We start from the raw sequence: 248,650 nt of genomic DNA on the forward strand, positions 1-248,650 counted from the left end.
CTATCTAGTATCTCTAATGCATCCATTTTCTCCCATGCTTTTGCTATCTTAGTTTATATAAAGCATGATCTTACTCCAGGATTATGCAACAACCTAATTGCCTTTCCTTCCAGTCTTTGCCTATTTCATTTTCACTTGCCTTCTAGTCTTGCCAAATTCATTCATGTCCATAAATTATGTTCCTAAAACACAAGTTTGTTCATTTAAGCCTTTTACACAGTTCTCAGTGGTTCTCAAGATAAATGTGATCGCCTTACTGTGGCTTCTGATTTCAGTAAGAGATGGCCCTTGTCTACCCTTCCACCCTTGTCTCTCAGCCCCACTCTTCTCCCAAATAAGCCTTCCCAACGATCATGCAGCACCATTATGACCCTCTACATGGCAACCACAGGCTATTCATGGCAACCACCAATTACTTCTAGTGTCCAATACTTTTAGAGTCAAGTTACATAAGATCAAGAACTGTCTATGGATTTGGCAATTAGGACCTTATCGAGAGCAATTTTAGATAAGGAATAAAATGAAAAACTACAGTGGCTTCTGGTGTCAGACAAGGTACTGAGGAAGTGATAACAGAAAGAATTGACAACTCATCCACCTCATAAAGTACTTACTAAACTGACCAAGTACATAATAAGGTGGACACTGAATTGGTCCTTGAAATTTAGGTAAAATTTAGTTAAATTTTAAGAAGACACTGTCAAGAGTGTTCCAATCTGACTCTAGCCAAATAGTATCAAAAAAGCAAGAAGTTGGAAGAAAGAATGCTTTTGGCAAGGGGGCAGAGATGATCTCAAGCAATGTTGTAATATTAGAGCTTAAAACGGGAAATAAAAAATAACAAGAGATCATGAAGAGGAAAGAATCAGACCATGGAAGGCCTTGTTTGCCATGTCAAGTTAGGTCTTATTTTGTTAGAAGATAAAAAGCCATTGAAAAGTTTGAAGATGAATAGAAATGGAACCTAATTTTAATTTCTGACAGATTACTCTGACTGCAGAGCAGAGGACAGCTTTGAGGGGAACAAGACCGCAGGCATAGAAGAAAACTAGGAATAAAGGAATACAGAGAAGGGTAGACAGAATCCAGACTTTTATTAAGTCCAAGTAACCACCTGGTGACCTAGATAGAGCAGGCATTGTTATTCTGCTTCTATAGTTCGGGTGGCAGAAAAGGAGAGATGAAGGTGATACAATTGATTTCTGGCAAATCTGAAAAGAAAGCACAAATGTTTCACTCACAGCCTAGTGCACTTAGAGCTGGCAACCTTGAAAATTTCATTATTTAAGGATTTCAATTAGAACAGTTTATATGATCAATTCAGCTGTAGACCTGTGGCTGAGGTTTCAATACAAACTCCTACTTGTTTGTTTGTTAACAGATAGATACAGAAAGAAAGAAATATAAATGCATGTATGCCTGGGTTAGTAGTATACATATATATATTTCTAAGTTTTGTCCACTGAAAGGGGCTAGAAGCAATCACACACACGTAACACCCAGATCTTGGCTTCTAAATATATTCTCCAAAAAAAGAAAGTCCTCTTAGAAACATAGTTGATACCAGGACTGAGGCAGGGACACTACAAGATGAGACTGGAATATCTTGTTTTTCCATAAGAAAATATTCAAAGAGGGATGGGCAGCTTATAAAAAGGTCATAGGAGCCAGCTGAAGGAGCTCCCAATGATCAAAGCCAGAATAATTTGAGCAATAAAATAAATAACAATTATATTGGATTACACCCTTAGAATAAAATAAATATCCGTGAGTCCATACTGATAAATGCAAATAATTGAATCAATAAATCTGGGAAAGGGTAGCCTCTTCCATTTAGAATTCTATTTAATAAAAGTAAAAGGAATGAGGGAAATATAAAACGATCATGCGGCCAATGCCACAGTAATAACTTCTAGCAAGATCTACTAATTGATGCTAAAATTTATGAATGAAAGCTTCAGGAGAAACAGAATATTTGCACAGTCTCAAAATCTTTCCCCCAAGATACTATAAAAAGAAAAATAATAACTTTACAGTGGAAAAAGCTGGCAGACACTGCCTTAACTACTGATCAGGGTCAGCAACACCAATAATAAGACTTCATACACTCCTTGAAGTAATTCCTTGAGAAGGGCAAAATATCACTTCTGTAGTATTCTTGCCAAAAACATATAACATCAATCTAATCAGGAGAAAACATCAGTCACACCAAATTGAGGGACATTCTACAAAATGACCACCAGTACGCTTAAACAATGTCAAGACAAGGAAAGACTGAGAAATTGTCACCAATTGGAGGACACTGAGCAGAACTATAATAACTAAATGCAATGTGGGATACTGGATTGGGTTAGGGAACAGAAAAAGAATGTTAGTGGAAAAAGCTGGTGAACAAATAATAAAGTCTGTAGTTTACTTAATGGTCATGCAGCAACGTTAATTTCCTGGTTTTGATAAATGTACTATGTAAGTACATAAATTATGGTTATGATTGCTATTACATTAATGAAAGGTGGGTGAAGGAAATACACAAACATTCTGATCTATTTTTACAAGTTTTCTAGTCTAAAATTATTTAAAAATTAAAAGAAATTAAGTGATGACAGAAATATAATTTTTTAAAAATTTGTAGACAGTACCGAATTGTATTCAATAAACCTAAATCTTTAAAAAAATTATTAATATGTTAAATTAGACTTTTCTTTGCTTCATCTTTTTCTGCACTAGAGCCCCAGTTCACCTAAATAGGAAAAAGCTTAGGGACCTGCACATAGTTTAAAAGTAGCTTTGAAGAGACATAAAAATTCTGAAAAGGTACATCAGAACCTTTGAAACAGGGGTAGGAACTGTTCCAGATTAAGTTTTTTAATAGACAGCATTCTGGGCTCAAATACAAACAGGTTTTAAAACCACCGGAAAAGTCAAATGACCAAGGACTAGAGCATTGAAAGGCCTACATTCAAGGTCAAGTTCTCTCACTTGTACATGGGTAAACAGAACCACTTTGAGGCCTCTGGTCCCTTGCTGGTTTAACCAGAGACACTGCAAATACTGACTTTACAGGACCATTATAAGAATTTCCTGAATAGTGACTCTTACAGAGTGCATGTTTGCATCCTTCCCAAATTGATGTGTTGAAATTCTAACCCCCAACGGGATGGTATTAGGAGGTGAGTCCTTTGGGAGGTCAGTAGGTTTGGATAAAGTCATGAGGTCGGGGCCCCCATGATGGGCTTAGTGCCTTATAAGAAGAGAAAGAGCTCTCGTCTTTCTCTATGAAAGGACATGTGAAGGACACTGCTAGAAGAGGTCATCTGCAAACCAGGAAGAGGGCCTTCACCAAGAGCCCAAGCCCGCTGACACCTCGATTACAGACTTCCAGCCTCCAGAACTTCAAGAAATAAATTGTTGTGTAGTCAAGTTGTCAAGGATATCCTGTCATAGCAGCCTAAACTGACAAAGACAGAAACTGTAAAAATCACATTTTGTTCATACATATTAGGTACTATTAATAAAAACTACAAAGATAATACGTAAAATGTTATTTGAAATATAGCTCTGAATGAAAAGTAGTCCTTTGTTAATTTTGTGGCTGCTGCTTTTCCCTGCAGACCTGTGAACCCTGGGGATAACATGGTGTAACTGGCTCTTCTGACTTGCATGGTCATATTTCTCATAATCTGTCTGTCAACTAACGGAAACAACTGCTGGGATTTAGAAGCCTCTTACTCAAATCGACTGTGATAGACTGCTAAAACCATGTCTCAATGTTGCTAATAAATGTCTGAAGATAACAGTAAGATGGTAATTAATAACAGAGAGGCTCTGGCACTATCGCATGCTCTGCATTTATCATCACTGCATCACTGGAATAACATGATGATGCGGATAGATTAGCCTCATTACCCATGCAAAGTGATACCAAACCCCAAGAAATCTCTGACAGAACCTCCATTAAAGGAGGTTTGCTGCAATTCCTTTTCCCCAAAAAGCATTAATTTGTTGACCACCAAATAATAGTGATAATTTATTGCATGTTTTGCCTTATTTTTAGAAGTGAGCCACTGCTTTATTTTCACCTAACGCAAATATGAAAGCATTTTTCTTCTCAGGTATATAATTAATGCAGTATAACATTTTGTTTTCGACACTCCCAAAGCAATCTTCTGGTTTTACTCCCATTTCTCTGGCCACCCTTTCTAGCATTCTTTGTGAGTTCTTTCTCCTCAATTCATCTTAAAGATTATTTTTCTAACAATTTCAATTCCTATTCCCTCCTGACCTTACACATATTCTCTGATGAGAAGACCTGCCTATAAGCTGCCTCTTCCTACTGTGGACACTATCATCATTGCTTACATTATTACAACAGCTTCCTAACTAGTCTCTGTACTTCCGGTTTCTTTGCAATCCATTTTCTGCATAGTACCCAAAAGTGATCTTTCTTAAGTACAAATCTAATCATGTTAATCCCCTGCTTAAGCCCTTTAAGAGTTTCCCACTACCGCCGGGCGCGGTGGCTCAAGCCTGTAATCCCAGCACTTTGGGAGGCCGAGACGGGCGGATCACGAGGTCAGGAGATCGAAACCATCCTGGCTAACACGGTGAAACCCCGTCTCTACTAAAAAATACAAAAAAAATTAGCCGGGCGAGGTGGCGGGCGCCTGTAGTCCCAGCTACTTGGGAGGCTGAGGCAGGAGAATGGCGTGAACCCGGGAGGCGGAGCTTGCAGTGAGCTGAGATCCAGCCACTGCACTCCAGCCTGGGCGGCAGAGCGAGACTCCGGCTCAAAAAAAAAAAAAAAAAAAAAAAAAAGAGTTTCCCACTACCCTAGAGGTGAAGTACTAACTCTTTGTTACCTTCATGATCTCTGCTTAGCTCTCCAGACACAGAAATTAACCACTTCATCTGTTACCAATGCATTCCACAGTCTTGCATATTTTTGTCCTATCCAAATTCTCCATAATTGAAACTCTGCATTGCATCAATGATGCCTAACATTGGTTAGGAACATTAAGTGCCAGTAAGTAATTGTTAAATGGCAAATGAATGAATGAAAATATCTTTATAAATATCTCTATTAAATGAAAATATCTTTACATTGTAAACTTTAACTGTAATTTAAATTCAAATATAAAAGATATTAATAATTGGACACTATACTGCATTAATAAATGGAAATAAACATTAAAATGATCATCCTAATGCCATATTTTTTAATAGGTTTTAAAATATTTTTTAAATGATATATTTTACTTTGAGCCCATTACTAAAAGAACGTAAAATTTTATTTCCTGCCCTGCAAACTTGAATGTTTTCAGGATAACTTAACCTATTTTGACATCCATGTGTCAAAATAGAGTTGGCATGGGCATTTATATAACTGCGTAGTTGAACAAACCCTCTGCCTATTCAGTTTTATAGAGGAAAATTTTTGTGCTTGCTTCATGAGAAACTTAAAGAAGTTACTCAAGAGATGAAAAACAGCTTCTCGATGGAATACCAAGTAATGACTCCTCAACTTATATGGCATTTCTATAGAATTATGAGCACATCCTGTCAGCATTTCAGGGATCTGTATGAAAGTGTTAGAGTTTTCAATTGTTTCCCAGGGAAGTTTCTTAGCACAAAAGGCTACTGCGGAAGTCAGTGAACCGCCAATTACAGTTAACTGCTCTCTATTTTCCTCTTCAGAGACAGGCAGCAGGCATCCAAATTCTTATCCAATGACCCTCTCTCTCATTTTAACTCATTCTAAACTAATGGCTTTCAATACCGTAAGTGGAGAAGGAAAAAGTGAGAAAAACTGTACAATCTAACATGTAATTGCTGTCCTAGTAAGAATATGGAGTGGAAAATTGTATTCCTTCTATAGCTGCCTCACTATTTTTCTATCAATAAGCATTTATACTCATTATTGAAGATATAGATCCCTTTAATAATTTCTTAGTCATTATCACTTTAATTTTTAATAGGTAAAAGCACGGACTCATATTCTACTTGTGCTAGTCATTGTAATGCAAAGGCTACAACCTCAAACTACATAATATATATAAATGGGGCAGAACATAGACAAGAAGCAGGTCAATTATAAAGCAAAAAAACATCAAATTTGAGAACACTTGGACACATGGAAGGGAACAATACACACTGGGGCCTATTGCGAGGTGGGAGGGAGAGCAACAGGAAGAATAGCTAATGGATGCCAGTCTTAATATCAAGGCTATGGGTTGATCTGTGAAGCAAACTAACATGGCACATGTTTACCTGTGTAACAAACTTGCACATCCTGCACATGTACCCTACACATCTTGCACATGTACCCTGGAACTTAAAATAAAATTTGAAGCAAAATAAAAAGACACATAATTGACAGATCCCTTCCAATTTTATCCCTAGCCTCTATGTATGTACTAGAAGATTTAGAATCTAGTTCTGTTATAGGATGGTTTACTAAAAAGTTCTGCAGTCTAACCACCTCTATAGTATTATTGACTTCTAGTCTCAAATTCTTTCCCTAGGTAAACTTCTGATGTTCTATGAAGTGGAATCAGACAACATTTCTTCATGTTGTTGTTTGAAATTTAACCCCATCTTGCTACTATATTTGAAGTTGATTTACTTGTTGGAGTGTAATTGCATTCAATGGAAAAGTATTTCTAGGTAAACAAATAGCACATGGTTCATCACCATAGCTACACTAGTTAGATCATATATCTATCATGTTGTGTTTATTATAGGCAAAGCATTTAAAGAAGAAATTGGGCCAGGTGTGGTGGCTCATGTCTGTAATCCCAGCACTTTGGGAGGCCGAGGTAGGAGTTTCACTTAAGGTGGGAAGTTCTACACCAGCCTGGTCGACACAGAGAGACACCGTTTCTACAAAACTAAAAGGCTAAGTGGGCATGGTGGCCTGTGCCTGTAGTCCGATCTACAAGTCAGAAGATCACTTAAGCCCAAGAGTTCAAGGCTGCAGCAAACTATGATGATGCCATTGTGCACCAACCTGAGCAACAGAGTAAGACCCTCCCTCCTAAACAAAAAAACAAAACAAAACAAAACAAAAAACCAGAAGTGGATAAATACAGAAGTCTCAATAAGGTGTTAAAGAGTATAAAAATTGTGTAATATGAGGCGCTCTTAACTGCTTGAGCATAAGTTCCATTACAGCGGGGTCTGTATTTTTCACCGTACTATAACCAACGTCTAGAATATCACTTCACATATAATATGTGCTCAGTAAATATTTGTTTAATAATTAACAAAAGAATATGATTAAAGAACTGGAAAACATATAACTTAAGACTACAGGCCGGGCGCGGTGGCTCAAGCCTGTAATCCCAGCACTTTGGGAGGCCGAGACGGGTGGATCACGAGGTCAGGAGATCGAGACCATCCTGGCTAACACGGTGAAACCCCGTCTCTACTAAAAAATACAAAAAACTAGCCGGGCGAGGTGGCGGGCGCCTGTAGTCCCAGCTACTCGGGAGGCTGAGGCAGGAGAATGGCGTAAACCCAGGAGGCGGAGCTTGCAGTGAGCTGAGATCCGGCCACTGCACTTCAGCCTGGGCGGCAGAGCGAGACTCCCTCTCAAAAAAAAAAAAAAAAAAAGACTACAAAAGCTGTCTTCAAAAAGTTAAAAGCTATAGAGTGGAATAGAAAATATTAGACATCCTTTGTAGGGCTTCAGATTGCAAAAGTAGAAACAACAAGATAGAAATCACAGAAGAATTTCTAATAACTGAAGCTAGAATGAGCTATCAAGTGATGGGGTTAAGACACACTGCCTCCAGTATATGGCACCTTGACATTTGAGAAAACAGCAAAAGCAGGAGAGTTGCTCTGACCTTCTCCGACCTTTCTCTCCTGAAGCAGGCCATAAAAGAATTCTCTGACCTTCTTCTAAAGTAGGTCCTGAGACCCTTATGCAAGAGGTACCCTCCCAATACCCAGATGAAAGAAATGTCCTTATCGCTAAGAATCTAAACAAGTAGGCGTTGCTAAGTCCTCCTGGCCTTGGCCCAGCTTAGTACAATTAGATCATACCTGCTTTTCTAATTGTATTTCACAACTATCCACTTCTTCAGAAAACTTAGTATAAAATACACAGGCTTCTCTGTATTCTGTTTCTTTGGGTGTTTATTTCTGAAGGTTTCCATGTCACATAAAACTTACATCAAATAAATTTGTATGTATTTGTTTTCTTAATCTGTTTTTTATTATAGGTGTCTCAGCTACGAATCTTGAGATAGATAAGCAAAAAATATTACATTTTCTCTTCTACGCAAGAAAAGAAGATAGAAAGTTTCTTTTTTGACTGAGAATTTAGATTATGTTGTCTTTAATATTCTTTCATTTTTAATATTGTCTTTAATATTCTTTCTTGAAAGTTTAAATTATATTGTCTTTAATATTCTTTAATAGTCTTGTCTTTAATATTGTCCTTAATATTCTATATTGTCTTTAACATTCTTTGGAAACAATATTAAAATACAAAGAATACATTTATTTGTTTTTCAGTTTTTGTTTCTTTGTTTTGTTTTGCTGATTACTAAAGCTGCTGTTCTAATTTTGTAAAACTGGCAATATTTGTGTAGTTTTCATCTGTCATTTACAGAACTGTGTATATTCATTATAAGGGAAGTCATCCAACAGTAATCAAAACATTTAGTCATTTTATCTGAATAATAACAGTTCCTACCATAACATATCAAGGACCTGGTGATACATTTTCTTCAAATTAAAAAATATATAAATATTTATCTATTATTTGGCTGAGGAAGGCACAGAGTCAAGACTAGAATTTATAAAGTAGCATAATTAACCAGATTTAATTTTTTAAAAAAATCTAAAACTCGGCTGGGTTGCAGTGGCTCACCCCTGTAATCCCAGCACTTTGGGAGGCCGAGGGGGGCAAATCACAAGGTCAGGAGTTTGAGACCAGCCTGGCCAACATAATGAAACCCATCTCCACTAAAAAAAATACAAAAATATAGCCAGGTATGGTGGCGTGTGCCTGTAGTCCCAGGTACTCAGGAGGCTGAGCAAGGAGAATCACTTGAACCTGGGAGGCGGAGGTTGCAGTGAGCTGAGATCACACCACTGCACTTCAGCCTGGGTGACAGAGCAAGACTCCATCCATAAAAAAAAAAATCTGAAACACTATTGCAAAAAAATAAAGTTTTGTTCTGGAAGATGCTGTTAATTTTACTTTAAAATTAGAATCTGGTGTTTCTGTTTTTATCGTTTTCAACAGAACTTCTTAAGTGATTTTTTTAAAAAAAAGAAAAACAGCATATATAATGCATATTACAAAAGTTCTTATATACTTAACTTATAATGTACTCCTATACAACAATATAAATGGAAAATTGGGAAAATACAAATAGGCAAACATAGACTCTATGCAAATGGCCAATGAACACTCCAAAAGATATTCAGAGCTTCTAATATTAAAGTATTACAAATGAAAACAAAAGGAGTCTTGGGTCTAGGATGTTTACCCATCACAACAGCAAAATAACAAGAACAAGGTATTAGGTTTGATTGGCGAAGCAGAGCCTCTATACAGGGATTGGACTTGATGTGATTGTGCGAGCTAGTAAAACATTCTAAGAGAGTGGCCCCAAGCCTGTTGCTGAGTCTGCCTGTAGTCAATAAGGCTGGTAATCAAAACGGAAGATGAATGTGAAAACAAGAAAATGCTAGAATTCATGAGGATGAGCAGGAACCTACAGCTCTCTCCAGAGAACCAGAAACCCCATTGATCTCTCACTGTTTCCAAACCTCCAGTTTTGATGATGGGTTTTCCAGGAGGAATAATGGTACACCCCTTCATAGAGCTTAACACACATCTATCAGTAGTCAGAGAAACAGGAGTTGGAGGGTCTACCGACCAGGCTGATGGTCCCCTGCTCCTTCGGGGTGCCAGCAGAGCTCAGGCAGCAAACGTGAGCTGCAACAGTGTCTAACAAAATAGGGCTGCTGCCTCACTTTCCCCTTCCAAAGGGTACACAGATTTCTCTTGTGGTCAGCCCTAACCCATGCCACTCAGGAAAGGGGATTTTGGGAAGCATTATTTCTAGCTAAGCTACACACTACAAAGCCATCACCAATAACAGTAACAGTTAATGATCATAACAAACATGCATTGAGTGCTTTCTATGCGTCAGAGATGGGTCTCAGGCTCAAAAGTAATTCTTTCAAGTAGTTATGGAATTATTCTTGTACCTTTCAGACATGGAGCGTGAAACAGAAAAACTGAACAACATCTGAGACAGTTTGATTTCAGAGCTGTAATTTTAACCCAAATTCATTATTATCAACCAGATTTGATAAGGATGTGGACAAAGAATTTTCATATGGTAGAAGGAGGCTGTTAGTCATGTTTGCATTTCAATCTGCCAGAAGCAATATGTATTTTAAACAGGGCTTCAAGGTGAAAATTAGACCTGGAGATGATCTTGGGTATTCTAAATATCAAACACATTCAACCATACCCTCCACAATTTATATTGTGGTGGAGCAAAAGTAACAAATTATTTTACTAGGGTAAAAATATTCCTACAACATATTTTTATTCTAACTATTTAAAAAGAGTATTACACTATTTTACAAGCTTTGGGATCCCCACACTTTGTAACTAGAAGGCTGTATTCCTAGATGATTACAAAAAGCTTTGTAGTTAAGCATTGAATATCCCAGGATGAAATACCCAGAGTGAATCTGTTCTGTAAGCATAGCAAGAGAGAGAGAGGTCCTATTTAAATTTAATAAAGCCTTCCCCAACCTGTCTAGTCCTGGAACAATATTCTCATGCCACTGGGTTCCCTGGCCACAGGAGACATTTGGAAATATATGAAAGTGTTTTCCATTGTCACAATGACACTGTAGAGCACTTAATAGTCAGAGCCAAGATTATAAATTCCTGAAGGACACAAACTAGTCCTACAACTTGTAAGTGTCCTGCCCAAAATGCCAATAGCAACCCAGTGAGAAACATCTAACTATCTCCTGCTTGTCTAACTGAAGGGTGCAATTTCAACTCCATGTTTAAATCCACAAGGTTTCAATAGTAAATCTACCATAATTTATAAGATTTTTAACCTATGCTGTAAAATTGCTTCCACTTGTACAAAATACTACTAGGCAAAAACAATCTTATATGGCTTTTTTTGGAGAAAAAACAATTCTATACTCCCAAATACAAAATAAGCCTACATATCTTTTAATGTATCAATTTGTCATATGTATAAATTTACCCTAAGGAAAACATAAAGAAATGTGTACAAAAATGAAGCTGCAAGAACTGTTTATTGGAACATTGTTTATAAGAGCAAGCAGTTAATTATCTTTATAACCATTAATAAAGTATTAGTTAAATAAATTGTGGCATAGGTAGGCAATGGAATACAAAACAGTCACTAAAAGAGACAGAATCTGCTATACATACTTATATAATATACTATGTTTAAAAAGTAGATTGCAAAACAGTATATATTTATATGACTGTTTTATAATAATTATAAATGTATCCTAGACTTCAAGAATTTTATACTCAAAAGTAAAGGTCTTTATATATACTATTTCCAAAATGTAAATACTACATTATCATTTATTCAATTTGTAGTAGAGGTAGTATCTACTTTGAACAAAATGTAACTGGTATTGATATTTTTAGGTTAACCCAGTTGCATTTATAAAGTAAATTAATATTAATATTCAAAGGTATATTATAAACACTTAAAATAAAATACAGTGATATACATTCTTTTTCATATGGAAGTCCTGCGAATAAACATACTAAAGTGACCTGCTTTCCACGATTGACTCTGCAGACGCATATACCAATGCTGACATTTTTATTTCTTTTTTCTATGTCAGTAGCAATTGGCAAGGCTCCTGAAAATGTAAATAAAATCCAGAATAGAATTGTGATCTTTGAGCATTTCTGTACAGAAGTATCTCAATTTAGAGTCCATTTTTTATGCCTTTTCCCTCAGCCAGCTTTCAACCATCTCTTTTCACTGTAATTGCCCAAAATATTGTCATTGTTTTCCAGTCTTGCAAATCACTTTCATTTTTCTTGTAACCTCTTCAACTATCTCAAATACCATATTTCATTAAATATAAGATGCCACTGATTGTAAGACACCACTATTTAATGTAGCACTAAGAAAGAAATAAAAGTTGCCAATTAAACACAATGATTTATTGCCAACAATTTTTACTCAAAATGTTCTTTTAGGATTATTTAAGGATAAATTTGATCCTATATATCACTCTGTGCAACTTAAAATATGTAACAGAAGCAAGGTAAATTGGCTAAAGAACTTTTTCAATTATCTTCATAATTGGCCTGCCACTTCTGACTCCCTTTTGAACTCAGCCCTGTAGAGGTCCCTGTTTTTCTACCCAATGCAATCTCTGTGCCATTAGGATGATGAGTGGTGCATTTCACAGAAGAGTGCCCCCTTCTGTCTCAGAAATTTTCTTCCAAGCCAGTAACCACTATTTTGCAAGTTTTGATGCTGGTGCTTTTTTGTTCTTACAAGAACATGCCAATAAAAGGCCTCAAGACAACAACCAAGACACGTATTTCTTCCTTATTTGGTTGGTCGACTGTATCATTGATGGGCTCTAGCTGTCCAGTCATGACAGCAGGAACCAAGTTCGTGCTTAGGTAGGCAGTCACAACCATCACGAAAGCTGCCCAGCTCTCTGTAACGGCAAGATGCCATCAACGGTAAGATGTATATCTATTAAATGTCAATATTAAATAATCATGTTAAATGTTAAATTATAAGACATATCTCTATTAAATATTAAAATGCAGACATATATTTGCTCCTTGGAATCAGTGAAATGTAGCACTAGTATTATAATTTTATAAATAGGACATCTGGGTACATAAATCTTATTGCCCATAAAGTCACATTGCCAGTAAGTGATCAAGCAAGGGATCATCTCTAGGTCTCATTTAAAACAACAACAACAACAAAAAAAACTATGTTTCAGGTCCCACATTTGGTACTCAATGGGTGTGACTTTGGCCTTAACCCCTTTTAATTTTAAGAATTCTCATTGACTAGATTTGTGTGAATTATTCCTCTCTGTGGCCCCCACCATCCCAACTATCCTCTGCTCTTTATTTGTCTACTAAAATGTAATTCCTTTTCGATAGACACTTTACTTCATACTTACTACTTGTAATTTTTCTTCTGAGTGGGAATAAAGTACACAATCATGTATAAGTCAGAATAGCACTTTTAACTGGAAATAGCACATCAGCTTTAATGTATTGCCTGGAGTTTTCCATTTAGTCTCCTCAAGAAGTTTTCTTTTAGTTTCTTCTTCATCTCTAGTAATTTTCTAGATGGCTGCAGATGCCCAATGCACGTGCTACAGATAAATTTAGCAGCTTACTGACATATTCTTTATTTTAATTTCTAAATGTTATGTATTTTTTAGTCCTATAATTCTTTGCTAATTTAGGCTGCACTATAAAATTTCTCACCTCTGGAGCCATTCAAGACTTACTGGAAACAACTACTATCACTATTCCAGGATACTTACTTTTGCCCTAATTTTAACCAACAGAAATGGACAGATAAATACCCATAATTTATGAACTTTAGAAAAACAGAATTTTAAGTATCAGGTTATTTCTATAATTTTCTATGTGAGCAAATAAAATATCACATGTCATAGTTGTTTTAATTTTTAATTGCTTGACTCTCAATTTACTGTATATTTTCTTTAAGGATTGATATATATATGTTTAGTTATATATGTATATATTCATATATATTCATATATGTACATATGTAAACTTTTTTAACCACTAATGAATATTCCCTTTGCCCTGGAGTTGCTTAACAAGGTATAAGAAAGCTTGTCTAAACAGAACATTGGATTAAAGAAAGCTGTCAGGGCTTTTATTCACACTGAAAATGAATATTACAAAGGAAAAATATGAAGACGATATTCATCCCAAATCCAGATTTGGCCAGATCTGTCTTATGTAGCAGACAGATCTTATCTACCTTGTCAATTTAGTCGTGCCGGGATGGTCATTTCTTTATTCAATTGTCAGCTACCTTCAGTTATTAAGATGCCTCCCTATTCTTAAATAATTGATTGGTTGCTTGCCTATTTTTTACGTTATTTTCATCAACCTGCGTGCACAGTTTGATTATTAGTATATCTCATGGAGGTTTTATCCTTCCTCTTGAAATGAAATGCTAATAAGTTGAAAACTGCCTGCTGCTAAATCTGAAAGCGTTGTGTTTTGACAGAAGCCCCAGAGCATTATAATTTATAGATGGTGGCTCCTCTTTATGCACACCACACATATTTGACATCTTCGCCTTGACATTTATGCTTTAACAGATGGGGCCTCTTGTTTAACACTAAAGAAAAAAAAAACTCAAGTCACATTTTGGGCCATTCTGCTTCTCTGGATAAAACACAAAAAGTGCAAAGAATAAGAACATGTTTTAATCATCCGGGAAGCATACCATGGATCTTTTGTGCTGTCAACTGTATTGGTGTCCTTGACATACTGAGAGCACCTCCTCATTACCTTCTATGTGGAATTAAAGAACAGCTTTTCTGTCTAAAGCATAGTACTGGAACTGAAGTAATGTGATTTCATCCTGTCCTAACTTACGGGAAAGGGCTCTCAGTTCAATATTAGGTTATTGTTTTCTGCTTTATGTCATTTAGTATCTCCAGAATCGATTCTCCTACCCTGCCAAATCCACATTCCCAGCTTCCTACAAACACCTCTACTGAATGTATGACTGGTATCTCAAGCTCAGTGCGTTCAATCTAGATTTAGTCATCCCTATAATCTGCTTGATTTCTGTGTTCCCTATTTCACAATACAGCTCATCACTTATCCAGCTGCCCAAGTAAGAAACTCCTCACTAAGTCCTAACTTTACTGCCTTCTTAATACTCCTCAAACCTGCTCTCAGAGTTCCGTTTCTATTGCCAATGTGTCAGTTCAGCTCTTGTCAGCTCTTGACTGAATTATTACAGCGTCGTTCTTCCCCCTTCACTGATCCTTTACACTTCTGCCAGAGCGATAGCCAAATGCGTAAATTGGATCACACTATTCCACTGCTTAACATCTTTCATGGCTACCCTTCAACTTCAAGAAATGCAACATCATACAAGATCTTCCAGAAACAGAATCTCATCTTTTTGTGAACTTTACCACTCGACATACCTCCAACGCCATGCATGCCTCTTTTTCTCATGGCCCTGTGCCTTTGCACATGCTCTTTTCTCTACCCACACTGCCCTTCATCTGCATTCTTCACCTGGGTGATCTCCATTTCACCTTTCATTCTTCACCTGCATGATCCCCATTTGGCCCGTAGTTCAAGTCAATCTGAGCCTTGATGCTTAATAGACATTCATTCTTTGTGTTGCAGTCACAAGTTCAAGTCAGTCTGAGACTTGATGGTGAATAGATACTCATTCTTTGTGTTTGCAATCACAATATACCTGTAATAGAGGAGTCATTATGTGTTATCATCATTATCTTTCTCTCCTCATAAGCAACTGCTTAAGAGGAAGAAATTCGTTTAATTTCTGGACCCCCCACACACCTACCACATAATAAATGCTTGGTAAGTCTTCACCGAATACTTCTCTGACTGTAATTTTCTGTCAAATTATCAAAATTTAGTCTTTTAATATATTCAGTGCCTACCTTTTATTGGAAAATGTGGCTTCAGAAACCTTGGCTTTTGTTGCCAATTCAAATGGACTCAGAAGTTGAATAATAACAACTCAGGAATAATAAAAATGTCAAAGTGAAAATAAAATAAAGAGAAATATCTGATGATACCATAAACCAAAATCATGAATTTTCTTTGAGAACAATTTTACTTATTCGATTGAAAGGTGCTTTTAAGTATATTTTGTTGGACTATTCCTGGAGTTATTATTTGGTTTTATATTTGAATTTAAAATGTTAAGAATATAAGATTCAGTAAACTCAGAGCAAGTACAGGGACAAATGTAACCTATTACATTCAGCAACCATTTTACAGCCTTCTGGATTTGTAAAGATTAACATGAATTTTCAAAGATTTATATGTAACAAATTTGCTTCCAATAGCTTAATGGTCCAGTCAGACAAAGAGAGAAGAGGAAATACAATGCGTCTGAATTTTAAGAGCATTTGTAATTTACATTTCACCTTCCACAAGCATCAACAAATAGCAGGGCTGAAGCTGTGACTCCCAGCTACCTTCATACATCATTTCAGCTGTACTTAGAGTAACCTCAAGGGATGTTATGAAACTTTGAAAAAATCTAAAGTAGAAATGCACTTTCAGGTTAAAAATAGAGATCATGTTTTAGGTTCTGTCTTGAAGACTGCAAAATCTAACAGTGATTTGAGAATATGATAGCAAACGTACCTAGAAACTCAAATTGAAAATGCTGTGTGAAGTAAAAAGGCCAATCAGGAAATGGGAAAGATTTCACTGTTTCATTTTCTAATACATTACATTATGTATTGATTTTAATATTTCAGATGAGATCTGAATAGTCACAACAAGCACAAAATTTGTAATTATGAATATGCTTCTATAATAAGTAATCCTTAATATAAATACTTTGATATACAGAATAGCTCAAAGCTAGTTCAATACAGAGATAAATGTAGCACAGAAGAATAAATTATGCATGCTTTCCTTATCAAATGTCATAGATAAATAGTAAGAGTCTTAATTATTCCTTGTAGATTAGAAAATAAAAATCAATGTGTTAAACATTTCAGTATATTAAAAGAAATTAAAGATGCACTAAGTAATTATGAGGGAAGCATCATGTACATAAAATATACATAATGGAAAGCTAGAGAAATGGTTGAAGTCTCTTGGAGCAAATTAACATATCCTGAAATTGACATGAAAGACAGCAAATTAGTTCACTATACAAATAGGATGGTAAATAAATAGAAAATGAAACTACTTTTAGTTACTATGAAATAACAGAATTTTTTAGAACGATATTATCCGTCACAGAAATCTTTCTGGAGAGTAAGTGAAATATATATTGCCTTGAAAGGTACATGACTTTCAACACAGAAATTCACATCTAGGACTTGAACCTAGTTAAATTTTTGGTTAAATATCCAAAAGTGTACAAAGAAGGATTTTTACCATTTATCATGATGAAAACTAAAACCAGCCTAAGTACGAACAATAGATTATGAATACACTGTAGTATATACATACAACAGAATATTACCTTATCATCAAAAAGTAGGACAAAATGTATATTTGTTTATTCAAAATACACTCCTTGAATGTTTACTGACTGCAAAGTAGTTGGACATAGTTCTTGGGCTAAGGTAAACAAAGCAGACACATTGCCTATTTACAAGAGAAGTAAAATTTATTTTTGAGTGAAAAAAGAACCAGTATGTATAGTCTCATCCCTTCACCTCATATTTAGATATATGATAAATAGATGATAGATAGATAGATAGATGTTAATATACATTACATATGTGCAGGTGCATAATAATAAATCTTGAGAGAAATATAGTAACTTGTTAGTGAGAGCTTTCTCTAAGAGGGTTTTCTTTAACATCTGTATAATTTTTAGTTTTCTACAATCAATGTGATTTATTATTTATGAAGAAATAATCAACTTCAAAAAAGGTTTACCGTGCAATATATAGGCCAAGGTTAAACTGGGTTAACTAAATAGGCAGAATCATATGAAATAAAAGTGAATAAAGTGAATAATATATTTAGAGTTTGATAACATATGTAATTGATGAACATAATCAACATAAGTCCTGCTATAGTAGAAGTAATAACGGCAGCAGTAGCAGTAAATTCAGTATTGGCTCAGTGTCTGCACTATCCTAATTTCTTATAGGTATCAAATCCTTTAATCCTGATAACAAACTTCTTAGTAGGTACTGGTGTTATCCCATTTTACAGATAAATGCACTGTGACAGAGCAAAGTTAAATAATCTTCTCTTGCTTACAAAACTGGCGAGTGATAAAGGCAAGATTTGAATTCAAGCAGCCTGGTTCTGAAGACTGTGCTGAGCTGCTGTTCATCCTGCTTCTCTGTAAACAAATATTCAACCAATTTAACAGAAAATAAAACCATGCACCTAAAAATAATACAACTAATCAAGAAAGGAAAGTTTAAAACTATTGAGATTTAAAATGCTGCTATATGAGTATACAGGAAGTAGTCTTGGAAATTAAAATAATTCTAGACTCACAAAGTTGAAATCAATCTTTAAAATTTGTGAAATCATAGAATCTAATGTTAATATAGGTCATGTGGAATCTAACGATAATTTCAAAAAGCAAAACACGTCACATCCAATGCAGGGATCCTTTCCTGAGGAATATTTGCATACAGCCAGCCTGTCCTCTTGTTTATTTCCGGTAATAGAGTCAGCCTGTTTCACATACTTTTCTAATTCCAGCTGGAGAGTTCTAATCTTCAGAATTTTCTTAAATTGTGCAAAACCTCTTCTTCCATGTAACTTCTTGACATTAAACCCAGGTGTGTCTTAAAAGAAAGAAAATGTACTGTTGCTCCAATATAATGGCATAATCTCATAAATACTGAGAATAACTACCTTGGGTATTTCCCTCTGGCTTTTTTTCACACTAAATATCTTTAAAGTTCTTTCATAAATGCAACATCTGCTTAGGGAATATATTCTCTGCACCAGACACTAAAGAAACAAAGACAAATAGGAAAGCTATTCTTCCTCAATAACTTGCATCTGAGAGTGGGAAAACATTCTACTAAAGTGTTTTAGGCCCTATTACAGGACGGGAGGGGTGGCTCACACCTGTAATCCCAGCACTTTAGGAGGCCAAGGCTAGCGGATCGCTTGAACCCAGTAGTTCAAGACCAGCCTCAGCAGCATGGCAAGACCACATCTCCACTAAAAATACAAAAATTAACAAGGCATAGTGGTGCATGCCTGCAGTGCAGTCCCAGCTACTTGTGAAACTGTGGTGGGAGGATCACCTGAGCCCAGGAAGTCAAGGCTGCAGGGAGCTATGATCGCACCACTGCACTCCAGCATAGGTCACAGAGTGAGACCCTTTCTCAAAAACAGCCCCCAAAACAACAACAACAACAAACACTATCACAGGAAAATTTGTGCATTTTTAAAAAATCAGAATTGATTTTTTTCTATAACTTCTTCCTAATCTACCACCCTAATTAGTTACACAATCAAGAAAAAACCAGATGCTAAATTTGTGCTGGATAATCTTTGCCCTTCCAGATCAGGTCTGCAGGCTTCTCTGTCCTGCTTTGTGTCCTGGGAAGTAAACTCTAAAGGTTACTTCAGCCAAATTGTATTACATTCCAATTTCTAGTTGAGTTTGGGAGAAGCCAGTAGGAGAAAAGAGAATAGAAGGAGACAGAGGGGCTAAGGTATTTATTCTCTGGGTTCTGCCTGCTCGTCCAAGGTTTGGCAGTGGCTTTCCCCCATACCTAAGGCCTCAGCTCCTGCTGGGACCGTTTCTGCATGGCTACAGTTCTCATTGGATTCCAATATGTAATTGTTATCTTTCCTTGTCCTTTCTGGCCTAAGGATGGTAATGGCTTCCCGCTATTGTTAGCGAACTCCTGGGTGTTTCACTATTACCAGTTGGTTCCCTGAGCCCTGCCCACAATTTGTAAACAGTCTCTCCAGTGAAGTCTTTTCAGTGGCCCTTTGGAGTGTGCTGTCTCTTGCTGAGACTTCAATAGATATAACGCTAAAAAAAAAGTTTGTTGAAAATATTTAGACTATGTTTTTCTTAGAGATCTCATGCTTTATGATCACTGTCAAACATCTCAATATTTTCTGGAATGAGACAGGGCATTGAGGAATAACAGGAAAATGGATGGGGGCAGTTTATTTTCCTAACCCTTGGAATTATTTTACCCATCTTCAACTGAGTGAGCTGTTTCAATCTTCTCCCGGTCAATTCTCTTTTGACACAAAAGGCAGTCTTCAGGATGCAATCACCAATGTGTTAAATGCATTTTTCTTCTTCTGGGATTCTAGATCCGTTCATTTCAAATAGCTTTAGAAGTATTATAGCATGTTCTATTGAGCAAACACATTAAAGAAAATAAAATTTCCTCAAGCCTCTAGGTGGATAATACAATATCTCAGCTGACTTTGTCAGGCGTTTGCTTCCTGACATATAGGTTTTATTTACCGTGAGAACTTCTAAGGAAGTTTTTTGAGCTTATTTAAATTATCTTTCTATAGTCAGTAATCTTAGGCACTAAAATTTTGGAGGAAATAATTTTTTTCTCAAGTTGGTAAGTTAATAGAAGGAAACATGAGCTCTTTTGGGTATTTTCTTTAGGAAATATGGAGTATGGCAGTCCTTTTGGTGGGAAATCATGCTTTGTGAGTAAAAAATATTTAAGTTTTCTTAGGAAAATAAAAAGAGGGGATCTTTTCATTTGCATTTTATCTTGTCCATTGTCCTATAAACTTTAAGTTTCTAGGAAAAAAATCCATACTGAAAAAGTCTAAAACATAGTAAAGTCCTTTTGCAGTGGACACATTACTTTGCTAGCCACATCTAGTTCTCCCTTTCAGATTAACCTATGCTTCCCTTTTCCACCCTCAACATAAAAGAAATTCAGTTGACTAATACATTTTTTTTTCTTTTTCAAAAATACCCTTACAGGAAGAAATAACCCCTTAAAGTGCTGTTCTGATTATCATGAAACATCACAGAGTTTTCTGTCCATGGCCTAGAAAACTTAATTTTTAAAAGAAACTTTTGTAGAATGGATTGAGGAAATAGTTTTATCTGGTAAAAAGCATTGTTATCTAGCATTCAATATAATATCCCTGTGGAGTAAGGTTACCTCAGAGAGTCTCAGCTAGAAAAAAAAATAGAACATTTTCATTTGGAGGCCCCAAAATTGGATTTAGTGCTTTAAAAATAGATACACACAGATGCATTTTCCAGCACGATGGTTTTCCAGATAATTTCTGAGGAAGCTTTCAGACCTAGGACTCTATTATCTAAGTATTTTTAGACCTTGGGGATATTCGGGAGAGCAGTAGCAACGTAGGGGCTAAAAACAAAAGACGCATGGAACATATTCTTTGGTTATGGTTAGACTGCCAGCATTCTGGCTATGAGCTGAATGGTTTACCAAAGAGACTTATCAGTAATACAGCAAAAAGATAGATGGGTTTTACCAATGAGAGTTTTTCTTCTGAAACTTCAGAAATAAACGACTATATAGACATCTATATCTGTCTATATACATACAGTTTTTCCTAAAAATGGTTTCAGAAATACCTTAAATTTGTGTTTTTAACAAAGATAAAACTACAAAGAAATGGCATTTTTTCATCACCTTCTCCTTAGTTGCTTTCAGAATTAATTATTATAGGTTATTCCATGGCAGGGGATTAAAAATGTATAAGGCATGCAGCAAAAGTAATGGGGGACTAAGAAGGAAAAATGGTCACAATCAGCTTACAGTTAATAGTATTTAAATTACTGTGTGTGTGTTTGTGTATGAGTGTGTCTATGTATTTCCCCTTCTTCTACAGCTTCTCTTTCATATAGTTGCCATATAAACTGTGAGATTTAGAGGACTGAAACCCTTAAGATTCACAATGCTTACTGGGTTAAGACTGTGCTAAACTTATTCAAACTGCAGCTGGCAACTGTCTTTGTAGTTGCTGTCCTTGAAGTCACTGTTACAGAAGCCTGCAAAGGCAAGCCCTGAAAAATTAATGGAAATAGATATTTCCAAGTGATTTTAGTATAATAGTTATACTTTTTTCTGTATTTGAAAGAATTACAATATGTCAAGGACAGAATATGAGTTTTGCACAGTTATCAAAATATGTTTTTGTATACATATATATGAAAATAGAAAAAAAAAAATTCGTAAGACTTGAAATGAAGAGAAATAGTTACAGTCGGACATCACCAATGCCTGTAATCCCAGCACTTTGGGAGGCTGAGGTGGGCGGATCACGAGGTAGGTGTTCAAGACCAGCCTTATCAACATGGTGAAATCCCTTCTCTACCAAAAATACAAAAAATTAGCTGGGTGTGGTGGTGCACACCTGTAATCCCAGCTACTCAGGAGGCTGAGGCAGGAGAGCTACTTGAACTCAGGAAGCAAAGGTTGCAGTGAGCCAAGATCGCACCACTGCACCCCAGCCTAGCAACAGAGCGAGACTCTATCTCAAAAATATATATATAAAAAATTAAAATAATAATAATTTATAATATTTAATGTCTTGCTAAATGAGATTTTGGACACCATTTTAATCATGAGCTGAGTTTTTGAATGTGAATTTTCTTTAACACACTATTAACTTAACTTACCAAAGGATAAATTTCTGAATTATGTTCTACTTTCTTTCTTATTTTACCTTGTATAGCCAGCATCTGTCCAAGTTCCACTTCTTCTACAAGCAGAACATTTTCCAAATCCACTAACATTTTCTGCACAATTCACAGTCTCCTTCCCGAGTTGAAACTTTTGTCACAGAATCAGGGATTCTTAGAATTTCAAGGATGTGAAACAACATCTAAATCAACCTGCGGTAGAAATCCCCTCTAGACTAGAGCATCTCTGACTGACAGCCACTCAGTCTCCGCAGGAACAATTCTAATGAAAGGAGCAAGGGAACAAGATCTAGTTCATGTGAGGCCTCTGTTGCCTACTAACTGGAATGTAATATAATAATCAATTGATTATTATTTGTCAAATGAAAATAAAAACATCCCCCGTTTACCTAGACCCTTATGTGAAAACTCTTTATAACACACAAAAAATGCTGTGAAATGTGGTATTATGATTTAAGGCATTCTTTATTATTTCACCGTCAACCTACTCCACTTTACTTATCTCTTATTATCAGTCTCTTCCCTAAAGCTTCACCTTGAACAATACAGAACAGTCCAACAGTCCACAAGTATTGTTGCCCCGAACGCCATGAATAGATAGATTGCCACATCAGTAACATTGGGTATAGCTTCAGCATTAGTAAGGAATGATGCTATTAGATAATAATGATCTGTTAACTTCACAATCTTAATGGAACATTATAGATTGTGCCAATAAGTAGTAATCTCTTAGTTCCTAATTTCTTCCAGCTAGGTTTTACCCCTTTTATGACCAAATGCATGAATTTGAGATATGGTATGCTAAAACTGCTGCTGTAAAAGGTGTCCAGGCTACCATATCTTTGACTACTCTACCAAGGGCTACTTAAGCTCCACAGTACTCCATTTTCTATAACATTCAAACCACATATAGTAGACATGTTCTTCCTAATCTCATATCCTCTTCTTTTGCTGCAACAGACAGTTTGGTAGACCTTTGCTAGAAGATTTGTGGTCATTTTCTCACCCAAACTTCAAATTCTAGCACTCTAATTGCCAGTATGTGTATACCCCTTCCTCCATAAAGCCTTCCCCATTGTCCATCACTATGATCAATTCTCTCCGCGCTCCCACAACATGATTTTCATCCCTTTGTCATAGCACTTACATTCTGTCTTATGCTGTAGTGAGCCATTTCTTTGCTTGTCTTTCCTAATGAGTCATATGTTTCTTGGATGCTTGACGATGTGATGAATGAATGAGGTGAAGAACAAATGAATCATTTAATAAATGACAATTAAAGCATACTTCTGTTTTTTTTTCACTGCTGTTATATTTTAAATATTTTCTGTGTCCTCCAAATAGGATAACATTCCTGATCCTGATTAATCAATCAAGAAATCTGAATTTATGTATTAATTATCATTTTAATTTTATTTTAATATAGTATTTCAGAACAAATTCAATCTCAGAAAGAGCCTAAGGTTGTCGATTTTTTTATGTGGGAATATCACTCAAGACACTGTTGAAAAATAACCTTTGTTCTGGAAATAGACTCTTGTTAAAGAGATATATGTTAATGTCATGTTTATCAGAATTAGAGCATATGAGAGTTCATAGGATAAGTATAATGAATATGCCTGGATTATCAAACTTCATTGAAGATTTAGAAAAAAACACATTTATAACCAAATAAACCTGGAACAATTATATTTTTATATATTATGTTTTATATAAAGTCTATAATAAAATAAACAGAGATAATAGGAGGGAAATTATATGTTATTTTTAAAATACCAAACATAAAAATATTGAAAATATGACAACACCTTCAGACTAAGCTTCCAGGCACTGCAAATTGGAATTCTTCATTTGTAGAACTTTGGTAGGAAACTGTATATCCAGAACATCCAGAACAAAGACAATCAAGACAGTTCTAAGAGCAAATGGATGACAAATAATTAGCACATGGAAATAAGCTGAAACAATATACATGATTACACAAGAGTATCTTATCCTCTTTGTTATCAATTTGTTGTTCCTCTTGAATTTGAACCTAGGGTTGATTTATTCCATAGATTTATTTATTTATTTATTTATTTATTTTCATTGACACTTGCCTTTTATATTTTTAATTCCTATGTGTCCTTGCTATTTTTTTTTTTATTATACTTTAAGTTCTAGGGTACATGTGCATAACGTGCAGGTTTGTTACATATGTGTACTTGTGCCATGTTGGTGTGCTGCACCCATCAACTCGTCAGCACCCATCAATTCATCATTTATATCATGTATAACTCCCAATGCAATCCCTCCCCCTCCCCCCTTCCCATGATAGGTCCCAGTGTGTGATGTTCCCCTTCCCGAGTCCAGGTGATGTCATTGTTCAGTTCCCACCTATGAGTGAGAACATGTGGTGTTTGGTTTTCTGTTCTTGTGATAGTTTGCTAAGAATGATGGTTTCCAGCTGCATCCACTCTCACTATGATGCAGGCACTCGCCAGGCAATGGAAGTATAAGAATAAATATGACATGGTCTCTTACCTTAAGGAACAAGTCAGTATGATGGATATGCATGCAAGTAGCACAGGGGTTATGATACAGTGAGGCCAAAGAAAGAAGGCAGTCAGAATAATCTTCCTGAAACAAATAGATATGCATTGTACTTTAGGATTTTAAAATTGAGCAAATTATTTAAAAAAAACATAAATTCTAAAGTCATCCTCAGAGATACCTTTTCCAAGTTACCACTATCTGTATATTATAAATATTCAGTAGTTGATCTGTTGCAGACAAGATTCTCTAAAGATATTTGGACATGACCTTCATTTATTTTGTGTTCTGGCAGCAGTAACAAAGCTTTGATAGTCACTAAGAACCCCTAGTTCCACTATAGAAGCAACGCTGGATTCTTAGAAAAGTCATGGACCATTGAGAGAAAGGATTTTTGAATACTTTAATGCTTCTTTTAAAGCCATGGCAACCATGAAACAATTGAAGAAATAGAATGTTTTGAATTCTTGACATCAAAAACAATTTTTAGTGTTATGAATTTGTACTTGAAGAACGCTTATACAATCCATTATATTGAAAGAGAAATACCACATTATATTTAAGATTATACTTAAGATATGATGACTCTAAAGTGGACAAAGCCTCCTTTGTCAGGAACACTGAATAATTTCAGGCTGAATCAGATTTTTTACATGCTTGTAATTTGAAAGTATTTATAATATTCTGAAAAAACCATCAGTCACTAACACATTGAGAAACGTTGAGTTTTTCTAGATTTTACTCCATATCTTCATAGGAGCCATGAATGAATAAGACAAATGACTATACTTTTTTACTTCACTGAAAAGAAAATCTGAACATTGTAGCCCTTGATTTTTACAGACCACACCCAAAAACCTCAAAAAACTCTCTGAACTGCTAAATACGTTTTGGGGGATTCGCTATTCTATTTAGAAACATAAGTATTATGCTTTTGTAACTGAAACTAAGAATAAATTCTCTTTCTGTACAACTTTTCTCTAGGCTATAATACCATACTGTTTAGTTCAGTGACCTTTCTTGGCATATTTATCCATGTCTGATAGAGGATCTGAGTGAATTGCTAAGCAGAGCAAAAACAAAGGAAGAATTCATTGATCTTTAAAAACAGGAAAGAAAAGAAAAACACATATTTGTCTTTATAAGTGTTCTTATTTTCAACAGCTATGTATGTATGTGTGTCATTTAGCCTCATAATGAAATTATATATTACTGAGAGAACTATGTACAAATATTTTATTACTAATGATTTTGACATCACAAAGATTACTGTGTTATTACTGGAAAATCAATTGCTTAAAATCAGTTTAGAAAATGATTCAGTCTAAAAATGATGGAGATTACATCTAAACAAAATCTCTATGTACCGGTGAAAAATGAATCATAACTTCTAAGTCAAAGCTTATTGTTTTCCACTTCCCATATACACTCTGATAACAAGGTCAATTCTAGGAATGGAGTGGAAGTTCTGTCTCTATACTTAGTACTGCCACACATTGGGAAACAGACTTCAATACCATCACATTCATAGCAACTTTCTAAATCCAACTGAAAGAATCACCATCAAATCTGGACTTCTACATTTGCTGATTTCCTTGGTAGCACCAGCCATTATGAACACTGAGATTTTGTTCAATAAAAACCGACACTGGCAATTCAATAATAAGGACAACACTGTTAAAACACCAAAACTTTTGCTTTCTTTTTCTTTCCTTGTTATGTTTGTCTGCTCTGTTCCCCCATCACAACTCTCATCCTTAAACATGATCAATAATATTCTACTGTTGGTCACAAAGTAAACTATGACAAAGCCTGAAAAAAATTAACTCAAAATGGATACAATCCTGATTGCAGTCTTCTAAATAATGAACTCCTGGCAATGAGGGACGGTGTTACACTTATTATTGAATTGCCAGAGTCTAGCATATAGTTTTAATAAATACATGTTTTTAGAATAAAACTTAACTATTGGCTAGTCATATCAATATAAAATATGAAGAATATCTCAAGTAATGAGTTAAGGTTTTAGTACATCCCTATCCTCTCAATTTCTACAGAACTTGTCTAAAAGCACATAAGAAATTTTGTGCTGCCTCGTATAGGAGATTTTTTTTTTCTTTCTTCTCTTCATTTTCTTTCAAAATCCCATGCATCCTATCCATTTAATGAGGCCATAAACAGCTAGAGAACAACAATCCTGACATGTTTTTCTTGTATTTCCAAACAAGTCATAAATTTCAGTAGATAAGTCCAGATTCATACACAATGTTCTACTTTCTACAGTTATTTTTATCATCATCATACTATTATCAATAATTTGAAAACATACCATAATGGCAATCCACCAACTAAATCTACTGAATCTACACACATGTTAGGACAAGATTAGTCAGGTCCTGATGATGTTAAAGATATTCAGGTTAGAAAGAAGATTGTTAAGAGAATATTATGATAGCATGGTGACCTTTCCCCTCCACTCTCAACTTTAAGTTATTTGATTTTCCTGACCAAATGCCTCCTGGGATCTACAATCGAAGTTAGACCTTGGGCTTATCCTGGCATAAAAACTATTATGAAACTTTATCCAAGTGTCAAGCCAAGGTCAGGAATGAAAAGCGACAGGAACTGGGAAGAACTTGTCACTTAAGAGTTCCAAAAGTCAATTTGCCATCAGCTTCTTATGAATATGGCAGGTGTTCCTAGAAAAAGGAAATGGGAGAACTACTATAAATTTTCCTGCACCTGAAGTTTGGAAGGCACAAGAACACAATAAAACTAGAGGTTTTGTCAGGTACCTCAGCCGACAACAGATAGCCTTCCTGCCTTTGAAACTGAGGGCTACAGAGATAGAAACCTCTCTATGTTCCACCACCTCTGGAACTCCCACAGTTTGAAAGACTCCCCACAGCTAGAGCTGAGCTGTAATGAGTTAACAAAGAAAAAGCATAACCCATCTAAGAGAGACCATCAGCCAACAGAAATCATAGAACAAATTTACAGTGAAATAGAATTGCTGGACTGGAGAACAGAACCCTGCATAAGAAAATAATGAGAGTATCAAAAGAGATTCCAAAATTTAATGACTTCTCACTACTTCTACCACAATTACCATATTCCATGCAACCATTCTCTCCTGTCAGTGTTATTGCACTTGTCTCCTATTGCTCTTCTTATTATCTTTTCTCCACACAGATTGTTTTATTGGAAAAGCAAATCAGAGAGGAAGTTGTGTGGACTATTTTGACATCCAAGGTTTCATTTATGAATCTCCCAAAAACCTTCACAGAAACAGAGAGAGCAACTAGAAAAGCCAAAACAAAACCCCATGAATAGCATCTCTAACAAAACTAGGTGACAAGATACACCCACAGATCTCAAAATATAAGGAGGTAGTAAAAACTTTGAAATCTCCATGCTGCATGGTGTCAGCATTTCTGTAAGAGGAAGTGGAGAGAAGGCATGTGGTCTTTTGTTTGCTCTGAGAAGAGGAGAATTCTAAAATCAGGAAAAAGTATTCTCCAGAAAGTGTAGTGGATAAGTCTATAAACCACAGTGGAAACTTTTTAAATTCATGCTGAGTGAAGGTTATAATGGACTATGCTGTACTGGTGCTGGAGCAGTCTGGGTCTCATAAACTCTTGACACTAACAAATCTGACTTCAAAACTTTACACTGAAGAAAAATTGCTGGTAGTAGGATATAAATTTAAAAAACTCAGTAAACATGGAAAGATAAAGAAAAAGGAGATCCATATAACAGTGGAAGAGAAAAACTGAATAATCCAGTATCTAAAATTATAAGACCATATTTTAATCACTTTGCAAAATGGTGGAAGGAATGCTCTAACACACTTGGTGTTATAAATCAATCTGGACTTGCTTATTTAATGTTGTTAGGGGTCAGCAAACTACAGCCTAATGGCCAAATGTGACCTGTGGCCCATTTGCTGTGGCCCCACAAGATAAGATTGGAAAGAAGAAAAAGAAAAAAAAAAGGAGAAGAAATTGGGGGGGAAGCGGGAAATGAGAAGGAGGAGGAGGAAGAGGAGGAGAAAAGGGAAAAGGAGAGGAGGAAAAAAGAAAGATGAAGAAGAAGATGATGAAGATGAAGGAAGTGAAGGAGAAGGAGAAAGAAGAGGAGGAGAAAAAGAAAGGAGGAGGGAAAGGAGGGGAGGAGAAAGAAGGTAAAGGAGGAAGAGGGGGAGGAAAGGAAAGTGGAGGAGGAAGAGGAAAGGAAAGATGGGGAGGAGTGAGAGAAAAACAGGAAAGGAGAGAAGGAGGCAGAAACCTTATGTAGCCAACAAAACATAAAGTATTTACTATCTGGCCCTTTACATTAAAAGTTTGCCAGCCTCTACTCTAACAAAATTGAGATACAAATGCAATGTTGGCTACCTCTCACTCCTAAAAGTAGACAAAACTCATATCTTTACAAAATAAAGAAAAACTAGGCAATATAATTTTTTTTCTGAAAAATTATATCACAATAGGTTATTGCTCTGTTGCCCAGGTTCGAGTGCAGTGTCACGGTCATAGCTCACTGCAGCCTTGAATTCCTGGGCTCAGGAGATCCTCTTTCCTCGTCCTCTGAAATCGCTAGGACTATAGGTGTGCATCACTGCACCCAGCTAATTTTTAAATTTTTTTAAAGAGATAGAGTCTCGCTATGTTGCCCAGGTTGTATAATTATTTAATCAAGTTAAAAAGAAGTTGTTACAAAACCAGAGAGTAACAAACAGAATGATGTTCTTACATACATACTAAAAAAAAAAAAAAAAACAGATTAAAAGTATAAGTAAACAATAATCTAATGTTTCCAAATGAGAATTTAAAAATTAAGAGAAGTATCAAAGTTATAAAAGAACAACAAAACTTAGAATTTAAAAACTGAGAAACAAGATGGTAAGAAAAAGGGAAGATGTAAAAAGAAAGATAAAATAATATGGGAAGAATTATGAGAAAAGCAAAAAGTTATTTCAGAAATAAAGACTAAATTAGAATGAATACAAGAGTGAAAAAATACAACAACTAATGACATAAGAGAATTATTTAAGAGAAATAGAAATAGAAAAGAGAAAAAATTAGAAAGAGGGTACAGGACATATGAGCTTATAGGACACAGTGAAAATTTTAACGTCAATATAACAGGGGTGACAGAAGGAGCACTGAGAGAAAAAAGCAGGGGTCATATGTGAGTATACAATGACCAAGGATGTTCTCAAATTGATGAACATCATCAAGCCGTAAAGATAATAAGCACTGAGAAATTAAAGCAAAATAAATACAAAGAAACCCATTATAGTACATCATAGTAAACCTGCTAAATAAAAAGAAAAATATTTTAGAAGCAGGCCAACAAAGAAAAACATGCCCATTACCTTCAAGGAAGAAAAAAGATTGACATTTGAATTTTTAAAGAAAGGAAACTATAAAAGTCAGAAGATGATGACATGATATTTAAGCTGCTGAAAGAAAAATAATTTAAACTTAGGTGAAATTATATTTTCATTTTTTTTTTTTTTTTGGAGACGGAGTCTGGCTCTTTCGCCCAGGCTGGAGTGCAGTGGTGCGATCTCTGCTCACTGCAAGCTCCGCCTCCCGGGTTCACGCCATTCTCCTGCCTCAGCCTCCCGAGTAGCTGGGACTACAGGCGCCCGCCACCACGCCAGGCTAATTTTTTTGTATTTTTAGTAGAGACGGGGTTTCACTGTGTCAGCCAGGATGGTCTCAATCTCCTGACCTGGTGATCTGCCTGCCTCGACTTCCCAAAGCGCCGGGATTACAGGCGTGAGCCACCGTGCCCAACTGTGAAATGATATTTTCAGTGAAGTCAAGTATGAGAGAATTAGTCATTAGCAGACCTGCACTAAAAGATAAACGAAAGGGAATTCTTTGTTCAGAAACAAAATGATCCCAGATGGAAGCAAAGGAATGAAGAAAGAAATGTAGAGCAACATAAAGGGCAAATATATGTATAAATTTAAATTAATAATAATAAATGTTTACTAGTTATAAAATGTATATGGAATTAAAATGTATAACAGTATAACACCAAAAGAGGCAGTACAATAAATGACTTTAGTTTCTAATCTTGTCAGAAAAATCATAGAAATAACAAATTATATTAGGCTAACAATAAGACATGAATACCTGAAGTAAGGTTTAAGCTAACAACTAAAGAAAAAGTCAAGGATTGTATGACAAGTTAACAGAGAGGATAAGGGAGTAGTAAAATATATTTGATAAATCTAAAAAATTTCAAGAAAGGAGGCAAAATGAGACATAAAACTAATGAGTCAATTAGAAAACAAGTAAAAAAGATCATATTATAAAAACCCAATGAATCAAAATTACACTAAATGTAAATTACATGCTTTCTTGCCTTACTAAATTCTAATAAAAATTAGTAGTTTTTTAACTTGCTGGACATTGAAAAGACCATAGAACACTTTAAGTCCATACATTCACCTCATCTGCTTTGGTACTGTTCTTGTGTATTTCAATGCCACCTGTGTGCAAGTGTGTGTGTGTGTGTCTCAGATAGTCACGATTCATTTTTAAATGTTTTAAATATTTAGTATTCATTTAGATTTACTCATGTATCTTCTTGCACGTACTGGGATAATTTTTCTTCTGCCTGAAGAACATCCCTTAGTATTTCCTTAAATGTATGTCTGCTGATAATGGATTCTCTGCCTTTTTTCCCAAAAATATTTTATATTACCTTCATTTTTGAAGGAAATTTTAACTTATTACAGAATTGGCCGGGCGCGGTGGCTCAAGCCTGTAATCCCAGCACTTTGGGAGGCCGAGACGGGCGGATCACGAGGTCAGGAGATCAAGACCATCCTGGCTAACACGTTGAAACCCCGTCTCTACTAAAAAAACACAAAAATCTAGCCGGGCGAGGTGGCGGGCGCCTGTAGTCCCAGCTACTAGGAAGGCTGAGGCGGGAGAATGGCGTAAACCCGGGAGGCGGAGCTTGCAGTGAGCTGAGATCCCGCCACTGCACTTCAGCCTGGGGGACAGAGCCAGACTCCGTCTCAAAAAATAAAAATAAAAATAAAAAAATAAAAAAGAATTATAGGATGACAGTTATTTTTTCTCAGCACTTGAAAGATTTCAACCCACTCTCATTTATTTCTATTGAGAAATCAGCTGTCAGCCTTAGTGTTGCTCCTGTGAAGGTTAAGGTAATATATTTACCTTCTCGGGATGCTTTTAAGGTTTCCCTTTATTTGGGGTTTTGAGCAGTTTTACTATAGTGGTATGATGTTTTCTGCATTTATTCTGCTGAAAACTCACAGGAATTCTTGAGAAAATCTATGACATGATCTCTGTAGTCAATTTTGAAAAATTCCTGGATATTAAATTTTCAAATACTGCTTTTGTCAAATTCTTTCTCCATTCACTTTCTTGAATTCCTACTTTACATATTGTTACAAAATGTTATTATATCCATTACAGATATACATTGCTGTGTATTCTCCCTATCTCTGTAATCTAGCCTAATTATTTCCTCTGACTCATTTTCTAGTATACTAATTCTCTGTTCAAGTGAGTTAAATCTTGTGTTAAGACCACCGCTTGATTTCTTAATTTTAATTATTGTATTTTTAAACTGGCTCTAGATTTTTCAATTAATTTTTTATAGTATTCAATTCTTGAATTTTTTCCCCTTGCCATTTTCTGGAATATATTAACAATAGCTATTTCAAAGTCAGTGTCTATTAATTCCAATATTCACATCTCCTGTGAATCTACTCTTGGGTTTTAAGATCAAAATTTAAATGTATATATCACATATCTCATATACATCATATAAGATAATTCACATATGTATAACAAAACCAAAAATATAGTATATGTATGTATTACTTTGTGCATGCTTAGTTTTTTTTATTGACTGACAGAAATTGCCTATAGTCAAAGGAAGACAAATTTAAGTCCTAAGTGATGTCATCTTCCACCAGAGAGTGTTACTTTTCCTTCTGGCAGACAGTTGATAATGTCTTCATTCATTATCATTAAGATAGTAATGATAACATTCATTAATTCATTAAGATATGACATTATTTCAAGGCTTGGCTTCAGCCATTTTGAGGCTTGGTCCTCTTTTGTCCATTTTATTTCTTTAGGGTCACAATGAAAAGCCTTGTGTGTTATTAGCACCTCATCTTTTCGTGGGTCCTAAACTCCAGTTTTTTTTGTTGTTTTACACAGCTATCTGGGAATGCCACAAGCTCTCCAGCCTTTCAACCTCTTGGCAGCTGATTCTTATCAGTTTAACTTCTCTGCTGCCACTTTGGAGTTGAAAATACTTGGAAAGAAAATGTGACATTTAACATTATGCTCACTTCTCTGAGCTTTCATTCTCTCCAGACTCTTAGCCTCTCAAGCCTCATTCCCTTCATAGCTCTCTGGTGCTATCAGATAAACGCTATCTACATGAGTCTTTCTTTTTAGCTGCTTTCAGTGAGAGATTTGATCTATAACAAGCTAGTCTGCTATTAGTGGAAGAAAAAGTTTATTATTAAAAAATTGATGTAAAAGAAAAATATATAGAATGAACCATAATGCAAAGAGACTAAAATCCTCTTAAACATGATAAACTCTTAAGTTGACAAATAAAATTGTCTCTATTTTGAACACAACGGTAAACTAAAATAACTGTATCCTGCTAAAAACATCCAGAATAATGGATAAAATTTTAAAGATTTAAAAGATTTTTAATGGATTGTTGAGCTCACAATTAGGAAATTAAAATACGCACATAACAGAAATGAAGTTCAAACTGATCATCAGAGGCATAAGATATGAGCTGTTGTCACAGCTGTCTCTCTCATGGTGATAGACTATATCAGTCCAATAAATTAGAGGTTGGGTTTTAATGTCCACCTGAGGCAGTCAGTAAGGGCTATGACCCTTGCAAAGTATAAAATTAAAACTGAGAATTTCACATAAAGTCTAGGCTACTTAATAAAATGATAGATACGTAAAAATTCATTCACTGTAAAAGAGAAAATACAGCAAAACTCATCTACCTTTGCTGGGACTCTGAGTAGGAAAAAAACAAACATTTCTGCTAAACATCAAACTCCTGGTTTTGCATTAAGCTAAATGATTAACATAAAAATCATCCTAGAACAGTTATATCCTTTGAATACATAACAGAAACAATGCAAAACCAGTCATGGAGAATATTCCTGCAACTCAAGCTACAAAGAGTTTCCACAGGAAAAAAAAAATTAAGCCCTACTGAAAATAAGCTCACACACAAAAAAATTAAAAGCACAGTAGAAAAACAATTCCTGAGTGAAAGTGAGCATATATAGCAAAAATAGTGGAAGTAAAGACACATGAACTTCATACAAATTTTTTTAAAAATTAGAAAAGATATGAGTAATTTTTCTGCGATTAAATACCTAAAACAAGAAATAAAAATGTTAACAACAGTACAAAGCTTATGAAATAAATAAACAGATTTTAAAAAACTGAGTAGAATTTTACAAATACAAAGGTAGACATTATAATTAAAAACAAAATGGAAATGTTAGGTGAAAGATTAAACACAGTTTAAAAATTAATAAAGCTGAAGATAAAAATAAGGATAAAAAAACAAGATAAAAAAGAGAAAGATAAAAGAAAAATAAATATATTACGAGACAGAGGAACAATAAAGATTAAACCCATAAATAGTAAGAATTTTGAAATTGATTAAAGTCACGTATCTTCATGTAGAAAAATTATAGTGTTCCAAGCAAAATAAAGCAAAATTAAATCAACACCTAGACATATCTAATGAAAACTACGCAATAAAAAAGAAAGTCTTCAAAATTAGCAAAGAATAAAAAACAGATTATATTTTAAGAAACAGTACTCAGACTAACAAAAAAGAGGCAAGAGATCAATGAAGCGATATATTCAAAGTGATGAGAGAAAATAAATGTCAACTTAAAATTTTAAACCAAGTAAAAATAAGTAAAGCAGGGCAGAAACATCATCCAAGAGTGGGGAAAACGAAGAGAAAGACATGGACACTGAGTAATGAATCTTACAATATTCAAACATATAAACATAGTTACCCTTACAGGAATAATGAAAGGCTGGAAATATTTTATATAGGTATAAAATAAAATAGTCTTTGAAATAAAAATACTAAGCTATCTCAACAATAACTAGAAGATAGATGCAAAAAGTTGGGAGAGAGAATAAATTAAAATACTCTAAGTATCTCCTCTGGGGAAGAGGTGAAAGAGAGTGAAGTAAAAGCATTATAAAAATCTCATCCAATTGGGTTTGTGAGACACTTACAGCTTTATATAATCATTTGGTAAAGAGTTGGATCTCGTTTTTATATTATAGCTAGCTATCTGTTTATGACCAAGAAAGGAAAAGTAATCATTGTGAAAATGCAGAAATAAAGTAGAAGTTCCATATTAACAAGGGGAAAATAGAATAAATTGCAACTTGATCAGCCCACCAAAAATAATGAAAAAGAAATGGGACTTTAGAGAAAAATTAACCACAAACATAAAGATAGAAGGAATAATCCAAGTAAATTAGTCATTATACAAAATGTGAACAAACGTAAAGCTATCATTAATCAGAGTGAGTTGAAAAAGGAAAACTAAGCTATTTGTGACTTCGAAGAAATACACGTAAAACAAAGTTATAAAGAAAGATTAAAAATAAAGGGTTAGCATGTTCTCACTTGTAAGTGGGAGTTGAACAATGAGAACACATGGATGGACACAGGGAGGGGAACACTACACACTGGGGCCTGCATGGGGTGAGGGGGTGGGGGAGGGAGACATCAGGATAAATAGCTAATGCATGTGGGGTTTAACACCCTAGTGATGGGGTGATAGGTGTAGCAAACCACTATGGCACATATTTACCTATATAACCAACCTGCCCATCTGCACGTGTATCCCGGAACTTAAAATTAAATTAAATTTAACTTAAAGAAAACATGAAATTAAAATAAAATAAAGGATTAGGCCAAGAAAAGAAAAAAATACCAGGCAAAAGTAAACAAAAAAAGTAGAGGGAATAGAATACCAACAAAGTGAAATTTAAAATTAAAGCAATACATAGGATACAAAGAGATATTAAATCAGAATAGAAGGAACAATTTTTGAAGAAGCAATCAATATACGCAAAAAAATAAAGCAACTAATTACAGAAAGCAAAAACATTCCAAATGAAATAAGAATCTGATATGTAGACTGTAAGAGAAAACTCTACAATAGACTTCTTTCAAAATGAGATTAAGCTAGTCAAAGATTAAATAATAGCATATTTCCAAATTGATGATTTAACTTGCTATAAAGAAAATCTTCTCAGAATAAAATCTAATTAAGTGAGAGACAAATTTTTAAAGAAAACTTTAAGTATTTTGGTATTAGGAAACATGCTCCTGGATAATGCTTGCATCAAGGAAAATATAAAGGTGATGACAAACTATATAGACAGCAATGAAAAGAGAACACAGCAGATAAAATAACATGCAAACATTTTTAGAATATAGGCCTCCTGTGGCAACAATTTTGTGTTTATGTGGTCCTAAGTCAGTGAACACAGTAAATGCTCAATAAATATCCACTGGATATACATCAAAACTAACAGGCCACAGTGAAAAGAGTATTCAGGTGAAAACTGAAGGGACTTAGTAATCACCATCAGAAATTAGAAAAATAATAAATTTTGAAAAAAGTAGAAAGAAAAAATTAACAAGAGCAATCCTAAGACTAATTTTTTTCAAAATGAAAAAAGATCCAAAAGTTGGTTCCCTCAAAATATGAAAATCATTGATTAATTTCATCAAGAAAACAAAAGAGGAAACATACTTATGAGTTTGGAAACTAGAGTCAAAGTGAAGTTCCATGCTGTAATTGTGAGCACTCTGAACTTTGAATGTAGAGTAGAAATATAACCACATAGGCGATTCCTCAAGCATCTAGAACTAGAAATACCATTTGACTCAGCCATCTCATTACTGGGGATACACCCAAAGGATTATAAATCATGCTGCTATAAAGACATATGCACACGTATGTTTACTGCAGCACTATTCACAATAGTGAAGATTTGGAATCAACCCAAAAGTCCATCAGTGACAGACTGGATTAAGAAAATGTGGCACATAACAAGAAATGGGGAAAGGATTCCCTATGTAATAAATGGTGCTGGGAAAATTGGCTAGCCATAAGTAGAAAGCTGAAACTGGATCCTTTCCTTACTCCTTATACGAAAATTAATTCAAGATGGATTAGAGACTTAAATGTTAGACCTAATACCATACAAACCCTAGAAGAAAACCTAGGAAATACCATTCAGGACATAGGCATGGGCAAGGACTTCATGTCTAAAACACCAAAAGCAACGGCAGCAAAAGCCAAAATTGACAAATGGGATCTAATTAAACTAAAGAGCTTCTGCACAGCAAAAGAAACTACCATCAGAGTGAACAGGCAACCTACAGAATGGGAGAACATTTTTGCAATCTACTCATCTGACAAAGGGCTGATATCCAGAACCTACAAAGAACTCAAACAAATTTACAAGAAAAAAACAAACAACCCCATCAAAAAGTGGGCAAAGGATATGAACAGACATTTCTCAAAAGAAAACATTCATACAGTCAACAGACACATGAAAAAATGCTCATCATCACTGGCCATCAGAGAAATGCAAATTAAAACCACAATGAGATACCATCTCACACCAGTTAGAATGGCAATCATTAAAAAATCAGGAAACAACAGGTGCTGCAGAGGATGTGGAGAAATAGGAACACTTTTACACTGTTGGTGGGATTGTAAACTAGTTCAACCATTATGGAAAGCAGTATGGCGATTCCTCAAGGATCTAGAACTAGATGTACCATATGACCCAGCCATCCCACTACTGGGTATATACCCAAAGGATTAGAAATCATGCTGCTCTAAAGACACATGCACACATATGTTTATTGCAGCACTATTCACAATAGCAAAGACTTAGAATCAACCCAAATGTCCATCAGTGACAGACTGGATTAAGAAAATGTGGCACATATACACCATGGAATACTATGCAGCCATAAAAAAGGATGAGCTTGCATCCTTTGTAGGGACATGGATGCAGCTGGAAACCATCATTCTTAGCAAACTATCACAAGAACAGAAAACCAAACACCGCATGTTCTCACTCATAGGTGGGAACTGAACAATGAGATCACTTGGACTCGGGAAGGGGAACATCACACATCGGGGCCTATCATGGGGAGGGGAGAGGGGGAGGGATTGCACTGGGAGTTATACCTGATATAAATGACGAATTGATGGGTGCTGACGAGTTGATGGGTGCAGCACAACAACATGGCACAAGTATACATATGTAACAAACCTGCACATTATGCACATGTACCCTAGAACTTAAAGTATAATAATAATAATAATAAAAGAACCATTAAAAAAAAAAAGAAAACGTGGCACATATATGCCATGGAATACTGTGCAGCCATGAAAAAGGATGAGTTCGTGTCCTTCGTAGGGACCTGGATGCAGCTGGAAACCATCATTCTCAGCAAACTATCGCAAGAACAGAAAACCAAACACCGCATGTTCTCACTTTAGGTGGGAATTGGGCAATGAGATCACTTGGACTTGAGAAGGGGAACATCACACACCGGGGTCTATTGTGGGAAGTGGGGAGTGGGGAGGGATAGCATTCAGAGATATACCTAATGTAAATGACGAGTTAATGGGTGCAGCACACCAACATGACACATGTATACATATGTAACAAGCCTGCACATTGTGCACATGTACCCTAGAACTTAAAGTATTAAAAAAAAAGAAAAAAGAAAAGAAAAGAAAGAAAAGTAAAGGTCTGGTGGCAGAAACCCATTTGTTTGTGGGGGTAGTAGGATACATTTGGTCAGAATTAAAATGTACTTATAATAGGTGTTTGGTAGATATGTGGGAGTTTATGAAATTGTTCTTGAACAGTAGGTAGAAAAGATTCAATGGGTCCATCAATACAGGATTCCTTGACTGCCTGAGGAATGTGAACTTTATCTAAAAATTGACCACAAGGTAAGATCAGAAAGGCAGGAAAATAAGAATGGAAAATAGATGGTAAAAAACTAGATTAGTTGTGACTGCTCACTTACATACTTACATTTGTATTGTTTGACTGGAATATGTTCCTGTTGATTTGTGGGGTAAATATTTACAATTAGAGTATTTACTCCTCTGAAAGAGATGGGCTATAAGATTATAGAAATACAAACTCTTTGTCTGAATAGAAGCAGAGATGAGAACATGGCCCTTAAACAGTAAAGGGCATTTTAATATGGAAAAAAAGAAACATAACCACATAAAAGGAGAATGAAAATAATTATTAGAAAATATTATGTGTAACTCTATAACTTTAAATTTACAAACTTCTGGAAAGGATGATATTCCTAGCAAAACTGAAACCATTCACTTTGGCCTTAAGAAGAAATTTAAAAATCTGAACAGACTTATTACAGTGAAGAAATTGGAAAGGTGGAAAAAGAACCCTTGTATTATGAGAAAAGGAATTTTATGAGATATCATTGACTGAGAAGCAACTTAATGATTATTATAATAATAATTAAGAAGAAAATGGGCAATTATGTAGTACTTTCCATACACCAGGAATATATATTAACTGATTCTACTTCTCCATATCTGTGGGGTTAATCCTTTTATACTCATATTACAGATGAAAAAATTAAAACACAAGGAGCCCACACTCCCAGAGTTGGTGAATGGTAAAGCTAAGATTTGAACCCAACATGGCTGACTACAAAGTTTGTTTTCTTAATCACTACACTATGTTGAGAATGTGGAAATGTGGTTTATAATGACTGCAGTTCTTGAAACAGTAATATACTGTTATACTTGCATATACTTACATATGTTTATATATATAAATATAATATGTTCATATAGAAATACACAAGCATTGAGGACAATGCAGAAGGGTGTATTGTATTCTCACTTTTTTACGGACCCACATTATAAAGAAAAAAAAACGCAGGAAGGGAAAAGACAAGCAAAACAGAAACAGAAAAATCAAAAGACAATTAAAAAAGCACGCATGCCATTAGTATCCAGGTAGTGGCCTTGAAATACAACTTCTCATTCTAAAAACACTAGGACTTCTTAGAGAAAAAGATGATGCCAAGTGGACCTGAAAAATGTACAAAATTATTATATATCGTCTTGATATACCCGTTAACGAAGACTACTAAGACCATGTCAAAAGGGCTTAAGAGCCAAGTTGAAGGGTCTCTCTCTGGCCACATATTAAAATATGCATAACATTTGGGGGATAATTTAAAACTTTACTACCAGACATAAAGAAGATATAGATTTGTGACTTTAAAAGGACCTAAATATAAATATAAATGCGGGAAAAGAGAGGGATATGGCAGATATATTGTTCTTTGAGAAATAAAACAAAATATTATAAAATAGTCTATTCTTACCAATAAATCAACCCATAGATTTGATGTACTTCCAAGCAAAACCAAACAAACTTTCCTATCTCACATTTATGGTGAAATTGTGATCCTATCAAATCAGGAAACAGACAGGAATATTGCTATTATTTGAAGACAAACTTATTATTTACGTAGGAAATTTAAGAAAATTTATTGACATATTTTTATAAGTAATAAGAGAGCTTAGCAGAGTTATTAACTATAAGCTCACATACAAAATCACTAGCGGTGCACACTATTAATAACAATTAGAGGCATACCTGAGAGATCCTTCAGACTGTCAATAGCAATTAGAGGTATACTTGAGAGATCAGTGATCTTTGATGTTACTATTGCAATTGTTTTGGGGCACTACAAATTGCATCCACATAAGATGATAAACTTAACTGATGAATGTTGTGTGTGTTCTGATTGCTCCACTAACCAGTCATTCCCCTGTCTCTCTTCCTCTCCTTGAGCCTCCCTTCTGCTGAAACAAAATATTGAAATTAGACTGATTAATAACTCTTAATAGCCTTAAACGTTCAAGCGAAAGGAAGAGTTGCATGTCTTTCACTTTAAATTGATTGTGTTTAGCGAGAAATGATTATGTTTAGCGAAAAAGGCATGTCCAAAGCTGAGACAGGCCAAAAGCTAGGCTTCTTGTACCAAACAAGTAGCCAGGATGTAAATGCAAAAATGTTCTTGAAGGAAATTAAAAGTGCTACTCCAGTGAATGCATGAATGAGAAAAAAGTAAAATAGCCTTATTGCTGATATGGGGAAAGTCTGAGCAATATGAATAAAATATCAAACCAGCCATAACATACCCTGAAGCCAAATCTTAATCCGGAGCAAGGCCCTAACACTCTTCAATTTTATGAAAACTGAAAGAAGTGAGATAACTGCAGAAGAAAAAATGAAAGTAAGCAGAAGTTGATTCATGAGGTTTAAGAAGCTGTCTCCATAACATAAAAGTGTAAGGTGAAGCAGCAAGTGCTGATGTAGAAGCTGGAGCAAGTTACCCAGAGGATCTACTAAGATCACTGATGAAGGTGGCTATACTAAATAATACATTTTCAGTTTACATGAAGTAGCCTTATGTTGGTAGAAGATGCCATCTAGGACTTTCATAGCTAGAGAAGAGAAGTCAGTGCTTGGCTTGTGTTGATTCTGTTGTTAGGGGCTAATGCAGCTGGCAACTTCAAGTTGAAACCAATACTCATTTACCATTCCAAAAATCCTAAGGCCCTTAAGAACTATGCTAAATCTACTGTGTCTGCACTCTAGAAGTGGAACAACAAGGCCTGGATGACAGCATATCTATTTACAGCACAGCTGACTAAATTAAAAATTTTAAGCCCAGTGTGAGACCTACTGCTCAGAAAAAGATTTCTTTCAAAATATTACTGCTCATTGACAATGCACCTAGTCATTCAAGAGTTCTGATGGAGATGTATGAGACTAATTACATTTTAATGCCTGCTAACACAACGTTCATTCTGCAGCCTATGAATCAAGAGGTAATTTTGACTTTCAAGTCATACAATTTTAAAAATGCATTTCATAAGGTTATAACTGTCATAGGCAGTGATTCCTCTACTGGATCTGGGCAATGTAAATTCAAAATCTTCTGGAAAAGATTGACCATTGTAGATGCCATTAAGAACATTTGTGATTCATGAGAGGAGGTCGGAACATCAGCATTAACAGTAGTTTGGCAGAAGTTGATTCCAGCCCTCATGAATGACTTTGAGAGGTTCAAGACTTCAGTGGAGAAAGTAATTGCAGATGTGATGGAAACAGCAAAAGTTCTAGCATTACAAGTGGAACCTGAAGATGTGACTGAATTGCTGAAATCTCCTGATAAAATTTGAATGGATGAAGAGTTGCTTTTTATGGATGAGCAAAGATTTCTTGGGATAGAATCTACTACTGGTGAAGATGCTGTGAACATTGTCAAAATGACAACAAAGAACTTAGAATGTCACATAAACTTAGTTGATAAAGCAGCAGCAGGGCTTGAGAGGATTGATTCCAATTTGAAATAAATTCTACTGTGGGTAAAATTGACTCCAATTTGAAATAAATTGTACTGTGGGTAAAATGCTATCAAACAGCAATGCAGACTACAGATCAATCTTTTATGAAAGCAAGAGTCAATACATGAGGCAAATTTCATTGCTGTCTTATTTTAAGAAATTCCACGGCCACCCCAAACTTTCAGCTACCACCACCCTGATCAGTCAGCAGCCATCAACATCCAGGCAAGACCCTCTACCAACAAAACAAAATTACAACTCACAGAAGGCTCAGATGATTCTCAGCATTTTTTTTAGCAATAAATTGTCTTTTAATTAATGTATTTACATTGTTTACTTAGATATAATGCTATGGTACACTTAATATACTACAGTATAGTATAAATATCACTTTTATATGTACTGGGAAACCAAAAAATTTGTGTACCTCACTTTATTGAGATATTTGCTTTATTGTAACGTGGTTTGGAACTGAACCATCTCTCAGGTATGCCCGGAGAAAGCGTAATAAAATAAAGATTTAAAAGCTCTAAGGTATCTAGGGACGGATATAATAACATATATGTAGGAATTTTACTAAGAAAATATAAACATAATTGAAGGTTAGTTAAAAGACATATGAAATGAAGATAAATTAGCATGGATGGGAAAACTCTGAGAAAGAAAATTTTCTATAAAGTAACTTAGAAAATCAATGTAATTTAAATAAAAATTTCACCAGTGTTCTTTATGGAACTTGACACACTAATTCTAACATTTATACGCCTGAATAAATGGCTAAAATCACCAAGACACTTGAGAAACAGGAAGATGCCAGATACCACTACTGCTTTAGTTTATTAAAAACTGAAGAGTATATAACAGCAAAAGAATAGGCAAAATGGTCAAGAAAGCTGAAAAGGAGGCCTAAACATAGACTCAAATGTACAAAAAACCGTAGACCAGGATAGAGAAGGCAAGACACAAACTGGGGGAAAATATTTACAACATATAAAGCATTCGTATACTTTTTAAAACTTGCATGTTTGATTATAGACACTAAGTCAAAAAAAAAAGGCTTGCATAAATCAGTAGAGAAAACAAATAGAAAAGTTGGAAGATGATATAAAAAGATTATTCACAAAGAAAAAACTGAATGGAAAATAAGAATGAAAAGGTGTTTTAACTATCGAGAAAAGAAAAACAAAATGCCCATCAGATTGATGAGAATTTTAGAGTCTATTAATCGAATGTTTGTGTAGCAGTGGGGAAACAGGAACGCTTTCACAGGCAGGAGAGGAATAAATTAGACCAATCACTGAACAGAATACAGAAAGTGACCTCATGTTCCACATTCTAAGAAATGCTACCTGTGTTGAAGAAGAGCGTCTTTGATATTTAATAAATAAGGTTCTATTTCAGGAATTATTCCATTCCTCCTTTGGTTAAGAAGACAGGGGAGTAGAGAGAGGAAAGAAACATTATGCATCTTCGTCTTGTAGGAAATGTAATGTTCTTGATTTTACCCCTTCTTGTCATGAAAGCAAAAGAGGCTGCTTCCCTGCTCCAAGGCGAAATAAAGGAGGCAAACTCCAAGAAAAATCACTTAATAATATCAGGGTGCTAGCAAGAAGGGGAAAATGACAGTTCATACCCCAGCTGGTGGCCTGCTGAGCTGCAGAATTCTCATTCAGTCTTGGGATCATTGTAGGAGTGCAAGGGGATGGAGCATGGTGAAGGAGTTCTTGGGCTATGTTGATATATATCCCCTGGAGTTTGAGGGCATACATGATTAATGAGACTATTCTCTGCTTCTTGCCTAAATATTTCTGAAGGATGGAGGCTTGATAGGGTATTTGCAATATAAGGGCAGGTATATAGTATACCTGGAAATACAAGGATCAGGAGGAACCTATATTATGAAATCATGTACAAGCAACTCAGCGGTCCCCATAGCAATGTGCATTGGAGAACAGAGCTTAGAGAAAAGAGGTACGGCCAGCTAAGCAAGATGTTTCTTTGAAAGGGATTTAGGATATTGACAACTAGTTGGGTTGAAAGTAGTCATGGCTGCCTCTCTAGAACGGTCCTGGATGTCAGTGGGGGTGTGTAAGCTGCACACCAATCCAAAAAACAAAAACCCATGGTTACTTTTTATGTGTTTAACCCCACATAAGTGAAGGCAACAAGCAGCAGGCAGAATTACAGTAACTCAGTGAGACAAAGAACTCCTCAACCACCAGAGGAAACCTGGTGGAAGGAAGTTGTACAAGGTAGATCACGCCCTGACCACTTCCACCTTGCCACTAAGACGTTAAGAGTAAAACAGCAGATCATGCTGCCCTCTTCTCTACAAGTCCCTAGAGTCATATCTCTTCACTTTAATGGGGGAGTGGGATAATTCTGAACAGGATGTCATATTGAAGTTTTAACTGGCATGAAATAAGTTGTAATTACTGAAATTAGCCAAAAAGTTATGAGATCTACCCACAATACCGTTAAGAAATCTGCTACCCAGTGGAAAAAAAAGATTCTAAGGAATAGAGTTGCAAGCATTGATTTGGAAAAAAGAAAAAAACAAAAAAAAAGCACATGTTTGTAGCTGTCCAAGTTGTTATCCATTCAACAAAACAATTACAACTGCCAAGAAGGGAAATTTGTCAGTATTTAGCAAAGTAGCCAATGGGCATATGCAATCCTAGATAGGCATTCCCACAAGTGCAGAAGGAGACATGAATGACATGAATGTTTATTGCACCAATATTTACTAAATGGTGAAAATTTGAAAATAATCTAAATGTTCATGGGAGGGGGATGAATAGTATATTGTGATGCATTCAAACAAATGAATACAATGCCACAATTAAAGTGGATACAGCTTTAAAATATGCTCAGTGAAAAAAAGAAAGTTGCAGAAAAATATATCAGTATATGAAACCAGTTATGTACCTTGTAAAAAATAGACAGGATAACAACTTCACATTTGTTTTGGACACATATGTATGCAATAAAAGCAAAATAAATACAAACTAATTGTATAGTAACATCACAATTATTGCTCCAGACAAAGAAGCATACACTGGGAAAAGAAAGGAGAGGACTTCAACTTTAATTTTCACCATCAAAAAATAAAAATGATCTGAAATGAATATGACAAAAGTCAACATAATTTAAAATTTGGAAATATACAAAATTGTGTATAATTATGTGTCAAACATTGTAATTTATATTGTCTCCCCGAGCGCTTTTCCACAGTCCTTTTCTCCTGTATGGCTCCACTTTCCTCAGAGGTTCCTAGTGGTGTGTCCTTTCTCACCATTGCTTTCCAAAAGGAATCCAATATCTCCAATATCTGCCATTGGTATTTAGTGTAAATCAAAGAAGTTTATTACTCTCAGAACTATCTAATCATTGAATCTACATCCATGTGTACTTTTAAAACATTATAAATATCAAAGAACAGGTGGTTGCATCTTTTTAATTGCAGTGTTGCTTTTATGAAAAGGTGCTTTTCCCCAGGCTTCTGAAATCACATCTGCTAAGCAACATTTTCTATGCCTGTGTGCAATTCAAGTCCAGCTCAACTGAATATAATTAACTTGACTATTGTTTTAGTATTGATGTGAGAAACTTGCATAAAGAGATGCTGGTATTCATGGCATCATATAGATCTTCATGAATGCATGTCTCAGTTCCCTAGATAAATAGGGTGCGCAAACACATAAAAAATCTTAGCTTTACTTAGAGGGTGGCCCAGAGGCTATATAGGCTATCTCTGTGTGATGTGCATGCTACTGAGCAGGATCTAAACTGTTGGCTATTATGCATACAGGCAGACTGCCACTGGCTGGAACAAAAAGCCCAATAACTTCCCTATTTGCAGCGGATTTAGATTTTTATCTCAGTTTGTTTTAAGTAACATTTCCTGCAATTCGAGATTCTTTTAATGAAGATAAACAACATTTTTGTAATAAAATAAGCAGTTTATCCACTGGCACATTCACTGGAAAGCTCCCAGAGGCAATTTCTTTTGGAAACTGCTTGATGAGTCTTCCCACTGCCAATACAGCTATAGAAAGAAAAAAAAAAATTTTAAGAAAACGTGATATCATGACCTCAAATAATATAACAGAACATCCAATGCCTGTCATTCTTAAAATGTGGCAAAATAGACTTGATTGAAGCTCACCAGTTAACATTCCCAAAGCTATAAGGAAGAAGCTGATTACAAAATGAATTAGAAATTAAGGAAAATATTCATGTTAACACAGTAGTAAAGGCAGGCAAATGGCAATTTATTATGTTGATTTTTGAAATGAAATGTATATATAGATTATTGATTGGGTATAAATATAGATATGTATTAAGATTAAATTTTTGCAAGTTTAGAAAAAAGAATTTTAGCTGGGCATGGTGGCTCACGCCTATAATCCCAGCACTTTGGGAGGCCGAGGCGGGAGGATTACCTGAGGTCGGGAGTTTGAGACCAGCCAGACCAACATGGAGAAACCCCGTCTCTACTAAAAATACAAAATTAGCTGGGCGTGGTGGCACATGCCTGTAATCCCAGCTACTTGGGAGGCTGAGGCAGAGAATCGTTTGGACCTGGGAGCCGGAGGTTGTGGTGAGCCGAGATCGTGCCATTGCACTCCAGCCTGGGCAACAAGAGTGAAACTTCGTCTTAGAAAAAAAAAAAAAAAAAGAATTTTAAAAAAATGTATAGCATATCCTCAATTCTAAGATCTTTACAAATGTCACAGGAGATTAGTAAATTTGACAGGTCTTTACAAGTATAATGAGCAATTTTAATACAAAATTACAATCTGGTATTGTACTTTATGAGGTAGCCAGAATAGTAAAAAGAAACATAGGCCCGGGCACGGGTGGCTTATGCCTGTAATCCCAGCACTTTGAGAGTCTGGGGAGGGCACATCACTTGAGGTCAGGAGTTCAAGACCAGCCTGGCAAACATGGTGAAACCCTGTCTCTACTAAAAATACACAAATTAGCTGGGCGTAGTGGCATGCGCACCTGTAATCCCAGCTCCTCCAGAGGCTGAGGCAGGAGAATCCTTTGAACCCGGGAGGCGGAGGTTGCAGTGAGCCGAGATCGCACCACTGCACTCTAGTCTGGGCGACAGAGCGAGACTCTGTCTCAAACAACCACAATGAAAGAAACAACATTTTGAACACATTTATGCTTGGTTTATCAATGTTTGAGACACTAAAATGAGAACTAAAACGTAACTTTTTGGGATCTTTATATAATTAACTTTAAAACTTACAAAATAGTTGACACAGAAATGTTAATATTTCCTCTCCCTAGCCTTGGGAAAATTGGTTAGAAAAGATGACAGTTGGAAAAAATAATAGAAATAGAACCTTTGATAATATCAGTTAAAATCGTAATCTTTATGTGAATCATAATCTTGACGTAAAATCATTGTCTTTAAAGACTATTTATGTAATGTTTAATCATTAGCTCATTGTTTGCTGAGCTGATGCTTCTCTTAGGAAACTGAAATAGTTCTGTTTAGACAAGACCAGTCATTTCCTTAATGCAGGCCAGTTTTATTTAATGATTAAATCGTGTTTTGTATCATATTTTTTTCATTTTGTTCAAGAACTCAACTGCACAACAGCCTGATACATTCAGGAAGAAGCAAAACAAAATTTTCAAAATTTACTCTTTTAGTCACTTAACCAACTTTATTGAGGGCAGGCACTCAAATTATGTGCTAAGAATTGGAGATACAGCATGGATACTGCCCGGAGAGAGAACTTGGTACGTATGGACTTCAGTAATTGCAAAGGTAGAAACACCACTTGATATTATTTCCAGGATCTGATATATTTTAATGTATAGCTTCATTTAACTTGAGAAAGAATCTAATTTTAAAAAGTAATTAAGCTTCTCCATGTAACAATATCAGATTTGATATAATTTTACTATATTACTTCCTCTGTGGAAATTATTTGTGCAATGCATTTCAACATTTATTGAGTAGTATGATTATTTAGCATCTTCAACCTTAGTTTTCTAGCCTATGAAAGAAGCAGCTAACAGTATCTAATTGGTGGTTTTGGGAGGGTTAAATGAGATTATATGTATCAGCTTACCTTTACTTCAGACCTCAGTAGAAAAATATTTCCAGCATTATCCAAAAAGGGTTTATTTGCTCATAGTTAAACCAATCACCATCAAGAGGAATAGGATTATTCAGGTTTTAACTGTGATCTATGGGAGGAAAGGTAGAAACACAATTAAATCTCACTTTACCAGGAAGGCAGAAAGTAGGAATGGATATTACAGGTTACTATTTGTGTGTGCCAGAGCAGTGATGACACTTTCATCAGATGGGCATATGGTGAAGGTTAGGGAAATCAAACCTAGAAAGGATACTCTGACCAAGGATCTCCTAGAACATGAATTTATTTAAATAGGCAGGTAGTTAGGTAGATACAATTATAAGATGAGGTGACATGGAGCCCTCAATGCAAGTCTGAAATTCAGTAATCAGAATACAAGGCTTGGGAGAATTGATGAAAACACAGTTCCACTCTTCTAGAAATTAAGGTAACTTTAAAGTAATTTATAGATTCAATGCTATTCCTATTAAACGAACAACATCATTTTTCAAATAATTCAAAAAAAAATCTAAAATTTATTTGAAATCAAAAAATAGCCCCCCAAAAATCCAAAGCAATCCTAAGCAAAAAGAATAATACTGGAGGCATCACACTATCTGACTTCAGACTATACTACAGGTCTACAGTAACCAAAACAGCATGGTACTGGTAGAAAAAAACAGACACATAGACCAATGAAACAGAATAGAAAACTCAGAAATAAAGCCCCACGCTTGCAACCATCTGATCTTTGACAAAGTTGATAAAAATAAACAATAGAAAAGACTCCCTATTCAATAAATGGTGCTGGGATAACTGGCTATCCATATACAGAAGAATTAAACTGGTGATGGGTAACTCCTATCACAATGTATTGGTGATAGGATACACCTACCTATCACCATATAAAAAAATTAACTCTAGATGGATTAAAGACTCAAATGTAAAATCTCAAACTATAAAAGTCCTAGAAGAAATTTTAGGAAATATCCTCCTCAATAATGGCTTTGGCAAAGAATTTTTGGCTAAATCCTCAAAGGCAATTGTAACAAAAACAAAAATTGACACATAGAATCTAACTAAAGTAACAGGCTTCTGCACAGCAAAAGAAACTATCAAGGGAGTAAACAACTTGCGTAATGGGAGAAAATATTAGACCTATGCATCTGACAGAGGTCTAATATCCAAAATCTATAAAGAACTTAAAAAAATCAAGAAGCAAAGACAAATAACCAATGAAAAAATGAGCAAAGAATATGAACAGATACTTCTCAAAAGAAGACATATAAGTGGTAACAAACATGGAAAAATGCTCATTATCACTAATCATCAGAGAAATGCAAATTAACACCACAATGAGATACTATCTCACATCAGTCAGAATGGCTTCTGTTAAAGTCAAAAAATAACAGATGTTGGTAAGGCTGTGGAGAAAAGGGTACACTTACATTCTGTTTGTGGGAATATAAATTAGTTTAGCTGCTGTGGAGAACAGTTTGGAGATTTCTCAAAGAGCTAAGAGTTGAACTACCATTCGACCCAGCCATCACATTACTTAGTATATACCCAAAGGAAAATAAATTGTTCTACTAAAAAGACACACACACGTGTTCATCACAGCATTACTCACAATAGCAAAGACTTGGAATCAACTTAGGTGCCCATCAAGAGTGAACTGGATTTTTTTAAAAATGTAATACATATACATGATGGAATACTATGCAACTGTAAGAAAAAAAAAAAAGAATGAAATCCTCTTTTGCAGCACCATGGATGCAGCTGGAAGCCATTATCCTAAGTGAATTAACACAGAAACAGCAAAGCAAATACTGTAGGTTCTCACTTATAAGTGGGAGCTAAACACTGAGTACATATGCACATAAAGATAGGAACAATAGACACTAGGGAATACAAGAGGTGGGAGGGAGGAAGTGGGGAAAGGGTTGCAAATCTACTTATTGTGAACTATGATCAATTCTTGGATGATGGATTCATTTATACTCCAAATTTCAGCATCACACAATATAGCTTTGTAACAAACCTGCAAGTGTACCCCCTGATTCTAAAATAAAAGTCGATGACTTTTGGATTGTAAATGTATGAAAATAAGTAAAAGTGATGTGGCTGACATTACAGTATGTAAAATTGTGTCACAGAAAAATTATGTGAGTCCATCTCTTTTGGATAATACCCTGGAAGGAATGGGTTAACCCCTGGACTCTCAATCCTCTCTTCTAGTCACAGGAACACTTCAGTAAAACTTGGCCATTGGACAAATTTCTTGCAATATCAACTAAGAGTGTGTCTGATTGGAAATAAATGTCCCTGAGCATATGGTATCTGGTTGTCAGGTTTGTCTATTATATAATCTGGTAAAGTATGGACCACAGCTAAATTAAAGAATGAGAGCTAAATCCAAGGGGACTAGCAAAGTATTTAAATTGAAAATATCCAAACCCCTAGGTCTGTCCTGTGCTGATATGACTCAAATGTCTACCAGTTCTTATCCCACATGATGGAAGCATATCTCATGTGGTAATAGTGATCATGAAACAGCATCTGGGAGCTTGTGGCCTCCATGACACTGTTTTTATGCATAAGTGTGTGCTCCATGTACTTTATTCTTTCTTAAAGTTAGTAACATTTTGCTGAGTGAGCCTATACAGCTTTATTAGACTGAAAATAATCTAAAACTAAAACCCACCCTGGTGTCCTTATAGACAATTAATATGGTTGTGAATAAAATGGCTGACTTGATGCTGAGCCAACTACTGAATGGATGTTCCCTGAAGTACTCCTAACTAGTAATAGCATAGGCTCCATGGTCTTGGGTAAGGATGAGCATTAAGATGAGGGGACAGGATTTAAGTGTCCCAGATTCAGTGTTTCAAGAGTAGGTTGATGAAGTGATATTAACAAACAGTAGGAAACTTTAATTCTTGTCATGTTTATATCTTCATGAATTAACACTTCAATGACAGGTGCCCTGAGAGAAGCCATGTTATTGTGTGAAATTAATTATGACCTCTTCTGGAGAAGGTACATAAAAGTACCTTTCTTGACCGGGCGCGGTGGCTCACGCCTGTAATCCCAGCACTTTGGGAGGCCAAGGCGGGAGGATCATGAGGTCAGGAGATCGAGACCATCCTGGCGAACACGGCGAAACCCCGTCTCTACTAAAAATATAAAAAAATTAGCCTGGCATGGTGGCGGGAGCCTGTAGTCCCAGCTTCTCGGGAGGCTGAGGCAGGAGAATGGCGTGAACCCTGGAGGCAGAGCTTGCAGTGAGCCGAGATCGCGCCACTGCACTCCAGCCTGGGCGACAGAACGAGACTCCGTCTCAAAAAAAAAAAAAAAAAGTACCTTTCTTCTGTCGGTTTCACAATTGAGTAACTGCTTACTTCAAAATTTTCCATTTTTTCTGAAGGTATTAGTGATCGTATACTGACTCAGATAATTCTTACATTAACTAACAGAGTTACAATATGCTGTTTGTTGAATAAAATAATAAAAATAAAATCACCATACTATCCAGCAATTTTACTTCTGCCTACCCAGACAAAAGAATTGAACACTGGGACTCAAGAGATATTTTCACACCCGTGTTCACACCAGCATTATTCACAATAGCCAAAAGGTGGACGCAACCCAAGTGTCTATCGACAGTTGTTCCATTTATCAGTGGACAAACAAAAAGCAGTATATACTGTCAAACTAACAGTTTGAGAAACAGGTTCTCTAAAGGAAAACTATATTTATTGGAAGTAGCATTGCAATGAGAATATGTGTGCCATGGTAAACTATGTGCATATTCAAAGAGGTTGAGGTAAGGGGAAGTTTTTAAAGGCAAAATAAAGACTACATAATTGTTTTGAGATAATTATTCTTGATTACAGTGATCAATAACAAAGATGGCATCAGTCCAAGTTTGGACAGACAGTACCTGGGCAGATGTTTTCACCCAAGTAATTTGTTGTAAGGTTGTGTGGCCTTTGTGCAAGGTTGTGGTATTTTGCAGTCTTGTGATAGTTCTTGTTATCAGGTATACATGCATGAGAACCCTCTCTTCATGGCCTTCACTGGCTCTGCTTGTCAGGGTTTTAACACAAGTGACTCCATTTTGATTCCGACAACTTTTGCAATACAGACAATGGAACATTACTCAGATTTAAAAAAGGATAAAATTTTAGCATATGCTACAACTTGAATGAACCTTGAGGACATTATGCTAAACAAAATAAACCAGTCACAAAAGGACAAATACTTGTGTGTCGTGTGTGTGTGTGTGTGTGTGTGTGTGTGGTCATGTCATCTACAACTGTGTGTATATAAGTTTCCTGGAGTAGGCAAATTTATAGAAAGAGTAGATTAGACCTTACATTTAAGCTTTTTTTTTTTTTTTTTTTATACTTTAAGTTCTAGGGTACATGTGCATAACGTGCAGGTTTGTTACATATGTATACTTATGCCATGTTGGTGTGCTGCACCCATCAACTCGTCAGCACCCATCAATTCATCATTTATATCATGTATAACTCCTCAATGCAATCCCTCCCTCCTCCCCCCTCCCCATGATAGGCCCCAGTGTGTGATGTTCCCCTTCCCCAGTCCAGGTGATCTCATTGTTCAGTTCCCACCTATGAGTGAGAACATGCGGTGTTTGGTTTTCTCTTCTTGTGATAGTTTGCTAAGAATGATGGTTTGAGTTGGTTTTTGCAACTCAAAATGGTGAGATATAGAGGCCTAGTTTCATTTTTCTGCATATGAATAGCCCATTTTCCCAGCACCATTTACTGAAGACTGTCCTTTCCCCAGGAACATACTGTATGCATATGTTTCCTGGAGTCAGCAGGGAATTTATATAGAGAGGAAGTAAATTGGTGATGTCCAGGGGCTGAGGGGAAAGAAAAATGTGGGACTATTTTTTAATGGGTACAGTTTTGCAAGATAAAAAGAGTTCTGGAGATGGGTGATGATGATGGTTGCACAATAATGTAAGCATACTTATGCCACTAGTTAATTTGGTAAATTTTATGCTAGGAATATTTTACCACAATTAAAAACTTTTCATGGAAAAAAATGCTGTTTCAATATTTCCCACCTCTTCAAAGTTACAATCAAATTAAATACACTAAAGATTGGGCAGTTTCCAGAGAAATCTGGCAAGAGAAATAAATAAAGGCCATCCAAATTGAAAAGAGAAAAGAGGGAGGTCAAATTGTCCCTGTTTGTAGATGACATGATCATTTACAGTATATAGAAAAGCCTAAAGATTTCACAAAAAAAATGATTAAAACTAATAAATTCAGTAAAGTTACAGGATATAAAATCAATATACAAAAACAAATAGTGTTTCTCTATGCCAATAGCAAAGTATCTGAAAAAAATCAATAAAGCAATCCCATTTACAATAGCTACAAAAAAATTAAACAGCAGGAAATAAATTGAACCAAGTAGGTAAAAAGGTCTAGACAATAAAACTATAAAACATTGATGAAAGAAATTGAAGATCACACAAATAAATGGAAAGATATCTTATGTTCATGAATTGGAAGAATTAATATTGTTAAAATGTTCGTACTTCCCAAAGTGATTTACAGATTCAGTGTAACCTCTATCAAAATATCAATGACATTCTTCACAGAAAAAAGTCCCAAAATTCATGTGGAAACACACAAGATCTCAAATAGCCAAAGTAATCTTGAGCAAAACAAACAAACAAACAAACAAAAAATAAAGTTTGAAGCATTTTACTACCAGACTCCAAAATATTCTACAAAACTATAGTAACCAAAACAGCATAATGTAGGCATAAAAATAGACACATAGAACAAAATAGAGAACACAGAAATAAATCCACACACTTCACAATCACATTTCTTTTTTGAAAAAAAGGTGCCAAACATTGGAGAAAGGACAGTCTTTAATGAACAGTGCTGGGAAAACTGGATATTCATGTGCACAAAAATGAAACTAGGCCCCTATATCTTACTGTATGCAAAAACCAACTCAAAATGAATTAAAAGTGTAAATGTAAGACCCAATACTATGAAACTACTAGAAGAAAACAAAGGAAAATCCTTCATTACATTGGTCCAGGCAAGGAGATTTTTGGATAAGAACTCAAAAGTACAGGCAACAAAAGCAAAAATAGACAAATGGGATGACATCTAAAGAAAAAGCTTCTGCACAACTAAGGAAATAATCAACAGAGTAAAGAGACATCCCACAGAATGGGAGAAAATATTTGCAAAGTATGCATCTGGTAAGGAGTTAATATCCATAATATAAATGAACTCAAAGAGGCAAATAAATTGGACTTGAATAGATATTTATAAAAGATATTTATTATATTTATAGATATAATAAGCTATTATACAGAAGATATATAGATAGATATTTATGTATTCAGTGGTCATAGGACCTGAACAGATATTTATAAAAAAGGCATATAGATAGATGGCCAATAGATACATGAAAATTTGCTTGACCTCACAATCATCAAGGAAATACAAATCAAAACTGCAATGAGATATCACCTCATCCCAACTAGAATGAACATTAGCAAAAAAGTGGGGCTTCTCAAAATGTCTTCAACATGGATCACATTTTTTTAGTCTACAAATTTACTCACAGGATTGGGGCACAGGATACACATTGGGAATGTTGATCTAGTGGAAGCCACTTAATATTCTGTGGTTAGGATTCAAGTCATTTTTACTTTGTACAAAATAATGTGAAAATTTTAGCTTTATAGCCCATACATGAATTTCTCTTAGTATGAGGTGAAGGGCCTCAGAAATGTGCCAGAATTAGGTTCTCAAGGACTGGAGGCTGCCTGCTATTTACTGTGAAGTTGCTCCTATTGCTATAACTTAAACCTCGTCTCATTCTCAAGTTTTTAGGAAACTCATTTTTGGCCACAAATGCAGTATTCAAAAGAGTATTTTCAGTGGAAATCCGTGAAAGATCTGGATTTCATATCTGTATCAAAGCAGTAACAAATAGCAAAAGCATGTGTAGAGTTGGGCATGGAGAAGACCATGAAAATATAAGAACAAAACTGGAGACATCACACTACCCAACTTCAAATTATACTTCACCTCATCTGGTTTCTTTCCTCACATCATCCCACTGTTTCCTTTCTCCCTAGATTCTCTTTATCTCTCAAAAGAAAAAAAGGATTCCCCTTATTTTGTCACGTAGAACAATAACCATTTTTATTTCATTATTCCTTAGGTTCCTGCTGAACCAGTGTTCTGAGGGGCCTTGTCTTCCACCCCCAAGGGGTTTATATGCACATTAAATACACTGAAAACTGTTGGAAGTCCTGCACTAAGAAACCTGCTTAGCTCTAATAGTAGCTAACTCACCTGATGACGTAAACTTTTCTTCACAAAATGTCTTCTAATGTATGGAATACAGTTTAGGAAACTCTGGGCTAGATGATTTCTAAGGTCTTTTCTAATTGTGATGTTCTGAAATGTTATAACTCTTAAGCACCTAGGTGATCAATGAGGAAACAACTGTGAGAGAATCAGCCCAACGCACGGCCAGAATCGGTGCTTTCCTAGGCAGAGTTGGAGCTTTCTTGCTAGAAGAGCCTTCTCAGATGACAACTGCCTTGACTCAGAGCTTTAAGCCATCTGGTCATTCTAAGAATATGAGGCAGAGACCCTCAGAAACTAAGCAGCAATAAACAACAACAACAAAGACAAGACAGACTTCCAAGTTGAAACTGAAAGCTTCCTGTAATGTACCTCCACTTTCATCTTTGCCAAGCCTGCTGAGACAGGGCTTTGCTATCTGAAAAATGTGTCCTTCCTCTTTCCTCTCTGTATTCGTCTACTGTGGGATTGCTGTGTTCTTTTGAGATAAGTTGCTTCCACTCCCCTCACCCTGCCCTGACACCCTGCAATACTCCACCTTTCAGGAATCTTCTTCTTCACGTTTGATACTTTTGACCAAAGGTGTTTGGTTATAGCCAAATTTTACAGCAACTCAGCAGTCTAGACAGTAGATGACTTTTACTGCTCCTCCTAACCTTGGCACTATGAAATCGTTTGATTTTTCTTCTAGTAGAACATATTGATTAGCTAATTAAAGAAAAAACAATTTAAATGAGAAACACTATTAGATAGCACAATACACTTTTGAATATTGTCACCAAGGCACAGGTCCACGTACTTCATTTGAAAGTGTCTTGAAAAATACAAAGAATAATATAAATACAGTAAATCATTAGTATTTATTGTCACTTTCTATGGAACTATCCCTGCTTTACTTGGGTATTTCAGATGTTGGAATAAATGCATGCTGAAGTTTCATTCCATCTCCTTTCAGATAAATTAATTCTGACTGATACAAATTGCTTTAGAAAATATAAGCTTTGGTGCATTGATTAATTTGTTTTGTGAATTCCAATATAATGTCCCAACCAGTGCATGTGAGAAAATAAGATTTTCTTTATTGTAAGGATCATAAATCCCTTTGAAAATATGAAAAAGGGAACCTTTTCTACAGAGGGAAAATGTACCCTGTCAGTTAAGATAGAATTTGACAACGAAAAAAAGAAAACCAGACTAGTCACTTGAGCAAAGTAGGGGATTTTTTTTTTTTTCCCCCAGAGTTAAGCAACATAGGACAGGTTATAGCAATTCCACAATACAAGCAGACCTGTGACCTTTCACTTTTCTGCTCAGCAATTTTTAACAAGGCATATGATCCACTTCCAACATGAATCTGTATTTCAGACAGGGAAAAAGGAAAGGATAGAGGGCAAAAGCTTTCTTCAGTTGAGTCAATTCCTTTTATCCAGTAACTTCTGCCTATGTTCTACTGGCCAGAATGTGTCACATGTGTAGTCCTAGCTGCAAAGGAGGCTGAGAAATGTGAATTTCTAGTGGGGTACATTGCTTCCCTCATACAAAATCCAACAGTGCCTGCCACATGTTCATATACAAAACATGAAACTCCTTTAGGAAGATTCCAAGTTAAGAATCATTGATTTAAAGACAAAGTACAAGTGACATTTTATTTATTAAAACTGTTTGTGATCTACATATTAGAAATTCATGTTTTAACATCCAAGGTAGTAAGACAATTGCTGCGTAAAATAGCCTAAAGTAGCAACTATTGAAGGCCACAGTTTCTATTAGATACATCATCTGTGATGCTGTTTCAGCAACATACAGATTATTTGACTCTACCAGAGACCTGATGAATTAGAATCTCTAGAGATGGCACTCATGGTTTTCCATCTCCATTGGTGGTTCTTGTACAAACTAAAGTTAGAGAACTATCAGCCTAGATTCAAAAGCCTGTGGAGGCCATGAAGTAACACAAATGAATCAACACATTGACAATATAGAATACAATAGGGAATGAGGAGCCCATGGAACATATGACCCAACTAATAGAGGCTAATACTACTTAGTGCCTACTATGGGCACCATGTGGCAAAGTGGACTGTGTATTTCCAGTTCTTTAAATTTTTTTTCAAGGGAAGATGAACAACCGATTTTTATGTAAAATCTCCTGATTTTTAAATGCTAGGAACCAGTATTAAAATATTTAAAAGAAGTTTTTTTTCAATAAATGATGCTAGAACAACTGGAAATGAACATGTAAAAAAACAATAAATCTAGACACGAACCTTATATCTTGAACAAAAATTACTCTAAGCAGATAATAGACTTAAATGTAAAATGCAAAACTATAAAACTTCTAGAAAATAACATAGGAGAAAACCTAATGGACCTTGAGTATAATAATGACATTTTAGATACAACACCAAAGACGTTATCTAGGAAAAAAAATGGATAAGCTGAGCTTCATTAAAATTAAAAACTTCTACTCTGCAAAAGAAATGTATATGTACGTGTGTATATACATATATATGCATATATCAAGAGAATGAGAATTCAAGAAACAGACTGAGAGAAAATATTTGCAAATTACACATGTAATAAATGACTGTTATCCAAAATATACAAAGAGCTCTTAAAACTCAACAATAAGCCAGGCGCAGTGGCCCACGCCTGTAATACCTACACTTTGGGAGGCTGAGGCAGGTATATGATGAGGTCAGGAGTTTGAGACCAGCCTGGCCAAGATGGTGAAACCCTGTCTCTACTAAAAATACAAAAATCAGCCGGGCGCAGTGGCAGGCACCTGTAATCCCAGCTACTTGAGAGGCTGAGGCAGGAGAATCATTTGAACCCGGGAGGCGGACGTTGCAGTGAACTGAGATCGTGCCACTACACTCCAGCCTGGGTGACAGAGTGAGACTCTGTCTCAAAAAATAAATAAATAAATAAAAATAACAATAAGAAAACAACCCAGTTTAAAAACAGGCCAAGGATATGAAAAGATACATTACCAACTAAGATACACAGATGGTAATTAAACAAATAAAAAGATGCTCAACTTCATATGTCATTAGAGAATTGGAAATAAATATAACAATGAGATATCACTACACATCATTAGAATGACTAAAAACAAAATACAACATTAATATGCTATTGGGATGTAGAGTAACAGGAATGCTCATTCATTGCTGATGAGAATTAAAAGTGGTACAGCCACTTTGGAAGGCAGTTCAGCAGTTTCTTACAAAAGTGAACATACTTTTACCATACAGTTCAACAACTGTGCTCCTTAGTCTTTACCCAAAAAAGTTAAAAATTTATATACCCACAAAAACATGAAAGGGATATTTATAGAAACTTTATTCACAATTGCCAAAACTTGGAAGCAACCAAGATGTACTTCAGTGAGTGAATAGATAAGCAAACTGTGGTACATGGAATAGTATTTAATGCTAAAAGAAATGAACTATCAAGCATGAAAACACATGGAAAAAATTTAAATGCATATTATAAAGCGAAAAATGCCATTCTGAAAAGGCTACATACTGCATGATTCCAACTAGATGGCATTCTGGAAAAGGCAAAATTATGGAGACAGTAAAAGATCTGTGGTTGCTAGGGGTCAGTGGGGAGGGAGGTACGAATAGATAGAGCACAGAGAACTTTTAGGTCAGTAAAACTATTCTGTGTGAAGTGACTATAGCAGTAAACATCTGACAAAATCCATAGAATGTACAATACCAAGAGCAAATCCCACTGTAAACTGTGGACTTTAGGTGATGATGGGTCAATAAAGGTTTGTCAGTTGTAACAAATGTACCATTGTGAGGCCGGGTGTGGTGGTTCACGCCTGTAATCCCAACACTTTGAGAAGTGAAGGTGGGAGGATTGCTTGAATTTAGGAGTTTGAGACTAGCCTGAGCAATATAGTGAGACCCCCATCTCTAAAAAGCAAAAACAAAAAACAAACATGCCAAGAAAAAAATAATGAAAAAATAATGCACAACTGTGGTGCAGTAAGTTGATAATGGGGGAGATTGTGTGTGTGTGAACACAGGGGTTACATGGGACATGGGAACTCTGTAATTTTCACTCAGTTTTCCTGTGAACAAAAATTTCTCTAAGAAATAAAGTTTATTTTAAAAAAATTAAAGGACTGTGTATGGGTAAATCAAAGGAGGCCTATAATTTGCCTGTTAACAACCTCTTTTTGTTTGTTTGTTTGTTTGTTTGTTTGTTTTGAGATAGAGTCTCGCTCTGTCACCCAGGCTGGAGCACAGTGGCCTGATTTTGGCTCACTGCAACCTCCACCTCCTGGGTTTAAGCAATTCTCCCTGCCTCAGTCTCCCAGGTAGCTGGGATTACAGGTACCTACCACCACACCTGGCTAACTTTTGTATTTTAGTAGAGGTGGGATTTTGCCATGTTGGCCAGGTTGGTCTCGAACTCTTGACCTCAAGTGATCTGCCCGCCTCAACCTCCCAAAGTCTTGGGATTACAGGCATAAACCACCACTCCCAGTCTGGCATTTTTTTTTTTTTTAAATAAAAGAGATATTAGAGTTTATCTGGCTCAGGCCAGCTTTATAAATTAGAACATTTACACTCAAAAAAAGTAAATGATTTGACCATGATGGCGCAAGTAGTGTTGACAAAACCAGGCTAAGTGCTTAAACCACCAAACCTCCAATTTACTTTCTTATATAAACTTTACAGGCAGTAGCTCTCAAATGTTAGCTCTAAGAGAGATTATCATTCGTTATCATTAGTGTAGTAGAAATATTGGTAACATTTTAAATTAAAATCCTAAGAAGCATGCCTTGCTTCCCATCAGTAAAATGCAGAATATCTCCCCACACACACCCTCTAACAAAATCAAGAAGAGATTAACAAATGTTTTAATTTAAAAATACAAATCTCTTCTCTAAGCCCAGCTAGGTGGCTAGCGCCTGTAATTCCAGCACTTTGGAAGCTGAGGTGGGTGGATCACCTGAGGTCAGGTGTTCAAAACCAACCTGATCAACATGGAGAAACCCCCGTCTCTACTAAAAATACAAAAATTAGCCGGGCATGGTGGCCCGCATCTATAGTCCCAGCTACTCGGTAGGGTGAGACAGGAGAATCGCTTGAACCTGGGAGGCAGAGGTTACAGTGAGCTAAGATTGCACCACCGCACCCCAGTCTAGGCGACAGAGTGAGACTCCATCTCAAAACAAACAAACAATAACAACAACAAAAAACAAATCTCTAAAACACATGGGCTAGGAACAGAACAGAAGCAGACACTAGGAGGCAGAACTGGTCCTGGAAACTACTGAGCTCTGGATTGTTAAGGGGAAAGGATACTGAGAGTTTTCTTGAGTAGTGAGTTCTGAGATTGCTGCATACCAGCCATCTGTGAAACCAGGGATAGAAAGGAATTCTCTGGCCAAGAATTCAGCTTCAAAGAAGTTTGTAGCCATTGTCAAGGGCTGTGGTGGGAGCAGAGACAGCCACTTAGCAGACACATGGGCTACGTCAATGTCAGACTAAATCTGAACCATCCCTGGCATCATCACAAGATAAGAGGCTTAACAAAAAGTGCAAACCACAGTTTCTCAGCCAGAAATTCAGGTGGAGGCAAACAAGCAAACAAACTGCAAGAGAAAAGGATGAATGCGAAATGCAAACAAAAACACCATTTTACAGATTAATGAATTAATTATCAGAGATGTTCCATCTCTTGCTTAAAGTGCCTAAGTAGTGAATTCAGGATTCCAACCCCCAGAGAGTCTGATTGCTGAGCCTATGTTTTTTACCTCTATGGCATACAGCCTCCCCAGTAAAAAAATTACCTGGTCTATAGAAAGTCTAACGATTTGATTAGCTGTTGTTTTTCACAGAGGCAATTTATTTATTTGTTCATGTAAGCATTATGTATACTGCATTTCACAGATCTTTCTATGAGTTTCATAACACCTTCCCATGGGTAGCCCCTGTTTTGATTTCTCTCACCATAGATTAGTTTTGCCTATTTGTGAACTTCACATGAATGAAATAATACAATTTGTAGTCTTTGGTGCCTGGCTTCTTTCACTCAACATAATGTTTTTAAGGTATATCCATGTCATAGCACGTATTAAGTTTGTTCTTTTTGAGTATTACTTTATGGTATGAATACCACAATTTGTTGATTCTTTTTTTGTTGTTGTTGATAGGCATTTAGGTTGACTCCAGTTCTGGGCTATTATAAATAATGTTTATAGCACCTGAAAAAGGTGCTATATGACACTTTCATTCATATATAATAACACATAAACATACTTTTATGTGTCATTTTTCTGGACACATATTTTCATTTATTTGGGACCAATACCTGGGAGTAAAATTGCTGGGTGCTAGGATAGTTACACAGTTAACTTGATAAAGAATTGCCAAGAGTTGTCCAGAGAGATGTTACTACTTTACATTCCCACCCTCATTGTTTCTATTGCTTTTCATCTTCAGCAACCACTTTAGCGGGGGCAAGATGACACTTCACTGTGGCTTTAATTTGCATCTTCCTATGACTAATGATGCTAAGCAGTTTTTTTGTGTATGCTTAATGGCTATTTCATATCTTCTTTTGTGAAGTTTCTGTTCAGATCCCTTGCCAAATATAATTGGGTGATTGCCTTCTTAACATTGAACTGTAGTTATTTATATATACTGAATACAAGTCCTGTGCCTGATATATGTGTTGCAAGTATCAGCTAGTCTATAGTTTACCTTTAATTTTCTTTTTATTTATTTATTTTTTATTGTACTAAGTTCTGGAGTATATGTGCAGAACATGCAGGTTTGTTATATAGGTATACACGTGCCATGGTGGTTTGCTGAACCCATCAACCCGTCATCTATATTAGGTATTTCTCCTAATGCTATCCCTCCCCTAGTCCCCCACCCCCTGACAGGCCCTGGTGTGTGATGTTCCCCTCCCTGTGCCCATGCATTCTTATTGATCAGCTCCCACTTATGAGTGAGGACATATGGTGTTTGGTTTTCTGTTCCTGTGTTAATTTGCTGAGAATGATGGTTTCCACCATCATCCATGTCCCTGCAAAGGACATGAACTCCTCCTTTTTTATGGGTGCATAGTATTCCATGGTGTATATGTGCCACATTTTCTTTATCCAGTCTGTCATTGATGGGCATTTGGGTTGGTTTCAAGTCTTTGCTATTGTGAACAATGCCACAATAAACATATGTGTGAATGTGTCAGTATGGTAGAATGATTTATAATCCTTTGGGTATATACCCAGTAATGACATTACTGGGTCAAATGGTGTCTTTTAAAAAGCAGAGGTTTTAAAATTTGTATTAAGTCCATTTTATTCATTTTCTTCTAGAATATTTATACTTTCAACTTTTATGTTTAAGTATACAATCCATATCAAAATAATGTCTGCAAATGGTGTGAGATAATTAATTAAGATTAAGATTAATTTTCATGTGCTTATCCAGCACAATTTCCTGAAAACACTTTTCTTTCCTCATTGACAATTCAACATTTTTGTTGAAAACTTTATTGACCATATATGATGGGTTTGTTTCTGAACTCTATTCTGTTCTATTGACCTATTTTTCTATCCTTATACTAATATTACACTCTCTTAATTACCATCACTTCGTACTATGTCTTGAAGTCAAGTGATGTAAGTCCTCCAATATTTTTCTTTTGCAAGACCGTTTTATTTATTCTAGGTTTTTTTGTTTTAAATAAAGTTTAAAATCACATTGACAATGTTTACCCAAAAAAAGAGAAAAGGCCTGTTGCTATTTTAAAAAGGGGTTGCATTGAGCTTAAATATCAAATTGGTAGAATTTACATCTTAAAAATATTGAACAGTCTCATTCATAAAAATGGGCTGAACTTCCATTTATTTTGATTTCCTGAAATTTCTCTTAGAAATATTTTTTAGTTTACTGTATAAAGTCATATATACTTTTATTAAGGTTATTCATAAGCATATAATATTTTGATGCTGTTATAAGCATGTTATTTTTGTTTTGTTTTTCAAATATCTGTTGCTAGTATATGGAAACACTAATATCTCCATTGTTCATCTGATTAAAATATTTTTTTCAGGTTTACCATATGAATAAGATGATTTTAAAAGATAAAACAATAAATTTAACTCTGAAAGCTACAAACCATAATACAGTTTACATGAACATAAAATTGATTTTTCAGAACTTATTTCCCACTAATGTCTTCATAAATTGGCTCTTCATTTATAGTAAAGCTATTTAAGGAACTGTACAGATAACATTAGAAATAAAAACTCTTAAATAATTTAACCAAATCTAGTCTTTTCTTTCTATTTCTAGGCTCTCTACTCTCAGCCTAACAACCAAACTTTCTCCTAGTAATGAATCCATGTTGAAAATTATGCTAGCTAATCCTGTAATTAGCTGTTCTTCCTTCTCTCCTCAAATCTCTGAAGTTCTACTTCCATAAGTATTCCTTTTCTTTTACAATATCTCTCCTCATGCACTGATTTTTTTTTCTTACTTTTAGTTTAACCTCTTCTCATGCACCAATTTTTTTTTACTATTAATTTAATGATAATTAGATTTTGCTTTCCTTGAATGAATCTTCGTAAAGGTGGCTTCCTCTAGATCTCACCTTTTTAAAAATCTGCTTAAATCCAATGAATGAATGTATAAATGAAATAAATCTAGCTTCTACTCTCACAACTTTCTCTAAATTCTCTAATTAAAATCCCAGTCACCAAATTCAGTAATTATTTCTCATCCTAACCTCTTTTTTAAAATTTTGCTGCATTTGGCTCTTGACTTCTTCCTCCTTGATGTCTTCTGTGTTTGCTTTAATTGCTACCTTCTTTTCACCTCATTACGTTTTCATCAGATAGACCTGTTTGTCCCCTTCTTCCCACTCACTTATAATAGCCTCCTAAATCTCTCCTTTTGCACATATTCCTCAAGAGTTCAGCCAATTTCCACATTTAAATTTCTCTTAGGTCATACAGCACATGTGTGAATGCAAAACTGACAAAACTTCTAGGCACCAGATGCAACACTACAGATGCACAGACACTTTCCACCTTGGTGCAGATTTAAAAGATCTGCCCCTTCCTTGGACTTACTCAAGTGTAAAAGCTATTCACAGAAATCCTGGGAATGGTTCCCAATTTTTTAGCCAGGACACCATGCCTTATTTATTATAAAGAGTTCCTGTGAATACTCCAAGGTCATGTGGAATTTGACATGTCAAAAATCAAAGTTAGTTTTTCACACCCAAATTTCCTGTTATTTCAAATCCCAAGATCTCATAACCAGGCCCTCTAATACATACTCAACTTTCTAACATGTCCCTTCATTTTTTTTTCAGAGACCACCACGCTAAGACTCTACCATCTGATGACTTCACTATTTCAGTAGTATCTTGCTGGAAATGCTTATCTATTCAGTATCTTTACCTGATGACTACTTTTGATTTCAAAATAAAGTCCGCTAAAGGCTTACAAGCCTTTGCATGATCTGGCTCCCTCTTCCCTGTGTAACCTTAGTATTAGAATTAGTCTCCCTGACATTTCATAAACCTTATGCTTTCCCTTGACAGTCTATTAGCATTGTAATCAAACAACTGTTTATTTGTAAAATTATCTGTTTTATATTTGCCTCCAGCAGAATCATATGAAAGTAAGAAACACCTGTGAAAATGAGGATTGTGTCATCTTATTCAATCTTTATGTCTAGAACTTAGCACAGTATCTAGCACATAGTAGGCATATATATACATAGTAGGCTATATATAAAATAGAGAGAGAGTGAGAGAGAAATAAATGCAAATACTAGAATAGCATAATTTTAAAAATCGAAAGTGTCTGGTTAAATATAGCATATACTGAAAAATCCATGAATAATAGAGGGCAAATTCTACCGTGTAAGCAGAGGAATAATTTGTAGCCATTAGTTATTCCCACAATTTTATAGAGGTCTGATTTCCTTAGAGAACATCATCAATCATTGCTACTGTTACAGGCCTTGTACTTCAGTATCTCGAAAGGAGAATACTCCCTAAAACTTATCATTTAACATTAACATGTTAACTAGTCCATCTCTCTTTATTAATGAGAGCTAGCACTGACACAAACAGCTAGAAGGAAGAAAGAGCTATTTTTAAATGAAACATGACTTTTATTCATCTGTTTAATATTTTAAAAGGTGACATGGCAGAAAAACTAATAGAAATATACATGAACAGAGTATACAACAGTTTTTCTATTTGTACCAATGGAAGAGAAAATATTGATTTATTATTTGTTACTAAGTGTAGAAACAGAAATGCCAGAGTTAAAACTTCCGTAGTCCATTTCTAGTCAGATAGTCCTCCACCATGCCCTTTCTACTGTGACCTTTGGTTAACAGAACCTTTTTTTTTTTTTTTTTTTTTTTTTGAGTCAGAGTCTTCCTCTTGTGACCCAGGCTGGAGTGCAGTAGCACAATCTCAGCTCACTGCAACCTCTGCCTCCTGGGTTCAAGCAATTCTCCTGTCTCAGCCTCCCGAGTAGCTGGGATTACAGGTGTGTGCCACCATACCCGGCTACTTTTTGTATTTTTAATAAAGACGGGATTTCACTATGTTGGTCAGGCTGGTCTCAAACTCCTGACCTCATGATCTGCCCACTTCGGCCTCCCAAAGTCCCGGGATTACAGGCATGAGCCACTGCAACTGGCCAGTGGAACTTTTTTTAATGCAACTTCATTACTTACCAAGTAACCGTGCAACAACGAATCTGTGCCACAGTTTCCCCATCTGTAAAAGCAAGATGATACTAATACTTAGCTTATATATAATGAGATAATGCATCTAGGACTTTTATCACAGAGTTTAGCACATAGAATCAATAATTACTGACTGTCATTATTGTTAACATGGAATACTTATGGGTAGAGATTTGATAAATTTCTTTGGCATCAAATTGCAGTGCCAATAGCCAGTTCTTTCAGAAGATTTTTTTCCAGTTAAGGATAAAATTTTTTGGTTTTTTTGAGACAGAGTCTCACTCTGTCACCCAGGCTGGAGTGCAGTGGCGTACTCTCGGCTCACTGCAACCTCCACCTCCACCTCCCAGGTTCAAGCAATTCTCCTGCCTCAGTTTCCTGAGCAGCTGGGACTACAGGCGTGTGCCACCATTCCCAGCTAATTTTTGTATTTTTAGTAGAGATGGGTTTCACCATGCCGACCAGGCTGGTATTGAACTCTTGACCTCAGGTGATCCACCTGCCTCAGCAACCCAAAGTCCTGGGATTACAGGGGTGAGCCACAACCAAGGGTAAAATTTTTATCTACAATGTAAACTCATCGGAACCATTTGCAAAATCATCATTTAGTCCTGTCCACACCAGTCACTGCCCATTTGCTTATTAAGATCTTTCCTCAATGAGTTATCCAATTACCCACAATTTGCATTTTTTGGCACTATAGTAAGTCCTCTACATTTGCAATCACCTTGATGCTATTCGTCATTCAAAGATGAATGACTGATATATGTCATCAGGACAACAAATATTTCTTCTCTTATACTTATTTTGCATACAATGCAATTGATCTAACTCACAAGTCACTGTGGGATGCAAATTTTATACTGAGCATTTCTTTAGCACAGATATTTTCATCCTTGCTTCTTTGCCATGTTTTCCCTACAACGTGGACACCAGGTCAATATCTAACAGAATTATAAAGTATTTCCCCCTGTTAAAAGAATCTTCAGAAGGTACTCCAGCACAGCCAGTGCCAAGCACTAAGGAGACAACCCAAGAGGGAATGATATCTGCATCTCCTCCTACTATGCTTATACCACCCATCAAAGCCAGAAATGGGAGACCCAACACCACCGGCCAGTGAAGATGATGTGTCAGCTCCAACTAGCTCTTTCCATGACAATCACGTATATAGATCCCACTCCCCAGCAGATGATATTCCAAAAAGACAAACATGAGAAGAAGGAATCATTGAAGAGGCACCTGACCTTTGGCAATACCAAAGATGTTTCTAGGACTCAGCTCATTGGGAATGACATGGGACAGCAATTCCTCAGAACTCACTGCCTGCCTCAGCAAGTATTATAAACCATCACATTTTCTAACAGTAAACTCGAAATGGAAGTTCGGAGGAAAATAGGAGCCCCTTCTTTCTGGAGTCCTTAAATAGGACAGGTTCACCCAAAAATATGACAGCAACAACATATAGAAATCTAGAATCGGGGGTATCCAAGATAGACAATATAGTCATGGGTTCTTAGTTTCTGTTTCTGGTTGGGCCAGTAAAGCCCCTTTCTCATCCCTCTTTTCCGCTTATCATTAGAGACAGAAATTAAAAACCATGGTTTCAGGCTGCTAAAAGCCTAAAGTAAAACAAAACAACAACAATAAAAGAAGGTGGGTTGGATAAGCTTGATAGATGTATTGTTTCCAGTATTTGGCCAGATTCACTTTTTCTCTTGTATTCCCTAACTCTCTGGTCTTTTCTGAATTCTAACTTTGGCTCCAGTGGTCACCTTAGAAGAGCTTCACTAAGCGTGCATTTCAGACACACTCCCTGGCTGGATCCTCTGCAGTCATTTGATTATGACTTAGTGTTTGCTCACAGGTTTTAAATACTATTGATGGTAAAAGTTGCTTCTGCCTTCTTCCCAGGTTAGCACGACTCAAGTAACTCTCCTCAAATTAAACCGATCTAAATTTTTGTATAATTTTAATTAAAAACCAAATATACACTTTTAAAAATATTTTCTTCTTAACTTTCAAATCTCTTTATAGCCCCTTTACAATTTTCATAAAGTAATTTAGAGCCAAACAGTTTTACAAGGCTTGTGGGGGAAAAATATTGTCTCTTTACTATCCTATTTCTTGCCCTACTTAAGCAACTATTTTAAACTCTTTCATAATTTTTAACTCTAAATAATAAGAATATTAGTTGCTTTTCAGTTTTATCCATTTTTCTATTGATTTCTAAATAATCAATAATTGTACAATTTTGAATAAGGATTTCAACTAACATTGTAATTAGAATAATAAGTTTTCTATGAGAAATTTTTGAATTGTTTTTATTACACAATAGAGTGATAGATTATAATTTAATCATTTTCTCTTCTGTTGGATATTTATTTCCAATGTAGAGGAGAGATGGCCTTACGTAAAGTAAAAATTAAAACACAATCCTGGTTTAGAAATCCAGGCGGCAAAGTGACATTAACATTCCCACAGAATGATGGTTATCCCCAATGTGACAATTCCTTTTGGATTCTTGACAGATGAGCACTTGTTTGAAGAACAGGGTTCCATGGAGTTATAAAACCTAACAACGCATTCCTAAGAACTAACACTCAGTGTTCCAGCTAGCTGGGAAATGAAATCCCTGGTGTCCTGCTGGAAAACAAAAGCAAAAATAACTAAAAAGATGGCCTACTGCGGAACGATCCTTTTCGTATAATACCAATCAAAAGGCTTATGAAATTTAAGGTTTTCTATGTCAGCAGGAAGGCTGTAGAAGGTGATGAGTCATTTTGTCTAAAGCAATTCTTCATCATTTAGAACAGAATAAAAGTCATCTTAACACTGCCAGTCAGCCGCCCTGCCTTGACATCTGGACATGGATGTCCTACAGGGAGAACAGATGAGTGATGATGAAGATGACAAGCACTGGCATCACCACGAGTCTTGGGGAAAGGTCAGAAAGGCCAGAAGAGAAGTTGTGGCTTAAACAGCCATCACATGGCAGCTTTCACGTTCAGTCATTTTTGAACATTTTCTTTTATTGTGAGAAGGATCTTTCACTATTCAAGTTTTAAAGAAGTGGTCATAATTCTTGTCATTGTTGGTATCTAGAACAATTTTCAATTTGCTAATTAAAAATTAAAATACACAATGCCATAAATGATAACAGTAGTGTCACTCAACAAGGACTGTAGAAATGCTTTCTCAGACTGCACACATAAGGTATTTTAAGTCTCAATGCCTTTGCATATCCTGTCCTGTCTATGAGAGTCCTCCGTACTGCTCTCCAAGTCTCCAGTCTCCTTAGCCAGGGAAATACTTACCATTCAAGACGCAGGCTCCAACAATCTCCTCCCCAAGAGCTTTACTAGGACCTAATTCTCTACTGCTCAACAGGCAGAAGCTGTTCTACACATCCTTAGGGCACACAATGAGGATGCTGCCTTGCCTCTTGCCTGTGTTTCTATTCCCCAGCGGTCCTAGCTCACCCTTGTCCCAAGACCATTGTCGGTGTCTCCACAAGTTTTTCCCTCATCCCTGTGAATTTCTCTGAGAACCTCTCACCTTGGTGCTGGAGAGGGCCTAACCCAGAGACCTATTCTGGGAGGCCAAGTGGGATTTTCCTGCAGCATAGGTAAAGGTCCCACATTCTGAGCTCAGAGAACCACCAAAGGCTATGCCCTCCTTCTCCTTTCAAGAACCACTTAGAAATGTCAGTTCAAAGACTATCCTAACAACCAAAACTCCACCCACATCCCAAGATATTTTAAGGGAAGGACTAAGGGAAAGAAGGCTACCCTTTTGAGTGCTTCAGGGTTTTTAAAAAGAGATTATTCCCATCACCACACATCTACCCTCCCCACCATGGTAGAAATGAAGAGGGGCTTCTTCTCCTTCCCAAAGCAAAGGAGGAGGAATCCAGGAGCATCAATACTAATACAACTTAAAATACAATTTTGGCTGGGAGCAGTGGCTCATGGCTGTAATTTCAACACTTTGGGAGGCCGAGGCTGGCAGATTACCTGACATCAGGAGTTCAAGACCAGCCTGGTCAACATGGCGAAACCCCATGTCTACTAAAAATACAAAAATTAGCCAGGCATGGTGGAGCATGCCTGTAATCTTAGCTACTCCGGGGGCTCAGGCAAGAGAACTGCTTGAACCTGGGAGGCAGAGGTTGCAGTGAGCCAAGATCGTGCCATTGCACTCCAGTCTGGGAAACAAAACAAGACTCCATCTCAAAATATATATATATATATATATATATATCCATCTCAAAATATATATATATAGATGTACACATCTATATATACATAAATAGAGAGAGAGAGAACAATATTATTTTCCTAATTTAGGTTCTTCTAGAAAAAACACCTGAGCAAGAGCTCAAATGCAAAATTAATTTATTTGGGAGGTACAGGAAGTATTAGTAAGGGAGAGGAGGAATGAGAAAGGGAAGGGTGGGCAACTGGAGGTTAATCTGTCTGGGAAAATTCAGAGTCAGTCTAAACCACATGTCTCAGAGTGTTCTTTAATGTGCAAGGGAGCTGGGACATTTATACATCAACTCCAGTGAGTAATACGTTGAAGACTGCCTACAGAGGAGGGTGGTAGTGTTAGTAGGCCAGCACTCTGAGCCTACTTCAGGTAACACATTGATGACAAACTAGATTATGGTAGCAAGAGAGAAGGCTCTCAGACAAAGACATACAGAGGCTGAAAGTTAGACGATTGGCTTGGATGCACTAAGGTGGCAAGGACAAGGATATAGATGAAGCACTGAAAGTATCTGCTATGTTTATTATCATTTTGCCAGTAAATAGTAGCTGTACATCATACTTTATATTGCGTATTATCTACTGCATATAGAACATCAGTTTAAGTACAAGGTTAATACATATTAACACCGTGTGATTCTGGATTATCCCTTTTGGTCTGAGTTACAATGTACGTGTTATTAAGTACGTTATTAATTTTTTAAGTTGCCTCACCAGATATTTTCAAGAGAGAGACTACATGGTGTGAAGCATGTATGGTGCCTGGTTGACTGGAATCTCACTAAGGATGTTATCCAGTAACTGAGCAGGAGTTCAATTTTTCTATATTCTAGCAGTGCTTAAACTGTACCTATTTAAAACTTTTAACTCTCAATATCCATTGACTTATTTTATTTGACTTCATCTTTCATATGGAATGACATTTATTTCAATGAGAGAGGAAACTGAATCATATATTCATGAATTTTTCAGATTCACGGCTAGTGACAGTTTAACCTAACATTCAAGACTCCTCTCCATTCAGTTTTCTTTCCATTTGTAAACCTCTTGAGTTCTTCCTTTACTTTCAGTTCTTAAAATTATCCAGAGCCCATGGATATCAGTACAACAGTAACATCGATGTATTGCTATTGCTTTAAAAATGTTTATTTTCTTGTCAAACTGATGTTCATTTGATGATATCTCCACAGAAACAATACACACATACAATTAGGATAAAGTGGAGGATCTATATTCACAAGTACATGATCTTCTAAGTCTCTTCAAAAACTTCTTTCAAAAAAGATCCATTACATTTTTAGAATAGGCTTTAGAGTCTTCTCTGGTAGTATAGAAGGTAATAATTTATTTTTATTTCCTGTGCTCTCAGATATCCCAATAATGGGAAAAACATGCTGTTATGAAACAAATGGAAAAAAATACTGTCTGTACTGAGAGCCATACAACAAGAATGATGGAATTAGGTAGGCTTTTATCTAACCAAATATATTGCTATATTCCTGAAAAGGGGAATTTGGGGATGTGAGAAATGGAGAAAAATGCCCAGAGTGCAATACAGTCAACAAAAGTTTTCCCTATGAGTAGTATTCTTTTTCCCTTTTTGTAGGGAGCTGGCACAAATATTTTGTGTGAATGTTTACTGTAATTGATTTTTGACATTTTGGAGTTTCTCACCTCAGAAGTACCAAAAGTTCACATTGGTTTTCTGTTTATAAACATATATTTCATTTAGCCCTCCATTTAGATGAATACAATGATGATTAATTGTTGTTTAGTAAGTGTATTAGTCAACTGGAGCTGCATAACAGAAAACCATAACTAGGTGGCTTAAACAATAGAAATTTATTTCACACAGTTCTGAAGGCTGACAAGTTCAATGTCAAGGTACTGACCGATTCAGTTCCCCAGTGAGGGCTTTCTCTTTCTAGTTCCCAGTGGGGTGCCTTCTCACTGTGTCCTCACATGGCAGAGAGAGAGAGAGAGAGAGAGAGGGAGGGAGATTGAGACAACTCTGTTCTCTTCTTTTCCTTATAAATACACTAATCCCCTCATGGAAATCAGACCTGTATTAACTTGTTTGCATGCTACTAAAAAAAAGACATACCTGAGATTGGGTAATTTATAAAGGAAAGGGGTGTCTGGAAGACCTCAGGAAACTTACAATCATGGTGGAAGGGGAAGCAAACATGTCTTTCTTCACATGGTGACAGCAAGGAGAAGTGTGGTGTGAAGGGGATAAAAGCCTTTTATAAAACCATCAGATCTCATGAGAACTTACTATAATGAGAATAGCAGCATAGGGGGACCCTCCCCCCATGATTCAATTACCTTCCACCAGGTCTCTCCCATAACACATGGTGATTACGGGAACTACATTTCAAGATGATATTTGGGTGGGGACACAGCCAAAACATATCACCATCTTTATGATGTTATCTAAATCTAATTACCTCCCAGAGACTCCATTCTCAAATACCATCATACGAGGGATTAGAGCTTCAACATAAGAATTTGGGGCTTCAACATACGACACACAAACACATTCAATTCATAACAGTAAGACTAGGACTCAAAAGAGTGATTCCTGGATGGTTATGTATTTTCCAGAATTTCAGGTATTACACATCTGAAAGAACAGTAACAAGCACCACAGAGAGTTATGAGGCGCGCGCGCACACACACACACATACACACACACACACACATACACATATATAAAAATTTTATTTTACTTTAAGTTCTGGGATACATGTGCAGAACATGTAGGTTTGTTATATAGGTATACATGTGCCATGGTGGTTTGCTGCACCTATCAACTGGTCATCTAGGTTTTAAGCCCCACATGCATTATGTATTTGTCCTAATGCTCTCCCTCCTCTTGCTCCCCACCCTCCCATGGGCCCCCATGTGTGATATTCCCCTCCCTGTGTTCATATGTTCTCATTGTTCAACTGCCACTTGTAAGTGAGGATGTACAGTGTTTGGTTTCCTGTTCCTCTGTTAGTTTGCTGAGAATGATGGCTTCCAGCTTCATCCATGTCCCTGCAAAGGACATAAATTCAATCTTTTTGATGCCTGCGTAGTATTCCATGATGTATATGTGCCATATTTTCTTTATCCAGTCTATCATTTATGGACATTTGGGTTGATTCCAAGTCTTTGCTATTGTAAGTAGTGCTGCAATAAACATACGTGTGCATGTGTCTTTATAGTAGAATGATTTTTAATCTTTTGGGTGTATACCCAGTAAAGGGTCAAATGGTATTTATGGTTCCAGATCCTTGAGGAATAGCCACACAGTCTTCCACAATGGTTAAACTAATTTACACTCCCATCAACAATGTAAAAGTGTTCCTATTTCTCCACAGCCTCGCCAGCATCTATTGTTTCCTGACTTTTTAATGATTGCCATTCTAACTGGAGTGAGATGGTACGGCATTGTGGTTTTGATTTGCATTTCTCTAATGACCAGTGATGATGAGCTTTTTTTCAAGTTTGTTGACTTCATAAATGTCTTCTTTTGAGAAGTGTCTGTTCTTATTCTTCGCCTACTTTTTGATGGGCTTGTTTGTTTCTTGTAAATTTGTTTAAGTTCCTTGCAGATTCTGGATATTAGCCTTTTGTCAGATGGATAGATTGCAAAAATTTTCTCCAATTCTGTAGGTTGCCTGTTCACTCTGATAATAGTTTCTTTTGCTGATAGAAGCTCTTTAGTTTAATCAAATCCCATTTGTCAGTTTTGACTTTTGTTTAAATTGCATTTGGTGTTTTACTCATGAAGTCTTATCCCATGCCTATATCCTGAATGGTATGGCTTAGGTTTTCTTCTAGGGTTTTATGATTTTAGGTTTTACATTTAAGTCTTTAGTCATCTTGAGTTAATTTTTGTATGAGGTGTAAGGAAGGGGTCCATTTTTTGTTTTCTGCATATGGCTAGCCAGTTTTCCCAGCACCATTTATTAAACAGGGAATCCTTTCCCCATTGCTTGTTTTTGTCAGGTTTTTCAAAGATCAGATGGTTGTAGATGTGTGGTGTTATTTCTGTGTTCTCTGTTCTGTTCCATTAGTTCTTATATTTGTTTTGGTACCAGTATCATGCTGTTTTGGTTACTGTAGTCTTGTAGTATAGTTTGAAGTCAGGTATCATAATGCCTCTAGCTTTGTTCTTTTTGCTCAGTATTGTCTTGGATATATGGGCTCTTTTTTGGATTCCATATGAAATTTAAAGTAGTTTTTTCTAACTCTGCAAAGAAAGTCAGTGGTAGCTTGATGGGAATAGCACTGAACCTATAAATTACTTCGGACAGTATGGCCATTTTCAAAATATTGTATCTTCCTATCCATGAGCATGGAATTTTTTTTTCAATTTGTTTGTGTCCTCTCTTATTTCCTTGAGCAATGGTTTGTAGTTCTCCTTGAAGAGGTCCTGCACGTCCCTTGTAAGTTGTGTTCCTAGATATTTTATTCTCTTTGTAGAAAATGTGAATGGGAGTTCACTCATGATTTGGCTCTCTGTTTGTTTATTATTGTTGTATAGGAATGCTTGTGATTTTTGCACATTGATTTTGTATCCTGAGACTTTGCTGAAATTGCTTATCAGCTTAAGGAGTTTTGGGGCTGAGACGATGGGATTTTCTAAATATACAATCATGTCATCTGCAAACAGAGACAATCTGACTTCCTCTCTTCCTATTTGAATACACTTTATTTCTTTCTCTTGCCTGATTGCCCTGGCCAGAACTTCCAATACTACGTTGAATAGGAGTGGTGAGAGAGGGCAGCTTGTCTTGTGCCAGTTTTCAAAGGGAATGCTTTCAGCTTTTGCCTATTCAACCTGAAATTGGCTACGGGTTTGTAATGAACAGCTCTTATTATTTTGAAATATGTTCCATCAATACCTAGTTTATTGATACTTTTTAGCCTAAGGGATATTGAATTTTATAAAAAGCCGTTTCTGCACCTATTAAGATAATCATGTGGTTTTTGTCACTGTTTCTGTTTATATGATGAATTATGTTTATTGATTTTTGTACGTGGAACCACCCTTGCATGCCAGGGATGAAGTCGGCTTGATTGTGGTAGATAAGCTTTTTGATGTGCTGCTGGATTCAGTTTGCCAGTATTATATTGAGGATTTTCGCATCAATGTTTATTAGGAATATTGCCCTAAAATTTTCTTTTTTGTTGTGTCTCTGCTAGGTTTTGTTATTAGGATGATGCTGATCTCATAAAATGAGTTAGGGAGGAGTCTCTTTTTTTTCTATTGTTTGGAGTAGTTTCAGAAAGAATGGTACCAGCTCTTCTTTGTACCTCTGGTAGATTCGGCTGTGAATCCATCTGGTCCTAGGCTTTTATTTCTTTATTTATTTTGGTTGGTAGGCTATCAATTACTGCCTCGATTTCAGAACTTGTTATTGGTCTATTCAGGGACTCAACTTCTTCCTGGTTTAATATTGGGAGAGTGTATGTGTCCAGGAATTTATCAATTTTTTGTAGATTTTCTAGCTATTTGAGTAGAGGTGTTTATAGTATTCTTTGATTGGTAGTTTGTATTTCTGTGGGATCAACAGTGATATCCCCTTTATCATTTCTTATTGTTTCTATTTGGTGCTTCTTTCTTTTCTTTTTTATTAATCTAGCTAGCAGTCTATTTTGTTAATCTTTTCAAAAATCCAGCTCCTGGATTCATTGATTTTTGAAGGGTTTTTCTTGTGTTTGTCTCCCTCAGTTCTGCTCTGATCTTAGTTATTCTTGTCTTCTGCTAGCTTTAGAATTGGTTTGCTCTTGCTTCTCTAGTTCTTTTAATTGTGATATTAGGGTGTTGATTTCAGATCTTTCCAGGTTTCACATATGGGCATTTAGTGCTATACATTTCCCTCTTAACACTGCTTTAGCTGTGTTCCAGAGATTCTGGTACATTGTGTCTCTGTTCTCATTGGTTTCAAATAACTTATTTTTTCTGCCTTAATTTCATTATTTGCCCAGTAGTCATTCAGGAGCACGTTGTTCAATTTCCATGTAGTTGTGCAGTTTTGAGTGAGTTTCTTTATATGAGTTCTAATTTGATTACACTGTGGTCTGAGAGACTGTTTGTTATGACTTCTGTTCTTTCACATTTGTTGAGGCATATTTTACTTCCAATTATGTGGTCAATTTTAGAATAAGTGCTATATGGTGCTGAGAATAATGTATATTCTGTTGATTTGGGGTGGAGAGTTCTGTAGATGTCTATTAGGTCCGCTTGGTCCAGAGTTGAGTTCAAGTCCTGAATATCCTTGCTTATTTTCTGTCCTGTTGATGTGTCTAATATTGACGATGGAGTTTTGAAGTCTCCCAGTATTATTGTGTGGGAGTCTAAGTCTCTTCGTAGGCTTCTAAGAACTTGTTTTATGAATCTGTGTGCTCCTGTATTGTGTGAAAATATATTTAGGATAGTTAGCTCTTCTTGTTGCATTGATCTCTTTACCATCACATAATGCCCTTTGTCTTTTTTGATTTTTGTTGGTTCAGAGACTAGGATTGCAACCTCTGCTTTTTTTTTCTTACCATTTGCTATTCCTCCATCCCTTTATTTTGAGCTTATGTGTGTCTTTCCACATGAGATGGGTCTCCCTAATACACCACATTGATGGGTCTTGACTCTTTATCCAATTTGCCAGGCTGTGTCTTTTAATTGGGGCATTTAGCCCATTTACATTTAAGGCTAATATTGTTATATGTGAATTTGATCCTGTCATCATGATGCTAGTTGGTTATTTTGCACATTAGTTGATGCACTTTCTTCAAAGTGTCATTGGTCTTTATATTTTGATGTGTTTCTGCAGTGGCTGGTATTGGTTTTTCCTTTCCATATTTAGTGCTTCCTTCAGGAGCTCTTGTAAAGTGGGTCTGGTGGTGACAAAATCCCTCAACATTTGCTTTAAGAATGTTGAATATTGGCCCCCACTCTCTTCCGCCTTCTAGGGTTTCTGCAGAGTGATCCGCTGTTAGTCTGATGGGCTTCCCTTTGTAGATAACCTGACTTTTCTCTCTGGCTGCCTTTAACATTTTCCTTCATTTCAACCTTGGAGAATCTGATGCTATGTGTCTTGGGGTTGCTCTTCTCGAGGAGTATCTTAGTGGTGTTCTCTGTATTTTCTGAATTTGAATGTTGGCCTGTCTTGCTAGGTTGGGGAAGTTCTCCTGGATAATATCCTGAAGTGTGTTTTTCAACTTGGTTCCCTTCTCCACATCACTTTCAGGTACTCCAGTCAAACGTAGGTTCAGTCTTTTCACATAGTCCCATACTTCTTGGAGGCTTTGTTCCTTTTCATTCTTTTTTTCTAATCTTGTCTTCATGCCTTACTTCAATAAGTTGGTCTTCAATCTCTGATATCCTTTCTTCTACTTGATCAATTCGGCTATTGATACTTGCATATGCTTTGCAAAGTTCTTGTGCTGTGTCTTTCAGCTCCATCAGATCATTTTTTGTTCCTCTCTAAACTGGTTATTCTAGTTAGCAGTTCCAGTAACCTTTTATCCAGGTTCTTAGCTTTCTTCCATTGGGTTAGAACATGCTCCTTCAGCTCAGAGGATTTTGTTATTGCCCACCTTCTGAAGCCTACTTTTGTGAATTCGACAATCTCATCCTCTGTTCAGTTTTGTGCCCTTGCTGGAGAGGAGGTGCGATCATTTGGAGAAGAAGAGGCGAATGGAATTTTCCTCATCTTCATGTATTTAACTACCTTTGATCTTTGAGGCTGATGGCCTTTGGATGGGGTTTTTGTGTGACGGTCCTATGTGTTGATGATTTTGTTGTTGCTATCTGTTTGTTAATTTTTCTTCTAACAGGCCCCTCTTCTGCAGGTCTGCTGCAGTTTGCTGGAGAGTCTACTCCAGATCCTGTTCACCTGGGTATCACCAATGGAGGCTGCAGAACAGCAAAGATTATAGCCTGCTCCTTCTCTGGAAGCTCCATCCCAAAGGGGTACTGGCCTGATGCCAGCCAGAGCTCTCCTGTATGAAGGGTCTGTTGGCCCTTGTTGGGAAGTCTCTCCCAGTCAGGAGGCATGGGGGTTGGGGACCCACTTAAAGAGTCAATCTGTACCTTAGCAGAGCTCGAGCACTGTGCTGGGAGATTCACCCTTGTCAGGATCAGCTTCCCTCTTCAGAGCCAGCAGGCAGGAAAGACTAAATCCACTGAAGCTGTACCCACAGCTGCCCCTTCCCCCAGGTGCTCTATCCCAGGGAAATGAGAGCTTTATCTGTAAGCCCCTGACTGTGGCAGCTGCCTTTCCTTCAGAGATGCCCTGTCCAGTGAGGAGGAATCTAGAGAAGCAATCTGGACACAGCCTCTTTGTCACTGTGGTGAATTCTGCCCAGTCCAAACCTTCCAGTCTTCCTTAGCACTGTCAGGTGAAAATCGCCTACTTAAGGCTGAGTAATGGCAGATGCCCCTTCCCCCACCAAGCTCAATCGTCCCAGGGTGCCTTCAGACGGCCATGCTGACAGTGAGAATTTCAAGCCAATGGTTCTTAATTTACTGGGCTCCGTGGGAGCGGCACCTGCTGAGCAAGACCACTTGGCTCCCTGGCTTCAGCCCCTTTTCAGGGTAGTGAACGGTTCTGTCTTGCTGGGGTTTCAGGTGCCACTGGGGTACAAAAAAATTCCTGTAGCGAGCTTGGTATCTGCTCAAACAGCTGCCCAGTTTCGTGCTTGAAACCCATGGCCCTGGTGGTTTAGGCATGTGAGGGAATCTCCTGATCTACAAATTGCGAAAACCGTGGGAAAAGTGTAGTATCCAGGCCAGGTAGCACAGTCCCTCAACGGCTTACCTTGGCTAGGGGCAGGAGATTCCCCAGCTCCTTGCAATTTCTGAGTGAAGCGACTCCCTGCCCTGCTTCTGCTCACCCTCCATGGTTTGTACCCACTGCCTAACCAGTCCCAGTGAGATGAACTGGGTACCCCAGTTGGAAATGCAGAAGTCGCCTGCCTTCTGGATTGGTCTCGCAGGGAGCTGCAGACCAGAGCTGTTCCTTTCAGCCATCTTGGCCCCTCCTCCCTGAGGCACACATATTAATGTGTACAGATTCTACTTAATATCTAGAAAGGAAATAAAATAACTGTTGAGAAGATTATCATTATGTCCATCAGAGATTTGTTTACAATATTAGAACATAATTTGAACATCTATATAAGAGTGGGACAGAATGGAAGTATTTCTATCTTTAAAAATTGAAGCTGTTTTTGTGGTTTAGTTCGGGATAACCTCCAATCAAGTTTGAAAGGCAGCTCACCATTATGTCTACAAAGTGTGAGTTTTCTGGGAACAATGTGGCAAATCATTCATCCAGCAAATATTGTTATGAGAAACAAAAGACACAATGGTGAATATTTTACAGTATTTGACTTCTTGGAGACTGAACTCAAATGAGGAAAGCGTTAAACCAAACAGACAAGTATAATGCAAAATAAGTAAAAGTATAATGCAAAATAAGTAGTGGGAATACATAAGAGGGACAACCAACCCAGATTTTGAGATTCAGGGAAGACTGGCAGTTGGTGGTGAGAGACATGTAAGAGCTATAAATATATTCTAGACAAGGGCACTGAGGCAAAGGAATGCACAGCACCTTCGGGAAACCAAAACTAGTTTGCTGGGCTGTACAGAAGTGAGTAAGGACTATAAATGGTAACAAATGGGCCAGTTAGGTGGGGACCTGACAAGTCATGTTAAGAAGTTGGAAATTTGTCTGAATATAATAATAATTAATTAAGGGAGCCTAAGGGAGAAAATTTCATAATCTTGTGCACATCTGAATGATCACTCTGGCTATGCCATGGATACTGTTCTTGGAAAATGTTAGACTTGTAGGCAGGGAAATTCTGAAGGGTGTTCTAGAAATAATTCAGATGAAAAGGAATGGTGACCTGAACTAGAGTAGTGATGGTGGGTGTGGGGAGAAATAAATGTAGTTGAGAGATATTGACAAAGTAGATTTTGTAGTCCTTAGTGATTTGTTGGCTGCCAGTAAGAAGGAGAAGAAATATTCAATACTTCTGGTCTGGGCAATTGGACAAGTACTATGCCACTTACTACAGATTGGAAATTGAGGAAGATGTGCAGTTTTGGTGTGTTAAGCCATTCCCTGTAAATAAGATTGGTATTTACATAATAATATTTATCATTGTTTTAAATTGTCACATATAATATATATTTACAGGTAATGAATTCAAAGCTTAAAAACATTAAATATCTTGCCTAAGATTACATAGATCATAAATGATAACACTGGGACTGGGACCAGATATTATATGTTGAACATTTTTGCTTATTGCACTCTGCCTCCTTCCCCTAGAAATTGCATTAACTCATAGGAGGGATAATATCTTTAGTAGTAATATCACTGACTTCCGGAATGATGTTCTCATGACCTGAAAAGGACGATGTTACCTTCCAAGCTATTCAATTTACTCATCCAGCAAGGCAATTTCAACCCCCCAGAGTGTACTGTCTTCACTGGCATCTTCATTTTTAAAAATAACAACCTTGAAATAGCTTTTCTACTTTTCCCTTCAAAGTATTCCACAACTAAGTTGGAAATACAATTTTTTAAAAAATTCAGAAGTAGGTTTTCTTCAGATACTTAAATTATCTTATTTTTGTGATCGTTGCATGACAAAAATATCATGAAGTCTGTTTCTCTGACTGTAGGTAAATCATTTACCATGGGCAGTTTTAATATATACCCTCTTCTGCAGCAATTTTCCCTATATTACTGTCTCAGCACCACAGAGGCTTTCTGAGATCAATATCTAAAGGGGCTTTGCTCATATAAATCAAGTAAAATCTAATTTTCCCAAATTTGTAAGATAGTAACAAGTAATGGATACAATGTCTTCAGCCATCGTTTTCTTTCACACAGTTTTATTAAACTTAGTATCGGCTACAAATTATCTATATCAAAATCTAGTAAAAGGGATGCTGGGAACATGGTATCAGCAACAAGCTTTGAACTCCTAGGTAAAAATAGATAGAAAAACTACATAGAATCAACCATGGCAACGTTAGGGAACAGATTATCCTCAGGAATGTCAAAAACACAAGCAGGTGAAGACAGACTATACAGCCACAAGACTTGGTGATATTAGCATTTGAGCAGGAAACACAAAGGAAAGAAACAGAGCATCTGATGGACCTGATAATAAGAAAAATCCAAAACAGCCAAAAACGAATCACTGGAAAACACAGTGGGCTGATTTGGAAATAACTTAAAATTTGGAGAGGCTTTGCTTAACTCAAAGTTGGATGAATACAAGGAGTCCATGAGGGGAGCTAAGGGATTAGTTAAAAGTCTGGCCACTAAACCATGTGTATTCTTGCAATTGACTTGCCGCATGGCTTCTTCTTCAGAGACTGCTCACATTCAGTAGCAACTCCTGGGAGCAGAATAAAAATCAAGTTGAGTATGTGAAACAGAGATGAAGTAAATAGAAGCTCCAGATAAAAGTGGGGAAGGGGAAGAGAGTCAAGAATTCTCAGAAAGCAAGTCACCATATTTTTGAACACTATGCAAACACAGGAAAAGAATGAGCACTGGGAAGGTAGAAAGCCTATCTGAGCAAAACCTCCTTCCAAAATGGGAGGAAAACTAATTTCTCTTAAAAATGAGCAAAGACTAAATATTGAGGTTAAATCTCATATGAAGCTATTATAAGAAAACAAAATGAAAAAAAAGTGCGCAAAACAGTATCCTATTTTACACAGAGCTAAAAGATATTAATAAAACTATAAAAGAACAGTGAAAGAATAATGTAAATCAGTATCAGAAAAACCTCAGAGATAAAATGACAGTGCTCAAAAAGAAAAAAACATATATAAAATGAAGATTAAACTGGAGGGAATATAAAAATTAGTAAACACTGAGATGATCAGAAAATCACTTATGAGACCTACATGGTGAAAAAAGGAAAAAAAAATTAAATCAAATAAACATGATAAAGATATTTAAAAATTTGAGAGTGATAAATATTTAAGACAGGTTTTTAAAATATGTACAAATAAAAGGAGTCTCTGAAGAGAAAAACCAAAGGGAACAGAACCAATACAAAACCTATAATTCAAACAAAACTTTCCTTAAATAAAATACATTTGAATCTATATATTGAAAGAGCAGCCCCTATACTTGAGGTTATCACCTTAGAAAAACCAATACAAACCATATTCAAATAAAACTACTGTATTTTAATGAAAACAAAAAAAAATTGACCATCTAGGCAAAAGAAACAAAAATAGCAAATGATTTATAGATATTACATCGTTAGCAGACTTTTCAAGTGTCACACTTTCTTTCACAACAAAATGGAGGATATTCTAGGGAAAAAAATGTGAACCAATGATTTTAGATACAAACAATTATCAACATGAAAGACTGCAGTACTGTTTCCATAAGTCCTTACTAAGGAATATAGTAGAGAATGAACATCAGACAACCAAATGACTGAAGAGGATTAAACATGTAGAATATACAGTTACTTTTAGAACTACGACTAAATGAGGGTTAAAAAAGAAAGACTGCAGTATGCATTGGTATAAAGTTCAGGCAATGTAGACATAGTATAACTCTCAAAAATGGTGAAGCATAGGAAGAGCATATGCAAACAATATTTTAATTGTTCTTGTTAATTATGTTGAGGAAGATAGTATAGTAGTGTTATTTTAAAACAGATGTGTGTATGATGTAAGATAAAATAAATGGGCTATTCAAATTTTACCATCTCCTGTACATTTGAGACTGATTATTTGTATAATTTAAATGAAGCTATGTGGAAATTCTGTAGTCTTGAATTTGAGTTGCAAATATCAGGATGAAGTCATGAGGAATTCTCTCTTTAAAAATTGTATATGTTTTCTGCCCACTAAGACACCAAGAAGTAGTGACCTACTCAGTAGCAATTAACATTCCTTGCACCCAGATTGTGGTCTTCAATTGTCATTTCCTAATAAAAGAAACCAGAACTTCTTGAAGAATGGGTTAATTCCAGGCTTGGGACAGGAAAGGCATATGACAACCTAGGAAATCTTGTCAAACCGTATAGTGAGCAAGATCTCACAAATCTCTAGGATCATGTTGAAAGGACTCAAGAGACCACTTGAAGATCACTGCCATTACCATCTCTAATATGAGAGACGAGCAGACACCATATGCCATCTGAAGGAACACACCACTACCTAGAATTTTGTCAAAGGGATCCGATCTGAATTTAATTGAGCCTCTGGTTCCAGGTACCAATTTGCAAAGGACAGAGGTGCATGATGAAGTTTGCCATGAAAATGCATTCAGCTAAATCTAGACAGTAGGAAACTCTGCAGGTCAAATGTCCTGGGTATTTTTGCAGATGTATTGTTAGAAAGGTAGAGGGATGAAAGGGGAAACTGTGAATTAAAAGAGACTTAAAAAACACTTCAAATAAAGTTTTTTAATGACAAGACTAAACTATATTTTAAACTAGAGAATCACACCTCAGTGATAACATTGTAAATAAGGCAAAGTTATTACTTTAGAAGTTGAGATAGTGGTTGCCTTTGTGGGGGCCACACACATGAAGGGACATCTGGGGACGCTGGCAAAGTTTCTTAACTTGCTGATGATTGTAAGGATGTTTACTTTAATATTTCAAAAAGTTATCTGTTTGTAATGTTTTTCTATATCTGTATTTTATTTTAAAATAACATGTTTTTAAATTCAATATAATATGTACTGGATCTAAGAGAAATAATATATTTTATTATTGTAAATATTTAAAACACTTCCTTTTTTAAGATTTTTTTAAGTTCAAGGGTATATGTACAAGTGTGTTACATAGGTAAATGTGTATCACGGGTAGTTATTGTGCAGATTATTTCATCACCCAGGTATTAAGCCTATAGTACCCACTGGTTGTTTTTCCTGACCCTCTCCCTCCTCCCACCCTCCATCCCCTGATAGGTCCAGTGTGTGTTGAGCCCTTTTCTGTGTCCATGTGTTCTTATGATTAACTCCTTCTTAGTGAGAACATACAGTATCTGGGTCTGTGTTTCTACATTTAGTTTGCTAAGGATAATGCCCCCAGCTCCTTCCATGTCCCTGCAAAGGACATCATCTCATTCTTTTTATGGCTTCATAGTATTCCATGGTGTATATGTACCGCATTTTCTTAATCCAGTCTATTATTGATGGGCATTTAGATTGATTCCATCTCTTTGTTACTGTGAATAGTCTGCAATGAACATATACCTGCATGTGTCTTTAGAATAGAATGAATTATATTCCTTTGGGTATATACCCGGTGATGGAATTGCTGGGTCAAATGGTATTTTTGCCTTTATGTCTTTGAGGAATCACCACACTGTCTTCCACAATGATTGAACAAATTTACACTCCCACCAACAGCGTGTAAGTGTTCCTTTTTCTCCACAACCTCACCAGCATCTGTTATTTTTTGACTTTTTAATAATAACTATTCTGACTGGTGTGAGATGGTATTTCATTGTGGTTTTGATTTACATTTCTCTAATGATCAGTGATGTTGAGCTTTTTTTCATATGCTTATTGGCTGCATGTATGTCTTTTTTTGAGAAGTGTTTATTCATGTCCTTTGCCCAGTTTTTAATGGGGTTGTTAAAACATTTTCATACTGTAACTATTTCATACAGTATTTCATACTGTAACATATGTTTCATATGATCCACAGAGACCTCTGTCACTCTAGTTTTGAATTAATCAATTATCTGACACTTGAGAACTACTGTAACCAGCAGTCACTGGTGTTTCCCCGCTTCATGTTGATATTCATAGAGCCTGGCATGCAGTAAATAGTCAATAACATCCATTGAAAGAATAATGGCTGCTTTTCAGATGGCATATTGGTCTTGAATTCTAAATTGTCGTCTTTAAATAGACACTCCTTCATTTGCCAGACTTTATAAAACGACTATGGTATAGGGAAGCCAGCCCATTCTTTGTAACATCACCATTAATCTGGTGATAATTATATTTTTTAAAACAGAAATTCTAATCATTTGAATAATAAATATTAGTCTTTTTTGTATAAAAGTTTTTCTACAGAAATAACATTTATCTACTTTAATATTTTAATCTTTTAAAAAATATAAATAAGAAAATAAAGAAATTGTATGTGACTTTGTATATTTTTTCATAAATATCAAGCCCTTAACATTGGCATTTTAAAAATTAAATTCTAGTTGGAGAATAGGGAGCAAAATGAAAGCAGTATTTCATTTATCCCAGGAAAATATACATCAATATTCTGTAAAGTAAAAAAATAAAAACCAATATCAAAAGTTTAGGAAAAGATTGTGAGCTCATAGTTATTTGATGCTGAAAATGTAGGATCTATTTCAGGTATAGATTCATTTTTAATTATGACCTGAGATTCTTCCAGTAACTTTAATCAGGGTTATTTAACTGCCTTCTGCACATGTTTTCTGTCCTTTGCTCTTCCTCTTTAGAACTCTGGTTTCATTTTCTAAAGTGCAAAATGTATCTCTGTTTTCTAAATATGACTATTACATTTAGATCTTTAAAAAGAGAGCTATTTTGAGCTGTTACATTTGCTTTCCAAAATCATTAACTTTGTCTTGGACAGAAAACTCCAGAATAGGCCAAATGTCTAAAAAGTAATTATCCTTGATGTTTTTTCCCTGAGAATTCAAAGCCATTTTTATTCAATGCCCTAGTTGGACCTATGTAACGTTTCCCTGATCAGTTCTATGTTGCGCTTTCTGGCACTGTTTGTTACTAACATTGGGCAAATTTATACCACTCTACCTAGAAATAGCCTGGAAAATGCAAAAAACATAAAGATATTATTAAATTGATAATCAAAACTTTGCTAGTTCTTCATTTTGCCCACAAAGTCATTTTTTTCATACCCTTGTGTTTGTGATCACCAACTATCAAATCATCCCACGCAGAACTCAGTAAACAGTGATCAGTCAGAACAGGCAACAAATTTACTAACTTTTTAATTAGTATCATTAAATTAAAGCTATTAATTTTATCCAACCATGAAAACTGTAAGAAAATCTGGAGCTTAGAAATACACAAATGGTGTATATGTAGATACCATTTATTTTATGTCATTACTTGGCATCATATAGATACAAGGTGACGGCAGGGGGGTGGGGCTGAATTCTGTACAACAATGGAACATATTCAATGGAAAAAATTACTCAGAAGTGCAGGTTCTCTGACACATATGTATACAATGACTAGAGAGGCAGAGGCCTATGGGCAACATTCACTTAAGGAGAACATTTAGAACAATGACACACCTAACAACGACAAATGGAGAGCGTTTTCAGATATCTAGACCCAGCTCTGCTGCATTGGACCTTGCATAAATGTGTCTGAGCAAAGGAGGAAAGAGGGCTAAAATCCATCCCATGCTCTGTTCTCCAAGCTCACACCCTGGCATGGGACTGCCTATCTCAGCATGCCAGCTGATGGCCAAGCCATACTGTCCAAATAGTCACACTCATCAGAGGGATGCTAGTCCTTAACACTCACAAGCTTCTGTTTAGACCAGCATTGGGCTTACCTCACATCCACCTTAGAACCACTGAATGAAAATATGCAGGAGTGGGCCCAGTCATTTTCCCAAGTCCTCTAGTGATCTCTAATGATGCTCCATGGCTTAGGGCGATTTTAGAAACAGGGTTATTTCTTGTACAGCATTCCTTCCATACATATGAATCAGAGTTTAGGCGTGAGAAGGCATGAGTCTTTCCAAGCTGAATGCTGTCTGGAAGCACTCTCTAAAGCCCCTCCCACTTTAGCTGTCTTTGTTTTCTTTGTCCCTCATGAAATATATAGCATATTTTGTGAAGAAGAAATTGAGTCTGTCCTGCATTGTATCCGCAGTGTCCAGCACAGTCCCTGGTGTGGATTCGTTACACGTTTCTGAATGAATATATGTATGAATGGACAAATGGGTAGTCTGATCATGGATGAATTAATACATATTTTCTGCCAAACCAAATGTTTTCTATTAACTGCTTTCTCCTCATAATACACAGGTCAAATGCAGGAAGCGCAAAATCAACCCAATGATCATTTAAAAATCTAGTTGCTCTACCTTATGCTAGGTATACACATGATTAAACAGTTAATTTTATTTTCCCTCCATGGATTTCATAATAAACTGGTCATTTTGGCACTATATGGAAACAAATTACAACGTATAGAAATTATAACCCTGAGAACGATCACAGAGAGGAAATGACAAAAATAACTTTCAGATATTGAGGCCAGGAGGATTTGGGGAACACTTTATTTGGATAGTCTCAAATTTGCTTAAAATTGAAATTGCTGGTTCAGGGAAGATGGGTACAGAAGGAAAAAAAGAAAGAAAATTTGTCAGCTGATTTAATAAACTACAACAAAATTAAGTAAGATTTATGTTTCATGTTATCTTATACCATGAGTGGATTTCCCCAGGGAGCCATCAATCACCAGACTTAGGCTTGCATATAAATATATCTTACAAATGGTATAAATATGACTCTTGGCCTAGGTGACAGCAGGAGAAAATCAAGTGTTTATACTTAGAACTTTTTAAAATCTCCAGCGCCATCAGGTGCTACCTATATTTCCCTAATCTTGTTAATTTCCCTCTTCAAAACAAGCTTATTCATCTAGATTTCACAGGATCGTGTGTAAAAGAGACAAAACATGCCGATATTTCAGAGCATAGAACGAAAACAAAGTACATGTTAATTCTCAACCACTGTTTTACTAATTGTCATTGTTACTATTTTATAACACTAAGGGGGCATGGGTCTTTCAAATATAAAAGGAAGCCAACTACATGCTTCAGGAGGACTCAGAGGCAGAGAAATGAGAAGAGCCCATGTGGAGTGTTAGGTGTGGAAACTTAAGAGAGAGTTAAGAAAAGCGTGGCTGATTACAATGTCAAAATTTCAGAGTTTAAACTTATAAACCTCCTTACAATATTCACTTGTGTTTCACTCCCTTAAATCATAATTTCTGTCAATTTGTATTAGAATTTTTTTCATTCACTCTCTCTACTTAACCTCCTCTCTCCATTTTATTTCCCGAAGTATCCCTAATTTTACACATCCCATGTACTTTATGAAAACAGTATCCTTTGACCCCACCACTAACCATAACACCCTTCATGTTCTTATTTTTCTCTTTATCCAGCTGAATATTGAAAGTTCATCTCTAGTATCACTCTCCCACTTAAACTATGAATTCCCTTACACCTCTCTCCTCTCTTCCTTCACCTTCCTCTTTTATTTTCTCTTTTGAGACAGGGTCTCACTTTGTCACCCAGGCTGGAGTATAGTGGCACTATCTCAGCTTACTGCAGCCTTGACCTCCTGGGCTCAAGCAATCTTCCCACTTTAGCCTCCCAAGTAGCTGGGACTACAGGTGTGTGCCATCATGCCTGGCTAATTTTTGTATTTTTGTAGAGAAGGGGTTTCACCACGTTGCCTAGGCTGGTCTTGAACTCCTGAGCTCCAGCAATCCACCTACCTCAGCATCCCAAAGTGCTGGGATTATAGTGGTGAGCCACTGTGCTCTGCCTACCTTCCTCTTTAGTAAAGGCCTAACTCTGGTTAGCTTAACTCTTTACTTACTCTGCACCTGTATTCAAGCAGCTCAACAGAACAGAAGGAAGACTCACAACTGTGGTCTCTATTCAACTTTGAAAATACAAGTGGCTACCCAACACTGCCCTGCAATCTTGCTTCATTCTCCTAGTAAATTAGCTTTCTTCTTCTCTTAGAAAATTAATTCACACCTTCTTTCTTATACTCAAATTTTCATTATCTCTCTTGACACCCCCATCCCCCACTTTTCTCACTTCTTCCTGATGACCTTGTCTTCTATTTCCCTCAGAAACTAGAAGCAATTAGCAAAAAAAATCTCCAATTTCCAGCACCAAATCTGCTAAAGTCTCTGCCTCTGTGCCCATATTCTGTGCCTTCCTTCCTGTTACAACATGTGTTCTTAACCTTTCTGTGTGCCTTGATACCCTTTAGCAATCCGGTGAAGCCTGTAGACTCTTTTCAGAATAATGTTCTCAATGCGTAAAATGAAATGTCTAAGGATACAAGGGAGACTGATTTTATTTAAATTCAGTTATCTAAATATTTTTAAACTGTGATTTAGTAACATGTGTACTTCTTTATTAATGTATAATATAAGCTGACTTAGCAGGCAGCCTAATAGCTATCCGTTTTAATACAGTGAGCATATAGTTGAAGATATTTCCAACAGCTATTATATGATTTGAAAATATCTGTATTAGTAGCTAATTCTGATTTGTTGACAACGTTTAATATTGAAGGAAATGTTAAATTTCAGTTGGAGATTAGTAAAAATAAAAATGTCATATTTTGCCCATTCAATTTCACAAACTTTATGTGTTCTCTTTATGGGTTTCCCAGAAGTCAGTGGATCTCAGATTTAACATGCCAGATAAGGCCAACCCCTGTATTTGTGCATTAAATACCATTTCTGTAAAGTATTCATAGACAACTGTGTAAGAGTTACATTCCTGAAATAATTCCAATCTCCTTACCTATTTAATTATTATCATTGGCATACAACAGTTGTCTAATATCTTCCATCTCAAAGCAAACAAACAAACAAACAAATAAATAAATAAAAATAATTCCTGTTATCTTGTGCCCCTCACTTCTTTATTTCCTTTTATGGTAAAACTACTCAAAGGGGCTTGTTAGAATCATTGGTTCTGGCCCCACTTTCTCATCTCTATTTCTCTTATTGAAGCTAAAATAAACTTTTCTAAAATATAAATAATACATTAAAAAACTTTGATTAATCATGCTGAAGGAAAGACTACGTTTATTTTTTACTCCCTCAATCAGAAATGCTATTACCAAATTGTTGTTATATAAACAGAAAGTGGCTTACCAAATTGGTAACTTAAAAATCCAAAATAGATGGAGGAAAAACATTATACCAAAGTCAAGCAGCTAATCAAATAGTATATTTTGAATTTTTAAAAAGTCTTTGTTGTATTTTGAATTTTTTTTGAAATTTGTTGAGATTTATTTCATTATACTAAATAAGTGATACAATTTGTACCTAACTTTTGTGTTAGTCCATTTTCATACTGTTGTGAAGAAATACCCAACACTGGGTAATCTATAAAGGAAAAGAGGTTTAATGGACTCACAGTTCCACATGGCTGTGGAGGTCCCATGATCATGGCAGCAGGCAAGAGAAGCATGTGCAGGGAAACTGCCCTTTATAAAGCCATCAGATCTCATGAGACTTATACACTATCATGAGAACAGCCTGGTATAAACCTGCTCCTATGATTCAATTACTTCCCACCAGGACCCTCCCACAAGGGGAAATTATGGGGGCTACAATTCAAGATGAGATTTGGGTGGGAACACAGCCAAATCATATCAACTTAGTATTCTTATTTAAGTGTTATTATGAAATTGTAAAAGTTTTAGTTCCCAAAAAATCTAGATTCATACCTAAGCAAAAGCAATATTTAAAGAGGTAATGGCTCAGAATATTTCAAAACTAATGGTGGACATCAATGCATACATTCAGAAAGGCCAGCAAACCCTGAGCAGTATTAACAACAAAGACAAAACAAAACACACAGCCATAGTGCAGTGAAACTATTTTTTTAAAAAGCAAAAAAAGATACCTTAAGAGAATCTAAAGAGAAAGGACATGTTACTCTAATGCCAGAGTTTCTCAACCTCAACATGATTCACATTTGAGACTGGATAATTCCTTGTAGTAGAGGGATTGCAAGACATTTAGCATAATTCCTGTCTTCTGTGCACCCAATGTCAGTAACATATCCACCTACCAACTTGAAGCAACTGAAAATGTCTCCAGACAATCAAATATTCATTGGGAGGAAAAATCACACCCGGTTGAAACTCAGTATTCTAAAAAGAGCAATAGTAGACTGACAACTGACTTTTCAACAAAAACAATAAAAACTGGGTGGCAATGGAGTACTTAACAGGACTCTAACCAACCCTTTAACTTCCAGATTAACACAAAATATAGGAGTTAGAGAAACAAGTCAAATAATATCACAAACAAATCTATACATAGCCTTATCTCTTAAAAAACTCAACATCATAATAGAAAAGCTAGGTTTGGAGAGGTTGTTCTAAATTTTAAAGACAAGAGAATAAAAAGACCTAATAGCCAAATACAGTATGGATGTTGATTGAATTCTGATATGAAAAGAAAGCTATGAAAGAGTTTTGGGGGCATTGGCAGAAATTTGAATTTCTGATATTTTATAGATATAGAAAATACCAGAAAAATGGGTGACATTTTTTAGATGTGATAATAGTATTATGCTCAAGAAAATGTCCTTATTCTTGGGATGTGAATAAAATATTTAAGGATGAAGTAGCATGATGTTGACAATCATTATTTTGAAATGGGTGGAAATAAAATATTAATAATATATATTTAACCATAAATATGGGTGCATATATATGTGAAAATGCTAACATTCTATGTGATTAAATTTTTCATTAAAAACTTTTTAAAATTCTGAAAAGATTTTCATACTGGACAACACATATATACATACGCATGCACACACACACACATGCACACACACAGCTAAATGTTATTTACAAGACAGACACATAAAATATAAAGATATGTAACAATTAAAATTAACAAAATGAAAAATTTTATTCCAGCAAATACTAATCAAGAAAAAGGAAGTGTATTTAAGTATTAGACCATGTATACTTTAAGGCAAAAAGAATTACTACAGATGAAGATAGTTTAAATAAAATGTTCAATTCATCAAGAAGATGAAACATTTTAAAATGTCCATGACTATTGACAGAACTGCAAATACATTTAAAAATCCATAATTAACATAAAAATTTCACACATCTGCCTCAATATTTGATTATACAAGAAGAGACAAGATCAGAAAAGATAAGAAAGATTTGAAAAACATGAATAACAAATATGAACAAACAAATATATATGGACACAAAAACTAACAACTGCAGAAAACATTATTTTCAGGCATATTGCTTATCAAAATTGAACTTATGCTGAATCATAAGACAAATTTCAAAAGATTAAAATCTGGCTTCAGTGGAGTTAAGCTAGAAATCAATAACAAAAAGATAATAGAAAATACCTACATATTTGGAAATTAAAAAATACTAAAGTACCCATGCATCAAATAATGAATTACAATAAAAATTAGAAAACACTTTTATCTGAATTATAACAAAATTATATAATAAACTAAATATCAATATTTATGTGATGCAGATAAAGAAGTGTTAAAGAAAATTTATAGCCTTAAATGCATAGATTAGAAACGAAGGGTTGAAAATTAATGAACTAAGCATCTATCTCAAGATTAAGAGAATAAAAGCAAAAATAAACTCAAGGAAAAAAGAAGAAAGATAAGAGTAAAGATTTAAAAATTTTTAAAAATACATATTAGAGGGAATTGACAAAGTCACAGCTTGATTACCTAAAACGACTAATAAGTTGGTAAAACTGGTGAATAAAATAATCAAAAATATACAAAAGAGACAACACACAAAACCAAGGAAGTATTACTACAGATTCTTTAGACACTGAAAATGTGTGAGCATGTTATGAATTGCTTTATGCTGATAAAATATTGAAAATTTAAGTAATATGAAAAAATTATAATAAACAGTATCTAACAATATGAATAAAGTAGAATTTTAAAATATAAATAGTCCCGTGATTATTAAAGAAATTAAATCCGTAATTTAAAACCTGTCTTAAACTCTAGGCCAAAGTAGCTTCCCTGGTGAATTTTTCTAAACCTGTAAGAAATAGTAATAGTTATCCCTAATCTTACAAAAACCCTTAGAATATGGAAAAAGTGTCAGCACCATTCTGCTTGTTTTATAAAGCAATTATAATCTTGATACTACAACCGAACAAGAAAACCACAAGGAAAGAAAATCAAGTCCAACCTCATCCATGAACATAGACACAAAAATTCTAGCCAAGATGTTAACGAATCGAATTCAACAAACAGAAAATTAATGAAACATAATGAATAGATTTATACCAAGAAAGCAAGGTTGTTTTAACACTTGAATATCAATTTGTATAATTCATCACACATTAACAAAATAAAGAAAAGTCATGTGATCTCAGCAAATACAGAGAAAAATGTTTTGTAGAATTTGATATCAATTTATAATCATTGAAAAGTACTCAGCAAGATAGAAGTTTCCGGAATAAGATTTTTTAAATACCAAAAATAATCTGTAAAATATTAAATAAGTTTGGTTAGGTTAATGAGTATGAGATCAACCTTCCAAAAACTCTTTTTTTTTTTTTTTCAGAGTAGCAGTAGGAACGATTTATAAAATAGTACCACTCACAATAGCATCAACAAATATCACATAGGCCTCTTTGCTTCCATTTTCTGAGTGAGTGAAAGCCTAAGGAGCCCAAGAAGAAATGAATAGGCAGAGACAAAAGTGGAGTAGAGAATGGCATGTGAGTTACAGAGGAGAGAAGGAGGTTGCAAGTATTAATGAGAAAGCACCACATGCTAAAATTCAAACATGAGGTCCTGCAAAGATGGAGGCAGCTGTTGCAGTGTTTCCACTGACATTTTAGGTTATATTTCAAACACTTGAAATAAGAATAAATGCAAGCTTAGGAAATCAATGTGCAAGGACAGGATTATACACAGCTGTGTGGTTTACAAAATCTCATGTATCAAAATATTGCACTGAGAAGCACCGTGTAAAAGTGGAGTTCACTTAGCTATAATATAGACACAATACAATTTACTCTTCTTTTGTATATGAGTTTTACAAACATTCAATCATGTAGCCATCACCACAAGATATAGCATCTTGCTATCACTCTCAAAAGCTTCACTGTGCTCATTTGTAGAAAATTCTCCCACTCCCCACCAACTCCTAGCCTTTGGCAAAGATTGATATATTTTGTGTTCTTATAGTTTAGTCTTTCACGAAATGTCATGTGCCTCTTTGCTTCCAGAAATATATTTTAAAAGAATGTAGGTATTTCTAAAATACTTCAAAGAGGGTTCACTATAGCATCATTTTAATGAAAGAATTTCTGATGGCTTCTTATTCTAAGCACAATTCTAAGTAAAATTCCCATGCATATTATAGTCATGTTTATTAAATTAGACAAAACATGGCACTGATAAAAATTTATTAAAATAATTTAAGATACTTATATAGACTTTTCTGTGTGCCAGATAGCCTTTTAAACACTTTAGAATTTCATTTCTATTATAGTTTCACATGTAATAACTCATTCAATCCAACAAAACTATAAGAAAATTACTATAATCCTCATTTTATGGATGAGAAAATTGACACTCAGACAAAATAATTTGCCCAAGGTCATATGGCTAGTAAGTGGCAAAACCAGAATTCAAACCCAGGCAAGTTGGTTCTATATCCATGCACTTAAAGAAAACAGAATACAATGTCCAACAGTAAAAAAAATTAGATCATAGCAACCTGGAAGTGGAGGCTGACCTAGTCATGTACCTGTGTATGTACGCTAATGAATTAGATCCATTAAGTCATGGCACACTGCATATGGAAAGGAACTTAAAGCTCATCGTGCCAAATTCTCTCACATTGTCACTGAGGAAAGGCAGGTGCAAAGAAAAACAAAAATTTATCCCGTATCACTGTCTAATTTATTGTTAATTTGGCAGTAAAATACAGGCATTATTTTCTAAGCCGTTTCAAAATATCCTGAATCACCTTGAAGCAGATGCTCCATGCCAGTTGTATGTCATGTGCAGTGTTCCTTTCTGAACACCCACCAGTGCCTTCATTCTCACAGACTCCATCTGAATAAAGGGACATGAGGTGCCTTACACATAGGTAGTTATGTTTTATTCCACGTGACCTTACTAGTGCAGCATCTTTACATGACCAAGAAGACCTATGTGAGATATCTGTTATGAGAGCTGTACCTCACAGAGATACTCTGTAGATACTCTGTACTGAAGAGTGATTAGAATATCTAATCCAACCCTTAAACTCCCCAGGGGAATGCAAACGAGAGACACAGACATAGTCAGCAGGCACAAAGAGGCACAAAGCCTGGAGTCACAGAGAGCAAAAGTAAAAAGCAGAAGTCACGAGGCACTAAATTTCATAAGGAGCTAAAGACTTGAGATTAAAAATGAGAATTGGTGTCAGAGGATCCAACAGGAATATGGAGGCACAGCTGAAAAAACTAACTCAATAGGCTTATACTGTCCCAAGGTCAATGAGGTGGCTTTTATACTATGAGGCCAGGGTGCTCAAAGTGTGGACCCTGGTTGATCTAGCAACATGAGAATCACCTAGGAACCAATTAGAAATGTATATTTTCAGAGCCCATTGAGACTTACCGACTTTAAGACAGGGGGAGAGTAGGCAAACTGTGTTTTTAATAAGCACCTGGGTGATTCTGACATATCATTACAGTTTGAGAACTACTGTATTAGGTTAGTGACAGCATCCTACTGACCTACTGTACTAGGTCAGTGACAGTGGTCTCTATGACATCCCCTTCCCATTAGAAACTCCTGGATGGCTGCACAGATTGCTTTTCTTCTTCCTTACTTCCCCCTCAGTCCTTTAAAATAAATCCTGGAGTAACCCAACAGTTTTTGTTCCTTGCGGTAATCTAATTAACAACCAACTTCAAGTTATGGAGAACTACAAATAATCAATTTTAACGAATTGTTTGAAGTTCAATTATTCAAATTACGCTACTCTTTTGCATATTAATTTCTTCTTTCATTCATTAATTAATTTAATAAATATTTATTACATACTTACCTACCATGTGCCAACAGTACCTAGCAGTGAACATACAAAAGTCCTTGTCCATAATGAAGAAATTAATAAGTAAATTATGAAGCATGTCAGATGGTCATAAATGCTATGGGAAAAACAGTAAAGAAACAAGGAAGGAGGTCAAGAGTGCAGAGCAAGGTTTTGTGATTTTAAACAGGGTGGTAAGGAAGATGTCTCTGCTAAGGTGACATTTGAGCTAAAACCTGAAGATACGTGGGAGCAAGCCTTGTGTTTTCCTGGGGTTAGGCCCTGTTGGAGGATTGTAGGAACAGCAAGGAGGCCAATGTGGCTGGGATGAAGGAATGATGGGAAGAGCACTAGCCATAAAACCAGAGAGGCCAGTGGGAGGCTAGATGTGTGAGACTTCACAAGTGTCTATAACCATGGGGTGTAATTCATTCGTTTTGTAAGGCATGGATATTTTAGCTCTCTAATCACATAAACGTTGAGATTCTTCACTTAATAGGTTAAACTACCCAGTCTTTTAATCTATGAAGTACAATCATGCCATTTGAGAGTGCCAGACTGACCTCCTAGCTTTACGATCATAACTCCAGGCTGACTCTGGAGAGAGAAATGTCAAAACAACAGTCTAAATTATCTTAACTACTTTAACAGGGAGAATCAAAAAATAAATCTCTCTTCTGGTTCTCTGGAGACAGATGAATTCTGTGCAGCATTTTGAGTAAAGAGACTTTATCTGACATGAAAATGACTCCACAGAGAGAACCATTCTCTTTTGGATAAGATTTGCCATCAGGAATGAGTTGCTTTCTGAAGACCTTTTGTTACTGAACACATAGAAAGTTATATGAAAATGTTCAGCTTGATGTAGCTGCAAGACCTAAATTCATTTGAATAGACATGCATGAAAACAAGAGCGATTGTGGAGAGCACATGTCTTCATTGCAATGTCCCATACACTGGCAGTCAGCAATGAATACTATAAACAACAATGAATACAAGAAACAACAGCTCCTCCCTGCTGCATGGGGCTCACATTACAGTATTGGGGGACTGGAACAAAAAAAAAACTCACATAAATGAAAAGAAGGTTAATTTTGGATTAATTTTAGATTGTTATGAGTGGTATAAAAAAGGTAGCAGGCAGGGAGTAACTGGCAGAGGCTCTGATTTCTACTTTCGATTAATTCGTCAGGGAAGCCCTCTCTGAGGAGATGACATTTAAGTTAAAACCTAAATGATGAGAAGTAGCCAGGCTTGCAAAAATTTGGGATCAAAAACAATTCAGATGGTTTATGATCCACAACAATCCTTAAGATTTCTGTTGTGATCTATGGTTTTCATTTCTGTTTCACAAACATTAATTTTTTAATCCTCATAATAATATTGTGGAAAATATACAGTTGATATCAGAGAAATTAGGCTTCAGAGAGGTCAAAGGGTTTACCAAAGACAGGATTTGCAGATGGCTCCTTGGCAGCCATTCCTTCTTGACCCAGTTTGTTGCTACTGTGATTCCAAAGAAAATGAGTATTCTCAAGTCTGGAAACATCAGTATCATACACAGGATAGAAAACAAGAAAAAAATTGTATTTAGGTTTCAGTTATTTATAAAAGATACAAATAATTCATTTGCAATTGTTTATAGATTTTAACTGCTCTCTATTTTTCATTGAAGGGTTTTAGTTTTGGTCATCTAGATTTGAGGGTTTATAGTACTCTCTTACGCTAATTTTTGACTTGCATTTCTCTCTAAATTTGAAGAACAATAGATAAATATCATTTTGTGAATGCCAAAAGTGTAGAATTTACTTTAAAAATTTTTGAGCATATATATTCCCCATATCTAGGAATTTTCAGAATAAATCTACGTACAATTTTCAAAATCTAGGGTTACCCAGGACAGAGATATAGTTGGTAATCCAATGAGATTAGTAAAAGAGTTTTGAAATATATAACACAAACTATTATGCTCTATTATTTATATTGGTATTAAGAACTATATAAATATAAGTTTTTCTTCAATTCCTAGAGGCCTATACCACAGGAAAGACTATCTACATTTTTCCTAGGATTTCTTTACTCCCTAGTGTTCTGACAACACCAACCATATAAATAAAAAGAAGTTTTTTCTAGCTTTTCTGGAAATATGTGGTTCTCTGTGTCATTTTACAAAGATAAATTTCAAGGAACAGGTGAAGAAATATTCTTGTTATCTTTTCATGAAATGAGAAATTCTTTTTTTGTCTCATGGATCTCAGAAGTCTACAATAATATGCTTAGCTACTATACACTACAATTATGTGAAAATTATTGCTAAAATGTACTGAAACATGGTATTTTGAAAGTATAGGATAAAATGTTTCCAGTTTAACATTAAAGCTAATTTTACCACATCAATCTATAGCAGTATATAATAAGCCAGTACATAATTTCTAGGTTTTTTGAGAGTAAATCCTAGGCAATGACTTTGGGTCACAGCTCAAGGCAGGAAAACAGAAGGGTAATGGCAAACATTGGCGCTGATAAAATTGAACAGTAGATGCAAGTTGTGCTAATAATTATAGTATAATAAAAGATAGTATTTACTACTGGTTATAATGTGCTAGGTGCCAGGCTAAGCACCTTACTTACACTCTTATTTAAGTCTAACAACTTTTAATGTAGTGACTACCAGAATTATTGTATCTATTTTATATATGAAATACTGATTTGCAAGAGATTAAGTTTACCCAAGATCACACATTTATTGAGCAGTAGAGCCAGGCTACCATTTAGAGAACTGTGAATATAAAGCTATCTTCTATAGTAATCTTATAATAATTCTGTGATTATATATATATATATATATATATATGGCATATTTATATACTAGTACAACATTGTTCAATTGGCATCCTATAAAATACTACTGTAGGATAAATAATATCTCATATCAAAAAGATTTCATAACCGAATAACCTTAAGAAGGCCTGCATATTAAATCCCTTTCTTACAGATTCATAATGCATATTATTATATAAAGGCTCAGAGAATATCTACAGTAAAGAAATCTGTTTAACCAGCATTTTCCAAGATGTATGTGTGTGTGTGTGTGTGTGTATGCTACATAATACTGCAAGAAATCCTGTGGGAAACATAATTGGAGAAAACACAGCACTAAGTATCTTTTTTACTAATATTCAGATACATTCATTCAGGATAAGAATTCAAATCTATGTGAGTGTAATTCAAAGCTTGCCACTAAAAAACAAACAAAAAAAGCTTCAGAAAATTTTCAACTGTTTTTTACCCACAGCTCTTGTTCCTATGTCACCCACTTCTCACTCACTGGCATGCATGTGAATATGTAATATTCTACAGGGTGTCTGCAAAATTGGGGAAAATGGGACAAGCTTATTGCTAAGTAATTTTAGTTTAATTTTCAAATCATGTGCTTATATATTTTCAGGTGATATATTCTTGAAAAGAAATGAGAAAGACCATTTAGGATTTGCATAACAGCTAGCTGATTACATGGCACTCAAGTATCTAAGGAGGCAGAGCAGAGAGATTGGGCAGATAGGCTGAAAACAAATTTTGCTGTTCCTCATGTACAATACTAATATATTTGGATTTTATCCCATAGTATATACCAGAGGTAGGCAAATCTTTTTTGTAAAGAATAAGATAGAAAATATGTTAGACTCTGTGGGTCATAAGGTCTCTGTGACAATACGTAATGCTGTCATCATAGTGCAAAAGTAGTTATAGACAATAGGTGAACAAAGAGATGTCACTGTGTTCCAACAAAACTTCAAAAACATTTGGCAGGCTAGATTTGTCTCATAAGCTGCAGTTTGTCCCACTCCTCAGTCCTAGTGCAGATCTTTGTCTTTCAAAGTTTTACCTGAGGTCCAGCAGCAGCAGCAGCAAACTTAGAAATTTGGAATATCAGACTCCACTGCAGACTCACTAAATCTGAATCTGCAATTAATAAGGTCATCAGTTTAATTGTATGCATGCATTCAAGTTTGAGAAGCACAACTAAAAAACATGAAAGGGTTTTAAGCATGAGAATACATAGACAGCTTTGTTCCATACGCAGTGTGAATTTTTCTGAATATTCCCCATCCCACGTTTTCCATATCTGCAAACTGTCTAAAGTATTCAAACCTCAGCTTGAATCTAACTCACCCATGAAACCATTTGCCACCAATCTGAAATAATTACTTCCTTATCTGACCTCTTGGAACACAAACGCATGTTTTATCATGTAATTGTTTCTCTGAATTTTCATAGGTAATAATCTGTTCAAGCATAAGAATTATCTACACATTTTTCCGTATTTCCGTCAAAACCTACCAATGCAATATTTGGAGTAAATAGTGTATTCCAAAAGGATCTGCCAGTTAAGTAACTGACCTTTGTAATTTAGACTGGGGCTACAGAGTTGTTCATTGTGGCACTGGTATTGTCTTAGGAGAGCATAGTTTCATATTCCACAGAAGCCAATTACAAGGTGAATGTGGTGAAAAGCACCTGTAGTCCCAGCTACTTAGGAGGCTGAGGCAGGACAATTGCTTAAGGCCAACAGTTCAGACCAGCAACATAATGAGACCCCCGTATCATTTTTTTAAAGCCAAATATATTTGGGCTGGGTAATTTTCTAAAAAGTATACCTCTAAGCCATGAGGTTTTTTTTTTTTTTTGGCTGCAAGAGGACTGGGTCAGAAAAGCTGAATGGCTCAGAACAAACTGGTCTAAAGTTTGGAGGAAAAAAAAAAACACACATACAGCAAGGGCATCATCTTTAAATATTTTCTCAACTCTTCCAAGTCGGATCTTCAGAAATATCCATCAAAACTTTGTTTTACCATATGAAGAGACTTGTACAGTTCCAAACCAAGGCTCAAAAAAGTAGACTCAGGCTGGATCAATCTGCAACAGTTGTGGTATTTGTAACATTCTCATAACCTCAACCAGGAACGGCATCCAGCCTCCCATTCTTCCCACTACTTCATTCCTAGTTCAGAGCCTAAATTATCTCCGGAGACCCTATTTACATAACCTTGGGTCACTCTGCAGAAAAATGAACTTGAGCTTTTAGTTCTCCAGGACAATCTCTAGTCTGGGAACACGCAAGACTCAGGGTACTTATTGACTCCCTGTCTCCAGACAGGGACCTTAGGATGGGGTAGAACATCTCAAGGTCCCTGTCTGGAGGAACATAAAGCCAAAAAAGGAAAAACTGAAAGAGAGACTGTCTAAGGGTGAAACCAGAATTAAGCTGAAAGACTGTCTGCTGCAAATGATCTGAATAGTTACAGAAGAGAGAAACCAGAACCATCAAAGCAGAGCAAGCACATACGATGGGAAGGTGGAAGGCACACCCTGGAGTGATTCACAGAGGTGTGGGAATGTGACTGCAGCTCTTCATGCTGTGCCAGAGACCTTGTTCTTACAAATACCCCACAAATTCAAAAGCAGAATAGGAGTCTGTTCTAAGTTTCATATATTTTTCAACTTAGGACAGAGCCAAGTGCAGTGGCACATTCCTGTAATCCCAGTGGCACATTCCTGTAATCCCTTGAGCTACTCATGAAGCTGAGGTAGGAGTTTGAGACCTTGAGCTTGAGCCCAGGAGTTTGAGACCTGCCTGGGCAATATAGTGAGACCCCATCTTTAAACAAAACAAAATTTAAAACACACATACACAAAAGAAAGTTTTACAATACAGAAAATTGAAAGATGGCAGTCTATTTACTAGATGGCTTCTTTTACACAATGGACATCACAATATTGTTTTAAAATGTTTGCCTGAATGGTTTGGGGAAAGTTTAGATTTATTACCTTTGAAAAGGAAACAGCTTGAAAATTCCCTTCCCTGGCCATCTAAGCCCTTCCCCAACCTCATATACAATGAGGATTGGCACTAAAACATAGTGAAATCCCATTATAATTGCAGCCTGGAAGCCATAGTTCAATTTAATGCCTAAATATTATCAGGTTTTCTTGAAAGAAATCTCATTAAGGAGGCGTTAGAAAAGCAATGTGTTAGCATTCCAGAAATTGCCTATGAAAATGATACCATGAATTATAGTAATGGAATAAAAGTTAAGTTTGAGCACTTATAACAGGGCCTGGGGACTCCATACAGATGATTTCATTGTTTCCTTACAAAACCCTTTTAAGATAAATGTCAATGCATTCCCCATTTTATAGATGAGGAAACTGAGGTGCCAATCTGACCCTCTGTTTTTAACCACCACACAAGATGGCACCGCACCATGCTGTGTGCTCAGCAGCCTGTAGACTCCTATCTTCGCAAGTGATCACTTGCCTAACATAAAAGACCATCATTATCAGTACAAAAATGTTTGAGAAACTCTCATTTTATGAATAATTTTAGTAAGATAAAATACTTTAAATGTGCAAAGTTTTCAAATATTAATGACAGCATTTTTTCTTATTCAGCCTTACGACTCCAAGTTTTTCTATTTGTATAGTGCACATAGGTCTAAGTGTTTCCCCAAATGTAACATGTCCATCAATTATCTTTAGATAGCTTTCTGTAAAAAGGAAACTAAAAGATTCCAATAATACTGAACTTAATTATCATACAGAGATTTATGGTATATTTCAGCATTTTGCCCCACACAGAATCTATGTGAATGTTTCAGACTGGAGTATGACAAAACCTCAATGAAAAATAAAGATGAATGTTCTGAAATACAGCAATTAACTGACTTAAACATGATAAATGATAACTAAAGAATCTCTTCAGAATGAAAACTTTTATGCTTGCTTTAAGAAATCCACAGAAAAAAACAGTTCACTAAAACATATGAAAGTCATGACCATTTTTAAGAGCATATGTGTCTTTACCATTTATTTAATTTTATCCTCCAGAAATGTGGAAACTATGAAATTCTCTATTTTTTTTTATATATTTTTATTTACACATCTAGTTGCCAGAATTTTAAAAAATATTTTTAAATGATTCATTGTCTAATTCCTTTCAAATAAAACTCCCTTTAATTTTGTAATCCGCCTTTTACAACCTGTTTTGCTGTTTTCATAAACTCTAAAAGCAAGAGGAACATAGACAACTTCGGAATTTTGATGATAAGTGTGTTATCAATAAATGTTAACCATTATTACTATCATTGAATGCCTTTAAGAATAAGCTAACCACAAATAATAATAATAATAACAAGATGTCCTTTTAGTAGGCGTAAGAAACCATTTTAACAAACGTTTATTGAGGGCAATATGTCAGATGCTATTCTGAAAAGGAAGGTTACAAAGATAAATGGAACATGGTTACCTACCTTTCATGGAGCTTATAGTTGAATGGGGAAGAAAAACAAGCCCTCAAAAATGCCTTTTGGTGCAATGGAAACAGGTATAAGATTCAATAGGGATATAAAGCAAAGAGCAAATGGTTATCTTAAGGACAAAGTGATGTTTGAGCTAAGTCTTAAAAACTAAACAGGTGTTCACAAGATGAGAAGGAGAATTGCAAACTGAAAGAAAAGTGTGGATAAGAATAAAGAAGCAGCAAAACAACCTGACATATTTAGGGAACAACTGATCAGTCAGGATGGCTAGAGAATAACAGTAGTCTACAAAGAAGATACAGATTTTTAGATTTAAAACATAGTTATGGTTTAGCTTTGAATTTGAATATGAAGACTTAGAAGTGGGACATCTAGGTATGAAAGCCTAGGAGGCAGTTGCATACAGGTTTCTAGCTGAAGGGAAATATTTGATTAGGAGATACAGATTTCTCAATCATCAGCAATCAGTTGTCAATTGACATTCTGAAAATAGGTTAAGTCACCTGGAGAAAGTATATAGGATAGTTGAAAAAGAGGCCTATGTTAGAAACCTGGGAAACTAATATTTAAGGGGCAGTATAAAAGTACGAGACGGGGAAAGAACCATCAAAGTAGCAGTAAAATAATCAGGAAAGTGCACTATTTTAGAAGCGAAGACAGTTAAAAACAGGAACACTAGCACATGCCAATAGTCCCACCTGCTCAGAAGGCTGAGGCAGGAGGATCACTTGAGCCCAGGAGTTTGAGGCCAGGCTGGGCAACATAACAAGACTCCATCTCTAAAATAATAATAATGACAACAAAAATCATTAAATTGTTTTAGAAAGAAGCTAAAGCAATAAAGAGCTCAAGAAGAAGAGAATAGTCATTTGTGCCAAATTGCACAGAGATATCAACTCAGTGACCATGTAGAATATGGATGGTCAAAAGAAACTCATTTTAGTAGGCAAGTGGGTCAATAATCAATTAATACCAAAATTCCTATGTCCAGCAACTCTTGGTCAGTATAGTTTCCAAATATACACAATATACTTGCCAAATATCACAGAGCTAATGAATGGTTGAGCAAGCATTTTATTCTGCAGCTTCCAGACCCCAAAGCCTGTTCGTGAACATTGAGTATGTGTAGTGGATTGAAGACATTTCTATTTTCTAACTCTTAGAACCTGTGGATATGACATTATTTAAAGAAAAGGTCTTTGCAGATGTGATTAAGAATCTCAAGATGAGATCATGCTGGATTATCCAGGTAAGTCTTAAATTCAATGGCCACTGTCCTTATAGGCAACACATAGGCGATAGACACAGGGAGAAAAGGAGAAGTTCTTATGAAGGGAGAGGTAGAGACTGGAGTGAGACAGCCACAAGTCATTCTTTGGAGCCATCAGAAGCTATAAGAGGCAAGGAAGAATTCTCCCCTGGAGACTTTGGAGAGAATACAGCCAGCCCTACACCTTCTTTCATACTTCGAGTGTCCAGAACTGTAAGAATATATTTCTGTTATTTTAAACCACCAAGTTTGTGGTAATGTGTTATGGTGGTCCTAGGAAATGAATACGGAGGGTAAAGCTCCCCTTAGCCAACAACCAGCACTCGTATTTTACATAAAGAAACACTTCTGAGAAAAAGGAATTAGATTAATCACATAAAAAACTGTGAAATAAAAACTTCTTGATTATCGCTATTTAAAGGGCTATTACTATGCATATATTTTACAGAATCAAAGGCACTTGTTTCATTTGAACTTAATATCTATCACTGATGTAGCAAAATCTCATAATAAACCATCAAAACATGACTTTCAATTAAAACTTTTGATTACAACTTATAACAGAATGTTTTCTCCTAATATTTCAGTACCTTACAAAAGTAATCAACTGTGTCTTTTCTAGCAGATCTAATCAAGATTTTTCCAGAAAAAAAGATCATTGCATTCAACAACATTGAGATATTCTAGCATCACATAAAACTGACTTTAGTTTGACTACTGGAAAATATATTGATGATCCAAATTAAGAAGTACTATGTGGTGATCCTCAACTAGTATTTTCCCAGTGAGTCAAATTCAAGATTTTTAGCCTACAAAGGAAAGAAATTTCATTTTTAATTTTTAAACATCAGTATGTACGATTTTATCAATGAGTCACCAAAGATAATACAAATTTTTCACCAAAGATAATACAAATTTTTCTCCAAAGACATTTTATGGACTTCACGTACTCATTTCTCAGATTAATAAAGGATAAATGATTTTTGCATTGTATATGTGACTTCATTTCCTTTTCTTATTTGACATTCTGACAGATCCTGCTTTTAGATACTATAACTCATTCAATATAATTGTGCTCTATTTTACAGCTTGCTACATTGTGTTTGAAAAGTACATTAAGTATTGTGATCTGAAAACATTATGGAATAAATGTGAATGTATTAATTTAGTTAACAATGGTTCATGCAAAGTGCAGATAGTATTAAAATTGATGTTTTCTTTGACTGCTCATGACACTTATATTATGGCAAATATAAAAGTAATTACTTGCTTTGAAGGTTAGTCATGTTATACTCGTATAAAACAACTAAGATAAATATCAGAAATGAGATTTTATTTTAATGCAAAGTACAGTAAATAGGAATAGGAAATGAGATTAGGGCATAAGAAATAAGTACCTTTTTAGGCTCTTAATGCAATTTTGAGGTAATGTTGTGTTAATGGAAATATTATGAACTTTGTACTCAAGCAAACATTATTCTCAGTTTCTGTTCCACCACTAACAGACTGAGTGATACAGTATGTAGTAATTAACCTCTCTGAGATGTTACCCTGATCTGCATAACAGGAGAGTATCTACTGCCTCTGGACCATTGTGAAGATTAAATCCAGTAAGTGACTAAGACATCTAACAGCAAATGACAGATAGTAAATGATCTTTCCATGATTGACAGTGCTATTTTTGCATCTTTCTTTAGAATGTGAAGTTTTAAAAGGACATTTGTATGACTTGAGAGTCTTCTTAGACATGAAATCATTTCTTCTCTCAGTTACTCTTCTCAGACTCTGCTACCATTTCTTGAGAAATTTGCCTTGTTACTTAAAGATTCTTTTATGGGGAATAAATCACAATTTTTAAACCTGTCTTAACTGGTTCTGTCATTATTATGTGACTTCGTAATATTTTTCTAGGCAACTAAGCTCTAGCTCATCAGAGATATGCTATCCATGATGAATGAAGAGATCGTATACTTAGGAAAATATTTGACCCATGTTTTACTTTTACCTGATGTAAGACAATGATAAAATTTTCTGTCCCTCCATGGATATAGACAGGAATGTAACAAAACACTGGAGTATGACAATAGCCACAGTAGAATTAGACAGATTGAGCATCTCTCCTTTAAAACTGGTAACTAAGTTGAAAGATTTTAATTTAAAAGATTTCTTTTTTATGTGTTAAGAGTTATTCTTTAGAAATATCTGGGACCAGGAATAGTGGCTCACATCCATATTCCCAACACTCTGGGAGGCTGAGGCAGGAGGATCACTTGAGCCCAGGAGTTCAAGACCAGCCTAGGCAACATAGTCAGACTTTGTCTCTACAAAACTTCAAAAAAAATTAACCAGATATGGTGGCATGCACCTGTAGACCCAACTAACTTGGGAGACTGAGGTGGTAGGATCACCTGAGCCCAGAAGATGGAGGCTGCAGTGAGCTATGATCAAGCCACTACACTCCAGCCTGGGTGACAGGGTACCACTCTGTCTCAAAAAAAAAAAAAGAAGAAAAAAATATATATATATATATACAATTATATGTTATTAGTCCAAAGATGGTATCTTTCTCCTTTCACAAAAACCTAGGGGAAATCTTCATGATATCATCTTTTCAGACGTATTACTGATTGTGAATCACACTATTGAGAAAATGTCAAACTCTTCTTTAAGAATAAGAAAGGACAAAGTTCTGCCTTGGGTGGGGCCTTGGGAGACTCTTCTGGGCAAGGAGTGAGGTGGGGTCAGCCCACCCTGTGCAGCAAGAAGCCTAGGCAGAGGGGAAGGATAATATTCATGGCGGAGGGCAGCTTAATGCCAAATAAACTACTCACAGACAGAATGAAGCTCAAAGGGGTCAGGAAGAAAGATGAGAAATTGTTCCAAGGCACTATGTCCATACATAGAACTAAACATGTTAGGAGGATAGATGAGACTGAAAAGCTTCCAGTAAGAAGAGCCAGGGACCACCTGTGACATTATCTATGGAGATGAATGGAGCCACTGAATGTAATTCAGTCCAAAGATTACAATTAGTAGAGGTCATCACCACTCAATAGCTCACTTCCCAAATGCTGGTTTAAAATACAGTCCCCAGTAATATATTTCTTCTCCAAATATTTTTTGGCCACTTGTGTTGCAGGACTATCTATTATGTGACTTTATCAGTCACATTAAGCTGACCCTGAAACTTACCTTGACTAAAAAATAATTCACTGACATTTTGGGTGCAGCAAACATGTAAAATGGGCCTAGAATATTACTTCTTATCACACCAAAGAGAGAGGAGGCAATTAAAGAATACAAATCCAGTCTAGATAATTGTTTTTATAAGAACTTGTTCGTATTTTTATGTTTCATGGTATGATTTTAACAAGCAATGTTTATCTTTGAAAAAGACAGTACATTCTAAAATATTTCCAGTTGAAAAGCCATGGTATCTGGAATTTGCTTTAAAATAATCTAGAAGGAAGTGGTGGAGCACAGATGAAACAAGCCTGACCATGAGCTAAGAATTGTTGAAGTTGGGTAATGGGGGTTCGTTATCCTCTTCTCTCTACTTTTATATGTATATAATTTTTCATAATAAAAACTGTTTTATTAAAAATCCTTGACCTTGATCTTATTGCCATTTAGTTGGGTTGACTTTTTATGGTTAGAATCACAATTCAAAGCTCATTAGAAGGTTATTACAAGGAAAGAATATTTCTATGACCATTGCCTCACAGAATAGACATGAGGTTACAAATAATAAACATAAAAAAATCCTAGCCATTTCCTTACACATCAAAGATGTCCAATAAATAGTGGTTATTATTATCATCTGTTTGACTAATGTAGTCCAAAATGAGTACATCTGAAAATACAAACTGGAATCTTCCTAGAAATGTGGTAAATTGAAGTTATGCCAGAAGCTTCTCTCTCCACTTCTTGCCTCTGCCTCAGCTAGTAAAATTTGTTGACATGTATTGAGAGCTTACAATGTAGCGGGCACTGTTCTAATAGTCCTCATAATAACCATATGGAATTGCTACAGAGTTAGAAAAACTGAGGTACTGCTGACAGAGTAAGAATATGAAGAAATGGCTTGTGTTCCTAACCTTGGGTTAGATTGTCTCTCCTATATGAACATAACTAAAGAAACTAGAATATAGCTAAATGAAAGTAAAATTATTTCACAGTATGCTGAATTTGGATATTTTCCCAAAAACAACAACAAAAAGTAAACAACACTGAGGCTACCTTAGAATCATGTGTTGTCAGACAGTCAATCAATAGTAATCCCATTTGCCTTGTCATGATTGGTTTAGGAATGGACCTACAAGGAAATTTTGGCCAATGATACATGACAGAAAACCTAGCGGTAAGATTTTGTAAATGGTGTTCTTTGATGTTACAAAGGAAAATTAACTTTTCTACATTTAGACATTGTCTGGTGACATCTGGATGCATGGCAGCCATCTTGAGACCATGAGGTGAACCTAGCTCTTAGCTAAGTCTACACACTGCAGAAACTAGATGTCCAATAAAACAAGGTAAACCCTAGTTCTTTGATGGTATGTTGCACCACTGATTAACCAGCCCTCGGCACTGTCATTTAGATCAGTTGACTTCAACCATTTTCTTCCTCATTTCCTCACGTTTCAAAATTACAGGAGGGACCAGCCAATGGGCTTAGCTTGGGCCACATGCCCACCCCTTAGGTCATGGAGAGTGGAACACCTCAAATGATATTATCATCACAATGCTGGCGTGCTTTACCACAGGTGGGAGAGCTGATTTTATCCTATGGTGAAAATAGGAAGCTTCTGCTTTTAGCCCAGTATGTGATTTTTATATGAAGATTCAGTATTTATACAGTAACATTGGCCTTTAATAAATTTAAGTTCATCCTAAATCCAAACTAAATTTATATGCAAATATCTAGATAATACATAATGGTGATTAACATTACAATTAGACCTTAAAATTTATTTAGGGTTTCAAATTGAGCTCTTTTAAAAATACATTACTATCTTCTTTACAATTTCAATTTGAGAATCTGTCTACTCCCCACAATTTATGTAAATGGAGTAAAATGTCACCATCAAAGTTACAGAATAATGTTTTGAATGATATGTCTATTACTGTCACAAATACACCTCATTAATGTAGGATCACAATGTAGTCTGCTATACCATTACAAAAAGTACCCGACTGTGATGAAAATCAAACCCTAAACATTTTAAATTATGTTTGCATAATAGCTTACAATATTTTGTTCTGGAAGAAATATTGACATTTTTAGATAGTTAAGATTTCAAAGCTCTTAATTTCTTTCAAAAAGCAGTCTGGGATGGGGCGCAGTGGCTCAAACCTGTCATCCCAGCACTTTGAGAGGCCGAGGCAGGCAGACCACCCAAGGTCAGGAGTTCAAGGCCAGCCTGACCAACATCATCAAAACCTGTCTCTACTAAAATACAAAAATTAGCTGGGCATGATGGTGGGTACCTGTAATCCCAGCTACTCAGGAGGCTGAGATGGAAGAATCACTCGAACCCAGGAGACAGTGGTTGTAGTGAGCCGAGATCACGCCACTGCATACCAGCCTGGGTGGCTGAGAAAGACTATCTCAAAAAAAAAAAAAAAAAAGGCAGTCTGAGTGAAAAAATACCACTACAGTGCCACTGTACTTTAGCCTGGGTGACAGAAGCAAGAAAGACCCTGTCTCAAAAAAAAGAAATAGAAAAAAAAGAGCTGGAGGAACTTGAAGTAAATAACTTTAAAAATGCAACCCACTCACTCAGCAGATATTTATTGGACTCTTCCTTATTCCAAGTACCACAATAAATCCGTGGTATATAATGATAAGCAAGATACATTACCTTACCTCCCTCCACAGTGCAGAAAAGAATACTCCTGTCTAAATAACCACTGTAATAAATGCTATGTCAGGATTCTACACTCAATTCTGTGCAAGATGGAGGAGTGCCAAGGTTCCCTTGGGCACCAAGAAAGAATGAGCTGGAGGTGGGAACAATATGGATTAAGTAGTTGAAATGTAGTTTGACTATAAAATTCATGGAATTTCACACTTCAAATTAATAATTCAAACCTGTAGAGCCACGGTTATATAACATACATATTTTTAGAAAGATAACTCTGGCAGCAATGTGGAAATGAATTAGTGTGGGGGTAAGACTGGAAACAAGAACACAGGGAGAAAGAAGTTTCAAGACGGGAGATTTAGGACAGAGGCAAGTAACTGAAGAGGAGACTTGCATATGAGGATATTTAGAAGGTAGGATTCAGGATACTTTGTGAGTGACTAGAAAGCAGAGGAATGGAGTAAGAAAGGAGGTTAGAACAGTGATTCTTAGACGGTACCTGGGACAGCAGCATCAGCATCATCTGGGAAATGTTTGAAATAAAAACTTCTCAGGCCCCACCCTAGACTGTCTGAATCACAAACTACTGGTTTTCAAATATATATGCACCTTGGAATGACCTGGGCAGCTTAGAAAAAGAGTATACTCATCCTAGAGATTCCGATTTAATTGGGCAGACTCTCCAATTGGGCAGAAAGGGGCTGGGATGTGGGAGACCTAAAACCTCAGAAAATCATTATTGAAACACTTTGATTGCCAAGCAGAAGAGTAAGGAAACTTCATCATCTCAAAAACGCTGCCAGAAAACGAAAGCATTATCTGAGGCTTAGTGGGCTTGGAATCAAGGCCAGCTCTGCCATTAGCTAGCTCCTAAGCTTGTGTGAGTCACTTAGCCTCTCTGAGCCTCAGTTTCCTCCTCTCCAAAATAAAGCACTGACTAATAATCTGAAAGGTTATTTGCAGTTCTTTGATTCTAACAGCAGATTGAAATTTTAAGCTCTTTCAAGGACAAATCAAATACTTTCTTTTAAATTCATTGAGCTATTGCAGGGACTCTATATCTCATTTGTGTGTAATAATACTGTCTACTCTTAAAATTCACTATGTGTTTAAGACTTTTATTTATAATAATAGAGACTGATACCCAGTTTAGGATAATTACCAACCAATTCAGCTAATGCACTAGATCAATTTATTTTTGACCTTGAGCCACCCAACTCAATTTTATAATAGCAAAACACTATGAAAATTCTAACGGTCACTAAAGGGTCATTGTAAAAACTAGCCTGAAAATATTGTAATGCCTATTTAATTCTTGAACAATTTATTAGGAAAATTTTAAAGGTTGTATCCATTATCTGAGTTATGATTATTCTGTAAGCCTACAAAAAAACTCAGCTACTAACTCTGAGGTGGGTAGATAAGAATAATGAGTCACAAGACTATGATTTTTATGTTTAGATGCAATTGCACATATCACATTTAGGGATTTGTGTCAAACTTGGGTTTAGATGGTGACAATTTATTTCTCTCTTTTGAATTGATTCACAAAACGTCAGAACCCTCAAAAATAAATTTCTTTGCAAAAAGACATCAAGTTATTTGAGATTTTTACTACAAAATCTACTATGTCTCAGATATGCTATCTTTAACTGTTCTTAAATGAAATCTTAGTTGGCATAAAAGTTCATCATACCAGGACTCTTGATGGCTTCAGAGAAACACTTTATTAGATTCTAAAGCACTCAAGTAAAACCTCCAAAGAACAGGCTAATCTACAGAGTCTCCATAAATTTCTCATAGCCCAGCTACTACTGGGGCCATAAAAGACAGCCTCAGGCTTGGCACAGTGGCTCATGCCTGTAATTCCAGCACTTTGGGAGGCCGAGGCGGGAGGATGATGAGGTCAGGAGATCGAGACCATCCTCGAGAACACGGTGAAATCCCGTCTCTACTAAAAATACAGAAAATTAGCTGGGCGTGGTGGCGGGCGCCTGTAGTCCCAGCTACTCGGGAGGCTGAGGCAGGAGAATGACGTGAACCCGGGAGGCGGAGCTTGCAGTGAGCCGAGAACGCGCCACTGCACTCCAGCCTGGGCGACAGAGCAAGACTCCGTCTCAGAATAAAAAAAGAAAAGAAAAAAAAGACATAGCCTCAGAACCACAGAATTAAGACAGAAATTATTTATTCTGTTACCTTTAAAAGGATTATTTTTTCATGTTATTAAGATCTCTAAAGCACTGTAAAATATCATGTTCCTATCAATATTGACTTTAGATAAACATTCTCAACGTGAAATTAGTTCCCAGCAACTTAAAGTCAGTTCTTTATTTGGCATATAGTTAGGGCTTACCATTCCCAATGAAACATTCTTCACATTGAATATTTCTAACCAATGTAGAAGGTTCATGCTATCCATTAATTTATCAATATTTTTGCCTATTTACATGACAAATCTTTTGCACAGAAGTGAGAAATTTAACTATTAAATGAACTAGCTGAACACACATTATCTTTTTTTTTTTTTTGCGTTCCTAATCTCAGTCTTCTTTTATTAACCATTTTTTAGTTCTATTGAGGTATAGCAGACAAAATTTTTATGGATTAATAGTATACAATGCAATGTTTTGATATACTACATAGACATTGTGAAAAAAATTGACACAGTCAAGCTAATGACACAATGATTGATGCACATGGTTTCCATTTGTTTCTGTCATTAGAACATTAAGATCTACTTTCTGAGCAAACTTCAAGTACGTAATACTTTTTTTATTTTTAATTTTCTAATTTCAATAGGTTTTAGGGGAAGAGTGGTGTTTAGTTACATAAATAATTTCTTTAGTGGTGGCTTGTGAGATTTCGGCACACCAATCACCCGAGCAGTGTACCCTGTACCCAGTGCATAGTCTTTTATTCTTCCCCAGTCCCCACCCTTTCCCCCAGCTCTCCGAAGTTCAATATATCATTCTTATGCCTTTATGTCTCATAGCTTAGCTCCCATACGTGAGTGAGAACATACAGTGTTTGGTTTTCCATTCCTGAGTTACTTCACTTAGAATAAGTGAAGTCTCCAATTTCATCCAGGTTGCTGCAAATGCCATTATTTTGTTCCTTATTATTGCTGAGTAGTATTCCATCGTATATATATACCACAATTTCTTTATCCACTCATTGATTGATGGGCATTTGGACTGGTTCCATACTTTTGCAATTGCAAATTGTGCTGCTATAAACATGCGTGTGAACATACAGCATTTAAAAAATTTTTTTTAAATCTACTTGCAATTCTCGTGAAGTCCTAAGAAAATTTTTTTATAAAAATGGCCTCTGAAAGACAGTCAAATGCTCATGATGGTAATTAAAATGCGGAAGAGTCGTAGGCTGCCCAAAAACAGATAGTTCTTGACTGGAAAAAAATTCTATGGGGGAAATTATATACCATAGGAAGTTATTGTATTGTACATTCTGAATATTTTGGAATATAGCTATTGCAAATGTTAAAGGTTTGTTGTCATATAAAAAAGACAAATAATAAAGAATCCTAAGGATTTGTTAAATCAACTACACTGTAGTAACAGTAAACAAGAATCGAGAGGCTGAGGCAGGAGAATGTCCTAAACCCAGGAGGTGGAGCTTGCAATGAGCTGAGATCCGGCCACCGCACTCCGGGCGACAGAGCGAGACTCCGTCTCAAAAAAAAGAAAAAAAACAAAATTAATGTGCAAAAATCACAAGCATTCTTATACACCAGTAACAGACAAACAGAGAGCCAAATCATGAATGAAATTCCATTCACAATTGCTTCAAAGAGAATAAAATACCTAGGAATCTAACTTACAAGGGATGTAAAGGACCTCTTCAAGGAGAACTACAAACCACTACTCAGTGAAATAAAAGAGGACACTAACAAATGGAAGAACATACCACGCTCATGGACAGGAAGAATCAATATCGTGAAAATGGCCATACTGCCCAAGGTTATTTACAGACTCAATGCCATCCTTATCAAGCTACCAATGAGTTTCTTCACAGAATTGGAAAAAACTGCTTTAAAGTTCATATGGAACCAAAAAAGACCCCAAATTGCCAAGTCAACCCTAAGTCAAAAGGACAAAGCTGGAGGTGTCACGCTACCTGACTTCAAACTATACTACAAGGCTACAGTAACCAAAACAGCATGGTACTGGTACCAAAACAGAGCTATAGACCAATGGAACAGAACAGAGTCCTCAGAAATAATACCACATATCTTCAGCCATCTGATCTTTGACAAACCTGAGAGAAACAAGAAATGGGGAAAGGATTCCCTATTTAATAAATGGTGCTGGGAAAATTGGCTAGCCATAAGTAGAAAGCTGAAACTGGATCCTTTCCTTACTCCTTATACGAAAATTAATTCAAGATGGATTAGAGACTTAAATGTTAGACCTAATACCATAAAAACCCTAGAAGAAAACCTAGGTAGTACCATTCAGGACATAGGCATGGGCAAGGACTTCATGTCTAAAACACCAAAAGCAACGGCAGCAAAAGCCAAAATTGACAAATGGGATCTAATTAAACTAAAGAGCTTCTGCACAGCAAAAGAAACTACCATCAGAGTGAACAGGCAACCTACAGAATGGGAGAACATTTTTGCAATCTACTCATCTGACAAAGGGCTAATATCCAGAATCTACAAAGAACTCAAACAAATTTACAAGAAAAAAAACAAACAACCCCATCAAAAAGTGGGCAAAGGATATGAACAGACATTTCTCAAAAGAAGACATTCATACAGCCAACAGACACATGAAAAAATGCTCATCATCACTAGCCATCAGAGAATGCAAATCAAAGCCACAATGAGATACCATCTCACACCAGTTAGAATGGCAATCATTAAAAAGTCAGGAAACAACAGGTGCTGGAGAGGATGTGGAGAAATGGGAACACTTTTACACTGTTGGTGGGATTGTAAACTAGTTCAACCATTATGGAAAACAGTATGGCGATTCCTCAAGGATCTAGAACTAGATGTACCATATGACCTAGCCATCCCATTACTGGGTATATACCCAAAGGATTAGAAATCATGCTGCTCTAAAGACACATGCACATGTATGTTTATTGCGGCACTATTCACAATAGCAAAGACTTGGAATCAACCCAAATGTCCATCTGTGACGGACTGGATTAAGAAAATGTGGCACATATACACCATGGAATACTATGTAGCCATAAAAAAGGATGAGTTTGCGTCCTTTGTAGGGACATGGATGCAGCTGGAAACCATCATTCTTAGCAAACTATCACAAGAAGAGAAAACCAAACACCGCACGTTCTCACTCATAGGTGGGAACTGAACAATGAGATCACTTGGACTCGGGAAGGGGAACATCACACATCGGGGCCTATCATGGGGAGGGGGGAGGGGGGAGGGATTGCATTGGGAGTTATACCTGGTATAAATGATGACTTGATGGGTGCTAACGAGTTGATGGGTGCAGCACACCAACATGGCACAAGTATACATATGTAACAAACCTACATGTTATGCACATATACCCTAGAACTTAAAGTATAATAAAAAAAATTTTAAAAAAAGAGTAAACAAGATCTCAAGGTGAAATTACATAGTAAACTGTATCACTTTACAGATATTAAAAGTGGTAGGAGCTACATAGATAAAAATAGTAAGATGCACCATGATTTTAAAATGCTAGGGTATAATAAAAGAGACGATTTTTGTAGTCCTGAGAAAACAAAAAATTCTAGGTACATTTTGCCTCTAGGCATTTATGTTTCAAAATGGTTAACTTGGGCATTATAATCATTATCATCAAATTGTATTTTAAAATAGTTATTAAAGGGACTTCCAATCAAAGATTGTGAAAACGTAATTTTACTCAATTCTTCTCTACAAAAGCAGCCATCCTTCCTTCCAAAAATAGAATTAAAAATAGAGACAACCTGTAATCCCAGCACTTCAGGAGGCCAAGGCGGGTGGATCATGAAGTCAGGAGATCAAGACCACCCTGGCTAACATGGTGAAACCCCGTCTCTACTAAAAATACAAAAAATTAGCCACTCATGGTGGCGGGTGCCTGTAGTCCCAGCTACTGGGGAGGCTGAGGCAGGAGAATGGCATGAACCCGGGAGGCGGAGCTTGCAGTGAGCCAAGATTGCACCACTGCACTCCAACCTGGGCAACAGAGTGAGATACCGTCTCAAAAAAAAAAAAAAAAAAAAAAAACAGAGACAAAAAAACTCCATCTTTGATGACTAGTGCAGAGAATTTTTTGGTGAATGTAATGGGAAGATGACAAGAGCAAGCATGTCTCTGTAGTTGTCCAGAAACAGACTTATTCAAAAGTCAGTGCCAAATGCTCTATCAAGAGGATATATCTTCTTTTCAAGTGCCTGTGAAGATTTCATAAAAACAAATCAAATATTAAACTCTCAAGAGAACCTAAATTCATTCCAAAACTTAAAATAATAGGTCACCTTCTCTCATCCAATATAATAAAACCAGTAATTATGTTTAAAAAATATGAAAACATATCCTCCCACCTAGAAACCAGAATAAAAACTCTCTCAAATAATTTTAGGTCCAAGTGAAAAGCAGTCTAAATTGCACATAATTTTTGAAATAGAGATTATGCAAGCAATATGACACCCTTACTTTCTCCTTCATCTGCCTCCTCCTGTGCTGCTCAGTCTGTGCAAATCTGATGCGTGTTTTATGAGGAGGCACCTTAAAGAGACGTTGACGTTCACCATACCCGGGGAAAAGGCCAAGGAAGTAATCAAAGCTAACAACAGAAAATTATCCAGTTTTTAAGCAGAAAAAAATCGTATTGTGAGTGGAAAATTATGTCGTTGAGGTCAGAATATAATTCCAGATCGACGTTCAGTCATTCAGTGAAATAAATACATTCACACAGTTAGAAATAAAAGAGCAATAATCATTTGAGCTCAAAAGAAAAGATGCTAGTTTACTCAATAACTGTTTTTCCATAGGCAACAATAGAATCACGATTGGAAAGTTACCATTTGGTTTCAGCACATACAGACTAACACTTCCGTTCTCACTTCAAATCAGAACCCAGGGGATTCAGCTATAACGGAGTCCAGCTAAAATAAACAAATAAATATCCTCGAGCATCCACATTACTACACAAGAACAAATGAGAATAACTAATGAAATATGCAATCCAAGTTAAAAAAAGAATAATTTGACTTGTCAATATAAAGAGTTTTAAAAAATGAAAACTGAATTAGTAAATAATCCAGAAGCTGGTACTTTGAATAAAACAATAAAATACACTAACCACTACAATCTAATCCAGAAAGAAAAGTGCCAAAACACAAATATTCAAAAAGGAATTTAGAAGGAGAAAAATAGCTAAGATACAAAAAAATTGTAAGAATTATTACAAAAAGCTTTTCTCAACTGTATGCAAATATATTTGAAAACCCAGAAGAAATGGATGATTTTCCCCCTTTCCCCTTTATTTCTATCCCTCATTGCTATTTCCCTTACACCTTAGGCATCTAATCTATTTTGTTTAATATATACACTGTTGTTCGCATGTGTACTTACAAAATATGAGTTAAGGTTTTAGTGTATTTCTAACATCTGTAAATAATACTGTGTCATACATTTTCCTTTTCTTTCTTAAATTTTGCTTTTAAACAACCAGCTTTCTAAGATCCATCTCTATTGCTCTGTGTACAAATCACCGTTTTTTTTTTTTAATTTTGTTTTTCCTTTTTTTTTTTTTTTTTTTTAAATTTTGGCTAACACCAGTGCTTTTGACTGCTGTATGTTATCTGTCAAATTTTATATATCCTCTCTTCCAGTTATGGACACCCAAGTCACCTCAAGTTCACCACCCAAATAACTAAGGTATAATGAACATCCTGTTACATGTCCACTTATTAATCCATAAAAAATTTCACGTTCCTACCAGGTTATAGGTATGGAATTAAGGAATTAATTTCCCTAAGGAGTGCTTTCCTAGAATGCGTCACTCTATACTCCCGCCAGCAATGAAAAATGTTCCCATGTTTTCATAACCCTGACAAATCTTGGCATTATTCACCTTTCCTATTCTCGTTGGTCTAACAAGTGTAAAATGATATCTCATAATTGTTTTAATGTTTAGTTCTCTATTTTTAACACCTTTTCACATACTTCTTGGCTTTCAGTATATCTTCCTTCATAAATTGCCTGTTGGTACACTTTTCTCATTATTACATCAGGACAGTGTCCTCCTACTATTGATTTGGAGCTATTCCTTTCAATAGATGCTAATCATTTGTTTTTCTTCAGTTCTAGCAACTATAAAAATATTATTTCCTTTTGTCACCTCTCCATAAACCTTGGGCATGGTATTTGTTTTATAGCAAAAATTCTAAATTTTGATGTAAAAAGCTTCATCAATATTATTGCTTTGTAGTTTGTGTTTTAAGGTTTAATAAATAAGATCTTCACTGTACCAAATTGCAAATAACTTTAGTTTTCCTTTCTATGTTTAGGTCTTTAATCTATCTAAAATTACAATTCCTTGTGTTACAACGTCAGGAGCCATTTTTATTTTTCTCCATAAAGTAAGTCAGTTTTCCCATTATCACCTACCCTACAGCCTGTACTTGATGCGATCATGCTCGAAATACAGTAAGTTAAGTTGTCATATACATTCAGCCTGTCTCTGAACTGTCTTCTGCTGTATTGGTAGTTCGTATGTTCTTGTATTAATACCATACTACCTTTACAACAATAGCTTTGTTGTATGTATTGTGGCTTTTTAATAAAACTGACTTAGCTTTTCATGGACCTCTATTTGTTCCAAGTAATTTAAGCTTACTGAACTTCTCAAGAAATTCAACTTGAATTTCTATGTGGATTGTATTTAGTATGTAGATATTTTTAGAAATAATTTATGTCGTTTTAATACTAAGTCACTTTATCCAGAATCATAGAATCTCTCTATCTATTTAGATCATCTTCTATGCCTTTTTTATTAAAGCTTTCAAGTTTTCTCTAAGTAGAGTTTGAGTGTTACTGGTTAAACTAATTCCTCAAATGCTTCGTAATTTTTAGTGTTTCAAGGAATGAAATTATGAAAATAAGTATTTTATTAGATTTTTTAAGTTGTTTGTTCCTGCTACTGATTTTTTAAAATTGATCTTATACCCGACAATTGAATTCCCTTTGTAGCTGTTATAATGTATCTATAAATTCTCTGGGTACTTTTATGCTTACGATAATTTCATCTGCACATTATGATAATTTTTTATTTACATATATCCTTTTCAAACTCTGATTTTTCCTCATAGCACTGGTAATATTATTAATGATATATTCAATAGTAATGCCAATAGTGGATAGCCTTGTTCTATTCCTGTGGGGAGACAATTCTCCATGGGTCTCTCATGTTTCTGCATGTTTTGCAAGAAAAGAAACCAACTGCCCTTTTTTCTAGATTCTCTTTCCAGTGCGGTTTGTATACTAACAGCTTGGGAAGAAAAATAAACTATCTCCTTCCAAAATAAAGGGCAAATTTGTTTACAGCCTTGGAAGAAAGGGATAGTGTCTCCAGAGTAAGGGGCAGGTATTCTCATTATAAACTGCAATCAGGTGTCACTTAATGATAGGGATATGTTCTAAGAAATGTGTCCTCAGGCGATTTTGCCACTGGATTATGCTAATATCATAGAGTGTGTTTACACAAACCTAGATAGTATAGCCCGCTGCACATCTAGGCTAGATGGTTCAGCCTATTGCTCCTAGACTGCCAACCTGTACAGCATGTGACTATACATGTTACTGTACTGAATTCTGTAGGCAATTGTTAACACAATATTTGCCTAAATATTTGTGTATCTAAACATATCTAAACACTAAAAAGATACAGTAAAATAGTGGTATAAAAGATAAAATGCTGTACTTCTACAGGGCATTTACCGAGAAAGAAGCTTGCAGGACTAAAAGTTGCTCTGGACGAGTTAGTGAATGAATGATGAGTGAAAGTGAAGGCCTGGAACTTCACAATACACCATTGTAGACTTCCTGTACACTGTACACCTAGGCTATACTAGATTTATTTTTAAAAATTATTTATTCAATAATAAATTAACCTTAGCTTTCTGTAAGTTTATAAACTTAAAATGTTTTTCACTCTGACTTTTTGTGATAACACGTAGCTTAAAATGCAAACACATTGTGCAGTTAAACAAAAATATTTTCTCTCTTTATATAGTTATTCTACAAACTTTTTATTTTTTTTTTACTTCTTAAATTTGTTTTTAAACTAAGATCCTACACATTAGCCTAGACCTACACAGGGTCACAGGGTCAGGATCATCAATATCACGGCCTTCCATGTCCACATCTTGACCCACTGGAAGTTCTTCAGGGGAAATAACATGCATGGAATTGTGATCTCTTATGATGATAACGCCTTTTTCTGGATTACCTCCTGAAGGACCTGCCTGAGGCTATTTTACAGTTAACTTCTTTTTTGTAAGTGCAAGATGCAAAATCTAAAATAACAATTAAAAGCATAGTACAGTATATATGTAAACTAGTAACTGTCATTTATCATTATTATCGAATATTATGTCCTGCATGTAATTGTATGCACTAGACTTGTATAGGACTAGCAGCACAATAAGTTTGTTTACACTAGCTATTTATTAAAGAGACTTCAAAACAAAGATGCTGAAAACATAATTTTACCCAACTCTTCTCTACAAAATCAGCCATCCTTCCTTCCAAAAATAGAATTAAAAATAGAGAGGAAAACTCTAGCATCACTACAAACATGTGACTAATGCTACAGACATGTGACTAATGTGCTACAATGTTATGACAGCTACAGTGTCACTAGGCAACAGGAATTGTTCCACTCATATGGGGCCACCTTTCTATATACAGTCTGTCATTGACTGTTGACTGAAACTTCATTATGACCAAAATGTCATTATGTGGCACATGACTGTATTTGCATTCTCTAAACTCAGGGTTCCTCTTCTCTAACATAACCCTTAAGGTATGTATGGATGTTACCTGACCCTCTGCACCTGTTCCTCTAGGAATTTGGGGTTGGGAAACTGGCAAAAGAAAATGATAGTATAAAAAGACTGCTGTTGCAGTCTTTTATTTCTGAACCAAGAATTCTATGTCTTTTGCCAAGAAACTGTAGCAAGCTCGTTTATTAGCTTGGCAAGTTAGCTTGCAAAGGTAAACTGTACCAACATTTCTTTGAAATATCCCCCAACTGGCAAAAACACACAGTTCATCTGTGTTGGAATTAATAAATGAATTGTGGAAGGTTCATAAACTTAAATACTACACGTCAAAGAGAAAGAACAAACCACTGTGTTCCAAAACATGAATACATTTTATAAACATTATGTTGAACAAATGAAGCTAGACATACAAAATTACATTATCATTCCAAGGAAACCTAATCAATAATACAGATTAAAAATCAGCATAGTGGTTGTGGGAGAAAAGGTAGTAACTAGAAGGAGAACAACACGGCTTCTTACACTCTGCTCATGTGTTTTTCTTCAAGGTTAGTTCACTCTGTGAAAACTTGTTGATTTGCACATTTATCATTTGCACACTTTTCTGTATTCATGCTATACTTCAATGGAATTCATTGAAAAATATTACTTCTTTGGATAAATCAACAGAAAATAATCTGTAGCACAGAAAAGAAAGTCATAAATAGACCTAATTCATATGGGAAATTATTATACCTGTATATTAAAGGTGTCATATCAAATCCATTGGGAAAAGATAGAATACATAAAATTATGTTGGTGCAACTGAATAGCTTCTTAGGAAATAAAAATAAAATAATGTTCTTTTCTAAGTTCTTATGCCAAAATAAATTCAACAGGTAAAAATTTAAATGAAAAAGTGATAGCAAAGACTACTATCAATAAAAGAAAATAGCAAGTGTTGGCAAGGATGCAGAGAAATTTAAACCCTTATGTATTGTTAGTAGGACTATAAAACGGTGCAACCACAGTAATAACAATATGATGATTCCTTTAAAAATTAAAAATAGAACTACTACGTGACCCAACAATTTCACTTCTAGGTATGTATCCAAAGAATTTAAAGCAGAATCTCAAAGAGATATCTGCACATGAATTTTTATAGCATCGCTATTTACAATGACCAAGAGATGGAAGCAACCCAAATGTCCATCAACAGATAAACTGATAAACAAAATGTGATGCATACATACGATGGAACATTATTCAGCCTTGAGTATTTTCTTTTTTTTTATTTTGATGAGGCTGAGTCTCTCTCTGTCGCCCAGGCTGGAGTGCAGTGGCATGATCTCAGCGCACTGCAACCTCAGCCTTCCAGGTTCAAGCAATTCTCCTGCCTCAGTCTCCTAAGTAGCTAGAATTACAGTCATCCACCACTACGCCCGGCTTTTTGTATTTTCAGTAGAGATGGGGTTTCGCCATGTTGTCCAGGCTGGTCCTGAACTCCTGACCTCAAGTGATCCACCCGCCTCGGCCTCCCAAAGTGCTGGGATTACAGGCGTGAGCCACTGTGCCCGGTCCAGTTTTGTATATTTTGAAGGTCTGATATTAGATTCATAAACGTTCTTTATTGTTATGTATTCTTGTTATATTGACATTTTTATTAACATACAATGTCCTTTTTTGTCTCTTGTAAGCATTTTTTTGTTTAGTCTCTAATGTCTGGTATTACAATAATCTGCTCTCTTTTTTCTTGCTATTTGCATGAAATATCTTTTTCTATCCTTTCACTTTCACCTACTATGTCTTTGGCTCTAAAGTGAGTCTCTTGTAGACAGCGTTTGGGATTGTTTTGTAAAGCAAAATAAAAGGAAAAAACTAATACGTACTTCAGTGAGAAAATAATTAAATAAATTATAGTTTATCCATAAAATAAAATACAAAATAGTAATATAAAAATAATTAAGTGATATGATGCAGTCTCCAATGAAATTTGATTCATTAAAGAACAAGATATTGAAACATATGTAAGTGTAGATTTCATTTGTGTGTGCACGTGAAACTGCCAATAGTCATAACTTCTGCACGAGGAGAAGGTAGGTTTTTTTTGTACTTTTGTGACTGTTGTTTGCCATATCTTTAGTTACCTTTAGCCCATTTTTAAGTCTGACTTAATGGCATTCATCTTAAATCTTTTTTGAAACAAATAAACTTTAAAATGTATAATCTTTGTCTATTAACTTATCTATATCCCTAACCTTTCTGGGCTGGCCATATTTCTTTCTTTCTTTCTTTCTTTCTTTCTTTCTTTCTTTCTTTCTTTCTTTCTTTTATTATACTTTAAGTTCTAGGGTACATGTGCATAACGTGCAGGTTTGTTACATATGTATACTTGTGCCATGTTGGTGTGCTGCACCCATCAACTCGTCAGCACCCATCAATTCGTCACTGATATCAGGTATAACTCCCAATGCAATCCCTCCCCCCTTCCCCCTCCCCATGATAGGCCCTGGTGTGTGATGTTCCCCTTCCCGAGTCCAAGTGATGTCATTGTTCAGTTCCCACCTATGAGTGAGAACATGCGGTGTTTGGTTTTCTGTTCTTGTGACAGTTTGCTAAGAATGATGGTTTCCAGCTGCATCCATGTCCCTACAAAGGATGCAAACTCATCCTTTTTCATGGCTGCATAATATTCCATGGTGTATATGTGCCACATTTTCTTAATCCAGTCTGTCACAGATGGACATTTGGGTTGATTCCAAGTCTTTGCTGTTGTGAATAGTGCCACAAAAAACATACGTGTGCATGTGTCTTTAGAGCAGCATGATTTATAATCCTTTGGGTATATACCCAGTAGTGGGATGGCTGGGTCATATGGTACATCTAGTTCTAGATCCTTGAGGAATTGCCATACTGTTTTCCATAGTGGTTGAACTAGTTTACAATCCCACCAACAGTGTAAAAGTGTTCCCATTTCTCCACATACTCTCCAGTACCTGTTGTTTCCTGACTTTTTAATGATTGCCATTCTAACTGGTGTGAGATGGTATCTCATTGTGGCTTTGATTTGCATTTCTCTGATGGCCAGTGATGATGAGCATTTTTTCATGTGTCTGTTGGCTGTATGAATGTCTTCTTTTGAGAAATGTCTGTTCATATCCTTTGCCCACTTTTTGATGGGGTTGTTTGTTTTTTTCTTGTAAATTTGTTTGAGTTATTTGTAGATTCTGGATATTAGCCCTTTGTCAGATGAGTAGATTGCAAAAATGTTCTCCCATTCTGTAGGTTGCCTGTTCACTCTGATGGTAGTTTCTTTTGCTGTGCAGAAGCTCTTTAGTTTAATTAGATCCCATTTGTCAATTTTGGCTTTTGCTGCCGTTGCTTTTGGTGTTTTAGACATGAAGTCCTTGCCCATGCCTATGTCCTGAATGGTACTACCTAGGTTTTCTTCTAGGGTTTTGATGGTATTAAGTCCAACATTTAAGTCTCTAATCCATCCTGAATTGATTTTCGTATAAGGAGTAAGGAAAGGATCCAGTTTCAGCTTTCTACTTATGGCTAGCCAATTTTCCCAGCACCATTTATTAAATAGGGAATCCTTTCCCCATTTCTTGTTTCTCTCAGGTTTGTCAAAGATCAGATGGCTGTAGATGTGTGGTATTATTTCTGAGGACTCTGTTCTGTTCCATTGGTCTATATCTCTGTTTTGATACCAGTCCCATTCTGTTTTGGTTACTGTAGCCTTGTAGTATAGTTTGAAGTCAGGTAGCGTGACGCCTCCAGCTTTGTCCTTTTGACTTAGGATTGTCTTGGCAATGCGGGCTCTTTTTTGGTTCCATATGAACTTTAAAGCCGTTTTTTCCAATTCTGTGAAGAAAGTCATTGGTAGCTTGATGGGGATGGCATTGAGTCTATAAATAACCTTGGGCAGTATGGCCATTTTCACGATATTGATTCTTCCTATCCATGAGCATGGTATGTTCTTCCATTTTTTAGTGTCCTCTTTGATTTCACTGAGTAGTGGTTTGTAGTTCTCCTTAAAGAGGTCCTTTACATCCCTTGTAAGTTGGATTCCTAGGTATTTTATTCTCTTTGAAGCAATTGTGAATGGAAGTTGATTCCTGATTTGGCTCTCTGTTTGTCTGTTACTGTTGTATAAGAATGCTTGTGATTTTTGCACATTAATTTTGTATCCTGAGACTTTGCTGAAGTTGCTTATCAGCTTAAGGAGATTTTGGGCTGAGACAATGGGGTTTTCTAAATATACAATCATGTCATCTGCAAACAGGGACAATTTGACTTCTTCTTTTCCTAACTGGATACCGTTTATTTCTTTCTCTTGCCTGATTGCCCTAACCAGAACTTCCAACACTATGTTGAATAGGTGTGGTGAGAGAGGGCATCCCTGTCTTGTGCCAGTTTTCAAAGGGAATTTTTCCAGTTTTTTGGGCTGGCCATATTTCTTTAAATTCCAATGCCTTGACACAAGCACCAGAATACATCTGCTCGGACACCTCAAATTCAAGTCCACTATATATTATCTTTCTTCCTTCCCTTTCCTCTCCTCTCCTCTCCTCTCCTCTCCTCTCCTCTTCTCTCTCTCTCTCTCTTGCTTCCTCTTCCCTTTCTCTCCTCTCTTTTCATTGCAAAGCTTATTAATCTGAGCATCAAATGGAGAATTTAATTGTGTATGTAGTGACTTTTGTTATTCTGATCTGCTTTTCATCTGAGCTTAAAAGTTCTTCAAGATAGATATTACTATGTTTATGATGATAGTGGAATTCAGCCATAGATTAAGTGACTTGTTGAAGGATTCAAGGAAATCCACAATGAAACATTTGGGTTATCAGATTCCAACTTCTCCACTACAGAAACTAGAGAAATGATATCACTTTTCACCTTTGCAAGACTTAGTTTTAAGCCCTCGCCATGTTTTTCGTTCATTCAAAAATTTTAAAAGTCCTTCATAAATGCTTCACTTCAAATGTACCTAAAGTCTGGGCATGGTGGCTCATGCCCCCATAATCCCAGAACTTTGGAGGCCAAGGCAGACAGATCACTTCAGCCCAGGAGTTCAAGACCAGCCTGAGCGAGAGAGTGAGACCTCGTCTCTACACAAAAATCAAAAAACGAGGTGGGAGTATGGTTTGAGCTTGGGAGGTCGATGCCACAATGAGCCATGATTGCACCACTGCACTCCTGAATACACCAAACTAGGGGTATTTCTCACTACAGATCTTAAAGACACTTCCACCTTTGTGAGTAGACAAGGCATGAGGAAAATGAGGGAGATCAATTTAATTTCTAATTGTTACTGAATTGCAGTGAACAAATGATTTTGTTTGCATGCTTTAACATCTCAAGTGCAGAGTTTGGACAAAACCTAACTTTTTCTTAGGAAACTAAAAGCTACTGAGGTAATTTTTGTAAGACCTTGGAGCTCAATGATACTAAATGAAAAGAAATAACAGGAGGCCATCTGCTGATTTAGGAACTGTAAAATGTGTATTGCCTCAAGAAGTTCTCTTTGCTAGCAATCACTCTGATTTATTGAGGCTCACAGTATGTTTGGAAAGGCAAGAAATCCAGAGAATAGGGCAGAAAAATAAAGCACTTACCATCCTGTCCCCATAAGCCAGGGTTCTGTCTCTGAATAATCAGGTTCAATCCTAACCCCTTTGATTACCAGCAGTGTGGCTATAGTTTGGTCATTTAACCTCTGCTTCAGTTCCTCTGTCTGGAAAATGGGGCTAAACCTAATACCCATATTATAAGATTATGAAATTAAATTAGTTAATACATGTAAATAGCTTAGAAGAATGTCTAGCACATTGTAAGAACTAAAATATTAGCCACTGATGTTGTTACCATTAATATTATTATTAATAATTGTACATAATTTATGTATAAATATAACATATTTTATTACATAATATAGCATATTATTATGTATTTTAGAATAGACAGGGTATATGGACATGTCTAAATCTCACAAATGACCCAAATATTCTGCCAATAAGAGATAATTTTACATTGAAATGTTCCTCCTTCATATAAACCAAGAATCGACAAAGTGTTTTTTGAAAAGGGCTTTCTTGTTCACATAGCACCTTTCAGAGCTACTCAGAGTTCAACTCTGTTGTTGTAGCTTGAATGCAGCCATTTAAGAAAAAGTAAATGAATGGATGTGACTGTGTTCTGATAAAACTTTATGTACAAAAACAGGTCATAGTTTGCCAACCCATAAAATAAACCGAGAAATCTTTCAAAGTCCTTGTTTTAACTTAGTGAGGAAAGCTTAGACTCAATAACACAGTTGCTTTTTGCTGAAAGGCATAAGATAAAATATATTTCCCATTACATGTTCCAGATATCACCTCAAGACAAGATAATGATCCTTAAAGGGTGCACAGAGTGCTCAGGTTAAAAAGTAAAGCTATAGCACTTAGCAAAATTACTTCCAGGGCCATGTATGTCATTCATTTTGCAAAGAATTGAAAAGAGCAACCATCTTTGAGAACATAGTTGATTAACTTTTGGTACTTAAAGCAAACGTTGAGCAATTGTAGGTGTAAAGTATGAGATATTTCTGAAAATGCTAAGAACGGCATTATTTTAAAAGGAGCAATACCCCAATACATCCCGGTATGGGACAGAAATAATGAGAGTGCAGGGGATGGCACATAATCATCATGGATTAGCATAACGTAAACCATGCAAGATGAAGAGAAAGGGACTATATCAGAACTGAAAACTATTCTCATAGCTACATAACAGTATTCACCAGCTATCTAATGAAAAATAAACTAAAAATTAATGGCAGAACTCCCTTGCATATCATTTATAGTGATAGTAATTAACTCAGGATAATATTCTATTTTTGAAATACTGAGATGTTAAAAGAATTTCTTTGAAATCTTGTAACTCAAGTGGACCTCATAATACGGCACAAGGGTTCCCCTTGCATTACCTCATTACTAACTTAATGCTTAGTCAACTTTTTTTTTTTTTTTTTTGCATCAGAATATTCTCATCCCAGGCATTAATTATTTAGTATATTGAGTCCCTTGGGATGAGAGGTTATTTCCAAAAAGAGGAATTTAAGGAAAGTGACAATATGAAAAATGATTAAACTGTAAGATTCACAAGAACAGGAACTACAATGTTCTGTTTACCACTAATGTACATTGTCTGATTGCTAAACACTCAAATAGTTGTTGAATAAATGAATGAATGAATGAATGTTTATAGTATATTATTACACTTAGGATGGCAGTATGTTATTTATATTTTTATTCTGTGGGATGAGTTGAGTCATTCCCAATCCATTTAACAGCTTCACACAGCTCTATATAAAAGCTCTCCTCCAGATACGTTTATTATAGGGCTAGGTAGAAGTTACATAACTACTGTGGTTAAGATCCATGTCCAGAATGAGTATTATTAAAATTGAATAAACAACAACCACTAATGAGAAAGCTTTTTCTCTCTAGCTGGTCTACTTTTATACATAAACACATATCTCTTTAACATTTTTGTGTCTTATCCATGGAATCAGTAAAAAAAAAAAAAAAAAAAAAAGTAGTTTCCCATTTGAGAGACCTTTAACACAATCCCCACAAATGTCAAGTACTGTCTTTGAACTGACAGCATATTAATCAGGTTTCTAAAGATTATATTCACAAAAAAGTCTCTCTGACTTGGAGTCATGTGAAATTGTATCCTTAACTCATAGTTATTAGATAGTGCTAAGATACTGTAGGTTTTTAATGATACATTGAAAAAGAAGAAAATAAATCACAACATTTGGGTTCTCCTATGATGCCAAATTGCTAGTCACCTTCTTGGAAAACTATCAGCTGAAGCAGAATATGAATGTATTTTATATAATGCAGATATATATATAATTATATAAATTATAAATTTATGTACTCATGTATTTGCATTGATAAGATATGAATTTTATTTATATGTTTTATGCATGAAATTAAATAATTTATGGATCTTTCACTTGATATTTGTTGATAAGTTTGTAAGCATCTTATGCTAAGCCAGTACTCTAAAATGTTTTGGGTGCATAGCACGCTATTTCTAAAAACAGAAAAAAAAAATACCTTCATGATTAACTTTATGATGCTTTATTTATTTTTATAAAACAAACTAAACATTTCATTTGGTCCTGTGGTAACTTTTTTGTTGTTAAAGCCCCACATTGCTAAGAATGTTATTTTATGATATTCAACTATAACTTTTTACACTATTTCCTAGTCTTTGAGGATTTTCAGATGTGATGCTCTGAGAATTTTTAGATATAGTGTGGACTTTTAGAGAAATAAATTGCCTGTAGTGCTTTGCAAAGATATAATTATATCAGGGCTTCATAAAATACGAGCCTAATGGAATTATTGCCATGTAATTTTCTGTAGGTTGTTTAAATTGTCTGCAATTTATTCCTGTAAAATTTCTGTAATTTAGCACTCTGTAGGTTAACACTTTATAATGCTATATTATATATGGTACATGTTTTAAAGTAGCCAAAGCAGCAGTGGGATAAAAATAAATGTCTTCACCTAAGCTGTACTGGCAGAACCATAATTTTTATTTAAATTAATGTAAATTTGCATTAACAAATTTAAAGACATAATTTGCAATCATTGAAGATACAAAGTTCTATTATAGGTGAGAGAGACGAACAAAGCTCACTCACGGGAACTGAGTAAGATTTTTTAAGGCACAAAGAATCTTCTTAGAAATCTTTCTTCATGGTCTCCTAAAAGTTATTTTGGTTATTTAAAATGCATTGAGAGTGATTTTTTTCCCTCCGGAGGATATCTTAAAGCCTGGCCCTAACCCCTTCTGTCCTTTTCCATCAAAATTCAGATTAAGTGGCTTGGTATGGAGTCCAGTGATTCTAATATATATATAATATATATTCAGATGTTCAGTTATTTCAACTATTTGCCCTAGACTATAGATTATCCAGCTTTGCTGTATTCCCATTTGTTCTTAACTTCAACTTCTAATACCAAGTTGCTATGTTTTATCTTATTTCTGTAAATAATGGTCAATGTCTTTGAGAGACAAATTGAATTCATGTTGCTTTGTCACTGGATATAATTGTCTTTAGTTTCTCTTCTTAAATGGTGGCTACCAACACTCTCAGATCTGATCCCTGAATATTTGGCATGTGACTAGTTTGGGCCTACCTGGGATGCATCCCTAAAATGGGCAAACAAAAAATATCTGACATGACAATAAACTATATTCAGTAAGAGTAGGATTTCTAATTACCCATTCACTTTGATTGACAGCTATTAACTTTGCATTAAAATATACCTAATGATGGCCAAGATGATATTTACAAATATATTTGTTAGAGCTGCCATCTACACAAAATGTCATTGCCTCTTCTTGGTTAATCATATTTAGTAAATCCTCATTAGAAAAATGACAAATACTCTTTTATTAAGAAAACTAACCACAAAGTATATCTTAAAGAAAATGAAATTATGGCTCAGGAGAGGGTTTACAATTTTCAAGAAACTCTTAACTGATCCATAATAATGTTCATGAACTCAATTTACAAACCATATTTTACCAACCTTTATGTTTTATAATATATATAATGCATTATAAATACATATATACATTTATAATACATATAATGCAGTATAAAACATTTATATATGTTATAGATATATATATAATACATTATAAAATATAAAGCCTGGTAAAATATTGCAGATTAAAATTTTATAAAATGAGACATTTCAAACATTCTTTGAAAGAAAGAAAAGCAGAAATAAAACTTTATGATTATCAACATCCATTGGAAGTGTTCCCAAGGATGGAGAACTAAAAGGGAGTTACTAGCAAATATGTATCTGTTGTGATTAAGAATGCAGAACTAAACTACAATGTTAAAATCTGACTCCACCACTTAATAAATGTATGACTTTGGACAAATCAATTAACCTCTCATGCCTCTGTTTTCTCACCTATGAAAGGGGAGCAATAATATATCTAACAATATTGGGATGAGCTAGGATATTATTCGGTATCAGTCAACTCCCCAAATTCGGTGATTTACACAATAAATTTTACCTCTCATTCATGCAAAACTTGCTTTAGGTTCATACAGATCTCCAGAGCAAGCCTTAATCTCTTAGTTGGCTCAGAGATTTCAGGCTGCTTGAATCTTATACTACCTTCATACAGACAGTTGCCTCCATGCTATCACTGAGAAGGAGAAATCAGGCAGACCCAAGCATTAGTTCTTGCTGGCTTCCACCTCTTATTAGATGACAATGATGGTTATTGTAAAGTAGGCAGGAAATAAAATAGAGATAAGATTAACCTGAACTTAAAAATTATATCATTTAATTTTAGAACTGGAAAGGTCTCTAAAAATAATCCAGTCAAACCCCTCACTGTGCTTTGAATGTGTCCCCCAAAGCTCACGTGTTGAAAACTTAATACAAGTGTAAGGGTCTTGGAAAGTGGGGCCTAAAAAGAGATGATTCGATCACGAGGGTTCTGCTCTCATAAGTGAATTAATGCCATTACCTCAGGAGTGGGTTAGTTACAGAAGGTGGGCTTGTTATAAAAGTGAGACCATGTGCAGAGGCTCACGCCTACAGTCCCAACACCTTAGGAGGCTGAGGTGGGTGAATCACTTGAGGCTAGGAGTTTGACACCAGCCTGGGCAACATAGTGAGGACCTCGCCTGTAAAAAATAAAAAACACACAAACAAACAAACAAACAATCAAACAACTGGGCATGGTTGCTTAAACCTGTAGTTCCAACTACTTGGAAGGCTGAGGCAGGAGAATCACTTGAGCCCAGGAGTTGGATGATGGTGCCACTGCACACCAACCTGGGTGACAGAGCAAGACCCTCGGTCTTTAAAAAATTAAAAAAAAAAAAAAAAAAGAAGTGAGTTCAGCCCCCTCTTTCTCTCTCTCTTGCTTTCTCTCGTGCTCTCTTGCCCTTCTACCTTCTACCATGGGATGATGCAGCAAGAAGGCCCTTACAAGATGTTGGCACCTTGATATTGAATTTCCCAGCCTTCAGAACTATGAGAAATAATTTTTCTCTGTATAAATTTCACAGTTTGTGGTGTTCTGTTTCGGCAACCCAAAATTGACTAAGACGCCTCTTTATTTTACAGATGCAGAAACAGACACCCAGAGAAAGTACTAGAATTTTTGTCCTAGGTTACCTATCCTGCAATAGCAGAGTCTAAAGTTAAATTCAGATATCTCTACTAGCTCTCTCCTGGCTGCAATTCTACTACCAACCTTTGGAAGTGTACTAAACATTCTTGTTTCTTCTGTAATATCCTAAAGAACAGTACAATATGGTGATTAAGTATCTCTTTTCCTAATTTATATTTAATGGAAAACCCAGAAATGATAGTAATAATAGAGGAAATGTTCTCAGACCTGAAATGGTACTACAGTAGCTATTATTAATTTCTATTCATTGCATATTAACAATCTGAGACTTACTGCCCAAACTAACTGAAAATGCACGATTCAGTACCATATTGAAGAATAATATTTTTGCCATGGCAAGGAAGAATAAGGTTTGTGAGAAGAGGCAGAATGGCATGTCAAACTTTGAAGTCTTCAAAAATAAGATTTTTTTTCATCATGCTTTCTGAATCAATGTTATTTTTAAATGAATGTATGCCCAACCTTTCTTACTCACACAGCCCTACACAGTCTATACTATCAGTAGGGAGAGCTAGAGTGCTGAGCTAGCTGTTACATGTGGTTTTTGTTTCCATTTGCTGAGTGAGGGGGAAAATCAAACAATCAACATATCAAGATAAGTGAAATACCTGCTGTGTTTATTGAAGGGTGTGACTGGCAATGACTAATGCAATCATTTTCTACTTGAACAGATTCAGGTTCAAAATGATACTTCAGGCCGGGCGCGGTGGCTCAAGCCTGTAATCCCAGCACTTTGGGAGGCCGAGACGGGTGGATCACGAGGTCAGGAGATCGAGACCATCCTGGCTAACACGGTGAAACCCCGTCTCTACTAAAAAAATACAAAAAATTAGCCGGGCGAGATGGCGGGCGCCTGTAGTCCCAGCTACTCGGGAGGCTGAGGCAGGAGAATGGCGTAAACCGGGAGGCGGAGCTTGCAGTGAGCTGAGATCGCGCCACTGCACTCCAGCCTGGGTGACAGAGCGAGACTCCGTCTCAAAAAAAAAAAAAAAAAAATGATACTTCAGTTATTTCTAAAATGAAAAGAATGATTGCAGTTCTATTACTACTTGCAGTTATTAAATCATTGTCATACCAACTGTTTCCTTTCCCTTCCCCTGTTTCCATTTAGACCTCCAGCACTATGTGGGAGAATGCAACCATTTGGTTATGAGGCTGAGCTGAGAAGAATGCTACCCTACAGCATACTGGGAAATGCTGGACCAGAAGTACTTCTGTTAGTTACTTCTTTGCTAAATCACTCATCTTGCAAAATTGACCATTCAGAGATACAAACTATTGTATGTCCCAAATACTCTGGTTAAAAATGTAGGGTGATCTTCCTTTTAGGCCCTGTATAATATCATTGGACTTTATGGATAGTTAGACATATCATTTTTTCGAATGGCAGCCTGCTTACTTGATGCCATTGACAGAAAATAAATAGCTATAAATAAATGTCTAAATCTAGTGTGACTCTATCCAAAGATTCTGCATAATCCCATTTAGAGTAATGAGGACTATAACGACAATCTTAAGTACACTAATTTTTTAAAAGAAATCTTCATCTTATTCTTACACATGGCATTGATTATATTCTTCCTCCATTGGATTAAGAAGCAGGAAGTCTAGATAAGAATAAAAGCAGTCCCTTAGTTACTGGAGTAGCTTAGACCTCTCACAGGTGATATTTGTAGTTCACATCAAGCCTGAGCAAGTATTTAGACTAGTTTTACGTGTTGAAACCAAAGGGGAAGTTTAGCAAGGATATTGTTTCTTGCTTTGAAAGAGGCAGGCTAAGATATATGTGTATCATTTTGTTCACACACTGAACTCCCCTCCCTTTTTTTCCCTGCTTCTCTCCTGCTTGGAGCTGACTCCTCCTTCCTGCAGCTCTGAGGATCACAGGCTGATTGAAGAACACAGCAGTTCAGATGGAATTCTGTGCACAAGCTCCCTCTGACTGGCTCACGCTCGCCCTCTCTCTCTTTCTTTCTTTCTCTCTACCTTCAAAGCTGAAACCTACCTGACAATCTCCTGCCTTTGAATCCAGCTCTGCAACCAAATGCATCATTTTACTGCTCTTAAAAGTGAACAGAGTTTGATTATCTCAAGCTACAAGCTGCTTTGCTCCATAAGAAGAACCCCAAAGGATCCAGACATCATTGGTTTTCAATGTACCTGAAGAGTTTTTTTTTCTTTCTTCCCTGAAACTTGATGGTGGGAAGGAGTTTTTGCTTTGTTTTTAATTGGAATGTTGAAAAGTTGTTTGCTCGGATTTTTTTTTTTAATGCTTGAAATGGAACCTAATTTTTAAATATAGCTTGAGTCAGATCTAAAGGAGACATGCCTGACCATTTGCTGAAGGACTGACCGGGAGAACATCTAGAGGGGAACTTGGTAGGAGAAATGAAATCTGATTTACAGCAGCCAGTCTTTCTTTTGAGAAAACTGTCAGACTCATTGATAAGAGAAATTAAATATTGACCAAGGACAATGTCTTTATTTCTCAGTAACTTATCAACAAATGACTCTAGCCTGTGGAAAGAGAATCATAATTCTACGGACCTTTTAAATCCGCCAGGAACTCTGAATATCTATCTTTTTTGCTTGACATGTCTCCTGACTTTTGCAGCCTTGGTGGGCAGCATTTATTCACTAATTTCCCTGCTGAAGATGCAGAACAGAACTGTTGTGTCCATGCTTGTGGCTTCCTGGTCTGTGGATGATCTCATGAGCGTCCTGTCGGTGACCATCTTCATGTTTTTGCAGTGGCCAAACGAGGTCTCCGGTTACTTCCAATTTCTATGCACCACATCTGCCTTATTGTATTTATGCCAGGGCCTCTCTAGCAACTTGAAGGCGACTCTCCTAGTCTCTTACAACTTTTACACGATGCACAGGGCTGTGGGGAGCCAGACAGCCTCCAGAAGATCGGGCCAGGTGCTTGGCGTGGCGCTGACCGTGTGGACAGCCAGTCTGCTGCTCTCGGCACTCCCGTTATGCGGCTGGGGCGCCTTCGTGCGCACGCCCTGGGGATGCCTGGTGGACTGTTCCAGTTCCTACGTGCTGCTCCTCTCTACCGTGTATGCTTTGGCCTTCGGACTCCTCGTGGGCCTCTCGGTCCCACTTACATACCGATTGCTGTGTTCTGAGGAGCCGCCGAGACTCCACGCCAACTACCAGGAAATTTCCCGTGGAGCTTCAACTCCTGGGACCCCTCCTACTACGGGAAGAGTGGTTTCTCTGTCCCCAGAGGATGCTCCCGGCCCGAGTCTGCGGCGCTCTGGGGGATGCTCCCCGAGCTCAGACACCGTGTTTGGACCGGGTGCGCCCGCTGCCGCTGGGGCTGGAGCCTGCAGGCGTGAGAACCGGGGGACTCTCTACGGCACCAGGAGCTTCACCGTGAGCGTAGCGCAGAAGCGCTTCGCTTTGATCCTAGCACTTACAAAAGTCATCCTTTGGCTGCCCATGATGGTAAAAGTGCAGTTGTTCACAAAGCGCGAGTGTGGGTGCCATACAGTGTAAATGAGTGTCGGGACCGGCGTCGCTGGTTTGGGGAGTCACCAAGAGACACACAGTGAAGTCCGCTTGCAAGTGTCTCTCGCTGGGTTTTAGAGATGCACTTAGATAGAGGAAGGCAGTCCGGGATAGGGCTAGTTGGCCGCAAAACCTTTGCTACTAAATGTTTCTCCTTTCAAAAGTCAGGGGAGTAGAGATCGCTTTCTGTGGCGAGCGACTTGGTTTTCCATATTGGTGGTGGCCAAGGATATTGTCTCACACAGCAAAATCTGAGAGTATTCAGAAAAGGAGAGAGGGAATTAAAAGGTTTTTTCCCTTCAACCTTCTGTCATCCCTTTCTAGCCGTTCCATTCCCGACTAGTAAGGACGACGCCCATCCTCAGCAGGGAGGGATAGAGGGGAGGAGAGATCAGTTGTGGAGGGAGAAGACAGGGGACAAAACAGGCTTTTGTTCCTCCTTCTAGGAGGAAGCCGATTAAAAGGTAGCAGAGTGGCGCCCCGCTGTGACCAGCGCGCATGGGCGGAGGTGAGGGTCCAGGGAGGCGATAAAGACCATTCGGAGAACCAGACTCAGGTTTCCCGGACGCCTGTTTCCCAGCTAGCGTCCTCCACGTTGTAGACTGTGCCTTTCTGGTGGAGTCTTGAATAGGCAGCGGACGCAGACCTGGCACTCAAAAGCAGAAACTCCTCCCAATCCTGTGCTGTCTGGCGTAACGGGGTGTGTCCCGCCGTTCTCAAGAGCCCACCACCAAGGACAGGGCGCCAGCTCCGTAGCAGAGCTCCCCTCTCGCTGTCAATCAGGAGAAGGAACTGGAAAGGGAACTGAGGCAGCGTGAGTGGAGAAAAGGCTTGGAAAGTACAAAGTATAATTTTAGGTTAGATCTGAAGTTCTCTTGCCCTTGCAGATGCACATGGTGGTCCAGAACGTCGTGGGGTTTCAGAGCCTTCCCTTGGAGACATTCAGCTTTCTACTTACCCTGCTGGCCACCACTGTAACCCCAGTGTTTGTCTTGTCCAAACGCTGGACCCACTTGCCCTGTGGCTGCATCATCAACTGCAGGCAGAACGCACACGCAGTGGCATCCGATGGGAAAAAAAGTAAGTCCTCAACACCGCGGTGATTGGCAGCAATACTCATTCAGTGACTTTCAGAAAAGTAGTCTACTAACAAAGCTGCCTCAGTAGGGAATGGAGAGTCCAAGGATAAATGTAAACGGTAAATAGTGAGAGGAAATTATGAAACATTCACTACCACAGTTTGGGGGTAGATTTTAAATGAGGCTGGTTTTGAAAAACCCCATGAAGTGCTGTGGCACTGAATAATTATTTTAGGCAGGAAAAAAAAAAAGGAAAGACTAGAATTCATTTAGCACATCATGTCAACAAAGGCACTTAGATGATATATTCACCATAGTTCTTAGTCCAGAATAGAAAACAAACTCCTCTCCCAAGTCTAGAATGAAATGCAGCATTGCCATAAGAAGCTTGAATTTGAAAAGGATTATTAACCTTCTGAAAGGAGTTGAAAACTCATTACACTATAACCCATTATTATGCAATCGAACAGTAAAGAAAGGCATTTTTGTTGTTTTACTGCTTGTATTCTTCCAGGGTTTTGGAAAGTTTTCAGAGTAAGGAATCAGAGTACTTGAAAACAGTTCCAAAACAAATTGCAAGTGTAGGCCTCTCTCTCTCTCTCTGTCTGTCACACACACACACACACACGGGTGCCCTGGACCAAACACAAAAACAAACAAAACCTCAGTTAAAAAAAAAAAGACACAAGTGACAGTTTGTTACTGTGTGTTCATGTATGAATCTAGCCAAATTATTTACTTAAAGAAGATTCTGTGTTCTGAAGAGTACACCTAGAATGAGAGTGGAAAGTAGGGTCCATTCCAGAACTCCCTACAGTGTAATTGTTCCCATATTCTAAGATAGGAAAAGTGTTGAGGAGTGAGCTGTATATTTTGACTCTGTCAGGAAGAAAAAGGATATTATTGTATTATTCCAGACAGAATATAGGATGTTTTATCACTTAATAAATCTGAGAATGCGTTAGTGTATGCTGCATTAACTGTCCTATTAATTGTCCTTTGCTCAGATCATGCAAGTATATTATTCTTTAACGGAGATGAAGGATAAATAAAAACGGTCCATCTCAGGCTATTTTAGGGTTGCAAAATCTAGAGAATATCAAAGTATACTCTGCAATCAATTAAACAACAAAGTTATTTGATGTAATTAGCCATGAACTGGCCATTTTTCTTATGTCATAATGATGGCATTTAAAATTTAGAATGTCTAGATATTTTTCAAATGACCAGCAAATTTTTTTATTGTTAAGAATATCATAGGCCGGGCGCGGTGGCTCAAGCCTGTAATCCCAGCACTTTGGGAGGCCGAGACGGGCGGATCACGAGGTCAGGAGATCGAGACCATCCTGGCTAACACAGTGAAACCCCGTCTCTACTAAAAAAAAAAAAAATACCAAAAACTAGCCGGGCGAGGTGGCGGGCGCCTGTAGTCCCAGCTACTCGGGAGGCTGAGGCAGGAGAATGGCGTGAACCCGGGAGGCGGAGCTTGCAGTGAGCTGAGATCCGGCCACTGCACTCCAGCCTGGGCGACAGAGCGAGACTCTGTCTCAAAAAAAAAAAAAAAAAAAAATCATTAAGTTTTATTAGTAGTAGATGACAGATGCATTGTCTTTAAAATAACCTTAGAACTTATAATAATGGTGTGTCTCTAAAGACTAATATCCAGAGCAACAGTGACAGGGAAAATTAATAATAAACCTTTATGGACCACTTATAAAAACATGTAACATAAAGGAAACAATTCACAAGCCTCAAAACTCTAACATTCTAATAAATCTTAGCATTTTGCCACTAAACTAGTAAACTAGCCCAGTTTTGTGACATCTAAAATTGTGAGACGGATGAGTCTAGTGTCAGTGAAAATGAAAAGTCTTAGTGAATTAGTTGAAAGCAGTCATTTTTAAGAAGTGGGGACTATCCATCTCAGAGCTGAAAACAAAGCAGACAACAGACTTATTCTTGTAAATGACCTATGAAATATTCTACTTTCTGTACTGCACAGACAGAAGAGTCTTACGGCAGGCTAGCAGAATCAACAGTCACACTCATATCACAGGTTTGAAATTAAAAATATGTCTTTTGAGATCAAAATAATGTTTTTTTCTAAAATTACCATTGCTTTTATTTGTGTTTATTTTAAAATTCCAAAGAAAGACTTATATGAAGGCTTGTAAAAAAGAAGCATGGCTTCACAAATAAAACATTGTGATAAACTTTCGTTTGAGATACTTATAGTTCAAATGACTCCATTCCCCCCATGATCCAGGCTGTGATATCAGAACTTTCTGATAATAACAGTGATGTGTTTCTACTGTCTGAGAAGCCACCATCAATTTTTGCTATTGCTAGTATAACACAACAAAATTTTAAAACCCCAAACATAGCACATGCTTAGGTGGACCAGGTGGTTGATCAGCTAGAGTATCTTAATTCTTCGATGGTTCGAGTTTTATGTTTAAACTTTTTGTCCATAACAAACTAAGATTCCCTCTCTTTATATCCTTTATCAGTCAGCAGACTTCAGAAGTAAGGGAGAGAAAATATTTTTTCCCTTACATATTTATCATAGGTTAATTTTGAAGATGTAAATATAATTATAAAGCTCAACTTCACTAAATGGGAACTGAGAGATGTGCAACCAGAAAATGAATGTGAGCAGTGGAAAAATAATTTGCAGAAATAATAATCCTCTCCTGTTTCCAACAAGAATCTGTACTATTAGTGTCTCAAAAGTGTTTTTTTTGTTTTTTTTTTTCAAATGATTTTAACATAGAGGTCTGGGGCAGTAGACATATTGGTTGGATATAGCTTTCAGACCCATTTTGTTTGCCTGACATGATGTTTTTTAAACAGTTAAATGTCAAATACATTATATAAGAAATAGATTTTTGATCTTTATTTTTTGACAAAACGATAGTATCTGGTAAGTGATACTACTCTGAAGAATGATTTTTTTTACAAGTTGATATAATTACTCACATCTAAAATTGTAATTGGCAAGATGTGATTAAAAGCAGAAGACTAGAGCTAATTCATGTTTTATTGAGGATTTTGGAAGAATATTATATGTATTTTTAAGATGTTTAGTGTAAATTTCAAAGGATTCTGGACAATATTCTGATGGTTTTTAAGTTTCTTGAAAATTATTAATCAATGAAAGATCTCTGACTTTCACAGACAGAAATACAAAATACAAAAAATACAAAAAAAAATACAAAATACAAAATACACAAAATACAAAAAAAGTTTTTAAAAATCTCAACTATGTAATTTTTCAGTGAAATAAAACTATAGCACTGTCAAGGCCTTCCTCCTATAAAGAAATCAATATTATAAAGATACCAACTTTTTGAAATCATATTTTATTCAGCTAGCATCATGGAGTCAAGGCTAACCTAGAAAACCATTCCTATCACATCAAGCATGATTCCTACATGTTGCTCCATTCATTCATTCATTCGCTTACTCAATAAACAAATATTTATTAGGGAAAACGTCACTATATGTCTAGCACTGTGCCGCATGTTCAATAAGGAACAGAAATTCCCAACAGAAATTCTGTTCAATAAGGAACAGAAATTCCATAAGAGTCATTCAGCGCATGACCCATGAGCTGAATTTGGTTCAAAGATCTGGTTTTTAACCAATGTTTATAGTTACTTATAACTAATTTTAATTATGGACTGAAATTTTAAGATCAGGATATTTTATATCAAGTCTATGAACCTGGTTTGTCTGAAAAATTAGAATTCTTGACAACACAACCCCTAATCTCCCCACAAATGGTTGGAGCTGAGAATCCTGCTTTAGGTGGAGAAAGAGCTTTCCCATTTGTCTTTGTTAATAATTAATGTTAGCTAACTGGCCTCATAGACACTTTTTATTTTCTGCTTTTGGTTCAAAAAAAAAAAAAACCTAGTCTTTACCCTCAAAGAACTTAGAAATGATTAGTTTTGACTCTGATTCTCATATTTTCTTCAACATAATTTTGATTATTAACTATATTAATGTATTTTTATAGGGATTCACCCCCTTACAACCAGCCTCTCATCTTACATTGTCAACTTTGTGATATTGTTATAACCTATTATCTCAACTTAAGTATCTCAGGTACATTAGTTACTTCAGGCAGAATTTGCCATTTAAGTGATAAGTCACTAACAAGAAATGTTTCATTGATTATACTGCATAATTACTGTATTTCCTCTGACTTTAAAACAGCACATTGTGTAACTCTGCTTCCATTAACATAATTCTTTCATGGGTCTGATTAGCAGTAAAGCAATTTCAAATAAAGGCAAATAACTCCAATTCTGAAAACAGCTAGCTTTAAATTCAGATCATTTTACCTGTAAGTAATCTTCAGTAGCTTTTGTCTGTCACCCCCAGTTTTCTCCAGCATAAAATAGAATCAATAAGATTTTTACTAAGTAGGATTGTTGGTGTGTTAAATGAGATATTCGATGGGCAAAACGACCTCAGAATGTTCTATCACATCATGGTCTCTTGATAATCCTCCTTTCTTTTCATAACCTACCTCACACAGCCCTTTGTCCCTTGTGACATGGAGGTGAAGTCCCCATTCACACATTCTGCACACTCCTTCACAAACATTACTCATTTTTGCTTTATATGTTTGAGATTACAATGTGTAACTAATAAAATTATAGTCATAGACATCAATTTTATCATGTTATATCACAAAATTGGGATTTTATGATAGCATTTGTTTTCTTAATGGCCTTGAATTGACAATTTGTCACTTTATATCTTTTTTGGAGAAAAATAGAAACCCATCAATAATTTAAACATTATTTTAGTTCCTTCACCTTTCACATTCTTAGAGCAAGTAAACAGCATAACTTGATTTTACTTAACTACAGTACTAGAAAAGGTCAATACAAATATAAATGAGACAGTATATAAAATATGAACATCTATTTCTACTTTTATTTTTTCTTTGAATCAAAATTTTTCTTGTTTGTGTTCTGGCTCAAACAACAATGAATGATACTGATAAATTCTACTTTTCAGTCAACAGAATTGGTTTACAAATCTTAGATTCTGAGAAACTCTCTGTAATAGAATCTGCATATGAATGACACTAGGGTATATTACAAAATGAATCAAATTTTACTTATTTTTATAGAAAGTTTAAAGCTTTTCATACATTTTTTCTACCAAAGACAGCTAAATGTCTCACTATAAAACACAGAGCTATCAAAGTAGAAAATTTGTTTGAAACAAACCATGTTTTGACAGATGAAAGTAAAAACATTAAATTATATCTTGTCTACCACCTTAATATAACTTGATTCTTAATATATAAAACTTATCTAGCATTTAATGACATTCAAAATAAAAATTGTATCACTTTCTGTTACTTTCTTGCTTTTTATTCTAAGACTTTGCATCACTCCACCAACTAATAGTACTATAATTAGTATATCATCATATTTCACCTGATTTAAATCATAAAAATTTTATACATTCCTGCTAAACTCTTGTAATAATCAGCTTTATAGACATTATAAAGTGCTTCAATTTGTTAAAAATATGAATCCGTCTAATTTTTCACATTTACTTGTATCAGAAATGTACATGTTACTTTTTTAAATTTAAATTTAAACTTAGCAGCATGGTCTAATTTTAAATGTTTGCATTTATAGACATACAAATGACAAAAATTATACACCAAAATATTTAAACAAGTTATATTTATTGGCGATATTCTCAGCTAAATAACTCATGTAATATTAAGACTACTTAATAATTAATTTCTAGCAAAATAAAATTTATAAATAATATATCTTATCCCAAAATATAAGGAAATGTGCAAAATAATTGGTTAGTTAGACTAACATAAGCTAAAACAATGTATTTGAGAATTTCCTGATGTATGGCTAAGTTTTTGTTATATAAGGCTTCTCTAGTGACCAAAAGAGTTTTTAAGATTGTATGTATTTCAAGACCCTCATTGTGTAAATGAGAAAAGTTAGGCACAGGGTAATAAGATAATTTTGTGAAGCATAATTTCTTTGCATAATTGACACAAAGTAAATGAAGATAGTTTTAAAACTTAAAATAATCAAGTTGAATGCACTTTCTATTTTTATTTGCTATATATAGCCAATGTGGTTTATATCTACCTTACTAGCCATAAACTGTTGTTTTTATTTTTACTCAGTCAAGAGAAAAGGCTTTGAATTCAATCTATCATTCCAAAAAAGTTATGGGATTTATAAAATAGCACATGAAGATTACTATGATGATGATGAAAATTCCATATTCTATCACAACCTGATGAACTATGAGTGTGAAACTACAAAAGACCCTCAGAGAGACAACCGTAACGTCTTCAATGCTATAAAAGTAGAAATCAGCACCACGCCCTCTCTGGACAGCTCCACACAAGGCGGCATCAACAAATGCACAAATACTGATATTACAGAAGCTAAACAGGATATCAACAACAAAAAGGGTGCATTTTCTGACAAAACAGGAGGGGATATTCACTATGAAGAAACTACCTTTTCTGAAGGGCCAGAAAGAAGACTGTCTCACGAAGAGAGTCAGAAACCAGATATTTCAGACTGGGAGTGGTGTAGGAGTAAATCAGAAAGAACCCCTCGTCAGGTACAGTAAAGATTGTTCTTGCTGTTAAATTAAAGGTGATGCTAAATGTGATAGCCATGAAAAACATTATCAGTTGTTTATTTTATTCAATCTAGTCCAACATTAACTTCACCTGCCTCAATTAATTTCCATGATATTTAATTTTATTTCAAGGTGTCTTTTGAAGGACTTTTTAATCAGTTTAAAATCTATACATTTTATAATAGGAAGAGTTAAACAGGCTCTTTAAGAAGAGTAGGGCATTCTTTTTTAACCTCAAGTAACCTGCATAAATTCAGATTAGATTCTCAGAACTCACGGTTCAAATTAATTTAGTTTGTAGATTTTATTTTTCCCTCCTCCATTCCAAAGGTATCTCTTAAGTCTCCAAGGGAAGTTTTTTTTTTCCATGCAAAGGCAAATATGTATACAACTTGCAGTGAGAAGTGTTGTTCTGTTGAAAGTATATTGGGCAGCTTGCCTATCAGTCTTACTAGAACTAATCTCTCCAGTACCCAGCAGAAAAAAAATTATTCCAGAGTACATTCAGGTGAGCATTTGCAAGCCCTTATGAATGATCCATCTCCTTAAATATGGAAGAATGGTTTTATAGTATTTAATAAAGCTAAAAGAATTTGCATTTGAATTTCTCGTCCTTTCCTAGATTTCAGCCTTCCTAAAATGGTGAGGGATTCTTCTTATTTATTGAAATGGCAGTGTGACATTGATACGAGATTTTTTTCTTTCTCCAAGCTCTCATATGTGATAATTAAGTTGCCCTTGCTTTCCACACTATTGATTTCCTAGGAAAAAGGAGTCTTTTTCTACATGAGTTAATGGAAATCAGAATCTACATGCACCTAATCTCTGGAATCAAAAGCATTATTTTAGAAATACACTGATAGGAATAATGTATTCATTGATCCAAAAGTATGATCATATAACACGAACTATAAATATGAGCAGAATAATTTGAGATTTTCTTTATTCTCAGTAAGTAAAACTACTAGTCTCCTGATATCATTGTTTTTAAAGTGAGTTGAATAGTAAAAGAAGGTGTATAAAATATAAGAAGAGATAGCCGGGCGCGGTGGCTCACGCCTGTAATCCCAGCACTTTGGGAGGCCGAGGCGGGTGGATCACGAGGTCAGGAGATCCAGACCATCCTGGATGAAACACGGTGAAACCCCGTCTCTACTAAAAAATACAAAAAATTAGCAGGGCGTGGTGGTGGCGCCTGTAGTCCCAGCTACTCGCGAGGCTGAGGCAGGAGAATGGCGGGAACCCGGGAGGCGGAGCTTGCAGTGAGCCGAGATCGCACCACTCACTCCAGCCTGGGCGACAGAGCCAGACTCCAACTCAAAAAAAAAAAAAAAAGAAAAAGAAAGGAAAAAAAGAAGAGATAATTGTGCATATTGTTTAAAGATTAGAAATCAAAGGAAAATATCACTAAATATTTGTCATAAATTAAATAATACAGTAAAAGGTGGAGGCCAAAGAACACAACACTCCATATGTTTAGAAAAAATGTGTTTTCCCAGCTAAGAGGGGAATTCCGACACTTTCATCATCAATTTGCTCCTGAATAATCTAAACCTCTTAGTCTTGCACTTAGAAATTGTTTTAAGTTATGTTCATAATGAAGCGAGTGTGTGTGTGTGTCCATCTCAATAACTTGTAACTACCTTGGGTGCTAGTCACCTATATTATCCTCATGATTACCCCTTACGGATTACAGCTATCTTGAATCTTACTCTTATTTTTGTTACATTCTTTTATCACAAATGTATGTACTTCTAACATAATACAATGTTTAGCTTTGCTAATTTTGAGCCTTCTAAAGATGGTATCATGCTGTATATAGTCTTCTGGAGCCTGCTTTTGTTCATTTAACATTACTGAGTAGCTCAATTTTCTTATTTATTTCATCAAAACAGTTGGAATTATTATCTAAAATACCACAACTAAATGCCTTCATTTAAAAGCCTTGGTTATAGTTTGAAAAGTAGAGTCAAATAACTATAACTAGAACATGAATAACTGTAACTAGAATGTGAAAGAATCAGACACTGTTTGCACATAAGAATGATGAAGAACAACTTACCCACAATCTTCTTTAAATCAAAAATTAAAATGATTTATGTGAAGTACAAAACTTTGATCAATCCAGATATCTTTCAGCTATAAATATTGGCTTGTTAAATATAGATATTTAAACAACTGTAATGATCAAGTCTTTCAGGAAACTTCTCTGAAATGGTCACCATGAAAAATAATGATTAGAGGTAAGATGGATAATACAATATTCTGGAAAGGTAAAACTTTTTTATTTCCAGGGACTAATTAAAATTAAATAAAATACTATCATAAATTTTAAAACAACAGGAAGAAATCCTAAACCGCAGATTGACGTTTTTTGTATAACCTTCCCTTAGTAAAAGTACCTGTGGTCTTTAAGGTTAGCCTCAAATATAAATACAAAATTTTAAATTAAAAAAGTGTTACAAAATTATACGAAACATTTTAAAGCACAAAGTTTAAAATGTTCACATTGTAATTTAAAATGTTAGCAAAAAATGCATTTAGGACTGAAAACCTTATGAGAACTTTTCCTAAGATCAAAACAGCTTTTAATTCTTACCCTTTTCTTCAGCAGCAAATATTACGTGGAAGTGAATGATGACTTAGAAAGGACTTTCATTTTTATCTTTTTCTTCCCAGTGCTGTTTGTTGCTTTCAGCTATGTTAACATATGTATCTTATATAGTGATGCATTAAACTGTGTGGTAGACACTGCAGTTACTCTATAAAAACACTACTTCTTTTGATTGTTTTATGGTTGTACTTTCAAACATTTAGGCCCAATTTATCAATTTGTGTCTAATGGTACTACATTTAATAGTATGTGTTCTCGGGATTTTTTTAAAAAGCAGATTTGATTTTAAATATATTTAGTGAGCTCTCCTTTATTTGTACAATATGCTTTGTTTAATTTTTTATTGAAGTTTATGTTAACAATTCTCAGTATATTTTCTTGGAAGTCCTGGTAGGAGTGAGACTATCATCACATCAAGGTTAAGGTGTAGAAATGATGGTAATAGAATGGCTTCAGTAGATTTAAATGTGATCCAATAAAATTTACAAGAATTGAAGGTATCCATAAGACTGAAATTCAATTTTAACCTGGTCACATAATTGCTTCTTTTTGAACACCTAATAAGTAGAAATCTAAGCAGTTTACCATTTTGAAAGTTCAGAAGGAATAGTCAGAAGTGTCAGAGATTTTTAGTTAGAAGGTCTTAATGCGATAGCCACTGGTATGACTCTTTCTGAAATGAAATGATAATTTTCTAGAACCCCAAATTTTGTCATCTATGAATAAAGAAAATTAGACTTATAAAATAATCAACTAGCCTGTGGGTGATCACTCTATTTTCTCTTTTAATACTAAGTTCGTAAAATTACCTGGATTCCATTTTCTTTCCTTTTAATGTTCTGTTTTAGAGTTCCAGAAACTCACTCATTTATTTTTGTGAATCAAAAACATAGATATCCTGAAACTTTTAATCTATTTACAATCCTATCATTATAGGATCTGTAAGGTACAAGGTCCTCCATTTTGCCAGTAGGATGTTTTAAAAACAGATTCTGAAACGTTCCCTCTCAAGTGAAAGACAAACCAGGGGGAGGTAATTGTGTTTAAATTTGCTACATAGTCACTTAACTTAAGGGATAAATAAGGCCAACAAGAACTAATTTTAATGTCGCCTGAGAATCAAGGAAATTTTATTTTCATTTTAAGGAAAATGTTTTAGCTATCTAAAAACAGTTTTCTAAAGTTATGTTGCATCAGTTGTTAATAGAGTTTAGTAGCAGTATTGGTTTCTATAGTATTTTTAAAATATTATTGTTTATTTAAGTAATTTTCATAGGAAACTACAGAATCTAAAAGTTAGCTAGACTATTTTGAGTTCTTTAGATGAGAGCCTCTCAGGCTTTAATGTGCATACTAGTCAAATGGGTATCTTATTAAAATGTGGATTTTGATTGATTAGGTATGAGATGGGATCCAAGATTCTCCATTCCTAATAAGCTTCCAGATAATTTCTGTACAAAACCAAGGTCCCACCTCAGACCTACAGAATCAAAATCCCGCAGTAGGCTAATATACACATTAAAAATTTAAAAGCACTGCTTTAGATTCTAATTGCTAGAGAATGGGCATGAGTTTGAAGTGCAGGGCAAAATTAATTCTTTCTGTTTAAGATATGACCCATTAAGTGTAAAGATGGAAGAAAATACTCAATACACATATCTCTTCCCTCTTCCTAAAAACTGTGCATCTTTTCTTTTCACTTTAAAAAACAAACTATTTTAAAAATGAGGACAGCATATTGCTGTTTTCTGTGACACTATTAGCTTAAAATGAAGATGCCTAAACTTGTCTCTGAGTAATTTCTGACATTTTAACTGAAATGACCATACTAGAAAAAATTCACTTAAAACCTATTTATAGCCTCCACCTGGTCATCTTAACAAAATGATCATCTGGAATATACTTTATTTTGACTACATTCATTTGTTTGAAGTGCTTAGTTTATTACTCGCTGTTCAGAAATTTGAAAATTTGCTACACTGCCTAGTTTTTATGAAAGTATAAACTTTATTGTTTTTATAATTATTAAACTAACTTATAATTATTGTAGAAAATCTAGAAATTGCCGATAAGCAAAGAAAAAAACTCATTTCCACCTACCCAGAGTTAACCACTGTTTACATTTTGTTGTATAAAATATCACACTCTTTTCTATGCATATATTTTTACTTTTGACAAAAACAAACAAACAAACAAAAACAGTTGCAAAAAATAGTACAAAGTTTCAATATATCTTAATTCAGTTCCCATTAACGTAAACATGTTACACTGTACAATGCAATTATCAAGAAATTAATAACTTATCTCTAAATTTTATTTCAGTTTTACCAATTGTCCTCTTTCTGGTTCTGGATCTAATCCCTGATGATATATTGTACTTGTTTTTATGACTCCTTATCTCCAATTTGTAACAGTTTCTCACTCTTTCTTCGTCTTGCATGATGTTTACTCTTTTGAAGACTACTAGCCAATTTTGTTTTTGTTTTTGGAATACCCCTCATTAGTAATTGTCTTATTTTTCAGTTGATAGAATTAAAGACAAGAATATCACCAAAGTGATGTTTGTCTTTTCTAGTTCGTCATATCAAAAGGTACATGATGTTGATACATCTTATGATGGTGATGTTCCCTTCATAAAATTGGTGTCTGCCAGATTTCTCCATGTAAAGCTTCTATTTTTCCCCCTTGTGATTTTTAAGTGTCTTGTGGAGAGATATTTTGAGGTTATGCAGATATTATGCTTCATATCACAACTTGCCCACTAACTTTAGCATGCACTGATGAATCTTACCTGCAACAGTTATTATGTAATGGTAATTTTCTATTTCTACCATTATTCTTTTTGTTTCATTCTTTGCATATTACGAATAAGGAGGTGGTAAACATTTTTATACATGATTCCTGATGCACATAAACACATTTAAAATTTTTTTTTATTTCAATAGTTTTTTTTTTTTTTTTTTTTTTTTGATATCGAGTCTCTGTCACCCAGGCTGGAGTGCAGTGGCGCCATCTCGGCTCACTGCAAGCCCCGCCTCCCGGGTTCACGCCATTCTCCTGTCTCAGCCTCCCGGGTAGCTGGGACTACAGGCGCCGCCACATCGCCCGGCTAGTTTTTTGTAGTTTTTAGTAGAAACGGGGTTTCACCATGTTAGCCAGGATGGTCTCGATCTCCTGACCTCGTGATCCGCCCGTCTCGGCCTCCCAAAGTGCTGGGATTACAGGCTTGAGCCACCGCACCAGGCCCACAATTTCTTTATCAACTCGTTGATTGATAGGGTTTTGGGCTGGTTCCATATTTTTGTGATTACAAATTCTGCTGTGATAAACATGCATGTGCAGGTATGTTTTTTATATAATGACTTCTTTTCCTCTGGGTAGATACCTACTAGTGGGATTGCTGGATCAAATGGTATATCACTTTTAGTTCTTCAAGGAATTTCCACACTGTTTTCTATAGTGGTTGTACTAGTTTACATTACCACCAACAGTGTAAAAGTGTTCCCGTTTTACCACATCCCTGCCAACATCTATTATTTTTTTACTTTATAATTATGGCCATTCTTGCAAATGTGAGGTGGTATTACATTGTGATTTTGATTTGCATTTCCCTGATCATTAGTGATGTTGAGCATTTTTCTGTGTGCTTCTGGCCATGTGTATATCTTCTTTTGAGAATTGTCTATTCATATCCTTTGCCCACTTTTTGGTGGGATTGTTTATTCCTCAATGACCTATTTGAGTTCTTTGTAGATTCTAGATATCACTCTTTTGTCAGATGTATAGACTGTGAGGATTTTTTTCCCATCCTATGGCTTGTCTGTTAACTCTGCTGATTATTGCTTTCACTGTGCAGAAGCTTTTTAGTTTACTGAAATCCCATCTATTTATCTTCATTTTTGTTGCATTTGCTTTTATGTTCTTGGTCGTTAAGACTTTAACTAAGCCAATATCTAGAAGGGTTTTGCCAATTTTATCCTATAGGATATTTATGACTTCAGGTCTTAGATTTAAGTTGTGATCCATCTTGACTTGATTTTTGCATAAGGTGAAAGATGAGGATCCAGTTTCTTTCTTTTACATGTGACTTGCCAATTAGCCCAGTACCATTTGTTGAATAGGATGTCCTTTCCCTCACTTTATGTTTTTGTTTGCTTTTTCAAAGATGAGTTAACTGTAAGTATTTGGTTTTATTTCTGGATTCTCTATTCTGTTCCATTGGTCTATGTGTCTGTTTTTATGCCAGTACCATAATATTTTGGTGATCATGGCCTTGTATTATAGTTTGAATTTGGGAAATGTAACTCCTCCAGATTTGTTCTTTTTGCTTAGTCTTGCTTTGGCTATGTGGGCTCTTTTTTGGTTCCACATGAATTTTAGGACTGTTTTTTCTAGTTCTGTGAAGGAATGATGGTGGTATTTTGATAGGTATTGCATTGAATTCATAGATTTCCTTTGACAATAAGGTCACTTTCACAAAATTGATTATACCCATACATGAGCATGGAATGGGTTTCCATTTGTTTGTGTCATCTATGATCTCTTTCAGCAGTGTTTGGTAGTTTTCCTTGTCTTTCACGAACTCCAAGTATTTTACTGTTTTTGCAGCTGTTGTGAAAGGGGTTGAGTTATTGGTTTGATTCTCAATTTGGTTGCTGTTGATGTATAGTAGATCTACTGATTTGTGTACATTAATTTGTGTCCTGAAACTTTGCACATTTATTTACCAGTTCTAGGTGCTTTTTGGATGAGTCGTTAGGGTTTTCCAGGATCATCGCAAACAGCAACAATTTGACTTCCTCTGTGCCAATTTGCCCTTTATTCCTTTCTCTTATCTGATTGCTAAGACTTCTATGTTGAATAGAAGTGATGAAAGAGGGTATCCTTGTCTTGTTCCACGTCTCAGGGCGTATGTTTTCTACTTTTCCCTGTTCAGTATAATGTTGGCTGTGGATTTGTCATAGATGGCTTTTATTACCTTAAGATATGTCCCTTCTATGCTGATTTTGCTGAGGGTTTTAATCATAAAGAGATACTGGGTTTTGTCAAATGCTTTTTCTGCATCTATTGAGATGATTATGTGATTTTTGTTTTTAATTCGGTTTGTGTGGTGTATTACATTTATGGACTTACATATGTAAAACCATTCCTGCATCCCTGGTATGAAACCCACTTGATCATGGTGGATTCTCTTTTTGACATGCTGTTGGATTCAGTTAGCTAGTGCTTTGTTGAGGATTTTTGCATCTATGTTCATCAGGAATACTGGCCCATAGTTTTCTTTAGTTGTTATGTCCTTCCCTGGTGTTGAGATTAGAGTGATACTGGCTTTGTAGAATGATTTTGGAAGAATTCTCTCTTTCTCTATCTTTTAGAATAGTGTCAATAGGATTGGTACCAATTTTTCTTTGGATGTCTGATAGAATTCAGCTGTGAATTCGTCTGGTCCTGGACTTTTTTTGGTTGGCAAATTTTTAATTACATTTTAATCTTGCTGCTTGTTATTGGTCTGTTTAAAGATTCTATATTTTCCTGGTTTAATCTAGAAGAGTTGTATAGTTCTGGGAATTTATTCATCTCCTCTAGGTTATCTAGTTTATGTGCATAAAGGCATTCATATTAGCCTTGAATAATCTTCTGTATGTGTGTGGTATCAGCTGTAATATTTCCCATTTCATTTGCAATTGAGCTTATTTGGATTTTCTCTCTTCTTTTCTTGATTAATCTCGCTAATGGTCTAGAGATTTTATTTATCTTTTCAAAGAACCACCTTTTTGTTTAATTTATCTTTTGTATTTTTGTTTGTTTGTTTGTTTCAATTTCATTTAGTTCTGCTCTGATATTTGTTATTTCTTTCCTTCTGCTGGGGTTGGGTTTGAATTGTTCTTGTTTCACCAGTTCCATGTCTATTTGTGTTCTTTCAGAATTTTTGGTGTAGGTATTTAATACTATAAACTTTGCTCTCAGCACCACTTTTGCTGTGTCCCAGAGGTTTTGATAAGTTTTGTCACTATTATCATTCAGTTCAAAGAATTTTTAAATTTCTATCTTGATTTCATTTTTGACCCAATAGTCATTCGGGAGCAGGTTATTTAATTTCCATGTATTTGCCTGGTTTTCAGGCTTCCTTTTGGAGTTGGTTTTCAATTTTATTCCACTGTGGTCTGAAAGAATACTTAATATAATTTCAATTTTCTTAAATTTACTGAGACTTGTTTTGTGGCTTACCATATGGTCTATCTTGGAGAATGTTCCATGTGCTAATGAATAGAATGTATATTCTATTGGGTAGAATGTTCTATAAATATCTGTTAAGTCCATTTGTTCTAGGATACAGTTTAAGTTCATTGTTTCTTTGTTGACTTTGCATCTTGATGACCTGTCTAGTGCTGTCTTTGGAGTATTAAAGTCCCCCACTATTATTGTGCTGCCATCTGTCTCATTTCTTAGGTCTAGTGGTAATAGTTTTATAAATTTGGGAACTCCAGTGCTAGGTGCATGTATATTTAGAATTGTGATTATTTTCCTGTTACGCTAGTTCTTTTTTCATTGCACAATGTCCCTCTTTGTCTTTTTAAACTGCTGTTGCTTTACAGTTTGCTTTGTCTGATGTAAGCATAGCTACTTTTGCTCACTTTTGGTGTCCACGTGAATCCTTATGTGTTAGGTCAGTCTCCTGAAGATGGCAGAAACTTGGTTAGTGAACTCTTATCCACTCTGCCATTCTGTATCTTGTAAGTGGAGCATTTAGACCATTTACATTCAATGCTAGTATTGAGATGTGAGAAACTATTCTATCCTTCATGGTATTTGTTGCCTGAATACTTTGTAATTTTTTCATTGTGTTATTGTTATACAGGTCCTATGAGATTTATGCTTTTAGGGGATTCTGTTTTGGTGTATTTTGAGGATACGTTTCAATAGTTAGAGCTCATTTTAGCAGTTCTTGTAGTGCTGGCTTGGTAGTGGCAAATTCTCTCAGCATTTGTTTTTCTGAAAAGGACTGTGTCTTTCCTTCATTTATGAAGCTTAATTTCACTGGATACAAAATTCCTGGATGATGATTGTTTTGTTTAAGGAGGCTAAACGTAGGACCCCAATCTCTTCTAGGGTGTAGGATTTCTGCTGGGAAATCTCCTGTTAATCTGATAGGTTTTCCTTTGTAGGTTACCTGATGCTTTTGCCTCACAGTTCTTAAGATTATTTCCTTTGTCTTGACTTTTGGTAACCTGATGACTATGTTCCTAGGAGATGATCTTTTCGCAGTGAATTTCCCAGGTGTTCTTTGAGTTTCTTGTATTTGGATGTTTAGATGTCTAGCAACACCGGGAGGTTATCCTGGATTATTCCCTCAAATATGTTTTTCAAACTTTCAGATTTCTCTTTTTCCTCAGGAAAACAATTTGTTCTTAGGTTTGGATGTTTAACATAGTCCCAAACTTCTCGTAGGCTTTGTACATTTTTAAAAATTCTTTTTTCTTTGTCTTTGATGGATTTGGTTAATTCAAAAGTCTGTCTTTGAGCTCTGAAGTGTTTTCTTCTGCTTGTTCAATTCTATTGCTGAGACTTTCCAGTGCATTTTGCATTTCTCTGAGTGTGTACTTGATTTCCTGAAGTTGTGATTGTTTTTTCTTTATGCTTTCTATTTCACTGAAGAATTTTCCTTTCATATCCTGTATCATGTTTTTGATTTCTTGAAGTTGGACTTCACCTTTCTCTGGTGCCTCCTTGATTAGCTTATTAATCAACCTTCTGGATTATTTTTCTGGAAATTCAGAGATTTTGTCTTGGTTTGGACCCACTGCTGGTGAGCTGGTATGATCTTTTCAGGGTGTTAAGGAAACTTGTTCTGTCATATTACCAGAATTGTTTTTCTGGTTCCTTCTCATTTGGGCAGACTATGTCAGAGGGAAGATCTGGAATTCAAGCACTGATGTTCAGGTTCTTTTGTCCTATGGGATGATTCCTTGATATGGTGTTCTCCTTCTTTCCCTAGGAATGGGGCTTCCAGAGAGCCAAACTGTAGTGATTGTTTTTGCTCTTCTGGGTCTAGTCACCCAGCAGAGCTACTGGACTCCAGTCTGGTACTGGGGAGTATCTGCAAAGAGTCCTGTGATGTGATCATCTTCAGATCTTGCAGACGTGGATACCAGCACCTCCTCCAGTGGAAGTAGCGGGGGCGTGAAGTGGACTCTGTGAGGGTCTTTGGTTGTGTTTTTGTTTAGTGTGCTGGTTTTGTGTTTGTTGACCTTCAGCCAGGAAGTGACACTTTCAAGAGTGCATCAGCTACAGTCCTATAAGGAGGATGCAAACTTGCCCTAGGGACACCTGGTTAAGTATTCAGGCCTCTCAGGTGGTGGGCATGGCTATAGCGCTCCCAAGAGATTATTGCTTTTGCCTTGACTACCAAGGCAGGTAGAGAAAGACCTCTAGGTGGTAGCAGGGATAGGCAAGTCTGAGCTCAGCCTCTCCTTGGGCAGGGCTTGCTGCAGCTGCTGTGGGGGATGAGGGTGTGGTTCCCTGTCCAATGGAGTTATATTCCCAAGGAGAGGATTATGGCTACCAACGCTGAGTCACACAGGTCACCAGGGAAGTGGGAGAAAGCCACCAGCCACAGGTCTCACTCCACTCCCAAATGCAGCCCACAGTCCTAGAGGTCAGTCTCACTCCCACTGTGTCCCCCTAACAGCCTGGCATCTAATTTCCAGGCAGCCAGTGACCAGGCTGAGAACTTGCCTCAGACCACCAGCCTCCCTGCTAAGAATGCAAGCTGACTCACAGGTTTTTGGAGTCCTAGGGAGCCTGCAGCGGTTATCCAATTCCTTCAAAGGATGTGTGAATTCTTTTGGCTTTCTTGGTATGTTCCTGCAGTAGTTCTTGGAACAAAAGGTCATGATGTGAGTCTCCACATGCTGCTCTGTCCCTCTGAGTGGGAACTGCAAGCTAGTCCTGCCTCCTATCTGCCATCTTCACAAGGTCTTCTACCTTTCTTTCTATATTTAGTATGGGAATTCTACTATAAGGAAAAGCTATCTCTTCTCCTTCATTTACCTATTTATTTCTTTATTTATGTCAGTATGGACTCATAGATGTTTATTTTAACTTATAGATCATAAACTATACTATCATTTATTTTGTTACCCCCAACTATCTTATATTTGGCCATTGGGAGCTCTTTCATGTTGGTATCTCTATCTATCCAACATGCCATAATCATTTTTTAGCATTTTCTGACTTTCCGACAGCACGACACATTCCAGCATCATTGTGTATTTTCCTTAACCTTGCCTCAGAATCAACAGTTTTTCCAAGGAGCCCTGATTCCTTTAACTGGAAAATAGTATTGAGAAGCCAAAATCTGGGTGCTAGATATGCTTATTGCCACTGAGGTATCTTGCTTCTAGCCCCTATCCTACAGAGCTAGGAAATGTGTGTGTGTGTGTACATGTGAAATAAATACACATGAACATATATATACACATGCTGATGTGTTTATCTATATTTCTACATTAATTACTCCATATTAGTAATTTTAAAATGAGTTTATACTGATACCTCCAATTCCAATCAACTACTACAGAGTTCTTTCAAGTCTTTTATTCACAAATATGTTTACTTTTTTGCCCAGTTCTGATATACACATAAAGAAATTTAGAATTGCTAACCCACATCCCTGTAGGAAAAAAATATTAAGAGTATAATAATTATAAATGGTTTTTACCTTTAGCTTACAGGTTACAGTCAAAACATTATCTTTCAAAGTCACTTAGATTAGTTCTTTGCTTTTCCATTTTTCCATTCCCTTCATTTTATGTTACATTTTTCATGATTTATATTTGACTATTGAAGCATGATTAGGTTTTCAAACATCAGAACGATATAAAACATGATGTAGTTTGGCTGTGTCTCCACCCAAGTCTCATTTTGAACTGTAGCTCCCATAATTCACACACATTATGGGAGGAACCCAGTGGGAGATCATTGAATCATGGGGACTGGTTTCCTCCATACTCTTCCCGTGGTAGTGAATAAGTCTCACAAGATCTGATGGTTTCATAAGGGGAAAATCCTTTCACTTGGTTTTCATTCTCTCTTGCCTGCCACCATCTAAGACATTCTTTTCCCTGTCTGTCACGATTGTGAGGCCTTCCCAGTCATGTGGAACTGTGAATCCATAAAACCTTGTTTTCTTTATAAATTACCCAGTCTCAGGTATGTCTTTAGCAGCAACATGAAAATGGACTAATACAAAAGGCATATACACTTCATTCATTTTTCTTCCCTGATTTTATTTTTCTCATTCTTTCCACCTTGTTCCTACATACCCTCTATAAGTAACCAATCATATAGTTTATGGTTTAACATTCCTGTATTTCTTTTTGCACAACTGGGTAAATACATGTTTATCTTCTTATATCCCCCTTTCTCTTACATATAGATATGCTTCATGCTTTACTTTTTTCCTTAACAATAAATACTAGACATCACTACATATTAGTTCATAGACATCTTCCTCATAGCTGTATAATAACCCAGTGTGAATATATCATAGTAAATTTAACTACTCTAGCTTGTTTCCAATGTTTTGCAGTAAAATCAGTACTGCAATGAGCAACTAACCTTGTATGTATGTATTTGTACATTGTTGGAGGTATAGTTTCAGGATAAATTGTTAGAATTAGAGTTTCTTGGTCAAATGATAAATGTAGTTTTGTTAGGAATTGCCAAATACCCCTCGAGAAGAAGGATTATACCAGTACTTACCCCTATCAGCAATGTATGGAGGAGGATCTTTTTTCCCATCACTTCAGTGACAGTGTATATTATCATACTTTTAAACTTTTTCCAGCGTGATAGGAGAGAAATCATATCTCAGAGTTTTGTAAATTATAATTATCTAATTGTAAGTAAGATTGAATAGTTTTTTGTTTTTTTTTTTAATTTATAAAGAACAGAATTTTATTTTCTCACAGATCTAGGGACTGGGAAGTCCAAGATCAAGGCACCAGCATTTGGTGTCTGACGAGGGCTTTTTTGCTGTGTCCTTATATAGGGGACGTCAGAAGGTCAAGAGAGACTGACTCCCTGCATCAAGTCCTAGTTTGATGACATTAATCTATTTATTTATTTATTTATTTATTTATTTATTTATTTTTTATTATAATTTCAGTTCTAGGGTACATGTGCATAACGTGCAGATTTCTTACATATGTATACTTGTGCCATGTTGGTGTGCTGCACCCATCAACTCGTCAGCACCCATCAATTCGTCATTTATATCAGGTATAACTCCCAATGCAATCCCTCCGCCCTCCCCCATCCCTATGATAGGCCCCAGTGTGTGATGTTCCCCTTCCTAAGTCCAAGTGATCTCATTGTTCAGTTCTCACCTATGAGTGAGAACATGCGGTGTTTGGTTTCCTCTTCTTGTGATAGTTTGCTAAGAATGATGGTTTCCAGCTGCATCCATGTCCCTACAAAGGACGCAAACTCATCCTTTTTCATGGCTGCATAATATTCCATGGTGTATATGTGCCACATTTTCTTAATCCAGTCTGTCACAGATGGACATTTGGGTTGATTCCAAGTCTTTGCTATTGTGAATAGCGCCGCAATAAACATACGTGTGCATGTGTCTTTAGAGCAGCATGATTTATAATCCTTTGGGTATATACCCAGTAGTGGGATGGCTGGGTCATATGGTACATCTAGTTTTAGATACTTGAGGAATTGCCATATTGTTTTCCATAATGGTTGAACTAGTTTACAATCCCACCAACAGTGTAAAAGTGTTCCTATTTCTCCACATCCTCTCCAACACCTGTTGTTTCCTGACTTTTTAATGATTGCCATTCTAACTGGCGTGAGATGGTATCCCATTGTGGTTTTGATTTGCATTTCTCTGATGGCGAGTAATGATGAGCATTTTTTCATGTGTCTGTTGGCTGTATGGATGTCTTCTTTTGAGAGATGTCTGTTCAAATCCTTTGCCCACTTTTTGATGGGGTTGTTTGTTTTTTTCTTGTAAATTTGTTTGAGTTCTTTGTAGATTCTGGATATTAGCCCTTTGTCAGATGAGTAGATTGCAAAAATTTTCTCCCATTCTGTAGGTTGCCTGTTCACTCTGAAGGTAGTTTCTTTTGCTGTGCAGAAGCTCTTTAGTTTAATTAGATCCTATTTGTCAATTTTGGCTTTTGCTGCCGTTGCTTTTGGTGTTTTAGATATGAAGTCCTTGCCCGTGCCTATGTCCTGAATGGTACTACCTAGGTTTTCTTCTAGGGTTTTTATGGTATTAGGTCTAACATTTAAGTGTCTAATCCATCTTGAATTAATTTTCGTATAAGGAGTAAGGAAAGGATCCAGTTTCAGCTTTCTACTTATGGCTAGCCAATTTTCCCAGCACCATTTATTAAATAGGGAATCCTTTCCCCATTTCTTGTTTCTCTCAGGTTTGTCAAAGATCAGATGGCTGTAGATGTGTGGTATTATTTCTGAGGACTCTGTTCTGTTCCATTGGTCTATATACCTGTTTTGGTATCAGTCCCATGCTGTTTTGGTTACTGTAGCCTTGTAGTATAGTTTGAAGTCAGGTAGCATGATGCCTCCAGCTTTGTTCTTATGACTTAGGATTGTCTTGGCAATGCGGGCTCTTTTTTGGTTCCATATGAACTTTAAAGCAGTTTTTTCCAATTCTGTGAAGAAACTCATTGGCAGCTTGATGGGGATGGCATTGAATCTATAAATAACCTTGGGCAGTATGGCCATTTTCACAATATTGATTCTTCCTATCCATGAGCATGGTATGTTCTTCCATTTGTTAGTGTCCTCTTTGATTCACTGAGCAGTGGTTTGTAGTTCTCCTTGAAGAGGTCCTTGACATCCCTTGTAAGTTGGATTCCTAGGTATTTTATTCTCTTTGAAGCAGTTGTGAATGGAAGTTCATTCATGATTTGGCTCTCGGTTTGTCTGTTACTGGTGTATAAGAATGCTTGTGATTTTTGCACATTAATTTTGTATCCTGAGACTTTGCTGAAGTTGCTTATCAGCTTAAGGAGATTTTGGGCTGAGACAATGGGGTTTTCTTTTTTTTTTTTTTTTTTTTTTGAGGCGGAGTCTTGCTCTGTCGCCCAGGCTGGAGTGCAGTGGCCGGATCTCAGCTCACTGCAAGCTCCGCCTCCCGGGTTCCCGCCATTCTCCTGCCTCAGCCTCCCAAGTAGCTGGGACTACAGGCACCCGCCACCTAGCCTGGCTAGTTTTTTGTATTTTTAGTAGAGACGGGGTTTCACTGTGTTCGCTACAATGGTCTCGATCTCCTGACATTGTGATCTGCCCGTCTCGGCCCCCCAAAGTGCTGGGATCACAGGCTTGAGCCACCGCGCCCGGCGACAATGGGGTTTTCTAAATACACAATCATGTCATCTGCAAACAGGGACAATTTAACTTCTTCTTTTCCCAACTGGATACCCTTGATTTCTTTCTCTTGCCTGATTGCCCTAACCAGATCTTCCAACACTATGTTGAATAGGAGTGGTGAGAGAGGGCATCCCTGTCTTGTGCCAGTTTTCAAAGGGAATTTTTCCAGTTTTTGCCCATTCAGTATGATATTGGCTGTGGGTTTGTCATAAATAGCTCTTATTATTTTGAGGTACGTTCCATCAATACCGAATTTATTGAGCGTTTTTAGCATGAAGGGCTGTTGAATTTTGTCGAAAGCCTTTTCTGCATCTATTGAGATAATCATGTGGTTCTTGTCTTTGGTTTTGTTTATATGCTGGATTATGTTTATTGATTTGCGAATGTTGAACCAGCCTTGCATCCCAGGGATGAAGCCCACTTGATCATGGTGGATAAGCTTTTTGATGTGCTGCTGAATCCGGTTTGCCAATATTTTATTGAGGATTTTTGCATAGATGTGCATCAGGGATATTGGTCTAAAATTCTCTTTTTTGTTGTGTCTCTGCCAGGCTTTGGTATCAGGATGATGTTGGCCTCATAAAATGAGTTAGGGAGGATTCCCTCTTTTTCTATTGATTGGAATAGTTTCAGAAGGAATGGTACCAGCTCCTCCTTGTACCTCTGGTAGAATTCAGCTGTGAATCCATCTGGTCCTGGACTTTTTTTGGTTGGTAGGCTATTAATTATGGGCTCAATTTCAGAGCCTGCTATTGGTCTATTCAGGGATTCAACTTCTTCCTGGTTTAGTCTTGGAAGAGTGTAAGTGTCCAGGAAATTATCCATTTCTTCTAGATTTTCTAGTTGATTTGCGTAGAGGTACTTATAGTATTCTCTGATGGCAGTTTGTATTTCTGTGGGGTCCATGGTGATATCCCCTTTATCATTTTTTATTGTGTCTATTTGATTCTTCTCTTTCTCTTCTTTATTAGTCTTGCTAGCGGTCTGTCAATTTTGTTGATCTTTTCAAAAAACCAACTCCTGGATTCATTGATTTTTTTGGAGGGTTTTTTGTGCCTCTATCTCCTTCAGTTCTGCTCTGATCTTAGTTATTTCTTGCCTTCTGCTAGCTTTTGAATGTGTTTGTTCTTGCTTCTCCAGTTCTATTAATTGTGATGTTAGAGTGTCAATTTTAGATCTTTCCAGCTTTCTCTTGTGGGCATTTAATGCTATAAAATTCCCTCTACACACTGCTTTAAATGTGTCCCAGAGATTCTCGTATGTTGTATCTTTGTTCTCATTGGTTTCAAAGAACATCTTTTTTTCTGCCTTCATTTCATTATGTACCCAGTACTCATTCAGGAGCAGGTTGTTCAGTTTCCATGTAGTTGAGCGGTTTTGACTGAGTTTCTTAGTCCTGAGTTCTAGCTTGATTGCACTGTGGTCTGAGAGACAGTTTGTTATAATTTCTGTTCTTTGACATTTGCTGGGGAGTGCTTTACTTCCAATTATGTGGTCAATTTTGGAATAAGTGCGATGTGGTGCTGAGAAGAATGTATATTCTGTTGATTTGGGGTGAAGAGTTTTATAGATGTCTATTAGGTCTGCTTGGTGCAGAGATGAGTTCAATTCCTGGATATCCTGGTTAACTTTCTGTCTCGTTGCTGTGTCTAATGTTGACAGTGGAGTGTTGAAGTCTCCCATTATTATTGTATGGGGGTCTAAGTCTCTTTGTAAGTCTCTAAGGACTTGTTTTATGAATCTGGGTGCTCCTGTATTGGGTGCATATATATTTAGGAGAGTTAGCTCTTCCTGTTGAATGGATCTCTTTACCATTATGTAATGGCCTTCTTTGTCTCTTTTGATCTTTGATGGTTTAAAGTCTGTTTTATCAGAGACTAGGATTGCAACCCCTGCTTTTTTTTGTTCTCCATTTGCTTGGTAGATCTTCCTCCATCCCTTTATTTTGAGCCTATGTATGTCTCTGCATGTGAGATGGGTCTCCTGAATACAGCAGACTGATGGGTCTTGACTCTTGATCCAGTTTGCCAGTCTGTGTCTTTTAATTGGAGCATTTAGTCCATTTACATTTCAGGTTAATATTGTTATGTGTGAACTTGATCCTGCCATTATGATATTAACTGGTTATTTTGCTCGTTAGTTGATGCAGTTTCTTCCTAGCCTCGATGGTCTTTACATTTTGGCATGTTTTTGCAATGGCTGGTACCGGTTGTTCCTTTCCATGTTTAGGGCTTCCTTCAGGGTCTCTTGTAAGGCAGGCCTGGTAGTGACAAAATCTCTAAGCATTGCTTATCTGTAAAGGATTTTATTTCTCCTTCACTTATGAAACTTAGTTTGGCTGGATATGAAATTCTGGGTTGAAAATTCTTTTCTTTAAGAATGTTGACTATTGGCCCCCACTCTCTTCTGGCTTGTAGAGTTTCTGCCGAGAGATCTGCTGTTAGTCTGATGGGCTTCCCTTTGTGGGTAACCCAACCTTTCTCTCTGGCTGCCCTACAGATTCTTTCCTTCATTTCCACTTTGGTGAATCTGGCAATTATGTGTCTTGGAGTTGCTCTTCTCGAGGAGTATCTTTGTGGGGTTCTCTGTATTTCCTGAATTTGAATGTTGGCCTGCCCTACTAGGTTGGGGAAGTTCTCCTGGATGATATCCTGAAGAGTGTTTTCCAACTTGGTTCCATTTTCCCCCTCACTTTCAGGCACCCCAATCAGACGTAGATTTGGTCTTTTTACATAATCCCATACTTCTTGCAGGCTTTGTTCATTTCTTTTTCTTCTTTTTTCTTTTGGTTTCTTTTCTTACTTCATTTCATTCATTTGATCCTCAATCGCTGATACTCTTTCTTCCAGTTGATCGAGTCGGTTACTGAAGCTTGTGGATTTGTCACGTATTTCTCGTGTCATGGTTTTCATCTCTCTCAGTTCATTTATGACTTTCTCTGCATTAATTATTCTAGCTATCAATTCTTCCACTCTTTTTTCAAGATTTTTAGTTTCTTTGCTCTGGGTACGTAATTCCTCCTTTAGCTCTGAGAAGTTTGAAGGACTGAAGCCTTCTTCTCTCATCTCGTCAAAGTCATTCTCTGACCAGCTTTGGTCCGTTACTGGTGAAGAGCTGCGCTCCTTTGCAGGGGGAGATGCACTCTTATTTTTTGAATTTCCAGCTTTTCTGCCCTGCTTTTTCCCCATCTTTGTGGTTTTATCTGCCTCTGGTCTTTGATGATGGTGACGTACTGATGGGGTTTTGGTATAGGTGTTCTTCCTGTTTGATAGTTTTCCTTCTAATAGTCAGGACCCTCAGCAGTAGGTCTGTTGGAGATTGCTTAAGGTCCACCCCAGACCCTGTTTGCCTGGGTATCTGCAGAGGTTGCAGAAGATAGAATATTGCTGAACAGCGAGTGTACCTGTCTGATTCTTCCTTTGGAAGCTTCCTCTCAGGGGTGTACTCCACCCTGTGAGGTGTGGGGTGTCAGACTGCCCCTAGTGGGGGATGTCTCCCAGTTAGGCTACTCAGGGGTCAGGGACCCACTTGAGCAGGCAGTCTGTCTGTTCTCAGATCTCAACTTCTGTGTTTGGAGATCCACTGCTCTCTTCAAAGCTGTCAGACAGAGTCGTTCGAGTCTGCACAGGCCTCTGCAGCTTCCCCTTTTGTTGTTAGGCTGTGCCCTGTCCCCAGAGGTGGAGTCTACAGAGACAGGCAGGTTTCCTTGAGCTGCTGTGAGCTCCACCCAGTTCGAGCTTCCCAGCGGCTTTGTTTACCTACTTAAGCCTCAGCAATGGCTGGCGCCCCTCCCCCAGCCTCATTGCTGCCTTGCGGTTAAATCGCAGACTGCTCTGTTAGCAATGAGGGAGGCTCCGTGGCCGTAGGACTCTCCCGGCCAGGGGTGGGTATAATCTCCTGGTGTGCCCGTTTGCTTAAAGCGCAGTATTGGGTTGGGAATTACCCAATTTTCCAGGTGTTGTGTGTCTCAGTTCCCCTGGCTAGGAAAAGGGATTCCCTTGCCCCTTGCGCTTCCCAGGTGAGGCAATGCCTCGCCCTGCTTCAGCTCTCGCTGGTCAGGCTGCAGCAGCTGACCAGCACCGATTGTCCAGCACTCCCCAGTGAGAGTACCTCAGTTGAAAGTGCAGAAATCACCGGTCTTCTGTGTTGCTCGCGCTGTGAGTTGGAGACTGGCGCTGTTCCTATTCAGCCATCTTGCTCTGCCCTGGGGCGGCATTAATCTCGCTTGAATAGTTTTTATATATTTAAGGGACTTCTATCTTTTTCTCTATTATAAATTGTTATTTTTTCTGACTTTTATAGAGATTTCTTTTTCTTCATCTTCTAACTTTTAAGAGTTCTTTACATATTAGAAATATTAGTTCTTCATCCATTATATACTATGTTACAAATATTTTTCATCATTTATCAGATGCCTTTTGATTTTTGTTTATGGTATTTTTTACCATGCACAATTTTGTGTTTGTTTGTAATAAAAATTATCAATCTTTTTATCAATTGCATTTGAATATTTTTAGTAATAGTTAGAACTACAGTTTAAAATGGAATTCACCCATGCTTGTTTCTAAGTACTTGTATGGCTTAATTATTTCTATTTTGATCCCAGGTCCATTTGGATTTTATTTTTGTGGTAGATATAAGATATGGGTATAATTATATGTTTTTTCCAAATGGTTGCTTACAATTATTAAAAAGTATTATTTATTTAAAGATCAATCATTACCCACAATGAGTTATCATCTTTATCTTACTCATTTTCTATATCTACTTGGATCTATTTCTGGACTTTCTACTCTTTTTTTTTTTTTTTTTTGAGATGGAGTCTTGCTCTGTCACCCAAGCTGGAGTGCAATGGTGCAGTCTCAGTTTACTGCAGCCTCCACCTCCTGGGTTCAAGTGATTTTCCTGCTTCAGCCTCCTGAGTAGCTGGGACTATGGTGCGAACCACCATGCCCAGCTAATTTTTTGTATTTTAGTAGAGACAGGGTTTCACCATGTTAGCCAGACCTCAATCTCCTGACCTCATGATTCACCCACCTTGGCCTTCCAAAGTGCAGGGATTATCAGTGTGAGCCACCGCACCTGGCCATATTCAATCTTTTTTGTCTTCAGTATAAATGAGGCTTTCTCTGTCATTGTACCCTCTCATTGGTTATTGTTTTTGTGTGTATTGAAGGTATTGATTTATGCCTGTAAATTTTATATCTGCCACATTACTGAATTCTTTTATTGTTTAAATTTATTTTATCATCATCAAAAATTTATAGGTATAATATGATATCATCTGCAAATATAAATTGTTTTATTACTTCTTTATTAATTTATGCCTCTGTTTAATTTCCCTTGTCTGATTATGTTGGCTAACACTCCTAAAGCATCGTTGAATAGTAGAGGAGGTGGTAAGCATTCTTGCCTTCTTCCTGATAGTGGATAGGTTTCTGATGTTTTCCTATTAAGAAAGATGACAACTCTCACTACTTTGTGAGGCAGGTAATTTAAATTTCTGCTGCTGCTGCTGTTGCTGATGATGATAGCTAGCATTTATTGAACACTTGCTGTGTTTCACATGAGTTTCTAAGTACTTTACATAAAAATTACTCACTTAGTAGTCACAGCAACACTATCTGGTTGGTACCGTTACTCAGTTTTACAGATGAAAAAACTGAAGCACAGAGAAGTTAAACCTAAGGTCTATCAGAGCCTGTGAACAAACTTAGGTTATTTGATTCCAGAGACAGTCCATATGTTCACTACCATACACTGTTTCAGGGAGATAATTTTGATAGTTAGCAATCCTTTCTTACACTAAGTTTAAATCTATTCCCCTCACAGAGGCAAATTAATATCACCTAGGGGATCTTTAAATATGTCACAATGTCACCCACAGAAGCCATGATTTAATTGGTCTGGAGTGAGATTTGGGTATTATCCTCTAAAACTCTGTGTGTGGATATTTGAAAAATAGACAACACAGAGCTTATATTTAGAGTATATAACTTATAAAGAACACCAATAGCACAAGAAAACACCAGGCAACCCAATAGTATGTGAGCAAAAGATTTAAACTGATACTTCATGTAAAAGGAAATTCAAATAATCATGGCTGTGTGTAAAGGTATACCACGTCATTAATAATCAAGATATCTCAATTAAAGTAATAGTGAGTGACCACGGCACACCCACACAAATAACTCCAATTAAGTAGTCTGAAAATTTCAAGAGTTAATGAGAATATGGAAAAACGTAAACATATATAAATTGTTGGTAGGACAAATTGTTAAATCCACTTTGTAAAACAGGTTAGCAATATTTCCAAAAGTTAAATATATCCATGCCTTATGCTTCAGCAATGACACTCTTAGTTACACATCCTAGAATTGCACTGTCCAATACACTAACCACTAGTCACATGTGGTTGTTTACATCTAAATAAATTAAACATTTTTTAAATTTTAAACTTAATTCCTCAGGTGCACTCACCAAAGCTCAAGTACTCAGTAATGAGATGTGGCTGGTGACTACAGCACCCAAATGGAACGTGACCATCTTGCAGTTCTATTGGATAGTGCCACCTAAATCATATTTACATGCTGGCAGCCCTGTTTTTTTCATAGAGTTAGCATTTAGGAATAGACCAAAAGTCCATCAACATTAGAATACATTGTTGAATTATTTTACAATAGAATACCACATGCAGAATTGTATTTTTCATGAAGCCAGTGAAGCTAAAACTTTGGGCAACTTGCTTGTGCTGATCTCTTCCAAGGCTAAGAGGATCCCTATCAATGTGTTCATGGGGAAATATGTTTTCATAAAGTTAACAAAAAGAAGATTTCTGTCCTTTTTTAAAGAACAAAGCTAGGTAAGCTGTCAAGTCCCTTGAAATTTGGTTCTACCTCTATCTAAAAAAGAACAAAACAAACTAAAGCTAACAAAACATGAATGAATTTTGCAAATATGATGACAGCAATGTAGCATAAAAAGAGCTGACACCCTCAAGCCCTTTTTGCCCATGCTACTGCCTAGCATAAAGCGTCCCATGTTGTACATTTGTCATCTGTTGTTTGGACCCAATTATGTCTTATCTCTGTTAAATTTCATCCTGCTTCCTTTAGTTTACTCTCCTGTAATTTCAATAGCCCTTTCGATGCTGTAAAAAATACTTTCAGATGCTGATCCTAAGATCTGGCTTCTATACTATGATTCCAAAATTTGTGTCACCAAAGCTATGCTTCATGTTTCTATCCAAACAGTTGATTGCAGATCAAGACAGGGCCAAAGACAGAAGCCCTGCTGTACACTACTAGAAACAAGTCCTCTCAATCAGTTTGATTTATTTAAAAACACTGTTAATATTGACTGGGCATGGTGGCTCACTCCTGTAATCTCAGCACTTTGGGAGGCCGAGGCGGGCAGATCATAAGTTCAGGAGATCGAGACCATCCTGGCTAACAAGATGAAACCCTGTCTCTACTAAAAAAAAAAAAAATTAGCCAGGCATGGTGGCTGGTGCCTGCAGTCCCAGCTACTCAGGAGGCTGAGGCAGGAGAATGGCATGAACCCGGGAGGTGGAGTTTACAGTGAGCCAAGATGGTGCCACTGGACTCCATCCAGCCTGTGCAACAGAGCGAGACTCCATCAAAAAAAAAAAAAAATCACTGTTAATATTGTGGGTTCCAATAGTTATAATTTCCTAGTTGCCCTTGCAGTCAATATATTTTTCCTCCCTCTTGTTCACAAGGATATCATTAGGAAATTACAAAATGCTGTAATGGAATACTAACATAAAATTTTCAAATGCATTTTTTTCATCTGCCATTAGTTTATTCAGTAAATATTTTTCATAGAAGCACTGTGGATATAAAGATATAAGTCTCCTGCTTTCAAGCTCCTCACAGGCATGTATGTGAAGAAGATTTTCAAACAATTAGCGGCACTTCAGTGAGAAAAAAAGTGTACAGGATATAGACAATGCACTTAACAGACCACAGAAGGTGAAGTGGTAAGTCCAGCTACATTGAGGAAGAAAGGAATTGATACACAAAGATTTAGTTGTCGAGAACTCATACTGTGTTTTGGTCCTACAGCTTTTTTTTCTTGGCTTTCAAACTCTGTCCTTTCATCTTAGAAAGATGGATCTTAGAAACTTTCATGGATCTTAGAAACTTTCTAGAAATTGATGTAAATGTCACTTGTCTACTTTGTTGAATTCACTGCTTCTTATTTATTTATTTATTTGAGACAGGGTCTCACTCTGCCATCTAGGCTGGAATGCAGTGGTATGATCATAACTCGCCATAGCCTCCAACTCCTGGGTTCAAAAGATACCCTGCCTTTGCCTCCTAGGTATTGAGATTACAGGTGTCAGCCATGGTGCCTGGCCTGCTTCCCATTTTAAAAATTGAAAATATTTGCACAGTTTTAGTGTTCCCATTTGCTTTAAGGACATCAGCAACAACCATATTCATATAGAAACTTTTCACGGTAACTTTGAGTATAATTATTTTCAGAGAGAAATAATTCTACAGTATGCTTCATACTGTATGAAGCTACATAATGCTACAGAAATGCTTCTACAGTAGCAAGGATCTCTCATTATTTTTATTTTAAATTTGCCTTTCTTAGTGTTCACAAATACTTTCTTAGTGCTTTAAGATTCATTTATAAAGGATACAGAAAAAAATTAGGAGCTGAGGATATCAGCTTCTTCTTTGCCATCCCTTAACTTGATGGCATTAGCTGCAAGAAGTGGGGCTATTCCTTCTTTTGACCTTTTGATTTAAACACAGGTTTCCAAAGACCTACTTTGTTGTTTTAGTATTTTTGCAAGCCACAGGTTATTATGTTTATTTAGACTTCTTAACATCAACCTTCCCATCTTTTGCAATGAATAATTTACTGTATAAGTCTCCCTCAAGCCTGACCTGATCTGCATTAATTTTAAAGATAAAATTTTCCTTTATCCCTTAACTGGATCACTTATGATTATACAGCCAAAATTGCAGTCTTGACACTTATATGTGGGATTTTCTTTCCTGTTTTCTCCCCAAATTTGCCTTCTGAAAGTTTAAATATATCTAGCCAACTAAGTTCAGCATTTTTCTTCTGGATATCACATACTCTAGGAATTAATAGTTGTTTTTCTCCTTAGGTGTCCAACTTTTCTACTTTCACTAATTATTTCTCTCTTATTGATAAGAATTATATTCTAAGAAACTGTTCCTTCTTGCTTCCTGTACTCTCTGTGAGATGAAACTGTCAGCAAGGCAAGGCAAAAATATGCCATCTGATTTGCTTTATAGTTTAATAGATCTCAGCAGAATCATTTGAAAACATTGCCTTGCTACTGGGCAAACACAGATTCGATTCTCTCTACCTTCATAAATAATCTCTGTTCAAGACTCACCTTTTCTATACCTTAAGCTGTGATTTAGAAATCTTTATTTAGTTCAGTGGCACTATCTGCAAGGCCAGAAAAGTGTCAACACAAAAAGCAAATTAATACCACTTACTTACAGTTATTAGTAATTTATAAGAGTCACCAATTTTAAGCAGTTATAGGAATTAAAAGATAAAAATTTCAGAAATCAGCTCATAGTTTTTTGCATTTCATAGCTTGAACCAGCTTTCTTCTCTCATGAATCATACATTAAGTGGTAAAACCAGGACTCAAACACATTTGTCATCCTGTGATACAACAAAAAATTCTATAGTATTTTAAGTATAAAAGTCTAGTGTGTGTCCATTCATTTTGGAACAAACATTACTCTAGATAAAATGATCTTTAACATCCTTTATTTTAATCACTAATTATCATGTGTTTTCACTTTAGTAAGGGCTAGTCTCTTATGAAATGTTGCAGGCAGAGCACGGGCTTTGGAAACAGGCAGGCCTGAACTTTAAATCTCCTTCAAATATTTCAAGATTATCTATAACTCTTACCAACTGCATAAAACTTAATTCTGTAACCTTAGGAGGGTGGTTTTACAACTTTTGATTCATTGCAATAAAAATGAAGCGGAAATTACTCAGAGATGATGTCATGTAATTCAATAGAACATAGTTCAGTGATATCAGGGGGGGCTCCAGGATTTCTACATAGAGAGAGCATCGGAATGACCATCTTGTGGAAGGAGTGTCTAGATAAATTATCTTAAAGTGCTTTCCATATAAACCTCCTTGATTTTCATTAGATAACATGTTTATTGAAGTGGCTTTGAAACCACCAGTGAAGAATATTGAAAAGGATACTAAGACCCTCTTCAAGGTTGTCCATTGACACAGCCACTACATATTATATGAAATATTACTTAAGGTAAAAAATATAATCTCTGATCCTTAGTAAGCTTATAAAACTATGAGGATTCGATTTTGTGATAATTTGTACGTAATTTCAAATACAATTACTGACACACGTACATGGTAATAGTACAGAGGTACTAGTGAGAGAACCTTCAGATGTGCATGTATTTCATAGAGTGGGGGCTCTATAATATGCTGTGAACTGAATGAATAAATTTCAGTGAAAGCAATTGAGTATTTCAAGCTGGAGTGTGGAGGTGATTTAGGTGTTTTTAATAGAGTTGTTTCCTTGCTCTTTGGTAAAGAAACTCAAAGGATATCAAAGACTTCCTAATAATAGTGCACCAAAGATACCTCAGGCCATGCCTTCAAATATTTCTACAGTTTTAGATGACTAAATGGACCATCAATCTGTAGACCAGAGGAAAGTTGCTAACAGCTCTGAAAATGCTGAGGGAATTTTGATTCCAATATGGAGACTTAAGTTCCACATTGAACTTAAAGTTCTTTCTGGAACTCTAGGTTCAAAGTAGAATACAGAGTGATTAGAAAGAAGGATTACACACTTAGACTAAGGATAAAGGTGATAGTTATGACACTAAGTGATGACTGACAATTTTTGAGCATTTTGGGGGAAAGAAAGGTTATAACTGGCCATCTTTATGTGAAAAACATTAATTTATAATAGCATTTATTAGTTTTCTAATATTACATAAGTTTAAGTTTTATAGGAGAGTTGCAGTAATTTTTACAAAAGTATGAAGAAAAAATTATTGTAATCTGAATCTTTGACAAGATATTCACATTACAGGTATAAGCTCTGACTTGTCTTTAATGAACCTGACCTCTGGAGAAGTACTTACTATAGGAAAATATCATAAATCCAGCCAGTGGTGCTCAACCTCCTCCAGACATTAAAACTTAAAAAAAAATGCTAATACCAAGGCCCAACTTCTGAATAACCAAATGAGGATCCCAGCAGGTTGGTACTGGCATTTAGTGTTTCTTAAATTAATGATTCCAATGAACATCTTAGATTGAATAACACTAGTCTGCGTTTTATAAATCTAAGTTATAACATAATGAGGGAAAAAGTGTTCCCATTTTAATTAGAGTCCTTCTCTTATGTTTATTGGAGTCACATTCAGCTCGATGAATAGGATGAGACATTATTTTGTACTTTAATTTGAGCAAATGGTGAAAATTAAGCAGAGTTGACTTGATCCAATCTTCCTGCTGTTTGCCAAGTCATCAAGCAGTAATAATCATGAGCATCCATGAACAAATGGTATTGGTTTCTCTGAGTCAGTTCCTACATTGATGAAATGAGTCATGGCCATTTTTAAGTATTTAAGATCCAAGAGCACATATGGAAATAGTTGGGTTTTTGAACTTGTCATTTCAGCCAAATTTCAATTTTAGTAATTATTCTGCTTACCTCATTTCCCCATGATATTATAGGGTTGTTGTTGTTTCTTTCTTTTTAAATTGTACTCAAAGCTTCCTGTTCTCAGCTGTGTAAATTGAAAAACCACAATAGTTTCAATTCAGATGCAAATAGAAATAACCATTCTGAATGGTCTATTTTATAGTTTAGGATAAAAGACCATTAAAATAAGCAAGAAAAATATCAGAGATAGAGAAAATTGACACAAGTTGCTATAAACAACTTTCTTCTCCAGTGAAACTTTTTTGTTTCAGGAAGTCAAGATATTGTCATTGCGAAACCTTGAAGAAAGCCTGGACCAGAAAAGGAAAAGTGGTTTCCCTAATCATTACCTTAATTGTTATTTGTGTAATACTTAGCAGTGTGTAACAAACTTTCACATGCATTGCCTAATTTCATCCTCTTTCTAGATAGTCAGGGAAGATGTTTTCTTCTGCTTTGACAGATAGTTGAACTGAGATTAATATCCCAATGGTGTGTTGATAAATGTTTAACAACTGAAACTGGCACTGTGGGGAAAATGTGTGTGTATATATATATAAGCTTATACGACCTTTACTGATACAAAGGATGTGTAGCACATAATTTACAAATAATATTAACATAGATATTACTTTGTATTGTAATTTCCATATAGCTACCTGATTCTCACAGAGTGCTTTGGTTGATTTTTACAAAAATCTTATAACCAGTGCCAACTTGTAGTTACAACTGACAATATAAATGTCGGTTAACATTTATATGTACTAATGAGTAAGATAAAAATTAAAGAACTAAGGTATATGCTAAACTCACTTGTCAATGATATAAATCATTTCTTTACTGAATCACACAGTAGTTTTCAAATACACAATTTCCCGTGCATCTCTTCCCAAGTCTGCATTCAATGATGTCACAGTGGTAGCTATAACTCAGCCATGGTGGGAGTATTTATAGCATGCAAGTCAGAAATTGCAAAAAATTAGGACTTGTGATGTGCAGCAACACAATATTATATAGTACTTCCAACATACAGATAGAACAGATGGAAATAATCTCAAGAACATGAGTAATAACAAAATATATTAGAATAATTGGGAGTGATGAGTTTTGAGTATTTATTGCCTTTGTTTTTAATATAATTCAGTTTAAGCTTTTATCATTTATTTTTAATAATCAGCTTGCATGATTTCTAAAAATTGCATGAGCCAGTCTGAGTCAACTCTAGCTCACTCCTGACATAATCCATTCTTTAAGAAAATACAGCATAAAATGCATTCAAAAACAGCCAAAGTCTGATCATATAAGCCATAGTCCCTCCAAGCTGGCTGTCCTGAACTGCTCTTTCCCTCTCTGCCCTCTCTTAGAATGACCTTTTCTGATCCTTCTTAAAATCTGATTCTTGCTCTGTTTTTTCATTTATGAGCCTGTCCTTTACCAGACACCTCACCTGAGAACTGGTTTAGGTATCTGGTCTTCCTGGTTTGACGCTCAACTTTCCCCAAGTAATAGGGGTTGGATTTGCTTCCATTTCAAATTCAAGCTCTAATTCAGCAACACTTCTGCCCTTCCTCTCAGCATATCCAAAAGACAGAAAAATCAGTGGGAAAGACACAAACACCCAAGTTTCAAGGCGGCATTATTTTAAGTTTTAAACTCAAGGCCATATCTTCTGACTCAATGTTTAGTGCTCTTAAAAAAACAACAACAGCAATGACAAAAAAAAAAAAAAAGGAGATAACTAACACAAAAGACTACCTACTTTTTTTAACCTCTATCTCTCTCACTACTCCAGTCTGATAGAAATGATTCATGAAGAGCTGGTGTTAAAAAGACAAAGGGAAGAGCAAAAGGAACTCACACCTACCAAGTTCTTACATACATAATAAAGTATGATTTTAATATTTATATTCCTAAAAATATTTTGATGATATCAAGCATTATTTGTAATTGTGATTTTTAGAATATTTTGTTTACATTTAGATATAATTATAATTTAGATTTAAACTCCCCAAAAATGATACCCTACCAGATTATATAATGATTAATTTAAACTCTCTAAAAATGACACCCTACCAATGCTCTCATACTAAGTTACAACAAATTTAGATTTCTGGAGACTTTGAAGCAAAAGAAGAGTAACAAAGTCATCTAACTACAGACAGAAACATTTTAAGCCTCCCATTGCTACAAGTTAAAAGTAATAAATCAAAAGAAAATGTTTTTTAAGCAGATATATTTGTAATCAAGAATATTGTTGCTTTAGTAATGTCTTAAACAAAAATGAAAATTTCTTAATAATGGAAATAAAAAACATGTGAACTCTACTATCCCTCAACAATTCGTTAGTTGCTTGAATTTGTTTCCTTTTTTTTTTTTTTACTTAAACTTTAAGTTCTGGGGTACATGTGCATAACGTGCAGGTTTGTTACATATGTATACTTGTGCCATGTTGGTGTGCTGCACCCATCAACTCGTCAGCACCCATCAATTCATCATTTATATCAGGTATAACTCCCAATGCAATCCCTTCACCCTTCCCCCTCCCCATGATAGGCCTCGGTGTGTGATGTTCCCTTTCTCAAGTCCAAGTGATCTCACTGTTCAGTTCCCACCTATGAGTGAGAACATGCGGTGCTTGGTTTTCTGTTCTTGTGATAGTTTGCTAAGAATGATGGTTTCCAGCTGCATCCATGTCCCTACAAAGGACACAAACTCATCCTTTTTTATGGCTGCATAGTATTCCATGGTGTATATGTGCCACATTTTCTTAATCCAGTCCGTCACAGATGGACATTTGGGTTGATTCCAAGTCTTTGCTATTGTGAATAGTGCCGCAATAAACATACATGTGCATGTGTCTTTAGAGCAGCATGATTTATAATCCTTTGGGTATATACCCAGTAGTGGGATGGCTGGGTCATATGGTACATCTAGTTCTAGATCCTTGAGGAATTGCCATACTGTTTTCCATAACGGTTGAACTAGTTTACAATCCCACCAACAGTGTAAAAGTGTTCGTATTTCTCCACATCCTCTCCAATACCTGTTGTTTCCTGACTTTTTAATGATTGCCATTCTAGTTGGTGTGAGATGGTATCTCATTATGGTTTTGATTTGCAGTTCTCTGATGGCCAGTGATGATGAGCATTTTTTCATGTGTCTGTTGGCTGTATGAATGTCTTCTTTTGAGAAATGTCTGTTCATATCCTTTGCCCACTTTTTTATAGGGTTGTTTGTTTTTTTCTTGTAAATTTGTTTGAGTTCTTTGTAGATTCTGGATATTAGGCCTTTGTCAGATGAGTAGATTGCAAAAATTTTCTCCCATTCTGTAGGTTGCCTGTTCACTCTGATGGTAGTTTCTTTTGCTGTGCAGAGAAGCTCTTTAGTTTAATTAGATCCCATTTGTCAATTTTGGCTTTTGCTGCTGTTGCTTTTGGTGTTTTAGACACGAAGTCCTCGCCCATGCCTATGTCCTGAATGGTACTACCTAGGTTTCCTTCTAGGGTTCTTATGGTATTAGGTCTAACATATAAGTCTCTAATCCATCTTGAATTAATCTTCATATAAGGAGTAAGGAAAGGATCCAGTTTCAGCTTTCTACTTATGGCTAGCCAATTTTCCCAGCACCATTTATTAAATAGGGAATCCTTTCCCCATTTCTTGTTTCTCTCAGGTTTGTCAAAGATCAGATGGCTGTAGATGTGTGGTATTATTTCTGAGGACTCTGTTCTGTTCCACTGCTCTATTTCTCTGTTGTGGTACCAGTACCATGCTGTTTTGGTTACTGTAGCCTTGTAGTATAGTTTGAAGTCAGGTAGCGTGACGCCTCCAGCTTTGTCCTTTTGACTTAGGATTGTCTTGGCAATGCGGGCTCTTTTTTGGTTCCATATGAACTTTAAAGCAGTTTTTTCCAATTCTGTGAAGAAAGTCATTGGTAGCTTGATGGGGATGGCATTGAGTCTATAAATAACCTTGAGCAGTATGGCCATTTTCACGATATTGATTTTTCCTATCCATGAGCATGGTATGTTCTTCCATTTGTTAGTGTCCTCTTTGATTTCACTGAGCAGTGGTTTGTAGTTCTCCTTGAAGAGGTCCTTGACATCCCTTGTAAGTTGGATTCCTAGGTATTTTATTCTCTTTGAAGCAGTTGTGAATGGAAGTTCATTCATGATTTGGCTTTCTGTTTGTCTCTCACTGGTGTATAAGAATGCTTGTGATTTTTGCACATTAATTTTGTATCCTGAGACTTTGCTGAAGTTGCTTATCAGCTTAAGGAGATTTTGGGCTGAGACAATGGGGTTTTCTAAATATACAATCATGTCATCTGCAAACAGGGACAATTTGACTTCTTCTTTTCCTAACTGAATACCCTTGATTTCTTTCTCTTGCCTGATTGCCCTAGCCAGAACTTCCAACACGATGTTGAATCGGAGTGGTGAGAGAGGGCATCCCTGTCTTGTGCCAGTTTTCAAAGGGAATTTTTCCAGTTTTTGCCCATTCAGTATGATATTGGCTGTGTGTTTGTCATAAATAGCTCTTATTATTTTGAGGTACGTTCCATCAATACCGAATTTATTGAGCGTTTTTAGCATGAAGGGCTGTTGAATTTTGTCAAAGGCCTTTTCTGCATTTATTGAGATAATCATGTGGTTCTTGTCTTTGGTTTTGTTTATATGCTGGATTATGTTTATTGATTTGCGAGTGTTGAACCAGCCTTGCATCCCAGGGATGAAGCCCACTTGATCATGGTGGATAAGCTTTTTGATGTGCTGCTGAATCCGGTTTGCCAGTATTTTATTGAGGATTTTTGCATCAATGTTCATCAGGGATATTGGTCTAAAATTCTCTTTTTTTGTTGTGTCTCTGCCAGGCTTTGGTATCAGGATGATGTTGGCCTCATAAAATGAGTTAGGGAGAATTCCCTCTTTTTCTACTGATTGGAATAGTTTCAGAAGGAATGGTACCAGCTCCTCCTTGTTCCTCTGGTAGAATTCAGCTGTGAATCCATCTGGTCCTGGACTTTTTTTGGTTGGTAAGCTATTAATTATTGCCTCAATTTCAGAGCCTGCTATTCGTCTATTCAGGGATTCAACTTCTTCCTGGTTTAGTCTTGTAAGTGTCCAGGAAATTATCCATTTCTTCTAGATTTTCTAGTTGATTTGCGTAGAGGCGTTTATAGTATTCTCTGATGGTAGTTTGTATTTCTGTGGGGTCCATGGTGATATCCCCTTTATCATTTTTTATTGCGTCTATTTGATTCCTCTCTCTTTTATTCTTTATTAGTCTTGCTAGCGGTCTGTCAATTTTGTTGATATTTTCAAAGAACCAACTCCTGGATTCATTGATTTTTTGGAGGGTTTTTTGTGTCTCTATCTCCTTCAGTTCTGCTCTGATCTTAGTTATTTCTTGCCTTCTGCTAGCTTTTGAATGTGTTTGTTCTTGCCTCTCTAGTTCTTTTAATTGTGATGTTTGAGTGTCAATTTTAGATCTTTCCAGCTTTCTCTTGTGGGCATTTAGTGCTATAAGTTTCCCTCTACACGCTGCTTTAAATGTGTCCCAGAGATTCTGGTATGTTGTGTCTTTGTTCTCATTGGTTTCAAAGAACATCTTTATTTCTGCCTTCATTTCGTTATGTACCCAGTAGTCATTCAGGAGCAGGTTGTTCATTTTCCATGTAGTTGAGCGGTTATGATTGAGTTTCTTAGTCTTGAGTTCTAGTTTGATTGCACTGTGGTCTGAGAGACAGTTTGTTATAATTTCTGTTCTTGTACATTTGCTGAGGAGTGCTTTACTTCCAATTATGTGGTCAATTTTGGAATAAGTGTGATGTGGTGCTGAGAAGAATGTATATTCTGTTGATTTGGGGTGGAGAGTTCTATAGATGTCTATTAGTTCTGCTTGGTGCAGAGATGAGTTCAATTCCTGGATATCCTGGTTAACTTTCTGTCTCGTTGCTGTGTCTAATGTTGACAGTGGAGTGTTGAAGTCTCCCATTATTATTGTATGGGAGTCTAAGTCTCTTTGTAAGTCTCTAAGGAATTGCTTTATGAATCTGGGTGCTCCTGTATTGGGTGCATATATTTTTAGGATAGTTAGCTCTTCCTGTTGAATTGATCCCTTTATCATTATGTAATGGCCTTCTTTGTCTCTTTTGATCTTTGATGGTTTAAAGTCTGTTTTATCAGAGACTAGGTTTGCAACCCCTGCTTTTTTTTGTCCTCCATTTGCTTGGTAGATCTTCCTCCATGCCTTTATTTTGAGCCTATGTATGTCTCTGCATGTGAGATGGGTCTCCTTAATACAGCCGACTGATGGGTCTTGACTCTTTATCCAGTTTGCCAGTCTGTGTCTTTTAATTGGAGCATTTAGTCCATTTACATTTCAGGTTAATATTGTTATGTGTGAACTTGATCCTGCCATTATAATATTAACTGGTTATTTTGCTCGTTAGTTGATGCAGTTTCTTCCTAGCCTCGATGGTCTTTACATTTTGGCATGTTTTTGCAATGGCTGGTACCGGTTGTTCCTTTCCATGTTTAGTGCTTCCTTCAGGGTCTCTTGTAAAGCAGGCCTGGTAGTGACAAAATCTCTAAGCATTTGCTTATCTGTAAAGGATTTTATTTCTCCTTCACTTATGAAACTTAGTTTGGCTGGATATGAAATTCTGGGTTGAAAATTCTTTTCTTTAAGAATGTTGACTATTGGCCCCCACTCTCTTCTGGCTTGTAGAGTTTCTGCCGAGAGATCTGCTGTTAGTCTGATGGGCTTCCCTTTGTGGGTAACCCGACCTTTCTCTCTGGCTGCCCTTAAGATTTTTTCCTTCATTTCAACTTTGGTGAATCTGGCAATTATGTGTCTTGGAGTTGCTCTTCTCGAGGAGTATCTTTGTGGAGTTCTCTATATTTCCTGAATTTGAATGTTGGCCTGCCCTACTAGATTGGGGAAGTTCTCCTGGATGATATCCTGAAGAGTGTTTTCCAACTTGGTTCCATTTTCCCCCTCATTTTCAGGCACCCCAATCAGACGTAGATTTGGTCTTTTTACATAATCCCATACTTCTTGCAGGCTTTGTTCATTTCTTTTTCTTCTTTTTTCTTTTGGTTTCTCTTCTCACTTCATTTCATTCATTTGATCCTCAATCGCTGATACTCTTTCTTCCAGTTGATCGAGTCAGTTACTGAAGCTTGTGGATTTGTCACGTATTTCTCCTATCATGGTTTTCATCTCTGTCATTTCATTTATGACTTTATCCACATTAATTAGTCTAGCTGTCAATTCTTCCACTCTTTTTTCAAGATTTTTAGTTTCTTTGCTGTGGGTACGTAATTCCTCCTTTAGCTCTGAGAAGTTTGAAGGACTGAAGCCTTCTTCTCTCATCTCGTCAAAGTCATTCTCTGACCAGCTTTGATCCATTGCTGGCGATGGGCTGCGCTCCTTTGCAGGGGGAGATGTGCTGTTATATTTTGAATTTCCAGCTTTTCTGCCCTGCTTTTTCCCCATCTTTGTGGTTTTATCTGCCTCTGGTCTTTGATGATGGTGACGTACTGATGGGGTTTTGGTATAGGCGTCCTTCCTGTTTGATAATTTTCCTTCTAACAGTCAGGACCCTCAGCTGCAGGTCTGTTGGAGATTGCTTGAGGTCCACTCCAGACCCTGTTTGCCTGGGTATCAGCTGCAGAGGTTGCAGAAGATAGAATATTGCTGAACAGCGAGTGTACCTGTCTGATTCTTCCTTTGGAAGCTTCCTCTCAGGGGTGTACTCCACCCTGTGAGGTGTGGGGTGTCAGACTGCCCCTAGTGGGGGATGTCTCCCAGCTAGGCTACTCAGGGGTCAGGGACCCACTTGAGCAGGCAGTCTGTCCCTTCCCAGATCTCAACCTCCGTGTTGGGAGATCCTCTGCTCTCTTCAAAGCTGTCAGACAGAGTCGTTTGCATCTGCAGAGGTTCCTGCTGCTTTTGTTTTTGTTGTTGTTAACTGTGCCCTGTCCCCAGAGGTGGAGTCTACAGAGACAGGCAGATTTCCTTGAGCTGCTGTGAGCTCCACCCAGTTCGAGCTTCCCAGCGGCTTTGTTTACCTACTTAAGCCTCAGCAATGGCTGGCGCCCCTCCCCCAGCCTCACTGCTGCCTTGTGTTTAGATCACAGACTGCTGTGTTAGCAATGAGGGAGGCTCTGTGGGCGTGGGACCCTCCCGGCCAGGTGTGGGATATATTCTCCTGGTGTGCCCGTTTGCTAAAGTGCAGTATTGGGGTGGGAGTTACCCGATTTTCCAGGTGTTGTGTGTCTCAGTTCCCCTGGCTAGGAAAAGGGATTCCCTTCCCCCTTGCGCTTCCCAGGTGAGGCGATGCCTCGCCCTGCTTCAGCTCTCGCTGGTCGGGCTGCAGCAACTGACCAGCACCGATTGTCCGGCACTCCCTAGTGAGATGACCCCAGTACCTCAGTTGAAAATGCAGAAATCACCGGTCTTCTGTGTCGCTTGTGCTGGGAATTGGAGACTAGAGCTGTTCCTATTCGGGCACCTTGCTCCCGGAGGTCCTCTGAATTTGTTTCTTAAGTGTCCGTTACCTGTCTTGTAAAATGAGAATAGTTATGTTGATCTCACAGTAAACAAACATTTCCTAATTTTAAAAATGGGAGTTGATCCGAATGAAAAATTTACATAATTTTATATGATTTGTAAGTTAAAATTCAACTAGGCAACATTAAAAAAAATTGCATGGAACAATACATTCCAATGAAAATCTCAGAATTCAGACCACCTCCGTGCTTTTTAGACTTAGGTTCAAAACTAGACACATATTAGCATGTTTATAATTCTTGATTGCTGTTTCCTCTATCTGAGCCTAAGGAATCAGGAAAAATATTGAATAGTCAAGAAATTATACACTTTCAAATATTAAATATTTTGAAGCCCCTGGGTGTGTTTTATAATAAGGAAATCATATTTGGTTTGTTTGTTTATTTAGGAGAGACTGGGTCTCCCTCTGTCACCCAGGCTGGAGTACAGGAGTACAGTGGCACAGTCATAGCTCACTGAAGCCTCCAACTTTTGGGCTCGAAGATCCTCCCACCTCAGACTCCAGAGCAGCTGGGACTACAGGCACACACCACCATGCCTGGCTAATGTTTATTTTATTTTTTAGAAACAGGGTCTTACTATGTTGCCCAAGCTGGGCTCCAGCTCCTAGGCTCAAGCAATCCTCTTGCCCTGGCCTCCCAAATTGCTAGGGTTACAGGCATGGGCTAAAGCCCAAAAAGTAACTTTTAAATGATTTCCTGCTTTCCTACTATTTTTAAAATTATATATATATATATGTAGTTATATATATATATGTAATTATATATTGTGTTTTTAGAATCATATTGTGTTTACATTTAAATACATATATATATCAAGGTTTAGAAAACATTCTTTAACTGGCAGAGTGTACGTGTTTTTTAACGTATTCATGGTTTTAGTCTTGCTCTAGAAATTATGATAAAACTTGGTTTTAAATATACTTCCCAAAATCTGCCTTCTTAACTTGCTGCTCACCTAAGAATAAGTCAGTTCTGGCCAGGCACGGTGGCTCAAGCCTGTAATCCCAGCACTTTGGGAGGCCGAGATGGGCGGATCACGAGGTCAGGAGATCGAGACTTTCCTGGCTAACACGGTGAAACCCCGTCTTTACTAAAAAATACAAAAAACTAGCCGGGCGTGGTGGCAGGCACCTGTAGTCCCAGCTACTCCGGAGGCTGAGGCAGGAGAATGGCGTAAACCCGGGAGGCGGAGCTTGCAGTGAGCTGAGATCTGGCCACTGCACTCCAGCCTGGGCGACAGAGCCAGACTCAGGCTCAAAAAAAAAAAAAAAAAAAAAAAAAAGAATAAGTCAGTTCTTCTTAGATGTATTGCTCTTTGTTTTGTTTGGTTTTTTTTTTTTTTTTTGGTCAGTATCTCAGTCTTCATATCTGTTCTGGTTTTCTAGCAAGTTAATATCCCAGTGCTCACTATTCTTTCTAAAATATTCTGATATTTAAAAATCCTTCCTCAATGTAGTTTTTTACCTATATGAACTATAGACTTGTTCCATTGGTCTTTATGCCCGTACTATACTGTTTAAATTACTATAGCCTTGTATTATATTTTGAAAATCAGGAAATGTGCTACCTCCAGCTTTGCTCTTCCTTCTTAAAATTGTTTTGGCTATTTGGTGTTTTTTGTGATTCCATATGAATCTTAGAACTATTTTTTTTCTTTCTGTGAAACTTGTGATTGGGTTTTTTGGTAGAGATTTCATTGAATCTCTACATTGCTTTGGGTAACATAGACATTTTAACAATATTAAGTCTTCCAACATATAAACATGGGATACCTTCTCATTTGTTTATATTCTTTAATTTTTTGTCAGTGGTTTATAGGGTTGAGTATATTAGTCTTTTACCTCCTTAGTTAAGTCTATTCCTAAGTATTTTATTATTTTTGATGCTATTGTAAACAGGATTGTTTTCCTAATTTCCTTTTCAGATAGCTCATTGTTAGTATATAGAAAACAGCTAATTTTTGTATGTTGATTTTGTATCCTGCTGTATTACTGAGTTACTTATTAATTATAATACTTCTTTGGTAGAGTCTGTAGGGTTTTCTGTATATAAGATCATGCCATCTGCAGGCATGGATAACTTTAATTTTTTCTTTCTCACCTACATGCCTTTTTTTTTTTTCTTGCCTAATTACTCTGGCCAGGATTTCTCTACTAGGCTGAATAAGAGTGGCAAGAGTGGGCATCCTTGCCTTGTTCCTGGTCTTAAAGAAAACACTTTAAAAAACTCTTCACTATTGAGTGTAATGTTAGCTATGATAATCTCATGTATGGCCTTTTCATGTTTAGGTAATTTCTCTCTATTTCTAGCCTGTTGAGAGTTTTTAACATGAAAAGATGTTGAATTTTAACAAATGCCTTTTTGCATCTATTAAGATCATGTGATTCTTATCTTTTATTGTGTCAATATGGTGTATTACCTTAATTGATTTTCATATATTGAACCATACTTGCCTTCCAGGGATAAATTGCACTGGTCATGGGTGTCTGATCCTCTTAGTAAGTTGTTGAATTTGGTTTGTCAGTATTTTCTTGAGGATTTTCGCATCTATATTCATCAAGCATGTTGGCCTGCAGTTTTCTTTTCTTCTGATATTTTTGTCTGGCTTTGGCATCAGGTAACACTGGCCTCATAAAATCAGATTGAAAGTGCTCCATCCTCCTCAATTCTTTAGAAGAGATTGAGAAGAACTGGCATTAATTCTTTTTTGAATGTTTGGTAGAATTCACTATTGAAGCTATTTGGTTCTAGGCTTTTCTTTGGTAGGAAGTTTTGGATTACTGTTTCAATCCTGCCACTGGGTCTAGGTCTGTTCAGATTTTCTGTTTCTTCATAACTCAGTCTTGGTAGGCTGTAAGTTTCTGACAATTTGTCTATCTTTTCCAGGTAATCCAATTTATTGGTGTATAGTTGCTCATAGTCATTTCTTACAATCTTTTTATTAACAGTTTGGTTCCATCAGTTGTAATGTCTTCTGTTTTATTTCTAATTGTATTTATTTGGGCCTTCCCTCTTTTTTTTTTGTAATCTGCTAGTGGTTTGTCTATTTTGTTTATTCTTTCAAAAAATAAGCTCTTACTTTTGTCCATTTTTCTGTCACTTTTTTTATTCTCTTATTTCATTTACTTTTGTTCTAATCTTTATTATTTCCTTCATTCTGCTAACTTGGGTCTTTGTTCTTTTTCAGTTTCTTGAGACAAAAAGTTAGGCTGATTATTTGAGAGTTTTCTGCTTTTTAAATATAGGCATTGATTGCTGTAAACTTCTCTCTTAGTACCTCTTTTGCTGCATCTCCTAAGTTCAGGTATGTTGTTTGTGTTTGTTTGTTTCTTTGTTTGTTTTCATTTGTCTTAAGAGACTTTCTTTTTTTTTTTTTTTTTTTTTTGAGCCAGAGTGTCCCTCTGTCACCCAGGCTGGAGTGCGGTGGCTGGATCTCAGCTCACTGCAAGCTGCGCCTCCCGGGTTTACGCCATTCTCCTGCCTCAGCCTCCGGAGTAGCTGGGACTACAGGTGCCCGCCACCACGCCCGGCTAGTTTTTTGTATTTTTTAGTAGAGACGGGGTTTCACCAGGTTAGCCAGGATGGTCTCGATCTCCTGACCTCGTGATCCGCCCATCTCGGCCTCCCAAAGTGCTGAGATTACAGGCTTGAGCCACCGCGCCCGGCTCTTAAGAGACTTTCTAATTTTCCTTTTGATTTCTTCTTTGACCCATTAGTTGTTCAAGAATGTATTTAATTGCCACATTTTGTAAATTTTCCAGTTTTTCTTCAGTTACTCATTTCTAGTTTTATCTATTGTGATTGGAAAAGAGGAGAATGTATATTCTGATGCTGTTTAGTGAAATGTTTTGTATAGATCTGTTAGATTAATTTGATCTGTAGTGTTGTTCAGATCCTGTTTCCTTATTGATTTTTTCAAATGTTATATTATTGAAAGTGAAATACTGAAGTCTCTCATAATCATCATATTATTTCTTTCTTTTATCAGTAATGTTAAATTTTTCATTGTATATTTAAGTGCTCTGATGTTGGATGTGTATACATTTATAGTTGTTATATCTTTTTGGTGAGTTTACCATTTTATCTTTGTATAATATCCTTCTTTGTGTCATGACAGTTTTTGACTTAAAGTCTATTTTGTCCAATATAAGTATAGCCACTCTTTCTTTTGGTTAAAATTTGCAGCATAATTTGTTCCATCCCTTCACTTTCAGCCTATATGTGTCCTTAAATCTAAAGTAAATGTTATGTAAACTTAATAAGTTGTCAAACTTAAGAATTTTACATAAATGGATCCATCATAAGTTGCATCTTGGTCTTTTTCATCCGTTCAGATACACTATGTCTTTTGATTGAGTTTAATGCCTTTATATTTAAAGTAAGTAATGCACTTCGTTTTGATGGGCAAGTGCTTACTATAACCATGTTTTTTTACTACCTTGTAGTTCTTTCGTTCATCTTTTTTTCCTTGCTGTATTCTTTTGTATTTTGTTTTATTTTGTACTTTTTGCTTTACTTTGATTTCCTTCTCTTTTTTTTATGGCTTTTCTGTATGTATTTTCTTTGTGGTTACCAAGAAGCTTGCATAAAACAACTCATAGTCATAGCAGTTTATTCTAAGCTTTTGACAACTTCAACTGCATACAAAAGCTACAGTTGCTTCTCCCCCCACCCCTCTCACACATGTTATGTTCTTGACATCATGATTTATATCTTTTTATATTGTGTATCAATTAACATATTTTATGATTATAATTATTTCAGTACTTTTGACTTTTTTATATTATGATTAAAGGTTTACCCACTACCATTACAGTATTAGAGTATTTGTCTTTATATTTACCCTTACCAGCAACTTTTATACTTTCATATATTTTACAATTGCTGTTTAGCTTCCTTTTGTTTCAACTTGAAGAATTTCCTTTAGCATTTCCTTTAGCATTTCTAGTAGTGATGAACTCCCACAGATTTTATTTATGAAGGAAAGTCTTTATCTCTCCTTTATTTTGAAGGATCATTTTTATCAGGTATAGTATTCTTAGCAGGGGTCTTTTCTTTCAGCACCTTGAATTTATTCTCATCTGCCTCCTTTGACCTGCAATGTTTCTGCTGATAAATCTGTTGATAACCCCATGGAGATTTCCTTGTACGGAATGAGTCACTTCTCTCTTGCTGCCTTCAAATTTTCTCTTTGTCTTCAAATGTTGTCATTTTAATAATGTGTCTTACTGTGAATTTCTTTGGGTTTACTGTATTTGAATTTGTGGAACATCCTTGATCTGGGTATTCATTTCCTTCCCCAGATTTGGGAAGTTTTCATTCATTATTTCTTTGAATAAGCTTTCTGCCTCTTTATCTACATTTCATCTTCTTCTTACACTCTCATAATGTGTGTATTAGTCCACTCAATGGCATCCTACAAGTCCCTTAAGCTTTCTTCATTATTTTTTCTCTTTGCTTTTCTAAGTGGATAATTTCCAGTGACCTGTCTTGAATTTCACTGATCCTGTCTTCTGTTTGATCTAGTCTGCTGTTGAACTTCTCTAGTTAATTTTTCATTTTGGTTATTTACTCTTCATCCCTATGATCTGTTTGGCATTTTCTTATAATTTTTATCTCTGTTGAAATTCTCCTTTTGTTTATATGCATTATTCTTCTGAACTCAGTGAGTACCTTTATAAGCATCTATTTGAATTTTCTATCAGGTAAATCATATCTCTGTTTTATTAGGGTTGATTCCTGGAAGATTATCACGTTGCTTTGTTTGGAACATATTTTCCTGTGTCTTTATTCTCGACTCTTTGTGTTTGTGTCCACACATTAGACAAAATAGCCACCTCTCCAAGTCTTCATGGATTGACCTTGTACAGGAGAAGACTCTCACCAGTCAGACCAGCCAGAGATTCCAGGGGCCCCTCAAATCCTCATGCTAGATAAAATTGTGGCCTTTGTTCTCACTGATCATCAGGCATCTAGAATATGCTAGGTCTCATCAGAGTTCTGAGACAGGTAAGACAGATGTCAATGCCTCTGGCAGCCCTCAGCACAATCAGACTTTTGGAAGTATGGTCCAGTTATTTTCTTCCCTCACAAGAGAAAAGCTGGAGCTAAGGTTTTTTCCTACCCACTCACTTTGCATTGAGCAAGGGAGTGAGGCTATGGCATGTGTTAACTTACTATTTCAAACCACAGTCTCTGGTCTCAGCAGTTCCCAGGTAGCTATAATATGCCAGATTTCATTAGTCCTCTAAGGCAGGCAAGACAGGATTCAGTGCTTTCGGAACCCTACAAAAATATTAGAGCATTGGATTCATTGTCCTATTCTTTCTTACCCTTCCCATAGAGACACTGGGAGCTCTTTTGTTTGCTTCTGATTTCTTTCCTTGTGCTGAACTGGGCTGCTTCATGTGTTAGCTTGCCATTTCAAAACAGTCATTATGCTCAGTAGCCCCAGGTGGCTATAGTGTTCCTGGTTCCATCAGCTCTCCAAGGTAAGTGAGACAGAAGCCAGCATCTCAGTTGGCCTCCAAAAAAAATTTAAATGATGAATATATGGTCTTGTCCTTTTCTTCCCTCCTCAGAGAGAAGCTGGGAGCTAGGATCTCCCCCAGTTGTATGGCACCATGACCATGCCAGGGGTAGGGCCCTTGGCAAGAGGGTATCCCTGTCTCTCTTGCTGGTTTTCATGTAGTTGATTTTACACTTGCTCCAGGATGCAGGAGACTTGTGACTAGTTTCTGGATTTCTCACAGAATAAATTAGTTTGTGCTTTATTATAGAATCATTGTTTCCATTGAGGAAAGAATGATCCAGGGCTTCTGTCCTACCATCTTGCTGACATTACTGAATGCATTTTCAAATCTTTGTATCTCCAAGATCCTAGTATGGTGCCTAGTGTGAAATTAATACTCCATAAGAATGAATGAATGAATGCTCTGGAGTTCAACCACTTTCTCCCATATTTCCCTACAAGTGATTTATCTTTCTATTGAACTTTGAGGAAATGCATTTGTTCTTCCTCCTCACCTGGATTAACTCCCATTCCCATTCAGGGGGAAGTGCTTTTATGCAAGACACAGTGTTTCTTTGTGTGCATGTGTGTGTGTGTTTTTATATGTGTGAAATGTTTACCATAATCCTGGTTCTTCTAACAGTAGTCAATTTATCAGAAAGAATTCTGTTTTCTAGTGTCTGTGCCATGAATGATAAAGTTATGTGTTAGGATAGTCAACCTCTAGGACATACGGATAGACTGGAGTCAAGTTAAAGGCAATAGAGTCAGGTGGAATAGAGTTAAGGAATGTTGAGTAATGGATCACAGCCTGCCTGTCAGCTCCACAGGCCTTGCTGGGAAGGAGGCAAGGACTATGCTTTCTGAATGCTGTTTCTAAGGTACCAGAAAATTACTCCTAAATTAGCCCTCAGGTAAAAGCACAATTGGAGGCTCAAGTATACAGAAACGGAGAAAAATGCAGAAATAGTAGCTTAGATAACAGTGGAAAGCTGCAGAGAAAGATAGACAGAGACAGAGGAGAAAAGAGGTAGAGAAATTATTTGAATTCTCCTAACACACTTAGGAAAAGCAAAAGGAAAATTGGATTCCAAATTGGCACTTTTCCCACAAACAGCAGTTCATAAGGGGGTGTATGTATATATACATATATACATATGTATGTGTGTGTGTGTGTATATATATATATATGAATACTGCTGTTTACTTATCAATTTACAGTGTATTTTTCACGACTAATTTTACAGATGAAAAAACAGTAAATGTAAATGCACTATAAATGTAAGGTAACATAGATCAGTGGATTTTTCTAAATAACTCATTAACTAAAGCTTACTTTTCCAAAATAACCTGAAAAACCAGTGTTTTTAGAAGTATTTTATTAGAAACTATACAGTTCACATATCAAAATGCTTTCCTGCAAATTAAAATAGGCAAAAATGATTATTTCTTTATTTTAAATATCTCTGCACATTGAGGCAAGTTATAAAAATCAATGTCCCCACACATTTAAAAAAAAAAAAAAAAAAAGCTATGCTTAGGCTTGTTTTTCTTGCTGTTTGTCTTATTATTTTTTTCAGTTTTTTTAAGGTCATGCCATAGAAGTTCACAAGACGTGTACTGTTTAATAATAGAAACAGCACAGGTAGAGTAAAAATGTTTCCAGTTTTGATTTGTTTTGTTTTTTTCTGAAGGTAGATTTTTTAGCACTCTAGAGAATGCCTGGAGCTTGCTTGATATAGTGATAATAATGTACTCTCTAATAAGAAATCCTGGTTCTTTAGATGTGATCTCATTTATTTTTTACCATTTCCATGAGACGGAAGAAGGCACAGATTTTTGAAGTTTAATAAGACACCCAGAGATAGTAGATGATTGAACTAGGGAAATAATTTAGGCTCACTGACTCATACTCTACCAAAATTGAAGGAGACATGGGATCTGACCTATACTTGGCTCCAGACAGGTTTGAGCTTACGTCAGGTCACTGCATTTCAACCTCAGACACCTGAGAAGAATATGAGTATACTTGTGACATGGCCTATATTATTCACTCAACAAACATTCATTGAGCCCAAGGCTGGGTCTGAAACATTCAGAGCCAAATAAGACCAAGCCCTTGTTCTTAAGTAACTCAGAGATCAGAAGGAACGGGAGGGCACAGATAATGACAGTACCTCAAGAAAATTGAGTTCTACAGTTTGTGCAAAAGTGTTACAGGCACAGATAATCTTGCCAAAAGGAGAAGTGAAATCATTACAGCTTTCACTGTAAGCCGTGAAAGGAGTAATAGTTCACCCTGCAGAAAAGGTGGGAGGAAGAGAGTGTGTTCAACACCCAAAAGCATGAAATGTCCAGGAACTTTTCGCATTGCTTTTCAGTATAAAATGCATATTCAAAAATTGTCTTGATAGGCATTATTTTATATATATTCAATTAGTGGTTTTAAATGTTAACATATGTTGTAGCATAATCCTAGATTCTCTTGGCTATTTCCCTTAATAGGGGGAAAAAAAAAAGAAAGAAAGAAAAATATACTTTAGCTCCTTCTTCCAAAAAAGAAAGCCTGAATTTAACCCACTTGAATAGGAGGGAAATACATACATTATTATAAAATTTTTAAAATATTGGCTCTTCTATTCAGACATATTTAACCTTATTATTGGGAATGGTTTTGTAAGAAAAAATTATAACAATATTTTTTAGCTATCCAAATCTTAACGTCAGCTCTATGAGAATTCAGTCCGCAGTGGTTTTTCTTCTTTTTTGTCCTTAATCTTATGTTTTCTTCAGCAATGTCTTTTACAGGAATAGCTTGTCCATAGAACACGCAGCCTCTCTAAGGCAGGTTCTAGGTGAAATCAAAGAGTGGGAGGTGGTGTCTCCTGAGGGGATGACACATGCTGCCTGAAGGAATTGGTTTGCACTGCAAAGGGCTTCCTGTGCAGTAAAGAGATGAATACAAGCTCAACCTTGGAACTCTGATCTTCTCTTTTTAAATGTCTGTACAAACAACATTTTCTTATGACAACAGAGTCACACTATGAGACAGTGCCACCCACATTCCTCAACAGAGTGTGCCCTTGATGTCAGGTATGAATCTCTGGTGGGAACTCATCAGGCTGAGTCTGTACTGTTGCAAACAAAGGTAGACAGACATTCTTGGGTCTTTAGAAATGATGTGTAGCTCTTTGCAATTGTGTAAGTTATAATTGCAGGTCTTTAGAGTCAGATCCAGGTACTTCAAAACTGGTATTGTCTAGTCCTGATTCACAACTATTGTTAGACCTCTTTTTGACTCTCAATTCCCTTGACTAAAAAGGAGAATGAAAACACTCACTTCACCAGATACTAAGGTGAAACAAGATAAAAGTATGAAATATCCTTCAAATATTAGATATTTGTTGTTCATTAAATATGTATTTAATAATGTATTCATTCAACTAATATTTGTCACAAGTCATTAGTCATTTCCCTTACCTGTACCTGAAGAGACAGAGAGTTATAGAAATTCGTGAAAGTTATTGCACTGGAGATCTTTGAATGTGTGACTGTCCCTTATACGGCTCCTAAGAATGAAGTTCTTGTGTAGATGTGATTGTATAATAAAAACAAACAAACCAAAAGAGTTTCCTTAAAGTCATGCAGCTGGTAAAAAGCCTAATCAACATTCTACCCAGAGTGTCAGACTCCAGTATTCACTTTCAACTCTGTTTTTGCCCTACTCACACCCCAGGAGACAAGGCAGTAATTGACAAAGAGGACAATTATTGGTTTATTGGAATTTTAAAAAGCATTTGTACTCAAGGGTGTTGTTCCTGTATGAAGAGTGCCTCTTCTGATTTTTAAGCTTCTTATCGTTCACAACCATTACAAAAAGTATGAAAGCCCGCTCTGAATTTTCCATCTCCAAAGAATTTGCGGGGATTGGGGATGATTCTGCCATCATTCTGCCCTACAGCAGACATAGCATTAATTTCTTTTCAGCAAATTAGCTGAAAATCTAATCATCTCTAGTTAAAAATATCTAAACACCAAGTCCCCAGGCACAAACAGATCCAAGTACAACACATAAGCTCAGCTATGCATTTCATACTTGTATCCTTTAGGAAACACACACATATCCTTTGAGAAACAGTATTTCTGAAGCACAGGTATGTACTCTACCACACACAAAAGATATTCATCAAAGGCTTTAGCTTATTTATATATCCATTTGGAGAAAGTCCATAGGAGAATTTGCCAGGAATGAAGATGAAGAAGAGGCAGCAATGATTCATATTTTGCCCTCTTCTGCCCAGGAGAAATATTGATAACTATTCCATAGTTGTTCCATAGCCAAAAACAGTGGTCATCCTGATGATAGAATTCCAATGACAAACCCTAAATTAGCTCTAACCTGGCACAGAATAATTATACCTAAGGGCACATAAACCCCAGAACTTTGGATGGCTTCCTTGTTGCTGGGTAGATTTTGGACTCTAGCTCTGGTTCTGGGACTGATTAATTGTGTAATAGAGCAGGCTCTTTGCCTGTGTTTTCTCATCTGAAAAATGAGGTATTTGAGAAAAAAAAGGAAGATTGAAACTAAATAGCCTCAGGTCTTTTTCAGCCCTAAAACGCTATTTTTTGTAATTATTTCATACATTGCACAGTCCCCAAATTCCACTTTGAAAAGCTTCTGTCTCCATAGTATTAGGGTTTTCCCCATCCCAGTCACATCAACACAACTTTTAGGCTTCCATGGTTACTATATAACTGTCTCAGTTGGCATTTTTCACTGATGTTGTTTAGAAGAGCTGTAGAGGAATGCACCTTGATTATTGGTGCAGTTATTGATGAGGCAAATAACCTTGGTCTTGAATAATTCTTTTTATGCTTGAGGTGTTCCTAATTGCTAAAGAGCCTGAACATATAGAAGCTATGAGAAAGTGTCTGTACTTTCACTTTATTAATAATAGCTATTTATAACTTTGCTTTTTGAGTTTAGTTTACTGAAAATAAGATCTCACCTGAGGCTTTATGTAAATGCCTGGGGCTTCTTAATCTTCACAGTTTTCTAAATCTCCTTTAACTTTCAGCACTCTGAGTGCAAAGTACATTGTTTCAACGCAGTATCTTGTATGTAAATTTCTCTCATCTTGTCTTAGTTGGCAAGGGCTTTTATAACATGATACCATAAATAAGCTTATAAATAGCTTATTTCCTCCGAATAGTTTATAAACAACAAAAATTTATTTCTCACAGTTCTGGAGGCTGGAAAGTCCAAGATCAAGGCACTGGCAAAGTCTGTGTCTGGTAAGGGTCTGCTTTTTGGTTTGGAGACAGCTGTCTTCTCACTGTGTCTTCACATGGTGGAGAAAGGACAAACAAGCTCTCTTGGGCTGTTTTACAAGGGCACTAATCCCACTCATGAGGGCTCTACCCTCATGACCTAATCACCTCTTAAAATGTCCCCCAGTACCATAACTTGGGGAGTTAAAGATCAACATACAAATTTTGGAGGGACACAATCATCCAGACCATAGCATCTCCTCAAATATCAAGGAATGACTGTAGTACCTCTGTTTTCCAAGCATATGCCCATGAACTCTAAACACTGGAAAATTTGCCACACAAAGTATAAATCAGAACTCTGTCATGGAAGTGTCCATAAATTACTTGAAAAGAGTCTGCAAGTGTCCACATATGACTGTATCAAGTTAATGGGCATTTTTTTTAACTACTTTGATGTGGCCAGCAGTGTGCCCCAAATTCACTGTGAAAGACTCACACAAAGTAATAAATAAAAATACTGCCTCCTTCCTAGGAAAGAAATCTATAGATTCAGGTGCCCCCAATCTCAGCCAAACCTTCCTTGAATCATTTCCTATAATGGAACTGCCCATGATTTCAAAGAAGCAGAGATGATATGTTAACTCTGAGATGGCTTAAATTTGGTCTGCTCAGTGAAATGTCTCGCCCTTATTCCTGTTTCCCCAGCTTCTGCCTTCCCCAGTTCTCCCACAGCTGGGTCAACTCATTTAATCTTCTACAGATCCAGCCTCACTATTTATTTTCAGAGCAATTTGGGTTTTAGCAGGATATAAATAAGTAGCCTCAAGTCCAATGTCTCCATTTATCTAGGCTTATTATAGCACCCCTTTTCCTGCAGGCTGGCCCCAGCAATGGGCACAGGCACTATGTCCTAGGCTGCCCTCGCTTCATTCTCAATGAGAGCCATTCTGTATTGTTTCCAGATCTCACCACCCTCACCCCAGCCCTAATCCTGCCCCAGTAATTTCAGTCCACATTGAAAACAGACCAAGTCATCAAAAATCAGTTCCCTGAAGGAGCAATTTTTTGAATGACTAATTCACTGAATGTAATGACTTTTCTAATGTGCCAACAATTTTGTTGAAACATTTATTTTGAGTATATTAAATTAATTTGGATATATTCTTGTTGAGACTATATTGAAGACACACTTTGTTTAGATATGATTAAGAATGTATTCTTCTTGAATATATTAAATATGAATATTCTCATCAACCTATTCTTCAGGAACATACTCATAAGAAAACTAAATGACTCATGATCTTCAGCATTTAATAAATTTGAACATTATTTAAAATACAGCTGAGTAAAATATATTAATTGAAGATATTTAAAAGGACTATTTTTCAGTATGAGATTTTGATAATTGAAAAATTTGATCAAGTGGTCATTTAACTTTTGACCCTTCAGTGAATTAGCTTTCTGCAAATTGACTTGTCAGTGTCATCTCGAGCCATCTGGGTGCTGTGTTCATACTTCTATACTTACCAGCAGCCTTCCTTGATTTCTGAGTGTTTCCCACACCATCCACCTTGGTTGAGCTCTGCTATATCTGGCCCCTGGTGTTGACTGGAAAATGCCATTCCCTGAAGTAGCTGATGTGACTGAAACACCATTGCTAGATAATTTGCCCTACTCAAATGGTGCCACACAGCTCTAAGACCCAACTCCTTCTCTTCCAATCTCCTGCTCAGCATCGCTGGCGGATCTTGAGCTATGACAGAACCCATAGCCTATGCTCTTCTACTTTCAAAACCCAGATTTTAAATGTCTTCTAGTCTCTCATAATCATGCAAAGGAGATAAGAAAACTTGAAAACTCTCAGGGATATATATTAAGATTGACTCCCTATGTTGAAAAGAATCTTCTCTGGCTTTTAGCAGACTATCTCTATTAGAAAAAGCCTTATCATTTAGGGTATGAGAGAGAAGTAGTTGGGCAAGAAAGTGGATCATTTTTAGCATCTATTTGATGCATCTGCATTAAGAATAATATTTTCCCTTACTTCCTGATAAAGACAAATATGTATTCCTAAACGATTTATGCTAGGAACTAATCACATATTTTTTTAATAGTGCACATCACCAAATTCAATTTTGGGTATTATGACTTATCAACAAGGCTTTCCTGGTCTTTCATAAACAGATTTCAAATAATTACCTTTATTTCTTCAAATAGACCTAGAAAAGTTGTTAGAATAGTTCCACCAAACATCCTAAAGTCTGTTTTACCTTGCAGATCCTCATCCTCATGACGAATATAATGACTTTATATTAAATATCTTAAACCAATTAGAGATTTCTGGTATGGTGTGAAACATTTCAAAATAATTATCAGTTATATAAAAAAAAAAACCTAAACCCTAACAACTTGGAGACTAACAGAGCTGTATTAATTTGTAAATACAGACATTAAAATAGTAAAACCTTATTTTTCTTGGCACACAAGAAAAATGCTAGTTTAAAAAGCTTGATTTCTCAGATAAAAGTATTGTAGTAATTGTTGAACTGCCACATGTATAAGGTATAGTTATCAGCAAAGCGAGTATATAAGGAGCAACAAGAACACATCAGTTCTTTGGGTTATTTTCTGTTAGATTGCAACAACGTGATTGGAACAGATGAGTTCATGTGAATAGCAACAGGTGTTGGGGTCCAGTGAATACACCATGATGGACTACAGTGAGCTTCTCCAAGGGTATCCATGTTTTATTCAGTATAAGAATTTTAACCTGGAAAAAGAATTTCAATTGCATCAATCACGATGGCATGCTTAACTGCCTTTTGGAGACTTTATTTATAATAATGGTTTTCTCAAACTGACTACATATTAGAATTATCTAATGATGCCCAGTTTCACATAGACTAATTAAGTTAAAAAATTCTGTGTGTGGAAACCCGATCTTTGTATTTTAAAAATTTTCTCCAAGAGATTCTGATGAGTATCTAGAGTTGGAAAACACTGGTTTTGAGCATAATATCTTCTGGATTCGAAAAGTAAAACAGCTATAGGAATTTTCCTTCAGCTATTTCTGCTAATGGAGCCTGCTCATTGGTTTTAATGCTCCTCCTTTGAAAATCCCATATCTGACATTGTCTTAGCTCAGAAGATACTGAGCTTCAATTTGCTTGAGACTTATTTGGACACCTGGTCTAATAGCAAGTGATTAAGTTAGTAGGTTTTCATTTAAAAAAAACTCTATATGAATAATTTAATCCTTAAATGCTTTTATAGAGTTGGATATTAGCAGTTTGAATTTAATTGATTTAGGGACAAAAATTTGACCTTGAAATAATTTATAGGGCTGGGTACCATGACTCATGCTTCTAATCCCAATACTTTGGGAGGCTGAGGCAGAAAGATCCACATAAATAATTTAGTGCAATCATATAAATGTAGGAATAGTGTAGAGGCAGTTCTGTTGCAAAATATGGTTTGTGCCTTTCTTGTTAACTTTGTTTTGTTATCTTCCTTATTTCTGTTAAATGACTGGGATAGCAGTGGGGATTAGGAGAGATGGACATCAATTCAAATAGTAGAGAAACCTTTACACCAAACAATAAGTTTTTGATTTTGAGGGTTTCTGCAGTGCAATATAATGCATGCAGTGAACTTCCTGGAAGCACAGTGAAAGCATCAAAGCTAGTTCCAGTCCACTGCACACCATTGATACTTGCAAGCTTAGCCAATGGGAAATTCTCAATCTCTCTCTCTCTCTCTCTCTCTCTCTCTCTCTCTCTCTCACACACACACACACACACACAAATTTTGTCAGAGGTGTTAATGAATAAGAGCCAGCAAATGTAAACTATGTACCAAAACAAAATATATATGTATATTTATTCACTTATCATATGAGCCTAATTATTCGATTATCTAGACAATTAGAAGATTATTCTGGGTTTTGTTGGGGGAGTTGTTTATTTTTGTTTGCTTGTTTGATGGTTTCTACCAAAAGATGAACAGAAAACACACATATACGTATATATCCCCAAATTTATCCTGTGTTTAAATCTTGTAAGAAAAAATACGTAGAACTTACACTATCTGACTTCAAAACTTGCCATAAAAACATAGTAATTATGACAGTTCAGGACTGGCATAAAGATAGACACATAGACATAAATGAAACAGAATTAAAATCCAAAAATAAATTCTTACATTTATGGGCAATTGGTTTTTCACAAAGGTGCCAAACAATTGAATAGGCAAAGTTTAGACTTTTCAACAAATGGTGCTGGGACACTTGGATATCATTATGCAAAAAACAAAAACAAAAACTTAGGCCCTTGCCTCATACCATACACATAAATTAACTCAAAATGGGTCAAAGATTTAACTGCAAGAACTAACAAAACTTATAGAAGAAAATTTAGGAAAATATTACTGTGACCCTGCATTAGGAAAAGAGTTCTTAGATATGACACCAAAAGCACAATCCATAAAATAATAAATTGGTAAAGTTTAACATCAAAGTAAATAAATAAGTACATTTAATTTATAAAAGAAAGTAAACAAATAACTGTGCTCCAAAAGACATCATTAAGAAAGTGTATAGATAAGCCATAAACTGGAAAAAAAAAAAAAAAACCTTTGCAAGTGATATATCTATCTGATAAAGGACTTTTATATCCAGAACATATAAAGAACTCTTACAAACAAGACAACCTAATTTAGCCAGTTTTTTAAATGGAGAAAAGATTTGAACAGATATTTGATCAAAGATATAAGAATGGCTAATAATCACATAAAAAGATCCTCAAAATCATTAGACAAACAGAAATTAAAACCACAATGGGATACCACTACACAGCCACAAAAATGGCTACAATCAAAAAGATATACAGCAATAAGTGTTGGTGAGGTTAAAAAATGAAACATGTATTGCTGGTGGGAATGTAAAATTCTAAATTTCTGTACAAACTATTGCATGACATGTTTGGAAAACAAAGTTGTACAAACTAATCGGATAATAGTTGAGCAGTTTCCTTAAAAATTAGACATAAACTTATAACACAACCCAGCAATTCCACTCCTCTCATTCTACCAAAAAAAAGTAAAAACATGTGTCCCTACAAAGGCAGCTACATGAATGGTTACAGCAGCATTGTTCATAGCAGTCAAAGATTGTAAATAATCCAAATGTTCCTCAAGTAGAGAATGGATTAAAAATGTGGTATATAGTTCGAGCGTGGTGACTCATCTGTAATCCCAGCACTTTGGGAGCCCGAGGTGGGCAGATCACTTGAGGCCAGGAGTTCAGTACCAGCCTGGCCAACACAGTGAAACCCCGTCTCTACTGAAAATGCAAAAAATAATAATAATAAGCCGGGCATGGTTGTGCACACATGTAATCCCAGCTACTCCAGTGGCTGACACTCAAGGATCACTGGAATCTGGGAGGCAGAGGTTGCAGTGACACAAAATCATGCCACTGTACTCAATCTGGGCAGCAGAGAGGACTCCATCTCAAAAAAAAAAAAAAAAAAAGGTGGTGTATCAATAGAATGGGATCTCATTCAGCAATATAAAGAAATGAACTCCTGATACATCTTACCACATGAAAAACTTCAAAAACAGTATACAAAGTAAGAGAAGCCAGACCCAAAAGACTACATATTGTGTGATTTCTTTTATATAAATGTCCACAAAATTTAAATCTATATAACCGAAAGCATGTCAGGGATTATCAGGGCTGGGAAGTTGGAACCAGGAATTAACTAAAAATGGGCATGAAGCAATTTTTGTGGGGTATAATGGAACTGTTTTAAAACTGGATTGTGGTGATGGTTTCACAACCTATAAATTTACTAAATATCATTGAATTGCACTCTTTACAATGAGTTAGTTTAGTGGAATTCAAATTATATTACAAAGAAGTTGTTAGTAAAAATAATTGCAGAGTGGGCCAGGCACAGTGGCTCACACCTGTAATCCCAGTACTTTGGGAGGCCAAGGTGAAGGGATCACGTGAAGACAGGAGTTCAAGACCAGCCTGGCCAGATGGTGAAACACCGTCTCTACTAAAAATACAAAAATTAGCCAGAAATGGTGGTGCACACCTGTAATCCCAGCTACTCAGGTGTGCGCCACCTGAGTCCCAGCTACTTGCTTGAACCCAGGAGGTGGAGGTTGCTGTGAGCCAAGATCACACCACCGCACTCCAGCCTGGGTGACAGAATGAGACTGAATAATAATAACAATAATAATAATAATTGCAGAGCAGATCAAGATCTTCTAGCCCAAAATTCACTGTCCAATATTAGCTTACAAAGACATGCTTTATAAATTTAAAGACAAAACATCCTTTGCCTAAAATCCCTTTTATTTAATATTATTGTTAAAAGGCCACACTATCAAATATTCACTGTCATAACACATTTCTATTCCATTTACTTTAAAATATGTTCCACTGCCAATTCACGTCTTTTTACTTTATAAATGCCTGCTATGATTTTCTATTCCCCTCTACCCCGTGTATTTTATTGTTTGTTATGCTCTGTTTTTTGTTTTTTTTTTTTTTTTTTAAATTCAGGGCTACCAGTGCTAACACTAAAAGCTAACATTTTTGAAGTTTACACTCTTCTAAATACTTTACATGTTTGTTTTATTTCATTATTTCACCTTACTTTATTTAATTCTCAAAATAATTCTATGATGTGGTCATTATTGTTATCTTTTTATTATGTAAAGGCAACTGAGGCACAAAGAAGTTGCCTTACCACAAAATGGTAAGGCCGAAATATGACTCCTCTACCCAACCTCTTAACCACTGAGCTGCACTGCCTCTCATGAGCAGTGCAAGAGAGGGAGTGTTTTGCATTTTATCTTCCCTATTATAATAGACATGTATATTTTTAGATAAAGCTCTCCAAAACAGGAATGCCCTGTGAACTGTATTAATATACTGTTCCTTTCCTCCAGTTTCTCTAAGACAAAACATGAAATACGCGAACACATTATATGAATTTGTTTTCCATTCCTCCAGAATATTTGTTTGGTGCTGGTAACTGGAAAAAAATTGTAAATTCACATACTGTATGAATACACATACATGTACACACTTAAAAATTTATTTGACTTCATTGTAGAACTTTGACATTAATCCCAGTAACTAATCCCTTTATACACAGTGTTTCATCCTGACATACATTTAAGGAAGAACAACCTGAACAGGGAAAATTGACTTATATAAGCACATATTTACTATAGATGTCTTTTTAGAAACCGATTATTGATATATAGCAGAGAAACTTAAAATATCTTTAATTAACTTGAAGTCCTGATCATATGAATTCTTTACAAAAATGAGATGAGTACCGTGAGAGATGCTGCTTCCAGCAACTAAAGATTGAATTAAATAATTAACAAATACATGATAAAAACAGGAATACATTGTATACATTTTGTATTAACTAGGGTTTCCTAGAGAAACAGTAGATAAATGATAGATGATAGATAGATAGATAGATAGATAGATAGATAGATAGATAGTAGACTGATTAATAGATTCATTATAGAATTTGGCTCACATGATTAGGGAGACTGAGAAGCCCCACAAATTTCTATTCAGAATATGAAGAAGCTGAAAGCCAGTGTATAATTCAGTTCAAGTCAGAAGGCCTGAGAACAGGGGAGCTGATGGTGTGAGTTCCAGTCCAAGGCCAAAGGCCCTAAAAGCAGGAGCATGGATGTTAGAGAACAGGGAAAGATGGGTGTTTCAGGTAAAACAGGGAGCAAATTCGTGTTTCCTATGGCTTTTTGTTCTATTTAGGCCCTCCGTGGATCGGATGATGCCCATCAGCATTGGTGAGAGCAATACTGTTTGCTGGGTCTACTGACTGAGATGCTCATCTCTTCTAGAAACACCCTCACAGACCACCCACACCCCCAGAAAATAATGTGTTATCACCTATCTGAGGACCCCTTAGTCCAGTCAAGTTGACATATAAAATGATATACTTTCCATAATCAGGGACATGAACATCTGTCTATTTTCAATGTAATTCATCTGTTAAAATGTTTGATAAGACTGACTGCAACTGGGGAATATGAGATATGAGAAAACATAATTTTATTTGTGATAAATTTCAGTATTAGGGTTTATTCAGCATGTTAAAAGTTTACATTCTGGAACGTATAGTCCTCTGGTAAAAATCATGTTTTAGTTTCAATTTGGCAAAATAGCCTACAGGTACTTTGGACAGGAATTTATAGAGAGTTAATACCAACAAAAATGCCCTGTGGTAGGCTATGATGATGGTACTGAATAGAGTTCGATAGAGGAAATAGAGGGAAAAATTCTCTTTAAAAGATTACAGTCATTTGAATTAATACAACATGTACATAATGTAATGTTTTGACATGGAACTATTGAAGACAAAGTGTCCTCAAATCATTTGTTAAATTTTTAAGGTAATGTTTCCTATTTAACCCAAATAAAATTGGATATTGACACAGTGTGCCTCTAGTAGGAAAAGGAGAGTAAAGGAAAAGAAAATGAAAGAAAAAGAAGCAAGTGATATTAAAAAGTGGCTCTTGGGTAAACATTTTAATTAGAATTTCATATTGAATATTTCTTAAGGAGCATATGAAATGTGAATTTTCAGGAACAAACATCTGCCAAAAGCTGCCATATAACTAATTCTAAATATTTATCTTTGCTCAAACTGTACCACGTTATATTGCTTGGAAGGCTAGTCAGAGGAAACAAGGCTTAGTAACTGTAATAGCAGTCTGTTAGAAAGGATGGGTGTGTTATTGGAAATGCCAGTAGATTTGCTTAGCCCATTTCAAGTGTTTCTCTGAGGACCAAAGGCTGCCTCACTAATGATGGTATCAGAAAAGCACAAGGCAAGCCAGCAGTCAACGGCTTTTCAATCTTCCCTTGGTTCATAAGATTTGCCATGATTTCTTCTAATATATATATGCTCTTTGGACCTATATCATGACCCAAATAAATTTAGCATACCAGGGTTCCTCTTCTTTGCTTTTTAAAAATCAGGATATTAATTTTTATGCATTTTGACTAATCCTAGTTTGAGTCTAAAACATCCCTCTGTTTCTGGATATTGTGAGGGACTAGAGAGCCCTCACCTCCACCTACCTACCATTTGGGGACCCTTGGGGAATATTAAAACTTTTGGACTGGGTGTGATCACTCATGCCTGTAATCACAGCACTTTGGGAGGCCAAGGTGGGTGGATCACTTGAGTCCAGGAGTTCGATAGCAGTCTGGCCAACATGGCAAACCCCATCTCTACAAAAATACAAAAATGATCTGGGTGTCATGGAGCACACCTGTCATCTCACTTACTCAGGAGGCTCAGGCACAAGAATCGCTTGAACTCGGGAGGCAGAAGTTGCAGTGAGCCAAGATTGTGCCACTGCACTCCAGCCTGGGCAACAGAAAGAGACTCTGTCTCAAAAAAAAAAAAAAAAGGAAGAAAATAGAAGAAAAAAAGACTTTTGTTGGTCATTTTAGATATATGATTGAGTTCTCAAACAGCTCATAAATTTCTTAAACTGGTCAGGAAAACAATAAGCACCCAAAAGATATTTTCTGTGGCTGCTTTTGTTGTTTTGTTTATTTTTGTCCCTTTTTGTTAGACACAAAAATTAAAATTTATTTTCCCCTTTTTCTTTCATTCATTAATTGAATGAACATTTATTAAGTGCCTACTATATGTCAGACCTGTATCAGGCACTGTGAATACAGCAATGAACAATCATCTACTTGATTCATGGTATATTAGCTTTACCTAAAATCTCACACATCATACTGGTGCAGAAGACTTGAGGTATAGAGGCCTGAACAAAGGAGTCCTGAGAGAAGTAGAAGACAGAGAATTCTAGATGCAACCCATGTATGTTCTTGTCTAAGACATTTAAGTACAAGAAGGTAGAAAACAGGATGAGTTGTATCTCTTGTTCTAATCATGTCTATTCCTAAAATATACAAGCACCATATTTCCTTGAACAAAAACATCTGATGATTAGTCCTGACAAATACAAACAAATATAACAAGAGAGGATTTTATAAAATTGAAACTGTCAGATAAAACACAGGCTATTTGATTAAAGTACTTGGCAATCAGTGATGAAAGCTCGTGGTTTCCTTTTAAAACTTTCCAAGTGCTTTTCAATGTAGGTTTCATCAGCCACTGTCCCAGTATGGGCCCCTGGTAGTAAAGAATCTGTATGTTCATCTTTGCATTGATTCCATTGTAGTAGCCTGATGGCTTATCTTTTATTCCCTGCTCTTTCAGGGATCAATGAGCTTTTCAGTTCTTATCCTACCTGATATCTAAGCAGAATTTGACACTGTTCTACTCTGTCCTTGACTTTTATGACATAACACATTCCTAACAATCCTCTTACCTCTTTGGCTCACTTTTTCTCAGCCTCCTTTCTTGTCTCCTTTATCTCTGCCCATTCTTTAAATGTTCCTTAGTACCCTCTTCTCATTTCACACAAACTCCTGATTCAATTTGATTTCAAATATATACCCAAATATTTACTGAAATATATATTCCAGAAAAAGTATCTCCTGAGCCCCATGCCCCAAGCCCAGTCTCCTGCTACTGAATTTCTAAAATTGGACATTCAATTTCACCACAATTTTAGTTTTACAACACTGAATGTATTATCTTCTCCTGAACCCACTATCCCATCCTCCCAAACTTGCTTATCTTCTGTGTTTCCTATCTCTGAAAATAATACCCAGCATCATTCAGTTGCCCAAGCCAGATACTTGGTCTACATTCTTAACTCCTCTTCCTCTGCCACAACTCACATCAAAGCAGTGACCAAATCCTACAACCTAGATATGTCTTGATATACCAATATCTCACTATAGCCACTATTTCTCATCTATCCTCATCACCATTCTCTCTCCATGACCTCCATACTGGTCCTCTGGCCTCTAGGTTTGAACCCCTTGCTCTGGTTTGAAAATAATGGTGTCTCCTTCAAAACTCATGTTGAAACTTAATCCCCAATACAACAACAGTAGTAACCTTTGGAAGGTGAATAAATCATGAAGGCTCTGCCCTTATGCAACTTTATAAAAGAACTCAGAGTTGAGGCCGGTGCAGTGGCTCACGCCTGTAATCCCAGCACTTTGGGAGGCCGAGGCGGGTGGATCACGAGGTCAGGAGACGGAGACCATCCTGGCTAGCACGGTGAAACCCCGTCTCTACTAAAAATACAAAAATTAGCTGGGAGTGGTGGCGGGTGCCTGTAGTCCCAGCTACTCGGGAGGCTGAGGCAGGAGAATGGCTTGAACCCGGGAGGTGGAGTTTGCAGTGAGCCGAGATCACGCCACTGTACTCCAGTCTGGGCAATACAGCGAAACTCCGTCCCTAAAAAAAAAAAAAAAAAGAACTCAGAGTTAGTTGAAAGGAGTGTCCTCTTGCCATTCCCTCCCTTTGGCCACCTAAGAACATATTATTCACCCCACTGGAGGATGTAGCAACAAGGTGCCATCTTAGAAGTCAGGAAACAATAGATGTTGGAGAGGATGTGGAGAAATAGGAACACTTTTACACTGTTGGTGGGATTGTAAACTAGTTCAACCATTATGGAAAACAGTATGGCAATTCCTCAAGGATCTAGAACTAGATGTACCATATGACCCAGCCATCCCACTACTGGGTATATACCCAAAGGATTATAAATTACTCTACTACAAAGACACATGTACACGTATGTTTATTGCGGCACTATTCACAATAGCAAAGACTTGGAATCAACCCAAATGTCCATCTGTGACAGACTGGATTAAGAAAATGTGGCACATATACACCATGGAATACTATGCAGCCATCAAAAAGGATGAGTTTGCGTCCTTTGTAGGGACATGGATGCAGCTGGAAACCATCATTCTTAGCAAACTATCACAAGAAGAGAAAACCAAACACCGCATGTTCTCACTCATGGGTGGGAACTGAACAATGAGATCACTTGGACTCAGGAAGGGGAACATCACACACTGGGGCCTATCATGGGGAGGGGGGAGGAGGGAGGGATTGCATTGGGGAGTTATACATGATATAAACGTTATGCACATGTACCCTAGAACTTAAAGTATAATAAAAAAAAAAAAAAAAAAGAAGTGTAACGCCAAAGGTTCTCGCCTTAGCGGCAGCCCGCAGTGACAAAAAGACATGGATCGGACCAAGAGAAAAAAAGCTGTAGACTTTATTGAGCAGAGTGGCAGTACAAAGCTTCCACAGCGTGGAAGGGGTCCCAAGCCGGTAGCCAGTGTTAGATTTTTCAATTACCTTTAAACTCTTTAAGACGGGAAATACTTGGGTGCAGCAGGAAGATGTTACCAGAGGAGAAACAGAGACAATTAACATGTCTCAGATCTAGAGGAGAACCGGAATTGTAATTTAAGTTTTATCTATTTTATAACCTTGCAGTGGCATGGCAAAGGACACAGGATCTCACAGGAGTTTACAAATTGTATTTACAAGGAATTGGAATTGGGAGCATAGATAAGGTCTGCTGATCTCAGAAAAACGGACTTTTAACATTCCTGTTAGTTTCAGGGGAGGGGGAAGGGAGAGAGGACACAGGGAAGCTTACAACAGAATGTTCGCTGTTTCTAGCTTTCTTGGGGAAGAAAACAGAGGCACAAATTCTGATGTTAGGAATATTTTCAGCTTATATCTTCAATATTATTCATCCAGAACCAAAGTAAGTCCTGATGCAGGAAAGGAGTGAGTTTCACAGCTTTCTGAGTCCCTACTGGACCCAGGAAGCCCTCTCAGTCCCTGCTCTAGATAGGACACCCCAACTCCTGTTGGGAACTGGGCTGCGGCCGTTCTGGCTACTTTCTGCTGATTAGGGGCGAAGAAGGCTCCCTGCAGTTGTGGTGTCCTCCAAAGGCTAACTTTTTAAGTTAGTGAGGGTCCAACGGGTCGATCCACGGGTCCACAGTAGAAGTCGTGAGTTGAGCTCATTTGAGGTTCCATTTCTAACACCATTTGTAGCTTGATGGCCTCGATCTTGGAGGAAACAAATTTGACAAGGAGGTTAAAAATGCAAGGCCCAAAATCGAGTAATAGTAGGATGGCTGTCGCGGGGCCTAGAAAGGGAAGCAGCCAAGGTATCCACTGATTAACCATATTCCAGGACCCTGAGTGTTCAAGCTCCTTTTTTCTTCTTTCTATTCGTTCTTATTTATTTGACCTTTTCAGTAATGATTCCTGACTGGTTAACGAAATAGCCACTTTCTTTTCCTAAGAAGAGGCAAATTCCTCCTCTTTCAGCTGTTAATAAGTCTAGGGCTCTCCTGTTTTGAAGGACTACCGCAGCTAGAGAATTAAGCTGGCTTTGTAGGGTCACTAGGGAGTTGGCAATTTGTTCCATGTCATCATTTAATTTTCGTGATAATTTATAATAAATTGGGTGGAGGAGGTTATGCCTCCAATTCCAGTCCCAAACCTGCCCAGTATTCCGGCTCCTACAGTAAAAGGGACAATAAGGGCTCGTGTGTGGCGAGATTGGAGTATAAGGAGAATTTGTAACTCCTGTTCCGTATATATGGACATGGGAGGTGCTAGAAACGAGAGAAAGCATAGTTCTTTCGGAGTGTCATTTAGGTATTGACAGGCTGTGTTATTATAGATGAAAAAAATGCCTGAAGTTAGACAGGTGAAACCTGAGGTTTTGCACTAGCCTCTACTGACTATTTGTTTTTCGTATTCCTAGGATTTGGGTGTTGCAAGGACTGTTACATTTTCTTACTAACCCTTGAGCTTTTAAATGGCTAACAATATCCTGTAATCCTCTGAGAGCTTTAGGCCTTAAGGTATATTGCCTTTAATAAGGAAAAATGGTGGGGTCTTTTAGCTTGATTTGGACTGGATGGGCATTCTTTGCCCTTCCAAATTGTCCTTTTAAGGCCCAGACCTCAAAGTTGATTCCTTCTTTAAGTAGGGGGCAACAAATGGGTAATTTGTTCCCCATATTCCTGTAGATAATGGCCCCAGCTTTGGCTAATATGTCCCTCCTTAAAAAGGGTGTGGGACTTTTGGGCATAACAAGAAAGGCATGTGAAAAGAGCAAAGTCTCCTAATTGCAGCTGAGGAGGCAAGAGAAATACCTGGTTACAGGCTGTTCTAAGATTCCTCGGATAGTAATAGACTTTGAGGACAGTCGTTCAGGGCAGGAGATTAAAACTGAGAAGGCTGCGCCAGTGTCCAGAAAGAAGTCCACTTCCTGGCCCATTAAGTCAACCTTACCAGGGGCTCTGTGAGGGTGATGGCATGAGCTGGCGCACAGGTTGTACCACAGATTGTACCTGAGAGGTGCTAAGGAAGGGCAAAGCCTATCTGGGGGGCAATGGAGGAAATGCCTTAAGGCTTTTACTATTCACATGAAAATTACAGACCTGTCTTTAAATTGTCCTGATGTAGGCAACCATACCCTATGGTGGAGAACTGGCCCTTTAAAATAGCCATCGAACGGCGACACATGCCTAAACCCTGGAAGGCACCATGAACGGGGATCTTCTGGACACCACCCCCAAAATTTAAGACTTCTAAATAGGGAATCTTGATTTTGCCTAGCGGGAATAACCTTGCTTGTGAGATGAGGAAAGAAGTCTTGCCGGCAGACATTAGGACTCAGGAGGCAGAGGTCAGAAGATGTGGCAGTCTCACACTCAGTAACCCTTGCAGGGGGAGTCTCTGGTGGGGCCATGGTCTCAACCAGGAAATCTGGGAGACTAGAATGTCTGCTTATAACTCCTGGGTGTACTTCGGGACCACCACAGAAAGTGAAAGAGTAGGAACTGGGTCTAGACTAACTAACGTTCCCAGGACCGGAGGGTCGGGGGTTGTTAGAGAGCGCTTTTCCAGACTGCCTAACACCCGTGTCTTTAGTCCAGCAGCTGTGCTAATCGTCTTTAAGTGGCCAACAGGTGCCCAGTTTAGCCTCTGAATTCTAAGGAAATACAGGACAGAATAGCAAGCAAAAGAGGTCCCGTTGTACTCACCACGTGAGGATCTGGATGCCTTTCCTGGAGATCATCCTGGCTGGCTCGCCACAATGGAAAGCCAAAGGTCTTGCCATAGCCACACCAAAGATTTGGTGAGGCAGCAACCTGTGGTGAGAGAGAGACACAGACAGGACCACGGGAAAAAAAGCTGTAGACTTTATTGAGCAGAGTGACAGTGCAAAGCTTCCACAGAGTGGAAGGGGTCCCTAGCAGGTAGCCAGTGTTAGATTTTTCAATTACCTTTTAAACTCTTTAAGGCGGGAAATATATATGGCGGGAAGATGTTACCAGAGCGAGAAACAAAGACAATTAACATATCTCACATCTTGAGGAGAATCGGAATTGTAACTTAAGTTTTATTTACTTTATAACCTTGCAGCAGCATGACAAAGGAGACAGGATCTCATAGGACTTTACAAACTGTGTTTACAAGGAATTGGAATTGGGAGCATAGATAAGGTCTGCTGATCACAGAAAAACGGACTTTTAACATTCCTTTTAGTTTCAGGGGAGGGGGAAGGGAGAGAGGGAGAGAGGACACAGGGAAGCTTACAACAAAATGTTTGCTGTTTATAGCTTTCTTGGGGAACAAAACAGAGGCACAAATTCTGATGTTAGGAATATTTTCAGCATATATCTTCAATATTATTTATCCAGGACCAAAGTAAGTCCTGATGCAGGAAAGGAGTGAGTTTCACAGCTTTCTGAGCCCCTATTAAACCCAGGAAGCCCAGCTGGAACCTTCTCTCAGAAGCCGAGTGTAGCCTCCAGCAGACACCAATCCTGCCAGAGCTTTGATCTTGAACTTTCCAGCCTCCAGAACAGTGAGCAGTATATTTCTGTTCTTTATCCAGTCTCAGGTATTTTATTAAAGCAGCACAAATGAACTAAGATGGAAATTTGTTGACAATAAAACTAAATTATGTAAAATATTTAAAAGAGGTTTATTCTGAGCCGATATGAGTGACCATGTCCTGGGGAACAGTTTCAAGAAATCCTGAGAAAGTGTGCCCAAGGTGGTGAAGTTACAGTTTGGTTTTACAGATTTTAAAGAGACAGAAGTCACAGACAAATATATATATCAATACATGTAAGGTATTGATTTGGTTTGGCCCAGAAAAGCAGGACATCTCAATGCCAGGGCTTACAGGTCATAGGTAGATTCAAAGATTTTCTGACCGACAGTTGGTTGAAAGGAGTAAAGCTTTGTTTAAAGACTTGAAATCAGTAGAAAGACATTCTTGAGTTAAGGTAAGGGGAGTTGTGGAGACCAAAGTTCTTGTTATACAGATGAAGCCTTATAGGTGACAGGCATCAGATAGAACAGATGCAAATGTCTCTTTTTGGACCTTAAAAGGTGTCTGACTCTTAGTTAATCTTTCCTAAATCAGGGAAAGGCCTGGCTGCATTAATAGAGATTGTCTGCCGGTGCAAATTTTCCCCACCAAAGGCAGCTTTGCAGGGCCATTTTAAATTATGTCACAGAAATGTATTTTGGAGTAAAGTATTTTGATTTCCTTCAGGGTCTGCTATCTGTCATGTAATGCTGTACCAGAGTAGGTTGGAATTTAATATCTTATTGCCTCAAAGAGGCAGGCTTATGATCTCTATTTTAATGTCAATGCTGGTCAGTTGTTCCTAAACTCCAATAGGAAGAGAGTATAATAAGGAGTGCCTGACTTCCCTTTTTGTCATGGCTGAGAATTTAGTTTTTCAGATTTCTCTGGGGGTCTCTTTGGCCCAAAGAGGGTCTGGTCATTTGGTTGAGGGCTAGGATTTTATTTTTGGCTTACAAGTTGGTACCATAAGTAAGGTATTGTTATAACAAATACCTGAAAATATGGAAACAGCTTTGGAACTAGATAATGGGTAGAGGCTTGACCAATTTTTAAGTGCATGCTAGAAAAAGCCTAGATTGCTGTGAATGGAGCATTAAGGGCAATTCTGGTGAGGGCTCAGAAGAGAAAAGCAGTATAAAAGCTTCCATGTTAGATATTATCTAGGTGGTCATGAACAGACTGTGGGTAGAAATGTGGAGAGAAAAGAGCATTTTGAAGACATCTTACATGGAAATAAGGCATATCTTATTGGAAACTGAAGGAAAGGTCATCTTTGTTACAAAGTGGCAAAAAACTGGCTGAATTATGTTCATGTCCTAATCCTTTGTGGAAGGCAAAATTTAAGGGCCATGAACTAAGACATTTGGTGGAAGAAATCTCTAGGCAAAGTGTTCAGGGTAGTGCATGGTTTTTCTTAACCACTTATAGTAAAGTGTGAGAAGAGAAAAAATAGCTCAAGATCGAATTTACAATCAAAAGTAGAGCGGAAGGTAAAGATCTGGAAAACTTTCAGCTTGGTTATATGAAGAACAAAAGTATGGCTAAACAAGGAAAACTGAGGGTGTGGCCAAGCTACTTATTGATAAAGAGATTAGTATGAATGGAGGGAAGCCAGATGCTGCTGATCAAAACAATGGAAGAATCATTCTGAAGGCATTTTGGAGATCTTTGAGACTGCCACTCCCATCACAGGCCAAGAATGACAGAGCCTTGAAGGCAGAAGTTTCAAAGGAGGGGCCCAGGGCACCTGTGGAACCTTGGGGCTTGCTGCCCAGGGCCACCTCAAGTCTCTCCTCCCCCATACTCTAGTGAACTGCTCCCAACTGTGGGGTTAAAAGGTGTCAACATTCATCATCGAAGTGGTGCTAAGATTGCAAGCATGCAAAGTACACAAGCTGTGGAGGCATTGCTACCTCCACCTAGATATCAAAGGATGACTCAGAGAGTCTTAGGAGGCCAGGCAAAGAAATGCCACAGGAGCAGGGTGGCTGCAGAGAGTCTCCAGTAGAGCAATGCCTAGCAGAGTCAGGGGTGGGGCCACTGCAAAAAGTCCCCACCAGGGCAATGCCTAGCAGGTCTGTGAAGGTGGAGTCACCACAGAGTCTCTACTCAGGCAATGTCTCATGAAGCTGTGGGAGTAAGGCTGCCCTGAAACTCTAGAACTCTAGAACTGCCAGAGTGCAATCCCAGCTTGCAGGCACCTGACTCCAACTTGTGAGAACTGCTACATGAGCAGCACCCAGCAAAGTCACGAGGGTGGGATTCCCCCAGGGCCTTTGGAGCCCAACTTTAGTCTCAGTATGTCTATAAGACAGGAGATAGAGCCGAAAAAGATTATTCTCAAGCTTTGATATTCAACGTTGTTTTCCCTTTTTGGTTTTGGACTTACTTGAAATGTATTACTTCTTTCTTCTTGCCTATTTCTCCCTTTTGAGATGAAAATGTCTGTGTCATGCTTATCCCACCATTGTATTTTGGAAATAAATAATTTGTTTGATTTCACAGGCTCATAGCTAAAGAGTAATTTGCCTGAGATGACTCATACCTTGAGGCTCACTCATATCTGATTTAGATGATATTTAGATAAGACTTTGGACTTAGACTTTAAAGTTGATTCTGAAACAAGTTAAGACTTTTGGGGGCTATTGGGATGGAATGATGTATTTTGTATGTGAAAAAAACATGAATTTTGAGGATCCAAGAGTGGAATGCTATGATTTAAATCAGATGTCTTCTCCAAAACTCATGTTATAACTTAATGCCCAATGCAATAGTATTAAGAAGTATGACTTGTGAAAGGTGATTTAACCTGTGGATTCTGCCCTCATGAATGGGACTGTTGCAGCTTTTTTACTCCAATAGTTCAGCAAGCAGGAGGGAGTGGCACCAGTGGCTTTGCCTCTTCACTCCTATACCTTGGTGAGTAGGAGGGAGTTTTGTGCCCAGCAGCTTCACTTCTTCTCTCCTATTGTTCGTGAGAAGGAGAAAGAGTTATAGATTTTTTATTCCCACCGCCCACCGCTCAGCACGGTTTCCATTCCTGCATTTCAGTGAATTCCAGGTTCTTGTCCCACAACGAAGAGGAATAAGGTGCATGAACACTGGAGAGTGACTAAGGCAGTGTAGACTTTTATTGAGCCACAGAAAGAAAGCTCTCAGTGGGAGGGAGACCCAAAAGTGGGTTGCCGGCTGTGAGGCTGAGTCTGGGGTTTTTATGGGCTTAAAATAGGGGAATGCATGCTGATTTGTCCATGAGTGGTCTTGGAAAAAGTACCTTTGGATTGAAAAGGCATCATTCGAAGGAACCAATCAAGAGAGAGTGGGCAAGACAGGGATGGAAGTTCTCACTCCTATCATGAACTCTATCCAGAATTGGCAGTTTGATTTTCAGGTTTTAGACTGTCCTTGGCTTGAAGGTTGGGTTACAATGGGGATTGTCCCTGTCTGCCTAAGAAATTTGTCTGTCTCCTGTCACTATCAGGATTAGCACCCTTATAAATGGGCTCAAGGTTGAAGAGAGCACCCTCTTGCCTGTCACTTTTGCTATGAAAGGACACAGTGTTTGTCCCTCGGGAGGCTGCGGCAATGGGACAGCATCTTGGAAGCAGAGAGCACCCCTCACCAGACACTAATGCTAGAATCTTGATCTTGAACTTCCTAGCCTCCAGAACCAGGAGACCAATTATTCAAGACTGAATAATTTGTAAATTATTCAGTTTGTAGTATTTTGTTACAGCAGCAAAAGTGGACTAAGATAACCCTCTGATCTACACATCACAGCCCAGAATAAATGTGCAAAAATATAATTTTTCTCCTGTCAACTTTGTGCTTAGAACACTTTGGTAGTTCCTTTCCCCTTAAGGACAAGGTTGAAACTCCTTAATGTGGCTTAAGTGGTTGACTCCTGTGGTTTCATGTCTCCTCAACCTCCCCTTGAACTATTTGCTTCAGTTTCTAACCTATTATTTCCTTGAATATGTCATGCTCTTTCTTTCTACAAGACCTTTGCATCCTCTACCCAAATTCATCTTAGAGGATTCTTCAAAGAATATCTGCTAATGTGTATTATCAAGTGATCTCATGTGTAATCTTTTTCCAATGGAATATCTCTAAATAGCCCTGATATTTCTGTACTGAATCCTTAATACTGACCATTGATACATGGGTGGATCCAGGTTATATAGGACTTGAATAGTGTTTGTTTGGGAAAGACAACTGTAAGAAAAAATATGCAAATCATGAATACAAAATTAGATACAAAAATTAATATTTATTTGCAATAAAAACAATAATAAGTGCATTGGTGCCTTGGAGATTCAGATACATTTTTTCTGAGATCTCTTTAGGCCATTTCCCAGATACACTTACAAAGAATGTATTCTGATTGCAACCTGGCTTCCAGTCTTCACTCAGGGCACTGCCACTTTCAACAATAATCAGCATTCAGAGTTGCCCATGCATGTGATTGGTTGTGGAACTCAAACTTCTTTAGCTTCATGATAAATGTTTCTTCCCCCTGAAGTTCTGATATTTTAATAGTTTTTAAGTGTTTCAGCTAATACAAATGCTTATTGGCTTCTTTAGTTGTAATTCTGACTAAAACTTGGGAAACAGAGAATATGGAAATCTAGCAAGATATTTCTCCATGTCCTTTTTGGGGTGTCAGTAAATTAACCAAGAAAGTGCTTGCTTCTATGTGACATCACAGCTCTGTCATCATTTTTAGGATATTCTAAGTCAAGTGGTTCTCAAATCCGGCTATATATGAAAATCATCTGGAGAACTCTTCACAAATATAAACTTTGGCTTCCAATTGTAAAATACTAAGTCAAAATCTCTCAAAGTAGAGACTATAAATGTATCTTTCCAATAAGCTCTGCTTGTATTTGTATGTGGTTAGTTCAGCACCAATCTAAGACTGGCATTTGGAAACAACATGTCTAAAGAATAAAGATTAGAGGTCTGGATCCTGGAAGAACAAATAGGCTCAATCAGTGCATTTAATGTTCCTCGAATACTTTTGTAATAAAGGGAATTATTGGTTCTAAGAAGCTGGATACCCAGATTCCTAGACTTCCACATTAGGATGGCCAATTTATTCTGAAACCCTAACAAGTTTTGGTAGAGAAAAGAAAAAAAGCACCCCGTACTGGTCCAAATGTTTTGAAAACAAAAGCTTTGGAGTATCACAAATTTTCACCCTGTAAAATTAAAATATACATTAGTGCATATGATTGTCCTATCCACTATATAAACAGTGAATGTGAATTAAAACCAAAACTGAGAAAAAATTTAAAGGCAAATATCTTAGTAATTCCATCAATTGAAAAAGCACTATCAATCAGGTTACAAAGAAACATGTAGATTTTATTAGGACACATACTTTTATGTATTCCTGATATTGTTAAAATGTGTATGCTATTCTCTCCCCAGGAATAAGAAGACTAGTTGAATATGCCATTTTCACTTTCACAGAACTCATTTCCTCTGAAGGCAAGTGTCTAATTTCTGAAAAGTGCGCATATGAGTGATGTTCTATGTATAACTTCATCATTAGCATTCTTTTTATTTGAGATTCAATAATACCACTAGAATTTTCAGTTAATTTTTTCTAAAGAATCTTTGTAATAATATATTTTAAAAAGAATTGCTTTAGTCTCTTCTGTGTGGGATGAGAAGATTTTGGAGACCTTGTCTTCTAAATCAGTTTTAGAAAAGAATTTTCCACATACTATATTCTGTTACTATATAAGTAGTGGTGAGAAAGAATACTTAAAAGTGGAAGAAAGAACAGGGAAGTCTTTTCATACTCCTTTAAGTTTAAGACTCGAAATTTTACTTTGTATTTTCTTCAAAAGAGAAATTAGTTGTGTTCAGTTTTGTCTTAAGAATAATTACTTTATTGTTTTTAATAAAAATAGCATTTGCTCATTATTTGTAAAATTCAAGCAGTACAAAAACCTACCAAGAAGAGAGAGGCTTCTAACCTAAAATTATACTACCCAGAAATTACCATAGGTCTCTATGCACATATGCAGAGAGAACAATGAATGGATGTTTGGGTGGACAGATGGATAATTATTTTGTATCTCCAGTCCCTGGAGTAGAATCTGCCTCATATTAAGTACTCAATAAAAATACAGTGCATGAATAAATCGAATTGTCTATTTTTTTTCTAGTGCCATACTGCCCAGACTGGAATTCCAGTTCTACCACTTATTGGCTGTTTGACCTTGAAAAAGATACTTAACATCTGTGCATCTCAATTTTCTCATCTGTAAAATGGGGATAGCCATAATACACACCTTCATCAAGGACATTCTTAAGTGAAATTGTTGGTTTATTTTTTACTTTATATGTGCGGTGATTAGGTATACAGTGGCTACCAAGAAAATGTGGTGCCACTGCCTTGCTTCTTGTTAAACTGCCAGCAGTTTAACCACCATTGCTTTAGCACCTTTAGTAAAAATGTTAACATGGTGAAAATGACAAATAAAACCTTCATATAGTCATTAAAGTAGTTTTGGCCATACAGACCCCCTGAAACTGTTTGTAAGATGGATGTTGACCACAGATCCCCTGAAACTGCTTGCGGACCTCATTTTGAGAATCATTACTTTAAACCATCTCTTGGCAAAATGGAATCCATTCATAGCCAGAATTCTCAGGTTTTTTTCAACTCGTCTTCTTTCTGGGCAACTGCTTACAGAAGTGGATGAATGTTTTGTTTCTGTTTGGTGGCCACCACTCTTAGAAGCTTTTGCGTGAGACTGGACCCTTTCCTTATTTGGTTGCTGCTAGTGGATCTATGACTGTTCTCTTTCTTCATTTTACTGGATAAGAGAGATTCTGTGATTGGACTACCTTCCACCACCTTCATCCATAAATATTTTTGGGTTTTTGAATTAATTAAAATCATCGTATTTTTTCTTCACTATTTTAGTTAGGTTTTCTCTTCCATTGATTAGGAATTTGTATCTACTAAGGTTTAGTCTAAGGAGCAAAAACACTATGGGTGTTGTGGGATAAGATATTTCATTTGGAATTGTGGAGAAAGTTGGAGAAGAGGACTTGAAGAGAAGTTTGAGGATCAGAGACAGAGTCACCACTCAGTCCCCTTGAGAAACCAAGTATGTCTAGCCAACAAAATAGGACCACAGAGGGGAAATCTGTGGAGAGGTCTATGAAAAGTTGTTGCCTCTGAATAACCACGACCTCTGTGTGCCCATAGCCAAGCATCTGGGGTGGATCGGAGGCTCTGTTGGTCAACAATAACAGTAGTCAAGAAAAGCTAAATGTGGAGCAGAAAGGCGTGATGACGAGCTGGCCCTCGTCTGGTACCCTTCTTCTGTCTGTCTCTGATTCTGCCTATGAGAAGATTTTCAAATGGTTATGGCCATTGCTTTTTACACCTTCTAAATAGCATATAACTTCCTTTCTTGGCCGACTTCAATCTGGAGAGATACAAGAAAGAGACTTAGGGAAAATGTAATTAATTCCCAGCTTAGCTTCACTGACAAGAATACAAACTACCAGAGTATAATATGCCAGATGTTATGTTTTTAAGGCATAAATATTAAACTTATCAAATTATTTTCTAGATAAGAAGTATCACAGAATTTCCTAAAGAATGTCCCTTATTTTGCATGAAAAAAACTGAGAAGAAAATTCCATTGATTTGAATAATGCTATCCATATAGGCTCTATGGAGTTAAATGATTTTTTTCACAAGAGTTAAAATTATTAACATTATCGTCATGTAGAAGTCATCCTTAATTTTCTATAACCTAAGGCACTTCTTGGTGCATGTTATTTAGATATATTTCAATAGCAAAATGAAGCAGTAATGTATTCTTTCTATCACCAGAAAAGAGTTAACTATACATTATATATATGAATATGCACACGCAAATATATAAGACATGCACATATCTGTATATACTCATATCTACAGGATATTACATGGTCTCTTACCTGTATTCAAGCTTAATAAGTGTTTCCTATTGAGAGAGGATATAAATTAGAAGTGTATGCGATTCATTAAATCATCCTTATGGGTTTTGTTCTAGTTCATAAAGGTCTATGAAACACAGAAACATTGGTTTATAATCTGCTTTCTTTTCTTTCTTGTTGTATCTTCCCACCTCAGACATTTTCATTATAGGCTGTATAGTGGCTTAGATTTCATATGTTTTGGAAGGATACAAATATTCCCTCAACAACAATGCTTTATTGATAAATAAAGTTTCTTTTGAAGTGTCTTGGATCTATAATTTCTTTGGGGAAGTTTTTAAAGAAGGTTTTGTGATTTTAATTTTTTTCAGAAGAAATTTTATACTTAGATATTTTTCAAGGAAAAATAGTGCTTTCATTGAGGTTACTTTGCCAAAATAGTCACAGAATGTTAGAATAGGAAGAGATAAGAGATATGTTGGGGTTTATTTAGCCCAATTCTTTATAGATAATGAAACAAAGATCTTTAATGAATACACGACTTGTTCATACAGGGTCATACAGCTATTTAGTGGCAGAACAAGTGCTGTCTTTCATGGTCTCCTGAATGTCAGTAAAATGCTTTTTTTTTTTTTTTTTTCTTTGAGACAAAGTCTTGCTCTGTCACCCAGGCTGGAGTGCAGTGGTGCTCACTGCAACCTCAGCCTCCAGGGTTCAAACCATTCTCATGCCTCAGCCTCCCAAATTGCTGGGATTAGAAGTATATACCACCATACCTGGCTAATTTTTTTGTAATTTTTGTAGAGATGAGGTTTCTCCATATTGGCCAGGCTGGTTTCGAACTCCTGGCCTTAAGTGATCTGCCTGTCTCAACCTCCCAAAGTGCTGGGATTGGAGACATGAGGCACCTTGCTTGGCCAAAATGCTCTTTTCTTAAGAATACTTAATTGAGGAATATGTTACATAGCCTTTGATATAGTTTGATTATGTGTCCCCACCCAAATCTCACCTTGAATTATAAACCCCATGTGTGAAGGGAGGGACCAGGTGGAGGTAATTGAATCATGGGGGTGGATTCCCCCATGCTGTTCTTATGATAATGAGTGAGTTCCCACAAGATCTGATAATTTTATAAGCATCTGGCATTTCCCTTGCTCTCAGTCATTTCTCTTGCCTGTTGCCATGTGAGATGTTGCCTGTTTCACCTTCTGCCATGATTGTAAGTTTCCTGAGGCATCCCATGCCATGCAGAACTGTGAGTCAATTAAATCTCTTTTCTTTATAAATTACCCAGTCTCAAGTATGTCTTCATAGCAGTGTGAAAATGGACTAACACAGCCCATAAGTCATCCACTTCAAGTGAATAAGTCAATGATTTCTAGTAAGTTTACCAACTTATACAAACATCACCACAAATCAGTTTTAAAACATTTTCATCACACCAGTAAGGTCCCAAGTGCCCATTTACTCTTATTCCCTGTCGCTAGCTTCCTCTACCCTAGGACACTGCCTAGTGTATTTGCCTCTGTAAATTTGCTTTTTAGTTTGATGCTCTTTGTACCACAATATGATGTTTGATAAAAGTATTCTTGCCTTCCCTACTTACATGAATATCATCAATGTAAACTTTAACACCTTTTCTGGAGTATAGCAATCTTACAAAAACATTGTATTTATCCTTTTAAACGGTCTTACAAATGAAAATATATCATTTCTGACCTAATTCTGGTTAATTACGTATGAGAAATTTTTTTCTTGCAAATATTTTTGTAGGGTATTTCTAACATCCAATAGAATGACTGCTTATCATTAAGATATAAAAAATTATTTCATTTCTTAGGATTCATTTATTCCTGATGAAATTTTATTTTCTTGTAAAATAGAATCAGTGTATGCTTACTTTCAAGCTAGTTTATCCTCTTTTATTTTGTTAGAAAAACAGAAATAATGGATAAAATATGGAAATAAATTTGGATACACATCATATCTGATTTGAAATGCCATTTTAGGAGATAAAACTAGAGATTTCATTTCTATTAGAACTGAGAATGGAGAACCCTGTCTAGTAATTCCAAGAGCAACAACACACTTAAATCCAAAATTCCCTAAGGATTTTTTGTAGCCTGTGATGATTGTACACACGGATTCACACAGGGCTAAAAAGTATGAATTCAAAATACGAGAATACAAATTCCCATAATAAGAAATAAAGTGGCGAGTCATGGTGTCTCACACCTGTAATTCCAGCACTTTGGGAGCCCAAGGCAGGCGGATCACAACGTCAGGAGTGAGACCAGCCTGACCAGTATGGTGAAACCCCGTCTCTACTGAAAACACAAAAATTAGCTCGGCCTGGTGGCACACACCTGTAATCCCAGCTACACAGGAGGCTGAGGCAGGAGAACCGCCTGAACCCAGGAGGCGGAGATTGCAGTGAGCCAAGATCGCACCACTGCCCTCGAGCCAGAGTAAGACTCCATCTCAAAATAAATAAATAAATAAATAAATAAATAAATAAATAAATAACTTAAGTATTATGATATATTGATTTCAGAAGCTTATGTTTTGGCCATAAAATCAATGTAAAATGAGGTTTCATGCAGAAACTTGATCATTTTTCATCAGAATGGTTCATCATTTTCAATATCGGTATCATTTGAATAAAGCATTAGGCCTGGCTTCCTTCTACGCTGTCGCTGACTGCAGGTGGTTGAGGCCCCTGTGCCCGGAGGGAGGCAGTGGTGACCAGTAATGCCTGGGAAACACCAGGGGGGGACATTATGGAGCTAGAAATACCCTCGGAGGAGTCTGAGAGCCAGAAGGAGAGGCAAAAGGCATTTGTTGACCTTAATTTGTACTATACTCTTTGCTGAGCACCAAGGAGCTTAAACTAAGTAAGAAATGGTCTGGTCCCTAACCTCAAGGAGCCTGTAGAGGAGTTGTGGCATCTTTCCTCCTCCCACCCCCCTGCCCTCCAAAAATAAAAAGGAGGGCAAAGGAAAAAATTCCTGAAACACTCAGACGATCACAAGTTGCTGGAAAACGCACAGATAAAAATTTTTACTGGAGACATTTGACCTGGAAAAAAGAAATCAGCTGAAGCGGCTAAGGTGGCAGTATTTGAAGGCTGACATTCAACAAAAGAATGAGACTTATTTTGTATAGCCTTAGGAAGCGGAATCTACCCCTCTGACCTTATCACTAAGAGATCTATGGATATCGCAATTTTGGATAAGGGATTATAGACCTGTACTTCCCTTATAGGGTTGTTATGAAGATTTAAACAAGATAAACTGAAAACACATTACACAGTGCTGGAGTGACAGAGGGAAGTCAAAGCACCATTATAGACTCGGATGAGAAATCAAAAACAAGAGAAAATGGTGTTACAGATGACCTGGATGCTCCCAAGGCCAAAAAAGAAAAAAAAAAAAAAAACCTAAAATGAAAGAAAAGCTAAATGGTGATACTGAAGAAGGATTCAATAGACTTTCAGGTGAATTCTCTAAATCTCATAAGAAGAGAAGATCTACCAAATGGAAATATTGATGAATATGAAAAAAAATCAAAGCGAGTATCATCATTAGATAGTTCTACTCATAAATCAAGTGATAATAAACTAGAGGAGACCTTAACACGTGAACAGGAAGAAGGAGCCTTCTCTTATTTCTGTATTTCTGGAAAGACTATAAAGTTTCTGAAAGGTCAAGGGGTAACATATCTCTTTCCTATTCAAGTTAAGACCTTGTCCTGTATATGAAGGAAAAGATTTAATAGCTCGAGCATGGACAGGAACAGGAAAGATTTTTTTTCTTTTCTTTTTTCTTTTTTTTTTTTTTTTGCCATCCCTTTGATTGAAAGACTCCAAAGAAATTAAGAAACAATTTTTAAAAAGCTGCTCACCAAAGGTACTTGTTTCGGCCCCAACTAGGGAACTGGCAAACCAAGTAGCCAAAGACTTCAAAGATAAAACTAGGAAACTCAGCGTGGCGTGTTTTTATGGTGGAACACTATATCAAAGCCCAATTAATCATATGCAAAATGGTATTGACATCTTGGTTGGAACCCCTGGTCATATCAAAAACCGTCTGCAGAGTGGCTGATTGGATCTTTCTAGACTGCACCATGTTATGCTTGATGAAGTGGATCAAATGTTAGATTTAGGTTTTGATGAGCAAGTTGAACATATGATTCACGAATCCTATAAAACTGATTCTGAAGACAATCCTCAGACTTTACTTTTTTCTGCAACTTGCCCACAGTGGGTACACAAAGTTGCAAAAAAAATTACATGAAATCCAGATATGAACAGGTTGACCTTGTTGGAAAAATGACTCAAAAGACTGCAAGTACTGTGGAACGCTTGGTCATTCAGTGTCATTGGTCTCAGAGGCCAGCAGTTATTGGAGGTGTCCTTCAAGTCTACAGTGGGTCTGAGGGGAGGGCTATTATTTTCTGTGAGAACAAGAAGAATGTAACTGAAATGGTCATGAATCCACATATAAAACAGAATACCCAGTGTTTACATGCGGATATTGCACAGTCACAAAGAGAAATTACATGAAAAGACTTCAGAGAAGATAGTTTTAAAGTTTTGGTGGCAACCAATGTGGCTGCCCATAGTTTGCACATTCCTGAAGTAGACCTGGTGATTCAACATTCTCCTCCTCAGGATATTGAGTCCTATATCCATCGCTCTGGATGGACAGGTAGAGCTGGACAGGGATTTGTATATGTTTTCATTAACCAAGAGAAAAAGGTCAACTAAGATATGTGGAACAAAAAGCAGCAATTACTTTTAAACGTGTAGGTGTTCCTTCTACAATGGGTTTGGTTAAATCTAAAAGCATGGATACCATCAGGTTTCTGACTTCCGTTTCTTATGCTGATGTTGATTTTTTCTGACCATCAGCTCAGGGACTGATAGAAGAGAAAGGGGTGCCGGGTGCGGTGGTTCATGCCTGTAATCCCAGCACTTTGGGAGGCCGAGGTGGGCAGACCACGAGGTCAGGAGATAGAGATCATCCTGGCTAAGACGGTGAAACCCCGTCTCTACTAAAAATACAAAAAATTAGCCAGGCGTGGTGGCGGGCGCCGGTAGTCCCAGCTACTCAGAAGGCTAAGGCAGGAGAATGGCGTGAACCCAGGAGGCGGAGCTTGCACTGAGCCGAGATCGGGCCACTGCACTCCAGCCTGGATGACAGAGCAAGGGTCAGTGGATGCATTGGCTACAACTTTAGCCCACATTTCTGGTGCATCAAGCTTTGAACCACGATCTTTGATCGCTCCTGAAGACCATGACTCTGGAAAGCCTAGAGGAAATACAGGCTATCCCCTGTGCCTGGAAAGAACTTAACAGAAAGCTGAGTAGTAATGCAGTGTCTCGAATTACCAGCATGTGCCTCCTGAAAGGAAATATGGGTGTTTGCTTTGATGTTTCTACAACTGAGTCAGAAAGGTTACAGGCAGAGTGGCATGATTCCAATTGGATACTCTCAGTACCAGGCAAATTACCTGAAACTGAAGAATATTATGATGGAAACAACTCTAATCCCAGACAGAGGAGTTGACTGGTCAAGTGGCTGGTTGGGTAGGTCAGGGGGATCAGGTGGTCGATCTGGTGGCCGGTCAGGTAGACAGAGTCGACAAGGGAGTCACTCAGGAAGCTAACAAGATGGTAGAAGAGGAAGTGGGAATAGAAATCGATCAACAAGTAAGGGTCACAAATGGAGTTTTGACTGAGTATTTGATAGTTAATCTGCCAATATCAGCTTGCCTATTTCTGCCTAGTTATGTACATTATCCACCAAAAATTAGCCCGTGATAGTTGAGGTATGTGTCTGCTATTTTCAAAGAAGTTGGTCGTATTTTTTTTTTAAAGTATTTCACAAGAATGGTTGTAAACAAATCTACTTATCCAGTTATACCTTTGAATTAAGAAACCTTTTATTGTCTCTTTTTAGAAAAAAATTAGAATATTAGATAATTAAAGACATTTGAAAAGGTAAGATTTTGTTTTTCATTTTATGCAGCTATAAAGTTGGGTTTTGAGGTGTTTCTATTATTCCTTCAACTGAAATTATCTCCTCTACTTCTCCAAATTGTGAACCCTATAAAATAACAAAATGTATTTATCCATTAAATTATGTATCCCTATAATTTTAGGACTGTAAGGAGCCAGAGTGTCTGTCTTTTGCTATTCAGAGGGTGGTTCCTACACCAGCAGCTTCAGCATCATTTGAAAACTTTTAGTAAGTGCAGAATCTTAGGTTCAACCATAGACCCCCTGAATCAAAATTTGCATTTGCACAAAACAAGTTTTTAATTTAATGAAATCCAGTTTATCAAATATCCTTTTATGGATCATGCTTTTTGTGTCAAGTCTAATAACTCCTTCCTAGCCTTAGATCTCAAAGATTTGCTCCTATATTTTTCAAATAAAAATTTTAGTTTTACATTTTACATTTAAGTTTACGATTCATTTTGAGTTAATTTTTAAATAAACTACGAAACAGTTGTAGCTTATTTTATTTTATTTTTTGCATGTGGATGACTAATTGCCCTACCACTGTTAGTTGAAAAGGCTAACTTTCCTCCATTGAATTGTTTTTGTACCTTTGTAAAAAGGCAGTTGGGTATATTTGAGTGAGTCTACATTTGGATTCTCTATTCTGTTCCATTTTTTTATGTCCCTATCCCTCTAGCAACAACACTATTTTGATTATTGTAGATATATTGAAATTAGATATCCTGATTCCTCCCACTATACAGTCAACTCTCCATATCTGTGGGTTCCTATATACGAGTTCAGCCAACTTTGAATCAAAAATATTCAAATACAAAATTGTGCCTGAACTAAACACATACAGACATTTTTTCTTGTCAGTATTCCCTGAACAATACAGTAAACAGCTATTGACATAGCATTTACATGATATTAGGTATTATAAGTAATCTAGAGATGATTTTAAAGTATATGGGAGGAGGTACACAGATTATATACAAATACTATGCTATTTTATATAAGGGACTTGAGCATCTGAAGATTTTTGCTATCCACAGGAGGTCCTGGAACCAATCCCCCACAGATACCAAAGATCAACTGTATTTATTTTTTCAAAATAATTTTAGTTATTCTGGTTCATGTACCTTTTCATTTTAATTTTAGAATGATGTTGTCTATAACTGCAAAAATATATTGCTAGGATTTTGATAGGAATTATATTAAATGTATAGATCAGTTTCTACAGAATAGATATCTTTACTGTCAAATCTTCCAGTCCATGAGCACAATATGTCTCTTCATTTATTCAGATTGTCAATTAAAGTGTCATGTAGTTTCCAGTATATCAGTCCTATACATGTTTCATAAGATTTGCACCTAAATATTTAACCTTTTTAGCAATTGTAAGTGGTACTGCATTTTCTATTTTAATATCCATGTGTTCATTGCTAGTACATAGAAGTACAGATGATTTTGTACATGTATCTTATATCCTGTGACCTTGCTTAGCTCAATCATTAGCTTAAGGATTTTTTATCCATTCCTTGGGATTTTCTACATAAATCAATCATGTCATCCACAAGTTGCAACAGTTTCATTTCTTCCTTTCTGGTCTGTACAATTTTTGCTTCCTTTTCTTTTCTTTTTATTTTTGAGACAGGGTTTCACTCTGTCACTGAGGCTGAGTGCAGTGGCATGATTATGGCTCACTGGCAGCCTCAAACCCCCAGGCTCAAGTGATCCTCCCACCTCAGCCTCCTCAGTAGCTGGGATTACAGTCACGCACCACCATGCCTAGCTAAATGTTTTTATTTTTTGTACAGAGAGAGGTGGAGGCTACAGTGAGCTGTGAGCATAGCACTGCACTCAGCCTGGGTGACAGCGCAAAACCCTATCTCAAATAAGTAAATAAATAAATATTGACACAGCCTTGAATTTCTGAAAGAAACCCTGGCTGATTATTGTACTTAATTCTTTTTATAGTTTGCTGAATTCTATTTGCTAATATTTATTAAGGATGCTTGCATCTATATTCATGAGTGATACTATTCTATAGTTTTATTTTTTGTACTGTCTGTAGAGTTTTATTATTAGGGTAAAACTAGGTTTATAAAATGAATCAAGAAGTATTCATTCATCTTACATTTTCTGTAAGAGATTGTGCAGAATTTATATTAACACTTACTTAAATATTTAGTAGATTTCTCCAGAGGAAATACATGAGCCCAGAGAGATTTCTTTTTGAAGGTTTTTAAACTGCGAGTTTAATTATCTTAATGGTTACAGGGATATTCAAATTATCTATTTTGCATTAGGCACATTGTAGTAGTTTGTGTTTTTCAAGGAATCAATCTATTTCATGTAAGTTGTCAAACTTAAGTGTGTAAAGGTGTTTGTAGTACTCCCTTATGATACTTTCGATGGCTGCAGAGCCTGCAGTGATATCCTGTTTCATTCCTAATACCGGTAATCTGTGTCTTCTCTTTGTCACTGCTGCTAGAGATTTTTCAATTTTATTGATCTGTTAAAAAAATAACTTTGTTTCATTAATTTCCTCTTTGTTTTTCTGTTTTCAATGTCATTGATTTCAGGTTTTATCTATTTCCTCCTTTATATTTGCTTTCAGTTTATTCTGCCCTTCCTCTTCTAGATTATCAAGGTGGGAGGCTAGACTATTGGTTTAAGACTATTCCTCTTTTCTAATGTATGCATTTAGTGCTTTAAATTTCTCTCTCAGATCTTCCCTAGCACAAATTTCAACAGGTTGCATTTTCATTTTCATTCACTTTTTTTTATTATTTCCCTCAAGACTCCCTTTTTAACTCTTAGATGATTTAGAAGTGTTTAGTTTCCAAGAGCTTGGAGATTGTCTTGCTATCTTTCTGCTATTTATTTCTACCTTATTTCTGTTGTGGTCAGAGAACATACTGTTTAATTGTGTTTCTTTTAAATTCCTTAGGGTTTGTTTTATGACCTAGATATGGTCTATCTCAGTGCATGGTTCATGGGCACTTGAAAATAATGTGTATTCTGTTGTTGTTGGATGGAGTGTCCTATAAATAAACATTTTCTAGCCATAACATTTTCTACAAACGTTGATAAGATTTTATTGATTAATGGTGCTCTTCTACACTCTTGCTGATTTCTTTCTAGTTATCCTATGAATTGTTGAGAGAGAGGTGTTGAAGTCTCCAACTTATTTGTAAATTTGACTATTTCTCCTTTCAGTTCTATCAGTTTTGCTTTATATATTTAACAGTTCTGTTGCTTGCTCTATACATATTTAGGATTGCTATGTCTTCTAAGTGGATTGATCACTTTATTATTATATAGTAATTTTCCCTGTCTCTGATAACTTTATTTGGTCAGAAGTCTATTTTATCGGGTATTAATATAGCCACTCTTGTTTTTCCTTTGATTGATAAATCTTCTTTCTTGCATGATAAATCTTCTTTTTTTACTTTCAACCTGCTTATATTATTATATTTGAAATGAATTTCTTATAGACAATATATAATTGATTTGTGTTTTTAATCCATCCTGCCAATGTCTGGCTTTTAATTGGTTTACTTAGACCATAAGAATAAACTGCCGCAGAGGAATCTGCTGTCTAATTCGGAGATAAAGATTGTAGAAATCATGTTTTATTATCTACCTCTTCCTAGTCTCAACTATTGGCACTAGACACTAGGATTAGAAACCTTAAAAACATCTTAGATTTCTCTCTCTTACTCACCTTCCAATAATAACTAACATTTATGGAGCACTCACTATGTATGAGGCACTCCCCTAATCATTTCACGTGCATTAACTCATTTAATTTTTATATTTGGCAAATGAGACAACTGAGGCTTAGAGAAGGAAGGATTATAGAGATAGTGACTCAGGTGTATGTGACTCCACAGCAGTACTTCCCCACGAGCCTCCCCAGCCTCAATAGTTTTGCCTTTGCAATGCTTCTATAGTCCATCCCATGTTTGCCATTTTTGCTACCTATGGAAGTTCAGATCTTGTTTTTGCTCTCCATGTATGATTCTAAAAACCTTCTATTGGCACTCCCTTCCACCACAATCTCCTTTCTCCAATTCATCTTAGACCCTCAGTGGCATCATGGAAAGGATTTGGAATGTGAGTTGAATTTAGATCACAGTTAAAACTTTACTTTCCTGTATTACCTGGGCAAGTTAGTTAACCTCTTCATATTTAAATTTATTTGTCTGCAAAATGTAAATAATTTTACCACCCACGTGATAATATTATATATTTCACCTGTAGTAGATTTCACATGCAATATGATTTGGCAGTGTCCCCACCCAAATCTCATCTTGAACTGTAGTTCCCATAATCCCCACATGTCATGGGAGGAACCCGGTAGGAGGTAATTGAATCATGGGGACAGTTACCCCCATGAGTTCTCGTGACAGTGAGTGGATTCTCATGAGATCTGATGATTTTTATAAGGGGCTTTTCCCCTTTGTGCTCAGCACTCCTTGCTGCCACCATGTGAAGAGAGATGTGCTTGCGTCTTCTTCCGCCATGATTGCAAGTTTCCTGAGGCCTCCCCAGTCACGCTGAACTGTGAGTCAATCAAATCTCTTTCCTTTATAAATTACCTAGCCTCAGGTGTGTCTTTATTAGCAGCATGAGAACCAACTAATACAATATGTAAAATGCCAAGTGCAGTGCCAGCACATACTAGACACTTAATATATATTCATTACCTTCCCTTATTACCTCCCTATGACTCAATTATATCATCTACGAGTTCAAGATAATTAATCTTTCTATTTTATAAGGTTGTTGTGTATATTAAATAACAAAGTACATAAAAACTGCTTAGCAAGAAGGTTGATATATGGCTGTTATTCAGCAGGATCAGTAAATATTTTGGGGAATGGATATCAATCCTAAAAATCTGTTACTCAGTTGTTAGAGTTTTCATCTTTAAAAAGAACAAGCTGGCCGGACGCTGTGGCTTCAAGGTGGGCAGATTACCTGAGGTCAGGAGTTCAAGACCAGCCTGAAAAACATGACAAAACCCTGTCTCTACTGAAAATACAAAAATTTAGCCAGGCATGGTGGGGTACACCTGTAATACCAGCTACTTGTGAAGCTGAGGCATGAGAATCACTTGAAGGAGGTGGAGATTGCAGTGAGCCAAGATCATGCCACTCACTCCAGCCTAGGTGACAAAGTGACACTCTATCTCAAAAAAAGGAAAGTAAAAAGAAAAAGAGAAGAAAAGAAAAACCTTAATTTGTAACTTGAAGGCCTTTGAGGATTAAATGTGAAATGTGTTAAAATTCTTAGCACTTTTCATGCCTCTTATAGACCCTTGATGAAGGCCCTCATTTTCTTGCCCTTGTTCTCTCTTTCCTTGAGGAATTCATGTGTTTTCTCTAATTTGTGTTCATTAAACATTTAAATGAAAATGACAGAATGACACAAGGTATATTCTGCGAGTTGAATATGTGAAAACAGTAACCACATAGTTTCGCATATTGAATAAAAAATAAATTCCAAAAAGTAAATTATTAAAAATCTACTTTTGTTTTTCTCACAAAGCTCTTGTTCTTCATGCTATTTCTTTTTTCCCTCTCAATGTCCCTATCTCTACTAACCATCTTAAATGGTCGTGTTCCACTTTAATTCCTCAATGCCTGTACTTTAAGAGGCCTAAAGTCACCCAAGTCACCTAACAATCATCTATATGAGTTTAATTGAGATTAAAATTGTCAGTCATTTGGGTTACTCATGAGTTAGTGACAGAATTCTACCTTGCAGGGCAGAAAACCTACAGCTGACTCTTAGCTACAGCAGATTTCTTTTAAAATAACAACACGATACAAATAATAGAAAGAGTACTTAACTGAGAGTTAAGAAAACTGAGTCCTGATGCCAGTCCTGATACGACCTACGTGACCCTGGGCAAGTGTTTGATCTCTCTGGCTATGAGTTCTTGTTTCATAAAATAAGAAATTTAAATGCCATAGTTTCTGCTAAGTGCCATGATCCTAGGTGCTATATTATGTCTTTCTAAAACTGGAATGATTCAGATTATCAACAGACTACTTCACCTTCTTAGGAAAAAAATTTGCAGCAACTCTTTTTATGTTAAAATTTCACCCTGAATTCACCCGGAGGCTCATAGTGAAGAAATCAAAACATTCAATGTGCCCAAGGTCAGTAAGTCTGAATCAATTATCACAGGAGATTATGGGTACTAATGTGTTTACATGGCATGCTCTCTTCTCCTGGAGCCTTTGTGTGGCTTAAAGACTGCTCTTTATTACCAAATAAAAAAGCTCCTTGCCACCTACACTCAAGAATATAGCAATAATGGATTATCATTATTCCTGACAGCATATGCTAATTCATAGACTTTTAAAGGAAAAGAAAGCAGAGACTACAAAATGAATCGTTCTATGCTCTCTGAATCTACCATTCTTTGTCATGCAATAACTTTCACATACAATTCAGTGCCATAATATTTTATTTTGATAAAAACAATCTGTTCTAGTATGACCTTCTGATGTACTTGTAACTATCATCATTTATTATATAGGGCTGTTTAAATATAAATGTTAAACAGCAATATTTTAAAAGATGATCCTATTTTTGTGCGAAAAGTTAAAATATGGAATCTGGAAAGGAGATAAGGTCAGCTTTGCCAATTTATGCACACTTTTGTTTATCCATTCTACAGATATTTTTGAGGGCCTGTCATATGCCAGACACTGTTATAGGTAGCAGAGAAGATAAAGATCAACAAGGGAATGTTTGCTTCCTTTGAAGAGATTACATTATATGTGGATTTGACAGAAATGGCCACATAGCTCCAGTGTCCAGAAAAAGATGGTCCGTTGTAGGACTTTTAAAAATAAGTTTTTTTCCAAATGTATTTTTGTACATGTTTGCATACAAGATTGAATTAGTTTCCTAGGGCTGCCGTAACAAATTATCACAAATTAAGATGGTTGAAAACAACAAAAATGTGTTGTCCCACATTTCTAGAGACCAGAAGTCTGAAATAGGGTGTCATGAAGACCATGCTCCCTCTGAAAGCTCTTGGGGAGGATCCTTTTTTGTCTCTCCCTAGCTTCTGGTGGCTCCAGCAATCCTTGGTGTTCCTTGGCTGGTGACAGCATAACTCCAATTGTTATCTGCATCTTCACATGACTGTCTTACCCCAGGTACATCTGCGTCCAAATTTCCCTCTTCTTATAAAGATAAGAGTCACTGGATAAGGCCCATCCTCATTCAGTATGACCTCATACAACTTGCTTACACCTGCAAAAACCCTATTTCCAAATAAGGCCATATTCACAGTTTACAGGGGGACACGAATTTGGAAGGGGATGCTATTCAACCCATTACAAACATGAACATAAACCAATATTAACAGTTTTTGTATCATATTCTACTTCTTTCAATTAATGTTCATTTTCCGTTAAGATACTATTGCCTTTTACTTTTGAAGTCTCTTTTTGAAACTGTCCTTAAGCTTTCTGAATGATTTTCAAATTTGTTGGCTACATTGTGGTTTGTGACTCAAGTTGTATAATATTTCCTTGTTTGTTGTTATTGTTTCCTGAGATGAGACTCTTTATTTGAACTTTACATTGACGGCTTGTTGGACTCAAATGTTTATAACAGTTTTCCAGTAAAATTAGTGAGGATAATCTGACTTATTACAGACACTGGACACTTTGAGAGTGTTATACATATTTGTCTTACTAGAACCGTAGGATTATTTTAATCACTTTTCCTTTTAGATAATTTTAAAATATTTCTTTCCTGTCATAAGTGCCATTCTCTACATTTTTTCTTTTTCTTTGTTTTCTTTTTTAAATGTGAATGGGAAATTAGCTATACCCCAATTGAGACTCTCATTCTAGTCAACCAAACCATTAGGGCAAATTTTTGAAATAATGCCCTTTACCTAGTTTGTCTCTTGTCTCTTAATCTAAAAATAGAACAAACCCCAACACATACTCCAGATGATGAACCCTGCGGCTAACTACTAGCATCCAGCATCGGCAACACACTCAGTACCCTACCCCTACATCCTGGATGCCTTTCTAGCAATATTTTGTAATCCCTGCTGCCTTCACTACCTAATAAACTTCCTTGATCAAGAGTAATCATGATCATAGGAAAATAATTTAGAAATATAGAAATACTGCAAGTGAAATGCCAAGCCACTATTCACTCCCACAGGAAACAATTCTTGGTGTGTAGCCTTTCAAACTTTTTTCTATGCCTGTCATATATAGGTATGCTTGTATGTCTGTGAATCTATTTTCATTCCTATACATGTTTAATTTTCTGGGCTGATTTCTCATGATTATTTTTAACAAGAAAACTAGATCATACTGTACAGATTGTTTTGCAATTTGCTTGCTTTTATATCTTAAAATGTGTGGAAATTATTTTACCCAGGTAGAACTTACAGCCTTCCCTCAGCTGTTCAAGATAGCTTTTCAGGACATAACTGTATCACAATTTATTTAACTATTTTCTAAATGTAGACCTTTAGACTGTTTCTAATTTGGGGCTTACAAAAGTGCTGAAATAAACTAACATTATGATGTTCTGGTATTTGGAGGAACCAACTCACAGATATAGGGTCAATGGTAAGCATATGTAATTTTTATTTTATAGTCAAATATAATCAAAATGTACTCTAAAGATGGCATCAATCTCTTTATTTCTGCTGGGTTTTTTTTTTTTTTCTGTTTATCTTTTATGGAGGGCATTCTGAAAAGCTAAAATGACCATTGTTTTTACTTACTTTTAAAATTATTTGTAAGGCTGGGCACAGTGGCCACGGCTGTAATCCTAGCACTCTGGGAGACTGAGGAGGATGAATCACCTGAGATCAGGAGTTCAAGACCAGCCTGGCCAACATGGCAAAACGCTATCTCTTCTAAAAATACAAAAATTAGCCGGTACTGGTGGGACACCCCTGTAATCCCAGCTACTTGAGAGGCTGAGGCACAAGAATCACTTGAACTCGGGAGGTGGAGGTTTCAGTGATCTGAGATCACATGTACCACTGCACTCCAGCCTGGGTAACAGAGTGAGACTCTGTCTCAATAAAAAATAAAATAAAATAAAATAAAATAATTGGTAAAATTGCACATATTTTTATGTGTTTACTCTCCATTTTTCTTTAATTGTTTTGCCCACTTCCCTTTTCCATTTTTCTGCTAGACTGTTTGTCTTACTGATTTAGAAGAATTCTCCATAGCATCACTCTTCAACTTTGTTCTATATAGATGACAAATATATTCTTCTAGGTTGCCTTTAGTCTTTCACTTTTGTTTATAGTATATATTTCTATGTAGACATTTTAAAGTTTTTTGCAATCAAATCTGTCCATCTTTTACTTTGTGGTTTCCAGTTTTCATTCCAGATTTGGAAAGGTCTTATTCACTCAGTACTTTAATTATTAAGAAGAATTTTTTTTAATGTTTGCATGTAACATCAGAAAGCTACCTAACTTAATGTTGTAATGGATAATGAATAATATGTAAAAGGTTTATTTGAATAACTTATTCTGTTTTTTGTTTGTTTCTTTTTAAAATACAATTACCCTGCTTATTTTGAAATGCCATCTTCAGCATACACTATATCTACTTTCTTGGCTGTATGTTTTCCTTCATGGATTTACCAAATCTTGCAATGAACACCCTGTATTAATGGTGTAGCTACATATTATACTTGGGAATCCACCTTATTGTTTGTTTCCAAGTGTTCTTGGTTATCTGCAAGCATTTACTCCTGAAATTATATCTTAAGAGAAATTTCTAAAACAAAATTTCAGTGGAACTTTTATTAATATTGTATTAAATCAATAAATTAAAAGAAAACTGCCATGGTCGCGAGAAAGTTTTCTCATGCAGAAACATTATTCTTTCTCTCTTATTCAAGACTTCTTTTATTATTGCTGTTTTTCTTCATAAAGTTTCACATACATCTATAGTATTGTTGCTATTTTGGATGGTACCTTTTAAAAATTATTTTTTGACTGGCAATAACTATTGATTTCTTAATATTTTTTACCTAAAATTCAGCCACCTTGCTAAACTCCCTAATATTTTTAGATTACTTCTTTAGAATTTCCTAGGAAGATAATATTTTCATCTGTAAATTACAATAATGTTGTCTCTTCCTACTCATTATATATATGTCTTATTTTTTTCTTGACTTTTTGCACAGCTAGGACCTCTAGAACAATGTTAGACAATAATGTGGATATTATCTATAAAAATTGAGCCCTGCTCTGGGAAGAATTCTCAAGTCTTCTTTTTTCTCACCCCACCTACGTTAGGCACCCCATTCCATTGTCTCATAATACCCCAGCCTGGGTCTATTTTAGCATCAAACACATGGACATGCAATTGTTCATGAGCTTGAGCATTTCTGTATTATATGGGCTCTTAAGGTATGAAAGTCTCATTGTTGCATTGCTATGGACTTACCTGTTAACCCAGTTCTTACTACATAACAGTGGTTCAATTAGTTTGTTCTCTTAGCTTTTTTTTTTTTTTTTTTTTTTGAGATGGAGTCCTGCTCTGTCGCCCAGGCTGGAGTGTAGTGGCGCGATCTCGGCTCACTGCAAGCTCCGCCTCCCGAGTTCACGCCATTCTCCTGCCTCAGCCTCCCGAGTAGCTGGGAATACAGGCGCCCACCACCATACCCCGCTAATTTTTGCAATTTTAGTAGAGATGGGGTTTCACCGTGTTAGCCAGACTGGTCTCCAACTCCTGATGTCAGGTGATCTGCCCACCTCGGCCTCCCAATCTCTTAGCTTTTAACTCTAATAGTCTTCACCCCACATTCCTAAGAGAGATGGAAGATTCTGTCAGCTTCCTCCTTGTATCATACAGATATTACTTCTTTTCAGTTTTACTTCTCTTTCAGTTCAAGCTCCTATTTTCTCTTACCTAGAGAAATGTTTCTCTAACTTAAATAATATACTAGTCTCTTACAAAGGAAAAAACTTTATGAATCTTGCTGTCAAATCAAATTTTTGTGATTTTGCTTAAAGATATACAAATAAAATTGGTGTAAACGTCTTACACTTACAGTTCTTATACAAATCTAAAACCAAACCAAATTTTTACATTTACTGCTTTCAAAACTAGCATAACTAAAATGACCAAATTAAAGTCAGTACTGTTTTGCCAAAACTAACCTATCAATTTTGAATTAATAATATAAAGATGTACACTTACATCTGTTTCTATTTAATCTGTCTCTGTATTTTTCCCTCATTTTTTAGTTGTGGTAAAATACACGTGAAATTTACTATCTTAACTATTTTGTTGTTGTTGTTTTTTTGAGACAGAGTCTCACCCTGTAGCCCAGGTTGGAGTGCAATGGCATGATCTCGGCTCACTGCAACCTCTGTCTCCCAGGTTCAAGCGATTCTTCTGCCTCAGCCACCCAAGTAGCTGGGATACAGGTGCGTGCCACCATGTCCAGCTAATTTTTGTATTTTTAGTAGAGACGGATTTCACCATGTTGGTCAGGCTGGTCTCGAACTCCCAACCTCATGATCCACCCGCCTCAGCCTCCCAAAGTGCTGGGATTACAGGCATGAGCAACTGTGCCCAGCCGTTATCTTAACTGTTTTGAAGGGTAGAGTGCAGTGGTATTAAGTACACTTATATTGCTGTGCAACTATCACCACCATTCATCTCCAGAACTCTTTTCCTCTTGCAAAGCAGAAACTCTACTCATTAAACAATCACTCTCCATTCCTTCTTCCCTCCAGCCCCTGGAAACCATCATTCTACTTTCTGTCTTTATATTTTGACTACTCTAAGTACCTCATGTAACTGTAATCATACAGTATTTGTCTTTTGGTGACTAGCTTATTTCACTTAGCATTAATATCTTCAAGTTTCTATGTTGTAGCATATGTCCAAATTTTCTTTCTTATTAAGGAGAATAATATTCCATTTTATATATACTATATATTAATATTATATACATGATATATAACATATAATAACATTTATATTAATGCATTATTATATAATATATTATTATATATGCTATATATATACACCATATTTTGCTATCCATTTATTCATCAATGGATATGGGTTGCTTTCATATTTTGCCTATTATAAATAACGCTGCTATGAACAAATATCTCTTTGAGACCCTATTTTCAATTCTTTTGAGTATCTACCCAGAACTGGAATTCCTGGATCACTTGGTAATTCTATTTTTTAATTTTTTGAGAAAATGCCATACTATTTTCCATATCAACTGTACCATTTCACATTTCCACCAAAAGTGCTCACATGTTCCAATTTCTCTACATCCTTAACAACACTTATTTTCTATTTTGATGGTAGCCATCCTAATGGGTGTGAGATGGTATCTCATTATAGTTTTGACTTACATTTGTCTAATGATTAGTGATGCTGAGCATCTTTTTATGTGCTTCTCAGCTTTTTGCATATTTTCTTTTGAGAAATGTCTATTCAAGTTTCTTGGCCATTTTTTAATTATGTTGTTTATTTTTTGTTGTTGTTGTCTGTGGTTTTACCTCTATAACTCTCAAATAAACACTACTCATTTGAATATGAATGTTTCACGAAATGATTTTAGTAACTCAAGACTTTGCGTGCTCTTTCAGAAAAATCAGACTTCATATACAGCCAAACTCTGGCACTATGCATTTCTCAAATGCCAATTTTAATGAGCTGTCATTTGATAACTCAGTAAAGCTTGTTCGTTCATTTTAAGGTAAGGTTAGCATGGGGAAGTTATTGAAATCTGCGTTGTATGGATGCATAAAATCAGGTGCAGAAAAATTCTTTGTTACTTTTGCTTTTGTATCAACTACTTACCAGTGAAGCAAGTTGGCACATATAATGACATAATTATGCTGTTAAAGCTCTAGCAAAAGTTTCTTTAAGCTAGCCATGCCTATACTGCTGGGTACTGTCTAATAACTCATTTTTTTCATCACATTATTAAGTTTTAGAAATATTTTTTAAGCACCAAGTTTGGTTTTTTTTAATTCTGTAACTAATTAAAATGTCAGAAAGTTCAGCTTTCAAATTAACTATGTCTCTTAGGCTGTATTTATAATTCACATTATTAAATAATAATATTATTCTTAAATTTCTAATTCACATTATTGAATGATATTATTAAATGACAGTCAAATTTTCTGACTGAATAATGTTTCAGTCAATTTTTATTCAGAAAAAAACAGAAGTTTCAGTCTTTGATAACAAAAATGTTTTCTCAGGATGGAAAGTTTTCAGTATAACCCTTTAACTGGTGATTTATCACTCAGAAAGCAAGGTTTTAAAATTGTAAATCTTGACCGGGCATGATGGCTCACACCTGTAATCCCATCACTTTGGGAGGCCGAGGCAGGCAGATCACAAGGTCAGGAGTTCGAGAGCAACCTGGCCAACATAGTGAAACCCTGTCTCTACTAAAAATACAAAAACTAGCTGGGTGTGGTGGCATGCATCTGTAGTCTCAGCTACTCAGGAGGCTGAGGCAGGAGAATCACTTGAACCCAGGTGGCAGAGGTTGCAGTGAGCCGAGACGGCGCCATTGCACTCCAGCCTGAGCAAGATAGACAGAGCAAGACTCTGTCTCAAAAACAAACAAACGAAAAAACCTATAAATCTTTTTTTGATTTTTAAGATCAATTTCACATGACCCCCTCCACAATATGAAATCTCCCTACCCGCAATAGTCATTCCTTGGACCTTATAGAATTTGGTACCTATCTCTCAATTACTACATTTAGAACTAAAATTTTTATTTTGTTTCTTTTTTTTTTTTTTTTTTTTTTTTTTTTTTTGAGACGGAGTCTTGCTCTGTCGCCGGGGCTGGAGTGCAGTGGCCGGATCTCAGCTCACTGCAAGCTCCGACTCCCGGGTTCACGCCATTCTCCTGCCTCAGCCTCCCGAGTAGCTGGGACTACAGACGCCCGCCACCTCGCCCGGCTAGTTTTTTGTATTTTTTAGTAGAGACGGGGTTTCACAGTGTTCGCCAGGATGGTCTCGATCTCCTGACCTCGTGATCCGCCCGTCTCGGCCTCCCAAAGTGCTGGGATTACAGGCTTGAGCCACCGCGCCCGGCCTTATTTTGTTTCTTTATGTGACTTTCTCATCCAGTCATCTGTGGGGTCTTAAAAGCTAGCATCTCCATACATCCAATGCAACCTCAGAATCATGTACATCCTTACTTAGCAAATGTTTAATAACTGGATGTATAATGATAGGAATGAAACCTACTTTTCTTTTGCCAGAAGTTGCCACCGCTCAAATATTAATAGTCTGATGCTGTGATGAACCTGTGTGGTTCTTCTGTCTCTCTTACTTCAGCCAGCATTACACATGTAGAGTCAATGAAGTTCTTTTCCTTGGCAGATGGCTGGACTGAACATTATAGTGTAAATTTTCAAAATTTCCAAAACTTTAGAGTGCAAGACTCTACAGTTAGGTTCCTAGGTCTCCTTATGAGTAAAGGGAATTCAAGACCCCCTCACAGAGAGTAACCAGGAAAGAATGATCATATGTCTCACAGCCCACACTGTATTTTTTTGTAGTCTCTCAATTCAAGCAGTAGAGTATGAAGACACCCCCAATGAAACTCATCCTCTTTAAAACTTCTTTAAATAGAAAATAATCTAAACTGTTCTCCAATAGTGAGAACCTGTCTTCCTCTAGCCACTGTTGGGTCCAGATTGAAAATGCCCATAGCAAGTAGGGTGATCAATCTCCCACTGCCCCGACTCCTGCCCATTTGTCTAAGACTGGGGGATTTCCTGGGATGCAGAAATTTCAGTGCTAAATATGGGACAGTCCCAGGAAAATTGAGAAAGCTGGTCATCCTAAGTTGGAAAAATGCCATTATCTCCCATGCCAGTTCCCCAGGTGGACAGACACATTTAGGCCAATCCAATTAGTAACTGTAGGCTTCACAGGTGGTAGGCACTTATATAAAAAGTGTCTGTGTACCTCCACCACCCCCCCCCTTTTTTTTCTTTTTGGACTACAACATTTCTTTAGTTAGAGCAAGCGATCCCAAACTTTACTATGCAACAGAATCACCTAACGGGCTTGTTAAAATACAGATTGCTTGACCCTGTACCTGGGTTGAGACCTAATTGAGTAGGTCTGGGATAGTGCTAAAAACCTGTATTTCTGACAAGTTACCAGAAGCTGCTGATGATGCTGAGTTGGAGACTCAGTTTTGAGAATTACTGCTCTAGAAGTTTTGCACATTATCATCTTCTGGGACTAACACATAATCAAAAATCAAAACATGTCAGTTGAAAGTATGAACACATGAATCAGCAATAAAAAGTACAGACTATTTTAAGAATCAATCTTATTTTCTACATTTCTGAAGCACCTCTCAGTGGTAAGTACAGTTTTTAAAAAATCTTAATACACAAAGCATAATAGAAAAGGTTTACACTTTTAGGCAAGTTTTTGAAAGAGGTGGAATAGTATTCTTTATTATTGGGTTTACTTTAGTGACTGATTTCTCTGTGGAAAAGTAAGCACACCGTAGTGTAATTCTGGTGACATTTGGTTCCTCTTATGTATACTCAAACGTAACAGCTGAAATATCTTTTGTCCTTAAGTCACAGTTTCACAATTATCATTTACTCTGGCATACTAAACAGAAAAAAAAAAGTTCATGTTGATAACACAGTCTACATTTCTTCCAACTTTTGCAAACATTTTAATGTAACTGAGTATGTATCACAAATATAAAAGCAATTTCAGATTGTAAATATGCATTCAATTTTATGTTCGAATTCTGCCTTTGAAAACATCTATTGCTTCCCATCAGTACACACCTTTGCCTTTAACTGGGGAGATATGCCCCTCATCTTCAAATAAATATTCCTAACTACCCTCATTAAATGTCTGATTTGACCTAGGAGAAACTGACGTATGGTGCTTCGGTGGCAGTATTCAAATCCCATATCTATAAAATGTTTCTAGGGAAATTGATCTGAAATAGAAAACTTTTATCATTCTGATGAACAAAATGAATTTCTAAATGTCTCAACCTCAGAAACTAGCTTTCAATAATAACAATTTTGTTTTTGTCCCCAGCGTTCCGGTGGTGCCCTTGCCATTCCCTTGTGTGCATTCCAGGGGACTGTGTCTCTCCATGCACCTACAGGGAAAACCCTATCTCTTTCTACCTATGAGGTAAGCGCAGAAGGGCAAAAAATAACTCCAGCCTCTAAGAAAATAGAAGTCTATCGATCCAAAAGTGTTGGCCATGAACCAAACTCAGAAGATTCTTCATCCACGTTTGCAGACACCAGTGTGAAAATACACTTAGAGGTTCTTGAAATTTGCGATAATGAAGAGGCCTTGGACACTGTGTCAATCATTAGTAACATCAGCCAGTCCTCCACACAAGTCAGATCTCCATCCCTACGATACTCCAGGAAAGAAAACAGATTTGTTTCCTGTGATCTAGGGGAAACGGCCTCATACTCCCTCTTTTTGCCCACCAGTAATCCTGATGGTGATATCAATATCTCCATTCCAGACACCGTAGAAGCACACAGGCAGAACAGTAAAAGGCAGCATCAAGAGAGGGATGGCTATCAGGAGGAAATCCAGTTGTTAAATAAAGCTTACAGAAAAAGAGAGGAAGAAAGCAAGGGTAGTTAATGGGTATTTGGTCTAACAGCAGCAAGAATGGATCTGCAACGTCAGCTGTGAAACTAACAACTTTGTTATGAGACTGATTTCCTTGTATTTGTTGGTTTACATAAGTTTTACTGATTTAATAGTTAATTTTTTGTGGGACCAACTAGAACTAGTGTAAACAATTAAGTGCATTTGATGTGTTACCTAAAGATCACACACTATGGTAATTAAAAGATTTTGCTTCTTATCTGATTTCTAAAAAATCTGTTCTAAATCAAATCTTGGCCTACTTTACTAATGTTTTTGCTTATGTTTGTCAACCTCCTAGTAAACAGAAAATTGTATAAACTCAGTGACTATACTGTTTCATGCATATACTTCTACATATAATGTTGGCCTTTACTGCAAAGGGGTAAAAAGAGAAATTTTGGGAATGGAAGAAATGTAACAAAACTCCAAATTGTATTTGAAGGAACTTGCCTAAATATGCCTAGCAAAACAAGCTTATTACACTTACTTCTTTAGCTTTACATTCTTCTGTAAAATGAAAAATTAGCTTCCAACTGGGAAACGTGCATGTTCCTAGTCTATAAATAGTTGTTTCCTTCATTTCTACCAAATACAAATTGTTTACTGTTTTTTCTTTCTTTCTTACCTATAACAGTTTTCCTTTCATCTTTTCAGTATGTCAAGACCGTCCCATAAAACAAATATGTTGTGTGTTAGAGGTGGAATTAGAAGTATCTTTAACTCAAACATTATTGGAAAAAAGTTGTAATCGTATAATTGTATACTTTTTCCTAAATTCTTTTTTTAACTTGAGTGGAAATTGGGGGAAAATACTGGCAGATTCAGTTCTGAGAGGTGCATTCAAACATGGTAGGCTTCTGGATACAGCAGTCCAAAATCCTATAAGTCTAAAACAGAAGTATCTGTTTTTAAAGCTATGGATTGGGCAAACTTTCTTGAAATAGAAGTTATTCTTGAAATAGAAAAGTTTACTTCAAATATTATATCAAGTTTAGGTGCTTGTTTCTTCTCTAAAGACGTGTTGTCTCAAAGAAACAACTGAACCTATTTTATTAAGTGATTCTAAGATACACATTTCAAGACAATTCTAGAAGGCATTACATTGCAAAAATGCAGGAATCACCTTGGCAGAATAATAGCAATGTGTATTTCAAAAATTATAAAGTGATTTTTCTTCAAATTGCTTTCTTCTAACCTTCCTGTAAACATATATGGAATATATTACCTAAAAGTTTATTTTCCAAAGTTACTGAGTTGACACTTTACATAGTCTTAGACTTTGTGCCCCTCCCCTCACTCACATACTTTATTTATTTACTTACAGATTGAATGAATTATATTTTAGAATGATTTATTTTTGTGTCTATTTTATTAGCTTGAATTAGAATTCAAAATTGCTTGACATGGGCTTTCAGAATGTTTCATCTTCAGAGGGTGTTTTGTTGCCACAAGGACAAGTCATTTTCAAAATAATTATCTCAATGGACTTTCTCGATCTTTAACTTCTCATTATCTAGTTGTCTAAATTTGGGAAACATACATATTACCATTAATAATGTTTGTAAACCAAGCCTCAAATAATGTGTAACATATGAATTCAAAGTCAAATGTATTCTCATTACAAATATATTTTATTTTAAAAGACTATCACCAATATTAACAGCTATTTTAACACAGTGACAAATGAACAGATCAATCAGATATTATAAATCAGTAGCATTAAATGTCTTTATAAAAGAAAAATTGAATTGAATATTCTAATAATGCTTTGTAAAAGATAGGCTTTGATATCTTAAACTTTAGATGTATAATTTTCTGAAAGAGAAAAGTGATATTGCTGCTTTAAAATGCAATTTCAGGCAAAAAGTAAATTAGACACAGGATCATAATAAAGCTGAAAAATAGCAAAGATTTGGAGGCAAACACATTCTTTGTAACTGCACAGCAATTTGAATGGGACAGAGATTCTAACAGAAATCAAGGTTTAAAGAGCATTAAGAAATAGATAGAAGATAATAATGCCCATTTTCCCTCTCATTTTAACTGAACAAGAGCTTAAACTAGGGGAATTGGAAAAATAATTAGGATATTCCCATTTAATTGCACTTGGTTGTTGAATTAACTGTATAATGGATGCACATAAAAATTCTGCTGCATTGAAACAACACCAGGATTATTTAGCCCAAAGTCATAGTTTGAAAGGCTAATCAGCATCACATTACTAACACGTAACACTTCAAATTCCAAGCCAACAATAGCTAAGTATACAAGAAAAATCTACTAGAGCTGTGCTTAAGCATGAATGGCACTCCAAATCCTTGTTAAGGGAGGAGAAGATTAAACTACACAAGTTCACTTAAGTCTACTTACTCTTTAGAGTGATTGATTACAAAAGTGTTTCTAGTAGAGGAAATAAATACCTTTATAGATATCTTGTGATATAGCCAAATACCTTACCCTTGTATAGTTATATTGTTCTTCTTATTAATAAATACTCTATTTTGTATAGTTATCTCTTTTCTCTATAAATTGATGTATCTGAAGGCAAAAACTTCTTGTTACCTAATAAAAATATCACCATCTGGTGGTGACTCCTATAAACTGCATACGTAATCCCCAAGACTCCCTAATAGTATAAACACCTAACACATAATCCCTAAGCCTTCTGAGAGTTGTGACTGACGGAGGCAACTCTTTGAAGATAGCAAATGCCACCATATTACTTAAAATATAATAAAGAAGTCTTAGTTATGCATTTTTGGAAGCTTTTCTTGACACGTGTCTGTAATATTGGATTTTATTAATCAATTTTTTCTTAATTTCTTATACTTTTCAGCTACCCTAATTCATTTCTTCATTCTAATATTTAATAAATGACTACGACATACTAAAAATTGTTCTAGGTACTTGGTTTTACAACTTTTGAACAAAACTCAAACAAAACAAATATATGTATTTATATTTACTGAGTTTGAGACAAACACAAAGTCAGAGAACACAGTCCACACAAGATTGCTCTCACTCGTGACACAAATTGCAAATTCAAGGAGTTCCCAAAACCACTGCTAGTTTCAATAATTCACTAGAAGGGCTCACAGAATTCATAGAAAACTATGTACTCATGGTTACGGTTTATTACAGCAAAAGGACACAGAATAAAATTAGCCTAGAGAAGAGGTCACAGAGCCAAGTCCAGGAAAAGTTGTAAATGTGGAACTTCTGTGGTACTCTCCCCATGGAGTCATGGATGGCATTACTTTCTTTGGTGTCAATGTGTGACAACTTGCACAGAATACTGCCAAGCAGAAAATCTCAACTGAACCTTGCTGTCCAGAGTCCTTACTGGGGCTGCATAATGGTGGGAGCGATGGTAAGCATGGCTGACTACTCACATGACTGATATCTCTTTCAGGCTCTCCAGGAGGCCAAGTTGATACAGAATGCCCAAAAGTCCCCTCTCCAAAACACATTGTTACTACCTGCTGGTCCAAGGCCCCCAGACAAACAAAGATACTCTTCAGCCATGACATTCCAAGGGCTTAGAAATTACCTCCCCAGAAGCTGAGGACAAAGGCCAAACCTCTCTTTGGATAGGTTACGTTCTTTTCTATACATTTACATATATACATATGGTAATGATAAGTGTGTGGTACATATATGTATGCTGGTATTAAGTGTATTGACAGAAAATAGGGACCAGAGGTAACAATGGCCAAAGAGTAAAATTAGAATAAAGGGACAAAGACGGAAAGAGTGTTTGTTTTCAATAATTTAGTCAGAAAAGTCTTCATTGATAAAGTAACATTTCATCAGAGCCTCAAATAAAGTGAGGAAACATTCTATGTGATTATCTAGGGAAATCGCAGTCCCAGCAAAGGGAACAGCAAGTATCCAGAAGTAGGAGTGTGGCTTTTGGAATCTGTGAAACCATTAAGGAGGTCAATGTGAATGCAGCTGAGTGAGAAAGGGAGAAAGTGGTTGGAGATAAAGGCAACCAGATAATGGCAGAAGGAGACAGGCTATTAGTGCCGTGCAGACCAGGCATGAACATTGAGTCTTGTTTTAAATGAAGTGAAAAGCCATTGGAGGGCTCTGAGCAAAAAAGTGACATGATCTGATTTCAAAAATGATTGTCTATTGCAAGGGCCAAAGACTGTACAGACACAAAAACCACCACAGAAAGAACACTTAGGCTATTCTAATAGTCGGGGCTAGAGATGATGTTGGTTAGGTTTAGGGTGGTAGTAGTAGAGATGGCATCAGAATTGTATTCTGATGCAATAAATGGAGAAGATTTCCTTGGTAACATGAAATAAATTACACATTTCTTAAAAGCCTATGAAGCCTATAGCTTGAGGGAAAAACAATTATCACATTTATTTTCTGTCAATACTCTGCAATATCTCAATGTTTCTCCACTCCTCTATGTATCACAGAGGCTAGAAGACAGAAAACTTTGTTTCCAAGACCCTCTTTTCTGCAAAGTTCGGGTTTAGCATCTAACAATGAAAGGCATTTGTACAAAATTTGGAAGGCAGAGAGCAGCAGCAGTTAAATGAATGTTCCTTAGCAGCAGAGCCTTTCTTCTTTAAGATATGGCTCAGGGGTCTAGGTTCATGTAGTTTTACAATGTTAATGTATGGTTCTTATGATCATTTTGCTCATCTGCATCAGCCAACAGATGGGAAAAGGACATGAAGGATTCTGCACTGGAGTGCTTGGTGAGACTGGCTTGGAAGAACTGCACCTCAGTCATTGCAGCCTCTGCTATTGGATAGAACTCAATACAGAACCACAGCTGATTCCAGAGAAGACTAGGAAATATATCTAGCTATGTACATGAAGAAGAACCCAAACTATGGCGAAGAACTAGCAAGTCTGTCTCTGTGGCATGCCCTATAACCAACTAGACCATCACATACTGTACCATAATAGAATGTAAATAGCGCTCCCTGCCCATTTTTATAAGCTGCAGAGGCAGAGGCATTGCACACAGTAATTGAACAATGATACATTTTCCCAACTTTGAATTGTACGGTCTTAACCCTGAATCTGTGACGTCAACACTCTAGTTCAGACTATAGTGCTCCAAATGTAAGGTGGTTTGTTTATACAATCTCTTTTATAGCTTAAAATACAAAGCAGATCATATCTGCTAGTCTTTCCTACAGCCTTGAAATCTTAATTTCAAATACATAGAGAATACATATACACAAACATTCATACACAGGCTTAGAAACATATATTCCTCTCAAGAATAGGCAATCACTTTCCAGAATTGAGCAAAGATCCAAATATAAAACAACTTTGAACACAATCTGTTGCAATGTTATATAGAGCAGTTTAGATAACCGAAGGCATGCTGTTTTTGAAACACTTTGTTACAGAGGAGGACCTTTGCTCTACCTTCACATATACATAGTCTCACTGGATAATTTTTCAAGAACAAGGGAAAAAATATGCCTCAGAGGTAAATTGTATTCTCTACCACTTAGTAAAAATACAACTTCTAAATACTTTCTTTTTTATTTTTTTTTTGAGACAGAGTCTCATTCTGTCACCCTGGCTAGAGTGCAGTGGTGTGATCTCGGCTCACTGCAACCTCTGCCTCCCAGGTTCAAGCAGTTCTCCTGCCTCAGCCTCCTGAGTAGCTGGGATTACAGGCACCTGCCACCACACCCAGCTAATTTTTGGCAGAGACGGGGTTTCACCATGTCGTCCAGGCTGGTCTTGAACTCCTGACCTCAAGTGAGCCGCCTGCCTCAGCCTCCCAAAGTGCTGGTATTACAGGCGTGAGCCACCATGCCCAGCCCCAAAAACTTTTTAATGTCAGGTCAAAAAATATTAGGAGTTTAGACAAAGACATGGTTAACTACTTAGCATGGTAAAGTTACATTATCTACTTGCTAACTGAACCTTAAAAGGCCTTATATTTTCATTACCCTTTTTAAATTAAAAAAAGTTCTATTCATTAAAATTTCTTAGCACTCTTTCACAATACTTTTTCCTAAGATCTAAGATTGCATGTTTACACTGGGCGAGGAAAATCCACCAATTTAATGAGATTGTGTAGTTTTAAAAGGAAAATATGTTATGAAAATCTCTCAAGAAGGTTTTTAATGTGGATCTTGAAACCCTATGACCTTACAAAGTCACAATTTTTGTTTTGTTTTTTTGTGGGAAACAGATGGAATTAGTAGGCAGACATGGCATTTGTTCATACAAATATCTGGTTCACCTAGCATAGTGCTATTTTGGAATTGTTTTCCTTCCATCCCACATGCTCTTCCTCTTCTTCCATTTTTTTTTTTTTTTTCCTGAGACAGAGTCTTGCTCTGTTGCCCAGGCTGGAGTGCAGTGGCATGAATGCACTCACTGCAGCCTTGATCTCCTGGGCTCAAGCTATCCTCCCACCTCAGCCTCCCAAGTAGCTGGGACCACAAGCTTTGCAACACGACGCCTGGCTAATTTTTGATTTTTTGTAGAGACAAATGTCATGTCATGTACTTCTACCTTGCTTGGTGACACCTGCTCTTGAATCCAGCTGCAATGCTGTGAGGAGGTTCAAACTAGGACACACAGAGAAATCAAATAGAGAGGCTATGTGTAGGTGTTCCAGTCCATAGCCAGACTTTACATTCTATAGAAGGGTAGGGTCACTTTTATCAGCATGTCCCTATCCTCACCTCCAAGTGGAAGTAGAAGTTAAAGGTTTCATTTTCCAAGAACACTGAAGAAAATCTCCTTCACCCCCATGCCTTTATGAATATTACACCTGTGAATAAATTATATAAGAGTTGTTTCACAGGGTTCAGATTTAAAAAAATAAATAAAAGATTCCCTGATCCTGAGAAAATTGTGACAGTTTCCAGTTTCTGTGTACCTCACCTTTACTGCATTCCAGACTGGACAGCAGGTGTGATGGGGACAGCAGAAGCTGGACACCAAATGCTGTGGGTTTGGAAGCAATGGCTATGCATTCTGTGGCCCAGGCCATCATTAATGAAGAGGACATTTGAAAGAGACATCTTGGTTGCCTGTCCAAAGAATAGCACACAACAGAGGACCAGTAAGAGAAACAATGGCAATTATAATGAACCATTCTGTTTGTTTTCTGGCATTAGGTAATGTAAAAAATTTCGTGGTTCTGATGAAGACAGGGAAAGAAGAAAAAGCAGGTAACAACTGACATTTTCCTCCCCATCAATATCTCTCAGGTCTTTCATTGAAAATCTTCCTTTTTTGCAGATTTTTACTACAGTGACATTTGTCCTAAAGTGTTCACCTAAAGGAATAGCCTCAAGTAATACCTTAAGTACTAGTTCATGCTGAAGAAGTATGGAAAACAGTAATTTCACATTTATAACTAAGAATCGACTTAGGATCAGCAAACATGAGGTAAAGGGCAATAAAACAGTGTATCAGAAAATAGAGATAACGCTAACTTTCTCTGCGGCTGTCATGAGGATTGTGTGAAATGAGATAAGGAATTGTATTACTTTTCTAGTGTAGCCATAAGAAATTACTACAGAGTCTTAACTAACACAAATTTACTATCTTAAAGTTCTGTAGCATAATGTTTTGACAACAGTCTTCATTGGGCTAAAATCAAGGGGTCAATATGGTTGTATTTCTTTTTATTTACTTATTTTTCTTCATGTTAGATGAGCAATGTGCCGATGTCATAACAAAGTTAGAGGGTGGCACATCTCACACCTGCATACGAATACCCAATGATCATGCTCATGAACTACAAAAGGATCAGTATGGTTCTATTCTTTCTGGAAGCCCTGGGGGAGAATCTATTTTCTTTTCTAGTTCTAGAGGCTGCCCGAATTCTTTTGCTTGTGACCCCTTCCTCCATCTTCAAGGCCAGCAACAGTTAGTAAAATCCTTATGTCACATCACTATGACCTTCTGTTCTGCCACCCTCTTTTACTTTCAAGGACCCTTATGATTACATAGGGCTCACCCAGATAATTCAGGATATCTTCCTACTTTAAAGTCAGCTACATTCATCAGGTTTCCCAGAGAAACAAAACTAATAGGATAAAACAAAACAAAAACTGAGCTATATCATGAGAGATTGGATCACATGATTATGGAGACTGAGAAGTCCCACAATATGCTTTCTATAAGCTGGAGATGTAGGAAAGCTGGTGGTATAGTTCTAATCCAAGCCTAAAGGCTTGAGAACAGAGTGCTGATGTCCAAGAACAGGAGATGGATGTCGTAGCTTAAGAAGAGAGAGGGAATTAGCCTTCCATCTTTTCGTTCTACTTGAGCCCTCAATGGATTGGATCAAGCACACTTACATTGATGAGGGTGATCTTCTTTACTTAGTCTATGAATTCAAACGCTAATCCCTTCCAGAAACACCTTCACAGACCCACCTAGAAATAATGTTTTACCGGCTCTCTGAGCATCCCTTAGCCCAATTAAGTTGCCACATAAAATTAATTATCACATCACCTGATTAGCAACCTTACTTTCCCCTGGCCATGTAATATATTCACAGTTTCCAGGGAGTTTCCATGAACATCTCGGCCAGGCACAGTGGCTCACATCTGTAATCTCAGCACTTTGGGAGGTTGAGGTGGGAGGATCACTTGATCCCTGGAGTTCAAGACCAACCTGGGCAACATAGCAATACCTCATCTCTACAGATTAAAAAAAAAAAAAAAAAAAAATAGCCAGGCATGGTGGTGTACACCTGCAGTCCTAGCTACTTGGAAGGCTGAGGTGAGAGGATTGCTTGAGTCTGGGAGGTCGAGGCTATAATGAGCCATGGTCATGCCACTGCACTCCATCCTGGGCAACAGAGTGAGAGCTCACCCCTACCCACCCCCCCCAAACAAAAACACACAAGGACATCTTTGGGGTCATTATTCTGCCACAAATGCCTGTCACCTAGTCTAATACCTAGCAAATGCTAAGTGACAAATAAACACTAATTCTCTTCCAACCTTACTTTCTGTATTAGTCTGTTTGTGTTGTCATAACAAAATGCCACAGCCTGGGCAGCTGAAACAACAGAAATGTGTTTCTTAAAATCTGGAAACTAGGAAGTCCAAGATCAAGGTGCCAGCTCATCCAATTCCTAATTAGAGCTCTCAACGAAGAGTGAAACTCTAAAACATTTGAAGAGATT

The 248,650-nt window shown here is 36.5% G+C and overlaps 1 protein-coding gene, 1 non-coding gene and 1 pseudogene across 2 annotated transcripts; 2 read left to right on the plus strand and 1 right to left on the minus strand.

The window, feature by feature from the left end:
• Window positions 1–135,487: 135,487 nt before the first annotated feature.
• Window positions 135,488–242,382, plus strand: GPR149 (G protein-coupled receptor 149). Its single transcript, XM_033203715.1, has 4 exons — window positions 135,488–137,018; window positions 137,969–138,161; window positions 144,348–144,796; window positions 238,918–242,382. Exons 1-4 carry the CDS (start codon window positions 136,038–136,040, stop codon window positions 239,488–239,490), a joined length of 2,196 nt encoding a protein of 731 aa, XP_033059606.1. The 5' UTR covers window positions 135,488–136,037; the 3' UTR covers window positions 239,491–242,382.
• Window positions 220,639–222,528, plus strand: LOC117079668 (annotated as a pseudogene).
• Window positions 242,383–247,157: 4,775 nt separating the features above from the next.
• Window positions 247,158–247,261, minus strand: LOC117084721. The gene has a single exon (XR_004437622.1). It is a non-coding gene; the product is annotated as a small nucleolar RNA U13 (small nucleolar RNA).
• Between the last annotated feature and the right edge of the window lie 1,389 nt (window positions 247,262–248,650).

Source organism: Trachypithecus francoisi, unplaced genomic scaffold (genome assembly GCF_009764315.1).
Source record: "Trachypithecus francoisi isolate TF-2019V2 unplaced genomic scaffold, Tfra_2.0 Lachesis_group0, whole genome shotgun sequence".
NCBI classification, from domain to species: domain Eukaryota; kingdom Metazoa; phylum Chordata; class Mammalia; order Primates; family Cercopithecidae; genus Trachypithecus; species Trachypithecus francoisi.

Excerpts from the sequence above, each read along its gene's own strand:
- GPR149 (XM_033203715.1), top strand. The coding sequence starts at position 136,038 with ATGTCTTTATTTCTCAGTAACTTATCAACAAATGACTCTAGCCTGTGG. Across the intron at positions 137,019-137,968 it reads TCCTTTGGCTGCCCATGATG|ATGCACATGGTGGTCCAGAA; the intron begins GTAAAAGTGCAG and ends TTGCCCTTGCAG. Across the intron at positions 138,162-144,347 it reads GGCATCCGATGGGAAAAAAA|TCAAGAGAAAAGGCTTTGAA; the intron begins GTAAGTCCTCAA and ends ATTTTTACTCAG.